This window comes from Rhinolophus hipposideros, assembly GCF_964194185.1.
Source record: "Rhinolophus hipposideros genome assembly, chromosome: 16".
In the NCBI taxonomy this organism is placed as follows: Eukaryota; Metazoa; Chordata; class Mammalia; order Chiroptera; family Rhinolophidae; genus Rhinolophus; species Rhinolophus hipposideros.
The window spans coordinates 50,523,181-50,766,973 of NC_138062.1; the positions used below are offsets into that span (position 1 = coordinate 50,523,181).

The window sequence follows — 243,793 nt, forward strand, 5'->3', positions numbered from 1 at the left end:
TGCTGGATTCAAGGATTAGCGTCCAGAGAGGCCATCGACTATTAGATTTGTCACTTTATAGTCTGTGCTACAGGCTCCGAAGTTGACACCTCTTATCTCCTTTGATTCTCAAAGCAAACCCATGGCTGAGTTTATCATCCACGTTTTCATAGATAATTTTTTGTCATCCTAAAATCATACAAGCAAAGATGTCAAACCACACAGAAATGCGTGAGGTAAACAGTGAAAATCCCACCCATGGCCCTGCCCTCTTCCCAAAGGAGCCTGTTAAGAGACGGGTAAGGAGTTTTCCAGAATTTGTCTGTGACTATGAATTTATACATTTGAGTTTTCATTTCTCTTTCTACATAGTCCAATATGGTATGTTAACATGGTGAGGTACATACTGTAGAAAAGTGACTTTTCAATTAATGGTAGATCATACTTGATCACTTGATGTTATGGACACAGGAGACAGAGTCCCAGAGGGCATGGCGCTTGCTCCAGGTCACTGCTGTCATGCCCCAAGCTGGGCTTTGGCCTGGGTCTGCCTGTCCACCCCAAAGCAGGTTCCAGCAGTAAGAAAGGGACTTCAGACATTGTACAAAGCGCACTCGTTCACTGTCCTTTCATCAAACATTTATTCAATGCTGGAAGTTCAAAGACAAGATGCAAGCCCTTAGAGAAGCCCCCAGCCCCAGTGAGGCAGAGCCAGATATACATGCCCCCAGCCCACAGCCGTCAGGGACAGGCCTGAGGAAGCCAGAGAGGCAGCCAGGCCTCTGTCTGAGAACAGGGCAGGCTTCCTGTAGGAGGGGACCTGGGAGGTAGGCCTGGAAGGTTGAATGGAAGTCCACAGACACCAGGGAGCCTGGGGGCAGGATGGAGAGTCCCACCCATTGATATGCCAGCCAGGTAGCTTGGGAGCCTCAACACTTGACATTCAGGAGTAGGAACTGATTCCTGACCCGGGAGCCCAATTCTAAGTCCTAATGACAAGCTGGAAGGGTTGCTGCTGCTGCCAAACAGGGCCAGCCTGTGCCCAGATGGGAAAACTGAGGCTCACGCAAGCACGGTGCCTAAAAGAGAGCTTTGAAGAACTCATTGTACAGCCTGGAACTAGCTCCTCTCCTTTCTGGGCCTCAGTTTCCCCATCTGTACAATGGGGCAGAAAAGCTGGCAGAGCAGTAGCTATACGGGACTTTGGCTCCAGCCCCAGCACTAACTGTCCCCCAATCTCCCAACCACATGGAGTTCTACAATGTACCCCTTTTCTGGACAGAGGCTTGGCCTCAGCCCCTCCGTTGAAGGGAGGGGGTTGTAGGTACAGCGCCATCTTCAAGCTAGTAGGGGAGGGGTGGGCAGGGAGCACTGTGACAGGTCTTTGGGATCCTCACACACAAGGTCTGCTTCACGGGTGGGGATATTGAGGCCCAGGAGGGCAGGATGTGGATCAGTAACAAGACCAGTCCTGGATTACCACATTTAAGCCTGCCAGCCTGCCACCCCATTTCACGGGTGGAGATTGAAGTTTAGAGTCCCACGGTCCCACAGCCACAGGGAGGGCGTCTCCAGCCCTCACAAGACCCCCGTGATACTCCCATCGGCCGTCATTAGAGGAGCAAATCGAGGCCTGGAGCGGCAGGGACCCCTGCCCAAGCCCACAGCTTCCTCTGGGAACTGTCACCCAGGACAGTTGAGATTTGGGGCGCTTAGGGCGGGGATGAGATGGTCGGGGGGAGGGATGTGAGGGAAAGCAGAGGTGTGGGAGCTGGGCCATGTCCACGTAGAGCTTGGGGACAAGGTCTGGAGGGGCCATGGTTTGTGGCAGAGTGCTTTCCGGGGTCCACAGTGCCCCCCATCCTGGTGGGCAGGTGCCGCTGGGAAAATAGGAGCACTGACAGGATCACCCCTAAAGTCAGACTGCACTGGCATGCTGTGGAGGGAGGGCCCCTTGGTCCCAGAAATGCTATTTCTAGGGCTTTATCCACAGAGTGTTGCAGGGAGTCTTTCATCTGAAGACTCCCCTTGCTAATAAAAAATAACTACCAACGTCAAACCATGTCCAGCGTGAGGGAAACCAAGAATTAGGCTGCAGGTCAAAGGACTTGGGACTAGAATCCTTGAGAATAACCCAGATGGCTGTGGGTGGGGATTTGTGAGATAAGGGACAGACAGTCCATCATAAAATATACTTAAATTTGGGGGGGGGGTAGTTTTTAAGTTAAAAACAGCCACAGGCAGAGTAACATGTGCAGTGAAGTATAACTTGCATCTTAAAAGTGTATCTGAAATGTGAGCCCACACATACAATTGTCTACAGAGAGACCTGAGCCCTGGGTGCTGAGGGTCAGGGAGACTTATTTTTCCACGGAAGACATGTTTGCACCTTTGGATTCTGGCTGGTGTTACTGATTCACAAATAGCACTTGAACATTTACTCACATGGAAAGACTGCTGAGACCTCCAGTCACAAGATGACGCGAGTCTCCAGGCAACATGCTTGGTGTGTCTTATTTAAAAAATTAATTTTATTTTATTGCTATGGGGGAGTGGGAAGGAGGGCAAACCTCTGTGCTTTGTTCTGGATATATCGGGATTTTTTTTTTACCTTTTACAAAGAAAATGTATTCATGCTGCTTCATTGTGCGTTTGCGTGTTACGTATGCACGTATTGTACACGTGTGTACACGTGCAAGCATGTAGGCAAAGCAAAGGCCTGCTTTAAAACCGGAGACCAGAGTCTCTCACAGGGTCCTGGGGCACCCAGGTTTCTAGGAGGGGAGGCTGAGGAGAAGGGAGGGGAGTGGCATGTTAGGTCCCAGTTAGCCCTAACTTACAAGGTAGCCGAGGAAATTTACCTTCTGAACTGGAATAAATCCTTCCTAGAATGCAGAGGGGAAACTAAGGCCTGAGGTCGAAGCCTGACCATGTCCTCCTCTACGTGACTTTCACCAGCCTGGTGGTGAAAAGTAAGCTGGGGGTGGCGGGTATAGGAGAGCAATTCTAACTGCTGCTCCTTCCTTACCTCCAGTCTCCCCAGAGCGGGTGGGGTAGTTATAGATTCTGGGTCACTTTCTCAGGGAATGGCACCAATGTCTTCATGACCACCACCCCACCCCCCGACCCCCTAGTCTTTGGTAAACATGTGGGAGGTTCTGGGCTGACAGTAGCTCCCACCATGATCAAATGGGTCGACACCACACTGTTGAGTGTCCTTCAGGACACAGTGGGGAGAAGGGAGGCTCAGGGGTCCCACATCAACTTCTTAAGGGGCCCTGTCTCCTCTGTCCCCCTCTAACCTGCCAAGACTTCCCCCACCACCAACCCTTCCCATGCTCTCAGGAGCCTGGCTCCTGCCCATCACACTATGCTCAGGTGGAGGCCCCTGCAGGCCCACAGGTGCCAGGCTTCCCCTCTGCTGTGCTCTTTGCCCTCTCCCCCAACCGGGAGGGCCAGGGGCAGCTGGTGGAGGAATCAGACAGAGGCTGGCAGCACATGGGAACAGCAACGAGCTTTGAAGATACCCACAGGCCAGCTCCTTGGTCAGGGGAGGCCTAGGTGGGCCTTGGTCTATCTCTAATAGCTGGAATTCCAACCCTGGGAGTGGGCAAGGCCTTGCGTGGGGCAGGCAGTTGTGGGCAACTAGGGCAGGGCTCCCGTGTCCAGACACCCTCTCGAAGGTGGTTTCTGTTCCTAGTACTAAATCTCCCTCCCCACAGAAGAAGGCCGCCCACCCCCTCCTGGATCACTGCCTGCCTGTCCTCTGGGCTTTCCCAGTGACTGACCAGGCTCCTGCCCCTGCAGGCAGAGGGTGTGCCCTGAGGCAGGCGGTTTACAATCTGCTTCCCTGTAAGCACCATATCCACCATGCAGCCCCACCGGCCCGATTTTAAAAACACGTCCAAGGAGACTGTGGAAGGTTGGGTTCCTCTACATTTATTGCAACTGCTAAATGATTAACAAGATTCACAACTTCTTAGATTAAAAAAAAACAAAACAAAGAAACCCCCAAACTTCCATTTTGTAACATCACAATGTCTTCTAGGTTTTACCAAGGACCGAAAACACTAAAATTCTCTATCTGATCTCCAGTGATGGAAACAAGCCAGACAGTAAGCACCCAAAGTGGCGAGTTAGCACTTTCCGGATGCCTGTCGTCCTCACGGGAGAGACCCTGGAACTAGAATGATAGAAAAGACGCTGTGACTTTGATGAGGCCACACTCCCACACGCGCGCTCGCACGCTCCCTGCAGAGAGAGCCAGGTGGCACAGAGGGACGGCACCACGTCCCCGGCCGGCAGCGGGCCCAGGGCGCACCACCGTGCTTCGACCCAGCGTCCCAACGCCTCAATGCTGTCTCCCCAGGAGAAGCACCACCGGAGTGCCCAGAGGACTTTCCAGGCTCAAGAAGTAGCTGTTTCCTTTAACATCTGCCAAAGGCTCACCAGGTCAGCTCAAAGTGGGATGTCCCCAGGAGGGGAGTGGCAGGAGGCTGCGGGAATAGGGAGTCCCTGGGAATTCCTAAAGCATTTTGCTTGTGAATGAAAGCTGAGAAAGCCAAGAAGGAACACACGAGGACAGAGTGAATACAACGGTCAGGGCGAAGACGACAGTCAGGGCTACGCTCCAGAGAAAGAGAAAACATGCATGGCTTGCCAGCAGGCACTCTGAAAGGCCCTGGGGACCAAAGCCCTGTTCTCAGAGTTCCATCCTGTGGCCCAAGCACGGCCAAATGGAAGGCTGATGGAAGGATTAGGCAAGAGAGGAGCAGAAGATGAACTCCCGCAGCGGTGGTTCCCCAAACCACAGCCCCCAGCAGGCTGCTTCACCTCTGCTGAAGGACCACCAGCACTGCCACGGCCACAAAGGTCTGCCAAAGCAACAGAAGTGACCCGAAGTAGGCACAGAGCTGGGGGCTACACCCGACACGAAAAGAGGCGGCACCAGGAAGGTGAGATGCTACAGTGAATGGCAGGACAGACAGACAAGACAGACCAGAGGAGGTCTGTGCTCTGGGAAAGCAAGGTTTTCTTAATAGCCAATAAAAGCAGCTGACACAGTAACTCACTGCTGTACTATCAGTACGACCAAGTTTTCCAGATTTTAGCACACATTTAAAACTTCACCACTGCTGCTTTAGGAGGAAGGGCTGAGATTCCCACAGCCTGAGAATTTCCCACGTAGTTGCAAAGCGCTGGGAGAAGCTGGAAGGGGGTGGCAATCATCCGCCTTGAATGGCAACAGCTGCAGAGCCCACCCCTAGAAGATCCTTTCTGTTCTGTAGACGAGCCCTAAAAAAGCAATTCTTTCCACTGCCACACAAGCAAAAACTGAAGAGTCCTGAAGAGTACACCGCTTTGTAGGAGGCTCCATTATGTGGTTTAAAAAGAAAAACCAAATTGTAGCTTTCTGTGTGGATTCTAAAGAGACCTCTAAATTTGGGGAAAGTTTCATCAGTGTGGTGACTACTCCCCACTGAATACACCAATATTATACTGTTGCTAAGATGTCATTAAGTCTCTTGGGATGTGTACTTAAGAGGTGACACTCCATAAAATAACGTTCGTGGAATCAAGTATCTCCACTTGTTCAAAGAGCTTCAGTGCTCCCACTCAGGCTGTGGGGCCAGAGCGCAGATTACATCCCATTTAACTTCTGGAAACGAAAAGACACAATCGGTAACTGTTTCAGCATCAAGTCTGCTAACAGAGCACTTCTAGAGAGCAACGTGCTCTGGACGGGAAAACAGACAGGAGCTAGTTCCCAAGCACTACTGTCCCGGTACTGCCCGGGCAGCACCACCTTCTGAGGGGGAACCAGGAAAGACTTGGAGGGGACGTGCTGCCCAAAGCATCTGGAAGAGGAGGAAAGGCAAAAGCAGATTGGAAATGGTGCATTTTTTTTCCTTTAAGAAACAGAAAAGCCAGCGGCACCTCCGCACCAGAAACTGCAGAGACGTTTGCTTCTTGTGTACACACCAAACCAACTTGGGAACTGGCTCCACGGTGGATCCGGGACAGAAGTGGCGTTTTTAGGGCAATTGCTGCTTCAGGGCTTATCTTTCTCACCAATGGTTTTCATCTATTCAAGGAGAGAATGATTTTGTTCAAAACCGAGCTGGAAATCAGGGGTGGGAAGGGCAACTAAAAAGAGAGGAGAAGGATGAAGACAGTCGTAGGCCCAAGGCCCTTCAGAAAAGGATTTGAAGACCCTCAGAAAGGGAAACCAAGTGACCATACTCTGCGGCCAGCTTCCAGGTTGCTCTTACACTTATGGGACGCAAGGCCACTCCTGAGGTGGCCGGGGAGCCCGCACCCAGGCCCCGCAGGCAGGCCCCAGGCAGCTGCGCAGGGAGCGGGGGACTCGCTCCTTTAGCCAAACCTGGAAGATGAGAGGGGTACACATTGCATTCAAAGACTCCTTCTGCTTCCCTCACAGAATTTTCAGATTTTTTGTTTTGGGGGGTGGTCCTTTGGTTTTGGGGACATGGCGGATACTGCCTTCTGCAGGACACGTGGCTGCTGTGAGAACCCGGCTCAGGCAGGGCGCCCGAGGCGCCGGCTCGTGCACGTACCTATTTGTTGGCCCGTTTGTGTCTGTACATCTGCATCATCCTCTGGCGGAACACGTCGAACGTGTCTTCCTTGTGCTCCGGCCCGTCGGCACCCAGCCCCTCCCCTTCCGAGGCCATTCCCCTGAAGAGCAAAGCGCACAGTTAGCCACACCCGCACCCAGACCTGGCCTCCAAGACACTGGAAATGGCTTAAGCAGTCAGAGTGGACAGAGTACTGGGACATGTGACAGTGAAGGCGAGGCACAGGGACTGCGAGAGGCAATCTGTACAGCGACAGGGGCGTCTGCCTGTGTGGGTGCTCAGGAGCCCGATCACACTAGAAGCGCCCCACAGGTGCCCAGCCCAGTTGTGCAGGAATTGTCTCCTGGCCATTCATGGGTTTAACCAGTTCCAGGCCGGGTTCCACCTGGCAGGCCTGCATTTGGGTTCCTAGGAAAGGGAAAGTGGTTCTTGGTAGAACTACCCAGAGTCACCATTCAGCTTTTATGACAATAAATGTGACTGAAATGCCAGATGCCAAGAAGCCATTTAAATAATCTGCACCAACAGAGCAAGGAGCCGGGTGAACACCTGCCTATGGAAATGACCGCTTCTCGTTTCATCTGAAGACTCCCCTGGCTAATAAAAAATAACTGCCAACGTCAAACCATGTCCAGCGTGAGGGAAACCAAGAATTAGGCTGCGGGTCAAAGGACTTGGGACCAGAATTCCAGAGAAAACCTCTTCTCCCAGGCATGTGCACCCCCCCGAGCCCCGCCGCGTACATGCCCACAGGCTCTCGGATGCCCTTCCCACAGGAGCCCAGCCCGTGGCCCTCCTTCCAGCCCATCTTCTGCAGCATCTGGAACCCCAGGTTCTTGTCAGTCAGCTTCTGCTGGGCGAAGTCCAAGTCCTTGGGTTTCTGAGGAAAGAGCAGAGTGCGGCCTGTGGGCTGCAGCCAAGTGCCCCGACGGAGGGCCTCCAGCCTGCTCTGGCACTAACGCCCCTCAGGCCTCTCTGACTCCCCAGATACTCACCGTCAAGCCATGGTCTCCTACCCCGTTCTCACCCTAGAAGGGACAAAACTACCCAGAGAGGCACTGAGAGCCCAGGACAGGAAGTGAAGTCCGACCTGAGGTATGAAGCAGCGTGTGTGTGCATGAGTTACTGAAGCAGCTGGGGCAGCTGGGAGGTGAGGGTACCAGGAGTCTCGGCAGGATGGTGGGCCGACGTCCACCTGAAGGACGTTTAAGGAGGCACGTAGGGACTCAGGGAAGGGGGAGCTTGCTGTTGGCAGGGGCAGGAAGAGAGTACAAACAGCAGTGTAGGAGCCACGTGAGCAGGCTGAAGAACGGGGAAAGCCAGGGGAACGATGGGCAGGAGTTGAGAGCCCTGAGGGGGGCCTCCACCATCAGGAAGTGACTGGAGAACAGAGGAGGTGGAACCTGCCACTGAAGTGACGAGAAGGTGTCTGTCATGCCCTCCCAGGCTCAGAGAAGAACAGCTAAGACAAATGGAGGGTGGGAAAGGCTGGCCAAGGGTCACCAAACAGCAGGCCGGCCCCACTGCAGGAAAGCGCTTGGTGGGAGCAACGGAAGGAACAGGGGGCAGCTCGGCCTGGACAGGTCTTGTAAGCTTTCAGTCTGTGTCTAAGAGTCACCCCTGAGTTGCGGTGCACAGTGAACTGCAGGCGAGGCCTCCCCCCTTCCTCCAGTCACCACAAGGAACCCCGTGTCTATAGGACACCCCTGCATACCGGGTTAACACGCATTTCGTGTACTCCTCAAGGTATTTTCGACCTGCAGGGCAGGTGTGACAGATATACAGATGGAGGCCCAGGAGTCACATGCCAATCTGAACCTGAATTCGGCTGACCCCTCCCCAGGCACCCGCGTGCCGGCCCCCAGTGCATCAGCAGCACTGCGAGCTCTGGGCACAGGAAGGAAGGCCCCTCCTCCTGCCATCGCTGGGGTCACAGCGATGCTTCATCTGGCCGCTGAGACTCAGAATGGGGGCCGCTGCTCACCTCCCTGACTTCTAGGGACCCGTGATGTCTGCACATGTCCCAAGTGGCTTTGCCTGGCCATCTGGAATTCACCTCCGTCTTCTTCTGGTGACCTGCTCCCCACAGGGGCACCCCGGTTCAGCCAATGGCAGCTCCTTTCTCCTAACTGCCCGGGCCGACTACCCTGGGGTCTCCCTGGACTCTTGGCTTTCGCTGTTCCACGTCCACCCCACCTGCGAGTCCCACCCAGCCCAGCTTCACCCCTCCTACCCTTGGCTCTGCCCAGCCCCCATCCTACAGGTTGCTCTCAACACAGTAACCAGAGGCCACATCTGCTGTCGAAATCCCGCCACCGGTCCCTGAGGGCCTTCCCCAGAGAAGAGCCACCGTGCAGACATCTGTCTACAGGCCGGAGTGACCTGGGTCCTCGTCGCCTCTACTGGGTACTCACCTCGCCATGTTCATCACCCCACTTGGGCCCAAAAAGCTTCCTGCCCACCTGGGGGCCTCTCCAAGGCCCCCCCTCCATGACGAAGCCAATGTTACCTCTCGGGGAGATGTAGACTTTCCCTGCCTTTCCTCATCAAATGGCCCCCCCGGCCCCACCTTATCCCACCACCCAACGGCTCGCGTCTCAGTACCCACAGCACCCCTATGACTTAGTCATGCATTTGGCCCTGCTTGCTGCCGCCCCAGGCTGGGACATGGGGCCTGGCACCTAGGAGGTGCCAACCAGTTAACACACACTCTCTGCTTAACTGCCTTTTAAACCACAACTACAATCCACTAAATCTGAACTCCTCGAAGGCTGAGACATTATCCAGTTTCTCTCTCCATTCCTTGCACCTATCGGCTCCAACGATCTGTGGCGACTACGCTCCTGCGCTTTGGACAAAGCTAACTCGTCTTCAGAAGTCCCGGCAGAGAAAAGGCAGTTGTTGTGCTTTGTACATCAGCACCCAGTCTGAAGTTGCCAGCCCGAGTCCTTTGAGACTCTGACAAATTCCAACTGACTATGTCACATGTGAGGACTTACAAATGGTCACGCTCACCTTCTTTTTGGACATAGGACGACCCCGGGGCCTGTCGTAGGCGATGCGAACTGGTTCGTGAACTGGAAGACAAAAGAAACATATATATACACATGTACACACACACACACACACACACACACACACACACCCTATATGAGCTTTCCCCAGATTTCTGAGAAAGAACACGAGGGCGCTGTGGTTTGGACTAACAGCCCCTCTGCTAACAGAAGGTGGTTGCGACCTGCACAAGACCAGCAGCCTGGCCTTGCTCCTCTCAGGAACCGCATGACCACGGAACACAGAGGCTGAATGTGTGGGCTCCACTGAGGGCTCCTTGCTGTGAGAGTGTGTCCTTAATTAAACGGAAGGTGCCGACGTTTATGATGAAGGACCTGATACGTGGATCGTGCTCCATGACCACAGGAATACACTTTGCTGTACAAACGAACTCTGTGCAACACTGTGCTCCCCAGTGCCTCTGCGACTACTCCACTGATAAAGAATTAAAGTCCCCAGGAGTGGCTAGATGGCGCAGTTGATTAGAGCGTGAGCTCTGAACAACAGGGTTGCAGGTTCAATTCCCGCATGGGATGGTGGGCTGCGCCCCCTGCAACTGAGATTGAAAACAGCTCCTGGAGCTGAGCTGCGCCCTCCACAACTAGATTGAAGGACAACGACTTGGAGCTGATGGGCCTTGGAGAAACATGCTGTTCCCCAATAAATTTTTTTTTAAAAAAGGAATTAAAGTCCACACATAACTTTCCAGCAAAAACAACCATGCTTCACATACAAAAACTCTGAATCACATCATAATTGTTATTGTTTTGACGAAGGGGAGATGGGAGGCCCGGTTTAGTCTCATCACTCATTCCATCAGAGAACTCAGAGCTTCCACAACGGGACCCCACTACCCACACACACAAAGGACAAAGAGAAACAACCCGATATGCTACCACCGCCTGCGGTGACTTCTGAAGGACACACAGTTTGGTAGAACAGTTAGCAATCCGTTACCATGCCCAAGTTTGCAAACACAAACCACGGACGGTTCTGTTAGTGGGAAGCTATTAACACTGCTGGGTGTGAATATGTCAACAACAGAAAACACAGGTGACACACGACGGGGCACTGTTCACCGCGGCCACTTCATACGCAGGTATCGCGGCCTCCGCCCCACACTCTGAGCAGAGCCCAGGCCAGGCTGCGTAGAGCCCTGGCTGGGCAGGAGCCATGAGGGATAACCTGGGCCACGGCCCACCCATCAAAAGGCCACACACGATACAATTGCACTTAACGAGTCTAGAAAAGGCAGAACCACGAAGCCAGAACATAGTCGGTGGTGGCCAGGGGCTGGGGAGGGGACTGCGGAGGGACACAGACTTTCTCGGGACGGGCTCCAGCTCCACTGTACTGGTGGGTTCCTGACTGTACACATTTGCCAAAACTCCTCGAACTGTCCACTTGGAAGGTGTGCGTTTTATGGCTGGTAAACTGCACTTCAAGAAACTTGAGCCTCCCCACAGGAGGGGAGACGGCCCCCATGGGGCACTGACAGCGGCCCGAGAGCCGCCCTGCCCCGTGTCCTCCTGCTGCGTCCTCACCATCAGCAGGTGTCACCACCCCAGGCCTTCCTTGGCTGAGAAGGCTGTGCACCCCCAAGGCCCCGCGCAGGAAATGGCTGAGATGACCAGCCCGTCCCCTCCACAGCCAGGATTCCCCTGCTGGACTCTGAGCGACAATGGAAACCCGAGCAGCATGCGGGGCAGTAGAAGCCACAGACTACGCGGCAGCACCTCCTTAGAGGCTCAGCATTAAACCAACTGGAAACATGAGTTTCATACGAACATTTGGAGTGGTGCACACACCACTAGGACTGTTTCCGGTTAAAAATCCGAGACCCAAGAACCTCGTACTGAGTGGGGCCTGGGAGGATTCGGGAGGTAACGTCAGGTTGGTGGTGGAATCTGGGCTGACAAGGGTGACAGGCCAGCAGGTTATCTTGTGGCTGAGCCTGGGCTGAGGGCCAGTTAATTCCTCAAAACGGTCACACAAGGTCTCTAACGTGTCTCTACAAGCTCCACTAATTCCTCCTCAGGTGCTAGAGAGTGGGGCGCTGCACCGATGGCAGGCACTCACCTTTGGGCTCCTGGATGAGACACAACCTCTTGGGAGCCGGAATCATGCCGACCTTCAGCGACTTGCTGCTGACCCTTTTCCGGGGGAAGCAGGCTCCCATGGAGGCCTGAGACAAGGCAGGCGCGTCGGCGGGGCCGTCTTCGGCTGCCTCGCTCGGGAGGCCATCAGCAGGGGGGCTGCCCTCGGAGCCCTCGGACTTGGCAGCCCCTCCAGCCCTCCTGGAGGGCCCTCCGGAAGCGGAGGCCTCCTCGCCCCCCTCCTCCTCCTCCTCCTCTTCCTCCTCGTCGTCGTCCTCCTCCTCAGGCATCACCTCTAGGCTTTCCAGCTCAGTCTCCTGCTGAGGGGGCTCATCCTCAAACTCTCCTTCCCCTTCGACAGGCTCTAGGGCGCTCTCACCGGCACGGAGGTTCAGCGGAGACGATGTAAAACAAATCGATGGGCACAGTTCAAATACTTTCTTTCGATAGAATTTGAAAGCTGTGCTACTTTGGTCATGTAGAAACCTGGATAAAGACGATATACACGGGTTAACCAGAGGGTCCTCTGAATATTCTTATTTGCTGAACTCTCCGAACGGGCCCGACAGTGCTGGGGGTGGGACAGAGGAGCGAAGAACCTGACCTCTTTCTACCAGCGATGGCTGATGGTGCAGCTTCCCAGTGAGAACGTCTGAGGAGCCAGAATGTGAGGCCTAATTGCTTTTTGTGGAAGAAGGTGGAGGAACAAGGTATGCGGGGACGACCAGGGAACGTGCTGGAACGAGCTCCAACACTGCAGCCAGAGATCTGACCTGGCCTCACTCAGTCCTTTCTAGTGACATCAATGGCCTTTATGGGCCTCTGAGTGCTCCCTGTGCCTCTCAGTCCCTCTCACTTCCAGGCACGAGATGGAGGAAGTGTGTCACCTGCAGCACCTCCTGTCTCATGTCTTGCAGAGAAGCTGCATAAATATGGTGGTGATAAAGCCTCTCTGTGCCTCTGAGTCCGAGGGCTGCCTTGACTCGTAGCCACAGCCAGGGGCTGCAGCTGGGATAGAAAACCAACACCCGCCCGAAGGCACAAAATACACTTGGACCAAAGGAAAGAGCCCTTGTCGTAGGACTGGGCAACGTGACCTCATGAAGACGTCAATTCTCCTCTAGTTAATGAATTAATGTCAAAAAGTATCCCAATAAAAGCATCATTTGTTTCTAGATCTGGACAAGATGGTTTTAAAGTTCATAAAGAAAAATGAATATGCGAGAACATCTGGGTGGACTCTGCACAAGACCTCCCAGTTATTACAAGGTGTGTGAAGCCTCTACAGTGAGAACAGCATGGTACTGGTGCACGGACAGATGGACAGACAGACCAAGAGAAAGGCCACAAAGGCCACACAGCCTCTGATGACGGTGGCTGCTCAAACCACTGCGAAAAAACCACTCTTTTCAAAAAATGGTGTCGGGACCATTTGTTGAATATTTAAATTGGATCCATGCTGTATCCTCTGCTCCCCAGTAACCCCGCACAGATCGGGGATCTAAATGTAAAAAACAAGCCAGACGAGTTCTGGAAGAAAAGGACGTCAATGTCTTTATAACCTGACTGTGGGGAGATTCTTTCTAACTATGACTCAGTATACAGGTGCAATCGAAGACAAAATTGTGAAATCTGCATCCATGAAACACTTCTGCGCCGCAGAACGTCCTACATGCAAAAAAAATGTCAAAATAAGAGGAAATATACACAACACAGACAAGAGCTCTTACAAATCAAGAAAGAACAAGCTAAAAAACCAATAGAGGAAAGGCTGAAGAAGGTCTGCCCCCTAAAAGATCCAGCTGGAATGAGAAGACAAGTTACAGACTACGAGGAAATGTCTGCCCATCATGAGAAAGGACTTGTATCAAGGATATACAATGAACTCTCAAAATTCATAACTAATAACCCAATCAAAAAATGGGCCAAAGATTCACACAGTTCACTAAAGAAATATGGAAGCCCCTATGCATCGTCCGTCCTCAGAGAAATGAAAGCCAGAGGGATACCCCCTCTCTCTCACCACATTGGGACATTAAAAAGACGGATACTAGCAAGTGCTGGAACTCGTGTCCAGACTGCTGAAAACACAAAACGGTGCAGCCACTTGGAAAGGCAGTTGGCAGTTTTCTCACAAGTTAAATGTGGACCCACCATGGGAGCCAGCCTTTCCCCTCCTAGGTATTTATCTGAGAAAAATAAAAGCAGGTGTCCACAGAGATCCTTGAACACGAATGTTCACAGCAGCTTCACCTATAATAGTCCCAAAATGAAAACACCTCACATGCCGTCAAGAGGTGAATGGGTCAGTAACTGTGGTCCAGCCATATAGTGATCTCACTTCTAAGCTTACCTTTTATAATTTTTAGTTTACAACCATGAAAATCCTATACTTATTTTTAAAGTTAAGTAAAAAATCGGAGACAAAAGCCCTAAAACTAATTATTCTGCAGGAACGAATGAACCTGACTATACATCAAACTAATGGCACAGCCACGTACACAAAATGAAATCAATTCAAGCGACTACTGAATGCTGTATCAGAGGTATAACTCTTCCAAGGACAAAGAAACACAACGGCATCTTGGCCTTTCCCAAATACGCACACTGCCGAGTGTAGTGAGTGTCAAATATTTCAGGAGCACTGGGGGACCACGTGGATCACCCTACCTGGCTGACGCTTCTGCGGAATCCAGGGCTCTTGCTGTAGGTGAGGAGGGAAGAGTGTGTTCTGACGAGCACTGCTCAGAAAAGGCTGCACAGAGGGGGAGGGATACCCCCCAGGCCTGGTGGTGCCAGGTGCCCTGGCTGATGCAGAGTTCTCTTGCAAACTTTAGTTCTCACGGGGGGATAACAGGACTGATGAAACAATCCTGGCTGTCCTGTTCTGAGCTGTCCCGCTTGCTGGTCCCTGCCAGGGTGAGGTCCCCCGTGCCAGGGGCAGCCCCACTGAGGCCTGCAGGTGGCCTCCTCCTCAGACCACCTCCTCTGAGGTCACCAGGCCTGGAAAGGCAGAAGCAGGCCGAGTGCCTGGAAGGCCGCCAGTACTCTAGGCAGCTGGGCTGGGTCCCCCAGGAAGCAGAAGGCCCACTAGTGAAGTGCCCACTAACAAACAAGCTAGAGGACCACACTGGGTCATCACTGGGTCCCAGACCTGCTCTAGGACATGTGAAGGTTTTAACCGTAGTCTTTATTAGACGCAAGCTCGACTCTGCAGCACGTTGGGAGCCGGCGAGGGACTAGCGCTCCAGCAGACTGTAGGATGCCGTCTGCACAGCACGCCAACAACCCTTGTTCCCACACACGCCCCCAACCACTCCGAGGGGAGACCAGCAGGTTTGCAGCTCAGTAGTGGGGACACTGAAGGAGAATCCACGCCCCAGAGGCAGAGATGCCTCTGAGTCTCAGGAATGGGAGTGTAATGGTGCCCCTCCTGCCACAAGGGTATCCGGCCGTCACTGCATGGAAATGCGTATTGCCCACACCTGGGCCAGGGACCACTATCACCCCAGAGCAGTGAGTTCTCATCAGCTCACAGCAGCCAGTGTGACCAGGGAGCAGTGCCCTCCTCTTCCTCAGCCCCTGTTCTGCCTCTGCTCAGGTTCTGGGGACACCGTCCCTCTGCCCAGGGAGCTATCTCCCTTCCCCTAGAGAACTCCCGCTTGGCCTTCGGGTCCAGCTGCAACAGCCCTCCACAAAGCTTCTCCCGATCCTCCAATGAGGCAGGTCTCTCCCCACCCCACCCCCCAGGACAGATGCTTTTCCCTTATGGCCCTGACTCAGCAGAAGTGAAGTCCCGACTTCTCCCAGGGTGACCCCCAGGGCAGGAATGTGTATGCCAGAACACCTGCAGGCTCTCAGGACACTCGTGGGGCAAACGATTCCAATCAGGAGGGTGTGATGAGTACGTACCACAGGTCAGGGTTGTCGGCGCTGTTTTCTATGCTGAACTGTTCAATCTCTGGTCCCACCTGAGCAACAAATTTGGCCAGTTTCTCTGCAGTCTCCATTGTCTTTGTGTCAACTGCAAAATAAAGCAACTGTCACTCGTTGGTTCTGAGCTGCCATGTCCTGCATGGACACGATGAGGCTGCGGAGACTGATTACAGAGATGGCCCCGAGTGTCCCCCCCTGCATCCTCGCCCTTTGCCATGTGACTCTGCAGCTCTGTCCAGCAGAGGTCAGCTCCCCTCTCTCCTGAATTGGAATTGGCCTCAGACTCCTGCTGGCCGATGGACATGGCGGAAGTGCCAGCCCAGGACTTGGAAGCCTCGAGCACCTCCACTTCCTCTCCCAGAGGCCTGACAGCAACCTCAGGGGAAGCGACTCCAGCTCACTGCTGCGGCTATGGGGTGGGTGGGGGTGACAGGGATATCACCTCAACCGGCCCCAGACAACCAGCTGCTGCCTACAAACACACAGGCAGGCTCACCCAGGCTTGGCTCCTATGCGAAGCCACAGTTTAGAGCTGCTCGTTCCATAGCAACAGCTAGAAAGGACAGCGGCTGTGTGGCTTTTCCCCTCCGTTCCTACCTAGTGCTGAGTGAGCGCTGGTCAGGGGGCAGGCCTGTTGCAGAGGGAGAAGGTAACAGCCGGGACAGACAGAAGGGGCTAAGTTGGTAACTTCAGGAGAAACTGTAGGTGAGCGAACCCTGAGGGGGGAACACACAGACCTGGGGAGAGGAGGCCGAATGAGAACAGCGCAGCCCTACAGAATGTAAAGAGGGCAAGAACAGAGAGAACTTGATCAGGCAGCTCTAAGCCCCAGGCTCAGGCACATGGTGGCCAGTAGGAAGACGCTGCAAGGACGCAGAGTCCCTGGGCAGCAACCTGTGTTAGCTGCACCCTCAGGTCAGGAGGAAGCGTGCAATAGGACTCTCTGGCTGCCCCCTCAAAGAAGCAAGAGGAGAAAGCACCGCCTCAGGCACCTGTCCTAGCTAGGTCCCTGTTGCTACTGCTCACTGCTCAGACCACCCCGCACCGTGTCCTGCTTTGCAGAGACCCCTGGAGACTGGAGAGTCGGGGCTGGGGCCCAGAACAGGGGGACAGGAGTGAGCACACACCATCAGCAGCTAGGCAGGGAGACGAGCTCTGAGGGGCTTCGGATTCGTCCACTCCTGCTGGCTTGGGGGACGGGCCTGCGGCTTCCGGGCTGAGGTCCCCAGGAGAAGGTCTGGTTGGGTCTGGCAGGCAGCCCTTGGCGGCGTCATTTCCATCTGGCTGGGGCAGCTTTCCCTGCAAGGAGCCTGGAGCCTGGCGGCTGTGGTGTTTCAGTCTGGTGCCTGAGGAGAGGAGGGTCTGGGTCCCGGTGGTTGCTCTCCTCACCTTCCAGCCCTGGAGCCCTGGAGCTCGGAGCAGCCCCCGCCGCCGCCCCGGGAGGAGCCTCTTCTTGAGGCTCCGGACTGCCTGGGCGTACAGCATGGCCCGGACTGCACACTCTGCTGCCACCGGCTTCTGATCCGCTCCTGGCGAGGTCTGGCTCATCCGCTGCACGTCTGCGAGTTTCAGCTTGTAATATTTATACTCCAGACTACTGTCATCAGACAGAAACCTATGTAACAAAACAGGCGCAGTGGGACATTGCTAGGACACCAGCACGACCGAATCGTTGCTACAAATACACTTCTGCAATCAATTTCTACGAGATGGCTTCTCTGCTAGCCAAGGACCCAGAGCTGGGCCCAAGCCACCTATCCTGCCCAGAGGGACCACAGGGCAACCAGAAGCTTTGAGCACTGGTGGGTTCCTGTGCCATTTTCTCTTTCCAGTGGCCTCACGACATGAACCCGTCACCTTGGAGTCATGAGAGCATTCTGCTACCGGCACACGACAGGCATCGCTCCTAGATGCCATTTTCAGAAGTGACACCCTTCAAATGGTGGGCTGTCCACTGCATCACTTTCTCTATAAGCAAGTACCGCATTTATGATGAAAACCTTAATTTTAAAAAGTTGGTCTATTCATGTGAAGAGGCAATAAGGCAAACGGAAGACAGTTTAACTAGTAGTAGCAATAGATGACAAACAGCTGCTGTGACATATCCCTCATCTTACACTCACTCTGCATGCACGTCTCAGCTCATCCTTAAACCAGCAGAGCAGAGACGCAGAGCTCCAAGCCCGGCGGAGAAGGCTACACGGCAGGTCTGCAGCAGGGCTGGTGCCTGCAGCCAAGGGAAGCTGACCCACTCTCATGCTCTGCCCGCTGGCCGACACCACTGCTCAAAATAGCAAACACCTCACCCTCTGCTCTGGACGCCACCGCAGCGACACAAACGTTACTAGGTGCTCTACGGGAAGAATTCGGAGGGCCGACATTTAAAGACCCACCAGTAAGCAGGGTCGTCCTTGAGAAGAGCTCTCTCTTTAGGAGACAGGCTGCCTTCAACGACACGTGTGACCAGCTGGTCGATGGTGTCCACCACCTTGTGATCGGCTCGCTGGGGGACGGCTGGAACACACAGAAAGGCTTGTCTGAGAAACAAACTGGACCACGTGGGGCCTGGGAAGACCAGAACTGAGTCAGGGGCTTAGGATGGAGGCTACGCAGGCACCAGCAACCAAAATCCTCATTCAGGAGAGGCCAGCATTGAAGAGAGGAAAGTGGCATGTTATTCTAAAAACCAATATGCAAAATAGCTCCCACAAGCTGTAACGGCATAACCACCAGGACAGGCCTACAGTGACTGTACAGAGCATATGTCCTACGGAAGGAAATGGAATATAGCCACCCTGCACCACTTCTCCTGTATCACCTGACCTCAATACTCACATTAGGAGAAAATGTAAAGATAGAAAATGTATTTAAGTATAAAATAGGTAAAAGTTTATCTAAGTTGTGATTCCCAATAGGAAGAAAAGATACATACATATGAGCACATAGAAAAAATAAACAGAAGGAAATATCTAAAAGTTAACAGACATTATCTAGGGGTGGTAGATTTATTAGGATTTCATTTTCTTTGTCCTTTATCTATAAAACATAAACATACATGTGTTCTGTGATCAGAAAACATAAATTTACAAGGAAAAATTTTCCAATTAAAAAAGTCAATGATTCCAAGGTGGGTATTCACAGAAAATATTTGCTGAATGGATGAAAAGTAAGCATTTTTTTTTTTTTTAAGCATTTTTTAAAGTATGAATTTCCTCCAATGTGGCTATAATTTACAATGCCACCAGCAACACAGCGAGCATCTGGGTCCTTAAATAATATTGATTAGCTTTCTGATATTTGCTAATTTTAATAGCACGGAATGGTCTATTTGTTCACTCATTCAATAAAAACCACCCCTGAACTGGAGAGGTTTTCCAGTTTGTTCTGTGGAGTAATTGCACTGTCTTGTCCTTGCCTTTGTCTGAAGTGTAGTTTTGAGCTTATTTTAAACACCAGTGGGAGCTCTTTACACAGGATAAGTCAATCTTTCAATTGTCATGTTATTGTAAGTATTTCCCTTTCGAAATTGCTTTCCTTTTTGTTCTTGGCTCTCATTTTACAGAACTGTTAATTTGATGTAATTTTTCAAAAAACAGAAGGTTTCAGAGATAAACACAATCTGTGGGTCACTGCAACCATCTCTGGAGAAGGTGAGCATAGCAAGGGCCAGAAAGTGGGTCCCAGCAATCCTTCTCCCGAGACTGTATCCTTTCAAGGAGGATTTAAAAATAAAAACAAAAGTAATAACAAATTCAATCAAAGAGCTCATCCCAGCATTTCCAACAGTAACGGAAACCATCCACCCACTGCCCGGACTGCCAAGGCTCGTAGACACCAATTACAAGGGAACCCAGTTCTGCTCGGCCCCAGAAGCCTCTAATAAAAGGTAGCATGAGTCCAACATCAAGGGAGAAGTGAGATAATTCAGATTAGGTCAATATCATGATGCAGCAAATACTGTAGAAACATCAGAAAGGGCCTTTGACAATCCTGTACAAGGGCAGGCAGTAGTGTTTTCAGTACAGCAAGACTACACCGCCTGGCCAGCCTGCCAAGCAGCACCACTAGGGGGCGGTGCTGAGCTACTTTAGGCTGCAGGAGACCTTTTCCTCAAGTATCACTATTATACTGACTTTCTGCTCCACTAGTTTGGGGGGGTGGTGATGGAGGACAGGGCCTGCTTCTGCCCTGGGTCCCCTCCTGGAAGGCTCCCTCTGGAAGTAGGTGTGGCCACCCATCTGTGGTGGGACCTACCAGTTGAGTCTCCAGCAGGGTGTAGAGAAGTGAAGAGATGCAGGGACAAATGTGACTTCCTCACTGGGCTGGGGAAATGGCAAACCACGTCAGGAGGAAAGAGGACAGGGCCCCTACGTATGCTCATGAGTCCTGGGACGTTTGGGCTGTGGGAGTAGCTACATTGGGAGCTCAGGGGGAGGGAAAAGGGACACCAAACATCCAGTCACATCTATTACCGTGTTTCCCCGAAAAGAAGACCTAGCAGGCCCATCAGCTCTAATGCGTCTTTTGGAGCAAACATTAATGTAAGACTAGTCTTACATTACATTGTATTATGTAAGATCCAGTCCTATAGTAAAATAAGATGGGGTCTTACACTAATATTTGCTCCAAAAGACGCATGAGAGCTGATGGTCAGGCTAGGTCTTATTTTCGGGGAAACACCTCCTGCTTGGCCTGCCTCCTCCCCTGTAAGCCGACTGCTAACTGCAGGTTACCGTCCACCTACGTGATCTGTGGACCTTTAGCCAGTTTAGAAAGTGAGCGGGTGCCTCCGCCACACAGATAGACCTGGCTGATGGCTGTCTGTCCCTCAATACAGCTCAAACACACCTCCCTCTGGCTTCCCCAACTCTCCAGGCGTGGTTAGGCTGGGACCTTTCCACTTTCCCCTTCATCCCATCACAGGAGGGGCTAGTTTTTGTTCATTTCTTCCCCTCAGGAGCCTGGGAACTCAGAGACAGTGCCAAGTGTTTACGTTTCCTTTTAGGAATACTTCTGGGGGGACCCTGTTGGAACAGGACTTCTTAACCTTGGCTGCAGGATGGTACAAAACCCCCAGAAACTGAGGCAAAACTGCATACAAAGACGTGTGTATTGTTCCTGGCAAGGGCTGCCGCTTTTCATCAGATTCCAAGGAGTCTATGACCGAGACATGTCTAAGGACTTCTAGGGCAGACAGAAGATTCCTCATATATGCTTATGGAATGAAGGGTAGACACTGGCCAATATGAATTTTCTGCTAAAATTGATTTGTTTCCAGTTGGCTAAAGAACGTCTGTGTAAAAAGACCTCCAAGAGAATAAAAGACATACCAAGAAAACATGAAAAACCAATCAAAACAAACAGAACTTTCGCTGCTTCCCTTACCATCACTCAGACCACTCGAAGCCTCGGCCTGAATGTCAGGTTTGGTGGGAGGAACCATTTTCTCCTCATCTGGAGTTGGCTGGGGTTCGGCTTTCTTGAGCTGCAGTGGACAGCCGCTGCTGACCAGCCAGGCCTTCAGGTAATCTATGTACTCTCTCCCAAACAGCGTGGAGTCCTCGAAGTTTGGAAATGCGGCAGGAGAGGGAGCTATATCTTGGAGGCCGACAGCTTCTAAGATTTTTTCTTGACGGAAAGAAGAGGCCAAGGAGAATGTCTGCCCCAAAAGGGCCAAAGATTTCCGGCAGAGAGAATTGGTGGTCTCCAGGGCAAGAGCCAAGTCCAGGGGGTTACTGAGAGTTTTCATTTTGACACTCAGCTCGTAGGCGTTGCAGGCCATGAGCAGAGGGGTGACGCTCTTCAGAAGCCGGTCTTGAAGCCTCATTATGTACTTGTCAAAGGGCTTGATGATTTCAAAGAAGCAATTTTTGGTCTTCACAGCACCTTTGTCTAAAAGCATGTTTAAAAACTCGTTATCGACTCTGGGTGTTTTCAAAGCAGAGTGCTTTAAAAATTTGATAGTAAAAAAGCAAAAATCTCTGTGCTCTGGTTTTAAAGAGCATTTGAATGAGGCGAGCATTTTAGCACAGGTTTCAGTTTCAAGTTCAAAGAGAGCCTGGAAAAGCTGGGAAAATTTAACATCATCTTTTATGGTGTGGAATCCTGCCCATTTGATGATTTCTATTCCGAATCTTGAAAATACATCGGACTTATCTATGATGTCGAAGCTCATCTTTCTTCTGGGGAGGCGAATGTCCTTCAGATTGAGCCCCAGAGGGATCTTCTGAGTAGGGAATTGGATGTCTTCCATTCCGGGGTTTGTCCCTAGGGTCACATCAGAACTGGGGGTGGTTTTCTGGATTTGGTTAGTGCCCTGAGTTTTGGGAGTAATACGATTTATGGTGGGTACTTTTTTTGTGCTCACACTTCTCAGCGTGACAAGTTTCCCGACCTCCCCCTTCGGTGTGAGCAGGCCTGGAGTCTCCCCCTTTCCTATGAGGGCACCCTCCTGGTCAACGATGTTTAGACCTCGGCTTCGGCCCTGGACTTGGCTGTTGCCTCTGAGCACAGAGTCTGCTTCCCCTGGACGGTCCACGTCATAATCCCGACTCTCCTTCTCCAGACACTCTTTCTCAATCAGCCTGGAGGAGCCAAAGTCCCCCAGTAGTGCAGAAGGACCAAAATTATATTCCTGTGACCAAGACAATTCTTGTGAAACTGGGTGGCCAAAGTCTTGTTCCCAAGAGCCACGGAGTGTAAATTTCCAGTCCGGAGAACGGAAATGTCCCAATTTCCGGTGGCCAAAGACTTGGTCTCGGGAGTCAGGGTGGGAAAAGTCCAAATCTCGGCCACACTCTTTGCGAAAGTAGTTGTCTTCGCTTACAGATGGGTTGCTTGATCTGAAAGAAGGCCCCGGAAACACATCACCTCTCAGGCCTTCTCTCCCAGCGTCTCGAGAGTGAGCTACGGATCCGCCCAGAGTGTATCTACTGTCACTGTGAATGTCATCATACATATCTGCTCTGACTCTTGGGACTGTCCTTAGAAGATCTGAAATAAACAATCCAAAAGGAAACACAAAGGTACTTTAGACAAGAGGCTGCAAATAGACGGTCCACAGACCACCAGCCAGCTGGAGTGCTTGATCTGTCTGCGTGAATTTTACAACTTCCTATTTGTTGCCAACATTTGTACGGTTTCCCTTAAACACCTGGATTTACTACTTATAGAGACCCACAAGCACTGGGCCTGCATCTGCCCCAATGACAGTGCATCGAGGCTGGGCGGCAGTGCCCCTCCCTCATCCAGGTCTCCTGACATGGCTCAGTGGGCATCTGTTACCAGCCTTCCTTTAGACTCAGGGAAGGGTGTCTGGCCCTCAAATAACCTGGACTTCTTTACTGTGACTGGAACCCTTGTATACTTCTACCTCTATCACATAGCACACAGGTTTTCTGGAGGTTACCTGCCCCTCTTGCCTTTTTTTTTTTTAATTATTGGGGAATATTGGGGAACAGTGTGTTTTTCCAGGATGTCAAATCGTTTTTCTTGTTTTTTTCCCCCCTCCAATCTAGTTGTGTGTGTGTGTGTGGGGCACAGCTTAGTTCCAAGTCAAGTTGTTGATTTTCAATCTAGTTGTGGAGGGTGCAGCTCACTGGCCCATGTGGGACTTGAACCAGTGACATTGGTGTTATGAGCACTGCGCTCTAACCACTGAGCAAACCAGCCATCTACCTGAGCCTCAGCTCCAAGCTTAAGCCGCTGCTTCTCACTGGCCCATGTGGGACTCGAACCGGCAGCCTTGGTGTTATGAGCACCGTGCTCCAACCACTGAGCCAACCAGTCACTCACCGGCGGCTCAGTTCTAAGCTCAAGGTGTTGTTTTCAATCTAGTTGTGGAGGGTGCAGTTCACTGGCCCATGTGGGAATCGAACTGGCTCCCGCTCTGACCAACTGAGCCATCCAGCTGCCCCCCACTTCTTGCCTTCTAACAGGAACTCTCGGCACACACTTGACACTGAGTCAGGAGACACGTGTAACACTGCACCCACCACAGCCGAGCATCTGACCCAAAGATGGCTGATACACACCCTTAGAAAGGTCCACTGGGCCAACTGATCCTCTGAAAAAACAGATTGAAGCAGAGAGGGAAGGCACCAGTTAAACGAGCCATCGAGAGGACACAATGGGAATTGAATAGTGTACTTTTGTCTTCCTCTGTGTGAAAATGAGGAAAATACGTACCTGTATTTGCATTTGCTTATTCATGTAGAAAGAAACTCTGTAAGAAGCTAGGAACATAAATGAACTATGGGCCTCAGGGAGACTTTGCAGAGTGCCTTTCTAACTTTCTGCTTTGAATCAGAAAGTCAAATCAAAAAAGTCAAATGAAAAGGAAGAGAGATGCCAGGAGGTAGTAATGGGGCAAGAGGCCGCAGGAAAACAAATCTTTGTATAAATCCAAGTTTATTTACTCAGCAGTACTTACTGAGCACCTACTGTGTGCAGGCATTGCTCAAGGAACTGAAGGTATAGCAGGGAAAGGAGACAGCAAAGTCCCTGCTCTCCTGGACTTGTCACTTGAGGGAGCCAACAATAAACAAAAATCCATCAGGTATAAGGAAGTGCCAATAAGAAATATCAAGCAGGTGGGAACTTGAGAGGGAAAACTATCTTTAGACAGGCTGGTCGAGGAGGGCAGTTCTGATAATATACTGAGCAGCGGAGGCCTGATGTGAGGGGCCATACAGTTATGGAGGAAGACTTCTTAGCAGAGAGACCGTGAAGACAAAACCCTTACATGGGACCAGCAGGGGAGGAATGTGCTGGAAGTGAACAGAGGGAACGAGGGGAAAAGTGGTAAGAAGGTGGCTCCTAAACTCTGCTGCACATTGGAGTCCGGGGTGGGGGGGAGACAGAGAGAGAGACACACACACCCCACCCTGATTTAATTAATCAGCATGGGGTTTGACCTGGGCATCAGATGATTCTAACGTGCAGCAAATTTCGGGAACCACTACGACAGGAGATGTGAAGAGAAGGGAGGTACTAGATCAAGTGAGGACCACAATCGTTCTGGATGCTGGAATGTTCTGAGTGAGCTGGAAAGCCACATAAGGGTCCAGAGCAGAGGGCTGACCTCGCTGGCTACTGTGCAGGAACAGACCACGAGTAGATGTGGATGTTCCAGGAGGAGTCCACTGAGATGATCCAGGTACTGATGATGTGGCGAGGGTGGTAGCAGCACAGGAAGAGTGGGGGCTGGTTTCTGCACGACAGGATTTTCTGATGCCCTGTAAACCAAGGCATCGGAAAAGTGGAGTAGAGCAGAGACACAGAGAAAGGCCAACCAATGGACCATGCAGCTCTGTGACAAAGAGATGGTTCCAGAACTATCTAGCATCCTGCTTGGTTTCTCGTCCTCCCCCACAAACTTACTTGAGGTAACAAAGTACGTATCGGTGTGAAGTCTCTAGATAAAGATGCCAAGATTTAGATCTCCATATATACATGTACATGTACACATGACGTGTCTGCCTGTATATACATGAACACATAAATATATCACTAAAAGAATTAAAGGATGCGTAGACTACCAAAAAGGTGGTGACCTCCGAGGGTGAAAGAGGCAGCTAAGAGGACTTTTACGTTTTACTCTTAAGTACTTCTTCATTCTTCCAGTCTTTTATAACAGCTACGTTTCTGTGTCCCATGCACGTACTTTTTGGACACTCAGAATCAGGAGACAGCCTCTGAGCCTTGGTTTCTCCAGGTCCAAAGCATGTAACAAGAGTTACCCCTACCTGGAGCCCTTCAGCCTTACTCAACCCATACTGAGAAACCCTCTTCCACGTCGAGGCTGGCTCAGGGACTCGTGGAGCAGTGAGCAGCACAGGCCTGAGAGGACAGCCCCCAGTAGAGGCATGAGTGCACAGCGTACCTTCCTGGGGCCGGGAAGGGCAACCAAATCAACCTCAAGGTCTGCTGCGGCTTCCTGGGGGGAAGGCACCTGTGAGCTGGGCCTTAGTGCCTGAGGGAATCAACCAGGCAGAGGTGGGATTCCAAGCATAGACAGATGGCCCAGTCTCATTGAAACGTGAAGCCCAAGGCAGGGAGTCAGGGTTGGGAGCCTCAGGTGCGGTAGTGAGGGACCTCCATGTCGTCCTACCATGTGTGTAGGCACCATTTTTGATTCTGCTGGCATGATGTTTCAATATTTTCCAAAGGGACATGTTTTCAGGCAAGGCCTCCTCTCGGCAGCTCCGCAGCTCCTCACCCCCCACGCCCTCCTATCTTGCACACACTGTTACCTCGCAGCTGCTGTGTTTGTCTGAGGATGTATCCTGAAGTGGTGAGTCCCAAGAGTCTAAGCAGGACCTTGGTCCAGCAAGGTTGGCTTTAGTGGATCTGTGGTGCGAGCAGATTTGAGGGGAATGAAGCCCGAAGTGGAGAGACCGTTCAGGAGGAGACTACTGCAATAATCCAGGCCAGAACTGGGCAGCGGTGGTGGGGATGGAGCCAGGAGCCTGATTCAAAAACCCTTCTTTAGGTGGGGGAGGGCACCTTCTTCAGCATAAGGACTTCACATGTAGACCCAGAGAAAACTTCATCTCCCCTCAACAAATAAGGATCAAAGGAATTGCAGTTTGCCCAAGGCACTGAAATCCTCCTGTCCCAACCCGAAATGCCCGATTACCCCTGACCCCCCAAATCAAGCACTTCAATTTACCTTGAGCTTTAAACTGCAGAGCTTCACCTGCAGCCTCACCGCTGGGATCCATGTGATATCGGTTAGCTTTTTCTTGTAATACGGCATCAAAAGTCTCCTGTGCAATTCGCCTTGCTGCCATGTTTCTCAAAACCTACAGGGAGAGGAGGGGGGAAAAAGACACTAGGAATGACAAGTACTGCTCACAGAGCCTGCTCTCTCTTTCTCCTAATCCTAAAAGCAACCAGGCAGTGATCCATAATCCCGCACAGTACCACAGAGGAAGGTAGGATTATTGTAAGGGGCCTCTGCCCTCAGGAAGCTCACGGGTGTGTTGGCTGAGGAGGAGCAAGAAGAGCATGGTGATCTGGGACAAGTTCTTTTGCCTCTCTGAGCCCATTTTCTCAGAATCCCTTACAAGAAGCTCTATGAAAGCAATCCCTAACCGCCATGTGCGTTGCTGGCGGGCTGCACGAAGCAACACACATCACTTCACTGAACATAACCCTGTAGGGGAGTGGGAGCATAAGCATCGCACATGGTGGGTAGGAAAGGCGTGATCATTGCCATGTCTCACCCAGGGCCAAGAGGCTCTGAGAACCAACGTCCCCTCGTCCCCTCGGAGAGAAGCCTCTCAAGCCAGTGGCAGAATCTCCGACCAGTGAGAGTTGTAGGGAAGGGACGCGCATCATCTCCTTTACTTCTTGCAATAACCCAGTGAAGTGGGTCCAGTTATGAATGACCTTAAACAGAAGAGGAAATGGGGAAACGGGAGCCTCGGGCTAAGGGACCCCCACCCCCACCCCAAGGTCAGCCAGCCCGGGCTGGAATCCGGCACACAGGGCCCTGGTAGTGAGGACAAAGACCTGAAGATTCAGTAGAAAAGACGGAAAAAGAAGCAACAGTGAGGAACGCGGTGGCGGCCTGTCCTTAACCACCAAGACATCCCTTCCAACTTGAAACGTGCAACCGAAGACCCACGCCCGCGCTTGCCTCAGTGTCTTCCTTCGCCCCGGCACCCCCTTTCCCACCCTTCAGCCCTTCGCCTAGGGTGCCCCTTGTTCTCTGCTGGCGAAGGGCAGGGTCTCCAGGCCAGGGCGGCCCGGAACCACATCAACCGACCTAACCTTTCTGTGCTTCCGTTTCCCCGTCTATGGAATGGGCAGCTAATGGGGGGGCCTGAACCCGTTAAAATGGCAAAGGCCCCGGTACAGCGCCCGGCCGCGGTGACCGCCGCACGGGGGGCCGCTCTGGGCTGGGGTGAAATGAATGAGCGAGGGAATGAATGAAACCCTTCGGGTGCGGCCCGCCTGCTCCCGGCCTCCGAGGATGAAGCAAACGGGGTGTTGGGCCCGTAAGGCCGCGGATCGCCCCTCAGGTCTCCACGGGCGGGGCGCGGCCGCCGCGCAGCCCGAGGGCCGAGCCTGCGGCGCAACCGCGGGGACGCGTGGGGACCCAGGCCCCCGAGGGCCGCGTCCGAGTCCTCCACCCCGGGGCCCACCCACCGACGATACCCGTGCGGAGGCCTCACCCCGAGCCCACCGCGCGCGGAGTCGCCCCCGCCGCTGTCTCAGACTTCTCAGCCTCCACCGCCGGGAGAGGCGGGGACATGCAAATGAGCCAACGGTCTCCGCAGCGCCGCGCAGGCGCAGGCCGCCGCCGAGCCCTAGTGCACAGGCGCAGGCGGCGGCCGCCGCACCCTGTTGCGCAGGCGCAGTGCTCGCTCCTCCAGGGAGGCGTATCCCGAGGAGAAAAATTTCCCTGTTTGGGGCGGCGGCCACAGAGGGGCCCGGAAAAAGCAGCAGAGACGCCGCCTCCGCGCAACTGTTGGCACCTCTTGGCTTTACCTGCGCTCATGGCCACCCTTGGTCACTCAGGGAGCGGTTCGCCCACCTGAGGGAGGCTGAGGCGAAGCTGCGCAAGCGCGCCTGCGCGCGTACGGCGGCCGGAAGGCGCCTGCGGCGGCGCCGCCGGGGACAGACGCGAGCCCCACCCTTTCCCACGTGGCGGCGGAGACCGGGTGAGAAGCGGGAGCCCCGAGACCCCTTGCGCGCCGGGCGGGGGCTGGGGGCCGCAGGGTCGGGTTGGTGACCGTGGGCCGGTCTTGGTTTGGGGGAATGAAAGACTCTCACAGAAGCCGCCCGGGGACAAAACGCCCCACTTCGCGGGCCTCCGTTCGCGTTTCATCCCCCACCTGTGTAGTGGGGCTCTGTGGCGTGCCCGGCCGCGCCCTAGAAAGGGGTGAGAAGGTGGGGAGCAAAATGGACTGGGCCCAGCTCTCGTGGAGTTAAATTTCATTGGGGAGGCGGCTAGACAGTGCAAGCCAATCAGTAAATGCACCGCGACACTGCAGGTGGACATTACATCCACATGATAAAAGAGTGATGTGAAAGGAGAGCCAGGACCAGCGTGATGATGAAGGATGCCCCTTGAATAGCTGGGAAGGATGAGAAAGAGACAGGGACGCCCGGGTGAGGGGATCCAGGTAGGAGAAGAGCTGGTAAGGAGGCGGTGTGGTTCCCAGAGAGCCGGGACCCCGGCACGACACTGAGCAGGTGAGTGAGGCAGTGTCTGTGGTGGGGAGACAGCGGAGGTGGCCGGGAGGAGGTCGGCGAGGCCACGCATTGGGGAGGATGGTGCCTGAACCGGGTAGGTGTGGCCGGCTGGGGGAAGGAGCCCCCCGTGTTTCTCGGCACCACTTTCTTGATGAGCAGGTGGGGGCCTTGCTAATTTCCTTCCTTTCTCCCAACCCATTGAGCCCGTTGTGGGAGCTGGTCATTTCCCCTCTCTCTTGGCCTGGCCCAGGTGGCTCCCAGATGACCATTCTCAGGCACCATCTTTCTCACGTGCTCCAGATAACTTTCATCCCCCGCCCGCCCCATGTCAGACCTAGGAGATCCCGAGGACCTTTGGGGTGGTCTCAGGGCCAGGCAGTGATCTCCCCAGCTCAGATGAGCTCAGAGCTGGGCAGAGGGAGGTTTATGGGGTGGGGGGCGTGGGGGGTGCGGAGCAAGGCCAGAGAGCACAGGCTCTGAGCGGCCAGGGAAGGCTCCCAGGAGGAGGAGGCCTGGACGTCCTGGCAGAAGCGCCTTAGAGGACGCAGGTGGAGGAAAGGTGTGAATGAGCCAGGTGTGCATGATGGCCAAGCCTCTTACTGCCTGGGTGAACTCCGGCAGGTTCGTACCTCGCTGACCTTCAGATTCCTCATCTGTAAAGTAGGCGTAATGGCATTCCCCTTTAGGACCGTGCCTGTGTGACACAGCGGCCACTCACCGTGAGCCCACTTGGGTCTGAAGCACGGCCAGTGCAGTGGAAGCAACGTCAGGTGGCAGAGCCAGGAGCAGAGCCCCGCCTGTGGTACCAGCTCCGAAATTTCTATCCCTCAGCTGGCCATGGAACACTCCACCGTCACCAGCCTGGACTCCCTATCTCAAATCAGAAAATCCTTAATATTTTCCTTCACCTTTGACCTTGAAAACTCTTAGCAATCCCTAAACAGGCTTCCTGTTCTGGGACACAAAGGAATGGGAGACTGACTCCCTGCAAGGGAGCGACGTGGGGTGTTTCGTGCCCTTCTGCTCCCACCTCCACTAATAAACTGGCTGTATTACCTCTCAAGCAACAAAGGAAAGGAACTAATAGGCAGTGTTTGTTGAGCTCTGATTCTATGCCAAATCCTGTTCTAACTGCTTTTTAGGAATTAACCAGTTGAATTTTTACTATAGCCCTATGAGGTAGATTCTGTGTTTCTCCCCGTGTCATCCGTGAGGGAATTGATGAACAGGGAGGTTACATAGAAAGCCCTGGATGTGGGTGTCGTTCCCCTGCCCCCGCTGGCCTCGGAGCCTGTCCTCCTCCTTCCCGGAGTGTCTGCACCAACACAGATGGAATATTCACGTCCTGCGCCACCTCTGTAAGGAGGAGCACAGGCTAGAATGACCTGTTTTCCATACGGCCCAAATTTGCACTCGGATTTTTGCCACATTCCCATCCTGCTGTCCTAGTACCCCCATGCCTCTGTCCCCCTACCACACTTTCTGTGTTGTGTAATCCTAGAATGGACCCAGACCAGAAAAGACTATATTAGGACAATTGAGGCAGGTGATCACGGAATGTATATTAGAAAATAATATTGTATCAGTGTTAGCTTTCCTGTGTTACATTTCAGATATATTTGTCTGCCTTCTACTTCCTATGAACTGGTCATTAGCTCTAGAGCTGTGCTTTTAATATGGTAGCCTCCATCCCCTGTAAGTATTTACATTAAAATGCATTTAAATTAAGTAAAAGTACACCTTGCCTTCCTCAGTGGCACTAGCTACATTTCAGCTGTTCAATCCCACCTGGACGGCACAGATACGTAATAATACTCTGTCGTTGCACAAAGTTCCACTGGATGTATAGTCAGACTCAGATCTGAGGTTTTGGCAGGATGACTGACTTCACAGGTGCCTTGCGATCTGGTCAGGAGGCAGGTGGTGTTGGGTTTCTCTTTTGATAACGAAATAATACGGGGGACACAGGTACTGTCCACCCAATGTCAGGTTCCCCATCAGTTTTGTACCTCATGGTTTTCAGCCTGCAGGGATCATCGTCTAGGTCTGTCCTGTTTGCTCAGTTAGCTGAAATTCATCTACAAGTCAGAACTTTCCCTCATCCTCTCTTTGTAAACAGATACCCACTTGTGTGAGGGAAGCGGGATAAATGGTGGATTCTTTATTTGCCAATTTTCAGAAGAATAAGCTGGGCTTGTTTTAAAACTATTATGAACACACAGATTTTGATTTTGATATCTATTGGATTTTTTTTAATGTTCGCTTGACCCATCTTTAGTTAGTTGGTGCCCCTGAGGGTTTGCTCCCAAGTCCTTTGACATGACCTTGATGGTCTTTTTTTTTAATTTTTAAATTGGGGAATATTGGGGAACAGTGCGTTTCTCCAGGGCCCATCAGCTCCAAGTCAAGTCATTGTCCTTCAACGCAGTTGGGTAGGGTGCAGCTCAGCTCCCAGTCCAGTCGCCGTTTTCATGTGGGAATTGAACCGGCAACCTTGTTGTTGAGAGCTTATGCTCTAATCAACTGAGCTATCCGGCCGCCACATGACCTTGAAGGTGTTTAGAAGCTTCCTTGTATTCTGCTCTCACAAGATGCTCCCAGCTCCTCTGGCCCATTTCCTGCCCAGACCTGAGCAGGCCATTCTTCCAGGAGCCCTGGTTATGGTATTTAGAGACCACAGTTCGTGTTTGGGGTGCTCATTGCTGCTGTGGTGTCATTTCTCCTAGGCATTTTTCAGTTGGTACACAAGAAAATAGTTTTTTTTAGTTTGCTTAAGAGAATATACATCATGAATTTGCATTGATACTTCCAGTTCAAATTTAGGAATTCTGAGTTTTTAACTTCTTTGATTTTCTTACATTAGAATCTTTTTTCTTTTATGCTGGTTCCTAATGACATAAACATTAATACTTACTTGCTACATCTATAAAGTTTCAGAATAATATTACTAATACTTCCAATAACATGATTACTGAAAACTGTTGAATTTTCTTTTGTATTTCATACTATCCTTAGCATATAACCCAGTAAGAATGTACAGTTATATAACTGTTTTAAAATCACATGAAGTGATCTGATTGGTGCAGATATACTGTTATATTCCTGGACTTCATTTTATTCTTGCTTTTTAGGGATTGCTTTTATTTTTATTTTCATTTACATTGGTTTATTTCTTTTCCTAACCACATAAAGCATTTACATGGGTTCCAAATTCAAACCTGTAAAACAAGTACGTTCAGAGAGAACATCCAGCTTCTAGTCCTGTCCTCACCACCCTTTTCTCTACCTCTCCTTACAGGTGACTCTTTCTATTAGCTTTTGAGTTATCCTTTTTATTTTTTATTTTAAATTTGATTAGTATAACAGTATGTTATTATAACATCTTATGCAATTATATACAAACATAACTATATAATAAAGTAATATATTGGGGGGTGCCAAAAAATGTATACAAGTGGACACTTTGGTCAACATTGCTAAAGCAGTAATTCGCTGTAATCAGAAGTGTTTGGACGCTTTTGTGAGCACCTATTGTAATCGCAGAAGTCAAATGTGACTTGTAGTCATCTTTTGTTATCGGTATACATTGAGTATTACAATTTGAATAGTTTTTTCCTTTCTTAAAATGTGTATACTTTTTTTTGGTACCTTCTGTATAGTTATAGTCATATATTACATGTAATCATTATATACAACATAATCATATTTACTACATTACAGTACAATATAGTATATAGTATATATAGGATATTCATATATATCCTAGTGTATATATATAAAATATTACTATATACTATAGTAAAAAATAATAAAGATAAAATAATAGCTTAATAATATTAATATGTCATGATTATATCGTATATAATGATGTATTATAATACTACTTTATTATTTTATATAACAATCATATGTTATTAAGCTATTATTTTTTACTATAAGGACATAATTATATTAACATTCCCCCGTTCTAATAAAATGTAGTAAACTACCTGTCCTTTTCTGCAGTTTTTGAAGCTCTGGGGATGTTGGGATGTCACTCTATCCTGTGATCCAGGTTGTAAGAATTTTCCAAGGTGGTCACACAGCTCTAGCCCCAGTAGATGCTCCTTAAATGGTGGCCAGGCTCCCAGCTACCCTCTTGCCCTCGATGAAGCTTTCTTCTCACCTTAACTTCTCAGCTCAGGAGCGTCTATCAGGCCCCTGTGGCTCCATGCACATGGGATGAAGATGGCCTCCAAGCACATCACCCAGGAGACCTTCGATGCAGCTGTTCTTGAGAACATCGAGGAATTTGAGATGGGGCCAGAGGAAGCACTGAAAGAGGCTGTGGAGCAGTTTGAATCACAAGGTAAGATGGTGCGGCTCTGTCCGGCGCTGGTCCGGCTCTTTGCTCGACAGCCCCCTCCATGGCTCTTAACGTGCGAGAGTGCTGTTTCGCTATGGCCCAGTCTCGCCAGGCATGGCAGCCCTGGGCCCCTTTCCCTCTCCACACTCTGCCCCAGGCAGGCTGGCGCCCACCCTCTACTTGCCTGGACCTTACCCAGGCATCTGCAGGGCTGGATTCTTCAAGGTGGGTGTCCTTTTAATTGTCACTTCCTTGAACAGACATATCCTGACCACCTCTCAAGAAATAGAGCCACCTACCTCCATGCTCCACCTGCACCCATGCTTGAGTTCAAGAAGGCAGAAGTACATGTTGATTACCCACCTGTGCAAACAGGTGTCATGCTCAAACCAGGCCATGGAGGGAGTGGCTAAGAGGGAGTTGTTTATAGTGATGTGGACAAGATTAGGAGACCCTGCAGGGACCTCTCCTGCCCCAGGAAAGGCCGTGACAGGTGAGGGTCACCTGGCAGAGGCAGGCTCGATCCAGCTCCCCATTGGCCAAACCCAGGCAGACACTGGAGGGCAAGGGAGCCCAGGAATCCAGCCTCAGAGATCAGAGGCTGGTGTCCCGGTCACAGAGTGGGATATAGACACTGGACAGCGTCTGGAGGGGTACCCAGAAGTGTCCTACACAGTGGGGGTTTCCTTTGGGGGTGCCAGTGAGGGCAGGGATGCAGCCAGGGGAAGGAATGATGGGAATACCAAGGGAAAAGGCTGTGGGGTCCTCTCCCCTTTCAACCCGCCAGGCAGAATGTGCCTCTCACTACAGTGATGGTGGGCTCTGCTCTGCTACTGCTCTGCTCCCATTGTCTGGACAGGGCTGAGGGGCAAAGCCCCCCCCTCCACCCCACACTTTCCGTGTGGATGTGGCTGTTAAGTCTGTCTGGTCTGGGTGGAGAGTGTGGTGGTGGGGGCCTGGGCAGAGTCCTGAAGGTCTCCAGAGTGGGTCATCCCAGCAGAAGGGACGTGAGGTGTGACCCCGACCAGCCACACTTGTTTCCTGACTCCTCCTCATCCCTACAGGTGTCAATCTGGGCAACATTATAAAGATGGCGCCCAAAGTCTCTGCAGATGGACCCCAGGAGCCCACACACGAGATCTTGCAGGTAGGAGGGGGCGGCCCATGTGGTCAGGGCTGACCACGTGTGGTACCTCACATATCACCTTGTAATGGTCTCTCAGTGGTACCTTTTCCCTGGTTCCCAGATGGCAGACGTAAGCTCCGAAGGTCAGGGCCTGCCCAGCGTGTTCAGGCAGCCCGAGTTTGCAGCCAGGCCTCCCTGAGTCCATGTCTAGGGACTCTTGGGGGTGGATAGCTCTCATGGTTTTCCCTGGTGTTAGGAGCCTGCTGGTAGAGGGCACCATGGAGGAGCTTCTCTCTGGCCCTCCTACCATCGAGTTTGCTCAGTGGGGTCATGGTAAGGCTGTTACCTATTGAGCACCGACTCGTAGCTCTTAAACTGGCCTGTAGGGTAGCCAGTGGCATCCCTGCATTACTGGGAAGTGGAGGTTCACAGCCTGCCCTTGTTTTCTAGCAACCCAAACAGGGAACATCTAGCTCACAGGAGTTAAGTCCTTCCCTTAGGGTCATGCATGAAATGGTAAGCTCTTTTGAAAACAGCAGAAGCTTCTTGTGTTTCTTGAGAAGGGGCTATGAACTCACTGCTGTGCAAGGTGCTTTCCTTGTACTATCTCAGTTATTCTCTCAAAGACACCTGCAAGGTTGGGATTATTATCCCTATTTTACAGATGGGGAAATTGAGATCCAAAGATAAGGCAGCGGGGGAGTGTAGTGATACAAGAGGAAGTTGGAGGAGACAGCCCTGGGTGTGATCCCAGCTCTGACTAAAGGCAAGGTGCTTGCTTCTCCCCGTCCTCAGGGTCCTCACCATCTCCTGCCTTACAGAGCTTTTGTGAAAATCATCTCGTTGTTTTCTTTGCTAGTAAGGATGAATGTATTTTTAAATGATCTTGTCTTCTGGCAATTTTTCTATGGGTGCTTCATCTTTTTTTTTTCTTATTGATTTGTTGATGCCCTTTATATATGAAAGATCTCAGTAACGATGATTTCTAACAATCATTGAGTACTTCTGAGGTGCTCAGCATCATACGAAATCTTAAAACACATGATCTCAATCTATAATTAGCCCATTTTGTTGGTTAGGAATCTGAGGCTTCCCAAAAATAACTGACTCACCTATGGTCACAGCCAGTGAGGGGCAGAGCTGGGACCCAGACCCAGGTCCCTCTCTCAGGGAAGCCAAGCTCAGAGAATGGCTCGAGTGTCTTCTACCAGCAGTATAGGAAACTCCTTGTTTGTTTCCAGCCTTTGCTCTCTGATTTTTCTTAATTTCACTTGTAAAATTTTATTTTTCTTTACAGAAGACAATGTGAATATGTTCTTGGCATAAAAGATTCAAGCAATTCTCAGGCATTTATAGTAACGTCTGAAAGTCCCTGTCCTGTGCATCCCACCAGCCTCCTTCTCGCCCCTCCCTGCGGGTGGTGCCACACACTTTGGCGTTGGCATCTCCCAGCCCTTCTCATATGCCCGCGGCACTGTTGACCTCTGCTTGTGTGTTTTAGTTCTGATGCACAAAAACTGCTTGTCTGTGGAGGGAGAAAAATTCAACGTTGTGATGCTGCCTTTTGAAATGAATCAGCTAGACTTATGAAGTTGTTTGTTGTAACAGACTCGTAGAAATAAAACCAAGATGAAGTCTTTTTTTTTTTTTTTTTGCTTTGTAATCAGTATATTAAGGAGACATTCGTACATTTCAAGAATTGCTTAAATTCTGATACCAGATTTAAGCTTGTGAACATGACTTTTAAACATACAATTAAAGCTATTCATTATAATTTGCTATTAGTACTAACATTGAATTACAGTTACTTGGAGCAGAAGTTAAATGATGTAAAGTAAGCCTGTAACAGACCTAAAAAATACCTTCCTTATATCTCATGCATGCAAATTACTCCTCCATGTAAAGGTCTCATCCCTATAACTTCTAAGTTAGCTTGCTCTGGAAGTCACTACTCTTGAGGCTTACCATGGTCTAAAGAGAAGGGGAAAAAATGCAACCAAAGACTCATATAGTTGTGTATATTTAAAAAAAAGATGGCACGGTAGAAGGGAATGTAAAAGTGCAAGCCCTCAAGAAGCAGATTATAAACCCCTTCTTTAGAAAGGTATCATTTCTGGCACTGATACTTCAGGCTAAATTCTGTAGAATGCCATCTTCTAGTAACATTGAGGCAATAGAATTAATGCAGAAGCATCACAATGAATCCCACTTAATACAACTATAATGACTAACACTTCTCTACAAATTAAGTTCTTTGCCAGTTTTAATACAGAATTTTAACTTCATGGCTTAACAATTAAGGGTCATACACTGAAGTCAATACACATACCTAGCATTTCAGTCTAAGCTAGTCCATGTACATAACTGAATTACATAGTATGGCCTAACAGATACTAGGGAAATTTTTTTTTTTTTTAGTTTTTACAGGTATTAAACTTATCTTGCACACTGAAGTCATCATACATACAGGGCAGTCAGAGCTTTTATATTTGAGTTTATTCTTCATTTAACTTTTGAAACACTACTATAGTTGAATATTAAAACAAAAACATAGCCAAGTAGTGAGCATATTATGGTTGCAGTCCTTCACTCATTCACTACTGCGTATCAAATGCCAGCAGTGAGTTACTCCCTGGCCCAATTAAGAGGTCTGACACTGCACACCACCCCTAGGATGATGGGCATCATCCTCATATGCTTCTATTGTAATGGCTTCCAGATGAAGTCTTGAAACTCTGAGTAGAAAGTGAGGCTGGCCGGTTTTATGTGTGGGAAGTTGCAGAATAAAAGCCATCAGTCATAGAGAGAATGACCCCAGGGTTGGAGGACAGAGCCCTGTCACCATGCTGAGCCGTCACAGGTGGAGCACAGGTTTCTCTGCCACCTCCACATTAGCAGTTGTCCTCTGCTCAGCCAACCTGCAGGGTTTTGAGGTCACAGGCAGCACTGAGGCACTGTGAAGACAACCCCCATAGCCAGCTGACTCAGACTCCGCGTTGTGATAAGACCCAGGACAAGAAGAGATTTCCCATAAATTTGATAGCCACCAGTGTGCAAATATTGGTCATTTTCTTTCCTCTCTTTATCTGATTATATAGAATAGTTGTAACTCTAGTATATTGTGTCCCCATGGCACTTGTGTCATACGCTTTTCAAGTTTCTTACAGGGTTCCAACTAAAGTGCCACAACCTCTGTTTGTTTTGTTTTTGTGGTAAAAACACACCATAAAACCGACCATCTTAACCATTTCTAAGTGCACAGCTCAGTGGCATTAGTACATTCCCACCGCTGTGCAGCCATCACACCAGCCATGTCCAGAACTCCTTTGTCTGCCCAAACTGACACTGTCCCCGTTAAGCACGAACTGCCGTTTCCCACCTCCCCCAGCCCTTGGCACCCGCCATCTACATTATGCCTCTGAGTTTGTCTCCTCTGGGGACCTCATATAAGTGAAGTTTTGCAGTATTTGTCCTTTTGTGTCTGGCTTATTTTACTGAGCATAATGTCCTCAAGATTTATCCATGCTGTAGCAGGTGTCAGAATGGCCTTCCTTTTTACGGCTACATAATATTCCATTGTATGGACGGACCACATTTTGTTGATCCATTCATCCATCGATGGACACTTGAGTCGCTTCCACCTTTTGGCTATTTTGAATAATGCTGCTGTGCACATGAATGTACAAACATCTCTCTCTTCGAGACCCTGCTTTCAGTTCTTTTGAGTGTATATCCAGAAGGGGGATAGCTAGATCATATGATAATTCTATACTTAATTTTTTGAGGAGCTGCTAGACTGTTTTCCAAAGTGGCTACACCATTTCACATCCCTCCGTCAGTGCACAAGGGCTCCAATTCTGCACGTCCCTGCTAACACTGGTTATTTTCTGTTTTCATAGTGGCCATCCTGCAGGGTGTGATGGTATCTCATGGTTTTGACTTGTGTTTCCCTGATGATTAGTGAGGGGGAGCACCTTTTCCTGTGCTCATTGGCCATTCGTGAATCTTCTTTGGAGGAATGCCTATTCAAGTCACTGCTCCCATTTTAATCTATCTCTTGGTATTCTGTTTCATTTTAACATATGCTCAGTTAAGTTCACAAATCTATCCCAGTGCGGCTTGGCTGACAGGTTCCTTGCCTTTCAGGGCATTTGAACTACATCAAAGGCCTTTGGGCTGAGGGGATCTGTAGAAACACCCTTACTGTGGGGGTAGGCTGGGGTGCAAATTATTTCAGAAACTCCAGGGGCACGGATTCATCTTGAGCTCCTGCTGAGGCAGGCCCTGAAGACATGGAGTTGAATAGCAGCTAGTCCTGTCTGTCCTGTTCAGATTGTTTTCTCTCATTATTATTTTTCCCCCAAGGGCTTAGAGTTGAATTTGAGTGAACCAATGTGGTTTCATTTGGCGGATGCTCAGTTAATATTTGTGGAATGTATGAGAAAGACAAACAGGAAACATGTGTGAGCAGGTCTGGCAAAGGCAGCTTTCGCCTTCTTCGGAGAACTGGCCATTGGTGTATAGCCATGTAACAAGCAACTAGAGTTTCCAGGCGGAAATTCTCACCTGTTCTCAGGAATTTTTCTCGCTTTCCCGTTCCTGAATCCCGAGAAAAGTTGGTCGGGAAATCGGGAAAATTGGCTCCTTGAGCCCAGGTGGTTGGTAGTATCGGCCGTTACTTTGTGGGAACGATTCATTGTGGAGAACAGAACACAGTTTATATCTTGGGATTCGGGAACGGGAAAGCGAAAAACATTCCAGAGAATGGGCGGGAATTCCCACCCGGAAACCCTACAAGCAACCAAAAACAACAGCCCATTTATTGTTTCTTACAGTTCTACTGGGTTGACTGAGCTCAGCTGGATGGTTCTCTTGGTGTCACTTGGGGCCTCTCACGCAGTGGCAAGCAGCGCTGGAATGTTCAGTACATCTGCACTTTGTGTGGTTCCTTGGCAGGGACACTGAGAGGGCTGGGCCTCTCCCTCTAAGTGGCCTTTGAAGCTCAAGGCTCCTACAAGCACAGCTGTGGCAGCTGCCACGGCTGGAACTGGCCTCACAGAACCAGTGCAGGCCCAGACCCTGGAGGAGGGGATGCTGCAGCCGTGCAGCCCTGTGGCTCTCTTTGGGCTGAGCTGACACAGGTTTCTCCTGTGTTCTGTAGGTCCTGGACAACCTGCAGGAGTCCGTAGCCTGCTCCCGCCCCCAGGAGGTGTCCGTGCACCTTGCCCGCTTTTGCGAACAATGCAAGCAGCACAAGGCCTGCCGCTTCCTGGCAGCCCAGAAGGGCGCCTACCCCATCCTCCTCGCTGCCTGGAAGCTGGCTGCCGTGGGAGACCAGGGCCTCCTGCTGCAGGCCCTCAACGCCCTGTCAGCCCTGATCGACAGCCAGCCCGACCTCCTGGACACCCAGGGCCTAAAGCTGCTGGTGGCCACGCTGGCCCAGAATGCCAGCGCAGCTGATCTGCTCTGCTCTGGGATACGCTGTGTACGGCACGCCTGTCTGAAGCACGAGCAGAATCGGCAGAGCCTGGTGAAGGCTGGCGTGCTGCCCCTGCTGACCCACGCCATCACCCGGCATGGCTGCTGTGCGGACGTGGTCAGGGAGGCCTGCTGGGCGCTCCGCGTCATGACCTTTGATGATGACATCCGTGTGCCCTTTGGCCACGCCCACGACCATGCCAAGATGATTGTGCAGGAACACGGAGGCTTGAAGGTGCTCATCGAGGCAGCGAGAGGTAGGAGCAAGAGGGAGAGTCAGGGCTTACGCCTGCTCCAGGCACGGCCGCCTTCAGGCTCCACTGGCCTCTGTTGGCTTTATCCCACCTACCTGGCAGCCCTCATGGAACAGTATCCTTACTCCTAGCTGCTCCCGGAGAGTTCCAGGCCGGCACTCATCGGCCAGGACCACGTCCTGTGCCCATGTCTGAAGCCATTGGGGAAGGAGGCTCAGCTCTGTCCAACCACAGATTGAGAGTGGGGAAGGGAGAGCTCCCCAAAGGGAAAAGCAAGGGTGTTTCGCAAAGATGGGGTAAATGTCGCTGGCACTCACTGTGGCCTGTCCCAGGTGGCAGTTTATACTCTGGTTCACACTTGGTTACAAATTCTTATGCTTGTATGTGTTCCTGACTCCAGGGTGAGCTAGTGAGCCGGCCATGGGAGGTCACAAAGCTGACATTCAGACCCCAAAGCACCAGCCCCCTGTCCACTGCACGCACCAGAAAAGGCCTGACTGGAGTCTGGGCACAGAAGGTGCTAGAAGAGTGAGTTCTCCTTCCCAGCCTGCCCGTGGCACTGGCTCCATGGCCAGGCCTGTGTGCGGGATGCCAGCCCTGTCTGCAGCGGAGGTGGGCCTGCCTCAGTCTCCCCTCCACACCCCAGGAGAGGGTGGAAACAGGTCCTGACCCTCTGTGAAGTCAGTCTCCTTTTTCGAGGGTAGCACAGAGACGGAACCAGTAGGATATGTGGATGTACAAAAGGGTTATTGCAAGGAGTTGGCCTTCAAGTCTGAACTCCTTGGGGCGGGAGCAGACACCACAGCCCCCAGCTGTGCCTCCTCCTCCTCAGGGAGACCCCAGTCTCTCGCAGAAGGCCTTCCGCTGCTTCGATGAGGCCTATCCAGACCATGGACATTCTCCTGTACTTAGTCAGCTGGTCGTGCATGTTACAGTGTGTAGAGAACACCTCCACGGCACATCCAGATTAGCACTCATGGAGGCACTGGGGTGTGGCCTCGCCTGGGACACACGAACTGACCATCACCGAGCTCTGTATAAAGTATGGCTCTCCACCCTCTCCTAACCCACACTGGGCTCAGTGCAGCCTCTCCATCCTGTGCCTCTTAGTTTGGTCTTCACGTTATTGTTCAGTGTTGTCGGTCAACTCTATCCATATGTCTCTATGGTGTCTGGGTTTCCAGTTGCACTTAGAAAGGTCATTCCCACCCCAACATCATAAAAATAGTCTCAGATGTTTTATTATAGTAGTATTACGGTTTTCTTTTTTTAGATGACACCGTCAGTGGGTCTGGAATTTATCTGGGTGGGGGGAGTGTATTCCCCAGCAGGGGGTGCTGCAGGCCTGGGCAGCCCCTGGTGTTCCCTGGGGCTCAGCTGGTACAGGCAGCACCCCACCAGGCAGAGGGGGGAGCAGGATTTGCATCAGGAGCACCCGCTCAGAGCCACGGCTGGTCCCCTGCCCTTCCTCACCCCCGTAGCTCCTCTCCCTCTCCGCAGCATTCCCCGACAACCCCAGTGTCCTGAGTGAGCTCTGCAGCACCCTGTCCCGCCTGGCCGTCCGCAACGAGTTCTGCCAGGAGGTCGTCGACCTTGGGGGTCTCGGTGTCCTGGTGGCCCTGCTGGCCGACTGCAGCGACCACCAGGTGGGCGTCCAGAGCCATCTTAGGGTGCGAAATGCCCCCTGCTTGGGTTTCCATTTGATATTTTTCTCCACACCTGGGGAAGGCTTTGGCCTCCCAGAGAACTCTGCCCCTTTGGTCCTCTGCCAGACACACGAGTTGGAGTCAGAAATCACTGGCCCTGTCTGTTGATCCCAGAACCAAAGTGTGGTTTCCACTTCTCATTGATGCATGGGCGGGAACTGAAGTTTGGGTGCAGACAAATCCACCCATCTGCTGTTACTGCCATTTAGCACCTTTGTATTTTCTACCAGGAGTGGGAGGAACGAGTGGGTGTCACCAGGGCCGGCCCAGACCCCAACTCAGCTGTGTGATGCTTGAGTGAGGCCCACCCCGCACTGCCTGGGTTTCTTCATCTGTATAACAGGAGGGACCCCTAATGACACTCCTTCGTTTATCAGTCACTTAACCCCTGCTCCACATACCTGGCCCAGGGTCAGGGAGGCTGGCCCGGGGCAGCAATGGTTCTGCTGCCCCCGATCCTGTCCAGTGACGTCAGCCAGGCTCTGTGCAGGCAGCAGAAAGCTGAATCTGAGCTGGCTTAAGCAATCAAGGGAATGCAATTTGCTTGTACTCCTGGACAGCTGGGGTGGGGGCCTTGATCCACCCCCTCCCTTGCTGGTCTGCCCCTCACTGGGGCAGTTAGCAGTCCCAGCGGCATCTGGCTGACTGTCCTCAGCTCAGGTCGGTCAGACCCCATCTTGGGCCTGTAGCTGTGGCCAGGGGGACCTGTGGTCCTGATGGCTGGCCTGAGCCAAGGCCCCCTCTTTGTGTATGTGTGGGAGGGTGTCAAGGTCGTCCCAATGCCTGCGCTGGATGCAGGTGGCCTAAACCACAGGGTCCCCCTCCCCTGCCTTCTCTATACAGCAAGTAGTAACAGAATAGTAACCCTGCTGTTACGTGCCAACTGAACTCCCCAGGGTGCCCAGCTGTTGTTCAGACCCTCCCTCGAGCCCCCCTCCACAATACAGCAATCAAGCAGTTAGTGCCTGGAGCAATGGGAGGGGGATTGGCTGGGCCTGACCCCTGTGTGCTCTCCGTACATAGGACCTGGTGAAGCAGGTGCTGAGCGCCCTGCGGGCCATTGCGGGCAATGATGATGTGAAGGATGCCATCGTCCGTGCTGGCGGGACAGAGTCCATCGTGGCCGCCATGACCCGGCACCTGGCCAGCCCCCAGGTACCACCCGGGGGCACATGAAGTGGGATGGTGGGGCGGGAATCCCAGCTCAGTGCCTATATCTGCGTGATGCTCTTTCCATTTCCTCAAGCGGGGCTGAGGGAGGGGTGGAGCCCAGGAGTGAGGGGGGGTGGAGCCCAGGGGTGAGGGGGGGTGGAGCCCAGGTGAATGGAGGGGCGAGAAGGGGCAGGGAGAGCTTGGTTGATGTTTTTGTCACCCTGGTACTGTTCCTGTTAGTATTGAACCCATACAGACCTGGACTGACAGCAGTCTGTCCAGGTGAGGTTGCAGGGCACTCCCCTGGGGAGTTGATAATTATGGGTCTGTTGGCCGGGTCTCCGTCATGCTGTGACCCATCTGCAGGTGTGTGAACAGAGCTGTGCAGCCCTGTGTGTCCTGGCCCTGCGCAAGCCGGAGAACAGCCAGGTCATCGTGGAGGGCGGTGGGGCTTTGGCTGCACTGGAGGCCATGAAGGCACACCCACAGGAGGCCGGCGTGCAGGTGGGCACCTGGAGAGAGGGACAGGAGACTGCTGGGCTGGGGGAGCGGGGGGCAGAAGGAGGACCTCCCTGTCCCTGCCCCCATCACCATCATGACCCAAGTCTCGGTTCTTCCTTCCCAGCCGCCTTACCCAGTCTTAGGGCTGCATCCCGACTTCCAGAGTATACGAGCCTCGCTCCTCTCTTCTCGCTGCAGTTGATCTTCCCTAATAGGCCCTTTGGAGGCATCTGGCGGGGAGGAGGATTGGGGAGAGCAGATGGGGCTCTGCTGGGATTTGGGGAGATTCCAGCCCTGCCTTGGACTACTGTCCACACCTCGCTGGGGAGTCGGCAGGCGGGACCGTGTGCACAGCCTGGCAGGAAACCCACGCTCCTCCCTGCACCCCCAGGCTCCCTGTCTCCCACTCCTGCACCTTCCAGCCCTGGGGCCTCCTCCTGGTCCTTACACACACTGGGCTCCGAGCCCTGTGGCCTGTGCCGTCCTGGTCCTTCCTGCAGGACACCATGCCCTTGACGGGCCTTGGCATCCTCTCCCGACCACCCTTGCAGGAGCCTCCTCACACCTCACCTGTGCCTCACCCACTCTCCCAGTGGTGGCAGGTGCCTTGTGGTGCTCCTAGGCACCCACACGTGGGAGATATATACGCAGGGTGCAAATGGTGACCAAATAAATAGCTGTCATTCACAGATGGGCCCTGTGCACACGCCGTCTTCCCACTGTCTTACCGCGCTCCTCCTGGGGCCCCTGCCAGACTCTTTGAGACTGAGGATCCACCCCTGAGAAGGGATGAGCCCGCCCTGCCAAGCCCTTGGCTTCCCTGAGCTTTAGTTTCTTCACCAGGGAGATGGGGGATTGGCTGCTGAGAGGATGAAGGGATGCCTCAGGCCTGCTGAGTCACAGTGTAACATCCGTGGAATGCGGGCTGTGGTCCTCACTGACGCACTGTGTCATGAGGGCAACCCTGAGGTCAGAACGGCCCTACCTGGGGCCCCACCCACCAGCTCATAGCCCTCACCGTGTGCTCTCCCTTCCAGAAACAGGCCTGCATGCTGATCCGAAACCTGGTGGCCCGCAGCCAGGCCTTCTCACAGTCCCTCTTGGATCTGGGGGCCGAGGCCCTCATCACTCAGGCCCGGGCCACCCACCGAGATTGTGAGGATGTGGCCAAGGCCGCCCTGCGGGACCTGGGCTGCCACGTTGAGCTCCGAGAGCTGTGGACTGGACAGAAGGGCAACCTGGCACTGTGACCCAGCCTTGGTCTGGGCCATGAGTCTGGGTGAGTCGTGTGACTCAGGAAATGGGGAGATCCATGTCCTGCCACTCTGCCCCAACACCCCCCATTCCTCCCCTCACTCAGCAAGAGGTGTTTTCTGATGGGGGCCAGGTACAAGCTGGGGGGTGGGAAGGGAGCCCTGGTGAGGGGTCTCCACTGGGTCCTGTGCTCCCCTTACCCGCTGACAGTGTTGGTATCGTCTGTCTTGCCCCGCCCCCACCCCGCCCTTTCCTACCAGAAGGGCCTTTTAGCGTTGCTGGAGGCAAAGAGCTGTCTGAAATTTGGCAGCCACACTGGCCAGTCTCAGAACAGGGCAGGGACTCCGCTCTTGCCCCTTCAAGTCTGTTCTGGCGCTGCTCCTGTTTTTCTTACCTGTAAAACGGGTGGCAGATACCTTGCTCTGCTGGCCAGAGGGCAGGGACCAAGGCTGATCCATCTCTGGGGCCCCAGGCCGGCCAGTGGTGCGTGGTAATAAAAGACTGTTGGTTGGATGATGGAGGGGACTCTTCTGTGTATCAAGGGGTGGGGGGTGAGGGAGGCTGCAGCCAGTCGCCTCAGAGAACAGGATGGGTGGTTGTTTGGGCAGGTCTTGGGGTCACTAAGGAAAGCAGAGCAGTTTTGAGAACAGCCTGGGATGTAGTATTTGCTGTCACCTTCAGACAGGCTGCTGGGGCCACAATCAGTGTGAGCTTGGGGTCTGCAGGTGACATGGTCGTTGTTTCCAAGCATGCATCGGCTTGGGGAGTCGGAGAGCTCAGCATCCAACCACTCCTCAGCTGTGTGGCCTTCAGCAAGTGGCATAACCTCTGAGCCTCAATTTGCTCCTTCATAAAACAGAGTGTGGGGAGGGATAGAGCCCCTCTACCTGGTGTTGGAGCAGAGCTGGGACGTGAAAAGTGTCCGGTTGTCTTAGCTTCACCTTGGTCACCCCAGGAGGACTCTCCCTTACTCCCTTTCCTGGTCACATTGAGGTCCTTGCTCGCTGGGTGTCTTGCAGCAGCCCTCCCTCCCTCTCTGAGCCTATTTCCCCATCTATAAATGGATATTACTTTTGCTGCTCCCGGTACCCAACTCACCCCCAAGTGTTCTGAGGGTTCCTAGGCAGCTGTGCGTGGAAGACCCCAGGTCTCCTTCTCTACAGTCACACTTGGGGGGCATCTTGTGGTCGCCCGGCAGCTTGTGCATTCTGCGTGACCCGGTCAGGGTCAGAGCAGCCTCAAGACCCCGGGGGGCTCTAAGTCCATGCCCGGACCCTCCAGCCTGCACCTGGGAGCCCCTCTCTCTTGGAGCCCCCTCCCTGCTGGTCATTCACCTCCCCTAGTCTGAGGAGGGCCCCAATTCCACCCTTGACATCAGCACATGCTCTTTTCCCAGAAGGCTCCTGGTTTCCATGGAAAGTGGTCAATGTAAATAGCTGCAGGGCATCACACTGGCCCCACCTCCCTGTGGTGTCCAAGTCTCCCCTGTCCCCAGCCCGCCCAGTGGGGCAAACATGAACCTCTGCCTCAGTCACCCCACCCCGTACTTGGCCAGGGAAGCATTCCTTGCCTGCTCCAGTCTACCCTGACTTTGACTTCTGGGTCAACCATGTGTGTGACCTTGGGGCAGTCCTGTGACCTTGGGGCAGTCCTCAGGCCCTGTGAGCCTCATGTTTCTTTGTCTGTCACTTGGGGATGGGTGCTGCCAGCCCGTTTCTGAGGAAGGCTGAAGTGCCGCCCTGTGATCCCTGCCCCAACTCTGCTCTCAGTCTACCCATGGCTCCCCGTTGCCCTCCCCATAAAACCACTGTCCTCCAGGCCCTGCCCACGTCGCACCCTCATCTTCCCCATGCTCTCTTTTAATCATCGTTCCAGCCACACCAGCCTCCCCACCTCAGGGCCTTTACACAGGCTTCGCTCTCTGTTTAGAGCACCCTTCCCTCTGCTCTCTCCCTTCCCTAGTACACCAGTCCCATCATCCCTTGTGCTATGCCTCCGACTTCTGACCCCATCTGAGTTGCCCTTGTTTGTATGCTTTCCTGTTTGTCTGCCCCCACTGTCCATGAGCTCCATGTGGGTAGGCTACTGTCTCCCTGCTCTACTCGTGTCCTGTAAACATTTCTGCACGTGTGTATACCTGAGTATGTTAGGTACACAGCGTGACTGGAGGGACGGCCTCTCCCATGGCCCGGTGCCCTCCCCTGGGCTCCCGGCCAGCTTCCTGTAGCTGCAGGTTTCTTCAGGGAGCGGTGGCTGCTCCCGTTTATCAGTCTCTGCCACCTTAGCCTGAGGAATTGGGTATCTGCAGCGGGTGCGCTTGGGGCCTGTTTGAATGTCCTCAGTCTGGGTGTCCCTGTGCCTAGCTGAAGACCCCGTTTTCACAGAGGTTGACCATGCTTGGGTTCCACTTCCTGCTCTGCCACCTCACGTGAGCCTCTGCCTCCTCACATGAAAACAGGCTAAGTGTGTTACTGCACTGGGCCATCACCTCCTGCAAGGCCTGGCTGGGGTCTGCCCTACGTAGCCTGCCCCTGAGGAGCACTTGCCAACCTTGTCGGTGACATCAAAATGTGGCCTGAGGGGGCACCACTGCAAGGGCGGTGTCAGCACGTTCAGGCCGAGCCTCTGCGCTGGGCGCTTTTGGATGCGTGGCCTGGCCTCACTCAGCTTCTCAGGAGGCCCTCTCAGGAGGCTGAGACTACATTGAGACAGTCGGACTTGGCTGTAATCACTGTTGTGTCCAGGACTTGTCCATCTAGCCAGGGAAAGGCCAGGCTCCTGGGTTGCGAACACACCTCTGTGACGCAGAGCCTGTGAACCCCATTTTCCAGATGAGAAATAGACTTGCTTGCATTTAGGGGGCCGCGGCAGGATGAGAACCCAGCTCAGCCTGTTTTTGTTGCCAATGTTGCTAACCTGACCTTGGACAAATGGCTCTCTGGTCTCAGTTGATTAAGCCTTGTCACTCTGCCTGGGCCTGGCTCACTGCTGTCATGTGAGATGATTCCTGGAATCCCCAAGAGGTAGAGGAAACTAGGGGGCGGAGAAGCAGTGTCCTGCTCAGCTCCAGCTAGGCCAGCTCAGAAGAGCTAGGACTGGGCACCCTGGCTGGGCATAACCAATGTCCCCATGGTGGGGGTGTCAGTTGCTGATGCCAAGGGGCTTTGCCTGCCATTGTTGGAAGAGAGGTTGGCTGGTGCCAGCCTGCTGACAAGTGAACAGAAGCCAGAGCCCAGCCAGCATTTCTGGCACATCAGGACAGGCAGCTGGGTGCTGGGCCACTGCCTGACCCTTGCCTCAGTTGGCACTGTCCCTGGGGGTACTGTGGAACTTCCCAGGAGTTTGCTGCCTCCCTCCCAGGGCCTGGAAGGTAGGTCCTTCGGGTGGGGACTTCTCCGGCATTAATATCTCCCTCTTCGGGTGGCAAACCACTCCCATAGTTGGTCTATGTCCACATTCCATCAAGTGCCATTTACAGAAAGGGAAACAGGCCCAGAGAATAATTTGCCCATCACAAATGCTTAGCGACCGCTCGCTGCAGACCAATGCAGACGTGTTTTACTTCCATTCATTAAAGCTGCCATCAACTCTGGGAGGTAGTTGGAGAAACTGAGGCAGGGAGTTTTGAGTCACTTGCTGACGGTCCTGTGGTCAAAAAGCAGGGATTCAAACCCAGCTTCAGACCCTTCCAGCAAGGAACATTTTTTACACAAGGCTGGGTTTTCTAGTCTGCAAAGTGGGTACTGTCACTCCCATCTGAAAGTCACGTGGTTACATGGTATTTGGGAAGCACCAGGCCTGGCAAGGAACTGACGCTTTGTAGGTGTTCAGCAGACACCACTTCCTCCTCCTCTCTGGGGGGCAGAATGGAGATCAGGGCCTTTAAGTTTCAAGGAAGCAACCACAGCTGGGAAGTATAGAAGAGGAGGTGGGAAGATCAGGACTCAGAAGGTGGTCTTGGGCTAGTGAGCCCAGCCATGCACATGTGGTGTGAGCCTCAGTCATGTCCTCCAGCGGGGCCCTTTGAGGTGCAGTGCGTTAAGCCCTTAGCAGCGGCATGTACAGCCCTGAAATGGGAGCCTTTGTTAAGGCCTAGCTCAGCCTTGCTCCATTCCAGGACTCCCTGGTTCTGAACTGGATATCTACCAACCCCATCCTGCCCCTGGAGAAATAAAAGCCAGTACTTGGGAACATTTGTAACCCTCTCTGCCCTGGAGATTAAAGGAGTCAGAGAACGAGGTGGCCTCAGGGAAGGTGCCAATGGTAACAGAGCACTGGATGACAGATGGCTCCCTAAGCTGCTGGTGTGTGTCTGCAAAGAATCATATGAATTGCACCTCACAGAGAAGCTGAGGCTCACATGCCTGATATGACCTGCAAAGACTTTCACCAGAAGGTCAAGGAGAGGGCTGAAATATAATTTCTCCCAGGGGAGAAGCCCCAAAAAGAAAAGATTAAGATGTAGGAATCATTGTCCCACGAGGAAACTGAAGCTCAAAGTGTCCAAGGTTGCACAGTGGGTCAGTGGCTGGACAGCGATTGGAACTCAGGTCTCCCTGGCCTCCAGTGCCTGTTTTCTGACACTGCCTTATCCCCCTTTCAAAAAGCAGGCTGCTCTAGATTAGATTCACGCCCAGATCCAGCCACTGAAGTGCTTTGTGATGTTGGGGCAAGGAGCTTGACCACTCTGTGCTCTCTGTAAAAGGAGGCAATGGTCGTGTTGAATTCATGAGATTGTGGTTAGGATTCACAAAAAGCTTATAATTCACAAAAGGCTTATCAGGGATGAAGCCGGAATGGGATGTCACGGGATAGTGGGACAGAAAGCTTGAACTCAGAGAAGTCAAACTCTGCCAGAAAATCACACAGCGCAAGAGTAGGATTCCACTTATTTCCTGGTCTTCACCAATCCTGAGCTGCAGAGGGCGAGCCTGAGTGACTTCCAAAGAGTTCGCCCTCTCCGTGTCGTTTGCAGAGGAATACTGTGGAGTGAGGGAATGGAGGATTATCCACGAGTCCTTCGGCCCTCATGGCCCAAGCCCACTCGACACAGCTTCATGGGACTCCGCGCAAGGCGTCGGAGGCCACCTCTGGCGGCCACGCTCGGCCAAACGCTGCACCTTGCACTTTCGAGCCCGGTTCGGGGCGCACCGCCCACGGCCCCTGCGACTGGCTGCCGGCCCTGCCCGTCTTTGGCTTCTCAGCCAATCATCGTCGCCCTCCAGGTTACGCCCTCCGTTCCTCTCGCGCCTGTCGCTCCAGCTACCTCGGAGCCCCGCTCTTGTTCCCAGCAATTGGTTGTTCGGGTTGCCTGTCTTCTGCCAGTGCTCTAATCATCGCCTGCCTCCAGGCCCGCACCTCCCAGCACCTCGCACCCGGCGGGACCACCCCAGGGACCCAGAGCCTCTGCCAACGCCCTGCCTCTACCCCTCAGCGATTGGCTTCAGGTGCTGCCTGTCTGCTTTGTGCTCACCAATCCTTGCCGTCTTCAGCGCTGATTGGCCATCGCGCAACCAATTGGAGCGCATCACGGACCCCTCCCGCTGCTCACTCTGGAAGTGCGCGAGGCGGGGCCGCGGAGGCTGGAGGCGGTGGTGGTGGTGGCGGCGGTGGCGGCGGTGGCGGCGGCGGCGGTGACGGAGACTCGTCCCAGCCGGTGAGCGAGCGCGGGGGGCGCGGGGCGGCGCAGGCGTAGGGGGGCCAGTGCCCCTCGGACCGAGCCAGGGCGCGGCACGGCCCTGTCATAGGTCCTGGGGCGCTGGTGGACGAGGCGGAGCGTGACAGCGTCGCGGGAGCAGGGAGAGGTCAAAGCCCCCCCCCGACCCCCACACCCCATGTCTAATGTCCCTTGGGGGCTCCCGCAGCCGGATCTGAGCCCCTCACCGTCGGCGCCCACGCACCTGACACCGCGTCCTTTCTCCTTGACCCTCCCTCGTACACCTGAGACCGCCTCACTGACATCCCCACAGCCCCGGGGAGGGAGGGCACCGCCCCACAAAGTTGGGTCTGCACCCCTTCCCACACCTGAGTCTGTGCCTCTAATGAATGTACCGCTCACACACCTGACACCGCGCCCCCACTCATGGACATCCCCCACACTCCCTGATACCGTCCCTTTGGGTGACATCTCACACCCGGAGCAGTCTCCCCCTGCAATCCCCTGCACCTCCACAATTGGGCCGACACCCCCACACCAACACCTGGGCCTGTGACCCCAAACTCATGGTGCCCCACTCACATCTGAGCCTATTGGTGTTTCTTCACTGACTTTGCTCATATCCGGGGGTATGCCCCTCCTTTCAGCAATTTGGGTCAGGACCCTCAGGTACTCCCCCACCCCTACCTGCCCTGTACCCCTGCAAGCGCCTCCTCACTCACACCCCAGTCAGTGCACTGGCTCATACTTTCTTCCACGTGCACCTGTGTTTGTGCCCCTCTCTGTAATCCTCAAACCCCCCTAGGTTCCCCAATATTCCAAACCTCACTATTTCAGGATCACCCTCCCCTCCAAAGAGAAGCTCACCCAGATGTCATCTTTTCATTTATGACGGTCATTAAAGTGATACCTGGGCGTAGAATAATCCCATCCCAGACAAAATCTGAATTATCTCCATTTTCTCAGCAATAAACCTAAAGTGACTTGAGCTGAGGAAACAGAGCCCACCTCTCCCTGAGCATTACTGACCCTTCTCTGTGGAGCTCCCCCATTTGTTCCCATCTGTTGTGTTTATCTCTGAGGGATTGGCTGGAGAGGGGATCCCCACCCTTCCTGCAGCTGTTCCTTAGACATCATGACTTTGACTGGGTCTGGAAAGACTGAGCTGGAAGGGCAATGGCTGCTGGAGCATGTCTTGGAGCCCTGGGGTTGGGGGCCGGGGTGAGGGTGCTGGGGAGTAGGGCTTCAACATCCGGGGTGCTGCCGCTGGCAGGGTCACCTGGAAGGGAGTTGCCAGGCTTCTGGCTCCCACTCTTACAGACTGAGGCCCCTTCCTTACCCTCTGGAGCTCCTTGGGCCCTTGGAGCCAATGAACCAAGAGAGTAAGGAAACACTCTTCAGAGTGAGGGAGCTAATGTTACAGCCACTTAGAGCTAAACTGCAAAACTGGAGCCTGGTGTCAGTGCTGGGGATAATGGTTTTTCTGGAACTTTTCAAGTTCCCAGGAGTATGATTTGCAAGTGTGTAGCACAGAAGGCGACTGGTGACTTTGTAGTTAAAAAAGCAATAACGTGCCACTTCCTGTATGGCTTGCATAGTGCCTCTTACCCTCTGCCCCCTCCTGTCTTTCCCGCAAAGATGGTACTGGAATGTTCCAGAGGGTCATGTCACCTTCAGCTTTTCCTATGGATACTGAAGCCATTGGGGTTTTCTGTTCAAATACAAAAGGAGTAATTTAAAATGTGTGTATGTGTGTGTATTTGTGTATGTGTGTATGCATATATGTAGTTGTTATACACAGATAAGCATATACACACATTTATATATACATGTACTGTACATGCATTTTATATATACATGTGTAAAATATGCATATATATACATATGTACACATATATTTTATACATATACATAAGCAAATATATAGACTTTGACAAGGTAATTGATGTACATGGTAAAAAAAAAAACCCCTCAAACAATTGTAACAGCCATGCAAAAAAACAGACAGGTCTCCCCGAACCTGCATCCCGTCCCTCTCTGGAGGCACCACGGTTAATAATTTCTTTTGTGTCCTTCCAGAAATAGTTTATGCCTTTGGGGAGGGAGTTAATCCCCCCACCCATTTTAAGTCACTGGTAAATTTCTGTCAGATTTTCTCTAACAGGTATGTTGATTGTATATACCCAGCCTCTAACTGATAGCTGTTGAAGTTGTCGCTCATATTTTCTTTTACAAACCAAGCTGCCCTGAATAGATAGACTCATGCATGAGCAAATATGTAGTGAATGTTGTGCGGAGCTTCATAGAGTTTACAACCAATACAGAGAATTCCTAGGGTTGGCCAGGCCAAGGGTCACGTCCATTCAAATGGTTACTGTTCTTCCAGAGAGGTTGTGCAGTCTCTCAGCTGTGGACTTGGAATGCTTCTTTCCTCCCACAGCCGCCAGGACAGCTTTTATCAGGTGTTCTGGTCTCTCCAATCTGATAGGTTAAAAAAAAAAAAAAAAGCCCAAGAGATCCTTTTGAATGTCGCTTCCACGCTTCCTCTCCATCTCCTAGGGCTTCTGGCTCATGTGGTGGTGATTAAACATTAGATTTCTGTTTCTCTTCCAAGGTCAGACTAAAGCTCAATCCAAGAAATATTTGAGTCCCTCCTCTGCAAAGTTCTGAAGGCAACCTTGGGTTTGTGGGGACATCGCCCAGAGTCGTAGGAGGGCATGTCCTGAGATGTTGGCACGAGCTACCTTGACAAGAAAAATTGGCTGAAGAACTGGTTAGCTGTTGCTAAATTCCCCCCACCCCGCCCCCCGACTTGGATCCTGCAAAAGAACGAGGGTGAAGGATGAGATCGAGAGAAGTCAGATGTTAAATCTATTTGGGAATCTGTCTCCACATTCTCTCAGTGGTTGGTGATTCCCCATTGATGCCAGGTGGGCATCAAACAACTGAGGTCAGGCCATTTCCCAAGTGTCGTCCCGTTTTTCGGTCTTTTCTATTTTGGCAGTTAGGCGTTAGAGGAATACTGTGATGATCAGAGCTATTAGCTTCTTGGGGTTTATTTGGGCTTGTTGGATTTTATTACTGCTTAACAAAAAGGTATGTAATGTACACATGAAAAGGACCGAAGTAGAAGGAATAGTAAAACTAACACCAAGCTCAAGAATTAGTGTTGCCCCGGGCAGCTCCTTCCTGGTCACTGTGCTTGCCTTTTTTTTTTTTCAATTGGGGAATACTGGGGAATTGTGTTTTTCCAGGACCTATCAGCTCCATGTCGTTTTTTTTTGTTTGTTTGTTTTTAATCAAGTTGTGGGGGGCACAGCTTAGCTCCAAGTCAAGTCGTTTTCAATCTACTTGAAAGGCACAGTTCACTGGCCCACATGGGACTCGAACCGGCGACCTTGGTGTCATGAGCACCTTGCTCCAATCACTCAAGCTCAGCTCCAAGCTCAAGCCGTTGTCTTCAGTCGAGTTGTGGAGGGCGCAGCTCACTGGCCCATGTGGGAATCAAACTGGCAACCTTGTTGTTAAGAGCTTGAGCTCTAACTGACTGAGCCATCCGGCTGCCCCACTGTGCTATTTTTAAAATACGTTTCTTTTCTTCACTGAGTACCTTTTGCTGCGGCTGAGTGCTTCGATTCCAGGGTCTCAGTAAAGTTCAGCAGAAGCCAGGTTTTCTGCTGAAGCTCTGCCAGCAGAGTGCCCTGGAGGTCTGGAGAGGAGAGCAGTGACCTCAGCGACAGGTTACCAGCCAAGTGATGGACTGGCCCTGGGAGGTTTGATCTCAGACTCCTGCCATGTTAGTTTTCTGGGGCAGCTGTCACAAGTCACCACAAACTGGGTGGCTGAAAAGAGAAATGTATTCTGCCATAGTTGTGGAGGCCAGAAGGCCCAAATCAAGGGGTTGACAGGTGCTAAAGACGGAACGTTTGTGTCCCCCCCTTAAAATTCATATGTTGAAACCTAAACCCCAGTATGATGGTATCAGCAGGTGGAGCCTTTGGGAGGTGATTAGGTCCTGAGGGCACAGCCCTCACAAATGGGATTCGTGCCCTTATAAAAGAGACCCAGGGAGTGCCCTAGACCCTTACACCATGTGAGAACAGGGTGAGAAGACAGACGCAGACCATCAGATCCTTGATCTTAGACTTCAGCCTCCAGAACTGTGACACATACGTTTCTGTAGTTTATAATTCCCCTGTCTGTGCTATTCTGTTATGTCAGCCGGAACAGACTAAGACAGCAGGGTTGGTTCCTAGCAGGGCCGGGAGACAGAATCCATCTCACGCCTCTCTCCTGGCTTACAGTAGCTGCTGGCAACCCTCGGGTTCCTTGGCTTGCAGCCCTATCGCCCTGATCTCGGCCTCTATCTCCACATGGCATGTTCGTGTCTTCTACGAAGGACACCAGTGATTGGGTTTAGGGCCTATCCTAAACCCAGTATTCTTAACTAATTACACCTGCAAAGAACTATTTCCAAATAAGGTCACCTTCTAAGTTTCTGGGTGGACATGAACTTTGGGGGACCCTGTGTAACCCTTACCGCTATGAAACCAGCGGTAAGGGGTTTTATTCGAGGAAGTGCTTGTTCAGCTGCCTCTGCTCTTTTGGGCAAAACGAGACCAGCATGGTTGGAGCACATTTCCCAGCCCCTCCAGATGGCCCATGTGGGTGGCTTCTGTGGGCTCCCTCAATCCCCTGCCTCCCTGCCCTCAGGTAGAGGCATCTGCCCAGAACTAGCAAGGATTCGGACATATGAACATGCACTTCTCAGTTTTGCTCTTTGCCACCCCTTGGCAAATGCTTACTGGGCTGTGAGCTTGGTCCTAGTCCCAGTTTTACAGAAGAGAGACCAAGGCTTGAGGTGGCCTTTGTCCAAAGACACACAAGGAGAACATGGGGGAGCTGAGAAAGGGGCAGGTCGGTCTGAATCCAAACAAGTTGCTGTAGCACCATGCTTTCAATTGCTGTTACACACCAATGTTTGTAAATTGTCCTGGAACACCACCTCTGGTATGGCCTCCAGGAGTGGAACAAACTCGAAGTCTCATTCCACAACCCATAAATATTTGTGTGCCGGGACCAGGGACAGGTGCAGAGGAAGCAGAAATACTGGGGCTGAGAAGGCCAGAGAAATGCGGACATGGATCAGACCCTCACCAAGTGTTTGGGGCACTGTAATTGATTGGTCCTGATCAGAGACTGGGGTGGTAATTCAGGGGTTCAGGAAGGCTCCCTGAGATCTGAAGCCATCAGGGAATTTTCTCAGTGGCAAAGCATTGTGAGCAGAGGGAATGACTGTGCCTGGACATGTGGGGCTCAAAAGAGGTGGAGGGGCAGGGGAGCGAGAGAGGGTCCTGAGGGGGTCCATGGTTCTGGTGAGAGACAAGCCAGTAGATGCCGTGTTTCCCAGAAAATAAGGCCTACCGGGACCATCAGCTGTAATGCAGCTTTTGGAGCAAAAATTAACATAAGACCCAGTCTTATATAAGACCCGGTATTATATTAATTTTTGCTCCAAAAGACGCATTAGAGCTGACGGTCCAGCTAGGTCTGATTTTCGGGGAAACACAGTCAGAGGGCTCAAATCCAGGCTGCTATGGGCCAGCGCAGTCAGCAGGCCTGGGCGCATAGCTTCTCTGGCCTGTGCCTTCCCAGCTGTGAGATGGTGACCTGGACAGGAGACCAGCCTTGCAAGAGGTTTCGAGGTTTCCATGATGAAATGTACCCCCACAGAGCTCCCGACAGATGTTGGAGCCATTCCTCCCTCTCCAGGCCCTATGTCTTGCCATGGGATGAGTCAGAAAAGTGATTATGTATGTTTCAATTAAATATTCATTACAGCCACGCCGACCCAAGATGCACCAGGTCTGCGGTATTTGTCAGCACAGTGTGTCACCCCTCATCCTGTCTAAAGCGCTGATTCTCAGGCCTCACTCTAGTGACTCTGGCTTTAGTCTGGGGTAGGGGCTCAGGAGTCCTGCACACGTGTCCCCAGAGATTCTGAGATAGGTGTGCCTGCAGACACCTGCGTACTAGCTCAGAGTTGGGGGAATATACAAGACCCTCCCAATCCCCTGTTGGCAGGTCCCTGTGGTCCGGAAGGAGGAGGGGGATGGGGTGGTACTCTTGCAGCATGATGGGAAGATACTACCCATTGCTGGTCAGGCCTTCGCTGTGGCTGGTCTAGCCTGAAGCTGGTGAAGGGTGCGTAAGAGCCAGGCCTTGAAGAACAGGCAGGTTTGGGGGCTGCTCACGGACCCGTTTTCTTGGAACCCATTGGTCAGAGCCAAATGACAGCCTATCACGTGAGTCAGAGATTGTACCGCTGTAGTGCTGGGCAGTGAGGATGGTGGGTGGAGGACGGCTTGATGGGGAGCAGGCGCTTCCTAAATAACCACCATGTGATGGGCAGTGAGGCACTGCTATCCACGTGTGTTCAGCACTTTGGGGAGGTGAACCTGGAGGAGGGAGAGAGGAGGGGTCTGGACTCCAGGGACCAGTGCTGAGCCCTTTTGGAGGTCCTGACATGGGGGGGGGTGAGCTGAATGGTGAGATCTGGGAGCTGGGAAGGCTTGCTCAGACCAGATGGTGATGGTGGGCTCCCTCCCAGCCCTGTCTGAGTCCTCATTAGGCAGAACAGTACTTACCAACGCGGTCACCTGCTTGAGCAGCACCAGCCTGGGAAGATAGCGACAGATGAGAAACTAAGGCCCAGAGAGGTTTAGGGCCACGTCCAAGGTCACATGCTGGACCCCATCTTCCCATAGCAGTCGCGTGGTGTGGCTGAGAGCCCATGCACGCTTCTGCTTGGGGAATGAGGCGGGGATTAAAGAGGTACCGTTCCTGAAGGGCAGGAAGATGAATAGCAAAAGCACCTATCTACACGTGTGTGCCTCTGCCTCCTTGCTAGGTAGTCGTGGACACTGAGTGTGACCCAGGCCCTTGCCTTACCAGGACCCCAACCCTCGCGGGGGAGGCAAATGAAAAGTGGCCCCTCCAGTGTTCAGTGAAGAGAACAGCTAACTTTGGGGAGGTGAGGCCAGGGCATTTAGGATGGGCTTTGTAGGATGCAGAGGAGTTTGTCAGGCATGAAGGGAGTGCAGCCAAAGCAGAACTTGGCGTGTCCAGGGAATTAGTTCACTCATCCAGCAAATAATTGAGTAGGTGTGAGCTCCGTGCTGGGCTCCATGTGGCAGGAACACAAGGCTTTTGGGGTTTGGCCATTACACAAGTGCATCCTCTTAGAGAGTACCATTGAGTGCCCCAGTTGTTTTAGGTTACTCCAAGTGCCGCTGGCGACAGGACTGAGGACAGTGACTAACCATACATAGAATGTTCTGGATCTTTCAGGACGTAGATGCCTGTGTGTCTGACCCATAAAGACTGCAGCACAGGGTTGTAGTGACCAGAGTTTGTGTGAAAGGCACACACAGAAGTGCACGTAGCAGGTAGAAGCGCATTGCCGCCGGCCGGCTCGGGGTTAACAGGCAGCAGCCGTTATATAAGAGCTCTGCTCTCTTAGGCAGATGTTAAAGCCCATTAACTGGAAAAGGGAAAGACCTTTATCAGCAGGCAGATAGGATGGTAATTGGCTTCCGTTTACCAAGGCATTAAGGTATCTGTTCCCTGGCTGTTTGTAAACTCCATCGACGGAGAAACTGCCCCCATTTGTGCAAACATGCCCCACAGGGTGGAGCGCAAGGCCATGCCTCCACCCTGGGCAGGGAGCTGCCAAGGGAAACAGGCACGAGTGTGTGTGCATGTGTGAGTGCTCGTGTGTGCTTGTGTGTGTCTGCGTGTGTGTCTTAGGGCGGCTGCCACTGGGGCTCCCAGGCAGGGCTCCCTAAGATCCTGAGACTCCCAGGTTCACCGTTGCTAGACAGTGCTGTTCAGTAAGTTATATTGCCAAAGTGGAACCCCCGCCTTCACCCTGCTTCACTTTGTCTTTTTGTTTGACAAATGGAAAGATTGCCAGGTCAGAAATACTGTGTGAAAGATGAGTGTTTGTTCACTGGAGTTGGTCTGCGAATGCCACCCACCTATGGCAGGTGGTGAGGCAGAGGCCCCACTGCACTTGGCCCCTAGTTCTCACCCCGTGGCTGGGAGGGAGACACCTGAGTCCCAGGTCCTGGTGCTTGTTAAAGGTGCCTCTAGAGAGCATGCTGAGGCTGGGCCTCCTGGGTTGGAAATACAGTCCAGGGCTGCAGGAGGGAAGGGAGCTATACAGGTCAGGGCTCTGCAGCGGCTGGAAACCCATCCCAAACTGGCTGAATTGCATGGGGGCTTCGTGAGCTCCAGGGTGGAAAAGTGCGGGTTCCTCCCAAACGCTGGGTCCCTGGACACCCCCCTCACCCCCATCTGCAGACATCGCCTCCCCCGCTGCCCTTGGCTCTGGGTCCCTGTCCTTGGGCTGACCCACTTCCCCTCCCTGGGGAAAGAAGACTTCTCTGGCCCAGGGGCCCCTCTCAAAAGTCTCAGCCTTTGGGTCCCCGAAACCCAGGAGTGTGAGCTCATGACCTGTCACCCTGGAGTCCAAGTGACAGAGGGCGGGCAGGGGAGCTGCCCAAGCTGCTGTTTCCAGAAGTGGGCTGGACAGCCACTCTAAGGGTGGCCCCCTTCTAGTTTCAACTCCTTCCAGACCTTTAGTTGTCATCAGTAGGCATTCTCTACAGGTGAAGAAGTTACATCTAGTGGGGCACGTTGTCCCTCTGGTGCCATTAGAGTCCCCTGAGAGGTAGGACCCCTCAGGGACAGTGGGCTGGGCAGGGCTGGGTGCTTTTGTTTTTACTGCTTAAAGTTTCTTTATTGCAGTATAATGTACCATAAAGCGAATAACCCTTGAGTGTACAGCTCAAGGAATTTTTATACCTGCGTCCCCCGTGTAACCAGATCAGGATAGTGTTTCAAACCCACGCTGGCTCCTCCACAGCCCTTCCAGAGTGGGGTAACCCATACCCCCAAAGGTTGCCCCCTTCTCATCTGCTGACGAGTTTTGTCTGTCCTTGAATTGTTTTCATTGTGACAAAATATATACAATATAAAATTTACCACCTTAACCATTTTAAAGCGCAGAGCTCAGTGGCGTTAAGTACATTCACATTGTTGTACAAGCGTCACACCATCCACCTCCAGAGCTTTTTCACCTTGTAAAACTGAAACTCTGTCCCCATGAACCATTAACTCCCCTCCGCCAGCCCCCGCCCCTGGCGCCCCCGCCCACATTCTGTCTCTCTGCGTCTGACCCCTCTCGGGACCTCAGAGAAGCAGAACCGGGCAGTGTCTGTCCCTTTGTGTCTGGCTTATTTCACTCCGCGTAATGTCCTTGCGGTTCATCCGTGGTGTAGCAGGTGTCCGTGTCCTTCCTTTCTAAAACTGAGTAACAGTCCACTGTGTGGGTGGGCTACATTGTGTTACTGTGCGTGGATTTCCCCCGGACGGGGTCATTTGGCACGGTCTTTCATGTCCGGCTTCTTGCACTCAGTGCGCTGTTTTTGAGGTTCATCCCCATTCGGCACGCGTCCCTACTTCACTCTTAATTATGGCCGAGTAATATTCCACTGTATGGATGGACCACATTTTATTTATCTGTTTGTCCCCGATGGACATTTGTGCCGTTTTCCACCTCTGGGCGATCGTGACTCGTGCTGTCACGAACCTGGTGTACGGAGATTTGTTAGAACGCCCGTCTGCACTGCTGGTGTGTGCCGGGGAGTGGGATCCCTGGGTCGGGCGGTAACTCCATTTTCAACTAGTTGAGGAGCCCGCAGATTGATTGGCACGGCCGCTGCCCGGCCTGCATTCCCTGTGTAGGAGGACTCGGGGTTCTCTGGGCAGCTGTAGGAAGCCCGTGGCAGGATGAGTTAGGCGAATGGTCCTATGTTCGGCTCCCTCACTCCAGCTGGTGCACGAGGCCCCCAGGGGAAGGGCTCTCACCTGGTGAAGGGCAAAGCCGGCCCTGACCTGTGCCTCTGCCGTCCTCTTCAGCCAGTGACTGGGGGGTTCAGGGTGTGGCCTTCCCCCACTGGACCCAGGAGGAACCACAGGGATGGCTATTGTGACCCACCCAGCAGGGGGTGACGAAGCAGGGCTGAGTGGTGGAGGGAAGCTACACCCAAACCAGAACCCCCACGGGTGGTTTGCAGAGTGGTATTCATTAAACTTAGGTGCTTTGTATGTTTTACGCTCACATCCTCCCTGGTGGTGTGATGGAACCAGGTGGTACCACAAGTCCTGACAACCTGTTCCCATTTGGGAAGTTGGGGGAGAGGGGCAAAGATCCTGCTTTCCTTGCAGGGATGTGGATGAGAAGGCTGCCAAGGATGGGCCCTCACACAGCCGCCTTCTCCCCCTACATCGGTGCTACCTGAGCCTCCCCTCCCAGAAAATAGCCCCCCCCAGGTCTCCTCAGAGCTTGGGCGAGCTCCTGAATCCCGCCGCTTCTCTCCATGAGACCCCCACCCTCTCCCCTGAGTGACCCCACAGGTGTCCTGTCGGGGCCTCCCTGCCTCGCTGCACCCCTCCCCCATGGCAGCCCAGAGTGACCCCTGGCTCCGTCAACCCACACTCTGTCCCGGGCCCGGCTAGTTCCTGTCCCAGGGCCTTTGGACTTCCTGTCTCACCGCCTGGAATGCAGCAATGGCCAAACCTCCTCCTACCTGTTCCCTGTTTATTGTGGCCGTGGCTCCAACACCGCCCCTCAGAGAATCTGGCCCAACCACCCGGTCTTGAGTCTGGGCGCCCATCCCCTGGTCACCACCTCCCTGTCTGCTCCGTCATAGAGGTGTCACTGCGTGAGAGCACACTCTGTGCCTGTTCCCTGCTACGCTCCCGGGGCCAGCGGGGTTGAGCGCGAGACCGAATGACCCTTCTCACCGGGCAGTGAGCATTCCTGGCTGTGCTGGCGTCTCCTCTCACTGGATTACGCTGGCCTGGAATCAGCCTCCCTGTCACTCCCCTGCCTGAGCTGTCCACAGCGCCTCCACCCCCACGAGCTGCACCTCTGCCTTGTGACAGCCGGTGTCCACGTCCTGGGGCTGCTGTACGACAGACTGCCACTCCGCCTCAGCAAAGGCTGAGAGCAACACAGGTGGATATGCTTTCAGTTCTGGAAACCAGAACCTAAAATGGGTGTGCAGGGCCGTGCTCCTCCTGGAGACTCCACGAAACAGCCTGTGACCTGCCTTCTCCGGCTTCTAGAGGCGCCTCCTGTTACGGCCCGGGGCACTTCCGGAATCCACCTTCGAAGGCAGCGTGGCAGCATCTTCACCTCTCTCTGAAGGAGCCTGGGTGTGGAGGGAAGGGGCGGGGGCAGCAATGCCAGGCCGCAGGGCAGGAGCACGACCCACCCGCCCTGCACTGGCAGCGCCGGGGCCTGCACTGCCTTGTCTGTCTACACAATCAGGGGCCCAGCGCCCACAGGCACACCTTCTCGTCCGCCCCTTAAGCTCACGCAGCTCAGCTCCTTTAGCTGCTGGGATCTTTTGGCTCTGCCAGGGCCCGTAGGGGACCTCAGAGTGTGGCCTGACCCTCGCGCCTGCTTTCCCTGTCCTGTAGCTCCTTCCGGTGAAGGAGAACCAGAATGGAATGATGTTGAGGCTGCCTGGGGGCTGGGCTCCATAGAGAAGGACGTGGCCATGGCTTTGGAGCTTGGTTTGGTTTTTGTGTCAAGGCTGAGGTTCCCTCGGCCCTTGGTCTGGTCAAACTTCTCCATGTCTCCTCAGCAAAGTGGGGAGATAAGCCAGCAACACTCGGTTGGTAGTGGCGGGGGTGATGACCACAGCGGTCTCGGCCAGGGACGCTCAGCAAGGCCTTGCGCTGCCCCAGCGCCGCCATCTGGGAAGCAGCCTCGGGACTCGTTGGTTAGGGCTGGCCTGATCAGAGAACATGGAGGCAAAGGGATTGAATAAACAAGAGCCGCCACTGTGCCGCTGTGTGAAGTGTGCCTTCACCAGAGGCAGGCCCCACGTTTGCTGACCCCTGGCAGCCGCTCCAAGGACGGGCCAGGATCACGGTGCACCTGCCAGGAAGAACACTGGTCACCCCACAAACCAGGCAGCGTGCACCCCTCACACAGGGCTCCCCTGGCTGCTTGCACCTTTCCCCGGCCCACAACCCTGAGCCCCTGGCCGGGAGACATAGACGGGACAGAGGGGAGCCCCCAGGCCACCCCTTGATCGCCACAGACATCCGAAAGGTGTTCCTTTGAAAGCTTTGGCACGTCCCAGAAGCTCTTGGATTTCTCAAGTCATTTATTTTTTCCAGCTTGTTATTTTGAAATAATTTTAGACTTAAAAATAACAACAGTCCCTGTATAACCTTCACCCAGCCGCCCCCAGAGTTAGTCTCTGTGTCACAAGTTATCTAACCCAGAAAAGGTGCTCTGATGCAATGCTCTGAACGCGTCTCCAGACCAAATCCACATTTCCGCAGTTTCTGCCCCAAGGCCCCCATTCTGGTCCAGGCTCGCACATGGCACTCAGTCCGCTGTCTCCTTAGTCTCCTCCGGTCTGTGATGGTTTCTCGGTCCTTCCTCAGCCTTCACCACTGTGCTGACAACTGCTCGGTCATGTGTAGGGCGTCCCTCGCTGTGGTCTGTCCAATGTTTCCTCGTGAATAGACTGAGGCAGTGAGTCTTTGGCAGGAATCCTGCAGAAGCGATGTCATGTCCTTCCCAGTCAGGCCTCCTGCGCCACATGCTTCCATAGGATTCCCCGATTTATTCAGTTACCTGTAGAAATAAAGGAAGACCACCCAACTGAGAACAGAACCTGTTATTCAGAGCTTGCTACAGCCAGGAGGCAAGCTGCCACCCCTGCACTTGGCAGACTGGGGAGAGAGGGCCTTATGGTGGGGCAGGGAAGGCCCAGGGGCTCCACTGGAGGCTATTGGCATGGAGAAGCCTGTGTGATTGGTCAAGGGGTATATTTGGCGTTCTCTGGTTGGTCCTGAGTTGGAAACAGGAGCAAAACTATCACCAACCAAGTTCCAACTGTTTAAGGCTGATTGTTACAGGAGTTGTGGGTGGTCCTTGGCTGGTTGCTACAGAAGGGGCCTGTCAGAGTCCCCCGCCATACATGGTCTGGCTTTTGTGCCTGTGTATGTTGTCTTTCTTACCTGAAAGGTGCTTTTTAAGGTTTTTTGGGGGGTTTTTTTTGCATTTTTTATTGAGGTATAATTGACATATAACATGTTAGTTTCAGGTGTGCAACGTGAGTCGCTATTTGTGCATATTGCGAAATGATCATTACAGTGGGTCTTTTTAACATACGTTACCAGACACACATAGTTACAATTTGTTTTTTCTTGTGCTGAAGGTATTTTTAAGGAACAATCCCAGACACCGCCCCCAACTCCTCACATAAATCCAGTTCCCCCACGTTTCTCCATGTGGCCATGAGCCACCCGAGACCAGGAAGGTGGCTCACTTCAGAGGTCACACAGCTTCCACTCTGAATATGCACTTAAACTTTAAAACAGCTTCTCTCCTGGAGGAAGAGCCACAGGGCACCACTATGTCACCACACTGTACATGACAGCCCCAGAACTTAGTCTGTAAGTGGGAGTTCGTGCCTTTTGATGCCGTCACCCGTTTCACCCATCCCCTCCCCCTCCCACTCCTCCGGCAGCCCCCGCTCTGTTCTCCATGAGCGTGTTTTAGTTTTTTGTTTTGTTTTGTTTAGATTCCACATATAAGTGAGCTCATATAGCATTTGTGTTTCCTTGTCTGATTATGTCCATTCATGTCGCAAATGGCAAGATTTCCTTCTTTTTTAAGACTGAATAATATTCTATTGTATATGTGTCACTTTTTATTTTATTTTATTTTAAAGTGAAGAAAGAGCCGTTTATTAGAAGAAAAAGGACACTTCAAAGAGGTAGAAGTGGTCCCGAGCAGAAAGCAGTGGCTCCAGACCGTTATGAGAAGAGAAAGCCCACTGCACAGGGTTAGGAGGGCCGCGGCTCAGAGGCCCAGAGGCCCAGAGGCCCAAAGGCCAAGGGCATTTAAAAAGTCCATTTATCCACGGACCCCGAGGTCACTGCTGTGACTTAAGTATCGTGAATGATGCCGCAGTGAACAGGACGTGCAGGTATCTTTTTGAGATAGTGTTTTTGTTTCCTTCAGGTAAATTCCCAGGAGTGGAATTGCTGAGTCATATGGTGGTTCTATTTTTAATTTTTTGAGAAATGTCCACACTGCTTTCCACAGGGGCTGCACCAGTTTACAATCCCACCAACAGTGCACGAGGGTTCCCTTTACTCCACATCGTCACCAACACTTGTTATTTCTTTTCTTTTTGATAAGAGCCATTTTAACAAGTGTGAGGGGATCTCTCACTGTGGTCTGATGCTGTTTTATTGACGTACGATCACTGGGATATTGCTTCGCATTTCCCTGATGATTAGGGATGTTGAGCATCTCCTCGTGCTCCTGGTGGCCGTTTGTGTGTCTCCTTTGGGAACATGTCTATTCAGATCCGCTGCCCATTTTAAAATCAGGTTGATTTTTTTGGTATTGAATTGTATGAGTCAAAGATTGTTTTTTCGGAGCAAACATTTACAACTGGCCTCATCTAGTGATCCATCTCTCCCCGCCCAGATGCAATTGTATCTAAATACATCTTTGAGCTTGTGAGTGACTTACGTTTTGAGAAGGCCAAGTGTGGGTTTTAAAGCAAAACCCACTGTCTGTCTTTCCTCCCCAAAACGATGCCTCCAAGGTACCCTTTGGGTTTGGCCTCTTCCTAAAAGTTCTGGCCAGGTGTGCAATTGCTTGTCAAGGAGCAACAGTGTCACACCTGAGCGAGTGGCCGCCCCATCTCACCCTTGCCCCCCAGGGCAGCTTGTGACTTGCTTTGCCCCCTCGCCTTTCTGAACCTCAGACCACAGGGCACTCGTGACCCCAGACAGCATCTTTCTGCTGTGGCCAGAGGCCCAAGGGCGACTCCTGAGCCCGGTTCCTCCAAGATCCCTGGGGACCTCCGCCCCCAGTTCTACAGGCTGCACCCCCATTCTAGGATTCATTTTATGGTGTTTTCTTCTCACTTAAATTCACCTAAAGGACATTTTGCATTACTACCTTAAAAAGAAATTCAGATAAAACTCTGAGGGTAGAGCTTAAAATGTGTGTGTGTGTTTGTGTGTACCCATATGTTCATAAATAATATAAAATATATAACGTTAGAAAACAAAATTCAGCTAAGTTTTTTTTGTGTGTGTGTTAAAGATCGTCTTGGCTTTATTCAGTGATTCATGAATTGGGCAGCATCGCATCTAACAGACAGAAAGGAGCTCCGAGGAGCCGTGAAAAGTAAGACTTTCAAAAGCAGAAGGAGGTTAATATTAATAGCAAAGACAGGATTTTTTGTGGCAAGGTCACCTTCTTCTAGGGGACAGCAGGGGTCTGTCAGGCAGAGGACCTCACTACTGCTGACCAGGTGATTCCAGATTTACTGGTGTAAGAGTCCACTCCTGGGAGAGGCTGAAACTGTAATTAAGTTAGATATTAGGTCTCAGTTTGGTGATTTGGGGCTTAGCACAGGTGACTCCAGTTTGAGCTTGCTGTGTCTTTTTTTTTTTTTTTTAACAATAAAGATCACCTCATAAACCGCAGCCTGTATTGCAGGGGTTTGAGTGTGTTGGTTGAGGCTCCTTAGTCATGAAATTAATTTAGTTGATTGTGATCAGCTGTACTGAAATTAGATAGAGGGAAGGGGAAGGAAGATTGCAGAGCAAATTGCACTTTGAAAGAGCTATCTTTTACCTCCGAAAACGTTCGTTTCCCTTAGGGCCTGCATGCACGAGTGTGAGTGAGCATAAGTGTATGATGTAAAATGTATTTCTTATTGTGGGTTACAGTTAAAAAGATTTCTTAAATAACTGGTTAGCTAATAAACATGAACAGTTTTCTAATAAGAAAGAAATTCGGTATTACTAGCAACAAAGGAAGGAACAAGGTGCAACAGAAACAGAAGAACGCTGAGAAACCTCATTCAGTTGCCTGCCTCGGTGCAGAGTCTCCACCTCTAGCTTCAGAGAGACGGAGGGTAGCAGGTGCTGCAGGAGCTGAAGTGGGAACAGGAGCAGGCAGCTCTGGCACCTGGATTTTGGGTGCCAGTTGCGGGGAGAGGCTCAGTGGGGAGCATGGAGGGGTCCCTGAGTGCAGTGGAAGGCTGTCTGACCAGGGAAAGGCACTGGGGATGGGGGGACATGTGGGGGGGGCCCTGGTGCCCCCCAGGTTCTCCCCTAAAAAGGGCCCTGGCTTAGTTTCCACTGGCTGCCATAACAAATCACCATGAACTGGGTGGCTTATGACAACAGAGATTTATCTGCCTAGTTTTGGAGGTCAGATGGCTGAAATTAAGGTGTGGGGCCCACTCCCTCCAGAGGCTCTAGGGGAGGGGTGACCGTTCCTTGTCTCTTCCAGCTTCTGGTGGCCCCAGGCGTTCTTGGCTAATGAAGACACCTCTCCAGCCGCTGCCTGTCTTCACAGGGCCTTCTTTCTCCCTGTCTGTCTCTCCTTTTCCGTCTGTCTCTTATCAGATCACTTGTCCTCAATCCAGGATGATCTCATCTCGAGATCTTTACCTTAATTACATCTGCGAAGGCCCTTTTCCAAATAACATCCCATTCACAGATTCTGGAAGGACGTGTCTTTTGGCGGCCACCATTCAGCCCCCTGCCAGGGCTTCCCCGTGACTGGCCTTGACCCTGTCACCTGCAGTGACACCCTCTGAGGTGTGCCCCTGCAGATGCGTGTGTTCTGTCTGTTCCCACCACACTGAGGCCCCATTTGAGCTGTCGGCCCTGAGATCCAGAGCAGGCCCTCGTAAGGTCCAGGGGGCTCCATGAGCAGCCCCGGGTCTGAGCCTGTGAGCACCTGCAGTTTATCACAAAACTGCAACCTGGGGAGCTTGGAGCCGGAGCTGGGGCGCACATCTGGCCATGGGCACCTCACCCACGGCGGGTGTGCAGAGGGCTTGGTCCTTTCTCCAGGAGGTGGTTTTTCAGAATGTGTTCATGTTCAACACCCCCACGAGACTCAGCACCATCCGCTTCCAGATGCAAGGACGATCCCCGGGGCCAGAGTGTTGGGGGGGCATGAGCCACAGCCGGAGGTGCTGGGAGTGGGGGTGACAGCCTCAGCGCATTCCACAGGCTGGCACCCCAGCAATTAGCTTGAAAACACTGTTAGGGCCTGGTTTCTCTTTGTGAACAGTTTTGGATTTACAGAAAAATTGCGAGGATAACACAGCCCCTCCACCCCACATACCCAGTTTCTTCCTTTTTAATGTCTTACGTTAATATGGTGGATTTGTCACAACTTATGAACACATTGTTAACCTAAAAATGAAAGGCCAAAATGAGAGAGGCAACAAGCATTTATTTGAGATCAAAAAGAATAGCTCTTGGAGAAGCACTGATTCGGGCAGAAACCCAAATGGAGTTCCAATTAGGAGACAAAGGCCGGGGGTATTTATGAGAAAGGGAAGAACAATTACATCAACAGAAGGAAGGCATCTCTGTTGGTGCAGATAAGCTAACTAGTGACACTAGTTCTAAACAATGTTTTTAATTTTCAGTCTGTTAGTCACCAGTTGGCTTCCTTGTTACCCTTGCAAGTAATTGTTTGGGACACAATGTTTCTTTAGGCCCAGTCCAAGGATTATTTTGCCCTGTTTTAACCTTCCAAAGGTTTGAGACATAAGACGCGCAGGGCGGTTCTTCTTGGATATCAGCTCCTGCTCCATTTTAAGTGGCTCCATTTCCCCCCCCCCAAAATACTGATACATTGTTATTAATGAAAGGCCATAGTTTATTCAGATTTCTTCTTTTCCCCTAATGTCCTTCTTCTGTACCAGCATCTCACACAACATTTAGTCATCACGTCTCCTTAGTGTAGTGTAGGCACCTCTGGGCTGAGACGGTTTCTCAGACTTTCTTGGTCTGATGACCTTGACAGTGTTGAGAACTGGTGGGGTGTTTTGTAGGATGCCCTCAAGTGGGGTTTGTGTGGTGTTTCTCTCATGGTTGGACTGGGGTGACGGGTTTGGGGAGGAGAGCCCCACACGGGAAGTGCCCTTTTCATCCCACTGTGACCAGGGCACATGCCATCCACATGCCTTATCACTGATGCTGACCTTGCTCACCCGCTGAGATGGTGTCTGTCAGGCGGCCCCACTCTGAAGCTTCTCTTCCCTCTTTCCTGGCTGTCCTCTGCGCGAGGAAGTCACCATTGACAGCTCACACCTAAGGGTGAGGAGCCCACTTCCCTTCCTCCAGGGCAGAGCATTTGCACCAATTATTTGGGATTCTTCTGATGGAAGATTTGTCTCTTCTCCCCCATTTATTTATTCAATCATTCGTTTATTTTAGTGTGGACTCACGGATATTTTATTCTTTGGATTAAAATCCAGTGCTGTTTTATTGATTTTGTGGCTCACACTGTTCCAGCTTTGGCCACCGGGAGGTCTTTGACTCTGGGCCTGCGTCCCATGTTTCATTGTCACACCCCTGAGTTTTGGTTTCTCCTTGGCACCTCAGGCTGCTCTGGGCTCATCCCTACCTTTCCTGGAAGCAGCTGTTTTCCCCAGAGCCAGGGGCCTTGTTTGAGAAGAAAACTGCAACAGAGGGCCAATGGAGTGGGACCCTGCTGGTGCTTTCTGGAACCTTCTGCACTGGCACTGCTGTGGGGCCCGGAGGACGGCCTGCTCGGGGTACATCTGCATCATGTGATTTATTGGATACTTTTAAAGTGTGGGAACTGAGACCTCAAAGAACACCAGTGCATGGGGCATCAGGGTGACGTGTGTCCTTCGCCCTTCCTTCTGCCCCTCACTGCGGTTTGCTGAGCTTCGCGTGCGCTTCCACTCAGATGATAAATGTAGCTTTCCAGTGAGGAATCATCAAGTATTAGGGCCCTTGCCGTAAGCTCGGCTGTAAAGAGCAGGCAGCCGCACAGTAAGAAAAAGATTAATTTTCAAAATTGTTTCTGTGGACAGAGGCTTGGGTCCAAGCTGGCTTGAATCCAGTGGGTGTTTGGCTGAGGGCACTCGGGGCCCTCCAGCCTCCATGCCTCGCAGCCCACCATGTCCCGGCCCTTCTGCTGTGTGATCTCATTGGGGTGGCTTAACCTCTCTGAGCCCACCTACCTCGTCGGTACTAGGTTTAAAAAGCTGATGACTGAGAGGCCTATTTGTGACAATCAAATAAAAAGGCTTTTGTAGGGGTGGACAGGTGGCTTAGTTGGTTAGAGCCCAAGCTCTGGGCAATGGGGCTGCCGGTTTGATTCCCACATGGGCCAGCGAGCTGTGCCCTCCGCAACTAGAATGAAGTCATGAGCTGCCACTCAGCTCCCGGGTGGTCAGATGGCTCAGTTGGTTGGAGCGCGTCCTTTCAACCTCAAGGTTGCTGGTTCCACAACTCGACTCCCGCAAGGGATGGTGGGCTGCGCCCCCTGCAACTAGCAATGGCGATGGACCTGGAGCTGAGCTGCGCCCTCCACAACTAAGACTGAAAGGACAACAACTTGACTTGGAAAAGTCCTGGAAGTACACACTGTTCCCCAATAAAGTCCTGTTCCCCTTCCCCAATAAAAATCTTTAAAAAAAAATAAAAAGGCTTTTGTAAACGATGAAGGCGTCAGCGCAGGGACTGTGGCCTCTGGATACTGGTGCAGCGTCCTTTCCCTGCAGGGAGACAGACGCCAAGTTAGGAAACTCACCCCGGCTCAGTGACTAGGGGACAGGGCGGGTGGGGGAGGCCCCTTCTCACCTGGACTCCTACCCCCTCTGCCCCCCAGGACCAAATCTGCACCATCCCCCGCAGCCTGGAATGGGTAATGGTGTGAAGGAAGGTGCAGTGCGATTGCATGAGAATGCCGAGACCGTCCTGCCCTCAGCCGTCCCTTCAAAGGCAAGTACCCGGCCTCCGCACGGGCGTGCTCACAGGTCCCTCTCCTGTGTGCGTACACCTGTCACGGAGGAGCACCTTTCTTCACTCTCTTATCAACCCCCACCCTGGTCCAGGGCCAAGAGATGACAGCAGCTTAAGTGTTGAGGCCTTGCTGGGCTGTGAGCGAGCGGTTTTGGGGCCAGGGGCCAGAGTGCTCACAGGACATGGTCCCCAGGGGGGCAGACCCCTCCCCGCCCTCCCTGACGATAGACCATGTAATGGTGTGTTTCTTGCAGAGCGATCACAGGCAAGTTCTCAACTCCCTCCTGTCCGGGGCTGTGGCCGGCGCTCTTGCCAAAACAGCAGTAGCTCCCCTGGACCGAACCAAAATCATATTCCAAGGTAAATGCTGTCTGTCAGTCTGTCCTGTGCAAGGATGCTGCCAGGCAATCACCCTCCTCCTCCAGGGCCCCCTAAACTGCACTGTAGATTGGTTTTTAAAATCCTCCTTAACTCCACTTAAAAGCTGTTAGTATCTTGGGGCGGCTGTCGCAAACCAGGCGGCTTCGAATAGGAACGTGTTCTCTCACAGTTCCAGAAGTCTGAAATCAAGGTGCTAGCAGGGTGGGGTCCTTCTGGGGGCTCTCGAAGAGACTTCCTGCCTTTTCCAACTCCAGGCGTCCTTGGCTTGTGACGGCATCACCCCAATCTCTGCCTTCCCCCCAATGCTTTTATCCTCTCCTCTTACAAGGACACCCGTCATTAGATTAGGGCCGACCCCACTACAGTACAGCCTTGGTTTAATGTAATGACATCTGCAAAGACCGTGTTTCTGATTAAGGTCAGTCACAGGATGGGGGGGAGGTCAGGGCACGGACATGTCTTTTGGGGGGACACAGTTCAAGAAACCACCCACCTCCCTCCTAGGGTTAAGTAGGCCCAGGGTCTCCTGGAGATGAGGCCTTTCCATCCTGCACACAGTGACCGGTCGCTGCTTGGCACTGGGCAGCGGATGGTCACAGCACAGGACCCCTGCCCATCAGCTCTTTGACAGGAGAGGCCCTCCCCAATTCCTCAAGGTGGTCCCCCTCAGTTTCCTCATCCATACAACAAGGACAGTAACATCAGCCGCCTCCCTGAGGGCTGTGGGAAGGGCAGGCCCTCGCCTGAGGTCCCCCGTGTCCGTCCCCATGTCCGCTGCGTTGTTACCTGGCAAATGCAGTGTAGCACCCTGCATGTAACTCTGAAGGCAGTACGTGGGCACACAGCCACACAGGTGACGATGCAGGGCCGCCGGGGAGCACAGCAGAGGCTCAGGACGTGAGGGTGCAGAGGCTGCTGGCCCGAGACCCACCATGGCCTGTTTCTTGATCCGTGTGGCCACCGTGGCTCCAGCCCCTGGTGACAGTACATCAAGGAGCAGGGGAGTGAGCCGGGCAGCCAAGGAGGGTGGGAGAGGCAGGCTGGGGCTACGTGCTGGGCCATCAGGAAGAGAGGGCAGACCCCAGACAGAGACCGCTGTGGCCTTGTCCTGGGGGAGCTGGAGCCCCTGGGCTGGTGCCCACATGGCTGGCAGCTGTGATCCTTCCTCACAGGGGTCTGGCTGGAGTCCCGCCGGGGTGGGAGTGCCAAGTGTCGACCCTTCAGAGGTGCCTCGTACCACAGGCCCCTGCAGAGACCCTCACTGTCCTGGGGGTCAGATGGCAGCTCAGCCCCCCTTCCTGGGGACACGTGGCATGCAGAGGGGCCCCAGGCCCAGGGGTGAGGAGGTTGCCTGGAGGAGTGTTCCCGCTCAGGGTGCTAGCCCCTCAGCCCTTGGGGGAGAGCATTCTAGGGCTGCTATCATTCCCCAGGTCAGATCAGACTCCTGCAGTGGGGGTCACACGGATTGGGGGGTCCTGTCCTTCACATCTAATAGTCTATGTTGTGCTTTTGTTTTCTTCCAGTGTCTTCAAAAAGATTTTCCGCCAAGGTGAGCCACCAGGTCACCAATCCCTGGCTCTGGGGCTGTCACCAGCTGCCCCCCTGGGCTGGCAGAAGGTGGTAGAGGCCTGGGGGAGTGGGGAGATGCTTTTCAAGGTGCTTTCCTCTTTGGGTTCCCCCAAGGCCTTCCGTGCCAGGCCCCAGGTCTGGGACCACCTGTCCTGGCACCCTGAGATCCGCCTTGAAGCAGTGCGCCCTGGGTGGTGGCGATGGGACTTTATGCTCTGAAACCACATTTTCATATTTGATTTATTTTTAAGCACTGAGCAGGCTTACTTAATAAAGAAAAAATGTTTTTGAAAGCTAGACTGCCAGACAAACGCCGACAAAACACTTTCTGTGCAGGGCTCTGAACCTGCTCTGCAAACCTGGCCTTCCTGCTGGACAAAATGAGGCGGGGTGTTGGGGAGGGGCCAGGAGCCGGGGCAGGCGGAGTGGGGAGCGGGCAGGTGGGGGTGTTGACGTTGCCCCTCCCCCGCCAGGAGGCCTTCCGGCTGCTCTACTTTACCTACCTCCACGAAGGCTTCCTGAGCCTGTGGCGTGGGAACTCAGCCACCATGGTACGCGTCGTGCCCTACGCCGCCATCCAGTTCAGCGCTCATGAGGAGTACAAGCGTGTCCTGGGACGCTACTATGGCTTCCGTGGAGAGTGAGGCCCTGCCCTGCGCCCCAAAACACTCTCACCTCTCTCCAGTCCCCCTGCTACCCCATCTCACTTCCGCACCTCACCACATCAGAGCCCAGGTCCCAGGAGGGCGAGGAGGGAAGGTCCCCATCATTCATTCATGGAATCGCAAAGCGACGCCCATCAAGAGACCCCACCAGTGTGGCCACCGGAAAGCCAGCCCACCTGTCCTCCGTCCCCCCCACACACACACTGAGACCTGTGGGTCTTAGGCTGGGCCTCCCTTTTTCAGGCCTTGGGGTCTCACTGTGTCTTCTGGCCCCTTCTGCCCTTTCAGAGCCCTGCCCCCTGGGCCCCGCCTCCTCGCGGGGGCGCTCGCTGGAACCACAGCCGCGTCGCTTACCTACCCCCTGGACCTGGTCCGAGCGCGCATGGCCGTGACCCCGAAGGAAATGTGAGTCCTTTCTGCGGTGCCCTTCACTAGCACCAGGGGCTCTGTGTCTCGTGGGGCCCCCAGGTCGGATCCCTCCATCTGGCCCCGGGGTTTGAGTCTGGGCCTCTGCCCCCAGGGCGCAGGGGAAGCTGTAGTGTCAACACCGCCCCGTGGGCCCCACGTGGTACAACAGGGCAGACCAGGCATGCGATTCTGCAGCAGTTCCAGAAAGTTCTCTAAGCCTGGGGGTCAGTTCTGCTTCCGGAAAATCTAGTCTTCATTTTCAATTGGACACAGATGCCTTAAAAATCCACAGGCAGGAAAGACGAGGGCTGAGCACCGGATGATCCCAGTGATGAATCGGAGCATGGCCTTGGGCACCCACTTCCCCCTGCAATGCCAAAGCCCTCGCGAGGTGGTTATTTATGTTCCTAAAGAAGGACAGCGTCAGCATGCAGGCTGGCCCTCCCCCCGCAGAGGCACCTAGGGTTAGGGAGTTAGGGCTCGCGGCTCCGCCCTGTGCCGCGCGGCCTCAGCCTACCCTCCCGTCGCTCGTCCTGGCAGGTACAGCAACATTTTCCACGTTTTCATCCGCATCTCCCGGGAGGAGGGGCTGAAGACCCTGTACCACGGCTTCACGCCCACCGTGCTGGGGGTCGTCCCCTACGCCGGGCTGAGCTTCTTTACCTACGAGACACTCAAGAGCCTGCACAGAGGTGAGTTGGGGTGGGTGGGGCGCAGCACCCGCAGGTCACACAGACCAGGAGACCGGGTATTAGGACCCCCTGGGTCAGACAGTCTGGGGGCTCGGGGTCCAAATCAAGAGAAGGCCCATGAGAGCAGTCCACCCCTGTGGCACCCGGGCTCAACGCGCCCTAATGCCCTGCTCTAAGAGCAACCTTGTCAAGTCCAGTGTGTTGCCCAGAGCGTTGGCCGCCACTTGTGCGACCACAGGCACCTGCGAAAAGCCTACAGGTAGAACCTAGACCTAGGGCTAGTGCCCTCTTGTGTTTTGGGGATTTCGAGAGCTTCAAAAAGTATAGAGAACACTACCACCACCTCCCCAAGTGCCTGCGTAGCCGCTCCATGGTGGGAAATACTTGGGCACCTATACGTGGCAGGGAACAATGACTCCTCTTTGTTTCCTGCTTATAAAAAGTACGGTAACGAGTGGAGTCACCTCCCGTATCTGGAGGGTAGTGCAGCTCTGCCTCAGCTTGGGTGGAGTCCCCCCCCCAACCGCCCAGGTCGTGGCCCTGTCGCGTCCTTGGAGCGGTGGGTGGGCCTGAGGTGCGGGGGGTGAGGAGCATTCAGGCTGCTGGCGGATCTGGGGTCGGTGGACATCCAGGGGCACCTTCTTGTGAGTGAACCACATTGGCGGTGTCTCCCCACTTTTAATTCCTGGCTTTACATTTACAACACGTTTAGAGAACCCCTGTTGATCAGTTACGTCCTCAGTCCCGCTGGGCGCAGGAGGCCGCGCTGGGTGGTCAGCACCGGCACCGGGCGCCGGGGGTTGTGGTGGCGGCGGTGGGAGGAGCGGGCGCCGTGGGCAGCCCTTCAATGGGAGCTTCTTCTGGGTCTTTGGACCTGGTTATAAGATTCTTTGTGCCTTTCTGTCTTTTAAAAAAAAATTTTATTTCTCAAAAATAAGGTTGTTTTTTTTAATGATCGGGTGGGAAGGCTCAGGGGACCTAATCAGGTTCCGAAACGCAGGGGCGCCAGTACGGGCGTGCGTGGGTGTGCGGGTGCGCCTGCGGGTGCTGGGGCGCATCGCGGTGTGGGGTGCGCCCCACGGCGCCCTCACGGCCCCTCCTGGCCTCCCCGCAGAGTACAGTGGCCACCGGCAGCCCTACCCCTTTGAGCGGATGCTGTTCGGGGCCTGCGCCGGCCTCATCGGGCAGTCTGCCTCGTACCCGCTGGACGTGGTGCGGCGGCGCATGCAGACGGCCGGCGTCACGGGCCACCCGCGCGCCTCCATCGCCTGCACGCTGCGCACCATCGTGCAGGAAGAGGGCGCCGTGCGCGGCCTCTACAAGGGCCTGAGCATGAACTGGCTCAAGGGCCCCATCGCCGTGGGCATCAGCTTCACCACCTTCGACCTCATGCAGATCCTGCTACGACGCCTGCAGAGCTAGGGCCCCGCTCGCTCCTGTCAGGACCGGGGGCCGAGCCGGAACACGCGGAGCACCCCCCACCCCCAAAGGCTTGGGGCTCCAGGATCCAAGTGGCCTGGTTCTGCCCCGGAGCCACGTGGGAGAGCCTCGTGGAACAAGCAGGCGGGCGGGGGTCTGGGTCCGAGAGGAAGGCCAGAGGCCACTGAAGTGCAGTGTTGGGACCGGTTGGCCCGCCTCCTCTCTGCCCTCCTCCCTGGGCTTGGCGCTGCCTCCCCGAGGGACCCCCGCCCCCAGCCGCCCTGACGCCGGAGTAACCAGCACCGCCTCCTGGCGCTCTGTGCCCTTGGACCAGCTCCGGGCTCAGTGACCCTGTCCCTACTGGGCTCAGAGCCAGACTCCACCTGCCCCTGCCCTGGGTCTGTGCTGCGCCCGCCCGGGGGGCGCCAGACAGTGCGGGAGAGGCCTGGCCTCCGTCCGCGTTGGGACCAGTCTCCTGTTCAGCTGTGGCTACAAATACAGCCTCTCAGCAGCGCCACCCCTGCCCTGCCTTTACTTCCCAGGTGACACAACTCCTCCGTCCCCAGATCTTTCTGCTGGGGAACAGCCCCCTCTGAGATTCTTACCCAATCCTGACTCCACCTCACAGTGGGGCCCCAGAGCCAATCTTCCCCACAGCAGCCGCCTTGGAGGCTGGGCCTCAGGCCCTGACCTCTGCCCACAGGCACAGAGGCTCCTGGGGGCACCGGTAGCATCTGACACGTCCTTGGCTTCCCACCTGAGTGGGCATTTGACCAGGACATGGCGCAATTTAAGGCCCACGGGGTTGTCTGATTTCCATGAATAGAGTGCATAGAGGTGGTTGGCAGCCCTGACCCTCCCCACATGGGAGCTCCCGAGACAGTGTATGGCCTGGGATGGGAAGCTCGGAAGAGTCGGGGCACCCCAGGACACCCCCAGAGAGTTGGGCTCCTGGAGAAGTTTCCAGGTCCCTCTGGTGTCACAGGGACTCAGAAACACCTGTTTCCTAATGATGTTTGGAGTTTCTTGACTTTTTGTTTTTTTCAATTTGTCCAACCTTGCGTCTAGTCACCGTAAACCCTGACTGCCCCAATCTGGTTCCAGGACGAGGTTGACTCAGCCCCACCATGTGTGAAATGATTTGTGTGCTTGTCCCACACGCATTTCCGGTTGTGACTTTGATTTCTTCCCTTTGTTCTGCCCTGTGTCTGTTCTTGCCCGGGACCTGTGCGTGTCCTTCCTTGCATGTGTCAACCCGCCAGCCCCAACCTCATCCCCATACTCTTGTCCCCAGGGGCCCAAGCAGCCTGTGACGGCTGTCCTGTTGGGTAAGTGTCTCACCTCCTCTCCCAGCCTTGCCCAGTGCTCAGGAGAGGCAGGGGCGCCCCCAACAGGGAGACAGTATGAGGATCCAAAGGCCCCAGGGGGGAGAGAGCAGCTGGGCAGGTGAAACTGGTGGCTGGTTGGGCAGCACCCTCCTCTGAGCTGCAGGCTGGGCAGGAGGGGGAGGGTACCCCAGGTCCTGCTGGTCCTAGTGTGCGTCCCCAAGGTGGCTCCAAGCCCAGGGGGCCTCAGCAGCTCCACCCCACTCCCCAGCCCCACACACAGCGGGGCCGGCATCCTCCGCGGTCACTCCCCACCGGCTGCCTGTCCTGGTCTGGAGTTATTTTGATGCCATGAAGACACTTTGTTTATATATAATGTTTATATATTTTAAAGATTTGTGCCAAGAGAGTATATTTAATAAAAATTAAAATGACTTTTCCTCCTGTCCATGTCTGTTTTTTTAGGCTCTGATCCCCACCCTGTTCACCATGAACCAAAAACAGGGTTGAGGTTATTTTGACAGATTTGGGGATAAAGTCATGAATAAACTTTTTTAAAAAATGTAATTGTTTGAATTGTTCATTCATACTATGATTTTCTGGAAAACTGCACAGAAGGGTTTACACAGTGGGTGAGGCTCCCAGTTCTTTCCACAGGGGAGTTCCCATTACTGGCTCATTGTGTGTCTTTCCTGAGACCCTGTGCGTACACACTTGTACCTTTGGGGACATCAGTTGGAGTGGGCCATGTCCTGCTCCGTGTGCACTGCCCCCAAATCCTAAGGTTTCTCTCTCCTGTGCCCTGTGGTCTGTCGTGTGTGCTGGGGGCTCCACTCCACGGCTGGCTAAGGCCTCAGATGCTGAGTGTCACCGTCTTCAAGATCAGGAGGGGGAGGCCACGACAGTGATCATGGAACAACATGTAGGGCGTGCCAGCCAAAGGCGGGAAGGGGGAGCCTCGCGTGTGGGTGGTAAGTGACACGCTATTTACTTATTTACCATTTAACCCCATTTATTTGCTCATTCTGGGCTAGCTTTTTGCCATCGGAAATAACGCTGTGATTGCCACGCTGGCTCCTGCACCCACAGAGGAGAATGTCCCAGGATGTGTCCCTGAGGGACCAGCCAGCTGTGGAGTATCTCTTCCAGATACCACCAAAGTGCTCCTCAGCAAGGCTGTGCCTACGCAGGTGCCCATGGGCGTCGAGCGGGGTTCAGGACACCCCCTGACTAGTGCCTGCGGCAGCCTCCGACTCCTGCCATTCGGGGGGCCACAGGGTACCTCCTTGCTGTTTTTCTTTTTTTTAAAGATGTTTTTATTGGGGAAAGGGAACAGGGCTTTATTGGGGAACAGTGTGTACTTCCGGAGTTTTCTTCCCAAGTCAAGTTGTTGTCCTTTCAGTCTTAGTTGTGGAGGGCGCAGCTCAGCTCCAGGTCCAGTTGCCGTTACTAGTTGCAGGGGGCGGAGCCCACCATCCCTTGCGGGAGTCGAACCGGCAACCGTGTGGTTGAGAGCCCACTGGCCCATGTGGGATTCAAACCAGCAGCCTTCGGAGTTAGGAGCACGGAGCTCCAACCGCCTGAGCCCCCTCCTTGCGGTTTTAATCACACTTTCCTGTGATCCCTTACAGGGCCAGGCATCTCTTTGTGATTGTTGGCCATTTATTTCCCTCCTCTTCCTCATTCTGTCCACGGCAGCCCCAGACCGCAGGCCTGGTAGGAGTGGCAAGATGGTCTCGAGTGACGTAGTGATGTTTTTGTGCTCCAGGGAGGCAGCAATGGATGTGACAAGAACGTACTGGAGACGTGGCTGCAACTGCCCATCAGCTCCTGTGCCCAGGGGACCTCGTGTGCCTCTGGGGAGGGGTGAGTCGGGGCTCCCAGACTTGTCTACCCTGGGGGACTCTCAGTGTGATGGGTGACGCTGCTGACTCTTGCTGTGGAATATTTGCAAAACATGCCTTGGAGCCGAGGGGAGGCAGGTGGGAATCCTGGAGGGCGGCTGAGGGAGGGAAAGCCCCTGCCTGGGATATTGAGAAAAGTCTCCCCCTCGTCGCCTGGGGATTCCCTGCAGGGTGGGGTGTCGGGCAGCCCTGAATCTAGCACTGGGGAGCCATGTGCTGGAGCAGATGGGCGAGGATGGAGCAGAGAGCTCAGGCAGGGAGCCACACTGGGGTCTGAGAGAGAAGATGGACTGAAAAGGCTCCAGAAGACTCTGGGTGAGGGGCGGGACCAAGACCCCCCCCCCCAGGGCCCAGCCTGGGCACCCATCTTCAGTCTGGAGGGATCAGACCGAGACTCAATTCTCCTAATTTGTGTCTTCCTAGGAAGTTGTTGCCTCCAGATGGCTTCTGATAATTCCCTTAAGATTTTACTGTCTCTGCTTTGGTTGTGACTCTTCTGCCTTCTCAGCTTGGGTGTTGTTTTCCATGGCATTTGGGGGGGCCCGGGTCCTAGCTATTTTACCTTCTGAGCTGTCACGCCCTGACATTTGTGTCTCCTCGAAATCCCTGTGTTCAAACCTAAAGGCAATGTGGTGGTGTTAGGAGGTGGGGCTCGGGGAGGTACTTAGGGTCAGATGAGGTCCAAGGGTGGCAGGGGGGCCCATGATGGAGTCCATCCCCTTAAGAGTCCCTTGAAAGAGCTGGCTTCCCTCTCTGCCCTCCGCTATGTGAGGACACGGCTTCCGTGTGAGGACACTGCAAGAAGCGTTGTGTACGACTCAGAAGCAGGTCCTCCCCCAGCCTGCCATGCCCCGATCTTAGACTCCCAGCCTCCAGGGTGGTGAGAAATCAGTTTCTGCTGTCAGCCACCCAGGCTATGGCATTTTGTTACAGCAGCCGGAAAGGATGCAGCACTGGCCCGCTGGTCCTGCTCTAAGCCGTGGCCCTTGTCACTCTCCCCAGCTCTGTTCTAGCATCTGCATGGCATGACTAGGTTTTTCTCTCAGGAGCTGGGCGTGCTGGGAGGCCCTCATGCCCCCTAATCAAGGTGACTTCTCAGGGAAGGAAGGGTCGGGATGGAGGCTCGCAAAGCCCCATCTGGCAGCCGGACAGAGCTGTGTGCAGGGAACCAGCAGCCATTGGCCCAGAAGGGGGGTGGGGTGGGGGTGGGGGAGGATGTTGCTGACAGGTTTCCCGATGGGCTGGGTGTGTTGTGAAAGAGAAGGGTAACAGGAAAGATGGAGCTGATGTGATTGGGGGGTTGGAGGGGAAGTTCAGACTCACTGGTCGTGCTGGCTGAGCTGCCCCACACACCCAGGGCCATAGCAGAAAACTGGGATTTGCTGATAATCGTGGGGCCCCATGAGTGAGAATGGAGAGGAGGGGAGAGGGGAGGCTGCAGGGGCAGCAAGGGAGGCGGGGTGGCCAGGGAGCGGACCACTGGGGCGGGCAAGAGGTCCGAGGACCTAACAAGGTAAGGCCGGTTCACACTCGCGTGGGCGAACTTCAGGGCCTGTTTCAGTTTGTCCGGGCTTTCCTTTGCTGGGTGTGAGGAGAGAGAAGGGTAACTTTTCTTGAGTTGAAGGTTTGATTTCTTTTGGATTTTTTGTTTGTTTTTTATTTTCCTTTTTGTCAGCTTGTCTGTTTCTGGTGACACAGGTTTTCTCGGCCTTGGCACCACTGATGTCCGGGGTCGGGTCGTTCTCTGTGTTGGGGACCATCCTGGGCCCTGTGGGATACTGAGCACCTCCCTGGCCTCCCGACCCCCACGTCATACCAACCAAAAACGTCCCAGACATTGACTAGAGTCCTGCCCTCCTATGAGCAGCACCAATGTGTGGTAGTTGACACTGGCGCTGTCAATTAAAAACTGAGATACTTAATTCTCCCCCCGAAACACAGGATCTTCATTACCCCATTACGTCTTCCCTATTTTTTTCTGTGGTTCTATTAATACCTTATTTTTGTCATTTTTACATTCTTTTTGTGTGTGAAATGTGTCACAAAGACTCTGTAAATATCTGCGTGGTTTGCTGTTGTCCCCGGGTCTTCCTGCCCCGGCCACCCCATGAGTGCTGACATTTGTGTCAGTCGCGGCATTGCTTTTGTTGATGGTGTTCCCGTCTTCCTGTGTGTCCCTACACCACAGGGTATTGCACTCCAGAGCAGAGCATGCACAGCCATGGTTGAGCAAGTGAGGGGCTGCTGCAGGAGGAGTTGTACCCCCTGAGCTCTCGGCCACGGGCTGTCAGCTGGGGGGGTGGAGGTCAGGTGCCAGGGGATAGTTTAGGTCCTGCATTGATTCCTGGGCCATTAGGTATGGCCTGTTCTGCCCTTGCTGGGAGCTGGTTTATGTTCTGGAACTTCCCAGAGACGTGGGATAGGACTCCTGTCACCTAGCATGAGGCACCAGGAACCTTTTGGTGCTGGGGAGCTGCCTTTGCGTTATTCCATGGAGTTCTCTTTCCGTTTGCTCGGATCTTTCCTGCCAGAACTCTCATTATATTGAAGATTCTTTTTCTGAGGTAATTTGATTTCCTCTCTGTCTATTGTTTTGCATAGCTTTTATCTTTTTGTTCTTTCTGCAAGATTTCCACAACTTTATCTTCCATTCGCTTTTAATCTCCAAGAACTCAAAAAGAGAAAAAGGTTCTTCAGATGTTCCTTTTTAGTAGTATTCTGGTTTTTTTAAATAAATTTTATTGGGGAACAGTGTGTTTCTCCAGGGCCCATCAGCTCCAAGTCATTGTCCTTCAGTCTAGTTGTGGAGGGCGCAGCTCACTGGCCCACGTGGGAATCGAACCAGCAACCCTGTTGTTCAGAGCTCACGCTCTAACCAAGTGAGCCAATTGGCCGCCCAGTAGTGTTCTGTTCTTGTTTCATAGATACAGTCTCTTCTGAGAACATTCTGGATTGGTTTTTTTGCTGTTTGAGCTCTCTTCTCCCTGTAAAGTCAATTTCACCCAGTTTTTTCTGTTTGCGTCTGCCTTCCACACTGGACTGTTCCTCAGATTGCGGGACACTCCTGGCTGTCTGTTCATAGTGAAGCCAGGGACGCAGACAGGCAGCCCTGAGGACCGAGTGAGTGTTGGGAACACGTGGACTCACAGCTGAGCGGGTGGCTGACGGGAACTCCACAGTGCCAGTGTTGTTAAATCTTTCTTTGTGGGCCAGTTGGATTTCCCAGGGGTCTTCAGTCTCATGCCTGGAAGGTTCTGGAATCTGCACGCAGGGTGAGGGATGGTGGCTCTCTCCATTTAGCATTCATTATGTGTATTCACCCATTTGCCAACACACCCCCTACCAAGTCTGGCTTCCCTCCTGGCTGTGCAGTGGTGTCAAGGGAGGGACATGAGCACCTAAGAAGCTTCCATGCCAGCAGCTTCTGTGTCTCACCCCTACCCTCAGCCTGGCCTATCAGGACCTGGTGCGGTCAATGCCTCAGGAAGCTTCTACAGGTAAATCCAGATATTTCCTGGGTTTTGAGTTTAGGGTCCACAGGATTGGCAGTCAATTATGGCTCCTTCCTAATTCCTAACTTCAGAACATTCTGACACCTCTGTACTTTTACTGGAGATTTGAGAAGGATCAAAATTAGATGATGCATTCAGTTTGCCTTAACCCAGGTTTTAACCCTTGTTTTAAATATACTTTTCATGTTTATCCACGTAACAAAAGCAGAGTTTCAAAAGTCAACCACCACTCTAGGGGCTAGAACAGCTTGGAATGCTGACTGACTCAGGAGTTGTTGAATAAAGCCAATTAATATCTTTAAGATTTACTCAGTTGAATTTTGGCTTTTCAGCTATGTTTATGTTGTTATATACACATGCACCCACACTGGGTTCCCACTGTGTGGCCACAGTGACAGAAAAGTTCCAGAGTCGGAGAGGGCCCCTCATCCCCTTTGCACGGCTCACCATGGCCTCAACGGTGTGGCAATTTGCCTGTGTGTGACCTTTATGGGAAAGCAGTCCCCACGTGGCAGAGGGCAGTAGCTGCTGTGGACCAGCCCACAGCCATGGGTCCACCATCGTCCCCCCTCCACCTCCCTTCTGTTTCCCGTTTTGTAAAAAGCCACCTGCTCCATTGTTCAGAAGAGTGGCCTCTTTGCTCTGCGATCCAACCTGAATGTGCACACACAATCCAGGAACAATGGCTGTGGGACCCTTTGCCACCGGCCCTCGGAGACAGGTTTCGACGCAAAGCTCAGGATCCAAGGGGGGGCCCTTGCAGGCACTGCAGTGAAGGGTTGGGCACAGTGGGGATGCCCAGACCTGCTCGCACCTGGGGACACTGAGGCACACATGGAAGGGGCAGCCATGGGCCCCAGGAGTGTCTGCAGGTGGCTAGGAGCCTGCCAGCTGTTGGTGGAAATAGAGGCCGAAGAGGCTGGAGAGCAGCTGGCTGGCGGCAGTCCACCAGATGAGGAAGGCTAGAACGCAGCGGAGGAAGAGGGGTGTAAGCAGGCCCCCCAGGGCCCCAGTGATCCGGGCCGCTGCCTGCTGGGCCTCGTCCTCCTGGGGGCCCGCTGGGCCATCGGGGGTTGCTGCCTGCACTGGGGACAGCAGGAGGGCTGGGCCCAAGCCCCAGGAGTAGCCTCCTGTGAGAAGAAAGGAGGAGGGGGGTAGAGGGAGGGGAGGAGAGCCAAGGCCAGGGCTGCCTCAGGGGCCCCCCAGCCCACCCCTACCCCAAGAGGCAGCTTCCTCTCACCAAGTGTCTTGAGCAGCAGCGTGCAGTTGAGGGTGAGGATGAGGGGCGTCAGGTACTGCAGGCTCACCACCGTCACGTAGCAGTAAACCCGTACCACCTGGGGGGCAAGGAGTCGCGGCAGTGACCCTCCGGGCTCGGGCTGACCCCAGGCCAGAGGGCCTGGCAGCCTCGCTGCGCACGCCAGCTTCCCTCGCCCATGGCACCCGTACCCGCCGCTGGATCTCGCGGGCCTCGATGTGGCCGGCCTCCCGCCGCAGCTGCTCCACGCGGGACTTAGCCAAGCACAGGTAGGCCTGCAGGTGGGGTCGGGTCACTGCCAGCCGCAGCAGGCACAGCGCCACGAGCACCCAGAGGCGCAGTGAGTCAAAGGCCGAGTCTGACAGACTGAGCAGGGGAGAGGGGGAGGAGAGGGGGCGCGTGAGGCCACCCCAGGCCTCAGGCTCTTCCCCTGGGCCCCACAGCTCCTTAATGGCTCCTCCCTGAGCCTCAGAGACAGGAATACACGGAGTGGGGGCCCCAGCCGCCCTCCCTCCCAGCCTCAGCCCCATACACACAGGGAGAAGGGCGTTTCCCCAAAGGGCGCCTGGTGCAGAAGGTCCCGCGCAATGGGCTTGGTCCAGAGCCACAGGATGAACAAGGGTGACAGGAAGCTGGTGTGCAGGAGGAACCTGGGTGCAAGGGCACAGCAGGATGAGGCTTGGGCACCACTTACCATCCCTCAGCCTGTCCCCTGAGCTGCCTAACCTCCCACGCACCCGGACCCCCACTTAACTGCAGCATGGGCCGGTCTTCCGACATGGTCAATGCATCCCGGTGAGTCTGGGCCAACCGCAGGCCTGGGAAGGTGAGGAAAGCCCCCAGCAGGGAGCCCAGGACTGCCAGCCCCACACGGATGGCCAGCTTGGCCAGAGGAAGCCTGGGAGAAGAGAGAGGTCCGCAGCCTGCCTGCAGCTCACAGCCTGCCCCTACCCCCTCTCCCTTTCCAGGACTCACGCCCAGTCCCAGCCCTGCATCTTCAGAAGTGGCTCCAAGTTCTGGGTCATACTGGCCAGGCCTGGGGAAGACAAGGAGAAGAGGGAGGTAGAGTAGACCCCTGGGGCCTCAGAGCCTACCGTGCACCACTCCCAGATGGCCTTTGCTCCCCAGGTAGCGACACAATGAAGGCCAGGCCCCATGCCAGGCATGAGGACCTGGTTACCTGCTCTGGTTACGTGTAGCTCTTTTCAAAGAACAGGGGAATGTGGTGGGCAGACCCTTGATTGAACCAGGGGACAAGGTGGGGGTGAGGGGGGACACTGAATCTGAGCTTAGTGGATTATACCAGGAATCGGGGGGGGGCCTGAGAAATCAAAGTCCTGGGAAAAACCCTCAGTTCTGGCCCCCAGATTTTCCAGAGTAAAAGCAAGTAAATATGAACTCATAACCAAAGTCACCAAACACAGAAGGAAACAAACCACCACAGAGGAGAGTCAGCAGAAAAAAACCCCAAAAGTTTAGACCACCAGGACTTTAGAAATTGGCATTATCGATTATGTGTGAAATGACGGAGGAAAATAAAGCTGGAATCACAGAACAGGCAACACGAGACTACCTCAGATAACCAGGTAGATTTGCGAATGAACCAATTAAGCTCTTCCATAACAGGAAAATACAACTATTGAAATAATAGGTTGTTGAACAGCATATTAGAAAGAGCCGTGAAGGATTTCATGAATTAGATCTGAAGATATCACTCAGATTCCAACTCAGAAAGATAAGAAGGTGGGGAATATGAAGGGAGATTGAGAGATGAGGACAGAATAGAAAGTCAAGTCAGAGCTCCAGAGGGAGAGAGAGAGAATAAAGGATAAGAGACACCGTAAAAGAATGGTTGAGAAACATGCAGCATAGATACCACCTGTAAAGTACATCAAACCAGATAAAAACAAAGAAACCCATGCCTAGACGCATTGGTGAAACTGAAGAATATCAAAAACAAAGAGATCGCAAAGCAGCCAGGGAGTTAAAACAGATCACCTATAAAAGAAGGACAATTAGGCCGGCAGCACATGTCAACAGTAACAACAGAAAAGGAACAAATAGAAAGTGAAAAAGTAAGATGGCAGAAACAAAACCAAATGTGTCTGTTATCACAATAAAGGTAAACATATTTAACTTCAAAGTTAAAGGACACAGGTTGTCAGACTTGATTGAAAATATCCAGATACATGAGTTTTAGAGACATACCTCAGCATGAGGTCACTGGAAGGTTGAAAGAAAAGGGATGTTAAAAAGGCATAACAAATGCTAATCAAAATAAAACTGAAAAGGCTCTATTATAACCAGACAAACTAGACTAAGACAGGAGTGTTATTAGAATCGGAAGGGGTCAATCCATCATGATAAAACTGCCAATTCACCAGGAAGATGTAGCGATTCTAAACTTGTAAACACCTTGTCAATTTGCCTCAAAATACAGAGGGTGCCAAAAAATTATATACACATTTTAAGAAAGGAAAACTGTATTAAAATTGTAATGCTCAATATAACTCGTATAGCAATAACAAAAGATGAATACAAGTCATGTGTTTTTTTCTAAATCTTTATTTTAAGTGTGTTTTTCCAGGACCCATCATTTCCAAATCAATCTAGTTGTGGAGGGCGCAGCTCACAGGGTCCCATGTGGGGATCGAACCGGCAACCTTGTTGTTAAAAAGCACCACGCTCTAACCAACTGAACTAACCGGCTGTCCCAACAAGTCACGTTTAACTTTTGCAATGACAAGAGGTGTTCAAAGTGGTTACCATCAGTGTCCAGACACTTCTGATGACGGTGAACTACTGCTTGAGCAACGTTGACCAAAGTGCCCACTTGTATACATTTTTTTGGCACCCTCTGTATACAAAGAAAACAATGACAGAACAACCTGGAGAAATCGAGACCTCCATCCCAGAGGGAGATTAACCCTTTAGTGACAAGAAGTTAGGAAAGATGGAGATTTGAATTTATTGGACATAGACAGGCAGTGAATATATGTTCTTGAAGACCGCACGGACCAGTCACAAAAGCCGAACACATTGTAGGCCATAAGGCAAGTCTTAAGGAATATTAAAGAACGTATTTCAAGTAGACCATCTTCTGTTACCATGGTATAATTAAGGTAGAAATAAGAATTTTTTTAAAGTTCCACATTTGAAGTTTTTAAAAAGGGTTTAAAAATAAATCGCAATAGAAACGGTAAAATACCCAGAACTGCATGATAATGAAAATACAAGTCAAAACTCAGAGGTGGACAAAAGTGGAACTTAGAAAATATTCATAGCCTTAAATACTATAAATGATATCAATAGAAATAGAAGAGGCTGAAAATTCATGAGTTAAGTAGCACCTCAGAAATTGGAAAGAAGAAAAGAAAGCCTGCAAGAGCACTAATCTAAAATCCAGAGGTCCTAGGGCAGCTAGTTCAGTTGCTTAGAGCGCGGTGCCCTTAACAACAAGGCTGCCGGTTCGATCCCCACATGGGCCACTGTGAGCTGTGCCCTCTACAACTAGACTGAAACCACTACTTGACTTGGAGCTGATGGGTCCTGGAAAAAAACTTAAAATAAATAAAAGTTTTAATAAATAAATAAAAAGAATCCAAAGGTCCCAGCCACACAAAAGGGGAAAGATTGGAAAGGATGAAAGAAAACCAAACAGAATCCACAATTCATTAAAAATGCAATTGTTAGGTTATTCCATGGGAAACACTCAATGTGATTCCTACTCATAACACAAAAGTGAATTCCCAGGAGTTTAGTGCTTGATGAAACTTGAAATATTATGGGGAAAAATATAAAATCTCTTTGTGATCATAGGGAAAGGAAGGGAAGGGAATTCTCCAAGACAAAAAAATCAACTAAAATATCAAACTTCTGTTCTTCAACAGACACCAGAAGTGATGGCTGCAACTATGTTCAAAGGCTCAGCCAAAACTAGTGTGGTGTGTGTGTGTGTGTGTTTGTGTTTGTGCAGAGAGAAAATAGTGCACATGTGGTTAAATGACTCTAGGTCAAGGGTATCTGAGGTCATTAGAGGACTCATCCAACTTATTTGTAGATTCATAATTTTTCAAAATAAAATGTTTGGAGAAAAACTTTTTAAAGAAAAAAAGTACCACAAAGAGTAAAAAGACACCACAGATTGAGAATTTAATCACGTCCAAGATACACATATTTTTTCACACTCTAACTTCTTTAAAATTAGGATACATATACCAATTGGTGGCATGCAGTAGTTTAACAGTGCTTATCTTTTTTTGGTGGTTCATGAAATAATAATGGTAGGATTAAGTATGCGCCACACAAAGAACAAAGGATCATTATCCATAATATAAAGAAACTCTACAAATCAACAAGAAAAAAAAGACAAACAAAAGCTTTACAACATTGGATTTGACAACAATTTCTTGAATATGACACCAAAGGCAACAGGCAAGAAGAAAAAATAGACAAACTGAACTCACAAATTTTTTTTTTTAAATTGTGCATTAAAAAATACTATCAATAGAGTAAAAAGGCAACCCATAGAATGGGAGAAAATATTTGCAAATCATACGTATTTGGTAAGGGGTTACTATCCAAAATGTATACAGAACTCCTAAAATTCAACAACAAAGAAACAAACAACCCAATTCAGAGATGGGCAAAGGACTTGAACATCTTTCCAAAGAAGACATCCAACTGGCAATAAGTACATGAGAAAATGTTCAACATCACTAATCATTAGGGAAATGCAAGTTAAAACCACAATGAGATACTACCTCACACTCACTAAGATGGCTCCTATAAAAAAAAAAAAAAAAAGAAAGAAAGAAAGAAAATAATAAGTACTGATGAGGAGGTAGAGAAATTGGACCCCTTGTGCGCTGCTGGTGGGAATGTAAAATGCAGCCTCTATGGAAAACAGTATGGTGGTTTAAGTTAAACATAATATTACCACATGGTCCAGGAATTCCACTTCTGGGCATATACCCAAAAGAATTAAAAGGGTCTCAAGGAGATATCTGTACACCCAGGTTCCTTGCAACATTTTTCACAAGAGCTAAACCGTGGAAACAATGTAAGTGTCCATTGACCGGTGAATGGAGAAGCAAAATGTGGTCCATCTATACAATGGAATACTATTTAGCCTTAAAAAGGAAGGACATTCTGTTCAGGGAACCAAGCCAGTCACAAAAGGACAAATACTGTATGATCCCACTCGTATGAGGTCCCTGGAGGAGTCAGATTCATAGCGACAAAGCGGAATGCTGGGGACCAGGGGAGGAGGATGGCAGTTAGTGTTTACTAGAGACAGAGTTTCAGTTACAAGATTCCAAGAAGAAAAGTTCATGGATGGTGGTGACGGTTGCACAACATGATGAATGAACATAACACCACTGAACTGTAGACTTAAAACTGGTTAAAATGGTAAATTTTACATGATGTGTATTTTACCACAATAAATTTTTTTAAAGAAACACATACAATTGAAAGAGAAATGAAACAATATGAAACAATATGAAAAGACTTTTGACAGAAGAGGAAACGTGAATCACGAAGAAACAGGAGAAGATGCTCAGACTCCCAGGTAACCAGTGAAATGCACGTAAGACCACAGCAGGCATCACTCTACACTGCTAGGCTGGTACCATGGATCGCAAGTCATTTAAACCATACTGTTTCCCTGGGAGTTTGGTGTGGTCACCACCCAAGCTTATAAGCAGGGAGGCTGAGGCAGGGGGCCAGTTGTGACCTCGCCCACACCCACCTGTCATGTGGCCAGGACTCAGTGGGCAGCCTGAGCCCTGAGTCCACGGTCTGGACCCCAGGCTGGTGGACGTGCTGGGAGAACTGCTCTGAAAATGCTGAGGCCCCATCTCCTAAAGGTGAACATGTCCCCATGGTTCCCAAGTCTGTGCCCAAAAGAAATGTCTGCCTGCGTGTACAAGGAAACACATACAAGAATGTTCCCTGTCGTAGATGTGAAAAAGCTAAAATCGGCAAACTAACTAAATGTCCATCAACAGGAGAATGGGCAACGAGTAGTTTCATCCCATCATACATGGTGACAAGGCCAACATGGAAACAATATCAGAGAGACAGAAAAGCACAGCTGGAAGACTACACATTGCAAAACTGAATAAATTATTTAGGGACAGAAATGTACATGATGAAACTTTTTTGAAAAGGCAAAGGAATGATCAACACAAAGTGTGAGAGACTGGTTAGGGCTGGTGGGGGGGGAGGCGGTGGGACCGCGAGAAGTGCCAGGGACACGTAGGAGCACTGGGAATGTTCCAGTTCTTATTTGAGAAGTGGGTTCGTGGGGGTTTACATTATTATTTCGCTTTGTAATTTACATATATGTTCTTGTATGTATATTAAACATTATATAATTTTAAAAAGAGAAAAACAGGGAGAATTGGTGAAGATAAAGCTCCAGGAATCAACAGGGCCATGGGAGCCATAATGAAAATTTTGGTCTTTATCCAAAGACCATATGAGTCTGGTGTCAGGCAGAGAAGTGATGTATCCAAATTATGTTTTTAAAAGATCAAAGAATAGACAAAGTCAAAAGAAAAATGAGAAACTAAGAAAAAATATTTGCCACTCTGATCACACACAAAGGCTAATTTCCTTAATATGTAAAGAGCTCCTACAAATCAATAAAAGGATCAACAACCCAGTACAAAACTGGGCAAAAGAACAAATCTTTTCTGGAAGGGAAATAGAAATAGCTCTTCAGCATATGAAAAGATGCTCAACCTCACTTATATTTTCACCCATCAGATCACCCAAGATGAAAACGTATGAGGAAACACATTAGAGAGGGTATGAGAAAACAGGCATGTTTATAGGCACCTTTTCCCAACGGGAGATTTGCAACGTTCTCAAAATTACAATGTACTCTGTTGCACAGGGCCACAGGCACAAAGCGATTCCCATGCGACAATGTTATAGAACAACATGGTTTTGTTCAACACTTCATAGCAAGAGACTTAGATATCCATAAATAGGGGCCTGGTTAAATAATCATAGAACATCTATAACATGAAATACCATGTATCTGTCATAAGAAATGAATCCATCTGTAGAATCAAGGGACAAGCTCCAATAGTTATTGTTTTTAAGGAAAAAAGACAAGGTGTAGAGACGTATACACCACTATTTTATGTGAATCAGGAAAAGTGGCACCTAGGTTTTCTCTGGGGGGCAGAACCAGTGTGGAAGGGGGACTTTCACTCCATAGCCTCTTATACTTTGTGAATTTTGTACCATTTACCTATGTCCTCCCACAAATCAAATTAAAAATAGGTAAATATTAAACCACTCTGCTCGCCGGGGATAGATAGAGGGGAACAGAAGTGCCTTTGAGAAGAGCTACAGCCCCAGGCATCTGTCAGTGACAGTGTGAAAGATTTCCTCTCATCCCCAGAGCACAAGGGGGCGCCGAGGGTGGCAGAAACCCATGGAGACTGGGGGGTGGGGGGAGCAGGATTCCCCTCCTTCACCTACTATGTGCCGGTGGGACAATTAAACCTCACACTTGCTGACGTACACAAGGGAGTGATGGAGGTGTCTACCCCACACCCAAGGCACGTACCTGGCTCCAGGCCCAGCTCGAGGGTCTCCTCAGGCACCACCTGAACCAGCATGGCCAGGAGCAGGAAGAAGAAGGCGAAGGTGAGGCACACGGAGCGCTCACCCCCCTCCTTGGCGCTGAAGTATAGCTGGGTCACCGTCAGGAACACCTTGCTGGGGGCAGAGCTAAGGAGGCCCCCAGGCCTGCAGTGCCCTTGCCCACTCCAGCCCCCCAGCCAGTGACACCCCAAATCCAGAGCACAAACACCAGTGTTTGGGTTTGGGGTGCTGGGGAGCAGGGGAGTGACCGAGGAGAAGAGTGAGCCGCTGAACAGGCCCAGAAACAGGCGGAATGCTGCCCATGCCCGTCAGCAGCATGGGGCAGTGCACATGGCAGGCTCAGCTGGCACAGGCCTCCAGCTCGGCTCATCACTCCCTGTGGCCAGTTAGAAATGGCCGCCAAGTCACTCCCTCAGGAGGGCCCACCTCCCCGACCCATCTGCCCCCCAGCTGCACTCACAGCACCTTTGCAGAAAAGCTGTCAGATATAAGGACTGTCTCTCCAATCTGTCCTGAAAAGATCTGGGGGTTTTCACGAACAGGGTGGACCCCAAGATGGGCTTCCCTTCTTCCCAAGACCACTCCACAATGACGTTTTCTCCTATTTGAGCCCCCAAAGTCACGGGTTCATCTCTGATCTCTGTGTGGCTTAAAAAAAAGATTGCTGAGGCTTCCCCTTCGCATCTGGGCGGGCCTAGTGACTTGTTTTGACCGAAGGGATAGACAGGGATGGGAGAGCGGCTTGTGTAGGGGCTCAGGAGACCTGCAGAACCCCATCTTCCTTGCTGATTTCTGCGGCTGCGATGGGGGAGTGTGGCCAGCCTGCTGGAAGGGGGCCTACAGGGACCAGAGCTGAGGCCACCCAGCGGAGCCCGGCCCAGGACAGCAAATGCAATGGCCACTGCTTGACCTCTCCCAGGGCTGCGGAGTCTGTGGCACAACAGTCAATAACTGATTACGGATTTAGGGGGTAAAGGGATCCTTGGTCAGGCTCCCACATGCCTCCTGCCTGCCCTGCCCAGAGCCGGAAGGATACAGGGAAAAAGCGATGGTGAGAAGGCACCAGAACACGGCGATATTGGTCTCCCTGGCCGGGCCCAGCACGTAATAGTAGGCCTCTGTGAAGAGGTACACACCGCCCGCGTACACGGCAAAGTCCACGAACCACTGGTACTCCAGGAAGAAGCGCAGAACTGCGGGCCACACTGCTCAGCCTGGGGCCCCGGCTCGGGGCCTCCCCCATCTCCCCACCCTGCCAGGGCGCAGGGACCCACTGGGCTGTTACCGAGGGCGTCCATGGCTGTGAGGGGGCAGGTCTCCAGTTGGAAAGGGGCATCTCGGGGCACACAGAAAGGCTTCTCTTCACTACAGCCATTGGCCCACCTGGCAGGGGGTGGGGGGAATCTGAGCAGCATTCTTCCCTTTCCTCTCCCCAGTGCAGCCTTCCTCTCCCCACTCTGGCCTGGGGGGCTCAGCTTGCCACGCTCAGCACACAGGAGCTGGTCTGGGAGGTGCCTTCTCCCCCAGGATGGGTGTCCTCTGCACACCACGGTGTGGGTACCACAGCAAACATCCAGTAAGTCTCCCATGCCAACGGGAGGCAGCCCGTGCGTGACGGTGGCCATCACTCATCCTGGCGTGTGCCCAATTCTCTACGCCCAGAGCAGGCCCTGTGCCGCCCACAGCCTTCCCTATGGGGGCTCACTCACCGTTCCCTCTTGCCTCTGGGCCTCTGCTTCCCTGCCAGGGCCCGAAGCTCTTCTTCAGAAGGGTGCTTGTATCGGAAGAGACTGAGGGCAAAGACAGGCAGTCAGGAAAGCTCAGGCATGGGGGCTGGGGGTAAGGCAGTGAACCCCAAAACCCAGGACTGGAGTCACAGGGAGGGATGGGCCCCCCTGAATGCCTGGTGACAGGAGGGGCAGGGACCATGAAGGCCAGGGGGAAGGCCCGGGAGGTGTGCTGGGGTCCTGGACACCCCTGAATCTGCTGGCTAACTCTCCTAGTGGAGCAGGCATGCACTGTCCTGGGGAGAGACTGTAGTTTCCAGCTGATCTCAGAAAGGATCTGAGGCCCAAACAGGGATAAAAAGCACTGCGGGGGAAACATCTACAGCAAGAGTAGGGTCGAAGGGGGGCTGCAGTGGGGGAAGCAACTGCTCTTTGGAGTGTGGAGATGGTCTCCTGTGTGTACATCTGTCAGAACTGATCCGACTGTGCGCTTCCAGTGTATGCCGTTGACAGTACATAAACCACATCTCAATAAAGTTGTTTCAGCTTCTGCACAGGGCACGAGGTGGGTCTGGGGATGGGACCATAGAGGGCGGGGCTCCTCCCACAGCCAGGAGGGGGTGCGGCTCACCTGCCATTGCAGAGCAGCCAGCGTGCAAAGGAGCAGTGTGGTGCCAGCCTGTGCATGAGGGTGGCAGTGAGCAGGGTCACCACCAGCTGCACTCCGAGGACCGCCTAGGGGAGGGGACATGACGGGCAGTACCTGCCAGAGGGTCACAAGATTCCTGCTTCTGAGCCCAGCTATTTATAGAGATGCAGGGTGAGGTGGGGCAGGGCGGCCTCCTTCGCCTCCAGCTGCCTCTTGGAGAAGAGGACTGGCGTGAGCTTAGACCCAACCCTGGGAGCCCCTGCTGAGCAGGGAACCCCGACCTGGCTGGGGTGGGGAGGGGGTGGAGAGCACGTGCTGGAGCAGAAAGGGTTCACTTCCAGCCTCTGCCATGGATTTCAGGTATTAATCTCCCCAAACCTCGGTTTCCTCATCTGGAAAAGGGGTGCTTCCTATTTTGTTTCACAGACTCTCACAACTTTCTCCAGAATCTCCAATGACCCCAGTGCACCCAGTGAAAGCCACTCCTCTCCCACCATCGTCCCAGCCTCGCAGCAGCGGTCTCAGGCCAGCTTCTAGCTTAAACATTCACCCTGGTGGTCCCATCTTAAATGATCGCTGATGGCTGCATCACCCTCTCTTCCTCTCCCTCCTTTTGTCTCAGTCTCACGCCACTACCTGTTTCGGTGTAAAGACTTAGACATGTGAGTGGGATGACTTGTTTTTTTTTTTTTTTTTTTTTTTTTGGTTGAGAGCCCACTGGCCCATGTGGGAATCGAACCGGCAGCCTTCGGAGTTAGGAGCATGGAGCTCCAACCGCCTGCTCCATCCGGCCGGCCCAGGATGACTTGTTTTTCATTAGGAATTTTCTCACCAAGTTCTACACAACAACCTTTTTAACAATAATTCATAACACATTTTCACATACTTGTTTTAAAACGTTTTAGGAGAAATGTTTTTGGTAATCATTCTGAAGCTGAAGCTGCTTGAATGTAGCCAATACCAATTTGCTATCAGTAATCATATAATTATGTAAAATTATGTGCTCAGAAGACCTCTCTAATAGTATTACGGTATTGTAATCAACAAGTAAAATGAAATAAAGATCAGTATTAATTATTAAAATTGTCCTTTAATCAGGCAAAAATAAGATAACTTTAAAAGGAAAAGCTCTAGTGGAATGGATATCGGGTCTAGCTTTCGGAATGACTGCTGAGAAATCCATCATTAAAATAACTGACTCATAGGATATTTTCTCTATGCCTGTGACTTGTAAACTGAGACCAGAGCATTTTTTCAGTATTGTTGGGGTGTCATCTTTCTGATCTCTAAATCTCATTAATCTCCTAGTCTCACTGCTCACCCTCCCACCACCAAGTGCCGACTGGCAGGTGGGCACTAATGACCACTGCATTGTCAGGGTGGTGGGCACCCTGAAACTCAGTGTCCTCCTGGGTCCTCCTTCCTCCTCGGACCCCTCCTCTGCTCCTTGGGGAGGGGGACAGCATCTCCCCCCAGCACTTACCAGCGGGCACCAAATTTCAGAGCCTCTAAGCACCCCGCCTGCTTTTCTCTTCCCTCTGAGGCCTCTCTCCTGTGAGCGCCTCCCTTGCCAGGATTTTACCAACCAACCCGGCCCAGCACAACCTCAAAGGACCCCAACACAGCTGCATCTGCAGCCTGGACCTCTCTCCAAGCTCGCAGACCCGCGCTGCCCCAGGCCCTTCCCATCACTCCAGCAGACACAGCACGAGGCTTCTCCAGGAGGTGTCAGTCTCACAGCCTGCAGGACCCGCAGGCCCAACTCAAGACCACTCCACCTCACTGCCTGGCTCTCCCCCGGGGCCATCCCTGCATCCAACCACTCAAGTCTCCCAGACCTCATCCATCGCTGGCCCCATCACCCTTCGACACCGCCCGGGGAGGGGGCCCATGGTTCAAACTGTGGTCCCAGCACATAGGACAGGAAGAGCGGGAGGAGAGAAGGAGGGAGGGAGGAAGGGATGGGAAGGAGGGAAGAAAGACATGTGTCCTCCGCCTCAGGCGCCGCGGTCTGTCCAGGGGTGTTCTCATGCCCCGCCCCCAGCAACACCAGTCTCGGGGTCCGCGCTCTGCAGACTCCACAGATCTTCTGGAGCTTCCCGTTCGCCCGCTCCTTCCCTCGCTCAGCCTTTCTCTGGCTCTTCCCTCCATCTCGTTCCGAGAGCCCTGCCGCCGCACCGCGCACAGCGTCCCACTCCCAGCCGGGAACGACGCCCCCTTTCAAGCGCCCCCTCCACTAATATTCTCACTTCAGGCCCACGTCCAACAACCCCTCCTCGGGGACGCACACCCCTGTCCCTGGCGGAGTCAGACTGCCTCCGGGGCCCCTCCAGCCCGTGTCTCCCTCGGCCGAGTCCCAACAGCGGGGGGCTGGCGGTACCCGCCCTCGCCAGGCAGGAGCCCCGCGCACACGGGCGAAGTTTGAAGCACAAACTCGGTGGTTTGCACGCGGAGCCTCGAGGGACCTGAGGATTCCAGCTATGCGGTCTCCTACTCTGGGACCCCCGCTCGCCCTGAGGCCACCCGGGTCCCCTCAGAGGGCCTGGCGCCCCCCTCTCAGGGCTATCCCTGGCCCCTGTGCGCACCCCGGGACCCGCAGGGACTCCCGAGGGACGCGTCCGCGCGGCCCCACGCTCCGTAGGACTGGGCCCCAGCAGGACCCCAGACCTCCCTCGCGGGGTTCCGAACGTGCTTGGGTCCCCAGGCCCCTCGGAGGGACCCCAGGGCTCTAGAACGTAGGGCCCCCAGAACTCTCAGGGGCTTCCAGGCCCCTCGGCACGACCCTCGACCCCTTCATAGGTCCCGCAGCCAGATGCTGACCCCAGAGATGGAGACACGGCCCTCTGCACGATCCAGAGTCCCTCAGAGCCCCCAATCCCTACAAAGGAACCCCCGTCCCTTCGGTGTCTCCCTGGACCTTCTCGGCGGGACCCTGGGCGCATCATGGCCCCCCACGCCTCAGAACGCTCGCTTACCATTTCGCCCGCGGGAGCTCGGTGGGAGAAGCCAGGGGCCCCGGCTCACGGCACTTTATGGGAACTCGACCAATCAGAGCCCGACTCTGGTCTGACAAGCAGTCCGTGTGACCAATCACCAGGCTTGGATCTGGGGCACATCACAGGGGACTGCTCGCGTTGAATGCCGGAAGTTGTAGTTCGAAGACGCCCGGCTTGCTGATACCGGTTGAATTAGGACTTTATCAGGGACACCTGTGTGGCCGCCCTCTCTGAGGCTCAGTGTCCTCATCTGCACCTGTCTAACAGGTCTGCGGCCAATACATTTATTCACGCACTATCTGAGAGACACTTTTGAGCGTTCAAGAACATTCAATGTCTCCCACTGACTATACTCCCAAGTGCTGCGACTGAATTCAGACCCCTCTTCCTGATTTCAATCTGCCGCCAGCACTATTGTGGCGCTCGCCACCAGCCACTCTATAGTGCACTCTATAGTGCAGCCACTCTATAGTGCAGCTCGCCACCAGCCACTCTATCTCATACCTCCAGGCCTCTGCAAATGCTGTTTTCCGTCTTGGAATGTCTCCTTTCTTTCTCAATCTTTTTCATAAGGCAAAAGCTTAATTCACCTCTATCAGGCAGGTCTATGGTTGTGAACCACACACACACACACACACACACACACACACACACACACACACAAAGAATCCAACTCCAATGGGCTCCAGCAAAAAAGGGACATTTTGGAATCGCAACACAAAACTGAAAGTATTATCAGCTTCAGGCATGTTTGGATCTACCACCAAATGTCAGCTTCAGAAATGTCAGTTTTCTGTTTCTACGCTTGGAGGTAAGAGCTTCTAGCATAAGTGCCTAAGTTTTACTGTCTGTGTGTCTATGAATGTGTGTCTGCATGAGTGTGGACATATAAGTGGATGTGACAATGTCTTGAGGGTCTTTATGGGGGAGGTACCTGAGAGTAGGGCCTATGTAGTTGATTGCCTCCTCTCGTGAGTGATTTTGTCTTTGTTTATGGGCACATGTGGATGTCTGTTTGCAGGGTGTGTCACTTTGGTCCTCTGAACTCAAGAGTGTCCCCCTGAAAGAGGATGGATGAGAGTGGCAGTGAGGGTCACTGGGATTCCCTAGGACCTACACGGGGGTCATGACATGCCCCTCATGGCCAGGGCATACCAGTGGTATCCAGGGAAGATGGGCTATGGGTGTCAGAGAAGGTATCAGAGAAGAGGGAACAAGAAAGAAAAGGCAAGGGGCTGGGGGGATTTGCTGCAGGCTCACTGCATGCCAGGCTGGGAGTGGGGAGCACTCACTCATGTGCTGCCTTCAGCAGCCAGGGTGGCAGGACAATTGTCTGCATTTCATTGGTGGAGATACTGTGGCCCTGAGAGGCCCGATCTCTCCTTCTACCCGAGCTCTCCCCTGGGCACCAGTAGCTCCAGAGTGCCTCCGCGTGGTGCATCACAGCCTGGGCCCGGCGCTCCCAATCTTCCCTCACCGTCTTTCCATCCCCCTGGTGCTGATGCACAAACTCTGGAGTTGGCCTTGATGCCTGTGTCACCCACACCTGATCTGTCAGTTCCTCCTGATGGCTCCACTTTCCAACTGTAACCACACTCCCCCCTGGCCTCACTCCCTTCACAACCTCCACCCAGTCCAGCCTCTACCATCTTTTGCTTGCAGTCCCCTCCTCCTCTGGCTTCCATCCTGTCTCCCACCCCATCCCCCACAGTCTAGTTTTCTCCTGAGCGCCTTGAGGGCACCCGTTAACAGCCAGACCACGTCCCTCTTCTGCTCACAACCATCCATGGCTCCCACCTCATGCAGAGCAAAACCAGTCTTCTCTCCTATAATACATTGGAAGGTCTATGTGTTCTTTCCTTCATTGTTTGCTCGACATCTCTGTTCTCCACTGGATGTTCCTCGTTCTCTGTCCTCCATTGGGTATTCCATGTCCCTGATCCTCACTGGAGTCCCCCTATGTCTGTCCACACTAACGTCCCACATTCTCTGACCACACTGAGGTCCACACTCACCATTGCACGACCTGTTTATGGCACTCTAGAAGAATGCAACTCTCAGATCTCCGACTCCCATCACCATGTTTGTGCGCTGGCCATGACTCCCACGGTGCTTCCTAACAGTGATGGAGAGCTCCTGAGTACTGGGGGCGCTCTGACAGTAACACGGGCTTTGGCCAACATCACCATGGTGTCCTTAGCAAGGCTGGTGGTAGGACACCTCCGTACAACCCTCCCCGCTTCCTCCCCAACAGAGCCATGGGGGCACGGCTGGGGTCTGGACGCAGAAGTGTTTCTAGAACCCGGTAGCCTGCCCACTATCCCCACGGTCTAGGATACTCCAAGCAGTACATGTACACGTATAATGATACACACACAACACGTGACATGCTTTTTCTGAGTCCCCAGGCTCTGAGCCCCCTGGAAGCCAAGATGGATTTTATTTATTTATTACTATTTCTATTTTATTTTAAAATGTTGAGTGGGAAGAGCAGAATCCAAAGCAACTATTGGGCGCCACCTAATGGCATATGGCGCAAATGCAGCCTCCCAGGGATGGGGCCGCAGACCCACATGCACCGCCCAGAGTCCTCCATTCTTTGAAAGCAGCCCATGTTTTTATGAACCCCTCACTGGGCACTTAGCCTGTGGACACAGACATCAGAGGTTGAACTGGCTTCTTGACAACTGTGAGGGTGAGATCCAGAGGCTGAGAAGGGATCCTCTCTGGCTGTGCCTCAGTTTCCCCCAGGGGGCCTGTGTCTGGTTGTGTGGGGGTTGTGACTGTGACACTGTGGGGACCACCAAGTAGGAAGTTTCTTCACCCCATATGGATGGCTAGGGACGTTGTAACCAGAAGGGCAAGCCAGGTGGAGAATTTTCACCCTCAAGGTGACCGCCACGCATATGCTAGCGGTGCTGCTGTGTCCAGGCCGGATCCTGGATCCCACTGACAAGGGCTGCAGTGGGGGCAGTGACTCACCCCTCCTCGGAGGGGTGCAGGTGGGGAGGATTTAGGACCTGAGTGGGAGTTGGGTAGGAGGACTCCCCAGCCTAACTCAGGTACCCTCCAGCGGCCCTGAGTTCACCCCACAGCCCCTGCATTCTCTTCAGGCCTCCCAGCACAAGTGGGGGCTCCCCCAATGGCCCCATTGTGGTGAAAGGCTACGAGTTGCGCATGGCACCCTCTCCCCTTTCCCCCCACATCGCAGCTGTCCAAGGGTCCTGGTGGCTCTACCCTATCATACCAGTGTCCTTCCACCGCTCCTCAGCCTCCTGCTGCTCTTGCCCCGAGCCCCCACTCAACCTCCCAGCCACAGAAGTCCAGGGGAGGGGACCTTTGATCATGCCATGCCCCTCCTCTGGAAACTGGGGCCCCAAAACCCCTACTCACTGGGGAAGAGGTGTCCAGGACTGAGATCTACGAGGACAAACCCCAGCTGGGGCTGCGTGCAAGTGGGGTACCCCACTTACATAAACGGTCTGTCACTTTGCATATTCTGCCCTCTTCCCCACCCCTCAAAGGAGTCCGCCCTAAGTGTTGGTGGGGAAGGGGGGACTACAGGCGGTGGGGCGGTGCTGAATGCCAGGGGCCAGGACTGACTTTGAAGCCGATTATGTACGTGCTTCCCCTCTTTAGCCACCAGCTAGGGCTGTGTGCACTAATGGTGGGATGGGAGACATTGCATTTTACTGGGAAAGCACCTCTGCGGGCCACTCGGGTGACAAGAGGGGACGAAGGTCTTGAATGGCCAAGCTGGATCAATCACCTCGGGATCTTGGTAGAATGGGGGTGGGGGGCAAATTTTATAAGTGCTGATACCAATACTCCATGTTTTCCACATTCCTGTCCAAATTGGAGATCTGCACCAAACAAGCCCTCTGTCACTTAACTTAGCAGTTAGAACCATTTCTAGGCTTGGGGCAGTGCTGAGGCCTTCCTGGAGGGGGAGACAATGGAGTCGGACCTTGGAGAATAGGAAGCAGTCTTTTTTAAAAAAGGTGAGTTAGAGGTTGAGGGAGGTGGTCCAGGAGGAAGGATCAGCATGGCCCTGGCATTGGAACTGCAAGTGTTTCTGGGGGCTCAGGGCAGGGGGCAGGGTGGGGGACAGGGGCATAGTGGGTGGTGGAGGTAGCTCAGGAGCCAGGGGAAGGGCAGGAGTCAGATCTGAGTGTCATAAGGACCCCAATGAGACCAACTTCGAGGTAGCTGGAGGCAGGATGAGCAAATGGAGCTCCCTCAGGCTGCTGGACCCCCAAGTCTGCCTGCACACACGGGACACGCCAGAGTCAGGGGCGCTGTGTCCCCCTTGGAGTGAGTAGATAACTGCCTGGCTCCTTCCTCCCTCCAGTGGAAGGAAATTGCTGAGTCAAGAGCTCAAGGGATAAGCTTATTTATAAAAAGAACAGCTTAGCAGCCCAACATTCAAGGTTCCCGACTGCTTCCTGCTGCAAGCGGTTGAGAAGAGCCAGGGACTTCTTCCTGAGACCACCACCAAACAACCGCAGAGCTGGAGGACCAATTCCTAGGCCCCTTACCGATGGGATGGGGCCACTCCAGGGGCCTGCGCCACACGGCCCTGAGCCAAGCTGCCCACCCTGGCACCTGCTCATCGGCACCCCGGCAGGGCCCTTGCCCTCGTGTCCCCACTGGTCACAGGCCTTCCTTCCAGATACCCCACCCACTCGTGAATCCTCCTCTCAGGGTGGAAGTCAGAAGGGAGTACCCTAAACCAAGACAAGGCAAGCCTGAGCCTGCTGGGGAGGAGATGGGGAGCCTTGGGGGGGGGGTGGCTATGAGCAGCGACAGATCATTTGGCCCACGGATGCCATGTGTGTTTTATTGGTGAGTACACACTCAGGAAGGGGGAACAGGGCCCCCCCCAACCGCGGGTCCCAACCTAGCCTTTCTCCTCCAAGTCCCACTGTGGAGGGGGGCGTATCCACTGGGTGTCCACTAAGGACGCAGGAGAGAGGCTGGGGCCCCACTTGCTCTTGCCCCACCAGGCAAGGGGGCAGGGCCTGTGCCACCTCCGGGTCCACTACCGGGGCCAGCCATCAGCGGTGGGCAGCCGGCGGAGGGGGGGGCCGGGCCGTAGGGGCTCTGCCAGGGGCCGGGCCAGGAGCAAGGGGTAAGGGAAGGTCTTGGGAAAGTCGCTGGGGCCTCCAGGGGCTGGTGAGAGGCGTTCAGACTTGATGCTGACTGGGGGGGTGGCCGGGGAGGCACCACGGGCTGGGGGGCCCTCCTCGCCCAGGCTGTGGCCCCCACTGCAGGAAGAGAGAGAAGGAGGGGGAAGGAGGAGGACTGTGAGCTCTTCGAGGGAAGGAGAGCAGCCAGGAGGTGGCACGGTTTGGGCAAAGGCTCAGCAGGAGGACGTTGGGAAAGGAGGGGGTGGCCATCCCTCTGGGGGCCTCTAAAATAGCCTTCCCCCGCCCACCAGCACTCCAGAGGGGCTGAGTGCAGAACTAGGGGTGGCCACCAGGGGTCAGCAGTGGCTAGGGGCTTTGGAAGACTTGGAGGGGCCCCACCACGGAGCCGGACTGGGAGTACTGGGCAGCCGGGGCACTTACCTGGGCTGGGCAGAGGAGGCTAGAGGCCCATCACTCCTCGAGGGCTGCCAGGGGGCCAGGGTGGGGGGCTGCAGCAAGCCAGAGGGCGGAGGGGGGTCTCCCAGGCCATATTCTGGGGAGGTGGAGAAGTGGGGGAGCAGGATGAGTAAGTTCAGGTCACCACCTCTGAAAGCCCCTTGCCCAAGCCTGACCCACCGCACCAGCCAGTTTTCAGTTGGTTGCTGGGGGAACGTAGGCTGCCCAGTAGGCAGGTGTACGGGGATCTCCCACAGCAGGGTGTATGTGGGGTGCATACCTGGGGGGCCTGCTGAGAGGAATGGAAAGCTCCCGAGTGTAGGTCCTGGGGCTGCGGCCGGGCAGGAACTCTGCAGGGTACCATAGAGGCCTCTCTGTGTGGAGAAAGGGTGAAGGGGAAACTGAGGCCCACACTCAGGCCATCCTACCTTCACTCATCATCCCTGACACTCCTTCTCCCCACTCACCGAGGTGCTCAGGCCCCCTCGAGACCCCGCCAGGCCACCAGGCAGGTCTGGCCTCCGCCCGTCAGCTGCCAGGTACAGGGGCGGCGGTGTCTTGCTGGCAAGGTGGCTTGGTGAGAAGAGAGGGTGGGCCAGGCCTGTGGAACAGGAGACCCCCAGAGAGAGGGCAGGCAGCCATTTCATCTATTGAAGTCTGAGGTCCAGAGGTGACGCACCAGAGCCAAGATCCCCACCCCCAAAAGCCCCCCTTGGACCCCCACCTATGCTTCATACTCACCTTGGGGCCCAGCTTTGGAGGCTGCTGGCCGGAAGGGAGATGGTCGGCTATGGGCAGGCAGGGCCTCCCCGAGCCCATTCAAGTCGCAGCCTGGTGGGGGCAGGGCCCCATATACCATGTCTGGGCTGGGCATAGTGGGGACTGCTGGCTGAGGGCAGAGAGGACGGGTTTGGTTGGAGGAAGGAGATGAGTACATCAAGTCCAAGACAGAAAATCCCAATGCGTTCAGGGGCCAGCCTCCATGTTCTGGAAGCCCTCACTACTCCTCCCTCTGGCCTAACCTCACATGGCTGGGAGAGCCGATGCCTGGCTCTGTTGCTCCTTGACAGCTAGGCCCAGAGCTAAAGCTTCTCACTCAGCATGGGGTTGGCACTGAGGGGGCTTTCCAGGTGTTTGATGAATCAAAAAAATAAAGAAGGAATTAGCTGCCTGTTGAACTCTTAGTCATCCTACAAGCCCCAGCTGTAATGCCCACTCCTCCAGGAAGCTTTTCCTGCCCATCCAGGCAGAGACCTGACCCAAAACTCTAGGCTTCATGGCCCTAGGTCCCTCTTTCAGTCTCAGCCTTGACCACTGGGGCCTAGGAGGTGGGGGGAGGGACCCATTCATGGTGGGGCAGCGAGTCACTTACATAGAGCCGGGGTCGGGGCAAGGCTGGGTCACCCCCGTCACCTGCCAACTTCCGCAGCTTCTCTCCCGGTTCCTCAAGCCCCTCGTCTGGCTCCAGCTCTGGTCCATCAAGGCCTACACCTCTCCGCTTCAGTGTCTGTGGGGAAGGGACACAAAAGGATGACCCTTTCCCCCATCCTAGCCAGGGAGCCTGGTCCTGTGGGAGAGGAGAAAGATCTACGTCGCTCTGTGGGTGGGTGGACTGCAGGCAGAGCCTGCTCCAACCAAATCTCACTGACCAAACGCTCAGTGAGTTATCATCTAGGAAGTTCCAAAAGTACACAAGACAGGGACTGTCCTGCCCCGGAACCAGAGATCTCCCCAGGCCTGCTGGCACTAGCTTAACACTCCTGCTGAATATGACTCAGGTATCTCCATTCTGCATCCATGTGTTGCCTCAAAGCCTGGCGTGCAGTGGGAGCTTAAGAAATGTTGGGAGACTGTGCAGCACCTGAGGACAACTTTACAGGCTTTCCTGAGCGCCCTTCCCCCTGGGAGCTGCACGCTCCTGGACCTCAGCGAGGTCTGCTTGCTCCAAGGTACCTTTTCTGTTTTGTCCTCTAGTCACCAAATGGGTGATGACATTAAATGAGATGATGTGTGTGAGGGGCACATAGTGCAGCGCTCAATGTGCAGTGGTTGATACTTTTATTTCCACTATCCAGGCGGCTGCCCCAGAGGGACCCTCCATTTCCCCAAACCTGCTTTCAGTGGCAGCAAAGCCAGATTACAACACTCATCTTTCCAGAGTCCCTAGGCTCTGAGCAAGCAGAGTGTGCTGGATTCACGGGCCGTGGGGGGAGGGCCCAGAGTACCTCCAGGATGTCGGTGTTGGTGCGGCTCTCATGGGGTTCACTGTACTCCGTGTATTTCAGGAGCACGCGGTCCATGTCTGTGCTGGCGTACTGGAAGAGGCGGTTGGCACTGTTGAAGATGATGAGGGCGATCTCACAGTCGCAGAGCACGCTCAACTCATAGGCCTTCTTCATCAGCCCAAACTTCCTCTTGGTGAATGTCACCTGGACCCAGGACCCATGCGTGGGTGGGAGAAGACAAGGATTTGGGGTGATGTGGGGGAAGTGGCAGGGCCTGTTTTCTGAACACGCCTCTTGACGCTGGGCCTCTGCATATGCTTTGCTTTCTGGCTGTGCGTTCACTTCCCAACCCGGCAGACTTCTATTGATGCTTTGAAACCCAGCCCAAATGACCTCTTCTTTGGGCAGTTTTCCTTGGCCTCCCAGACAGACCTCACACGCCCTCTCGGAGCTTCCCCCATTCTGTGCCTCCCTCTGAGTTGGGTGTATTTGTATGAAACTCCATCTCCCCTATGACTAGAGCTTGAGTCATTCGGAAGAATAAATGAATAAACCATCATGAAAATGAGCAAGGGCTATATCTCAAACTTCACACATAGCATCAAGACTCATGCCCTTGCAGATGCCCAAATGGCCAGGCCTTTGCCCAGGCTGTGTCTCCTGCCAGGAATGCCTTTCCCCAACCACTGTTCCACCCAGTGAACTCACCTGCCGATTCCTTTGGTCCAGAATGCGTGAGATCTGTATTTTTTTCCTTCCCATCGTCCCAGGTTGGGCAGAGCAATCTTTGTCTAGGGGAGAAGGAAAAGAGGACAGAATAGGTGGGTGGAGAGTGGGGCCGGGAACAGCCCCACAGCCCCCACTTGCAACCAGCCCAAGATGCAGTAGATGCTTGATGAACACCTTCAGAAATATTCCACATGAGAAGGCTGACCCGTCTTTTGGAGATCTGCCACCCCAGCATCTAAAAAATGACCCGCTGGTAATTGTGGTACCTTGGGGAGCATGAATGTCCTGGGCCCCCCTATGTGCAGTGGGGATGACAGTGTCATGCCATGCCCATTGTTGTCGGGGACAAAATGAGCACAGGAGCCATTCAGGTCTTCCTGGCACACAGCAGGTACCACATACATGCTACTATTATGAATATTGGCAACAGCCTAAAAGCCCTCAAAAGACTGGTTGGAGGGACACCCATGGCAGCGATCAGTAATCCTAAGCCACTGAAACAGAGCCTGGTCTGTCTTTCAACTCATTCAACCCACAACAGCTCCCAGAGCAAGATGGAGGGCTGCAGTTACAAGAAAAGATACATTTAAAAGCTTCATTGAGAGTGGAAAAAAGACTAGAAGAAAATGCTCATGACGGGAGTCACCACCAGGTGGAAATTTATGGGTGAGTTTTTTTTCCTGTTTTAAAAAACTTGAGATGTACTTCACATGACATAAAATTCACCATTTTCAAGTATGCAATTCGGTGGCATTTAGTTCACTCATGATGTTGTAGAACATCATGTAGGATCTAGTTCTCTATCTAGTTCCAGAAATTTTTCATCTCCCCCAAAAGGAGACCCCGTCCCCATGAGCAGTCACTCCCCATCCCCCACCCCCCCAGCACCTGGTAACCACTGATCTGCTTTCTGCCTCTATGGATTTGCCTGTTCTGGTCATTTCATGTAAATAGAGTTATACAATGTGTGGCCTTTTGAGTCTTTTTTTTCCATTTTTGATTATCTAAATTTTCTAACTGTTCCCCTCAGTGTATAGACTATTTCTGTTAAAAATTGTGTTTTCCTTTTTAAGGAACATGAACCCATCCCTGCCCCACTTTCCGGCGGGAAGAGGTAGGGACGCCCCGGAGAGTCCTCAGGCTTGGAGCCCTCAGACCAGGATTTGGGTCCAGCACGACTTGGGAGACACTGGGGCCCTCTTCACTGGGATGTCAGATCTTCCCGGCGGGGTCCCCAAGGGTGTGAACAGGCAGCTCAGGGAGGGTAGCATGTCCCCAAGATACACAGCATGTTGGGGTCCAGGCCCTCCTCAGCAACCCTCATGCAGGGATCCTTGGAACCAAGCAATCACATTGCCTATTGTGCAGCATGCATCCTGCTGAGCAGACAGCCACCCCAAGGCCCCTAAGGCCCCTGACACCCTCTCCACCAACTTTGTGACCACACCTGATCCCCAGCCACTCCATGTCACAGGCCTGCCCAGGGTGAGTGGGCCTGCGCTCAGGTCGCAGCTGGCCTTGGACCCTCTGGGCCTCAAGTTGCTGTTCTGTGAAGGCAGCGGGTATGAAATGCAGAACCCAGGACAGGCCTGGGAACAAGCCCTCTCTGGGGAAGTATAGAGAAATGTAGGTTCATCTCCACAAGTAGCCACACTTGCTTCCCAGATCCCAGCATGAGGGGTGTGGGCAGGACCTCTTTCATCGCAGAGTCCTAGGGCCCAGGAGTTTGACACACCTCGGACATCATATGTGACCCGCTTTGTGACCCCAGGGGTGCCCGCCGCCTTCTCTGGGCTTGGTTTCTGAGCAGTCACACTATGTAGAACTCAGATGATGACAGCCCCAACTCCAGATGGACTTGCTAAATTTAACCTTTGGGGCTAATTTTAGCCCTGGCCAGAATCGGGCTGGTTCCCACGGCTGGGATGGGTTACCCTTGCCCTGATGGGTCCTTGGAGACAGGAGGGGGGCACTAGCCCGGAGGTCCTGGGTGCCAAGATGACTCCGGAAATGCCCCCCACGCCTGGGGTCCCATGGGAACATGGGACTTGGACCTGAGAGTCTGGACCTGGAAAATCTGATTCCAGCCCCTTCTCAGTTTGGTCCCATTTTAGACAAGGAGATCCCAGCTAGGGCAGGGGTCACATAACAGGGGAACCTCAAGAGCCAGAAGGTCAGAGGGGTCTTTCTGAACTGAGACCCAAAAGTCATGACAGAAAGTGAGTTCCAGGCAGAAGGAACAGCAGGTGCAAAGGCCCTGAGGAAGGATGAGACACAGCAACAAGGCTGGAGTGAGGAGCTCAGGGGAGAGACCGCAGAGGCAGAGCCAGTCTGGGTTCTCTGAGCTGCAGGGAGGGCTATGAATTTGGGTCTAAGAGTGATGGAGAGCCATGGGAGGGTTTTTGAACAAGAAAGGATAGAGTTCGATTTATCACTAAAAAACTCTTCTGACCCTCAACCCCTCATCCTCAACCAGGAACTAAAGTCATCCCCAGCTTTGTCCCTTGAGGGACCTACCCATTACACAGCTTTGATCATGATTCTCCCTGCTTATACACTCTTCATGGCTCCTTACTGCCCTCAGGAGTAAATTGCAGTTCCCAGCTTGGCATTCGAGGCCCTGCCTCAATCAGCCCCTGCCCACCTTTCTCTACCTTCAACAAAACGCCTCTGCCTAGAAATCCTTTTGCCCCTTCTTCACTTGGCCAACTCCTATTCACACTTCAAAACCCAGCTCAAAAAATCCATTTCTCCAGGAAGCCCTTCCTTGCCCTCACTCTGGACTCCTACAGCTCCCGTCCTTCCCTTCAGTTCTGACCCCATGGGGCTGGGGACGTATATATCTAGCTCTGTGTCCCCCAGACTAGAAGCCCCTCAGGACCAGACATAGGAGTGGCGGGGTATATTTGGTGAGTGGAGCAGGTCAAGAGAGACACGTCTGAACCCCCTGCTTCCCTCAACAACTTCCTCTCAGACTCTCCCAGGTGACTCTTACCCAGAAATACACGCGCATGCAAATCCAGCCACTGGGTGGACGTGTGTCAGGCCCAGGTGTGAAGGGCTAGCCAAGGAATGCGGGGGCGGAAGGCCCGGGGTGTGCATATATATTTGTACTCACATGCAAATCCCCACCCCAAGCCGCAGACAGACCAGCGGCCAGTTCTCCAGATGTTGGTGTGATCGGAACTGCTGGGGGGAGGCGGCACTGCTGAATGTGCCGGGCACGAGAGGTGAGGCTGAGGTTTGGGGAAGCCTCTTCTATGCATACCCCCACACCAATGTCCAGCCAGAAAGCAGAGAGCTTGTGGTATCTGCCCAGCAGAGAGGTAGAGATGGACCCATAGACAAGGAATGGAGCAGGGAAGAAGGGTCAGGAGAAATCCAAGAGGGCATCTCAAAGGAGAAAGCGTGTAATTGGGCCTCAAAGTAGAGGCTGGGTGGGGGCCTGAGCAGAAGGGCAGGGGGTGGACCTTTGAAGCCAAGAGCCCAGCTGCTCCCCACCTCTTTCTTCATCCCCTCATACTTAGCATTTATTAAGTAACAATTGCAGGGCCAACCACTGCAATAAAGACCTCACAAGAAGTAGAAAGTGTAAGTAGACCAATGGCCACAGGAGATTAGCATAGAAAAGTGACTGAGATCTACCATAAAAAGACAATAGGCCCAAATAGCTTTATGGCTATTTTATGGAACCTCAAGGGACAGGAAAGTGCAAAGGTATTTAAACTAACTCAGACCTGTGAAAACAATGGGAAGTGCCTTACATTATGTTTATGAAACTCTCGTATATCAGAACCCAAGTCCAAAAATAGAGAAGTACTGACCATGAAAGGGGCAACATTAGCCAGGGATTTCAAGGAAGACCTGTCTGAACAGATGACATTTGAGCTGAGATCTCAAGTATGAGACAGAGAGAGCCAAGAAAGGGAAGAGTCAGGGGTGGGAAGATCTGAGGGATGGGTGGTCCTGGCAGGGGAACTGCAAGGGCAAAAGTCAGAGTGACCCTGACTTTGGCATTCTGAAAAAAATCGAAGAAGTCTGTATGTCTGGACAGCGTGGCAAGGGGGAGAGTCAAGGAGGGTGGTGGGGAGGATTGTGGGGTGGATCATGTAAGTCCTTGTGGGCGACAGTGAAGAGTGTGGGCTTTACTCCGAGGGCAATGGGGAGCCATGGAATATTTGAGGGCAGGGGAGGGTCAGGATATGATTTTAGAGTTTTAAAAATCCCCTTGCAATCTCACAGTTGCTGGTAGGAGAGAGAGGAGGTACAGCCACTGTGGAAAACCAGCATCTACTAAAGATGAACATATATCTACACCATGACTCAGGGTTCCCTCTCCTCAGTTTCACCCAAGAGAAATGGACCCATGTTTTACCAAAGGCAAGAGTGTTCTCAGCAGCTTCATTCATCACAACCCCAAACCGCAAATGACCCAGATGCCCTCAATGGGAGAATCGGTAAATACTTTCTGGTAGATTCCACAGTGGACTACTTCACGGCACAGAGAAAAGATGCACCCCAGTTCCGTGCAGCTGCACGAGAGAATCTCTCAGACCTGTGCCGATTCAACAGTGATGGACTCCACAGAGGAGACACGCCATGGGAGTCCCCGTACATGAAGTTCCAGAACAGGAAAATTCAGCCACAGTGACAAATGTCAGCACAGGGGTCACCAGAGTAGGTGCTGTGACAGGGCAGAGGGGGTTGGGGGCTCTGCTCCCTGTCCAGGGTCTGAGTACACAGATATGTTCAGTTTGTTCAAATTTGTTAGCCCTGCTCAGATGATTTCTGTGATTTATCTCAACCAAAAGATTTTTTTTTAAAGCCGCTGCCTGCTCCTGGCTGACAAAGGGAGCAGCGTCTCTCTAGGCAAGGGTGAGGTAACAGAGAGAGGCTGGGGCAAGTGTCCAGGTGGGAGGGGGGGCCTGGACTGAGATGGGGCTGCCGATGGGCAGAAGTGCCTGGATCATTTGGCAACCGAGGACACAGGACACGCTGGTGACACACGCCTCGGGTCGGGAAGGAACCCAGGTTCCCAGACCTGAGCGTGTGCAGGGGAAGCACTGGGGGGATGAAGGAAGATTTTCATGAGCACCTGGAGCATTATAAACTCTGTACGGTGAGAAGTGTGGTCACTAAGTCAATTGACAAACACCCCTGGGGTCCTTCAGGCCATGAATGTCACCTCCCTGGCCTGGTGAGGCCTCTTAGCCCCCTTAGTGATGGAGATAGGGGGTCTGGAAGGAATCCCAACTTCCCACTGACCCTTCACCCTAGCCTCTCCCCACGGGACTCAGTTTTCTCATCAGTAAATGACAGTGAGAATCCTTCTCCCTCCAGCTGGGGAGGAAAGGGGTCGGGAGACCTGTTGACTTGTTTTCTGGCCTCTGGCAACCCTCTGGCCTTGGGACTGAGGACGCTGAGTCAGCGTACCATGTTGCCAGACCATGGCGACAAGCAGGGAACACACTTGGCAACATCAAGCCCCTATTTCCTCCCCCATAAAATGGGTCACGGAATCGTGGCCTCAAAGACTTTGCAGTGAGGGTTTGAGAGAAAAGATCTGGAACAAGTCAAGTTCCTCTTCTCGGCTCCCAGTGGGGCTTTAATGGGGGGATGAGTGACAGCACGCTGCCAGACCTGAGCCCAGAAGCCTCAGCTTGTTGGGGTACTCAGGCCAGGAAAGGAGGGGAGGAAAGGAGAAGTGAGAGGCAGGTGGGTGGTAGTGGGGCGGGGAGGTGAGGGCCCTCAGGGATGAGGCGAAGCAGGGAGGGGGCGCTGCTCCTGGGCCACTACAGCGAATCACGTCAGTGGACCCGCCTCATGCAACCCAGGCTGTGGTTTCATCACCTGCTCCCCAAGTACCTCATTACTGGCAACAGGAAGAGCCCCTTGGAAAACCGGGACCCCTCCTCTCTCTTGAGGGCTCAAGTGGCTCTGACCCCAGCTGCCGGCGACCCCTCCTCCAGCCAGGGCCCTGAGCCTGCCTTCTCCCTGGGGCCTGGGAGATGTTGTCCCAGGTGGGGGGCACTGTGGGTGATCTGGGAGCTGGCTAAGCGGCCCCTGGAGCTCCACACCTGCCCCTGGGGACAGGATGGGATCCAGCCACACTTCTTGTGTGGCCAAACTTCTCTGGGTCCGAGTTTCTACCCGCAGAAAATGGGGAGTCAGGGGAGCCTTGCTGAGTTTTGGGGGGAAGCTCCACAATAGGTGCTCTGTAGATGTTATTTCCCTCCTTCCTCTGTCACTAGGCCCTGACCTTGGGGTTACTGCTCCTCAGACCCAGGGAGCACTCAGCTCAGAGTGAGGCAGACCCAGGCAGGGGAATTAGGGGGTAGGGGGCCTGGAGAAAGCCTAGTCCTCATATGGACAAATGGGGGGTAGGGAGATTCCCTAAACACATGTAGAGTCCCTGAAAATCCACAGGTGTCTAAAACACATGGATCCCCAGCAACATGCATCACCCCCAAACACATGTGGATTCTGCATACAAAAGACCCCAAAACATGCAGCCCAAAATACATACAGAACCCCCCAAACATAGCTCTCCCAAACACACTCAGATCCCCCACATAGACACATAGAGCCCCCAACACATGCCGATCCCCCAAATGCACAGACCCCCAAATATGTGAAGACACCCCTAAACACACCAGTCCTCCCACAGCATGCAGACCCCCCAGACACACACAGAGCTCCCCAAGCACATGCAGACTCCTCAAATCTAGGCTAGTTCCGCATTATACACAGGTAGGACCCCATCCCTGCAATGATGTCACCCACCCTCTGGCTTCCTGAAGCAAATGGTCAGCACTCCCCAAGGGAGACATGGGAGCAGGGGTTGGGAGTTGTTACCACATGTAGCTCTGAATCCCAGAAACCCAGAATGTTCCAGTTCAAGATGACCCTTTTGGGGTCCCTTTATCCATAGCTCCCTCTGGCATCCACGGGGATGGACCCATTTATATCCATGAGGTCCAATGGGGGACCCTCAGGCCCACCTCCACGGACCCCTCCCCAGACCTGCACTGGGAGGGCCAAGGTGGCCATGCAGTGAGAGGACAGGGCTGCAGCTGTGGGCCTGGCCAGACCAGGGTTCAAATCCTGGCTCTACCACACACTCATTGCCTGACATGCTCTGAGCCTCAGTTTCCCCATTTGTACAATGGGCCTCTGCGAGCTCCCCAGGCACCCACCCCCTTGTCCCTCCTTTTGGGGAGGCCTCATATACCAGCAAATTCCCAGATCACCTTCTGCCCCTTTCCAGGCAGCTGACACACCAGCCCCAGACAGCCCCACCACGCTCCCCAATTCAGGCCTTTGCCCAGGCTGTGCTCTCCCCCTGGAAGGCCCAGCGCTAAGGCGCTGTCCTTCAAGGTCAGGCAGAAACCCTTGTTTCTGGAAGTGCTGGTTTCCCCAGGCAGGAGCCATCTTTCCCTGCGGCGCTTAGCCCTGCTGGGTATTTTTGGTGCTTCTTTGTTTCTGTCTTTGATAATCATGTCACCCTCTGAAGATGCCCAGTCTGTGAGGGCAGGGATGGCCTCGCCCAGACTGGCACACTGTAGGCCCCCACTCACCCTTCCTAAATGAATGGGCAAATAATGGTTTAACACATGGAAGAAACACCGGCAACTGGTTTAGTTTTCTTTGAAACACCTCGTGACCCACAAAACAAATTTGAGGCTCCCATCTAGTCCATAGGCTGCCAGTTTGAAACGCCTGCTCTAACAAGCCAACAGCACAACAGCCAATTGGATGGTTTCGTGTCCTCTCGGGCCAAAGGATAGACCCTTCTAAAGTCCCACTGCCATGTCAGAAGGAAACCATGTCCTGAGGCCCGGCCTGGTACTCTCCTGCCACAGAGGCCAATTTCTGTGTCACGGCCAATGCAGACAGAGGCCCACTGCCCCATCCCCCCTCCTGAGGGGCTGGGGACCCTGACTCCTGGAGCCAGAGAGACTCTACATTCAGAACCCAACCCTGCTGTCCCATGGAGTTTGGAGCCCTGGGCTACCCAAGGTGCCAGGTGAGGTCCCCAAAGCCACAGTGCAGCTGCAGGAACAGCCCAAGGTTTCCCTGTCTTTGTTCCAGAGAAAGAGCTTCCCATGGGGCCCCAGAAATTCATCCCCAAAGGCCCACGCCTCCCTGCTTGGGAAATTAGCACATCTGTCAGCGCTGGGCAGAAGGGATTCAGCCCATAACCTGGCAGACCCAAGACACTGTCAGCAGGAACCCCAAATTGGGGCCTTGGGGCATCCCTGGTCTCCACTCTCTTCCCCCAGAAAGTGTGGGAACCCACCAGATGCTGGGGACATAGGGGCCGGGAGGGAACAGACCCAGCCTGGCCTCCCCCATTGCCCAATCTGACGAGGGAGGTAACAACAGACGTAACTGTGCCAGGAACAGAGGCTTTCAAGGAAGAAATTCAACAGAGGGAGGCTGTGGGGGGTGGTAGGGGAAAGAGCTGCTTTGGACAGAGAGATCAGAAGGGGCTTTCTGAAAAGGGGGCACCTCAAGGGTGAGAGGACACCAGCCCTGTAGGGATGTGGGGGAGAGAGTGCCCAGTAGAAGGAATGGCAGGTGCAAAGGCCCTGAGGTAGGAAGGTGCTGGCTGGGTTCCAGATGCAGGGGAGGCCAGCATGGCTGGGGTGGGGTGAGTGAGGGGCAGCTGGAGACCAAGAGAGCAGGGAGCTGCAAGGGGACCGGGAGTCAGGGTGGGAGGGTGGACCACAGAGCAATGGGGCACCAGAGAGGATGTGTGAGCAGGGGAGCGTGTGGTCTGATTCGGGATTTTCAGCAGACCCAGGGGCTACCGTGGGGAAAGGTCTTGTCAGAGCGAGGCCAGGACAGGATCCAGTAGGACACCGTGAGGGCTGTGGGTGTGGAAGGTGGATGAGGCAGGCCTCTGCCCATAGCAGTGGCTCCTTATGCCAACCGGCTTTGAGTACTCCCTTCCAAGTGCCCCACCTTAACCTCAGGTGAACCTGAGCCTGGAGAATGGGACAGAGAAGCGATGGACTTGAGGCCTCCTTGACCCCTGGTAGAGAGTAGGGTGGGATGGGCCTGGATGAAGCTCGGTCATAGTTTGGATGGCACCTGATGCCCGGGCCCACGAGCCACCTCATTTACACACAGGACCCGCCTGACCCACAGACAGCCCAGTAAAGCAGAGATAGCAGTCTCATTTTACACAGGAGGAAGCAGGCTTCTTCCTAGGTCCACATGGCAAGACCCCCAGATTCCCATTTAAACCTGGGTTTGTACCCCAGGGTCGTCCTATGGTCACCCAGTCTTGGAAGTGGGCCTGGGCACCACTGGGGTCCAAGACACTTGCTCCTGAGCCTCAGGGTGATGGGGCAGCCTCCAAGCCCCTGAGATACAGACCCAGAGAAGCCCTTTGGGGGCTCAGAAATGGCACCCTGTGTACCCCATGGGTATTCACATTCTGGGGCTAGAATGAGCTTTCCGACCCTGGGAGCTCAGGCATGTGATAAATCATTTCCGAAAAATGTCATCTGTCTCCAGGTACGTATATGCCTCAAATCTTCCAGAAGGCCAGAACCCCAAACGTCTACACTTATTGTATCTGAGATGGGGTGACAAATTATTTTAATTCCCTTTCTCCTCTTAATTTGCACTTTCCAGATGTCTACCTGGTTGGGTAATGATTGAATGAAATAAAAAATTAGTTGGAGATGGTAAGAATGATGGAGAATAGCTTGTTCAGATCACAGGGTAGCCATGGAGCTCAGAGAGGGGCAGCCATCTGTCTGAGGCCACACAGAGACAGGAGAGAGGAAGTTGGAGCCCCTCACTCCTGCCTTTTGTTCTCTCCGGGGGGCTGAGAGGCTGCCATTCCTTCTCTGGGGTGCCTGGGTGTCTCTACCTGGCCCCAGTCTTCCCTCCTGCAAAATGAGGACTTCAGACCATATAACCAGCTTCCTGTTCTCCCAGGTGAGACCCTAAGTATTTGGAAATTCCATTCCCTGGGGGCCAATATTCACTCCTTAGCTCAGACAGGTGGTGGGAGGCAGGCATGGGGAAAAGGAAGGGTGAGTCTTACTTCAAACTCACACATCAGTCCTTCCAAGTCGAAATACTGTTTTTAACCTAGTTCCTTTACCCCAAAAGTCTGAGACTACTTGTACCCAGATGCCAAATGTCCAGAAGTTCTGACCTTCCCCAGTGAGGATTTCTCAGTCAGGCTAGGCAGGAGGCCTGAGCTACTGTGTTTCCCCGATAAGACCTAGCCGGACACTCAGTTCTAATGTGTCTTTTGGAGCAAAAATTAATGTAAGATCGGTATTATATTATATTATATAGATCTGGTCTTATAATAAAATAAGATACATCTAATGCGTCTTTTGGAGCAAAAGATTAAAATCCAATGCATCTTTTGGAGCAAAAATTAATATAAGACCTGGTCTCATTATATTATGTAAGACCCGGTCTTATTTTACTATAAGACCGGGTCTTATTTTACTATAAGATCGGGTCTCATATTAATTTTTGCTCCAAAAGACGCATTAGAGCTGATTGTCTGGCTAGGTCTTATTTTCAGGGAAACACGGTATTTCTGACTTCTTGGATTTGCAGCTGGGGGCTGGGGGTGTCCAAGGACCCCAGTCACTAACTGATGTCTGCAGCCCTGGACCCTGAGAAAGGTGGAGAGAGGGGGACCATGACCATGAAAGTTAACAGCCACCAGCTTGTCATGTGCTGAGTATGAGTGTTCCTGTACCCTTGTCCTAGATGGGGACACTGAGACACAGGAAAGGTGGTAGCCCGTTCTTTAAGGCAGTTGTGGCCCACCACCCAGGTCTCTGTGCCCACCACAGGGGCACCCCGTGGGTCCAGCTGAGGCCGCACATTTGCTGCATGAGGCACAGACCCCACGGGGCAGATGAGGGTCACAGCAGTCAGAGACATACAAGGGATGGTCATGCCACACACAGGTCTGGGGCTGTGACACACGAGGACACCTGCAGCAAGAAGGCACGGGGTTGTGTACAGGGGCCTCAAGGGCACGCAAAGGGTTGTGCTCCAGGAGAGGAGAACACTGTAGCCCACAGACCAGATACACAGCTCACGGACACTTAACAGGGGCTCATGGCACCACAACTTTGGACACACGACTCCTCCCAAACGGACATCAAAACCCTCAGACACATGCTCCTTCGACACAACCTCTCAGAAACAAAACTCTAAGACTCACAACCCCTCCAACACATCCTGCCCCTCAGCTTCACACCCCTCGGACTCACAATCCCAGGACGCACACCTCTTAGACATACCCTCTACAACACACAGCAGCACACTCAGACCTCCAAACCTAGCTCAGCGCACAGATGACATTTAAAGACACCATACGAGGCTCGTCCCGCCGCGACACAAACCTGCTCTGCCTGGACCCTCGGACGCGCGCGCAAGGATCCGCAGCCGCCGCGCAGAGCGCCGGTCGCCCCGCCGCCGCAGGTGCCTACGGAGCGGTAGGCCCCGCCTCCAGAAGCTGATTGGATGGGGCGGTTCATTTGCATGGAGGGCGTACCCACGGGCCGCGGTGGGCGGGTACTTGGGCGTGACTCCGCCTCGCGAGTTCAGGGGCCGGGGCTCGGACGGGGAAAGACGCTGAGGTGCGTACAATGAGCGAGAGGGAACTGGAGAAGGGGCGGGATCAGGCTCGCCAGGCTTCCCCCACCCACACTGGGCGCCCCAGACCCTGTCTCTAATCACTGCCAACCCCAATACTGGACTTACTCCATCCAGAGTGAAATATACCTCTGACCCTAACTAAGGACCCCAGGGGCTGAGCTCTTCTGAAAACAGCACTGACTCTTGCTCTCACCCAAATGGAGAGACTGCAGAAAGGGGCTCTGAGGTGGCCTCTGTGGCCTCGCCCATTGACAGGAGGGTGACAGACCCCTCAGCTGCTGGGCTCCCTCCTCCACTTCAAAGGTCAGCTGGCGGGAGGGCTTCCAGGACTGGCCCCCAGCCCAGACCTCTAAATCCACGTTCTCCCTGGGATCCCAGTACCACTCAGCGCAGGGCCAGGCCCAGAGGAGGGGTCAAAGGAGGGTTGTTGAATGAATTAATGTGAAAAGAATTACAGGATGAAGGTGACATTGAACTGGGTATTCTTGGAGAAGCCCGCAATCTGGAGGAGGTAGAGCGCCAGCACCACACTCCCCCAGCCCTGTGGGGTCAGGACTGGGCCAGAAGGGTCAAACAGGGCTTCCTACAAGAGGGGGCACTTGCACTGGGCCTTGAAGCCCACTGGGAGAAGGGTTTTCCAAGAGGGAATAGCCCCATAAAGGTGCAGGGGAAGAGTGTAGAGTTCTTGGGGTGGGGGAGATGAGGGAGAGGAAGCCAGGGCAGGAGAAGACAGGGGTGGGAGCCCAGGGAAAGGCTGGGAGATGGCGAGGAGGGGGTTGGGGCGAGTGAAGGGGAGGAGCAGGTGGGCTGCAATGGCTGCCTGGTGTCCACCTTCTCAGAAGACAATAGGAGATGTCTGGCCCCTGGCCTCAGGGGGGTGCATGTGGAGATACCATGAGTGGGGGACACTGAGGCAGGGAATAGGCTTCTTCCCACACCTCAGTTTACCCGTGACATGGGCAGTTTGGACCCCTAGCCCGGGCACAAGTTTCGTTTTGGACATAAAAACTAGGGTTCACACTGTGTCATAAGGTGGGGATCAGGGGTCCTGCCTCTCCCGCCTCCTTCCATAGCTCTCAGTGTCCAATGCCAGACATTCAGGTGTCCCAAGGATACACTGGGGCCCAGGCTGGTCTGGGGGCTTCTGCCTTGGCTCCAAGGTGCAGAACAAGGCTTGGGTAGTGTGGAGGTGGCTGGGGAGCCCCAGGCCCCCCAAGGGCTGCTCTGTTTACCTGCAGCCGCCTGCCTGTCTCTGATGCAACAGGCAGGCTCTGGTTACATAAGGGCGGCAGTTGGAGCAGCTCTGGGAGCAGCCAGGGTGTGGTGGGAAAGCTTGACCTGAGCTGAGTTGGCTGGGGCTGCCCCCTATGCAACCCCCCACGCCCTGCCCCTTTCCATTGGGGCTCCCTCCCATGTACCTGCCTCCCCTTGTTGCCCCCATTCTATCTTCTATCGTTCACATCCCGTCTCCTATAATGGTCCCTCCTTTTCTGCTCCTATCCTGTATTCTTCCCATCACTGGCTGTGTCACCCTTTGTGGACCCCTGCCCCCCATTAGGACAGTCAAGATTCTTGGCCTCAGTCTTCTCAGGTGAGGGGACATCCTTAGTTAATGGAGTAAGATGTTGGAGAGTGGAGGGGAGGGTTAGGGGAAGAAGAGGGTGGAGAAGGACAGAGGTGGGGGACTTGGGAAGGGGGCCTGAAGATGGGGGAAGCAGGGGTGCAAGGGTGGTGAGGTGGAGAAGCTGCTCACCCCAAGTCCCCGTCTTGCTGCTCACCCCAAGTCCCCACCATGTCAACAGAGGAAGGCTTTGAAGGACCCTCCATGGCAAGGACACTGTGGTCCCGTGGGTAGGGCTTAGGTTAGAGGACTCTGGGTCCCCACCCCAGTTCCAACTCCCACTCACTGTGTGACCTCAGGCCAGTCACGTCATCGCTCTGAGCCTGTTTGCTCATGTGAAAGGTGGGGACAATAGCAGCCTCTCCTTCTGGGGGGAGCACTTTAAGGCCCACTTCCAATGCCCCCTCCTCCACAAGCCTTCCCTATGCCCCTCCCTTGTGGGGTTCCTCCACCCCTATCCCTCCTTCCAGTCCAGCGCGGACCCACAGGTTTCGGGTGTCTGGGTCCACTTCTGTCTTCCGCAGCCTGGCGCCTCCTCGAGGCTGGGCCCAGTGTGAGGCAACGCCAAAGGGGCCTCTCCATGGGTTTCCTGAAGCACTGGAGAGCCGGGAAGAGGGTCTGAGTGGTGGAGAGGCATGGGAACCAAGTGTGGGGCATCTGGAGGCCTCACTGGGGGATGTGGCAGAGCTAGGAAGGGGCTTCCCAGGGGCAGGACCCTCTAGGGGTACAGAGTAGGCCTGAAACAAAACCAGGACTTGGATCAAGGGATAAGGACGAAAAGCGAAACTGAAGTCCAAATTTTGCTGACCACTGCAGGCCAACCTGGGGCACTGCTGCCCCCTTGGGCCTCTTTTTTCCTCATCCACACAGCTGAAGGAAACTTGGGTAGGGCAGGGGGGTGGGGGGGGGGGTGGTGAAGCCACACTTCACCAGGGCTGCGATCCTTTCCAGGTTACTCCCACTCTCATGGGTACTAGACTCCTGCTTGAATGCCCTGTGGCACGGGGAGATCACTCTCTCCAAGCTACATACCTACCTCTGGGGCTCTGCCAGGAGTGAGTCCTACTGAGCTAGAATGCCACACCTTCCACCCCAACAAGAAGGGAAGACTGCCATCATGTGTCCAGGAGCACATGGGGAGAGATGCAAGACCCTGCTGAGTTCCAGCCTCCAGGAGCCTTAGTTCTCTCTCTGAAAAATGGGAGTGAAGACGTATGGGGTGAAAAGGGGCTGAGGGTCAAATGCGGGCACCAGGATCAGCCGGACTGCAACGACTGCTTTGAGGCTGAGAGCCCAGCCAACCTTTGCTTCTTGCGCCCCCTGGCGGCCAGCTGGGAGGGGCGTTCGCCCATCTTGAAAGGGAAAGGTGGCCATGCAAATGAGATGCAAATTAATCAGCATCCCCGGGGGCTCTCTGTCTCGGTGTGTGAGGAATCTGACAACCCATTGTCTGCACAGACCTCTTTGAGAGGGCTATTAGTCTCTGGTTGAGGTTGTGTCCATGGGCTGCAGGTGATGGGGAGGCCCTGGGAAGGTCTGGGGGCACTCACAGCTGCCTCCCACTAGTTCACTGTGCCCTTGGGATATGTACAGTTACTTCACTCAGCTTCTTCTTGATCCTATAGGTCTGAGTCCGGGGTCCAGGGCTGGCCCACAGAGGGCGGTCAATGTTTGCTGGGTAAATGCCTGCATTGTGGACTAGTGGTACTTTCAGAGCAGGTGTGGAGAGTGATTGTGTGGGGGCCGTACACCAGTCAGGGCCTCAGTGGGGTGGATGTGAGGCTCAAGCTGAGTTGGCGCAGTGGGGAGGCAGGATGGCAGCACAGAACTGCGCCCCCCCAATACATCCTAGGAAGGAAGGGAGAGGACTGACCCCATTTCCTGACAATGGGAAGTGGTTCTTCTTTGGCACCTCCTGTGCCCCTAGACCTTCTCCCAGGCCCTCAGGACCCTTCACATCCCTGACTTCCCACCAGGACTCTCTCTTCGCTAAGCTGCCCCTGGCCCTTGCAACCTTCTCCACAACCACCCATAGTGCCAAGGGACACATGGGGGGTCCTCCCAGAGCAGTGGGCCTGGGACCCACCCTGCTATACCCCAAACCACTCCTTGCAGCTATACAGACAGTGGGCCATGACCTTCCAGGCCTAAAATTTAAAGGGATCAGTGTGGGCTCTTCTGCAGTCAGCATAAATAAACTCAAAGAAATGTTGGCAAATACAGTAAATTAGTGACTAGTATCAGGTACAGCTGGATCCAGGAGCCCATGCAATGTTCGCAGATCCCCTCTTCCATCTGTCCAGCTCAACAACCCCAGTAGGAAGGTACCTTTCCCACACTTCCAACAAAATTCCCAGAGGAGACCTCTCATTGGGTCACATGTCCATCTCAAACCAATCTCAAACCATCTCAAACCAACCTGGGAGATGGGGGTCCCACGTCCACTCCTGGGAGTCATACGGCGTGAGCCTGGGTGGGTGTTTCTGCTTGAGGCAGAATGCAGGCCAGGCAGGCAGGTACATGAATGTCCACCTCAGTCTGTAGAGAAGGTCCAGTCCGCCTTCTTTGTCCAGATGGAGAAAGGGAGGACCAGAGAGGGCCAGCTCTAGGCCCCCCATCACACAGCATGTCAGAGGCAGAGCTAGGACTAATCCGGGCAAGAGTCTACCCTCCTCAAGCTGTGTGACCTTGAACAAGTCACACTGCCTCTTGGGGGCTCTCTTTTCCCATCTGTATTTGGGGATGACACCTGCTTTACAGGGCTGTCTGATGAAATATGACCTTTGTAAAGCCCCAGCACATTGCCGGGCACACAGCAGGTGATCAATTGGGATGATCACAGTGGCAGTTATTGGATGAGGGGCCATGGCTGATGTGGGGTAGGAGTCTAGGGGCAAAGTCTTATCTTGGGACATTCACGGCTGGCCTGCAGACTCTGGGCAGGAGCGGGAAGACCACACTGGCCACACTTGCTCTGTCTTCAGCCCCTGCTAGGTCCCACAAGATTGTGTCCAAGGGCCCAGCTCTGGTCAGGCTAGGGGGGCAAGGGATGAGGGTTAGGGTGAGGAGGTCTGAGACGCCCCCAGGGCTGCAGTGTCACCCTGATGAGGCAGCACCTGAGGCAGGAGCCTGACAGGGCCTGGGGGGGGGTTGGAGGGTCTGGGTGTGACTCCATACTTGCAGTCACAGGCAGTGACCCCCACCTTGTCTATCTGAGCCTCAGTTTCCTCCTCTGTAAAATGCAGCTGTTTACAGGACCCTGAGTGAAGCAGGTGAGGACAGAGGCTGGGGGAAGTTGAAACTTGACCCAGTGAAAGTCAAACAATGTGGGGGGAACAGCTTGGGGAAAAGTGGGAATGGAGGCTCTGAGAGGGGCAGTGGACAGCAATTCTGGGTAGTGGAGCAGTCTGTAGGCACAAAGGTGGGATCAGGAGGAGCACAGAGCATTCTGCTCAGAGGGGGTACAGCACATCATGCAGGATGTGGGGAGGGCGTCCTTGAGATATAGGGGTGGGAGGGCCCAGGGCATGTATGGGGAGACAGTGGGGGTGTTGAGCCCAGGGATGGTGGGCAACACTGGGCAGGGCACTGGCGTGAGCCGCTGACCCCTCAGCAGCCACTCCTGCCCCAAGCCCTCCAGTATCTCCCAGGCAATCCCACAACCCCCAGGCCCGGAGCTAAGCCTGGCACACAGCAGGTGCCCAATAAGTGCTATCTGAATGCGCATGTAATTACTCTGCTCTAGGGGTTGTGCGGGTTCCCGTCCATGTGTCCCTAACCCTCAGAGCGGGCCCCCACAGTACAGAGCACCATCACAGCAAATGGGCAGGGGCTCCAAGAGCTACACAAGCCAGGGGATCAGTAAGTCCCTCAGGCACCTCTGATCGGCTGGGGTGTGTCCTGCACGGGCACAAAATCACAATACACCAGGTCTTCTTGGTATCACACTCCTCACATGATCAATCACACCTCCCAGGATGGATGCCCGCCTGTTGTCCGCTCCCATCCGGTTCTGGGCCTAGCCATGTGGCTGGCCTGGACCGATGGGACATGCGCAAATGGGAAGCAAGCAGAGGCTGGATGAGCCCAGTGCACTGAGGCTGCCCTGTTGGTCACCAGCCACCAGCGGCCCAGGCTGGACTGCTGAAGAGGCCACATGGAAGTTGAGAACCCCACCCCACACACACACACACACAGCCACCAGCATTGGTCAAGAGCCAGATGTGTGAGGCCACCTCTGACTATCGCCCCTACGGAGCTCTGATAAGTGCCACACAAGTGGCTGCCGGCTGAGCCCAGCCCGAATCACAGAAGCATAGACAATGAGACTGGCGCCGTAAGCCACTAAGTTTTGGGTGAGTCTGTCGCATGACAGCAGCTGACTGTCACACCAAGGATCCCCATACACAGCTGCACTTCCTTTGCCCCCCGATGAGCCACTTTGACAGAAGGGAAAAACAGAGACCAGAAAGGGGGAGGGACTCGTTCTGGGTCACACAGCAGATCAGCAATGCAGAGAGGGGTCCAGAGTTGGGTGGTAATCACCGTGCAGGGCTCTGCTTGAGAGGTGTATGGGTAAAGCAAGCAGCTAGCATGTGGCAGGGCAGGGAAATATGGGTTCCCCTCTGTCTTGGAGGAGTTCTTGGCATCGGGACAGGGCCTATGGCCTGAATGAGGGGCAGGGAGATGGCAGAGAGAGCACGAGGGAGAGGGGCTGACCACGGCCCTGAGCAGCACAACGCACAAGGTCCCCTTGCTGACCAAGCACCTTCCCTCTGACCAAGCATCCTACAAGCCCAGCTCAAAGCCCGAATGGCTAGACGGCACGTCCCTTCTTGGACAAAAAAAGGATGGGTTAGTTCTGAGCACAAAGCACAGGGAGATTCCTGACCCTACTCTGCACTACCCTGCTCAGAGGGGCCAAAGTACCTACCAGTCTCTTCTGCGGTCAGACTGAGGGTGGGGGTGGTTTCCTGGGGCTGCAATAAAACATGTGCAGTGTCAAAGAGGCCAAGGTCAGAGGCCATGAAGACGAGGTCAAAGGCCATCATGCTTGCTTAGCTAGGTAGAAGTGTGCGTTTGGGTCACCCTCCTAGGACCCTTGGCCTAAGCCTTCTGGTCATTGTCTGCAGAAATGGGACCGGCCACCCACTTCAGAGGTCATAGCTGGGATTCACGCAGGGCTGGGTACTTCAAACCCACAGGGCTTACAAAGAGAGGTGTTAGCAGCACCTGAGGCGCTACTAGCCGTTTTCAGAAGCACACTGCGTTTTCTTTCGCAATAGCAAGAAAACACTTGGGAAACCATGAGTTCAAAGTAAAAGCTATGGCTTTTTGAGGCCCTACTGTGTGCAGGGCACTGTTCAAGGTGCTTTATAGAGTCAACTCTAGTCCCAATGGCTGTCACCAACCCATAGCAGAGCAGCCAAAACCAGATGGTTATTTAACGCAAACGAACCCAGATAAAGCCATCATGCTACCCACAGAGGGAACACTGCTGCAGCTCCATTTTGACACATTCGCAAGGCTTTTGTTTTTGACAAAAGTGTCTTAGTTCTCAGAAACAGCAACACAGAGGTTTTCTTCTTTCTAAATACCTGGCGGGGGACAGATGGGCCAGAACCCTAAGCTGCGGCAGCCAGACACATCTCAAGGCAGAGTTATGGCTTACAACATGTATGTGTTTCAACACGTGTTTATTAAGTTATAATGAAAACAAAGAGCTCCTTCCCCAAAAGCTCTCTCCTCAGTGTTCAAGGACTAGAAGTGCTTTTCCTTTTTAGTCCAGCCGGCTCTCAGCTCAAAGCCTCCATCTGCTCTGGGTGCCCACCCTGCTGCCCACCTCCACGACCCCTTCTACCCCCGCTCAACTGCCCCAGCCACACCGGCCTCATAGATGTTCCTCCAACACGCCCCTCCCCAGCGCCAGGGCCTGTGCCCTCACCACTGCTCCACCGGGACATCCCCTTGGTCATTTCCATCGTAAGTCTTTCCGGCCTCTGCTCACACCTCCGCCGTCTCCCTTTTCTCCCCTTTGCACATGTCTGAAATGCTCTGGTCCATTCCATGTTTACGTGATTGCTGTGTGTCTCCCCATGAGATCAGGGGCATGCCTGTCCTGGTCACCTCTGTGTCCCCAACAACCAGCCCAGGGCCAGGCACACAGCAGAGCTCAGGAACCGGGTGCTGAGAGACTGAATTCTCCCACCACAGATGTCAAATGAGAGGAAGCCATCGGACACCATGAGATGAGGAAAGGGAGCTGGCTAAGGAGTAAGAAGCAGCAGTTCCCAGCTGAGTGGCAAAGGTCCTTCCAGTGAGGAGGCGGAGCAACAGGGTTGGGTGGTCTCAGGAGCTACCTGTGGCCCTGGGTGGCGGCATTCATGTGGTCTCGGATGCTGATGGCCTGTTTGAGGAGACCCTCCACACTGCGGAAGTAGACGCTGCTGTCCACAAGGTTCTTCACAGCGCTGAAATGGGAAGATGAATCCAGTCAGTGCCAACCTTTGCCCCTCCCGCCAGAGCTCAACAGAAACCTGGGGGGGATTCCGTAGGCCTCCCTGAGGGCTCATGGTGAGTTTCAAATTTAGATTTCCCTGCCAAGCCTATAGGACATTATGCAACAGAGCACTCGATGGCAATCCCTCCCGCTAGACCATCTAATGTTCTGAAGGAGCTATAAGCATGCAAAGATGGTCTCAAAAATACCTTGCTTTGGGGCGGCCGGATGGCTCAGTGGGTTAAAGCACGAGCTCTCAACAACAAGGTTGCCGGTTCAATTCTGGCACGGGATGGTGGGCTGCGCCCCCAACACAACTAGACTGAAAACGGCGACTGGACTTGGAGCTGAGCTGCGCCCTCCACAACTAGACTGAAGGACAACAGCTTGGAACTGATGGGCCCTGGAGAAACACACTGTTCCCCAATATTCCCCAATAAAAATTAAAAAAAAAAATCTTCTTTTCTCTTAGATAACCTCTTCCTGCCTCTGAAGGAAGCTTATCAACTCAACTGGACAGCTCTGGAGATGAGTTTAGATGGCACCAGGAAAACTCATCACGTTAGGGGGCACTGCTGCAAAGCTGTACTCGGCTCTGGTGTTAGCACCGCACTGATTAATGTCTCATGAAATGTCTCCTCTGATGGCACTACAGGAAAACATTTACCAAGCCATGCGGGGCCTTGCTAATATCAGAAAAGCGCCTATGCAATGACATCTGCAGTAAAAATGAAAGTGTTGTTTTAAACTCCTTCCCTTTTTTGCCTAAAGGCAAAAAAACCACTCCCATTTATTATCAGCCTGGGACTTGTTTGAAAATGGCCATGAAATCCAGGGGTAGAGCGTTTGCTGTTATCCAGTCTGTTAACTTGCTCATCTTACGCTACCAAGTGCAGTCAGCTTTTCTAGCGTTTGATTGCTCACCTTGACAAAAAAAAAACAACAACCAAAAAAACGTTGCTAATATAAGCTCACTACTGAATAGTTTACCTCATTTTAACATCTTTCAATTTTATACCAACCATTAACACAGCATACAGCATTTCGAAAAATAAAAGCTAAGGGCTCTTCCACTGTCTGTAAAGGAAACATGGTCTTTTAGTATTAGCGAAATTCACATCTCACTAAAGAAAAGCACTCAGAGCTCAGGGGACACTGGCCTCCTGCAAGTCCATGAGGTCCAGTGGAACTTTCTGAAAAATGATAGACACCCACTTTATCCAAAGAGATGACTGCTCAGAACTTGAAATGCAGCTAGAGAGACGGAGGAGCTGAATACATGTGTCATTTTATTTCATTTTAATGCGTTACAATTTAAGTGTGCAGCCCTGGTCCAGGTCCAGGCTCCTGCACTAGACTCCACAGGTAGAGAGGAACCAGGAGAAAGTAGAGACTTTGACACATTCTTCCTTTAGCTTGGGCCTTGCTGACAAGCTCATGGCTGTCTAAGAGCCAGTCAGCAGCCATGAGAGAGAAACTCCAATTTCTTTTCTACTCTTCCTTGAGCTGAGGAGGGTGTTTGTGGCTGCCATGCTCAGGAAGATGCCATATGTCCGGGTTACCCCGTCCCAGTGCAGGCGCTAGGACTGCTGATGGCAGAACACTCAGCTTAGTATCCGGGACAGGACTTCCTGTCAAGGACCCTTTGCCCACGATAGAAACAGGCAAGCAAACCCCACGGTGCCACAGATGAGAACTGCTAGAATTGTCCAGCCTCCACCAGATGACCCACAGCCTGCTCCAGGGGCAAATGGCACCTCTCAGTAACGTCGCTCAACTCCCACGGCCAATGGAACAAGCCAAGACATTAAATACAGTCAGGGGAACCAACAGAAGCACAGGAAGCTAGGCCCGCAAAACTGCTATAACGGAAAGAAACACCAACTACTGCTTTTCAGCCTTAGGCACAGCTAATCCTTTGGGGCCAAACAACAATCTAAAGATTTAGAGAAAGTTAAACAAACAAAAAGTGGTACACCCCTGTTCTCAGCAGCATTATTCACAACAGCTAAAACACAGAAGCAACCCAAATGCCCATTGACGAATGAACGGATAAACAAAATGTGGCCCATTCATACAGTGGAATATTAGCCTTAAAAAGGAAGGAAATTCTAACACATGCTCTAACATGGATGAATGCTGAGGACATTATACTAAATGAAAGAAGACAGACTTTTTTAAGTAGACAAATACTGAGTGATTCCACTTATGTGAAGTCCCTGGAGTGGTCAATTTCACAGAAACAGAAAATAGAATGGTGGGGGCCAGGGACTAGGGGAGGGGGATAGGAAGTTAGTGTTTAATGGGGACAGTTTCAGTTTTGCAAGATGAAAAGTTCTGGAGATGGATGGTTGTACAACAATGTGAATGCACTTAATGCCATTGAGCTGTACACTTAAAAATGTACAGCTAAAAGTTAATAAAAGTTATCATCTTAATAAAAGTTAAGATGATAACTTTTATGTTTTCCAGTCGTTATACTCTCCTATGACGGGTGGGGAGGGGCTCGGTGATGGGAAGAAACCTGCCTGAGGCACACAGGGGTCAAGCAAATGGTGAGAAGCACAGGCCTGGGCTGGAACATGCCAAGTGATCAGGTGAGTCGAGACCCACATGCCTTCCTCCTCAGGTGGGTTGGGCAGGGCAGGGCTCACAGGAAAGCTGGTTTAGATGCCCGTGAATGCCCAGGGAGTGACCCAGGGGCAGAACGGGGCCACCCTGGCAGTGGGGAGGCTGCAGCGCTCACCTGCAGGCATACTCCACTGTGTAGATGGCTCCCTGGCTCTGCTCCTCCCAGCGCTGCATGTCAGCCTGTGGGCAACAGGGGGGCTGTTAGCGGTGGGGGCTGCCATCTCCATCCTCCCAGCTCTTGGAAATGAAGCACCCAATCACCACAGCCACAGGCGGACTCCCTCTAGCCCCTGACCTTTCCTCCTACAACTCCTCTCCCAAACCAGTCCAGGATTTCTGTGAACATCTGGCTCCCATGCCTTGGGGACTTTGCATTGACTGTTCCCTCTGCTTTGTATGCCCTTCCCTCCAGTCTTTATACAGCTGCCCCCTTTTCACCATACAGGTCACAACTGCTGCCCCTTTTTCCAAGTTTGCCCCACATCTGTCTATGCATAGCCCTAACCTGGCTCGCTGACCACATGCCTCCTTGCTGGTGTCCCAACCTTGACTCTTAACCCAAATGCTCCTACTCCACCAGCAGGCCCCAGCTCACGATGTGGGGACCATGGGGACATTGGTGGTAGGGGGACAAGGGGCTCACCTTATGCTGGGCCAGCTCTGGCAGAGAGCGGCGCACATGTTCCTGCAGCCGGTACAGGGCCACAGATGGCTCATTGGCCAGGACGTAGACGCTCTCAGTGAACTTGTCCGTGACTAGGTCCAGGATCGATAGTGGAAGGCGGCGCAGGGCACAGACACAAAGAGACAAAGCATAAGACTTCTGATGGCTCAGGCTACCGTGTTTCCCCGAAAATAAGACCTAGCTGGACAATCAGTGCTAACGCGTCTTTTGGAGCAAAAATCAATATACGACTCGGTCTTATTTTACTATAAAACCGGTCTTATATAAGACCAGGTATTATATTGATTTTTGCTCCAAAAGACACATTAGCGCTGATTGTCTGGCTAGGTCTTATTTTCGGGGCAAGGGTATGAGTCCGGCCAGAGTGGTGAGGAATGTCTGGTCCCCCCCAGCAGCTGGTGGCCCAGGTAATGGGTTGAAGGAGATGGTCACAGAAGGCCTCACTCATGATATTGTTAATGCATCCAGTGAACTCATGAGCTTTCCCCTCCGAAGCCCACTTCTAGTGGGCACTGCTGCGGCTCACTCAGATCCCCTCACATGTCTTTTACCCAGTGAATGAATCTGAGGTTTTTCCTTGGAGAATCAAATGGTTACTGGATCTGGAAGTGTCTGTCCCTGGGTGGCCCTCAGCCATGACTCACCATCGAGGGACATGAAAACCTGTGTCCCTTGCTGTGTGCTGGGACAACTGGGAGGCTTAACTCATGCCCCTGAGCCCCCTGTGGAACCAGACTAAGACATCCCTCTGTGGGCCTTTATTTGAGGTCACTCTTTGCTCAGCCTCTTCCCCAGCCCTGTCCTGTGCTCCCCTCTCCCCTGGGACTCTCCTGGTAAGTTGATTACACACAAATCTTCATCCCAGGGTCTGCATTCCCAGCCAGCTGATCACCTACACTGTTCATGAGCAGATCCTTCTGGTTCCGCCACAAAACAAAGCCCAAACCTCACCCATTCTTACGACAGCATTGCCCCAACTGGTCCAGGCACGGCCACCTCCCCTGGATGCCAAACTCAGCCCCTCCCTGGTCTCCTTGCTTCCCCTTGTGCCAACAGTACCATCTCCATGGAACAGATGGAGGGAGCTACTAATGAATACACCAGATGTGTCCTTCCCTTGCTTGAAACCCTCTGATGGCTCCCACCAGCCAGAGAATAAAACCCGCTTTCCTCATCAAGCCCCGAAGGCCCTGTGTGTTCCGCCTGCTGTTGACCTTCCTGCTCTCTCGGCCCTGTGCTCAGGCACAGTGGCCTCTTGGCTGCTCCCTGGACACTCCCAGCACTGTCCTAAAGAACTTTCTGAGATGGCTGAAAGGCTCTATACACTGTCCAGTATGGCAGCCACTAGCCACAAGCAGCTACTGGGCACTTGAAATGTGACTAACGTGACTCAGAAACCGAAATGTTAATTTCACCTAATTTTAATTCACTGAAATACCAATAAATACTATGAGCAGTAGCCACCGTACTGCAGCGCTTTGCCACCTGAGGGCCTTTGCATCGGTTTGTTCCCACCACTGACATGCCCTTCTCCCACTGGCTGTAAAATGGGGAATACAATAGTCTCAGCTGTAATGTCACCTCCTGGGCAAAGCCTTCCCCGATCACCAAGCTTAATCACATGTCTCTTCCACCTCGTTCTCAACTTCAGCACCTTGTGCATTTTTCTCTTCTACTTAAAACTCTCATTCTTTATTAGGTTACGTGTTCACAGAAAAAGAAATTCAAGCTTAGATTCGTGAGGGCAGGGGCTTCTCGGAGCCTCAGTTTCCTCATCTGTAAAAATGCAGCAATAGTCCCCACCACCAGGTTTGCTACAGAGATGGACCTCTGGCGACTGCCCAGGGCAGCGTGGTTGGCAAGAAAGAGAGTGCTGCTGTGCCTGGCAGTCAAGGGAGGTGGCCCGGGCGTCTGTCCAGTGAATCCATCCCGCTCACCGGCCCAGCCTGCCACCTTCAAACTGTGTGTCCTTGTATTTACCGTTTGGCCTCCTCATTTTGATCATTAGTATAGTGACAGCTTACACATCGGTGTTGTTGCAAAGGAGGTGGAATTAAATGTACTTAAATACCTTCTCACTCATTAACTAGAGATAGTCTGTGTATTACGTAACAAAAAAACTTCATGATTTAAAAAGTCTGTGGCATTTTGTAATTTGTAACGATGTGATTTACAGACAGTTGATAAGCCAAGCAAAGCGCACACAGATGCGGAAATCTACGGGGCAGCGACACACACGACTGCCACCAAGCCCCAAGCGTTCTTCCAGTGCATTACAACTTTCAGGCCGCTGAATTCTCACAGCCCGATGGAGGAAGGGAGGGAGACTAGTGTATTCCCCATTTTACAGGTAACAAAACCGAGGCACAGAGACTTTCTAAAGGTTTCAAGACTAGTTAGCGGCGCAGCCAGGATTCGATAGAAATTCAATCTCGGCCCCTCACGTTCCCTCCCCGCGTCTTTGTCCCCTCCCGCCCTCTGTCAGTTCGCCTCTCCGCGAGTTCCTGGGCCTTCCATCCAGTCCCGGGCCCCGCATTACCTTTCTTCCCCTTGAGTTGCATCTCCGGTTCCTCCATAGCGACTACGGCCTCTCGAACCTGAGAACCGGAACCGGAAGTCTGGACGTGAGTACGGCTGCCTAAACCTTCCCCGCGAAACCCGACGCGGCCGTTCTCCAGTTCTGGTATTAATTGGTTCGGCCACCTAGCTCCCTCTACCCAGACAGGAGGGGGGCCAGGAGTGAGAAGCTAGGGAAGGAGGAACACCAGGAGGCGGGTGAGGAAGGGTCAGGGAACCCTGAAGCTCCAGGAGGGACACGGAGGAGTGAGGGGCAAGGGCGCCCTCCCTTCCCGATACCCTCTTTCCGGGGCCGGACGAATTGGGGAACACTCCATACACCGTCCACTTCGGGCCATATAAACGGCCTCTCTGTACCCCCATGCTGCCATCAAATCCCTGCACATGCTCATGAGCCCACAGGACAGTAGAGGGGACATTGTTATGGATGGGGGAAGTAAGGCTATCGCCCCTTTAAATCTCGGACGCCCCGCCTGCTCCCCCCGACTCTGATTGTAGGAAGCCCCGCCCACCGCCTGAAACCGGAACCTATTGGCTCCCTGTGGAAAAACCTGTGGGCGGAGCTGGGGGAGGGTGAAGGAAGACTGGAGAACTGCAGTCTGACCCTGCTGTACTCTCTCCTGAGCTTCGGGAACTGGAACGCGCAGGCGCAAAAGCACTGCTGGGGCCTCCACGGTAACCACGCCCTTACCCCAAGCCTTAAAGGGCCAGAAGCAGCTCCTACAGCGCCAGCCCTTCCGCGCTTTTGGGAGGCGGGGGTGCGCAAGCGCCGTGGGGGAGCGTTGGGGTGGGGGTAGCGGTCGCGTATCAAGTTGCTCTCTGTCCCGACAGAAGCAGCCAGGGCGCTGAGGGTCTAGGCTCCAGCTGGCTCCCCCCTACATTAACTGGAGGAGAAAAGTTTGTGAATTGGGCCCCCAAGTTTTGGGGGACCCGGGCTTGCGGCGTGAGGTGACCGACGAGGCTCGTTGGAGGTGAGTGAACCTCCTGAATTGGTTTGGACGAGCGGTGGGATGGGACCAATTACATCTTTGATGAGCCCTCCGTCATGCAGGGGATACCCTCCAAAACATAACGACAGGGAATGTTTATTAAGCTCTGCCAGTGTATCGGGCCCCCTGCTCAGCTATTTACAGACATGGCTTCTTTTAGACCTCATTTTCCCGTTTTATTAATGAGGAAACCGAGGTACAGTGAAGTTAAGTCATGTGTCCAAGTTCTCACAGCCTGTAAGTGGAAGAATTCCAACCTAGAGAGCTGACTTCAGAGCCAGGGCTTTTAAGCAATGCCTGTTGTACGTGGTGGGGAGGAGTGGGCCTGAAAAGCAGTTGTTTAATTGCCCTGCTGAGCCCGAGTCTATCCACCCTCACTGTGTAAGGCTAGGTATGCAGTTGGTGCCCACTAAATGAGTTGTTGATAATTATTGTTCTCCCTCCCCTTTTGGCACCTCCACCAGCTTCTCCCATGGAGCCTACCCGGCCTACAGAGGAACTCAGCTTGACCCAGCAGCCCTCCACCCCAGAATTTGGGGACCCTGAAGACCCCGGTGATGAGATCCTTGACGGCTCAGACACAGTGGTGCTCAGTCTGTTCCCCTGCACCCCGGAGCCTGGGAATCCTGAGCCGGAGGCTGGTGCCTCCTCACCTCAGGGTAGGTGCTCCCCTGGGCTTGGCCTCTGGGATACAAGGACAGTGGAATGCCAGGCCCAAGATGGCACCTCTGGCTTTATGTCCCACTACCTCGACGTGTCTTCTGCTCCACCCAGGGAGGGATTGCTTATTTATTTTTATTGTAAAGTCCACATAACATGAAAGTTACCATTTTAACTAGAATTGTTTATAATTCAGTAGCAGTAAGTACATTCACAGTGATGTGTAACCCCAACCTGTATCTATACTTCTAGAACATTTCCATCACCCAAAAAGGAAACTCCACCCGGGCCACTCTCAGGGACCTGGGGCACAATTTCCACATGAGCAGGAGGATCCCGAAGCCACCAACCACTTAGGAGAGGGCCTCACCCCATACCTTCTTTAACATCTCTGGTGACAAGGAGGGCCCAGGACCCATTCAGTGTACTCCAACAGTTGCCTTTTCTGAAGAGCAACAGGGTCCCCAAATTCTTCAAGTTTTCAGAGACTTCTTTGCGCCTATGGGGATGTACCTGGACCAGCCAGTAGGTCCTGCAACTTTCAGCTTCTCAGGGCTCAGCCAGGGGAGCATCAGTGGAGAGGATGGGGGAGTCCCACAGTGCCTTTGGTAGCTCCAAGTCTCCAGGGTCTGGCTTGAAGGCCCAGAAACATATACCAAGGGGAAATGAAGGCCCTTCCTCTCTCCCAGCAGGCAGCTCCCTGAAGCACTCCACAACACTCACCAACCGGCAACGGGGGAACGAAGTCTCGGCCCTGCCAGCCACCCTGGACTGTGAGTGGCCCCCATCCCCAAGTGGGGGAGGGGAAGCAGGGTGGCAGGGCTGAGATGAGCAACTTGGGATGGGGTAAACTGAGGCACAGAGCAGGGATGAGATGGTTGAGGACTCTACGTCTCTTGGCCCCAGCCCTGTCCATCCACCAGCTTGCAGCCCAGGGGGAACTGAGCCAGCTGAAGGAGCATCTGAGGAAAGGTGTGCCCATTCCCATGCACTGGTGTATCTGTGCTTGTCTAACCTCGTGTGCTGGTGTGTCCATGTGGGTGCTGACGTGACCTGTGAGTGTCACATGTGTCCTGCTCTACACTTGTGTACAGCGTGGTCACAGATGTACATACACATGTGCTTCCCCCACCCCACCCTCATCTGATCCCAGCCAACTGCCCCTTCCCCACTCCGCCGGTGTTGTGGGAAGTGGGCAGGGGTGCAGTCCAGTGCTATCACCCCTCCCTGCCAGGTGACAACCTCATCAACAAGCCAGATGAGCGCGGCTTCACCCCCCTCATCTGGGCCTCGGCTTTTGGAGAGATTGAGACCGTCCGCTTTTTGCTCGAGTGGGTACGTCCCTGCCCAGTGCGGGGGCTTCTGGGGACTTGAGGGTGGGCCGGGGTCCTGGCTGAGTCTGCTGGTCCTGTGTATCCGTAAGATTGGACTGCCGTGGGGACCCCAGGATTCCAGGAGATGCTCCCGGCCCTCATCACCACTCCCTCTGTTTCCCCCAGGGTGCGGACCCCCACATCCTGGCCAAGGAGCGGGAGAGCGCCCTGTCACTAGCCAGCACAGGCGGCTACACGGACATCGTGGGGCTGCTGCTCGAGCGTGATGTGGACATCAACATCTATGACTGGGTGAGGCACCGCCGTGCAGAGTACCAGGCCTGCTCTGAGTGCTAAGAACACAAGATAGATTCATCCCAAGCCTCACAGAACTCCCAGTTTGGGGGTGGGGGGTGAACAGCCAACATATAAACAGTCAGCTGATATGTAGTAAATAACACTGTGATGGCAGGTGCACAGGCAGCCAAGGTAGACTGCACAGCCAAGGGAGGTCAGGGAGGGCTTCCTGGAAGAAGGGGCCCCTAAGCTGTGACCCAAAGGCGGAGCTAGACAGGCCAGACGACAAGCAGGAGAAAGAACCACATTAAATTGGAGGGCGTAGGGCGGGGTGAGAATGCAGAAGCAAGTGCTAGCTGACCCTGCACCTTGTGCCTGACAGAATGGAGGAACACCACTGCTGTACGCTGTGCGCGGGAACCATGTGAAGTGCGTGGAGGCCTTGCTGGGTGAGTGGGAGTAGAGACTGGCCCTGGAAACCCCAAAGCCCTAGCTGCCGCTGCAGGAACCCTGAGGGCCAGGGAGGGATCAGAGCTCTGCCTGAACAGATGGTAGGAAGGGTGGTCCCCGCCTGCTTTTCCCAGAGGGTTGCTCAGGAGGTGGTGGGACAGCACAGGGATCTGGCTTCAGGGACCTTGGAGGTGGGGGTTCTGTTGGCCACATTCTCGGGAGAGCTCAGGGTCTCATCCAAGGCCACATGGGCAACCAGCAGACCTGGGGCTGCATCATTGGGGGTCACTGGACCTCCCAAGTCTTGTGCCGCATTCAGGGCTCCCGGCCCTCAGGGCGAGCGCCCTCTGCAGCACCTGCTGTGCTTCACAGCCCGAGGAGCTGATCTCACCACCGAGGCTGACTCTGGCTACACCCCAATGGACCTCGCCGTGGCTCTGGGATACCGGAAAGGTCAGCCTCAGACGCGTGGGGTGGACAGTGCTGTAGGTGGGGTGACCACAGAGGGTCCTTGGAACATCTCTCTCAGATGTCAGGTGCTGGAACCAAGAGAGTTCGCATTAGCAGACATCGAGTGCCACTGTGTATCTAGCCAGGGCACATGCTAGGCCTGACTCTTGGAGGCTCCAGGGGTACTGAGGGTGGGTGTGTCAGTGACTGGGGCCATGATGGGGGACACTCAGGCACGGAGAGACCCAAAAGAGGCCCTGACCCCACATCAGGATGGATGGGGGTCAGGGAGGGCTTCCTAGGGACCCACGGGGAGGGAGGGTGGTCCAGGCTGGAGGAATAGCACATGAAGAGGCTTGGTAGGGTGAGGGTGCCCAAAGGGAGGGGGCCAGGTCACAGTGCAGAGAGCCCTGAAGGCCACCTTCTCTGAGGCAGGAGGTGGGCATGAGCAGAGCCCATAAGCAGACCCCAGTTTTACTCCCCACTTCCCCGTTGGCTTCTCCACCCATAAAACAGGTAGATCCTAACAAAACCACCCCCCTGGTGTCATGGCGGGGATTGAGGGCTCGGGAAATACTCCTCCTTGTTTCAAGGAGTCATACTGTATTTGAGACAGAAAATCAATCCTCACAGCCCCTCTTGTTCTTTCCTAAACATCACAATCTGTCAATTTTGTTGGGTAAGGAATATTTTCAGGATGTCAAAAAGCCTTCAACAATGCATTTTTACAAACTTAGGGGAAATTGAGGTTCCTGGGATGGGGGCCTCAGTCTTCCCAACTGTGGCCTGAGAGGGGCGTGGATTTCCCTTTGTACGAAATGGGTCCTCCATCCAGGTACCAGGGTGGAGAGGTCTGGTACCTCCCCAGCCAGAGTGGGGTTCATCTCCCGAGGGGAGGGTGCAGTCCTGAGGGCAGCACCTCCCCAGCTCAGCCCGCGATGGGAAGGTGCCAGTGGGTGTCTGCCTCTGCAGCCCACACTCCCTTCATAGCCCACCTTGTCCTGTTTCCAGTGCAACAGGTGATCGAGAACCACATCCTCAAACTCTTCCAGAGCAACCTGGTGCCCACCGATCCCGAGTGAATGCCACCTGCCCCCAGGGACTCAGACACTCAGGGAACAAAACTGTTGACCCAGAGCTGGGAAAACCCAGAACTGGCTTCAAAGGCAGCTCCTGGACAGACGGTGGGAGGGAGCCCTTCCCAAAAGAAACCAATAAACCTTCTGTGCAGAACTGAAAGGACTTTCCTGTGCTTCTTTGAGGGCTCCTAGAGGAGGCAGCCGCTCAGCGGCCTCACACCTTCTCCCCCAGCACCCGCAGGTGGTAGATGACCACACGGCCAAAAAAGTCAGTCGCGTCCTCAAATATCACCTTCAGCCGGTCCACCTCGGCAGCTGGCACGGGAAAGGTGTGAGCACAGCAGTCAAGGGCAACAGGTGGCTTGTTGTTTCCTAGCCACCAGCCCCCACCCAGTCCCACTTCCGACACCACCCTGCACACGGTGGACCCTTCTGAGACTCACACAAAACAGGTTATCAGCACATTTCACAGATGAAGCAATACAGGCCTCGGGGCCACTTCCTCAAGGTCACCACAGGGCCTGCAGCTTTCAGAGGCAGAGCCCCCCCTCACCCCGCCAGGCCTGGGCAGGATATCTGAAGCGAGTTGTTGTCGGCAGGGTAGAAGTTCACAATCTTGTTGAAAGCCTCACTCCCCTGGGAACCTGCAGCAGGGAAAGGGGCAGGCTGTGAGTCTGGGATGCCTCCTCCAACCCCCAGCCTTCCAGGGCCTTCCAGTACCTTCCAGGCAGCCCCTGCGACTGGAGAAGCCTCCCTGGAACTGGATCTGCAGCTGGGACACACGGATGCGCTGGGGAAACTCTAGTATCACCCACTGACAGGGACCCTGGAAGCAGACAGGAAAACGGGCCACAGTCACTCCAGGCTCAAAGCCATGCTAGTCCCTTCTGTCTCACCCAGTCCTTTAATCGGGGGAGGATTCAGCACGGTCTTCGTGGCCAACCCAACTGCCCCGCTGAGGTGCCCAAAGTGCTCAAGGCACTCTGGACCCCTGAATCTGATTCACACGAGGTCGGTGCCTCACCTGGTCCGAGTTCCAGCACGTTTCTTCGTCCTCGTCGAACAGATGCTTCTTTCCAAACTGCCGGGTGTTACGATTCAAAACCGAACTCACCCTGGAGACACCAGAATCAGGGCGAGGAGAGGAGCTGGGCTTAGCACCGAGGGCCCGCCCACCCCCGGCTCCTCCCCCGGCTCCTCCCCCGGCTCCTCCCCCCCCCTCACCTTAGGCTCCACAAGCCCCCAGCTCTGTCCACCGAGGGCTCAAACCCAGGCAGAGGGTTCCGCCGCTACTCCTCACCCCCACCAGGCTCTCACCTGCTCACGGTCCCTGCACAAACCAAAGAGTGGGTCATCTCAGCTCCACGAGGCTTCTCAGGGCGGAAAGTGGGGGTTCGAATCCCCGCGCCAGCGCAGCCACAGCAGAACGGCTCTGTCCCCGCGCCTCTGAGTCTGCACGGCCTCACCTGCAACCCGGACCAGAACCGTCACTGCCCCGCCCACTCCAGTCCTGATCACCCCCTTGCAGGAAAAAATTGGGGGTTTCAGGGAAACTGCCAATACGCCGAGGCCAGGCGTTTCACAGCGAGTCCAAGGAAGGGAAACAGGTTTCCTAGGGCTCCGGCGTTGGGGGAGGTCGTTCCAGCTCCGAGCCTCAGTTTCTGTGCGAACTGAGAACCAAAAGCTGGACCCGGAACCGCGTGGACACCGCACAGGCGCAAAGTAACTCAGGCCGCACCGCCGTGGCTCCCGGGGCGGGGTTTGACTTGAGCTCCGCCCCTCAGCTCGCGCCTCTTAAAGGGCCTGCGGCCAGTGATGGAGTTTTCCTTGATGTTGGTGGGAGAAGGCTAGCACCTGGAAGCGACTGTGTGCCGAGCTCTGTCTTTTGGTGCCCGAAGGCATAGAGCACTGGTTTTGGAGACCGAGAGACTTCTTATAAAGACGTCTTCCTACCTAGGGAAGTCTGCAGATTCCATCTCCTAACTGCTAATCCTACCTGGGAACCCCTGGCCTCCCACTGGGACACAGGAGGCCAGGCCTCCAAATCTGCCTTCCCAGTAAATGCTGTCTGGGAGAGGCTTATTACAGAAAGGGACACGTGAAATTGGTTTTGAAGGATGAACAGGAATTTGCCAAAACAGATTACCCAAAGCCTCAGATTTAGTTCATTGACTGAACAACTCCAGCCACTCCTTACTGCCCAGCTCTGTGCTAGGTGATGCTGGGGAGGGTCCCCAGTTCCAGCCCCATACCTGAGGAGCCCCCAATCTGGGTAATACAAAACTAGACACACACACACACTCCCAGCCCTATGGGGAAAGGGCTGAGCCAAGGGGGGAGACATGGCGCTGGGGGAGCAGGGGCTACTTGGAGGGAGGGCTTCCTGGGAGAGAGGACATTGTGCATACACCTTAATGAGTGGGTAGGAATTCACCAGAGTGAGAAAAATCTGGGGGTGGGGGGTGGGGGGGAGTCCAGGCAGGGAGAACAGCATAAGTGAAGGCCTAGCTGGGTGAATCTGAATAAAATATGTGGAGCCAGATCCTGCTGGGCCTGGAGCAGTCACAGAAGGTGCTTGAGAAAGGATGGGACATCATTCGATCTGCATGAATGGAGGGTTCTGAGACAGATCAGCCACTGGCAGGAGGCTGTGGTTCTTGGCTTTAGATGAATGGTCTAGGACCCAGCCCCTTTCTTCTAGGACTCGGGGAATGGTCCTTCTGGCGTCCTAGTACTGTCTGCTCAAGCCCACTCCAGGAGGGGGTGCTGGCTGGGAAACTGGGACACTAGCGGAAGGGCCACCCCATCAGGCCCCGCCTGCTAGGACTTCCTGCATTCAGTCATGGCCTGGTGCCATCCAGACCTGGCTCTGCTGGTCTCAGGGCTGGGGTTGGACATGGCAGAAAACATCTCCTTCCCCCCAGAGGAAGTTAGGAAGAGCAAAGACCCTGGAGGGCCCAGATCCCGCTTAAATCCTGGCTGGGCCACTTACTGACTGTGTTCTTAGACAAGCAAGTGGACCTCTGTGCCTCAGTTTCTTCATCTATGAAATGGAATTCTATTTCTAGAAGTGCTGGAGAATTCTGTGGGCTCTTCGGGTTGACACATGACAACAGTGCCGACCTTTGCTGAGATCCCACCTTGTGTTTAACTTAAAGCTACATTTTGTCTCCATACACGGCTTGTTAAACCTTCTGTGCTGGTCTTTGTTACCTCCATTTTACAGCTGAGGGCACATCCACTCGTCCAAGGTTCTCCAAGAAGGATATGCTTGCCCTAGGATACCCCCCACACTACTCCTGGTCTTGGCATGGAGCCACTTTGCCCACTGGGATGGGGCCAACTCGTACCTTCTTCCCGCCTCCTCACCCCACTGGCGCCTGGGCATGAAAGAGCCTCCTGTTTCTCCAAGGAATTACCAGCTCTAAGCTCCCAGCAGGGCAGCCAAAAGTGGTCCATTCATTTCCCTGAGTGAGGAGAGACTGGGCAATCTCTTTCCCCTCACCCCAGGGGATGGAGCAGAGAGGGCACTTTAGAAGAACCAGGAGCTGCAGTGCTGGTTCACTGAGGGAAACAGAGGCACAGAAAAGCAAAGTCATTTGGCTAAAGTCACCCAGGGGAGCCAGGATTCAAACCCCAATCTGACTTAGATGTTCTCTCCACTGGGCTCAGTTCTATATTTTACAGAAGAGGAAATGGACACTCAGAGAGGGTCAAGGATTTGCTGAAGTCACACAGCAAGTATGGGACTCTCTCTGGCACCCATGGCAGAAAACAGGTCCCACTTCCCGTGAGTTTGTCATCCTAGAGTAGGGCAGGGAAAGGCCCCCAGATAGCTTTAAGCCTTGGTTTCCCCCCAGAGAATAGGTATAATCGTTGTTCTGGCAGGGTTCAAGCGTGGGTAAGTAGGGGTGACAGTGGGAGTGGGAGGGGTGGCCAGGCATGAAGGGACTGGGGTGAGCTCAGGTGTGGACACCCTGCGCCATAAGCAGATATGTTGCGTGGTGAGTGGGAGTGGCTGTGCTGAGTGTGCCTCTGGGAGGACCATATGTTTCCATGTTGGGAACGTGATGCCAGGTGATCATGGATGGGTGCTGGCTGTCTGTAGGTATGCCCATGGCTGGAAATGTGGCCGAGTATGAACAACCTGGGGCAAATGTGGGCTGTTTGTGGCCGCCGGGAAGGCTGAGGTATGGTGTGAACAGTGGGGAGTGTGTTTGAGGGTGAAGGCTCTCGGTATGGCTGGACTGCCAGCTGTGCATTTGGCTGTGCAGCAGGCATGACTTGTGTATGGCCAGGCGAGGTTGTGTGTGGACTGTGTGACTTATATGTGGCCTTGCCGGGTGTGATTGTGTATCGGCCCCCTGTGCAGTCACTGAGCGTCTGGAATGTGACTGTGTCAGTGGTTGCTGGTGATATTGTGTATGATACATGTGAATCAGAGTGCATGTGGCACGTCTGTGTGTCAACTTGGGTATGTTGAGAGGCACATTAGGGACACTGTCCACCCAAGATGCAGTTCTGGAGCCTCCAGCCTTCCACTCCTGTTCTGGCCCACCAACCGCCTCCACTGCTCCCTGCCCCCAACTCTCAGCAGCCCCTGGCCTGGGCCCCAGTGTGGGGGAGACACAGAAGGCACTCAGGGCTGAGGGGTGGCTCACCCAATCCCAGTGCAGGCCTATAAATAGAATAGCTCTTTGAGCCCAGCAGATTCCCAGGCAAGGTTGCCTCATTCAAGCCCCCGGCAACAGCCCGCCCCCGGGCCCCAGGCCAGCCCCTCTAAGCTCAGCCCTGGCACCAGCCAGAGGCGCCAGAGGGTGGGAAGGAGGGGTAGTGGAGGGGTAAGGGGTGTTGGGGGTGGGGGACATATTGGCTGTTAGACCACAGACCTGGGCTCCCACTTGACCCCTACCCATACTGTACAACTGTGGTTCGTCTCCCTGAGCCTCAGTTTCCCCAGCTGGAACATGGGCAGCAGCATGGTAGCCATCCCCATCTTGCATGTTTATTTTCTATCTTATTCCCCCAGCAGCCCTGTACAGTAGGGACTCTTAATTATCCCTGTTTGAGACGGGAACTAAGGCACAGAAAGACAAAATGGCTGGCGCAGAGTCACTCTGTTAGGACAGGTGGAGAGGGGTTTGAACACTGGACTTGTGGAGGCCAAGTTGCCAGCTCCCACGCACATCACAAAACCACATCCAAACCCCCATTCCCCACCGCACCCCATTACAACCCCAGTATATCACCTGCAGACGCTCACATCGGCGTGGTTTCTAAACTCTTTCTCTCCTCTGCGATAAGGAGTCAGACAGTAAGCAAAGCTCCCTGGTGTGTCACATTGACCCCTAGGGCCACCACTCACCCCCCACCTCAGACCAACGGGAGAGAATCAACATGTCTGGACCCCTGGGCAACCTTGCTTCCCTGGGGTTTTCCTTCATCCCTCACTCATTCCCACCCTCTTTGGTAATTTTGCTAAAACCATCTCGTCCTCTGTTTGTCTGTCCCCCCTCCAGACTGAGACCCACCCTCAGAGATACACACACACAGACCCACACACTGCAGGACCCAGGGGGGACGCACAGACCCTCTGGCCAGCGAAGCCCGTTCTCTGCACTGAGAAACTAGGACTATGGGAAGGAAAGTGGGGGAAGGAGCTGGCCTCTTTAAACTTTTGTCCCCCCTCATTTCCATTTTTCATGATAGTAAAATACACAGAATATAAAATTTACCCTTTTAAAGTGTACAATTCAGTGGCATTAAGTATATTCACATTATTGTGCAGCCATCACCACTCTCGTCCAGGAATATTTTCATCATTCCAAAAGGAATGATTCCATTAGGAATCATTCCCCATCCCTCCGCTCCCAGACCTCACCCGTCCCCACCAACCACAAATCTACTTTCTGTCTATAGATTTGCCTGTTCTGGACAGTTCATATAAATGGAATCATTCATGTGACCTTTTGTATCTGATTTCTCTCACTCATCATGATGTTTTCAAGGTTCACCCACATTGTAGCATGTGTCAGTGCTTCATTCCTTTTCATGGCTGAGTAATACTCCATTGCATGGATCTAGGCTTTTTAAGATTGGGGTCTCCCTGCCAAAACACACATGGCCCCCTGCCCAAAGCAAAAGTATTCCTGTCACAACGGTACCTGGTTCACAGCAGGCACTCCATACATGCTGATTAGGCAAAGGAGTGAGTGAATGGTACATTTGGCTGGAGCTGGTGTGAAAGCAGCTCTAGGATGTGACCCATCTGGGCTCCCACAGGTGAGTCTCTTTCCAGCCGTGCCACCCCGGGATCTTCCTATCCTCTGAGCCTCAGCTTCCTCTCTCAATGGAATAAAACAGTAACTGTATCCAAAACTGCTTCAAGCGTGAATCCTGGAGGTGGAACCCCAGCTCTGCCCTCAGCCTCTGCATGACTTTGGGAGCGACTTTGTCTCCCTGGGGCTCAGTTTCCCCATCTGTAAGATGGGGTAGTCCCCACCATGGGGTGTTCTGGGGGCATTTAACGTGGCTCCTGGGAGGAAGTGAATGGGGGGAAGTCAGGCACAGTCTTCCCCTGGATGGGTGAGTGGTCAAAGGAGTGGGGAGGGGGTTTTAAGCAGCGGGGGGACCCACCCTCCCTCAGCCGGAGGCCTCCGACTGGCAGGGGCGCATGCGCAAAGCAGCTCCGCGTCCCCTTTATAAGCACTGAGGCGGCGCTGGGGCTCGAGGAGCGCGGGGCGCAGGGGCTGGACCCGGTGCTGAGCGAGCCGAGCTAATCGTCCTTTGTGCCAACGCACCCCAGGATGCGTCCGAGCTAGGAGCCAGGTGGGGGTCCTTTGTGAGGAGGCGGCGGCGTTGGGAGAGAGGTTCTCGGCATTAGAGACAGAGCCTGGGATTGGGGAGGGGCCTGGGATCAGAGAGATACCCCCAGAATTGGGAGGGGGTGACGAGGGGGAGGGGGAGCCCCGGGTTGGGGAGGGAACGCAAACTGGGAGGCGGCTTGGGAATGTCAGGGCATTCGGATTTGGGGGCAAGGTTGTTTGGAGAACGCAGACAGGACCCCACGGTGGGGAAGGGGCAGGGCTGGGGGTGGGTCTCAGAATTAGGGAGGGGGCACTGGGAACCAAAGCCAGGGGAAGGGCACCCCGAGTTTAGAAAGAGGAAGGGGCACCCAGATGCTGTATGGGGACTCTGGGACAGGGGACCTCAGTGTCTGAGCTGAGACACCCCAGGATTTTAAGTGGGGATTCCCAATTTGCAGATGAATGGAAGATGCTATGCTGGCCTGCAGTGGGAGGGGGCCCCTAGACCAGCCTGACCCAACAGAAGGGGGTCTGCACTGAGAATGAACGGGCCATGTTGAAGGGGCGTTCTGTGGTCTCCCTGTCCTTTTGGTCACCACATCCTGACTCAGGGAGGAGGCTCTGAGGGTTCCATCCCAAGGTGGTCCCTGTTATTCCTTCAGACATGGAGTTGGGGTGCTGTCCCTTCTCCCAGGGAACACATTGGGTCTCCCAGGTGAATGCTGGGTCGGAGCCCCCTAAAGCACCAGTTGTGGGTCTCCAGGACCTGTGAGGGGCACCAGTCCAAAGAGGGGGCCGCCATAAGCACCTCCACGTCTGACCGCGTTCTCACTGTGAGACACAGACCTTTGCTTCACCCCTTCAGTTCCATCTGTCCATACGGATGCATGTGGAAGTTCTGGCTTGGTTTGGAGGCACAGGCACAGGGAAGCAGGGGGCTGGGACCCCAGGCCCAGCCTGGGAAGAAGCGACCCCCATCCCTGTACACAGGCTTTGTTCCTCTCAACAGCATTAATGGGAGGCAGCCAGGCTGAGGAGAGGGTTGGCGCTGGGCCCCAGTGGGGGAAGGGTGGGGGGGGCAGACCATGGGACCCCAGAAGCCAGTAGCCTCACTGGCTTCTGGGCATTCCCAAATGGAAGGTGCTCCCGCCAGGGGGTGGGGGCTTTGTGTGTGTGTCTCCCGGTGCTGGGAGAGGGTGTGTGCCCATAAGGGGGTTCTGGGGTACTCTGTGGGTCTAATGTGACCAAGGTGTGTGCTTCTGTGTCAGGAACTTGTGCCAGGGGCCACATCACCAGGTGACAAAATGATGTGTGCCTCTCAGTCACCAAGGCCACATTTATGCAGCCCAGTCTGTGCCAGGGGCTGGCTTCGCCATGTGTGAGGAGCTGTGTCTGCCGATGTGGCCTCCTGAGGGGTTTCTGTGGGAAGCCTGAGACTGTGGGGGTGTGTCTTTGTGCAGAAGACGTGCTGCCTGCCTTGCAAGTGCCCATACTGTCTCTCTTTGTTAATGTCACCATGAATCTTTGTGTGTGCATGTGTGTGTCTCCTGAGCTCTGAGTCTGGGGTGCGAGGCTGCATGTGTGTCCCATGTGTACAGCAAGGGTCCTCTCCACGTGACTGGCAGAGTGGACCCTGGGTGTGAGATGTGGTCTGTGTACAGAGTTCGGAGCCAATGGGGAGACATTGGCCGGGGGTTCAGGTCCCCAAAGGGCAGCCTGGGATGATTTACTGAGCCGGCTTTCTTCCTCCTCCGAGGAGTTTCCCTACGCTCACCTACGCACATACAGATACCCTAACTCCCAAGCAAGAGGAATACGTGTGTGCTCACCACCGCTGCGGAGGGGCACTCAGACCCACACAGCCAGAGACCACACAGCATCCACAGTCCCATATGCTCTGCGGAGTGCACAGAGCTACTTTGGACCCGTGCACACATCCACACAACACAGGCTGCAATCTCACCGACATCCTCGCCTGAACAGAGCACCTTCATGCACACCCAGGCACAAACACACAAAAATGCCCGCTAGCAAACTCACCCTCACTCAGTTCGTTCTCTCTCTCTCTCTCTCTCTCTCTCTCTCTCTCTCTCTCTCTCTCTCTCCAGCCGGTCCGCCCCTCCCCCAACACCCCCGTAGGCCCCTGCTTGCATATGCATGAGGCTTATGCATTATTCATGAGGGGACTAGCCCCAGACAGCTGTGTAAATGCTCACCTCTGGCAGCCCCCGGGGGAGGAGGTATTTTAACAGAAGTAGTGTGGGTGTGTGAGGGTTCAAAGTGGAGAGGATTGAGTGCTTGTGGGAGGGCATTTGTGCATGTGGGGGGGTCTACCTGAAACTGTCTGTCACCATGATGGACCACCTCTGTATATTTGAGTATATACATGAAGCTTTGTGAACAAAAGGCTCTTTTTAATTTAACATTTCTAGGACTTCACACGTTTTAGCTCATTCCATCCTCACAATATCCCCATGAGGTATGTGCGGGGTGATCCTCTTTTTACAAGTGGGGAAACTGAGGCACAGATGAAGCAGCCTGTCTAGGGTCATGTAACATGTAGGGAACAGGGGCAGGGCTTGGAGCCCAGTCATCTGGATGTAGTCTGAGTTCTTAGCCATAGTGTGTGTGTGTGTATGTGTGTGTGTGTGTGTGTGTGTATGTGTGTGTGTGTGTGTGTAATAATTGTTGGAACTTGCCCCTCCTATCGCCCTCCTGGGGGAAGTGCAGCCCAGAATCCTGCTTCACTCTCTAATACCCAGCCAGACAGTCCCAGTGCCCGGCCTCTACCCTGCTGTGCAGCCTTAAGCAAACCACTAGCCCTCTCTGGGCCCCGAGGCACTGTGATAAGAAGGCAAGACCAAGTGGGCACTGCCGCTGCATTGCTGCCTGAGTTCAGCACCACGGACAGGTCTGGGCCAGCCTCCCAGCAGGGGCCTTCCAGAGCTGGGAACCACGCTGGAGAGGGGGCCAGATGTCCCCCCCAGCACCCCATTATGGACTCTACCCACACTCCCCTCTCAGGGATATTCTTTTATATGGGGGAGGGTGCAAGGGCTGGGTTTGTAGGATGTTCTAACTTCCCATTTGCTCCCACGTCCTGAGCCCTGAAGTGGGGGTCCTTCCAGAGAGCCCCTTCCGTAGGGTTTCTAGTCTCTGGAAGAATGTGAGGTCGGGGAAGGCACTGCTGTGTCCCCGTGCGTGGAATGGGTCTTGCTTACAGTTGGTGCTCAATAATTGTCCACTTTATGCCCATGAGCCACAACTCCTGTAGAAGGCTGGGCCCATGGCTGGAGTTTCTCTGTGAACCTAAGAGGCATCTTCACCAGGCAATGTGAAGTTGGGGGGAGAGTGAGTTGGACTGGGGTGATGCCCCTTCCTCCAGGTGGGAGGTGGGACTTGGCAGCACCTTGAAAATCCCAGAAACAAAGAATAGAATCTTGGCGACAACCAAATCCTGGAATTGAAGCTGAGAATCGTGTCATTCAATAAACCCAGATTAAAGGCAGGCATAGAGGCCAGCCTGCTGCCAGGACTGGGGACACTGGGCAGACTGGCACTGGCTGCTGCCCTCTAGGACCCATCAGTATGATGGGGAGGCCAACTTGAAAAATGGGATTTTGATCTTGCCTCTGTTAAGGTCAATAATAACAACAGCTGAAATTTACTCCTTTGTACCAGGCATTTTATATGTATTGACTGTATTGACTCATCTATTCCTTTGTACTACCTTATGTTATCCCCATGTGACCGACTAAGAAAGAGACACAGAGAAGCTAAGCGAGCTGCCCAAGGTCACACAGCAAGGAACAGACCCAGAGACAGCCTCAGGTTCTCATTCACTTCAGCACCCATGCTTATGACCATGAGACATCACTGCTGGGATTCTGAAGTCAGCTGGTCCTGGGATTGGATCCTGGTTCCACCCTTGCTTGCTGCCTGTGTGACCTTGAGTGACACAATGGCCTCTCTGAGCCTGTTTCCAGATTTGTAGAGAGGTGACTTGGTTTTTCCATACTGACTATCTGGGAGGGTTGTGTTCATTCCTTCCTCCCTCTCCTTCTCGATCCAGGTCCAGGATGGGGGCCACATCTATCTGGGCCTTGAGCCTCGTGGTGCTCCAGATGCTGTTCTTGGTGGCTGGGGAACATGGTGAGTGGGCTTAGTGGGGTGGGAGTGGTTGAGGTCTGGGGGATGGATAAGATGGGGCAGCTTTTTAACTCAAGAGCTTTCTCCTGCTGGTTCCCTAGCTTGGTGTGGAGAATAAAATGAGAACAGATGAAAAGGGTCTTTGAATAGTCAAAACTGAAAAAGACACCTGAAAGATTATTTTGTCATTGCCAGTGGAGGCTGGAGGCTCCTGCCTCTCACCTTTTTGCTATGATGAGCTAGAGAGAGAGAAAATGGAAGGGAGAGGTGGGAGAGGGAAGGGAGGAGAATAGTGCACAGTTGATTAGTAATGCCTGCCATGAGCAGAGCAATAGAAATAAAGGTCTGTCTGTATACCTCTCCCTGGCATCTCCTTGGTGGTGGTCAAAAGCCCAGGCTTTAGAAATGTTTCCTGATTTGTTCTGTGACCACAGGTAAGTACAATGATGTCTCTGAACCTCAGTTTTCTCAACCCCTCAAAAAGAGGATGACATATGGCTCTCTGTAGATGGTTATGAAAATCAGATGGGCTGCTTGCTATCTACAAAGTGCTTGTTATATAGAAGGTACTCCATAAACACCATTTCCCATCCAGTGGCTGCCTCTGACTTTGATCCATGAAACCATGCCTCAAAGGACAGTGACTTTCTCATGGCCGCATAGTGAGTCAGTGACAGTCACTGGCCTCTGGGATCTGAACTCGAAGGGATGCACCCCATTCCTCTTCGGCTCACAGATTGAGGTGCAGATCACAGATCTGTACACTGCATTAGATGTTGTGCAGGCACCATAACCTCTCTGGCCTCAGTCTCCATACTTATAAAGTGAGGGAAATAGTCTCTGCTGGTCGTTGCCTCTGACGCAGGCCTCTCTCCACCTCCCCCACCCCAGGCACACAGGACGCCACTATTGCTGCCACTGCTGCCACTGCCGCCTCCGAGAAGGGGCTCCACATGCAGAAGGTGGGGTCTGGGTTGGTGCGGGCTGCCCTGGCGGAGCTGGTGGCCCTGCCCTGTCTCTTCACCTTGCAGCCATGGCCGGGTGCAGCCCGAGAAGCCCCTCGGATCAAGTGGACCAAGGTGCGCACTGCATCAGGCCAGTGGCAGGACTTGCCCATCCTGGTGGCCAAGGACAACATGGTTCGAGTGGCCAAGGGTTGGCAGGGACGTGTGTCTCTGCCCACCTACCCTCAGCACCGGGCCAACGCCACACTGCTACTGGGGCCGCTGAGGGCCAGCGACTCCGGGCTCTACCGCTGCCAGGTGGTGAGGGGCATCGAGGATGAGCAGGACCTGGTGTCCCTGGAGGTGACGGGTCAGTTGGCGGCAGGGGAGGGTCCAAGCCTGGGAGGGAGCGGGGCTGATCCTGAAGCCCATCCACTGAATGTCACCTTAGAAATCACTCCCTGAACAGTGAGTGATTCCCTTTCAGTTTTTCTGATAAAATCACAAAGAAAGTCTCCACAGGTATTACCCCCTCTTTAACACCTCTCTCTTTTAGCTAAGAGCAAGCAGCCTCTGGCTCAGTCTCTTGCGAACCACAGGATTCCGTAGGATTTCATAACCTTGTTTTAAGTCCATTTCATGGTTACCTGCTTTCACAGGAGGGAAAGGATATTGGCTTTCTGTTTAAAATAGGACTCCACATTTCTTTTTAATATAAATTTGTTTTTTAAAAAGTGAGATTCTTTTAAAAAAATTATTGAAAATTGATATTAAGTAAATTACAGTCCTCAAATACCTCTTTAACCTATTCCTATATTAAATTCTTGCTGTTGAAATATCCAGTATAGTTTCTGTTTTCCTAACTGATTAAGGTGAACAAGGCAAAAAGTTTTTTTTTTTGAGTTATTAAATCGAAGTCCAAGAACAGGGTGTGGCACCCAATAGATGCCCAATAGATATTTGAGGAGCAGCTGTGAATGCACTGTGTGGAAAGCACCCTGTGAACCCGTGCCGGGAAATTGATGTCCCTTAACCTCTGTTGGCTAAGGGCAAGTCCTGCACCCCTGTCCTGGGGCACAGTCTTCCCTCACCCAACAGTGTCTCACTGCATATTTTATGGGGTCAACCAGTCATCCCGTTTCAAGGCCTTACTTCTAAAAACTAATAAGCCTCAAAGAAAACTGGTAAGTGGGGCAGGAAGGGATTTCCTCCTCTGGGATTTTCCAATGAATTCATTCGTCCAAAGATTAAATGAGCACCACAAGACTGGGGACGTAGTCACGACTGAGACAGCTGCTGCCTTCCAGGAGCTCTCCATTTGATAAGATGGAGCGAAATATGTCATTCCCTTGTCTTGCTCAGCCATTTCTTTCATCCCTAAATCAGAATTATAATCACAGTAAGCCTACGATGTATTGATGCTTTATGTCCTGACTTATATGACACCTCCAGGAAGCCTTCCATGGCTCCATTCCTAGGGTGGGTAAGAACCACGTTTGATCTCCCATTACTGCCAGTGCTTCCCCTATCAATGCATGTACTTAATTCCTAAAAGACAGACTCTCTCTCTCTCTCACTTTTCTCCATGCCTCCTGTCACCTCCAGGGCCTAGCCCTGAGCATGAAAAGTGCTGTCTTTGGAGTCAGATATGAATTCTGGCTCGGTCTCAAACTGGCTCTGTGGTCCTGGACATGTCCCTCAACCTCTGTAAACCTAAGTTTCCTCCTCTGGAAATGGAGATAATCATACGGTTGTAAAATTTCAATGATATAGTGCTTGTAAATGCTTTTTATGTGGTAAATATTTGACAAATCCTAGCCCTTGATGGCCACTGTTATCAGTTTCCTCATCTGTAAAATGGGGGCATGTCAGTCTCATTCCCCACCATTGCTCTAGCGCCACACCTGGTGCTGAATAAATGGAGGTGGTCTATTATTATTAGACTGGGGGGTCGGGGGCATTCTGCAGAGGGAGGTTTGGTTTTGAAGATTCCAGCATAAATCGGTCCCCTATCCTGCATGTTCCCCCACAGGTGTTGTATTCCACTACCGGGCAGCCCAGGATCGCTATGCACTGACCTTCGTTGAGGCCCAGGAGGCCTGCCGTCTCAGCTCAGCCACCATTGCAGCGCCACGGCACCTGCAGGCTGCCTTTGAGGACGGCTTTGACAATTGTGACGCCGGGTGGCTCTCAGACCGCACTGTTCGGTGAGCACAGGGTGGGGAAGATGGAGAGCTGGCCCCTGGGGAAAGATGGTTCTTGGGGGCCCCAGGAGCACACATCCTTGTCTTGGCAGGTATCCTATCACCCAGTCCCGTCCTGGTTGCTATGGCGACCGTAGCAGCCTTCCAGGGGTGCGGAGCTATGGGAGGCGTGACCCACGGGAACTCTACGACGTGTATTGCTTTGCCCGTGAGCTGGGGGGTAAGTCTGGGGCTGGCAGGAACCCCCCTTTCCCTGAGCAGTTGTTACCTTCCCCAAACCCCGTCGCTCCGGTCTCATCCTCTAAACCTGCAGCCAAGACCTGGGCCCACCCCTTAGGGGCTTTCCTCCCCTCCCTGAGCCCCTCTCCTTCTCTGTGCCCCTTTCCTCTCTCTGGGCCTCTTTCCTCTCTGAGGTTGTCTCCTTTTCTGAGTATCTCCCCGTCCCTGAACCCTTCTCCCCCTTCCTATCTCCCCCCCCCCTGCCTCTCCCCCTCTTCAAGACCCTCCCTCTCTCTGAAGCCTGAGTTACTTCATTTGTAAAAAAAAAAAAAAAAAAAGAAAGAAAAAGAAAAGCTACAGCCGCCTCTTCTTCGGCCGTGTCGCAGCTTTACGGGGTGGGGCCCGCTTCCGGGACTTCGGGGGAGGGTCCCCCAAGCCTCCGCACCTAGGCTGGCGCCTTCCCGCAGGCGAGGTCTTCTACGTGGGCCCGGCGCGCCGCCTGACCCTGGCCGGGGCGCGTGCCCAGTGCCGCCGCCAGGGCGCCGCGCTCGCCTCGGTGGGGCAGCTGCACCTGGCCTGGCACGAAGGCCTGGACCAATGCGACCCGGGCTGGCTGGCCGACGGCAGCGTGCGCTACCCGATCCAGACGCCACGCCGGCGCTGCGGGGGCCCAGCCCCAGGCGTGCGCACAGTCTACCGGTTCGCCAACCGCACCGGATTCCCGGCTCCTGGAGCGCGCTTCGACGCCTACTGCTTCCGAGGTGCGTGGGGAGCCAAGTCCCAGGGAGGGCCGCCCTGGTGGTCACGCCCCGGAGGGTACGAACCTGGTGGCTGTGCCCAAGGGCACGCACCTCGGTAAAGGCCACGCTCCCGAGATCTTTGCTTTCTGGTGGAGATGGACCCGGTACAGGGGAGGTACACGGGAAAACGGCTTCGCGATAAGCCTTGTCCCTGGATGAAAGTGACGCCGCTGAGTCAGGCTTTCTCCTGGAGCCCGGCTCTGGGGGGAAGACCCGGCCGCAAGCTCAGGCGGGAAGTCCTGTTTATGGGGTGGGCTATAAGCCCTGAGCTCCCTGAAAGACACGCCCCTTGAGGGAGCGTGATTAACCTGGAGCCATGCCCAGAAGCAGCCCCTGAGGAGGAAGTGATGCCTCGACTAGCCACGCCCACTGGTCCAGGCCGCATCCCCATGGACTCAAGACCAGGGATGATTCTCGCCCTTATGGTGGTGCCACAGCCTCCGAAGCTGCAAAACTCAATTCTGAGGAGTTTAGTCTTCTACATAAGGGGGACAAATATTCCTTTGTAAGAAGGCCACACCCATGAGGCACTTTCTCCCCCGGGGGGAGGAGCCACAGACCTGGTCTGACCTGCCTCCATGAGAGTTGACCACTGCCTGAGCTTCACCCACGAACCAAGCTGTCTCTTGACCCCTTACTGTAAGCAGTTGACTCTGACCTTGACAGTGGGCCCAAGCCTGAACAGTGAGGGTGATAACTTTGCCTCTCTCTCTCTCTCTCTCTCTCTCTCTCTCTCTCTCTCTCTCTCTCGGATTCCAGAAACCAACCAGACAGACAGAAGGGCACAAAGAGACAGAGAAAACAAGTCTGTGTTGCAGCATGCTGGAATGTGGGTAGACTTCAGGCAGAACTTCCCAGCCAGCCCCTGAGCCTAACATAACCTCTTCTGCTTTCTCCCACAGCTCATCACCCTACACCACAACATGGAGACCTAGAGACCCCCTCATCTGGGGATGAGGGGGAGATTCTATCAGCAGAAGGGCCCCCCGCACGAGAACTGGAACGCAGCCTAGGGGAGGAGGTCACCCCTGACTTCCAGGAGCCTGTGGTGTCCAGTGGGGAGGAAGAGCCTCTGATCTTGGCAGAGAAGCAGGAGTCTCAAAACACCCATGGCCCTGCCCTTGGGGACCCCACACTAACCTCAAGGCCTGCCCTGGAGGCTGAGGAGGTGTGGCTGAGCACCGTGGCCGCCCACCCCAGCAGTGTGGAAGCAGGCACTGCTGAGGCAACCCCAGTTGGCCCCACGCCCAAGAGGATGGGGCGCTTTAAAGTGTTGAATGGTCGCCATTTCCAGCAGCAGGAATCCCAGCAAGGGCTGGAGGTGGGTCTCAAGGCCAATGCCCAGCCCCCTACCCCGGAGGCTTCTGGGAATCATGTGGAGCCTCCCCTGGCCACCGGAGCCATAGAAACCTCAGGGAGTGGCCGGAGCCAAAGCCCCTGGGCCGTACTGACCAATGAGGTGGATGTGCCTGGAGCTGGTGAGTGGGGTCCAAGGGGGAGATGGGACCTGAGTGGAGACCTGAGGGGCCGGGGGGAGGAGATTCAAAATTCCTGCTGGGTCCCCTGGCCTCACTGAGGCTCAGAAGGCTTCTCTTGGGCCTAAACCCAGGAGACACTCAACAGAAGGACCTGCTGAGATATAATTATAATTACTATTGTTGATATTGTTGCAGGTTCCCCTGGTGGCAGAAGCACCCCAGAGCCCTGGCTCTGGCCTCCAACTATGGCCCCACCCAGCATCCCAGGCCCTAGCAGGACCCTTGGCCTGGAGCTAAAGGAAGCCAAGGGCCCCAGTGTGAGGCTGACCACCCCCAACCTTCCCTGGTCCCCCTCAGAAGCCACTGCCCTGGTTCGTAGCCCCTCAGAGGGTCCCAGCACTGCCCCCTGGGAGGCATCCCCCATGGTCCCTTCCCTAGACCTCCCTGTCATGGCCATGCTTCGTGCCCCCAAACTGTGGCTCCTACCACACCCTACACCCCTCCCCACCCAGGCCAATGGGGTCAAGGGACATAGTAAGGCCATGGCCGCTGCCCCACCCTCCCCAGCCTTGGAGACCCAGGCTGGTCCCCAGGACCCCATTTATCCAGAGGTGTATTCCTTGTCCCCCTCCTTGGACCTGACAGGACAGGGTGGAGAAGCCATGTTCCTAACATTTAGTGGTCATGGAGCAGGAAGTCCTACTGCCTCCTCACAGTTAGCTATGAACACACAAGCTGGAGCCAGTTCTAGCTCCCCCAGGGCAGACTTTGGAGAAATTGGTGGGACAAGCCCCACTGAGCTCAGCAAAACTGAATACCCCAGATCTAGCCCACAGGCTTCTGTGTATGGGAATGTGGCAGAAGATTTCACCCCCACAGAGACGGCCACTGAGCCCATGGGAGTGAGAGACATCTCGGGGCCTGAGTCTGGGGTCTTTAGCACAGCAGAGAGTTCCACTTCTGGCTCACAGGGCACATGGCCCTCACTGCACAGTGGAGGGCTGGACCTCCGCCCCCATTCTGTACCATTGGGGGACCCCGGAGTCTCCTTGATGCCTGGAGTCACCCTGGAGTCTTGGGCTGCTACAGATAGAGGAGCCATGGTGGGTCCCACAGATTCCACAGCCACACTGGACCCCAGTGATGCTGGTGGGATTTGGGAACCTGGATCCCGTGTTATTGAAGGAACTGAAAGCCCCATCTTGAGCCCTCAAGTGGCTGTGGATACAAGTATGGTGACATCCCTCATGTCCCTGGACCAGGAGGACAAAGTTGGGGTTCTGGCCACATCCAGCTCCCAACCCTACCCAGAGCCAAAGGACCAGATGGTAACCCAGGGAATGCTGGGAGCCTCGGTCTCTCCACAAGAGGGTGGCCCCCTGAGGGAGCCCACTTTTCCTCCTTGGACACCTATGGCGACCAGCATGGATGAGCCTGTGTTAGTGTCCTCGGGGGAGCCTACAGTGCCGTGGGACTCCCTCAGCAACCTGCTGCCTGCCCCCCGGGTCCCGGATGAGTTTGAGTTGGAAGTTCTAGCGGGAAATGCCAGTGTGGAGGAGTCAGCAAGTGGAGAGGAGCCGGCCCTGCCAGGGACCCCTGCAAATGGAAGTGCAGAGCAGAGTGAGTTCAAAGCTTGTGTCCTTATCCAGCCCACTGTGGCCAGGGCTTGGAGACCAGGGAGGAAGGGTTGTTCCTGGGGACCTGGGAAGGTTTCTAGCAGGGGATGACGTTGGAGATAGGTGCTTATCAGGCAAGTTGAATTATGGAAAGGGTGTTCCTGGCAGAGATACCAGCCTGGGCAAAGGCACGAGGTCAAGTTGATGTATTTTGAGTGACAGAGAATTATGGGGAATGATGAGGCGCTGGGTAGCATTTTATTTTGGTTCAATCGACAACTCACGTTCATGGCCACACTGAGCCTGGACAGTGATGTGTAATGCGGGGAGCCCGGCCTTCAGCAATACCCCAGTCAGGGGAAGACACAGCTGGACACAGACACCTCCAGGGGGGGCCAGATGGAGGAGACATGGCAGGGAGGACTCCCTGGAGAGTGGGAATTGCAGCTAGAATTCAGTGGGATAGATCGTGGGGGACCTCGAGTGCCAGGGAAAATGGATGGGATGGGGTGGGAGCGGGGACTATCATCCCCATTTTACAGACAGCAAACTGAGGCTGAGGGAGGAATGTCACTACTGGCTAGTCAGTGGCCAAACTTCAGTGGGAGCCCAAGTCTGCATAACCCTTAGCTGCTCGGGGCCCAGCAGAGTCCAGAAAAAGCCACCACCCTGTTCTCCTGGGGCCAGGTCTACCCACAGCTTACCTGTGGTAAACCCTTTCTGTAGGTCCTGCATGTTGAGCTGTTTTTTGGTCAAGTGAGCTCTTTATTAAAAAACAAACAAACAAACAAACAAACAAAAAATACCCAGCAGCTAATTAAAAGACACTTTCTGGGTTGCAAAACACTCTTATTAACACAATGCTCCCTTTTTTGAAGGCGAAGTGGAAATAGTGGATGCAGGGTTTCATCTCCCACCCTGCCACCTGTGTCCAGGGCTGGATTTTCTTTTCTCAGATGCTCAGCCTGCAGGCAGACCCCAGACATGGGTGCGTGCGTTGATAAAGGCTGATGCTTAGTGGCGAAGACCCACGATCTTGGCTTGTTCGAGCGCTTTGCTGGAATCATCTTGGTTAACCCTTATCACGTCCTTGTGGAACGAGTTCTAGCAGGGTCCTCACTCTAGGATGGGGAGACTAAGGCCCAGGAAGGTCAAGTGACTTGTGCAGAGTCAGGCAGCTGGGACTGTGAAGGATAAAGTTTGAAAACAGGTCGACAACATAGCCTGTTTCAACCACTAGGCTGTACAACACATATTTCATTGGTGTGGGGGAAAAAAAAATACCTGAGGTCTTGGCAGGGGGTGAGCTCACCCTGGGGGGAGCAGAGAAGAGACTGGTGTGGGGGATGGGCAGCAGAAAGGAGCTAGAGAATAGGGCGGTCAGAGAGGTGGGAGGGAAACCATGAAGAGGGGTGCGAAGGAAAGTGCATTTGGAAGAGCCCCCAGGGCCATGGCTGGCTCTTTCTTGGACTTTGTTGTAGTCTTGGCTCCAGACTGAAGCCAGTGGCAGCTGGGTTGGAGGGAGGCAGGCAGTGCTGGGGGGAGGGTACCTACCCCCCCGCAGCTTGCAGCAGAAATGCTAATGAATCCAAAAATAAGTGTAGCACCAGCAAGCTACTGAGTCACCGCCAGTCCGTGGGCAGGTGTCGGCCGCTTGGGGCACCTGGTGGGGCTCACGCATCCCTGCGCCCCGCAACCCCACGCGTATGCACACACATGTTCTGGGGTGGCTCTAGGGATAGATACAGCCACAGGCCCTTCTGGCCATCCATGGGGGCACAGGCCGCCCCTCAAGGGACAGGCTTCAGCACCTGCAGGAAGACCTTCAGCTACTGCCATTAAATTAGCAAGCAATTAGAGTGCCTGCTGTGTTCCAGGACCCATGCTAAGACCAAGTCCTTTGTCCTCTGGAAGCTGACATTCTAGAGCAGCACTCTAGAACTTTCCCAATGATGGAAATGTTCCTATCTAGCAGTAACAATAAGCCACACGTGGCTATTGAGTCCTTGAAAAGTGGTTAGTGAGACTGAGAAATTGCATTTGTACTTTTATTCCCTTTTAGTAACTTAAATAGCTATGTATGGCTGCCATGTGGAAGGAATATCACCGCTCTGGGGTGAGGCACAGACATGTAACAATGATCCTAATAAATAACTAAATGATATTGGAGATTAGAAAGTGATATGGGCAAAGAGACAAGCGAAACTAAGGGTGGGGAGGGGGGTGCCAGTGTGTGGTTTCCAGTTCTGGAAGGGGTGTCAGAAAGACCTCTCTAGCTAGATGAAATCTGAGCAATCCTGAAGGAGGTGAGGAAGGAGCCATGCAGAGATCTGGGGGAAGAGCTTTCCAGGCAGAGGGAACAGCTCATGCCAAGGCCCTGGGGCAGAACCCTGCCGGCATGTAGTAGGATCGGCAAGGTCAGTGTGACTGGAGTGGAGTGAGCAAGGGAGAGAGGAGGACTAGGGCAGGGAGATGTCGGGAAGACCGAGGGCTTTGGCTTTTCCTCTGAAGGCAATGGGGAGCCATGGAGGGACATGACAGGTTTACATAGGCTCCCTCTGGCAGCTATGAGGACAACAGCCTGTGAAGGAAAAGGGTGGAGACCAGGAGACCAGGGCGTTGCTGACAGCTTGTTACCGCCTCAGTTTCTTGTGAGGACCCAGACGAAGCCAAAACAAATAAATTCCAGGTTATAGGGGCTGGAAGTCTTAAACTGGGCTTCCAGGGCCCTGGAGGCCAGTCTTGGTTCTCGTATTGTTGTGCTTTGTGGCTTTGAGGCAGGCCCTTCCCTTCTCTGGGCCTCAGTTCTTGTGTCAGTGCAGTGGAAGTGTTGGACACTGCCCAGATATGGGGGTTCTTTATCTGCCTCTCCCAGGCTCCATGGTAGAAACCACCCACCCAAAGGCATCTAGGCCCCCAAGATGGGGAGAGGAAACTCTCCTGACTCCAGGGAAACCCAGGTGATGGGGGAAGTGGCTGGGGAAGGGTACAGGGACCCACATCCCTGAATGGTCCCTGGATGCCTGGTCCATGTTAAGCAATGCTAAAACTCCTCAAGAGGCCCAGAATGACATACACAGAACTGGACGTGGCATTCTCATCAGGACTCGGGGGAGAGAGATGAACTATTTTTATTTCCATTTTGTAGATGAGACAACTGAAATTCAGAGAAGTAATTTGCCCAGGGTCCTCTAGTGAATGGCAGAGCCAGGGATTGAATAGCCTCTCTGACTCAAGAGCCCACGATTATACGAGTAACCACTGTAATCCACCACCTCTCCATAATATAACCACTGAAACAGGAAAGAACTGAGCACCAAAAGAATTGAGCCACCACATAAAGGATGTCATGGTTCCCACCCTTACAACTTTATATCCATTGCTGCGCTCTAAATTGTGAAAAATACAGTGGCCAGCAGGGCATGTTCAGAAGAGAGGGACAAGTCCGGGAGGGCACTTAAACCCATGTTCTAGAAGAAGGCTTCCTAAGAAGCTTTGGGAAGCCCATTCCAGTTCAGTCTGAGGAAGGGCTTAACCACAGACAGGACAGCCCACAGATGCTTTGGGGTAGTTCCTGGAAGGAGTAAGCTCCTGTCACAGGGGCACGTGAGAGGAATTTGGTGACTACCTATTGGGAAATTATAAAGGGGACCCCACAAAGAGGGGTTGGGCCAGGGGACCTTTAGGATCCTGAGGTCTGGATTCCAGGAAGGCAAACCTGGTGGCCTAACTGCTCCCTGCACTGCCTGTCCATTCTGCAGCCCCCTCGGATCCCTGTGAGAACAACCCTTGCCTGCACGGGGGCACCTGTCGAGCCAATGGTACCATGTATGGCTGTAGCTGTGACCAGGGCTTCGCTGGGGAGAACTGTGAAATTGGTGAGTCCCCCGCACTTGGGATCTGAACCCAGACTTGTCTGACTCCAGAGCCTTGGGTTTACCCCAGTGGCCATCCCCATGAGAACTCAGGGTTCATACAATGCTGGCTTTAGATGCTCCTTTCTCCACCCCACTCCTTGGATCTGGTAAATCAGCCCCAGCACCAGCCAGCTCAGCTCTCATCCTGGAGGCTGAGGCTCTGATGTGCTGCCCCCCATTACTACCAGGCAGGAGTGCGGAGGGAAAGACAAAGGGATGATAAGGCTCAGACTCCTTCCAGCCAAGGACCCCTGGGGATCTCACCCTTTCCTGGATGGGCAGGGGTATAAGTACCACCACCAGAACTGTCGGATGCTAGCCCCAAAGCCCAACACAAGAAATATGACCGATTATGAAATTATAACAATAAAAATCAGTAACATAATTTCTTGAGCTCTCTGCGTCATCTCATTGACTTAAGAACCTTCACATCCACACTACTCATTACAGAGTATAACAATAAATATAAATGATGTGATTTCTTGAGCTCTTACATTGACTCACGACTACCCTGGAGAAAGTGCCATTATTATCACCACTTTGCAAAAAAAAAGGAAGTGAGTCTCGAGAGTGGAAGTGACTTGCCCAGCATCATACATGCCTCAGGCACTGTCTCCACGTGGATATCTACCTCTACAAACAGCTTTGTGACTCTGTGCAAGTCCTCGCAAATGCCCTGCGACCCAGTTTTCCTAGATTCCACATTCCAAAAAGACCCTCCAGCTTTGGCATTCTGTGGGTCTGTTGGCGAGAGTATAACCTTCATTGTTCTGGAGTCAGGTGGAATGTGCGACACTCGCTGGCCCTCAGCCAGCCCAGGGGCATCTGCTCTCATTAATACTAATTTATGTTAATCACGTGAGGCTCCACCCACGTGACCTCCAGAGTCATCACACCATCTGGGCAGAGTGCTGCTGCTGCACTCAGGTCGAGGATGGATGGCAGGATCCTGACCCCATCTTCTGCCTGGTTTCTTGTGGGGACTGGGAGCCAAGGGGAGGCTGACCTCTGACGCAGCTCCTCTCTCTTCCCTCCAGACATTGATGACTGTGTCTCCAGCCCCTGTGAGAACGGAGGGACGTGCATCGATGAGGTGAACGCCTTCGTCTGCCTTTGCCTTCCCAGCTACGGAGGCAGCCTCTGTGAGAAAGGTGAGTCTCTGCTGAGACCCCAGAAACGAGAGTGGGGGTGGGTGCCACGCCACAGGCTTCAGTTCTCCATCTCAGGTTCCATGGCTGTGAGTCCAATAGGAGGCAAACTCTTTTTTTAACATTCACGTAATGTAGAATTAACCTTTTAGGAGTGTACAATTCAAAGGCATGCAATACATTCCCAATGTTGTTGCGGCCATTACCTCTAGCAACTTCCAAGACATTCCCATCACCCCAAAAGGAGGCCCTGTTCCTATTACTTGTCACTCTTCATTCCTCGTCCCCTAGCCCCTGGTAGCCACTAATCTGCTTTCTGTCTCTATGGACTTGCCTGTTCTGGACATTTCATATCAGTGGGATCACACACTATGTGGCCTTTGGTGTCTGGCTTCTGTCACTCAGCATCATGTTTCTGAGGTTCAGCCACGTTGTAGCGTGTGACAGTGCTTTGTTCCTCTTTATCGCTGAATAATATTCCACATGTATTATATTGGATGGACTGCATTTTATTTATCACTTGATGGATATTTGGGTTGTTTCCCCCTTGTGGCTAGTGCAAATATGCTTCAATGAACATTCATGTACAAGTTTTCATTTGGATACCTGTTTTCTATCCTTTCCCCCCCGTTCTTTTGGGTTTATACCTAGGAGTGCAGTGGCTGGGTCATATGGTAATTTTATGTTTAACTTTTTGAGGAATCACCAGACTGTTTCCCTCAGCCTCATTTTACATCCCCATCAACAGTATACAAGCGTTCCCATTTCTCCACATCCTCGCTGACACTTGTTTTCCTGTTTTAAAATTATAGCCATCCTAGTGTGTGTGAAGTGGTATTTCACTGTGGTTTTGATTTGCATTTCCTAATGACTAATGATGTTGACAGTCTTTTCATGTGCTTCTTGGCCATTGGTATATCTTTTTGGCAGAAAGAGCTATTTGAGCCTTTTGCCAGGAGGGAAATTTTAGGCCTTTCTGAGACTATTTCCTGAGTTCCCAGGTCCACACCAAGGGTGTGGCCCCACAGATCAGAGAAGGAGACACAGAGGTGGGATGAGAGGGGATGGGTGTGATGACCTTCCCATTGAATCTCTTCCAGCAACGAAGAAAAGAAGTGGAGGAGGGAGGTGGAAAGGGGGGAAAGAGCCTAAGATAGAGGGGGATGGACCCGGGAAGAGGGGTGACTTAGCCCCACAGTGACCTTGGATGGGCCCTTTCTCTGGCGGGCTGGCTGTACTCATGACCAGACCTTCTCATACTCCTTTCCCACCTCCCAGACACGGAGGGCTGTGACCACGGCTGGCACAAGTTCCAGGGCCACTGCTACCGGTTCTTTGCTCATCGGCGGGCGTGGGAGGATGCCGAGAGGGACTGCCGCCGCCGCGCTGGCCACCTGACCAGCATCCACTCACCTGAGGAACACAACTTCATTAACAGTAGGGACTCTGGGGTGGGCAGGGGTGGCCCTGCAGTCCCTTTGACAGGGCAGTCTCCCAGGATCCTGAAGATGCACCTTTCTGAAGCTGTGTTCATTAGCGCAAGCAGTGACCACTTAATAATTCCCATGTCTGTTTATGTATTTGTTAATTCATGCATTCTCTTCATTCATTCACTCATCATGTATTTACTGAGCCCTTGCTCTGTGCCAGGCACTGTTGCAGGCACTGGGACACAGCAGTGAGTGAGATGCACATTGTCCTGTCCTCAGAGAATGACATTGTTGTGAGGGATATAGGCAAACAAGTAAATATCTAATTAAATAACTCTACTTTAGCTGGTTCTAAGTACACTGATGACAAATAAAACAACCAGGGGATAGAGGGCAATGGGGAAGCATCTGTGACATGTGGAATAAAATGAGGAAGGAGCTGTGCAGAGACCTAGGAAAAGAGTGTCTCCTAATTAAGTTCGGCAGTTATTGATTCATTCATTATCCCTCCTGCCGTCTGTGCACCCATCCATTTATTCATGTTTCTCCCCATCCTGTCCCGTTAATTCTTTCATTTGTTCGTTCCCTAGTTCACTCATGTCTTTTTCCTGGCTGTAATCAAACACCCTCCTCCTCCTCTTCCTCTGTCCTCCGTGACTGACTGTCTCACTGGGTCACACCACCACGCTGTCCAGAGCCACCCAAAGGCTCTCCTGTCCCTTACTCTCTCATTTCTGCAAAGAACTGACATGTCTTTGCTTATTCCTTTCTCTGGCCATTTGTTTAAGCCACAAATCATGCCAAGGCCAGTGCCTAATTCCAGCCCTTTCTGTGCCCCCCAACCCTGATGAGAGGGCAACCAGAGTCCCCCCCACTGGGGAGTAAGGAGACCTGGCCTCCAGCCTATGCTCAGGCTGAGGAAGGGGCTGGGGCTTTCCCCCTCCCTACCTGCCTCCTGCTCCTAGGGGGCTCCTCCCCAAGACTAGCAAGGGGCTCTGGGTGGCCCTGTCACTCCCACCTCCATCCCCTTTCCTCTCCAACCCACCTCCAGGCTGGGGAAGGGGCTGGGTCCGTCCTTCTTGGGTCCTCCCACCCCCTCTATCCCACCTTCAGCCTGCATCCTAGGCTGGGGGAGGAGCGGGCACCCAGCGCTCATGACCCTCCATCCCCGCAGGCTTTGGGCGAGAAAACACATGGATTGGCCTGAATGACAGGATCGTGGAGAGGGATTTCCAATGGACTGACAACACGGGGCTGGTGAGTGGCAGGAGCCTGGGTCTCTGCCACCAGGCTGCTGACTAGGATCCCACTAGGAACAGAGGAATGTGTGTGAGCCACATGGCTCCATGCCCTGACCTCACTTTACCCTCTTGTAGAAATCAGCCATCAGAGTTCTGGAGTAGGCAAAGGAACTTCAGCGATGCCCCCAATCACCTGACTTTCCAGTCCTGTAGAGGGCCCATCCATCTAGTGACTGAAGCTATAAACCCAGACTGGGTTTGACGACCCCTTTGCTCATGCCGTTGTGGTCCTCCACATATGCGCTCTGAGATATTCCCATTTCCTTACAACCCCCTGCCTGCCCAGCCTCTGTTGTTGCGCACTGGGACCCCTGCAGTAGCCCCCATACTCACAAACACAAACACACACACTTGCTACCTGCATTCCTGCCCTTCTACCTGGCGGCCATTGGGAATTTTTTAAATTGAGGTGAAATTCACATAATATAAAATTAATCAACACCGTACGCAGGGGCAGCCAGTTAGCTCAGTTGGTTCGAGCCGGGTGCTCTTAACAACAAGGTTGCCGGTTCGATCCCCACATGGGGCACTGTGAGCTGCGCCCTCCACCACTAGATTGAAACAATGACTTAGCTTGGAGGGGATGAGTCCTGGAAAAACACACTTAAAATAAATAAAAGTTTTTTTAAAAAGAAACCCTAAAACAAATATAAAATAATATTGAATGTCAACTATAATTGAAATATAAAAAAATTAAAAGTAAACAAATAAAAATAATAAAATTAATCATTTTAAAGTGTATTTAGTTTATTCACAATGTTGTGCAATCACCACCTCTATCTAGTGCCAGAATATTTTCATCACCCCAAAGGAAACCCTGTACATGGGACCTTTTAAAAACCATACATCATCAAGCTGACAGAAACATCTTTATAGGGAGAGACACAGAAAGGAAGAAGGACTGAGGCTTCCAAATCAGGAAACGAGGACCCACTTTCCCAAGTCATTATAAAATGGATTGTCTTTTACATTCTTTCTAATGGACTAAAGGACTTTTCTAATAAAAGTTTTCAAAAATACAAGAGAAAAAAATAAAATAAATTTTAAAAATAAACATAAAAAATAAATATATATACAAAAACCATACATGAGATCAAGATTCTCCCTGCTTCAAGTTTTGTCAGACTCCCCATGGTTCTCAAGATAGTGACCCCGCCTCCTCCTGCTGTGCAAAACAGTGTGGTAATTCCTCAAAAAGTTAAACACGGACTTAGCGCATGACCCAGCAATTCCACGTCTGGTTATGTGCCCAAAAGAAGGGAAAGCAGGGACTGAGATACTGGTACACACATGTTCCTAGTAGCACTAGTCACAGTTTCCAAAAGGAACAACCCAAATGTCCATCAACAGCTGAATGGAGACACAAAATGTTCAAGCATACAATAAGTATGATGAAAAAATAAAATGAAGATCAGACACACCCTACAATTGTGGATGAAACTTGAAAACAGGATGCCTCGTGAAAGAATCCAGACATAAAAGGACACATATTGTATGATTCCATTGATAGGAAATGCCCAGAACAGGCAAATCCATACAGTCAGAAAGTGGATTAGTGGTTGCCAGGGGCTGGGGGAGGGGTGATGGGGAGTGACTGCTCATGGGGACAGAGTTTCGGTAATGAAAAAGTTCTGGGAACAGACGGCGATGGTGGTTGCACAACATTGTAGATCTAAATGCCCATGAAGTGGAAACTTAAAAATGGTTAAAATGGTAAATTTTATGTTGTATGTATTTTGCCATAATTGAAAAAATATCCACATCCACTTCTCTACCACAAGATCTGGCCCTTGTCCACCCTCTGGCCACACCCCAATTCCATTGAGCATCTCCAAAAATACTGGCCTCTATTCCGTTCCTCAAATGGGACAGGCTCAGTCTTGCCTCTGGGGTTTTGCACTAGCTGTTCCCTCTGCTTGGAACTCTGTTCCCTGCTTGCATCATTCCTATCCTTGAGTCTTCAGTTCTTCCGTTGTATCCTCAAGGAAGCCCTCCTGGACTTCCAGGCTGAGGTTACGTTTTGTTCAACTATTTATCTAACAATGAGTGACCCATATTGGAAACATATTTTCAGGGAGCAAGACAGGAGGCAGAGCACTGCAGCCTCCCAACCAGTGGAGGAGTGACTCAGACTGCAGTGGCAGCCACCCTCAGGGTGGTCAGAACAGTGCCCATGATAGAAACGGAAACACTGAGTCCCTATGAGTCTGAGTGGTCTGGCCCGGGGAACCCCACAGTGGATAGTGCCAGAGTCTGAGCCAGGGCATCAGTCCCCTGAGTAGCCCTTGCTCCCCATTCCTGCAGCAATATGAGAACTGGCGAGAGAACCAGCCAGACAATTTCTTCGCCGGCGGGGAGGATTGTGTGGTAATGGTGGCACATGAGAGTGGGCGCTGGAACGACGTTCCCTGCAACTACAACCTCCCTTATGTCTGTAAGAAGGGCACAGGTACACTGCCATCCTCCCCTCTTTTCCTCCTGTTCAATGTTTTGTTTAAGTTTGTAAATGTAAGAGTCAGCCCCACTCAAGAGAGCCTATTTTTTTCCACCCTTGCCAACTCTGTGCATTCCCAAACTTTTTCTTCTTTATTCATCAAAGTGGTGAAAAAAATTGTATCTCAATGTTATTGTAGTTTGCACATCTTCAAGGATGAGAACAACCAATTGTTCATATGTTGATAAGCTATTTATATGTATTTATTTTCCTATGACCTGTCAGTTCATCTCCTTTGCCTAATTTTCTATCAACTTGTGGGTCTTACTGATTTGTAAGAGCTCTTTATATACTAAGAAAACATTTACATGCATTCTTGTGTCCACCTTGCTCTTATACTTTTGTTTAAGAGTATAAATTCTTCCATTTCTTTGCCAATTCTCATGTCCTTTCTTCCTTTCCTTTGCTCAGATTATTCTTGCTTCCCATCTCCTTTGTTCCCATCATGCATAAGAATTAGGGGGTGGGATGTGTCCAGGAGGTTCCTGCTCATAAGGGGCTCCTGGTCTGGGTGGAGGAGACAGACACAGCCCCTCCAGCCCTGTGAGGTTACAGCTGGGCAAAGGACGGGACCTGGACAGGTGTGTCATTCCCAAGAGAGGACATCAGTTCAGCCCCTTGGTGGTCACTTCCCTAACTGGGATTTCCTCTATTCTCAGTGCTGTGTGGTCCCCCTCCAGCAGTGGAGAACGCTTCACCCATCGGTGCCCACAAGGCCAAGTATAATGTTCATGCTACTGTACGCTACCAGTGTGATGAAGGATTTGCCCAACACCATGTGGCCATCATCCGCTGCCAGAGCAATGGCAAATGGGACCGGCCCCAAATTGTCTGCACCAAACGTAAGTCTGCACTATCCCCAGATACCCCAACACAAGTTTCTAGTTATTTGTAGTCTCTGATGAAAACATTTTATGATTATATACGTTGATCTGGCTGAATGTCTGCCGAATAATACAGCCTGGCAGATAAGTGAGAACTTACCACCCTGCCTGGTGTTTCCTCCATTTCCCCTCCCCACCGAGGAGGCCCACTGCATCAGCCCACCTGCCTCTCATCACCTTTTGCCATTTCCCTGTCATCCTTCCCTTCCCTGCAGCCAGACGGTCCCATCGGATGCGGCGACACCATCACCACCACCAACACCACCACCAGCGTCGCCACCACAAATCACGTAAGGAGCGCAGAAAACACAAGAAACACCCAGCAGAGGACTGGGAGAAAGAGGAAGGGAATTTCTGCTGAAGAGCCAGGCAAAAGAAAGCACAATCCCCTTCCCACATCTCCTCTGGAGTCTTCACCTGGGGAGACAGAGCCCAGAGAGAAACAAGAGGGTCTGGAAGCCCCTGAGCCCCAAAACACATTCCCCCACCACATAATCCTTTGTAAAAAGCTCCTCCCTCCTCTTTCTTACATACACAGGTCCTCTTGGCAGGTGTAGCCATGTGTCTGAAAATCCAGTTCTAGCCAGGCTAGAATCTGGGAGTATCTCCCGCTGGAGGGAAGCACAATTAGCAAAGATTACTCTTTGCTGCATTAGTTTAGTCTTTTGTTGGCAAGGCTGACTGCCAGTTGTTGAAATAATGCTTTGATGAGGGTACAAGAGTATATATTTGGATTCACACTAAGGAATTGCTTTTCACACTAGAAATTTAGGCTTCGTAAACTGTCAGGTGTCCTAAACACAGCCTGAAGCCTTTAGTGAAGGTCACTGGCTTTGGGAGTAGAAAACGACATGGAAGCACACTGGTTGAACTTGACTGCTCTTCCTTTACCCTGGACTTCAGCCCAAGTCCAGTCATTGGTCTTGGTGGATAAACCTTGTTAAACTCCTATGTACTGAATTTTAGGAATGTTTTTAGAATAATCTTCTGTTCCCTCAGAGTTAGGGGTCAGAATAGTCAGAGTAACAATGTGGGCAATAGAGGGAAAGTGTGTTGCTTACCCTCCCAGGTCTAGTCCCAGTGCTGAGATTTGGTGGTTCTGCATGTGTGGTGAATCACATGCGTGCGTACACACACACACACACACACACACACACATACACAGACACACACACACAGATGAGAGGATATTTAGGGCTTGACAAGCCCAGATTTCTTCCCCCTCCATCTCTCAGGGAGACAAAGAACCTCCTTTCTGGACCGAGGAGGTGCCAAGTTGTCTAGCTCAGTGCCCGTACCTATCCCTCAAGCAGACATTGGTAGTGCACTGCCCTGCTCCATTCCTGTCTCCACTCACAGCCTGAGACTAGAAATGCTTAAAAACTGAAGGAGTGACATCTACCTGCAGTCATGTTATAGAGAGATGCGCAGTGTTAAAGCCAAAACACACACACACATTTTTCTCTCATAGTTTTTTTTTTTTTAACTTTTTAAGTATGAAAGAACTCACTAGGCCTTATTTCCCCAAATCTGCAACCTATAAAAGGACTTTCCAAGCTGAAGGCCAAGATCCAGTTCCCTGATCTTTGGGAGGAAAGTTCCACAGCTTTTCCTTCATGTTTTGTCTACTCTCAGCTCCTCCAGTCTGGGTAAAATCTGTAGATTGGTGTTAAAAACCACAGTGGAGAATGGCACTTTACAGGGAGAAAAAAAAAGGTCCATCTAAGTGTTCACTAGAAAAAGGAATGTGTTGACGGAGCCTATGTCCCTCCTGAGAAGTAATAATTATAGTTGACAACTTTGGAGTAGGTACCATGCTAAGAACTTATTCACTATCTCCTTGAATTTTCTCAACAGCCTAGTGACTTAGGAGCCATTATATTCTCATTTTACACATGACAAAATTAAGGCTCAGACAAAAGAAAGGCACTGGCTTGAAATCATAGCCAAGAAAGAAGTAAGGGTTTGGTCCTGCCTCCATGTTATACGAAACACTATTCTCTACTTTGGAGAAGAGATCAAAACATAATTGCACTCTCCTCCTACACATAGAGGCAGATTTAGGCAAAGATTGAGAAGTACAAACTAGACCCTCATCTTTGACCATGGTCTTTAGTTTTCCCTGCTGTAGACATTATCTGTTGAGAAAGCCCAGGGAAAGAGGTTTGCCTTCTTGCTTTGATAATTCTTCTTGGTTTAAAATATATGATAACAACATATCTTCAGTCTTCCATGTCACAAAAGAATTTTCTTTTGTTGAGGAGCTGAAGATGCAACTTTTTTTTGGGGGGGTGGGTCTTAGTTTATGCTCCCTGCCCTTGGCCTCCTCAGTCCCTTGCCCTGCCCCCACCCCAGCTCCATGGTGGAAGGGGCCTCTGGTCTTTTCTAAAGTGGGTGGTTTGTCTTTTGGTCTTTCCCTTTGGGATGTGTGTGTGTGTTTGCGTGTGCCATGTGTGTGGCATGCGTGTGAGTGTGTGTGAACAGCTTTGGGTTCCACTGGTTTTGCTGTGAGCTGCAGTGTTCTGTGGGTCTGTGGTATCTGACACTGTGGACTAATGTACTTCTTGGACATTTTAATAAAATTTTTTAACAGTTCAATATGCCTGTTGCTTCCTGACACCTTCCTTCATTCATTGAGCAAGTACTTACTGAGCAGCTGTTATGAGCTGCACACTGTGCTAGGTGTTGGAGAGATAGTGGTGAACAGGATAAACATGGTCCCTCATCAGCGGTCAAGGAAGGCTTCCTAGAGGAGGTGGATGGGATCTAAAGGAGGAGTTGCATTAACTAGACAAGGAAGAAAAGAGAGTTTCAGGTAGAGGGAAGAGCAAAGGCAAAAATCCTCTTGCATGAACATGGCTCATTTGAGAAACAGCAAGGAGACCATAGTGGCTGGAGCAGAGTGACAGAGATAGAGAGTGGAGGAAGATGAGGGGAGAAAGGCAGAGAATGGACCACTTAGGGCCATATGGGCTGTAGTGAGGAGTTGGGGCTTTATTCTAAAAACAATAGTGTCAACAAACACGATAAGCAAGGTCAGAAGTCAAAGCCAAACTTAGAAACAATTTTTCAAACAGAGACAAAAGAAACTTCTTGCTTTAATATGTAAAGAGCTCCTGCAAATCAATAGGAATAAAAGACTAATAATGCAATGGCCAAATGTGCAAAGGATATGAACATAATGTTCACAGAAAAGGAAATACAGATGGCTCTTAAACTACAACATGCTAAACAAAATAATACACATTTTGCATGAACACCAAGATAAAGGGCATATTTTTAAAAAGGGAGTAAACAAATCTAACAAGAAAGGAAGGCTTGCATAGACCAATGATAACAATATACCTGAAGTGAGAATGGTTTATGATTTTTTTAAAAAAAGATTTTATTGGGGAAGGGGAACAGAACTTTATTGGGGAACAGTGTGTACTTCCAGGACTTTTATCCAAGTCAAGTTGTTGTCCTTTCAATCTTAGTTGTGGAGGGTGCTGTTCAGCTTCAAGTTATTGTCCTTTCAGTCTTAATTGTGGAGGGTGCAGCTCAGCTCTAGGTCCAGTTGCCATTGCTAGTTGCAGGGGGCGCAGCTCACCATCTCTTGCGGGAGTCGAGGAATTGAACTGGCAACTTTGTGGTTGAGAGTCCACTGGCCCATGTGGGAATCGAACTGGCAGCCTTCGGAGTTAGGAACATGGAGCTCTAACCGCCTGAGCCACCGGGCCGGCCCCCAGTTTAAGATTTTTTTTTTAAAGTTTTTATTGGGGAATATTAGGGAAGCGTGTGTTTTTCCAGGACCCATCAGCTCCAAGTCAAGTCGTTGTTTTCAATCTAGTTGTGGATGGCACAGCTCATTGGCCCATGTGGGAACAGAACTGGCGACATTGGTATTATGAGCACTGTGCTCTAACAAACTAAGCCAACCAGCTGCCCCATAGAATGGTTTATGATTTATTCAACCACCTGTACCTAAGGTCAAAGAGGAGGATGTTTAGCTTCACACATAACAAGAGAACTGCAAGTGACGACTACAGTGAGATACCATTTTCACCTATCACACTGGCTAAGGTAAAATTGAACACAATGCTGGTGAGGATTTGTGGAAACAGGAAGTATGTCTATTACTGGTGGACAATAAAATGGCCCCTCTAAGAGGTGGTGATCACCATCAAAATAGCAAGTTTTGACCCCTTGATCAATCAACTCCTGAAAGCATCCTGCAGTTATACTTGCACTTGGATGAGATGATGTGGGTACTTATTACTAACAGCATAATATGGGAAATTATCTAAATGTCCACCATTAGGAGACTGGCTACAAAACTTATGGTACACCAAACAATGAAAACTCTGCCAACCTTGAAAAGAATGTGTTTGGGGCTGGGTGGGAATCTTTATATGCTGATAGAAACTATCTCAAAAATATATTATTAAATAAATGGAGAGTTACTTTTAAAGTACATATGGTACACAAATGTTCATGGCAGCACTATTCACAATTGCCAAAAGGTGAAAAAATCCAACGTCCATCAACTGATACATGAGCAAACAAAATGTGATATATACAAACCATGGGATAATGTTCATCCATAAAAAGGAACAAAGCACTGACACACGATACAACATGGATGAACCTCAAAAACATGTTGAGTGAAAGAAGTCAGACACAGGAGGACATATATTGTATGCGTCCATTTATATGAAATATCGAGAATAGGCAAACGCATAGAGAGAGAAATTAGATTAATATTTCTGAGGGCAGTGGGGGGAGGGAAGAATGAGGAGCAATTGCTTAATGGGGGTACGGGGGTTTTCTCCTGGGGCGATGAACATGTCTTGGAACCAGAAAGAGGTGATAGTTACACAACACTGTGAATGCGCTAAATACCACTGAATTGAACACTTTAAATATTTACAATGGTGAATTTTACATTATATAAATTTTACAATATAAGAAAGTATATGTTGCCCACTATCATTCATGTAAAAGTGGGGAAAATATATATGTATGTTTGCTTGAATGAACATAAAACATCTCTGGAAGGACATGTAAGAAACTGGATGTCTCTAGGAAGTGAACTGGGTGGTAGAAGACAGGAGAGAGAGAGATGTGTTTTCTGAATACCTGGCTTCAGAAAGGGTTCCATACAGGTTGCCATCCTATGGCTCTACACCTGGTGGACCCTAGAGACATCCACTCCAACAATGAAGTGACCCCAGCAGAAGGAAGGTTCCCTCAGCCCAATCATCAACCAAAATCCCAGGGACTGAATCTCATTGGTATGCATGTGTCCATGTCCATCCCTGGACCAATCAGGGTTGCCCAGGGAGATGGGCCACAGCACTCATTGGCTGAGCTGGAATGGGGTGGAGTCAGCCCCTCCAACTCTCATTGAATTAGAGAAGGGAAAATTACATACTCATGGGAAACCAAGGAGCTGGAGCCCTGGAAGGGAGAGAGGGTGCCAGCAGGGAAAAGGTGGGATGAAAAGAAATCCCATGCACTCATCTCTGGAAACATGGCCCTCCCCATTTCCCTACTGGAGGGTGCTAAGGGCCAGCTAGAACCCAAGGCAGTCTAACCAAAGAGCTGGACCCCATCTTCAGAGGAACATTTGGCATCTGGGAGCTCCACCAAGTCTAATATTGAAGGGTGAGCAGTTACATGGATCATCCCACTTCTACAACCAAATCAGACCTTTACACTTTTTTCTCTTCTCCCTTTGTTCTTATCCCAGAACAAAGGGCCTGGGAAACTTTCAATGCTGCACAGCCCACAAGCCCCCCACCCCACTCCCACCTACACTGCAGAAAATTTGGCAATGTATTTGCCTTCCTGGAGCAGGAGCTCCCCATCCAGTTTCACACTTTGTGCCCTGGGGTATTAAGAAGAACCACTGGGTTTGTTGATGACCCAACCAGGACTGGGCCGAGAAGGATCAGACCCATAGAGGGTGGCTCAAAGGAGAGAGCAGGGGAAGGATAAGGGAAGGGAGAGAAGATATTGAGGAGTGGGGTGTGGTCCTGAGGAATAAGGGGAGAGCTTCCTGACTGAATCATCACCAAGTACCCCCAGCTCGGAAACATTTTGTCCATCAAAATGCATTTGAAATAATGATCCAGTGGGTGCTTCATTTTCTCATTCATCAAAAAAACAAAACAAAGATTTATTGAGCCCCTGCTCTATGCTTCACACTCACTAGGACCTCAGAACAGTCCTTGTACAGAGGAGGAAACAGGCTCAGCGTTTTTGCCACTGAGTCACAGGCAGGATTCGAACCCAAGCCAACCTGATTCCCAAACCGAAAGATGAGTTTCCTTGAGATGGATGGGACAGTAAAGAGGACTTCAGGAGGGACTCAGTACTACTCCAAGCAAAACCTTGGAACTGGGATTTCCCACGGCTTCGTGGCTCTCAATACTGGGGAGTTTGACTGGATCCTGACTCCTTAAGACTCTCCCTTTAAAACCTGGAATTCAGAGTGGATTTTGAGGTTTAATAACATTCCGTCTCTCCTGGATCTCTAAGGAGGGAAATGTGGCAGGGGCCATTAGGGATGGAGAGAGGAACTCAGTTAGAATGGGGGTTGGGTCTCAGAGGAAAAGGGAAGCCCAGTGCTTGCACAGCTCAAAGGGCCAAGGCACACCAGTGCCTCAGTTTGCTCATCTGTTATAGCAGCAATAAAAACACCTGCGTGTCACAAGGGTGTCTCGTGCACAGCTGCTGTCTGGGATATAGTTAGCGTGCAAACGGAGGGTGTCCAGCAGCTCCAGCAGTTCAGCCCCGTCTGGGTATGCTGCATGAGGCTGAGCCCACCTGGTTAAGGGGCAGCCATTAAGTCCTATGGGGCACAGTTCCTGTCCGTGATGAGAAGTTCCTGAGAGCTGGAGGGTCGGTTGTCATGGGGACGACCTTAACAGTCTCTATGGTGACAGCTTGGTGGGCGGCCCCTGCCGACAAGGGAAAGCCTTGGAAGACAGGTGTTCTGTTACCTCAGACTCCACAATTTGGTCTCCATAGCAATAGCTGTGGAGTCCAAGCTGCCTGGGAGTGGAGCTTGGAGTGTGGCAAGGAGCTGGGGTGGCCCTGAGAAAAGGGCAGCCCATCTCCACGGTGAGAGCTGGAGAACTGAATGTTGGTTCACTCCCTGGACAGTTGGAGGGAGGGTGGTCTTCATGGCTGTTCTGTTCGTCAGGGTGGGGACAGCAGAAGTGGAGTTGAAAGTCTCTGGGGTGGGGGCCAGTGAGATGGGGAGCATGTGGTATCCATGGTTACAGAGGAGGGAGGTACTATCTCAATGGGTGTGACTGATGAGAGAAGGGCTGTGTGACTCTAGGTGACAGGTAGAAGCTGGGCTGGTCACCTTGGTGACAATGGGAAGTGGGACGGCTTGCCACTATAGCGAGTAACATGGATCTTATGGGTCTCCGGGCCTGGGGGATGGTCTCTTTGGTGACAGCCAGAAAAAAGGACATCAGGTGGGGGCAGACTTGCTCCCCCCCCAGAAAGATACCTAAGGGGTGGGGCATGGCCCCCAGTCTTGCAAGTCAGTTGGGGCATGTCAATCTGTCTTAGCAGTGACAAAGGGATCTCTCCTGAAATTAGAGAGGTGAAGATGTTCTCCATGGTGACCTGGGGACTTGGACTGTTACTACGGAAACTTCAGGGGACTCTCGGGGGAGGAAGGAAAGATGGAGTATCCAATCTCCAGGTCATCGTGCGGGAGACGACAGGAGCCCACAGTATCCAAGTGACTATGGGGGCGTAGTCACCTGTCGAACTTTGTGGTTTCTGGTTTCTCTATAGGTGATGGGAGAAAGGTTCAATGTCCTGGTGATAGTTATGTCTTCAGTCTCCAGGGAGATGCAGAGAGCATGTAGCCAGTCTCCAGATAATCCCTGGGGTCCAGCCTCCAGGCGACCGCGGGGGTAGTTCCGTAGGAGTCCAGATGACCTCGGGAGGCATAGCCAGTCTCCAGGAGACCTCGGGGGTCTGCTAGCCGCCAGGGGTCCTCAGAGGGTGTGCCCCCGTCTCCTGGAGAGTGGGGGGTGGGGGAGGAGGGGAAATCCACTGTCCAAGAAAAGTGGGGCTTGGTCGGTGTCTAGGGGGCTCCAGGGAACTTGTCTCCGGGACTGGCCAGTCTCTGGGGCCCTCCGGGGGCGTGATCAGTGTTCAAGGACCGCAGGAGGCCGCAGGGGAGGTGGTCCGTCTCCAGGGGACAGCAGGGCACTCGGCCAGCCGCCAAGTGCCAAAGCCGTCGGTGCCCTGGGCCTAGACGCGCAGCGGGGTCCAGGCGGCGGGGTCGCGTGCACCTCCAGCCCAGCCACCACCTCCCGCCCAGCCCCAGCCCCAGCCGCCAGGTGCGGGGTCGGGCGCGCCAGGCGCTCGGTAGCAGTAGACGCCGAAGAGGCGGCGTGCGGCGTCGGGGAAGCCGAGGCTGCGCACGCCGGGCCGGTTGCCGCCGCAGCGCGCGCGCGGGTTCACGATGGGGTAGCGCGCGCTCCCGTCGGCCAGCCAGCCGGCGGTGCAGCGGTCCAGCAGCTGCAGCTTCCACGCGGCGAACAGCTGCCCCACTTTGGCCACGGCCGCGCCGCGCGCCGCGCACGCGCGCGCTGCTCCAGAAAAGGGCACGGGCCGCAGCGGCTTCAGGAAGAACACGCGCCCTACGGGGAGTAGGGGGAGTGGTTAGGGCCGCTCCGGGAACCTGGCCTCCTCAGTGTTTAGGATGCCTCCCCCTCCCCCCAGCCTCAGGATTCAGGAGCACCCCCTCCCCTGCAGCTCAGGACCCCAGTCTCGGCCTGGGCAGCACTGATTGGCACGCCGAGGCGGTCCGGGAGAAGAGATCTCCGGGTCTGGCCCACTGAGAGCCGGTGTGGGTAGGAAGGGCGGGGAGCTTGGGAACTGAGCGGGCGGTGGGTGGGGGGAAAGAGACTGAGAGCGAGGGCTGTCCGAGAGAGACCCGTCAGGGAGAGGAGCCCTCTTCCCAGGGGCGGGCCTACGCACCCGGGAGGTTGGACGTGAAACAGAAGGCGTCGTAGCGTTCCTCGGCGTTATGGCGGTAGCCGTAGTTGCGTACGCCCCCGGAGGCACCTCCGCCTACCCCGCCGCTCCCGGCCCCGCCCCGGCCGCCGCAGGGCTCACGGGGCTGGCTGACTGGGTACTGCACCGAGCCGTCGCGCAGCCAGCCCGCGTTGCACCAGTCCAGGCCGTCGCGCCAGGCCGCGTGCAGCTGCTCCGCCGATGCCAGGATGCCGTCCTGTTCAGCGCAAGCGCGCTGCGCCTCTGTGAAGGTCAGCTTATAGCGGCCTCCACGGGGGTGGTAAGGGAACACCACGCCTGGGAGAACACACGGGAGTCAGCTCAGGCCCCCCAGCGAACCCCCACCCACCTGACATCTGGGGTGCCGTGTGACTCTTCAACCTAGATATTCCAGTCCGTCCTTCACTCTGGTCTGAGACCTGACTATACCTTTTTCCAGCTCACACCCCTCATGACTCCCTTTAGCTTAAGCTTAGTTCATTTGACCTCCTCCTTAACATACTTAATGGTGTCCACCCTCTTTCCTCAGCTGGAGACCTTCGCTCATGTTCTTTCCACTTGTTGAACTCCTAGTCATCCTTCAAAACCTAGCTCCCACAACCCTCCCCCATTCTGTCCTATGTGCTTTTGACATTCTCGCAGCACTGGGAGCTTCCCTCTGGTCAAGCCCTGAGTTCACAAAGCTGGGAATGGCTATGTCCAGTGCTTACTCCCCACACTGGAAGGCCCGGAAAAGTTGACCCTGGGCAAAGCTCCCTTTGATTTCCAGCATTGTCCAGGGCAGTACTCATTGGCTTCCCTTCCACCATCAGTTCTTACAACTTGTCCCTCATCTCATTCACAGTCAGTTCGGCTCACAAGTGTTCTGTGTGTCTGTGTTTGAAGGGCAGACCTTGGGGGTGAGTTGGGTACTCTCAATAGATGGAGGAAGGAGGTGAACAAGGCCAGGGAGAAGACCTGGGGTTCAAGTCCTGGCTCTACTACTCACTAGTATGTGACCTGGGCAAGGCTCTAACCTCTCTGAGCCAGTTGTATCACCCTAGGGTTTTAGGGAAAATTAAATGAAAGACTCCGGAGAGCTCTTCAACCAAACACCTGGCACATAGAAAATGCCCAATAAAGGAGAGCTGCTGCTATTATTGTTGATTGTTGCTATTTGCTATCGTTGGGAAGTTCAGCAAGTGAAGGCCCTAAAATCTCTCCTAGCATCTTCTAAATGACTGAAGGAGGCAAACCAGGTGGGAGGAAATTCTTCAGCTAGAAACCCCACCTCCCAGCTCCAGTCAGCCAATCAGAGCATCCACTCTCCCAGCCACAGTAACGGGCTCACAGATAGGCACATGACTCGAAGCTGGGCCAATGAGGGACAACTATGGGACTCTAGATAGCACTTCTAGGAAATCATTTGCTAAGCTGGGAGGGTGGAAGCCTGGCACAAATATTTGGTTTCATCAGGAGGAACTTGCCAGAGGAAAGCCCATACAGGAAAGCAGAGCAGAGGGAGGGATTCCTGACATGGTGTGAGTGCCTGGATCTCACTGTGCCTGAATTCCTCTCCAGGGTTTCTCAACATCCTCACTATTGACATTTTGGACGGATCATTCTTTGCTGTGGGGGACTGTCCTGTACTTTGTGGTATATTTTGCAGCATCCCTGACCTCTACCCACCAGATGCCATAAACAGTCATCTTCTAGACAGTGCAATATACCTGGATAGCAAAAGTCACCTTGAGTCAGAACCTACCCCACCAAGCCTCTAAATTCTTTCAGGCGAACAATTTGGTTTCTGTCCCTTGCAATACTCTCCCTTCTCCTCCCTTAGAAAAGCATCTCATTCTGCCCACAGACTGGTCACCTTCCAGGTCCAGCTTGACCATGCCAGTGTCATCCTCCAGCTCATTGGTGACCTCACATTCATAGCGCCCATAGTCCTGTAGCGTGACGTTTCGGAGAACCAAGGAGGCGTCCCCAGGACCATCACCCTGCAGCTCGGCCCGCCCTCGGTAGCTGCCAAACGCCCGGTGCTGGGGGCCCAGCGCCACGAAGACATCGGTAAAGGCCAGCGGGTCCACCACCTTGGTCCATTTGAGGCGGACGCCGTCGTGGCTGTGGGTGGCTGCCTCGTAGTGGTAACGGCAGGGCAAGACGATGGTGCCACCCCGGTGGCTGACCACCTGCCCTGGCGCCGTCTGCACCACCACCGAGCCTGACTCGCCCTCTGTGGGCGACCAAAGAGGGTTCAGAAGAGGTCCTAGGGGCAGGCAGGGAATCTGGGGAGGGGGACCCTGGGAAAGGGATGTGGTTAGAAAACTGGGGGGGGGGGGGTCAGGAAATCAGATGGGTAAAGGGGCTAAGAGAAAAGACGGGAGGGGAAGGAGATGGGGGCACTGTGGCCATCAGGAATGCCCAACGCCCAACCCTTCCCCCCATGCACCTGGGCATCACACTTGGTCACAGCTCCTAACTCACCGAGCACGTGCACGACCTTCTTTCGGCCACGCTGCGCCGCTGTGGGGGCCGCGAGCAGTAGGACTCCCCAGGCCGTGGCCCAGAGCGCGCCGGGACCGAGGGCCGCCCGAGCCCACACCTGGGGGCACCGGGCGCTCAGTCCAACCTCCTGGCCTTTGCCTTTCAGAGGACTAGCCCCTAGGCCTTCCTTCTCCGCGGCGAGGACTTCTCACGTGCCCAGGCCTCCTCCGCGGCTAGGCTCCCAAGGGACTCCCCCCAAAAAGGCTGGCAGACCCCGCCTCCCCTTTCCTCTCCTGGGACCTCACACCTGCGCTCCTGGGCAGAGCCGACGCCCCTGGCCTCACCCTCACTTAGTCCTGAGCGGCAACCCGCCTGATCCCCGACACTAACGACTCGGAGCCCCGCCCCCTTCTTTCTCCGGCCCAGGCCCGGGAAGGGGGGAGGGGGGAGGAGCTGGAGTAGCGGCAGCGACAAGGTTATCCTTGCGCCAGGAGACTGCAGCAAACCGGGGCGGGGGGAGGGGAGGGGGGTAGAGAGAGGGAGAGAAACAGAGAGGGAAAGCAAAGGGAAAGAGCAAAGCAGGGAGAGATGGATACAGAGAGGGAGAGACAGAGGAGAGAGAGCGAGAGGGAGAAAGAGAAGAGGAAAGAAAGACGGAGAGACAGAGATGCAGTGAGAGAGACAGAGACTGAAAGGAGAGAGGAGAGAGAGCAAGAGAGAGACATGGGGGTAGGGAGACATGGGGGTAGGGAGAAACAGAGAGACTCAGAGGGACCAGGAAAAAAAGAGGGAGAGAAAAGAACGGAGACAGAGATAGAGGAGAGGCAGAGAGTTAGTGAAAGAGGGTGGTGATAGACGGAGAGGAGATGGGAGAGACGGAGCAGGAGAGAGACACGCAGGGACGTGGAAACAGAGACAGAATCCAGAGAGGGACCTATTGGAACCCGCGCTGCGGTCCCACTCACCATTCTGCCCATTCGGCCCCCGCCGAGTGGTCCCTACGCGCTGGGACTGCGCTCCCGGCACACCCGGGAAGGACTGGACCGGTACCTGCGGGCGGCGCAATCCCGGCGTCTGCCTGCAAGGGGAGGAGGGAGGCGGACAAGGTGGGGGGGGGCGTTAAAGGGAACGCGGAGGCACACAGTCCACGAAGAGGAAACCCAGGCGCGGCGCCGGCATTGGAAGGAACGCGCTGACAGTGCGTGGCAGGACCGGGTCCCTGCCTCTGCCCGCTGACCGTAGGCTTGCGAAGGAAACTCTCTGGGCCTCAGTTTAACCATCTTTCAAATGGGGGAGAGGGGCTTAATGGACTCTTTCAGTTAGGGTGCCCTGCGTGGGTAGGGGACTGAGTAACCTGGGAAAAGGGCTTGGCCTGTAGATCTGTTTTCCGTTTGTCACTGGATAACCATTGCAGGGACCTGGGCTCTGGTACCGAAAAAGTACTCACTCTGTGTGATGGGGGCACCACAAGTCACCCACTTATGCAGCAACGGATCCAAATCCAACCCTGCCTCTCACTCACTGTGGGACCTTGGAAGAGAGCTTGGTCTCTCTGAGCCTCAGTTTCCAGCTCTGGGAAATGGAGTGCTAATTCTTTGGTGAAGATCCAATGGCTAGACATACAATAGGTGCAGAGTAAGTATTGGTAGGCATGTGGAGCAGGGGAGTCTGATCAAGCCCCTGACTCCACTCTGGGCCCACCACCCCTGAACCTGGCTCTTCATCCAGGCTCAATAATCAAACCAGGAAATAATGAGCCCTTGGCTGCCTCCCCAGGCTGTTTCCCCAAAATATGAGCCAACTATACAGCAGAGGCAGGGTTATGGGCTCTGTGGTAGAATTGACTGGGGCTCAGTTCCTAGCTTGGCTGCATCCAGGAGGTGTGACCTTGGATCAGGACCTTCACCTCCTGCAGCCTCGGTTTCTCCATCTGGAATATGGGGTGAGATCCAGCATATAGCATGTGAGGTTAGCCCTTGGCGTGGTGTACAGTGCTTAATAACTGTTCCACCCTATTATTATAATTTATCGGCAGAGTTAGGACGTTGGACTCCTCCTGATTGTGACTTCATGCAGGTTCGGGTTCTCTCTGAGCCTCAGTGTTCCCCATCTAGAAGGTGGAGCTATGCATACCAACCCGAGGCAGAGTTCTGCTGTCTGGCACCTCTAGTTCCCAACCTCCTGACAGTCACGCTGGCAGTGATGGGTGGGCTTTCATGGGGTCTGAGAAGTGAATCCCTCACCCCTGCCCCATGAAACATTCAAGCAGCAACATTTTAGGCATCAAATGGGCTTTTACTAAAAGGATTCATGGGGGTAATGGGTAAATTCTGGGAGGGAGTAGAAGAATCCATGAGGGTTGGGGATTGCTGACAGCTGAGCATGGCTGTGCCCCCCCCCCCCGTGCCAGAACACCTGGCCCTTGGGTCTCCCATCCCACCAGCTGGCCTTGAAACCATCACAGCCAGGACCAAAGAAACCAGGGATATACCTCCTGCCTCTAAAAATCCCAACCCACCCTTTGGGAGGCAGGGCCGGCTGGGTGTGTAAATGGAGTCCTGGGGAGTCCCACAGCCCCCTCAGTGCTGCTTTTTGTGGAGGGCTGAGGGGTTGGGGGGCAGGCGCAGGAAGAAGGAGGGCCATAGCAGGCAGCGGCAGGCCAGCAGGTGGGGGCCCAGTGCATACAGCAGGTTGCATATGAAGAAGCAGGTCCAGGCATCCTCGGGCACACGGTAGGTGAAGGGTGTGCGCAGGTGCATGGAGGCACCCATGTGTGAGAACTGCGCCTGGTGGCCACACAGGGAGGTTGGATGTCAGGCGCTGGGAGAGAACCAGTCCTGGCATCACCAACATCCCACCCTGGAGAGCCCAGAGGGTCCCCGTCCCCATCTCGCTGGCTCTGCTGACCTACTTGTCTCTCCTTTCCAATCCCTGTTTCTAAATATCCCTGTCCCTACATGTCCTGTCTGTCCTTGTACATCTGTGTGTCTGTGAGCCTCTCCCCAGCTGCCTTACAAGAACCATTTTCACTTCCTCTGCTGGGCCCTGTAGTCCATCTCTCTGACCTGGGTCCAGCTCTTCTCCTCTCCCTCCCTTCCCCACCCCCTGCAGCTGCCCTCAACACAAATCCTGTCAGTTCTATCCCATAGAACTGCCCTGACCTGGACCCAGCCTTTATTATATTCCCATCAGGAACCCAGAAACAGGCCCCCAGCTCTGACCAGGTCCTCCACTGCTCAAACACCTCCCTGGCTCCCCTTCTTTCTCCATACAAGCCCCAAAGCTGAGAGTTTAAAGCCCTCATCATCTAGCTGCCAATTTCTCTTGCCTCTCCCTTTACCCTTGTTATGGCTTTGCTAAATCACTGTCCCCCTCTGTGCCTTTCCTTATGATGTTCCCATTCCTGGAATGCCCTTCCCTACCCATATGTCCAAGTCCAGTTCCTATGATCCTCTCTTCTAAGAAATCTGTCCCCTCTGGAGTCCTTCTCAGCCTCTGTCCCTCCCTTTCTTCAGTTCTGACCCCTGGGGTTGGAGAGTGTCTGTGTCTGGCTCTTTATCCCCAGGCTAGGGAATCCTAGGGCACTGAACTGCGGCTGGGGTCTCTCAGGAGCCCAGCATAACTCTGCCCAAGACAAGCACAAAAGCAATTGATGGGTAGACACAAACTTTCTTCCTTATGCACCTGCCCCTACCCCCCTACCCCCGTCCCATGTCACCTGGCCGATGGCTCCAGCAAACACCAAGGCCCAGTCAGGCAGCCAGGAACAGCCAGGGAAGATGAGGGCATAGGCAGCCAGGCCGTAGAAAGGCAGTACATAGAACATGTACACCAGCATCTGGGGACACACAGCCAACAGGATGAGCAGCTGCCCAGATGGATCTCCTGAGACCCCCTCAGGTGGGGGCTCCAGGAAGAATCTGGCCAGTTTCAGATCCCACCCAGGATGGAGGCTCTCTGTACATCCCACCCTGTGCAAACTGCACCTCTAGCTCCTTTTCGGATCCCCCACCACATAGACACACTGAGCCCATCCACTTTATTCTTGGCCACAGTGATCAGCTACGCAATGGGCATGTGCTTCAAACTTGGCCAATCGGAGCCTGCCTGAGACTTGTGCTTAAGCGCTGGGGAAATAAGAGCTCACATTCCTCTGGGGTGGCTAATAGGGTGGAAAGAAGTCTGGAGTTGCCCAAGACTGTCTCTGCCAGCCCACAAAGGGACCACCTGGGAGTGGAGCGCATGCAAAGAAAGGAGAGCCCAGAAACAGTGCTATCCTTGAGCTCCTGGATCCAGCCATACCTGAGGCTATATCTATACTTTTTTAGTAAGACAATGATTCCATTTGTGCTTCTGCCAGTTTAACTTGTGTTTCTGGCACCTGCTTTAAAGAGGCCCAGTGGACCCTATGCACAGCAAGACCATGCTCCTCTCCTCCCACCTGCCCTCTCACCTGCACTTTTGGGTAGGCCACAGGGTCTCGCAGGTATGGTTCATATTGATAGATATAGACAAAGCAGGCATCTGTGGGGCAGTCGAGAACCACCTGGAGCCAACAGACAAACCAACAACACCTCAAACATTCCTCCCACAGGAAGCCTTACCCATTCTCCCAGGAAGGCCCCGCATTCTTCACTCTGGTCTCCCCAGCCTTGGTTTTCTCCTCTGGCTGAGAATCCACAGATATGAGAGCCAGGGAGAAGTCTACAGGGAATAGGGCTTTGTGATGAAACACTCAGATCAGACTCAGTGAAGAACTTTCCTGGATGATCAGATGGGAGAACAGTAGCATTTCCGCACTGAGTAAAGAAACGTGTGTGGGAAGGGAAGGCCAAGGAGGGAGGCTGGAGGCAGGAGAGAGGTAGGTTGGCCAAACTCACAAGGCCCCGGAAGAGGGTGAAGAACCCAGCAAGGATGAGGTATACGACGAGGGCCAGGTCAGCTGGGCGCTGTAGGAGGCTCCTTTTTTGCTCCTCCTGCACCTGCCCCATGGGAGAGAGACAGCGTGAGAAATCGGGTATCCAACAGGCACCCCATAAAGGCTCATCCCTTCTTTCCTAATGACCAAGGAGACAATGTTTTTGACCAGAAACAACTCAAATTGGGGACAGGCAGGTATGTGGGCATAGGCCTGCCTGGGGGCAAGGCACTTACCACATTGGGGTTGCAGCAGGTTGGCACCCGGGACTGGTTGAAGACACTCAGGCCAGCCACGCATGGGACCAGCAAGTATGGGATGGTGAGGAAGAAGGCAGGTCTGATCTCTGAGCTGTATTTCCCTGTCATGGTAGGAGAGCTGGGTGTCACTCAGCGAGGATCTCCCGGGCCTGACCAGGCCCTTTAACTGGGTCATGCCAGAACCCCTGGATGAAAGTCATGATTCACAAATGCCATCCTTGCTCAAGCGCTAACACCTCTGGGTCCCCAGTGCCCACAAGGTGATGTCAGTGCTCCTCAGTCTGGCCTGCCTCGATTTACCTTCTGGACACAACTCTTATACTTTAGCTGTTCTTGGCTTCCCCTGGATACACCCCTCCAAGAGGAAATGAGGAGAGTGGGTAGGCTGCTGGTTTAGACCGTGCATGGAGAGACATGGGGAGACCCTCCACAGACAGTGGGGAGGGGATGGAGGACCCCGCAGGGCTTCCAGGTGCAGGGCATTGACTTAGCCCGGGAAGGCAGGATTCCTCACAGCCAAGTCCTTACCAAGGATGTTTCCCGGGAGGAATACGAGTATGCTCATGACAAAAGACCCCAGCCAGTACAGTCCAAGGTTCCGGTATCTCATCCTGGGTGGGGGACGGAGGGGTGGCCACTAGATATGTGTGTCCCAGTCTCGGAGCCCCAGCCATGGCCCAGGGCCCACGCTACACTCCCCAGCTCTGGATCCCTCCCAGTTTTGCCCAGGATGCAAGGGACCACAGGGAGTTGAATGAGGGAATAAACAGTCAGACCCTCTGTCCAAAGATAGAAGAGGCTGCTGAGATGCAAGGCGGTACAAGAGAAGAGAGCTGGCCACCACAGTCACCTGTGACATTCCCTGGAACCTTCTCCCGGCCATGCCTGGCTGGAGCTCTGGAGAGGCCTCCTGACTTCCCCTACAGACACTTCTGGGCCTCCCCAGCCTGAGACCCCACCTGAGGAGTTGACCTGCTTCCCAGGGTCCAGGTGCCACCCCACCTATCTCACATACCTTCTGCGGATGGCGCCGGCCATGGCCAGGTAGAGGAAGTAGTGAACGATGCCATCCCAGTAGCAGATGAAGATTCCGTGCGAGGTGCGCAGGTACGGCTCGCCCTGTGGGGGCAGGTGACGGGCTCAGATGCACAGCCGGGTGGGGGCAATCCCAGGCCGCCCCCTACGTACCTCCTTAGTGTAGAACTCCATGAAGCCCATCAGGTAGCCATCTTCCTGGAGAGCAATAAGGAGGTCCACCACGGAGGTGAAGGCAAAGACGGCAAACACTGTGGGGAGAAGGGGGCAGGCCTGGGTGTGGGCAGGACCTGAGTCTGTGTCAGGGACCCAGATCCAGGCAAGGACTCTGCATGCAACTGCTCCCAGTCCCCACTCCACAGGTCACATGAACCATAGCCCTGCTTCAAAGGGAGGCATAGTCCCTGCCTTTGGGTGGGGATGGCAGTGTCCTAGGTTGGGAGAGGCACTGTCCCTGCCTTTAGGAAACTCCAGAGTGATGGGAAAACACAGTCCCCATTCTCAGGACCCCCAAATCTGAAGAGGGAGGGCCTCTGAGCTTCCCCAGCCAATGGGGGTTCTTGAGTCTCTCTGAGATTGGCAGCCCAATGGGAGCCCTGCAAGGGCCGCGAGTCTGATGGAGGAGGTTTTGCTCACACAGTTCTCCTCCCTAGGACCCTCCCACTGACTCACCAGCATAGAGCGGGTCGTAGTAGATCTCCGCGTGGGACAAACTGTAGATAGCCAAGAAGAGCAGACCCAGGATCAGGGCACTCATCAAGGCCACCCCTAGGGGGCTGTAAAGAGAAAAACGAAGTCAGGGAAGCCAGGCCTAGTGCTGAGGCCCCACCCCACACTGGTGAAGGCAAGAGCAGACTCCCGGAAGCTCTAGGTGGTGAGGACCAAGCATCTGTCCATCCAGGAATGCCGTTCCCTGAAACTGCCCTTTCCCATCACTAGGCTCTTGCCTTGGCTGTTTCCTCCTCCTGGAAACTCCTTCCAGAAGTCTCTTTTCCACTTATCAAACTTCTACTCATCCTTCATGGCCCATCCACATTGCTCCTCCTCCGGGAAGCCTTCTCTAACTCCTCACAAAGGATCATTGTGCAACTTGGGCCAGGCATCTGTCAACCCTTTCTGACTGTATGATTTATGCTATCTCTTGCTAATATGTGTTTGACTCAATTTGCCCAGTCAGACATTCAACAATGCTGAGGCCCTCTGTGGCCAGAACCAGCACCCACCCTGCCAGATGATCTCCGTGCTCTCAGCTCTATCCACCTCACTGTGTGAAGCTCCCGACTCCTCCCAGCTAAAGTCCAAACGCCTCCATCAGCTCCACCCCACCACTACTGTGATCTGTCCCCATCAACCTGATAAGGTAGGTCAACCAATTGCATAAACAGTAGAAGCCAGGTCTCTGGGCAACCCCCAATACTTGGCAAACCAAGGCCCAGAGAGGGCAGAACCTATCCATGGTCACACATTCTCCCCGCCCCACACACCCTTTCCAGGTCCCTACCTTCTCTGGAACCCCTCTGATCCCTAGGATCCCCATTCCTGGTCGCATCTGACCAAAAATGCCAATTATAGTAATCAGATGGGATCACACCTGAGTCTTGCACACAATTCGTTATCCTTACCTGTAACTATAGGATGAGCTATAGGATTATGTTCATTACACAGAGAAGAAACAGGCCCCGGAGGCAATCTGGAGCACTCAGGGTCCAGGGGGACGGAGCCAAGAATTTGTACCCAAGGAGCCAACCCCTCAGTCAAGACTCCCTCTAACCCACGTTATGGGAAACGTTGAGTTTGGGAGCGTGAGGGGCTTGCCAGTGCCTGGTACCCAGTGTCTGGATGCCCAGAGGCGGGGTGTACGGTAGCAGACAGGTACACGGAGGTCAAGGCATTCAGGTGAAACTGAGGCCAGGGGTAGGGTGGACCAGCCCTGACAGAAAAAGTCCCCGTCCTGAGACAGGAGACGCAGGGACTAGCTGGTTGGGGTGGTGCAGCAGACCGTGTGTGTGGCAAGAGCCGGGTCACCAGGGCCTTATCTGGGGCAATACTTTGACCCTTGGCGACTTTGGAGCCTGTGCTGGGCACATCCCTGGGAAAATCCCAGAAACGCTCCGAAACCCTGCCCTGTGGGGGACTCTGCTTCTCAACGTCCTTTCTCCCCAGACCCCAAACGTCCCTTCCACTCAGGCCTCAAACATCACAGGGGCACCCCTATCCCCAGCACACAGACTCTGGGCCGGCCGGAAGGGGACTTCCGGTTGGGGGTCTGACCCAGCCCCCACTCTGCCCCCCGGCCGGAGCGGCCAGGGGACCCAGGGCTCGCGGGGAGCCGGGCTCGCCGCGCGCGAATCCCCTCTCCGGCCCACTCCACACCCCAGGCCCTCCCCCTGCCCCCCCGCACGCACTGCGAGAGCGTCGAGACGTGGTTGAGCGCATAGGACACGGGGACCGCGCCGAGCGACAGAGCCGCTATCTTGCCCGCCAGCGGCGGGATGTCCATAGCGGCGGCGCCGGGACCCCAGCTCGGCCCCGCGCGACCTCCAGGGTGCTCCGCTCCTCCGCGGCGGCGCGCCTGGGCAGGAGGTTGCCAAGGACCCAGCCCGGCCCCGCCCCGCGCAAAGGTCGACCCCCGCTGCGCACCCGTCCTGCTGCCGCCGTTCTGGCCCCCCCGCGCTCCCCAGGTGTCTCCGAGGCCCCTCCCTCTCGACGCCCGTACTGGACTCAGTGCGGTCCCCTACGCCCGGCCTCAGTTTCCCTATTAATGGCTAAAACACGACGCCTAGGATGCTTCCGGTTGCTTCCCTGGGCCAGCAACTTCATTCGGAGAGAATTCGTTCTCTTGACCTGGTTCTGCACATCTGCTTTCTTCGTCCTGAGGCACCGGCTTCCCAGCCTCGATCCTCTATGTTTCCCAGACCTCCCTCCCCCAAGATCAAGAGTGCGTAGCCCTTGAGCGCTGAAGGAGGACGCATCTCACCGCTTGAGCGCCGAGTTCTCTTCAGAGCCCTTGGATTTGAGTTTTCACACGGGGACAACAGACACATTTAAATATGTGTCCAAGTGTGAAGCTTTGAGCCTGGGTCCATCTCAGGGCAGGCGGCCACAGCCCTGGTTTGTGGTCCGTTAAAGGACTTGGTGATTCTGTGCCCTGAGATCCGTTCAAGTAGTAGCCTGGACACCTTGTGGGCAGCTGAAGCCGGGCCCCTGCTTCTATGGGCGGGGTGGGAGAGAAGGGGACCAAGGAGCAGGCTGAGATTTGGTGGAGGTGGACCCAGTTTGGTGAGGAGTTTTGGAAGTATTCTGGGCAAGAATAGTTCAGGCCTGGGGGTGAGCAGCAGAAAGGAGCCTGGGTCTGGGAGAGGTGGGGAGCCACGGGAGGGTTCTAAACACCCAGGAGGCTGGGTTGGGTCCAGGGAGAGATGTAAAAGGGGTGGGGAGGGCTGGACCTGGAAGGGGGCTGCAGGGTAGGTATTAGGAGGCAGCTGTTTGTCACTCCCTCCAACCAGCTTCAGACTCTTGCCCATGTGGTACTTGTGGCAGCAGGAAAAGGTGAGCAGTGCCCACCAGACTCCTACCCTGGGGAGTGGGGGCACACAGTCTGGGGTTGGGGGAAGATTGAAACCTCACCCCTTCTCCATGCAGCCCCTTGGCCTGTGCCAGCTGGGTCCTATCTCTGAGCCTGGATGATATGATCTGGCCACGGAACTGACAGCCTCCTTTCCCAGGTGCCTTTGCCCATGGGATGAAGATCAGGTTCCCAAGCTGACCTGAAGCTCCAGCCTGGTTTCTTGACCTTACCAACTCTGGCAGTGCCAATAGCCCACAGGTCTTTTACCTGTATACAAGATGAACCCTCTTCCGCTTCCTCACCCTTTAGTGCAGATCCTGTCCCCTCCTCCAGGCAGCCCTCCCTTCCACCTGCAGGGCCAGGGGTGTCTGGTCAAGCTTTGTCTAGGCGCCTGACTTTGCACTCTGTGTTCGGGAGGCGCGCACACACACACAAGCATTTGGAGGCCTCCTTTTCCAACTTTCCCCCTGCCTGGGGGTAAAGTTAATGGGCCGAGTCTGGCCAGCCTACCAGTCACTGAGAATTCAATGGAGGGGTGACCTTGACCTGGATGGTGGTGTCCCCATCGCTGGACCCTCTGGCTGCCCACAGCTATACCCCGTGCTCGGACCCCTGGCACGTATCACTTATTTGCCCTGTCTGGACTATGATGCTGAAGGCCTCCCAAACCCCTTGAGGCCCCATTGAGACCCTGCTCAGGCCCCACAGTTCCCGGTTCCTCTTGGCAGCATTTCTGTTTTCGGTTGTTAGTTCACTGACACATCCCCGTCTATCTGGTTTAGTCTGTGCTCAGTGTTTGTTGAATGACGGTGAACGTTGGCTGGCCCAGGACCGCAATTCCAGCTTGAGTCCTCAGAGCCCATGAGCCCACAGGGGTTAAGCAGGACCCACTGGGTACATGTGTGGGGCAGGGTGAGTTGTGGGCCCGTCAGATTCCCAGGCCCTGATAAACCAAGCATGGCTGCAACTAGACAAAATCCCCAGGTGTTTCTGTACAAACATGAGGTGCTGTTCCTGGAGACGTGGGGAGCTCTCAGCACACAACTTGGCCTGGGCCACCCACCTGCCTCCCATCCTCCAGGAAAAGTGTCAAATCTTCGTGCACAGCTGTCCTCCCAAGACACAAGACCCAGGGATATGTATCCACCATACAGGTGGGACCGCAGATGGCTGGGGCGGCCTGGGCTGCAGCCACCATTGGCCAGGCTGGCTGTGTTCGGGGCCTGCAGAGGCTACCTGCCAGGGAGGTGAGAAGCAAAGGTGTGCTCTGGGGGGATGGCTGGGCCCTGCCTGGAGACCCCTCCTACAGCACAGTGCTAAGCTGGGAGGTTCGCCCCACCCCCAGGCCTGTGGCCAAATCTGACTGGCCAGCCCTCCCTTCAACCACAACCCAGGCTGGTGGGGGATGGAGACCCCAAGGCAGACTAAGAGCCATGTGGTGCTCTGGGATTCCTCAGGTACTAGGGAGCCTTCATGACAGCATCCTGTCTTCACCTGCCCAGCCCAGCCCAGCTGCTAAGACATAGAGTGGTTTCTGGAGATGGCAGGACCAGGCTCCCACGATGGGCAAGCACTGGGACTTTAATACACAGTATAATACTCGAGACAACAAAGGGCAGGCAGAAACGCAGTCTGGAATATTCCACAGTCCAAGAACACTCGATTAGTCGTCTGGAAAGTACGTTTGTGTTTCTCCAGAATACTCAGTAGTAAGGCCGTCTGGGGTTGTTCTGTGGGAGGCAAAAAGATAAAAGGGGAGCAGGTTAACGCTAAAGACAGATGGCAGTTCCTTCCGTCCAGAACCTTCTAGAGGCAGCTGAGTTCACATCCTTGAAATGGGCAGGCTTTGGGGAGGAAGGAGGAGCTCAAATGCAGTTGGAGTGGTAGTGGGGGTAGCTGGTGAGACCTGGCACAGCTGGAATGGGGAAGGAGGGACACTTCTGTTACCAGCACTGCCGCCTCACTACCGTGGATGGCGAGGTACCAGTGAGGAGCCAGCGGCCCAGCTGAAGCAATGTGGGGGACGGGGGGTGCATGTACCAAGGGGTTGGGCCGGAAGCGGTAGGCCAGCATCATCCTCTTGCGGAAAGCTTCGTACTCGTCGTCCTCCTTGGAGAGCTCGGCTGGCCGGTCAATGCCAAAGCCGGCGCCGTCCACGGTGGTGGTGCCCCTGCAGGGGATGACGGGGCAATGGGAGCAGGGGAGCGGACTGACGCTGGCAGGAGAGGGGCTGTGGGGCCTGAACCCGCCCACCTGGGTTCAGGAGCAACGGCAGTTCTACGTGGGGCTGTGGAGGTCACCCAGGTGTACTGGGCTGGGGAACACACGCGCAGGACACGCCCCGCACGGAGAGGAGGGGAGCGCCCGAGATGGACTAGCCACCCGAGTTGCCAGCCAGGCCGCGGACTCCGGCCCAGGGACAGGACTGAACCGTGGTCCCGGGCCTGCGTGCTGGGGGCCACACTCACTTGTTGACTGGGTTCTTGATGCCCTGGCCCTCGGAGCCCAGCCCGTCGCCCTCCTTCCAGCCCATCTTCATCAGCATCTGGTAGCCGATGTTCTCCACTGTCAGCTTGAACTCCTTGTACTCCGAGTAGTCGGGCTCACGGCCCTCCTGCAGGCCCAAGTGCTGGTCATCCCCCACGGCCCCAGAATGCCCCACGGCCTCACTGGCCACGGGGTGGGCCCACCTGCCCCTCTGCCACCTGACTAGGTCAGACCATGCTCCTCCTCCTCAGGGTCCCCAGGGCCGCACTTAGAGCTCCCTGACAGCAAGGTGACGGTCACAGAGGTCTCCTCTACGACATGCAAGATTCGTGGTTCACCGGCAAAGAAAAGCCCGGGTTGACAGCGACTTGTCAGAGAGTGCAAAAGAAGCCATGGTCAACGAGGGGATGAGGCTTCGGGCCCGTCGGCTGTCTCCTTGTGCACACGGGGGACACTGAGCTCTTGTTCTGAGGAGCCCGTCCATGGGGGCTTCTGCCTGAGAAACGCTTTGCCTGCACACTGCATTTAATTGGCTCCACTGGAAGCAGAATTCCCCGAAGCCCCAGGAAATGCTTCTACAGCAGCAGCTGGGCTGCTATTTGTGAATTCCCCGCATGGATGGCGTCCACCATGAACAAACGCCTCCCTCGGAAGAGGGCCTGACTCCTCCCGCTGGACAGGCCCCCAGGAGGGCTGATGCCTGGCGGCTCCCCGTTCACCTTTAGGGCCTTGAAGGTCTCCATGAACTTCTCCAGCTCATCCGGCGGCAGGAAGTCTCCAATGAAATGCTTGCCCCGTCCCATCTTCGTCAGCTGCTCGGCCCACTCTGCCGGAGAGGTAGGAAAGGTGAGAGGAGAAAGGGGGCAGCGGCCTCAGGGGAGGGAGGCAGCTGGAGACCCCAACCCGAACCCTGCTCCCTCAGGCAGCCTTGCACTGCTCCTTTTGGCACTGAGGAAACACACACAGAGAGGCCCGGTCTTGTCCTGAGGCTTTACAGGCAGTAGGTGAGTGGGGCTTCCTGCGCGCACACGGCCACCCCCCCCACGCCTCAGGCTTGGCGCCTCAGCGCACCCCGAGTCTTATCCATCTCCATGCGCCGCAGCTGGTGCTCCCAGGTGCCCAGCTCGCTGTCCACCTCCTCGTCGCTGTCGTAGCCGTGCTGGTGCTGCTGCAGCGCCTTCTCCCACAGCAGCTGCATGTCCTGCATTGCACGCTTGTGCTGCATGATCATGTCATACATCTGCTGCATCTGTGGGCAGCACGACATGCTGTGAGCAGGGCTGCACGTGTGCACGGCAAGGGCCCGTACCTCCCCTGTGCATGCCGGGGCTCCCCCCGGGGGCGGGCCTGTGAGCAGGGCTTGGAGCAAGTGCTCAACAAGGCACCGAGTCCTGTGCCAGGACCTGCCCTCATGCCCTGAGTCCTTGTGCTGCGCAGGGAGGCCCCTCTCTGCCTCACCCAGAGCTGGGCACTGTCGCCATGGACTGAATGAGAGCAGCGCAGGCTCCTGACCTCTGGGAAGGTCAAAGGTGACATGACAGGGCTGCTAGCCTGGAGGAGGTGGCTGGAGTGAGCCCCAAGGAGTGACAAGCCAGCACCTCTGGTTTCTCAGGGAAGCAGGGGAGAGGCCGAGCTGGCCCTCACACCAACAATGCCCAATACTGCCACATTACTCGGGGCGCCCAGTGCTAGCCAGGCCTGCCCTGGACCGGATGCTGAGGAAACTGAACAGAAAACTTAAGCAGAAACTACTGAGTGGGAACGGTCCACGAGCACCATTCAGAGTAGCTGTGGGACACCAGCCTCGGGGGATGACAGGCCAGCGTGGGGAAGCCTGAGCTTTGGGTCCAGCTGCAGGCTGCGGAGGGCCCTCGGGGGTTGGCATGTCATTGACAGGGGGACTGCCTGCCCAGAAGCTGTTCCGCTGACCCTGTGACCACTGCACTGTATGGGGCGACAAGCCACTGCCAGCCACAGTGGAACCTGCCTCACTGCCGCCTGGCCTTACCTCTTGCTGCTCCTTCAGCTGCTTCTTCTGGGCGTCGGACAGCTCTGTGACGCCCACCAGACCCACGGGCTTCCCCTTCTCGTAGCCGAGCCCCTTGAGGTCCTGAACTGGAAACAAGACACAGACTAGTCAGTGAAGGACACGTGGGCCTGGCCTTGCTCCCCTGTGTGGTGCAGGGTCCACACGTTGACAACCCCTGTGGCACCTGGCGCGCACAGCAGGGCCCACACGGCAGGTCAGTTAGTATCGTGTGTCACGTGATGACGGTAGGAGTCACGCCTTGCTCCGTCATGTGCACCCAGTTTCATCCCCATGTGCTTTCTCCAGACAGGCCCTATGTCCCCATGTTGCAGATGCTGACACCGGAACTTAAGAGGTCAGGGGTCTCACTCACAGTCACACGGCTAATGGGTGACATGGTGGGGACTTTGCAGAGCCTGAGCCATGAGAGCAGAGATGAGCACGTGTGTGTACACACGCACATTCTCACACACTGGTTCTTGGCAGTCGGCCCCATGGCAGACAGACATCCGTGTAGACACACACCGGTTCGAAGTCTTGTGTAAGACTCAGCTGTGAGGCTCTGGCAGCTCCTTCTGGGGAGCAGCCGCCCATCCTCCCAGCAACTGACATTCTATTTGGCATCCACCTCAGAGCTTGGCTGGAGCCGACAGCACTGATCTACGTGAAGATGCTGGGACAGCGCATCTGGATGGTGGAAACAACCGCCCTCAGGCGGGGGCTTCCTGGGGGAGAAGCTGGGTGGCGGGGATGCAGAGGCCCCCCTGGGAGGGTGGAGGGAGCTGGGCCTTTGCCAGCAAGAGCCACGTGCAGGTGCCTGTGAGCCCAGCACTGCACACCGATCCCTCCTCAAAGGATGTGGGGGCCCCTGGAGAAGGAAAGGAGGCCCAGGTCTGAGAAGCCTTCCGTGTGCCTGCAGCATGCCTGCAAGTTCCTCTTCACCAGTGAGATGTGGGTGGAGGCAGCCCATGCTCCCCTGGGGCTGGCGTGGGCCAGAGGGACTTGAACCTGGACCTGCGACTTTGCAGCCTGGGCGTATCCACTAGACCACAGGGGAGGCATCCTCACCAGGGGGACTGGGGCCAGACCTTGGGACATGTCCCCAAGATGGGCGTGCGTGGCTCAGAGCAGCACTCACATCTGAGCACCTCCCGTGCCCCTGCCACCAGGGTTCCACCTGAGCGACACTCCTGTCCCAGGCACCCTCAGCACCAGGTGGAGGTGCTGTCTAGAGTCCTGGTGAGTCCTAGAACCTTTCAATAGCAATTTTTCTCCTCGGGCCAGGGAAGCACTGAGCAAGAAAATACCCTTAGAGCTGGACAGGCAGGGCCAGCAGGTCAGCCATGGGACCTGGGGGAGCTGCCTTCCCTTGCAGGCTATGCGGGGGAGAGGGTGGCGGCTGTTAGACAGCCTGGGATGCTTGTCTCAGTCACCCATTTTTACCTGCAGAATGTAAAGATAATAGACCTCCCTCCCCCAAGTGGATTCGGCCTTCCCTCACACGCTGTCAGGGAGGGAATAGTAGTGGCAATGGTTGTGCTTACAGCTCATATCCTGAGCTTTCCATGACAAGAGTGAAATTGAAGTACTTTAAAGCTTAAGAAAGACAATAGGATCTATCTGTGCTCTCTATAAGAGACTCGCTTTAGAGACAAAGACGCAAAAAGGTTGAAAGTCAAAGGATGGAAAAACCAATTCCATGCAAAACAATAACCAACAGAGAGCTGGGAAAGCTATACTACAGTGTTTCCCTGAAAATGAGACCCAGCCGGACAGTCAGCTCTAATGCGTCTTTTGGAACAAAAATTAATATAAGACCCGCTCTTACGGTATATGAGACCGGGTCTTATGTTATAGTGAAATAAGACTGGGTCTTATATTAAACAGGGTAGTATCTGACAAAATAAACTTTAAGTCTAAAAAAGACTACAAGAGACAAAGAAGGGTGGTATACATCGATAAAAGTTCGATACAGAAAGAAAACAATACATACCTAACAATAGAAACCCGAGAAATATGAAGCAAAAATTGACAAAATTGAAGGGAGAAATAGTTCTACAACAATAGTTGGAGACGTCAATACCCTGTTTTTAATAATGGATAGGACATCTAAACAGAAGATCGGTAAGGACATGGAGGACTAAACAACACTATATACCAAAAAACAATTTCATTTACAATAGCGTCAGAAAGAATAAACCATTCTTTAGGAATACATTTAAACGAGGAGGTGCAAGGCTCATACAAAAAATACTACAAAATATGTTGGAACAAAACAGAGACGACTTAAGTAAATGGAGAGACGTCCAGTGTTCACAGATTGGCAGACTTAAATATTGTTAACATGTCAGTCCTACCCAAAGCAATCTACAGAGTCAGTGCAACCCCTATCAAAATCCCAGCAGGGTTTTTCGCAGAAATGGAAAAGTCTATCTGAAAATCCGTATGAAAAATCAAGGGATCCCAACAGCCAAACCTTGAAAAAGAAAAGGGACAGTGATCAAAACACTAGAACTAGCATAAAGATAGACATACAAACCAGTGTAATAGGATAGGGCTCAGAAATAAACTTTTACACCTATGGTCAACTGACTTTTGACAAGGGTGTCAAGACCATTTAATAGGAAAAGAACAGTCTCTTCAACAAATGGTGCTGGGACAACTGCATATCCACATGCAAAAGAATGAAGTTGGACCCTTACCTTATATCATATATAAAAATTAACATAAAATGGATCAAAGACCTAAATTTAAGAGCTAAAACTATAAAACTTTTAGAAGAAAACATAGGGGCAAATCTTCATGACATTGGATTTGGCTATGGTTTTAAATACGACACCAAAATCACAGGCAACAAACGACAAAAATTGAACTTCATAAAATTTAAAACTTTTGTGCAGGATGAAAAGACAACCCATAGAATGAGAGAAAATGTTTGCAAATAATGTATCTGAACTGGGGATAATATCCAGAATACATAGAGAGCTACAACTCACCAACAAAAAGCAAAACAACCCAATTTTAAAATGGCAAAGGACTAAAATAGACATTTCTCCAAACAAGCTACATTTCTCCAAACAAGCTACAGGGTTTCCCCGAAAATAAGACTGGGTCTTATACCATATTTCCCCGAAAATAAGAGTGGGTCTTATATTAATTTTTGCTCCAAAAGATGTGTTAGGGCATATTTTCAGGTGATGTCTTATTTTTTCATGTACAATAATCTACATGTATTCAAATACAGTCATGTCAACTTCTTCTGGAACATTGTCATAAATGTGTCCGTCTAAATGTGTCCATCTGGCTGACGATCATAACTGGGGCTTATTTTCGGGATAAGTCTTATTTTCGGGGAAACACGGCATGTAAATGACCAAATAAGCACATGGAAAAATGCCCAACACCATTAGTCATTAGGGAAATGCAAATCAAACCTACAATGTGATTCCACTTTACACCTACTAGGATGGTTATAGTGAAGCGAGGAAGTGGAGAAATTGCAACTCTCGTGCATTGCTGGAGGGAACATAAAATGACGCAGCTGCTGTAAAGAAGTTTGGTGTTCCTTAAAAAGCGACATGTGGAATCATCACATGATCCAGCAATGCCACTCCTTGGCATACATACAAGAGAATTGAAATCAGGGATCCAAATAGTACTTGAACACACATGTTCACAGTAGCACTGGTAGCAACTGCCAGAAGGGGGAAACAACCCAGTGTCCATCAACAGATGACGGATGAACAAAGTGCAGTCAACCCCCACAATGGAATACTATTCAGCTATAGAAAGGAGTGACGTTCTGACATGTGCTACAACACAGATGAACTCTGAAAACATGATGCACAGTTAGACGCCAAACGTCCTGACAGAGCCCACCTGACAGAGGCGAGGGGGAGGCGTCCACGTCCCTCTGCACCAGCTCGGCGGGGGGTAGCTCCACTTTGTCTTCTTCAGGCCCCCATCGGCTCTTCCGCTTCCTCTTCACGGTGGCTGTGGTGGCTGGCTTCCCGGGGGCAGATGGAGCCGGGGTGACAGTGGGTGAGGGGGCAGATGAGGCAGGGCAGGCAGCGGTGGGGGGCAGAGACCCTATTGGGGTCTCAGGAGGGGGTTTGCGTTGCAGGCAGAGGTCAGGTGCGGTGTGGATGCCTGTGGGGCCAGCCCTTGCTTTCCGGAACTCCTCCAGCTTTTGGCGGTAGTACTTATACCCCTGGCTGCTGGGTTCGTACAGAAAGCTGCAAAGTAGAGTGGGGGGCACACCATCAGCGGGGTCAGGAGCAACATGGACCTTGTGTAGGCACCCCCAGGTCGGCCAGGGTCACTTTAGGGTCTCCACCATGACCTCCAGCCCTGCCAGGCCTCACTGGCTGCTGGCTCTGGTGGCCCAAACTTGAGGAACAGTGTGACATGCCTCAGCCTGTCATGAAGCCGAGGGACATACCAAGCCCCCATCCCTTGTTTGTGCAGTGTCTGTCGCACTGTTATTGATCTCCTGCTTCCAAGGAAAAGGGGACAGTTCCCTCAGACCTGCCCCAAGCTCCATGAAGCTCTTGCCCTGCTGTCCTAAATGAGCACCAGGGCCTCCAAACGAAGATGTCCTGAGGTGCAAGAGACACCTGGCATCAGAAAGGGCAGGATTTGCCCCAAACCGTACAGCTCAGTACATTTGCGCTTCTCTGATGTATCCCTGAAGTGCGGACAGCAAATGGCGCCAAGACGACACTGAGCGTCGGACCAGATAGGACCTGTACTCCAACCCAAGGGCAGACGCTCCCACCTCGCTGGAAGCCAGGAGTCCCCTCTGTTCCCCCAATCCAAGCTCAGAGCTGGTGTTGCTGGGTTCCGAGCTGGCAAAGGCTATAGCTCCCTCTGTACTTGCCTGGCATCTCTCAGACTATACATGTCCTGAGCCTACAGTCCCACCTCTCGGGTCCACACCAGAGGGAAGAATCACAGGCCAGCTCCACAAAACAAAACCTGTGCACAACCTGGGTTATACGACTCTCAACAAGGAGCTAGACCTGCACCCATGAACCTGAAGGGACAGTCACGGCACAACGCTGTGCTACAGAAGCAACATGCAGACTCAAAGATGCTGTAAATTCCTTTCGCACAAGAGAGACAGCAGAAAGAAACCCCACAGATTGTTTCTAGGTGTCTACATGAGATCCGGGATAGGGGTGGAAGAACCCGTAGCCCCACTAATGTTGGTACCGATGGTGAGATGGAGGGACAAGAAGATGGCAGCATCTTCCTGGGTCATGGTACACACATGTACATCCTTGAGAAAGCCCAGTAAGGAACATTTGTGAAAATTAAAGGAAACAAGAATTTTTTCAAAAATTGCTAAGTCTCTAGCCAGGCTAACTAAGAAAAAAGGATACAAATTACGAATGGAAATGAAAGAGGGGACATCACTACAGATCCTACGGACATTAAAAGGATAATAAAGGATTACTATGAACAACTCTACACCCACAAATTTGATAACCCAGATGAAATGGACCAATTACTTGAAAAGACACAATTTGCTAAAACTCACACAGAAATAGACAATCTGGGGGCGGACGGATGGCTCAGTTGGTTAGAGCGTGAGCTCTGAACAACAGTGTTGCCGGTTCAATTCCCACATGGGCCAGTGAGCTGCACCCTCCACAACTAGATTGAAGACAACAAGCTGCCGCTGAGCTGCCGGAGGGGCAGCCGGATGGCTCAGTTGGTTAGAGTGCGAACTCTTAACAAGGTTGCTGGTTCAATTCCCGCATGGGATGGTGGGCTGCGCTCCCTGCAACTAAGATTGAAAACGGTGACTGGACTTGTCTCTGAGCTCCACCCTCCACAACTAGATTGAAGGACAATGACTGATGGGTCCTGGAAAAACACAGTTCCCCAATATTCCCCAATAAAAAGAAAAAGAAAAAAAAAAGACAACCTGAATAGGTCTATTTCTATTAAAGAAGTTCAGCTGGTAACTGACAACCTTCCAAAACAGAAAGCATCATGACCAGGAGTTCACTGGTGAATTCTACCAAACATTTAAGGAAGAAATTATACCAATTCTCTACAATCCCTTTCAGAGGATAGAAGCAGAAAGAATACTTCCTAAATCATTCAAGTACCCTAATATCAAAACTAGACAAAGATATTACAAGAAAACTACAGACTAACATCTCTCATGAATATAGATGCAAAAATCCTCAACAAAATATTAGTAAATTGTATATATGAATGTATAAAAATAATTATACACCACAACCAAGTGGGATTTATTCCAGGCATACAAGGCTGGTTGAACATTTGAAAATCAAGTAATGTAACCTGGCACATCAACAGGCTAAAAAATAAAAATCACACAATCATAACAACAGCTGCAGAAAAAGCATTTGATAAAATCCAACACCAATTCATGATAAAAACTCTCAGTAAACTAGGAATAGAGGCAAACTTCCTCAACTTGATAAGAGTATTTACAAAAACACTCACAGCTAACATCATACTTAATGGGGAGAAACTTGGAAGCTTTCCCACTAAGAACAAGAACAAGGCAAGAATATGCCACTTCACCAATGCTTTTCAACATCTTACTGGAAGTCTCAGCAAATTCAAAAGATGAGAAAAGGAAATAGGTATACTAATTGAGAAGGAAGAAGTAAAATTGTCTTTGTTTGCAAATGACACGATTGTCTGTGGAGGGAAAAAAGCACCAAAGAATAGACAAAAAAACTCCTAACTAATAAGCTATTATAGCAAGGTTGCAGAACACAAAGTTAATATACAGAAGTGAATCATTTTCCTATACACTAGTAATGAACATGTGGAATTTAAAATTTAAAACACAATACCGTTTACCGTAGCATCCCAAAATATGAAATACTTTGCTAGAAGTCTAACAAAATATGTGTAAGATCTATACGAAGAAAACTACAAAGCTCTGAGAATGAATTCATGAAGAACTAATTAAATGAGGAGATATTCCATGTTCATGGATAGGAAGACTCAATATTGCTAAGATGTCAGTTCTTCCTAACTCCATTTCTAGATTCAGTGAAATTCCAATCAAGATCCCAGCCATGTTATTTTGTAGATCATGACAAAATGATGCCAAAATTTAAATATAGAGACAAAAGACCCAAAATAGTCAACATACTACTGAAGAAGAACAAAGTTGGAAGACTATCTGACTTCAAAGCAGTGTGACACTGGTAAAAAAATAGACAAGCGAATCAATAGAACAATATAAAGGACCCAGAAATGGATCCATACAGTCAACTAACCTTTCACAAAGGAGCAAAGGCAAAACAATGAAGCAAAGACAGTCTTTTCAACAAATGGTGCTAGAAGTGGACATCCTCATACAAAAAAAAAAAAAAAAAATCTTGACACAAACCTCATACCCTTCACAAAACTTAACTAAAACTGGATTAGACACCTAAATGTAAAATGGAAATATATAAAACTCCTAGAAGATAATATAGGAGAAAACCTAAATGACCTTGGGTATAGAAATGACTTTTTAGGTACAACATCAAAGACATGATCCAAGAAAGAAACTTAAAAAGTGCTCTGCAAAAGACACATCTGATAAAAACTGTTATTCAATGGACCAATAACTTTAATGTATAGCTCAGCAAAGATTTATAGATGGCAAATAAGCATATGAGAAGATGCTCCACATCACATGTAGTCAGGGAAAATGTAAATTAAAACAACAATGAGATACCACTACACACTTATTAAAATGGCCAAAATCTACAGCACTGACAACACCAAATGCCGGACAGGATATGGAACTACAGGAACTCTTTCATTACCACGGGAATGCACAGGGTACAGCCACTTTGGAAGGTTTCTTATAAAACTAAATATACCATACGATCCAGCAATCGTATTTCTTGGTATTTACCCTAAAGAGATAAAAATTTATGTCCATACAAAAACCTGCCTATGGATGTTTATAATAGTTTCCTTTGTAATCGCCAAAAATTAGAAGTAACCAAGACGTCCTACAGTAGGTGATAGATAAACTGAGGTCATCCAGATGTTGGAATATTATTCAGTGCTAAAAAGAAATAAGCTATCAAGACATGAAAAGACACGAGGAACCTTAAATGCGTATTACTAAGTGAAGGAAGCCAATCTGAAAAGGCTACATACCATGTTTCTTTAAAAATAAGACCTAGCGGGGCCATCAGCTCTAATGCGTCTTCTGGAGCAAAAAAGTAATATAAGACCCGGTCTTACTGTAATATAATGTAAGACCAGGTCAATATAATATAATGTAATGTAACATATGTAATATAATACATATAATACATATAATATAATATAAAAGATCGGGTATTATATTATATTATATTATACCGGGTCTTATATTAATTTTTGCTCCAAAAGCTGCATTAGAGCTGATGGTCCGGCTAGGTCTTACTTTCGGGGAAACACGGTACTATATGATCCCAATTATATGACATTCTAAAAAAGGCAAAAGTACCAAGTTCGTAAAAAGATCAGTGGTTGTCAGGGGTTAGAGAGGAAGTAGGGACAATAGTGGGAACACAGGCTTTTAGGAGATCATTCCTCAGGTCGGAGTGATCCTGCTCCCGGGGTTAACCAAAGTTAACACTTTGGTGTCTTTCCTTCTAGTCCTTTTTTCCAGTGCAGATTTGAACCAAGCTGTGGTTCTAGTTGCTGTCTCCCGATTTTCAAAAAATGCTGCCTTAACTTGACGACCTAAGACTTTCCTGTTGGAATGCGGTGGAGTGGTAGGAAAGGCACCTCCACCGAGCAGCCTCCTTGCCTCGGTTTCCTCATGTGAGACCAGCGCCCCAGGTTGTTGTCAAGAAAAAGTGGTTCACACGGGGGATGTATTACGGATGCAGTTACAGTCTAGCCCACGGGAGCTAGACATTCAATGTGTTATTAATTTTTTGTGGCAACGGACAATATTGTCTTTAACACTGTTTCTGGGGACAGAAGTGGGGTGATTGGTCAAAGGAATGGGTGAACAATTATTACAGACTGTTTTCCAAAACACACAGCTGCTGGGGCGTGACCAGCCCACATGGGGAACCCATAGGGCAGGGACGGGCAAGAGCAGCAGGAACACGAGGGGGCTGTGTGATCCGAGAGAGAGAGGAGCTGGCTGCCTCACACCTGACCCCACTGAAGATTAAACCGTCCCTGTGGTATGATCTGGCACACTCTGCCCAGGCCTGGCACCCAATCATTCCTCCCCAGTGTGCGGAGTGCCGACTGTGTTCCCAGACCAGGACTCCCCTTCAGCCACTACTCCCCCGGGCGCCCCACGCTCCCTCCTCACCCCGGTTCTCTCCCCTGCCATGTCCAGGCCTTGGTCATAGCCACAACCAACAAGCTGGGTATATGCTAGCAACGCCCCCCCTGAGGGGCAAGAGCCACATGGAGGGCCTGGAGCCGCCTGCACTGACAGCACTTCTTGACCCCCAGGGGCTGAGCCATAGCTGCTGAGCTCTGGACCTTCTGATGAGGGACAGCCACCGGGGCTTGCAAACTTGGACAGGATGCCATAAGCTCACCCACTTTGCCTGAGACAGACTTTCACCGTTCCACTTAAGACGAGCGACAGTAAGCTTAGTTTCCTGTTTAAATAAACTTACTTAGGTAAATGAAAAGAAAGGTGCAGTGACTTAAGGTAGACTCTAAAGTAGATACTGGTTTGGGTGGTGCAGAGGGGTGGCAGGTACCATGATGTCCTGAAGAGATCCTGGGTCTCCTAAGCTCCAGACCCCCACACCCAGGGCCCCCACAAGGGACGCCTGAACACCTCAGCCGTCCTCCCCTACCCCCCTCTGCCTCAACCCTAGACCTGGCATGTCTGGTCACCCTCTACAACTGTGGCCAGTGACCCCGGAAGCCCAGCTGACCCCATCCCTCCTTATGCACACCCTCCAAAGGCTGAGCTCTCTAGAACCTGGCCCTGCGTGGCTCCATGGCGCATCTGCACCCCACACACTGGCGCAATGCCTGCCATCTCAGCTGCTTTACTCCTACGTGCTGGTCCCTCTGGATGCCCTTCTCTATTCTGAGTCTAGCTCATGCTGGCTCACACGTAGGAGACACGACTGGCTGCCCGCCTGGCGTCCACTCCCACTTCCTTTTTCCCGAGGCCCTGATGGCAGGTACAGCTGCTGAATCAACCAGCCCAGATGGCTGCTGCTCCTGCACGTCCCCACTGACTGGGGACTCGTATCACTCGTGGCCAAAAGTGTCCTCACAGGTGCCTCACCGCGTGCGGGGTTCAGTGTCCACCTCACAAGCCTCTGCTGGGCCGGCCTCGCAGCAGCAACTGCCCCTGCCCTCCCTGGCAAAGAGCAGGCACTATAGCCCCACCAGTGAGTGAATGAGTGGGTGAACAGACCCAGCCTGAGGGGTGGGGGTGTGATTTCATAGCTAGGGACAGAAGGGGGGCCAGGCTGCTTGTCCCACCCCCTCCGTGGAACCTACACACAGGCTGGGGGTTCCCACTCCTCGAAGCCCGAAGTACTACATTCCCTGCTTTCCTGCTGTTCCCCTGGCGGTAAAGATGAGACCCTAAGAAGGGTCACACACAGCGAGCAGCACAGTTCTGTGAGGTTCTGTGCCAGGGCCTGGCCTGCCCCCAGCCTGGGGCCGCTGTCTCTGTTGTAAAGGGAGCCGGACAAGTGCTAGAGACTCTCAGTGAGACACCTGGGAAATCAGAAGCCCCGAAAGGCCCCTGCACACCTATCTCACAGCCAATTTAGGGTACTCATGTGCATGTAGGAAGTGCCTGTCGTGTGGCAAGGCTGGCTCTAGGGCCAGAAGCTCTGGGACCTAAGTCCCAGGCTTGCCAGCTTCTTGCTGGGGGACCCTAGCCTATCTCAGGACCGTGCCAAGCCTGTTTCCTCGGTGTGGTGGGGGCAGGATAGACCCTGTGACCAGGATGAGGGGTCACCTCCCTGGTGGGTCCCCCCCTTACCTGAATGCCTGGTTCTCGCGGTTGTTCTGGAGGGCGATGGTTTCCACCTCAGGACCCCCGTCTGCTATGAACCTGGCCAACTTTTCTGCAAGGTTTTTGACTTCTCCATCCTCTGGGGGTGAAACTTTAAGCAGGCTGTCAGTACTGAGCTCAACTCACCACACCCAACAGCCTAATTTCTGCTAAGAACCCCATGGGCAACGAGAGGGGTTTATTTTAGGAACAATGCAAAGAAAAACAGGCAAATGGGAATCAGATTACTGCACTGGGACCAAACACCAGAGTTAATACTACAACATATCTCAAGCACCAACCCCCCACCCCTTCCCACCCCGTAGGTCTTGGGGGGCCTTGGACACATGCTGGTACATGGGAACAGAATGTGAGGGAAGGTCTGTGTCCAGGCCGGAGGGGAGATGGGAGCCCCCACTTCAGTCTTCCTGCCCAAGGCTGCCCAACCAGGTCATATGGTGATATGGGCCTGGCCCTCCTCTCCTGGGGAGAAGGTCAGGGTAGAGGGCCACGCGACACAAAGGACTGACCTCTGTGGCCTACGTCAGGCCTAAACGTCAATCCCCACCACCCACCAGCACTTGGCTGGGATTTTCATTACAGCTGGAGACCATCCAGTACTTCCCCCCATCCCGATACTCATCCATCCAGGACCTTACCAGATGATTTTTTTCTGTCCCCTGGCTGCCCTTGGGCCCCCACCCCAAGTGTCAGGCACTACCTTTGTCTCTAGGTACCCTCAGTGTCTGACACATGGCAGGCACTCAGTGACACTTGTTAAATGACCAGGAACCAAAAGACAAACACTCTTTCCCTCTGCCCCCTTTGCATGTACAGGGCTGAGCTCCTGGACACGACCTTGACCTTGGTCCTCAGACCTCCCCTCACTTCCCGGAGCCCTGGAGACGAAGGTGGTAGCAGCTGCAGCTAAGCCCAGCTGCCTGGGAGGGCACAGACCTCGGCTGTCAGCGCCACACCATGCCACCAGGAACTCGATTCCACGTGGGATGCAGTGCACCCACCCACCTGCCTTCCCAGAACCTCCCACCACCCCCACCCACCTACCTTTCTGAGAGGCCGTCTGTAACTTTTGCGCTTCCTTTCTTATCTCAGCCACCTTCTTTCTGTAGTAGAGGAATTCCCTGCTATTCTTATCGTGCAAAAACCTGAAGAATTTTGCAAAACAGAGGAAGAGTGATGGGGATGGGTGTGAGCTGTGTGGCTGTTGAAGACATATGACACACAAGCAAGCTGGCAAGCAGAGACACCTTGATAGGGCCCCAAAGTAAGTCTCCATGTCACACCGGAGCCCTTTGCAACCTCTAGTATGAGTCAGAAAGCGCAAGGGACAGCGTCTGGCCCGCGAAAGCAAGCAAGCACCCAGCCCCGGCCAGCTTCAGTCACGACTAGGGTTTCACAGAACATCTGCATGTACTACCGTGTGGCAAGAACATTAAGTAGCAGTGGCTTTCCCCTCCCAGAAATACTTACGAAAATGCCGGGTTATCCTTGTAGTTCTCCATAGCTACTTTTTCTAACTCGGGGCCTCCTTCTGCCACAAAGCGGGCCAATTTCTCTATCACTTTCCGAGTCTCGACTCCCTCTGGGGGTGAAACTTTAAGGAGGCTGTCAGTACTGGGGTTCAACTCACACACCCCACAGTCAACAGGCACACTCTCTCTATGGACCACAAGGACAGAGGGGTGGGGGGAGAAGAGGGTGAAATGCAGGAGGTTGTCAGGCGTCCGGGATCCATGCACAAAGCACTGTGACGAGGGGGGAGCTGGTCTAAACAGTCTTCACGAGACACACTGGATGGGAGAGAAGTGTGTGAGCCTCCCAGAGGCCAAGCCGATCCCCAATCTGGAAGGGAGACGTTGGAAAACATAGCCAGCCTCCCCCGTTTGTTTGGAATGCTCAAGTCTTTTCTTCATATACTGTTCAGTATAATAAATTTGGTTCCCTGTCATCCTTCAAAGGTGAAAAATTCTTTTAAAATATCATTACACACTCTGATTTAAACACATTGGGTGTTTCAATCCACTGCAATTAATGTCATCATAGAGGCTCAACTGTCCCCTCTGTGGCTGGTGGAGCCTCTTCAGCTGGCTCGTGAGGTCTCTGGACGTGACCCCGGGAATCTTGCTGGCCTCCTCGCTATCTGCTGAAACGGGGTGCTCCAGGAGCATCTCGTAACTTCCTGCCCAGACCTAGAGCCAGCCATTCCTCCAAGAAGTCCTGGTTTCCATGAGTGAGAAAGCGTTTCCAGACCACCATCTGGGGACTGGGGATGCTCACTGCAAAGAGCTTCATCGTTACCTTGGGGCCTTCTCAGTGACTAGAGCTATAGTAACACATTTTTGTATCTGTATTAGCCTCCCCTTGGAGCCACGCGGAACTCGCGGTTGTACTTTTCACTGGCCCGACCTGAGGCTGGATGTCAGCCACTATATAGTCATGTCCTTTTTATGAAAACTCCCAGGAGGAAGTTCTTGCTGTCAGCCATGCCTGGGAACACTTGCTCCTCTCGGCAATGGGGCTAGACACCAAGCCTGTGGTCAATCTTATTCCCTTTGTTGCTTGGGCTGCCAGGAAGCTGGGGGAGCGGTGGGGGGAGGTACATGTGGCTCAAAGAGGACCCTCAAGAGATCCCAAGGACGTTCTTGGGAATGTCTTAACTTTTCCCCAGTCTCACCCTCCCCCCACATTCCTGACAATGACCCTGACCTGGTCACCATGTACAAGCACAGGTGCTCTTCTGAGGCCTCATCAACAGTAGGCCTAACAGACCTCAAGACATTTGCTGCTCCGTGCAAAGCGGTGGTTCCTGGCAGGGTACTGTCGAAGCTGCCAGGCACCTCTCTGAGGAAACACACCGTCCCTGGGGGTTCCAGGGTTTGAGGTTGCCCACTGATCTGCTCAGATGCACGGCCTGAAGTTGGCACCGGCATCCAGAGCAAGGGGTCTAGAGGCTGTCACAGCAGACCATATGGTCACGTGTCTGTCCTCATGGACCAGGTGACAAGACTGCCAACAAGTCTGGGCAGAGGAGGCCCAGGACTCCACAGGGCTCAGGTGGCACTGAAGCCTCGTTGTGAAGGTGGAAGGGGCTGGACACACTAGGGGTGCCACAGCCCCCTCTATACCTTCCTAGACCACGCGGCCTGGGCTGGCGCCCCCAAGGTCAGCAACCATCCTTCCCTGGGCGGGAGAGTGAACTCTCCAACGTGCAGGCTCACACCTCTGCATCCAACTGGCAGGGACAGGCAACCACGTGAAGGAGTGGGCTTCTGGGCCTCAGGGGGCACGTAAACAAGCTGGGGAGCTATGGAAGGTCCTCTTCTCATGTCGGGCGAGGAGGATGCGATGGAAAGCTCCCCGACGATGGCCCTGGCCTGGCTGGAGACCAGCTCCCCAACTGGATGAGGGGTCCCGTGGCTCCCAGGATGAAGCCCCACTCTGCATCCCTTTCATGCCCCCCTCCCCAGCCCCTTCCTCCAGAGAGCCACACCCTCGCCCTGGGCTCATCCTGGAGGCCTGGTGGACCCTGTTCTTCTGGCTGCACTCTCCCCGCTGACCATGGACCCATCCGCGGAGCTGGAGCGCAGTGGTAGGAGGGCAGCAGCCTCCGCACCTTACCTTTGATCTCCAGCCACTGCTCGTAGTCCTCTTCCTCGTCCTCATCAGGAGACTGGAAGACACTCGGGCGGCTGGCCAGAGGCAGTTGCTTGGCGTGCACGTAGTTCTTCACCTGGCCCAGTGGGCTGCCAATGAGAGGAGGCCTCTTCCCAGCGCGGGGCAGCACTCGAGGCGGGGCATTGGGCACACTGGGCGGGGCATCTTGGGGAGGAAGGAAGGACAGCTGGCTGCAGCGCTGCAGCACACCGTTCTCTGTCTTCCCGCCTCACCCAAGTGCCATCAGTCCCCGGGGGCTGCGGCCTCAGCTTCCAGCACAGCGCCTGGCGGGTGGTGGTCACTCAGAGAGGACACCACCCCCATTTCACAGATGAGGACACTGAGGCTCAGAGAGGCATGACTGTTTGTGGTCATCCAGCCCAGAGCAGCAGTTCTGGTCAGAGGAGCCCCTACTATCCTCACTAAAAGCCCAGGGAGACACCAGCTCTTCGAGAGAAGACCTGAATCCCTCACTGCGCTTACAACCATTCCCTCTGGTTGTCAATGGCAAACTGCAACAGGCCTATTCTGGGCTTTCCAAACACAGACCCTGTGATGAAGGGCTCATCCAGCCTTTCCTCCCGCTATGTGGGTGAATTTGGCCTCGTGTTAACTTTTGTAGCTATTCCCTAGGAAATGTGACAAAGATTAAGGGTCAGATGTTTCACCAGCAACTTTATGGTAAAAATGAGCTGACTGGTAAACTGCACAACAGTTATGAGTGGGCTTCCCAAGGGCGATGATTCTCGCACCTGCCTTGTCCCATGGCTCCTATGGGCCAGGGAGCTCTCCATCTATGAAAGGGGGTCCCCATTCCTCACACCCGAGCTGCCGCTGACCCGAACCTCGGTCCCAGAGCCCTGGAGCTTGCTGAGTCCCGGCCCCTATGTTCCTGTATCAAAACCTAGGTTGTCTCCTCTCTTACAAGGTAAACACCTTAAGGGTGGGGGTCTGCACTCTCCCCCTGGGCGTTTAGTGCGGGGATGAGTGGAATGAGGGTGCTTAATGAACTTGGGATGAGAGGAACAAGTTTGAGGTGGGACCTGCCATTTCTGAGAAGCCAGGGACCCCCAGGGGAGAGAGCCAGCAGTATGAGTATGAGCAGGAAGAGGAGGAAGAGAAGCAGGAGGAGGAGCAGGAGGAGGAGGAGCAGGAGGTGGAGATGGGACGAGGGAGACTGCATTCACCTGTGCTAGTCTGCGCCTTCTGCAACTTCAGAAACTGCTGCAAGAAGCTGCCGTCGTTGGCAAACTTGTTGGAAATGGAAGAGTTGTGTGCGTTCGCAATTCTAGACCCAAGACAGAAGACAGAGAGGGTGAGCCTCGAGTGGAGGGGCTGGAGCATGCCTGGCCCATCCACCCGAGTGCTCACCTGTTGACCCCCAAAACCAGCCCCCAGAGATGTCGGGGGACTGCTGAGTCTGCTGAGCGCACAGAGGAACCTTCAGGGTAGTAAGGAGGAAATGATCTTGTTCTAGTCAAAGCAATGCTATGTATATTAATGTCAGCTCTACCAGAGTAATGACCCTCTAGGTCCAAATGGCCTAAACATGATGGCTGAGAACCATTTGCTCTCTTCCTGCACAGCACCTATCATCCCTGTTAACTAATTATCTGGACTGTTATTGGCTCCCATGTCTGTCTTCCCAGCTAGACTTTAGAGTTCTTCAAAACAGCACGTGCATGCGTGCGCGTGTCTATAACGTGTGACTGCAGCTCCGGGCCTGGGCTGGCCAGCGCTTCTGTGGGGATCACACATGCACAAAAAATACCCAAAGCAATCTTTTGGTAGGAGAATTACAGGGGAATTATGTATTTTTATTATTTTTATTTTCTCTCTCTTTTTGCAAACAGTATGTTTTAATTAAAAAAAAAATTAATCTATTTTTAACAAATCAGCACAATAGCAAACCCAAGGGCCTGAATGTTTAATTCAAATTCATTTTTCCCTATCATAAAAGTAACAGAGACTCTTTATGAACAAATGGGAATGTAGAAACAAACAGAAATATAGAAAGCAAAAAGGGGCTGGCCCTGTGGCTCAGGTGGTTGGAACCTAGTGCTCCTAGCGAGGTCGCCAGTTCAATTCCCACATGGGCCAGTGAGCTGCGCCCTCTACAGCTAAGATTGTGAACAACGGCTGTCCCTGGAGCTGGGCTGCCATCAGCAGCCAGAGGTTGGCGTGGGCTACCCCCGGCTGGGTGCTACCATGATCAGCTGGTAGCCAGTGTGAGTGGCCGGCAGCCGGGGAGAGAGCTGCTGTGCGTGGCTGATCGATGACTGGCGACAGACTGCCGGGGGAAGGTGGGGGGGGGACGCAAGGCACATAATATCAGCATGGGCCAGGGAGCTGTGTCCTACACAACTAGACTGAGAAACAACGACTGGAACCGGAGTGGGGGGGAAGGCGAAAGGAGCGGGGAGGAAAACAAAAAAGAAAAACCCAAGCATCCCCACCTCACAGTAGCCACTATCAACACTTTAGTGGATTTCTTTGATTTGCTCCCTAAATTGGAAATAGGAAGACAAGGCTGTGACCATAGAATGTGCCCTACTTCTTCCATTTTCTGTTATATCATACCATCCTGCCCCAACCTTGGATATCCCTTGTATATACTGCTTCTCAAGGCTGAGTAACAATCCACATACAGACATACTCAATACTGTAGTTGGTAAAAGCTCAAGGAGCCCACCAGTCTTTTTTCCTTTAAAATTAAGTTTAATCCTTCTAGAAATCTGTTCTAAAGAACTAAAAATGAAAACAACTAGTCAACAAAGGGCACCGGTTGTCCCACAAGACAAATGGAGCAGCCCTAACGAGTTAAAATTTTAGAGACAAAGCAATCAATTGCAGCATTAAATGAAAAACAAACAGGCACATTATCAACAATATCTACAGTATGGTCCTACTTATGTGAAAATATAATTGAATTTTAAAAATTGTTAGAAAAACCTATCAAAATGCAATCGGCACTTGTCTTTGGTTTGCAGGGTTATGACCAATTTTGGTTTTTCCTCATTTTCCTCTATTCTTCACCCAGATTTTCTACCATGTTTATAAATTATCTTTCAAGTTTCTTTAAAAGGCAGTAAAAGTTATTTCATAGGGAAGAGAAGGTTCCGCTGCTAATCAGCCTTGGCATTAAACAAGCAGGGCCTCCTAGGGATAGGGGCCATGTCTTCACTGTGTGCACCTCCCTCAGGAGGGACGTGGGAACGATGGCAGACGAAAAAAGACGTCAGGACAGCAAGCCAGCAAATGAATCCCACTTGAAAACCCCTGAAACAAACAGTAGGGGGATTACGCAGCTGTTAAAAAGGCTGGCTTTTGCTCAACAGATAATATGTGGCCCATCCACAGTGGAATATTATTTGGCCATAAAAAGAAATGAAGCCCTGACACACGCTACAATATGATGAAACTTGAAAGCATTATGCCCAGTGAAAGAAGCCAGACACAAAAGACCACAACATCATATGAAATATCTGGAATAGGTAACTCTGTAGAGACAGAAAGTAGATTAGTGGTTGCCGAGGTCTGGGGGAGGAAGGATGAGGAGCGACGGCTAATGGGTATGAGGTTTCTCTTTGGGGTGATAAAAATGTTCTGGAATTAGTGGTGATGGTTGCATGATGCTGTGAGTACACTAAAAATCGCTAAACGTCAATTTTATGGCATGTGAATTATATCTCAATAAGAATAAATAAAACTTAAAACCTGAAGGTTCTAAAGAGTTGTAATGTGGGGAAAATCTTTTCTTTTAAAAAGTGGCGGGGGGGGGGGTGTAGCTGGGAAGGGAAGTAGCAACGAAATTGATCACACTCCGTGAAACAAAACAAAGATGTAGAAAGGGAATATTATCAAAATGGTTGTCTTGAGGCAACTTGAATGTTTCCTGTTTCTTCAGGAGAAAATTTAATTGTTGGTGTTCGATGCTTTTACAATTTATTTGCATAGCAACCTATACCATGCACCCACCACCTGATGTTGTCTTTTAGCTGCCTGATCCTGGCACTGGGATCCAGCGGCCTCCAGAAGACCTTCTTGGAAGCAATCCTACAAGGCTTTCCCATTTTGGTGTAAATCCTTCCATAACCCCAGGGGCGAGAGCCCACCCACTGACAGATCACTCAACATCCATTCCCCATGTTCCTGGGGACCCTGGAGGTGCCAGGCTCTGGGTTCCAACAGGAGTAAGGTCTAAATCCTGCCCTCCAGGAGAAACCACAGACTATAAGAAAAGGTGGGAATAGGGACAGAACTTTGTGGAGGGTTACCATGATCCACACTTCAGATTACACAGGAAAGGGTTGCCTCTTGGATTGTCAGTCTCTGGCCTGAATTTCGTGGAATGTGGCACCCGTGCTCAAAACTGTTGGGTTCAAGCAGCGTTTCTCAGGATAGGTGGGAGGAAACCCTGCCTGAACTACTCCCAACCTGGTTCTGGAACAGCTCCTCTGGCACAGCACTTGGGCTGTCTGACACAGGGGCTCTCCCCCATTTCTACCCGCTGCCAGGCAGGCTTTTCTCTCCTTCCTCAATGGGCTGGCTCTGCCTGAGCCTTTTGAATGCAGAGCCTCTTTTGCGCCCCTACAGTGGGAACACACTGCCTCATGTTACCCTCTGGCATCTCTGGGGGTAGAACTGGCACCCCCTTTGCTAGTAGAGCCCCATAAGGGCTGAGATGGAGGCTGGGATTTTGCTCTGTGCTACACCCCCAGGCCCTGGTTCACAGCTTGCCAGCAGTAAATAACTGCTGAGTTAAAGACTTGGCAGGCCATCCTCTGGGCCCTCACACACCCTTCATTTCTCTCCTGCCACCTTAAGTCTCCTGGAAGAAAGCACCTGTGTCACTCCTTGCACAAGCAGGTTGTGGCCGGGTGCCGATACACCATGCCTGCTTTCTTAAGCAAAATCCTCTGTGGGTGACCCTCTAAGATTCCAATCCAGCCTGAGGGCACTTACTCTCCAGGATGCGGGGGCTGTGGGCTGGCCACCTGATTCTGCTTGGCTTTCTGCTCCATTCTAGCTTCAATTTCCCGCTTCTTCTGAGCAATGAGCTCTTCCTGGTGGAGGATGTTCATGTTCATTTTTCCAGACTTGGGAGGAGCTACCCCAAACCATCGGTTAGCCTTTCCTGGGAGGGAAAAGAAGCCCATCTTTAGCTTAATAAACATGCCCAGCAGCTGCTGCCTGCAGCAACTGACATTCAAATTGACATTCCTACATCCATTCGTTCATTTATTCAGCAAACATTCACCGAGCTATGTACCTCGTCCTGTATTAGGTGCTAAACAAGAGAGCCTCTGCCTATGTGGACTCACCTCTGGCTGGGAAGACAACAGACTTGTAACAAAAAGTAGCTGCAAAATTGTGATAAGAGCTCTCTGCTGGAAACCAAAAAAGGGTAAGGAAGAATAATAGAGGAGCACCTATAGCTAGGACAGCCAGAAAATAACCATTAGAAGAGGGGACATTTAAGCTGAAACCAGAAAGATAAAAAGCCAGCCTCCTGAAAAGCTACATAGGGAGCGATCTGGGCAGAGTAAAGAGCAGATCCAAAAACCCAAGGCTGGAAGAAGTCTGGTGAATCCAACAACCAGTAAGGGTCCAATGTGGCCAGAACGAACGGTTCCAGGAACAAGGGTGCAAGACAGGGAGTCTGGGTTTTACTTTAAGGTCTTTTGGAAGTGACAGGGGAGTATTAAGCTGATAAGATCCAATATGTATTTTTATTTTTAAGATCATTCTGGCTACTGATTGGAGAGAGTGCGTAGGCAGCATGGAGACAGAGGCGGCTCTCTGTTTCCAAGCAAAAGATGATGGTGTCTTCAGACACGGGTGGTAACTTTGGAGATAGAGAAGACACTTGGAAGTTTCCCCATGGGACTTGGAATAAAATCCAAATTCTAAAAGTCGATTTTCAAGGCCCTGCCAGAGACAGTCCCCCTTTCCCATTTCCACTTTATCCTGACATTCTGCAAAATGGCAAGGCCTTTGCACTCGCCATCCCCCTCTGGGTGGAAGGCTCTGCCTCCCAGGCCTCCTTCTCTCAAATGTCTTCTGCTCAAAATTTAGGCCTTCCTTTACCACCCAATATTAGCAGCCTCCACCCATAACCCATACTCCCTCCCACAACTCTCTCTCTGTAAATATTTCCTCTTGGTGCATGGCCTGATACCCCAGTAGAAAGCAATCTTCAGCAAGGGAGGACCCTCTTTTGGTTACCACGCATTCCCAGCGCCCAGCACACTGCCGGGCACACAGTGAGTACTTGCTGACTGGGTGAATGCATCCCAGTATTGAGGGGGCTGGGGCTGGGAGAGCGGAAAGGGCAAGGCTTGTGGTAAAGTAGGGGCTCCAAAGACTCAGGAATGTATGCACCCACTAATGTCAGAAACCATTTCGGGAAAGCAGCTTTTCCAGAAAGCAGCACATAGGCCAGACGGCAGATGCTAGAAAAGGGGAGCAGGACAGCCCAAGGTTGCTGCTGTTTCGAGGAGCGGAGCTCGCAGGAGCCCTGAAGGATGATGCAGGGCAGACCCACATGCAGGGCGGCCTCTACAGAAAGCCAGGCGCCCTCAGCAAATCAGGCCCAGGGTAGGGGGCAGCAACTGGGTCTGGGGTCTCGGGAGAACCGGGAGGTGCAGAACCCGCCACTTCGTGCCGCCCCGAGGCTGAGGTGAGGGTCTGGCGGGTTAAGGCAGGCCCGACCCGAGGGTGAAGTGGTGACGCGTAGCCCCGGGGATCCAGGCAGACGCTTGAGGGGAGGCGGGGTATGTTACCTGCAACATCCCGGTTGTCCATCTTGAGATTCATCCAATCCCACAATGCTCCGGCGCCACCTGAGGGGGTACTTGTTATACTGCGCGTGGCCTCATGGGAGGTGTAGTCTGCGTCGGCCAGCCATGTCCTGCCACTACGAGGATACCTGGAGTCTTCTCAGCTGGAACGCAAACCTCGGCCTATCGGCAGTGTCTGGCCTCAGACTCATGCACCAGATGGCGTAGCCTTTTGTCACACTTTCCCGGAGTCGCAAGCACTCTAAAGACAAACTACTACATGTTCCGGGATGCTTTGTGCAGCAGCTCTCGCGAGAGACGTGAGGAGCGCCAGCCCCGCCCCGTGCGCCTGCTTCCGCCTCCCTGTGGCTACGGCTTGTTGTTGTGGAGGCCAAAATGGCGGCCCAGGCGGCGGCAGCGGCCCAGGCGGCGGCGGCCCAGGCGGCGCAGGCCGAGGCGGCGGAGTCGTGGTACTTGGCGCTTCTGGGCTTCGCCGAGCACTTCCGCACGTCCAGCCCGCCCAAGATCCGCCTGTGCGTGCACTGCCTGCAGGCCGTGTTCCCTTTCAAGCCGCCGCAGCGCATCGAGGCCCGCACGCACCTGCAGCTCGGCTCCGTGCTCTACCACCACACCAAGAACAGCGAGCAGGCGCGCAGCCACCTGGAGAAGGCGGTGAGCCGCGGGCCGGGCCGCGAGAGAGGAGGAGGCGCGGGCTCCCTGCGGAGCCTGGGCTGACGGGCCGCGACCCCGACGGGCGAGGTCCACCTGGGCCGCTCCTCGGGTACCCCGGGTGCGGCTTCCGCGCGAGCGTCAGGACCCCAAAGCCGCCGGCTTCTCAGGGGACCCCAGGGCCTCGCCCCTTACGTCATTTAATGTCTCTGGTGACAGACAGGGTCCAGAACCTCGCTCTTCTGAGGAGCAACAGGGTCCCCCCAATTCTTCAGGTTTTCAGGCGATGACCAGTTTGGCTCATGTGGGGACGTTCCCACATCGGCCCGTGGGTCTTGCCGCTTCCAGCTTCTCAGGGCGCAGCCCCAGGAGGATCAGCCTGAACGCTCCCTCCTGAAGTGGCTCGGGATAGGGGAGGGCCGACGTGACAGCCCAAGCATCCCTTGGGAATCTGAAGTCGGGTCTCAGGAAACCTAGGGAAGCATCCCCTCCCTCGGCTGGGAAGTCTGAGAAGTGTCTGGAGGGTATTGTCCCCCCATCAGAGATGAGGGGAGTGACAAGTGGGAGGCAGAGGCCCAGAGCCAGGGTCGGTCCTAAGGAGGCGGGACACAGGGAGGGCTGGATTCCGGGACCGGTGGCTCCGTGGGCAGGGAGGGGATCTCGCCGCAGCTCCTGCTTTCTCTGTATCCACCCGTGACTTCTTTCCCTTCCACCATCCACTTGTCCATCCCCTTCAGAAGGCAGGTCTCCCTTCCACCTCCCCACCCCATCTTGACTCGGGAGATCTTGGTGCTTCAAAAAATGTGGGAATGTGGCTGTCATGCTGCCCATTTTGGCTGTGGAGTTGTTTCTTTTTACAGCAACACTGAGTAATATCAGAGTGTGTCTCCATTTACCATTTGCTTTTTTATTCTGCTTAAAGAAAAGACTTCTTGACTAGAATCAACTTAGATTTAAAAAATGTATTGATCTAAAGGAAATCTGAACCCACCTGGCCCTGGTAACAAATTGCTTTCCGGAGGACACCAGGTCTTCATTTTTTAGACGGTAAAGAGTTGGAAGGGGACTTTAATCCTTGCTTAATCAGCTTCCTTGTTTCAGGAGCGAGGCATTACGGGCCCAGAGAGGTAAAGCGATTTGCTCAAAGCAACACAGCAAGTTATTAACAAAACTGGGTTCAAACCTAGGCTCAAGATCCCCAAGTTCTTTGCCAGAAAATTAAGTTATTACTGTTTTTGTGAAGTTTCATTTCTTCATTCATTCCACAAAGAGTTATTCAGCTCACACCAGATGCCAAGCCCTATTCTAGATGCTGGGAATCAGCAATGACTAAAACAGTCCCTGCCTGTATAAGCTTATTTTTTAGTGAGGAAGGCAAATCATGAATATGTAGGAAGAGGTTAGGCAGTGATAGAGGAACCATGAAAAATAGGGACCAGGGAGAAGAGATGGAGTTGATGGGGAGTTCTTTTTGGCAGAGGTAGTGAGGGAGTTTCTATTTGTGAGAGTGACATTTGAGCAGAGCCCTACATGGGGTGAAGGAAGTGAGACTGGAGACTCGCTCAGGTTGGCAGGTGGATCCCAAGGACTGCAGGAGCTGTCAGTTATCCGTGACCGGCTTGTCTCAGGCGGTGGTGGGGCTGAGAGCAAATGAAGCACAAGGCTTCCTTGGGCATGGGGTGCCGTAGGCTGTGACTCCCAGGGCCGGAAGCCCAGTGCCTTCAGTAGATGCCCCTGTCCTGAAGTTCTCCCCTCTCTAGATAAACAATGAATCCTGCCACCTCCCTTCCATTGTCTCCAGAGTCGTTTCTAACAACGGTTCCTAGTCACTATGTATCGTTCCATTTTGCCCAGTAAGCGCTGTGCTGTCGAGGCCCATGCCGCAGATCACTTCCTTGCTTGCTCACAGCCATGCCTCAGATCACTTCCTTGTAGCCACTTGGCTTTTGGACCCCTAATTTTAAACGCTTGTCCTTTTGAATTGCTTTCCCTTGTTTTTACAGAACTCTGGATCTCGTGGGGTCTTCCACAGGCCACAGGGTTCTCTCTGTAGCTCACGCTGATGTCACACCTGCAGATCCCTTTTCACTTGGTTACATCCCTAGCTAGGAATTTGTTCAGATTTCTCCACACACGCATGCTACCTGTAATCTTCGTTCTTTATTAATTGTGCGTTTTTCCCAAATCAGGCAACTGTGAACTTTTATTCTTTTCCTTCCCAGACTCACTTGATAAAGAATCATAAAATGTTCTCCTTTTAGAAGTGACTTGCTAGTAGTTTCTAGTCCTGAAGAGTAAATACCAGAGAGGTTCTAATTTCTTTGCAGGGAACCAACCCAGAGTAACAAAAAAATTTTTTTTAGAGAAGGCAAATAACTCTCAAGTATTTTGTGATGATTTTCTCCTTGATCATTCCTCCTACTGTTCTTTTCTGAACTGATTTCTCTGACTTGTAAGTGCTATGGATAAACTTTTAACTGGCCCTTAAACTTACTACTACGTTCAGCTTCCCTGTTATTCTCATTGTCTTTTGCTTTGTGTCTGAGAGATGCTAACCTCCTTGGTAATCACATATTTTTTATATAAGGCTAGATTATTTACCCCTCTATCTGCTTAATGTCAGTTTCTCACTGCCTCCTCAACTGCATTTGTAAGATTCCTAGAAGGAATACATAATATACTTGCCCGTCTGCTTCATTCATTCTTAAAGATGATTCTGAGAGAATCGTCTGTTAAGTACTCCTGTGGAGGGTATGTTTCCTTTCCCTCGGCGGCGGCTTTATTGAGGACAAAGCCATTGGTCTCAATGGGACCTGCCTCTGCAGACCCTCGGGGTCCCTGCTGGCTGTCTCATCCCCATGACAGGACACTTGATCTGAGAGCCTTCCTTCTTTGATTATGGTTTTGGCAGTGATGTCGGTGGTGTTGGTATTCTTGGCTGCTTTGAGACTCCTTGAGGAAATAGTTTGTGATTGTAAAGGATGTCGCTTTACTCAGAAATCTTTTGGCTAGAGAATTTGTGAAGCTGTTTCTGCAGTATCTGTCAGATTGTCTTCCTTTCCATTTCATTTTTCTTTCCTTTTGCTGCACATCTATTCCTTTGTGAATTTTTAGTCTTTGTTTTTATTTTCACTGTCTTTCAAGCAGACAGTTCCATTTCAGGATTTTGCACATTCCCCTTTAACTTTCTTATTTTTGATCCCATTTCTCTTTATCCCATTCTTCAAGATCACGAATGTGGCATGCCCCATCGTCTAGGACATCCTGGAGCAGAACCTTGTGCAGAAGCTGCATTTGCAGACCTTGGTGTTAAGCATTTTCATGGAAAAGTGATCTGTGCTTCCTCATCGTTTTCTTTCCAGTTTCCTCCCTCTTACTCTCTTGAGTCTCTGGCTTCAGGATGTGGAATCTGTTCAGGAACCACCACTTCATGGGTTCACCAACTTGTCTCCTCTCCAACCCCCGATTTTTCTGGTCCCTGCCTGGGAATTACCATAGTATTGTTGGCACCTTCCCGTGCCAGGCCACACATTCGTGCTTCTCATTGTCTCACTGGATCCTCAGCAAACCCACAAGGTGGGGACTACTTCCAACTTGCTGATGACACGCTGAAAGGGGGACGCTTGTAGCCATGGTCACACAGCAGAAGGAGGCGATCTTTTTAAAAAGTGACTTTGGTTTCAAGGAACAAAGAAGCCTTAAAATGCTCTTAGTACTGGACTGAATCCTCTAAGCATGAGAAGTGTGCTAATCGATGCCCTTCCACCCTGCAGGGTAACTGCAGTGACCCTTGCTTTCCTTGAGAACCCCAAAGCGACCCCAGGAACTTCTGGTAGGTTGTTCACAGCCTTTCCTGCACCTGCGGGCCTCCAGGCAGCACAGGGGCTCTCCTTTGGCTGCTTTGCCAGCATAAAGAAGGAAACAAAGCTATTTTGTAATGTGTTTTTGTAAAGTAAAGCATACTGGGGGATGATGTAGCAACTTTGAGTAAGGTAGCAACTGTGGTACTCTATTTGTGAGATGGAGCTATTTCCTGAAGTCTGTAATATTCTCCCCCCCCCCCATTTAAGCCGTTGTTCTCTATCGTAGTTGTGGGTAGTTGTGGAGGACGTAGCTCCCTGGCCCGTGTTGGTATTATGAGCATTGCGCTTCATCCAGCTGAGGCAGCCGGCTGCTCACACTGGCTGCTGGCCACTCACTCTGGTGGCCAGGCGCTCATGGCAGCCCATGGCAGCCCAGCCACAGGTCGAAACATTGTTCACAATCTTAGCTGTACAGGGCAGCAGCTCACTGGCCCAGGTAGGAATTGAACCGGTGACCTGGGCGTTAGGAGCACGCACTCCAACCACCTGAGCCACCGGCCGCCCCTATATATTTCTGATTTGTGATTTTATGTTGTAAGCGTTAAAAAGTTACAAAAACAAATTCATTTGATTGGTGTCTGATTGACAATCCTAGGTAAGTGACTGGATTGCCCTGACATGGGGCCAGTTCTTGTGGCTTCCAGCTTTGGGAGTGGGTCATCGTGGGGGATGCCTCAAAGTGTCACCAGTGCTGATGCCTGGACACAAAGCAGTGACATTTGAGGACAGGGAGCTGTCTGGTGCCATTTAGGAGTAAGGTCTTTGTGTTTGGAAGGCGTATGCCTCAGTTCTGTGGCCATGTGCACATAAGGAAGCTCGCATTTCCTGGTGTTGCTAGATGAAGTCCCTGTTCGTGAGACAAATGTTTCCCAAGCACCTTCTGTGTGTCAGCCCATTCCAGGCACTGGGGACGTGTAATGACGAGCAGGTAAAGAAGGAGAAGGAGCATACTAGAGGGGTTAATTGATTATTTGTTTAGCAATATCTAAATCAATTTATTTAGCAATCTTTATTTACTCAATCCAGTTAGCAGTATACAATAGTAAAAGTCAAAGGCAATTAATAGACTGCACTAATGTCAGAAAATAAAGGTGGTTAAGACTAAACTGTATACATCGATAACAATGTCACCTCAAAGGAGTATACATACATAGAAGTTGAAGAGATCCCAATATATGTTTACTGTTGATCAAAAATCACTTGGCTAAATACACAAAGAACTGTATACGTTAACTGTAACTTACAATAACTGTAACATCAGCAAGGAGTATCCAAAAGCAGTTGTAAGCTCTATAGGATAGTAACTATTACAGTAGATGCCAAAAGCTCGCCAAACTAGGGGAGAACAACACCGGAAAAGTCATAAATCAGAACCTTGCCAGGTCTGTAGCTGAGAGAAACTCAGGCGTCTCCCACCCCGCTGCTTGCTAGTTCCCAAAAATGTTGTTGTTGTGGTCTTTGTTGTTGTTAGAAGTCAAGGCGTCTTCTGATGCTGTAAGCTGCAAGCTGCAGATAAGTTTTCAAGGTGTTAACAATCTGAAGACTGTTGCTGCTGTTGTTGTTGTTAGAAGTTAGGACGTCTTCTGATGTTGTCAGCTGCAAGCTGCAGATAAGTATTCTAGATGCTAGCAAGTTCTCAAGAAGGCTAACCGTGGGGAACAACACTGGAGAGGCGGGGAACCAGCTCAACAGGTTAGCGGCTGGGAGTCAGGACATCCCCTTGTGTCGTAAGCCGCATGTTGCTGGAAGTCTTCAAAAGGTTAGAATGATGAGAAATCAATGACAAATGACCAAATGATGAAACAATAATTAATAACACTGCCAACTGAGGTCTGTCTTCTGTGTTTTCTCCGATATACCTTGGAGCCAAGTTTCTTGTTCGTGCCTCCCCCTCCGGGAATGGCCAGTTCCGGGAGGGTCCGGCAGTCAATGATAAAAAAAGGAAATATATTGCTTATCCGGCCGAAGGGCCAATTCATCCGGATAAGCAATATCTACTGTTCTTGCTTGGGACCCTCAGCCCAAGGCCTTCCAAAGCCTGACCACGTGCCTGTCATGTCGCCCGGATATAACTTGGCTACTTCTTTGCTTCATCTCCTGATGTGGGTGAAACAGACAGAACAAGGAGGGAATTCTCTCAACCCCTGATCAAGAATTTCTTTAACCCTAAGCTAGCTAACCGTCACCTCACAGCACAGACAGAAAAGCGACCTCATCTCGTGTCTCCCCTGTTCAGGAGAATGAGACCAAAGGGGGAATTGACTCAACCCCTGATCACAGCACAGAAATCACCTCACATGCAGGAACAGATAAAGGCTGATAGACAAAAGCTCCCATCAACCAATGAAGGCAAATTTTCTTCAACATCCACCCTACAGAACGCATCGTGGGGCTTCATCTAATGTCCCCCGTGTGTGTTTAAAGTGGGGGCCTCAGCACATGCACGAAACAGTGGAGGAAGGTTGTGGCCTTTGAATGGTCGCTGGAGGCCACTAGGATCCAGCTCTTCCGTCCCCATTGCCAACCGCATCCTCTTGTGTGTGTCCGCCTTTTCTTTGTTCACCCTGTCCTCTTGCTGGAGAGCTCCCCTCCAGCCTTGCCCCAGGTACGTTTTGCCTGCGGAGATTGAGTGGCAGAACCTCACAATATCGGTTGGGCCAGATCTTAGCATGTCCCTAGCCCAACTCTTCAGTCACACAGTTTCTTCCATGTTATCCTGTATTTCCTCCCAGTTGGTGGCCTTCGGGAACTTCTCTTGCTGGACTGCCCTTCCCTGTGGGGAGGAACGGCTCCTGCAGAAAGCAAGCGCCAGCTTTTGTGATTATCAACTTCATGACATCACACACGTGTGGCTGGAGCTGGGCTGGTCTTCACTGTCCCTGTAGACAGCCTCCAGCTGTGGAGCCCCACCTCTGGCCCTGCCCTCTGAGCCCCTGAGCCCGACTGAGCCTGCTGCAGAGGGGCTTTGGGAGGGGGCACATTGGCTGGCTACAGAGTGCCTTTGGCGTGGACTTATGTGCATGTGTGTGAGTCAGGAGCCCAGTGGCACTTAGCACTTGTGCTCTCCCTCTCTCACTGGCTCCCTCTCCCGTCTCCCCCTCCCTATCCTCCTTCCCCGGCCCCCTCAGGCAGCTGGTGTAGGAGGCAGCTCTAAGTCTTTCCCCGCCTCTTTGGTGACTGCCTTGTCCACCACTCACTCTTGCCCCCCAGGCCTCTCTAGCTCCAAGGATGCCCCCCAGGTTTCAGTGGCCCCTCTCCCTGCCCTCCTTCCCAGCCCGCAGCCCGTGGAGCCTCCAGCCTCTGGCTCCCCCCCCCCCCCCCCCCGTCTCCCCTCCTCCTCTCTTTGAATTCTTTTTGCTGCATCTAGGGTGCTCTTAAAATCAGATCTCATTGGGTGCTTTTGTTTCATGCCTCTGATTAGGTCAGTCTCCATGGGGGACCTTGAAGCATTGCAGTCTGCAGTCACTACTGCCCCTGAGTGGCACAGACACCCCTTCCTGTCTCATCTCCCCGGTCTTCTGCCCTTTCCCAGGCTCTTCTCTGCCTGGAGCACCTCTTACTCCCCCTTTGAGTAGGAGCGCAGGGCACCCACTCTTAGCAGGCTCAGCCCCAGACGTCCCCAGCCTCATGCTGATCTCCCACAGAGATGGCAAGTCAGGGTTTTCAGATCTGCCTTCCAACAGCCACCAAGACGAGAATGTCTGGGGGACAAGTGGGTCAGCAGAAACAGTGTCAGGTGAATGCTTGAGTCCTGGAAGTTCTGACAGACTGGTCAGTGTGGTTGGTGCAATGGATTGGCCCCGGAGCTCACTGCCTCCTGTCACAACGTGGAACTCCATGGCACAGCCGTCCACAAGTGGGGGAGTGTGTCACTGTCTGAAGCACGTCCCGCAGGTGTGCCAGCAGGGGGAGGGGGAGCTCAGGTCTTAGAATGGTCCCCACGCTCCCGGCCAGGCAATGCCCACACCGGTTCTTCCGGAGTCCTCCTACCTCCCCTCAGGCTCACTTGGCTCATTTCCAAGCAGCTTTTAAATGCTACTTCTCCAGAAAGGACGGATACCCCAAACCCACTTTCCAGTTGTAATTGATTTCCTCGTGGCATGATTTGCTGTGGGAGGGGCCCCTCTTCAATCCTTCCCCCTTCCGAAGCATTGCGGCCCTAGTGGGAGGGGCTCTAACTCTGATTCAGGAGCCGAGCGGAACCAACCAACCGGAAGCCCCTGTCAATAGGGAAGCAAGTGCTCATCCCCTCTTCCTCAGGTGTGCTCTGGTGGCTGGATTAGAGGTAAAATGAGCCCACAGGCCACCTACCTGCTTAACTGAACACCTGCAGTCTTTGTGACAGGACAACCTGTGTAAACCCTAAAATGGAGCCAGTGAGCACGTGCCAAGCATTTGGCTGAGAATTAATCCTTTTCTCTTTCTCTTTCAGTGGTTGATATCACAGCAAGTATCCTTTTTCCTGGTACCATTCCCTTTAAGAAATACTCCATTGAAATAAAAAGACTGTGTTACAAAGTTGAACCTCTGCTATGATGCACTGGGTGGGTTTAGGCCTTGCCCCACTGACCACTTGGAGAATCCTGCTCGGCTGAGGCTGCCCCTTCAGACCAGGGGCTCCCTTGGTGCCATGCTCCTGTTGGTGCTCCAGCATCGAGCTCCATACCTGGCCCGCAGCAAGCTCAGGGATTTCGGGGGAATATGTGAACTTGGGGTTTCAGAGCAGGTGGGATGCGCCTGACTGGCGAGCCTCTGCAGCGTGAGAACCCCATTCTTTATTCCTTTTCAACTGACCTTTTTGTGGCATCTGTACTTCCTTAACCGGATGTCACTAGATCCCACAGTTTGAAGATGTTAAATTTGAAGCAGCCAGTCTTTTGTCTGAATTATACTGTCAAGAGGTAAGAACCTATGAAGGTTTCTGAGCACCAAGTTCCTGTCTTGCTAGTGAAGGCACGATGGTGAATGGGTGTTCTCACGAGTGGACTCCCTTCCGGCTTTTAACATTTCCTGCTTCTTTCCTACCTCCCTCACCCTGGCATGGCATGGTCGTGGGTGGTCACCTGCTCAGAAGGGCCAGCAGAATCTTTTTCTAATACTTTCCTGGAAAACAGCCTTATTCCTAGGCGAAAGAAGATTAGTTCCGGAACCAGGCCCTATATTGATAGTTTATCTTTGTCATCTGGTTCCTGATCTCAAGTGTGGCTGAAAATCGCCCTTCCTCACTTTGAGCAGCTGCGTGTGCGGCTCCCTGGGCGGCAGGGAGTGTGTCCTTCACAGCCCTGGCCCGTCCCTCTTGGTGCAGAATAAGAAAAATGGCAGTTGTCATCCAACGTAACTGTTCAAGATTTTAAACTAACGCTCCTTTCAGAATGGGTTATTTTAAGAGCAATGTAAAAACTTCCCAGCCAGTGAGTCCAATAAAATATCTTTTCTTCTCTGAATAAAAGTAAATCAGCCACCCACGCGTCCTTTGGTGGGCGTGAAGGAATGCAGCCTGCCTGCCGGCTTGTCTCTTTTCCTCCCCAAACCTGACTTTCCTTTCAGAATTCTGTCGATGCAGCAAAGCCCCTGCTGCGGAAAGCAATCCAAATCTCCCAGCAGACCCCGTACTGGCACTGTCGCCTGCTCTTCCAGCTAGCGGTGAGTACCGTGGGGGGGCGGGGGAGCCGTGACCTTGGGGCACGCCCTCCGGGGTACCCGTAAAGGCAGACTGCAGGATACACAGGCCCTGCTGAGGCTGCCGCAGCAAGTGGCTAGAGGCACAGGGACGGTTCTGTAGCCTGCTCATAAGTCCCCTGCAGCCTCTGTCCTCTACACTGTCGCTAGCTTGGCCTCGCACTCAGCGTCAGGGTGATTGGTGGGAGTGCCCGTCTCCTGGGGGGCCGACTCGGAGCGTGTCATTGCATTCCTGTCCCTCCTACTGCTCCCTTTGGCCTGTGTTCATTTAAATGTGGGAAGCATTTCTTGCCAGAAGCCCACTATGTTTTTTAAGAGCCGCACTGGGATTCCAAGGGGCTGTCTGTTGGGCACTGAATGCCTGAGTCAAGCCCTTGCAGGGCTGCTGGGGCGCAGCCTTACCTGGGCTCCACGTGGTCCCCCCGCCCCAATCTCCCTTCAGTTCCCTAGATGTAGCTAGTGTCCTGGTCCCAGCGCTCTGAAATGCTCAGGTATGGACCTTCCTGGTGGTAGCGATTGGGCCTGAAGGCTTGGGGTGTAACTCCTGCACCACCGTGAGGGGTACCTCTTCTGTCCTGGGTGCATCTCCCCCTTACTGTCGGCCTCCAGCTTCTCCTGTCCCTGACCCAGCCGGCCCTCCACACCACCTCTAGCCCACCCTCCCTGACAAAGTTTCATCACCTGCCTGTGCATGCAGGGTGTGGGCCCTCGGCTACCACTCCCTGCCCTCTGCAGGAGCCCCTCATCCCAGGAGGCTGCGGCTCTCAGGGTCCCTAGTGGGAAGAGCTCACCCAGCCGGCGCTTCCGTGTCCTTCCTCCTGGCTTGCTGCTGCCCCACACAGCACTGTCTCCTTAAATTCCTCCACGCATGCTTTGTCCGTTGGCAGATAGGAGTCGGGTCAGGCAGTGAGGCACACGCCTCAGGTCACAGAGTTGGAGGGTGCTGCGTGGTCCTGGGAGCGCAGGCGCGAGCGAGGCCCCACTGGTGTCGCTTCCTCTGAGCCCGTTAAGACTTCTGGGTTTGAAACTCCCGCAGACACTTTCCCCTGAAGGAGTCCCTCCTTGTTTGGGGCCCGTCTGGCTTCCCCCAGTGACTGGCCTCTGAGGGCGTCCTGCAAAGCACACAGACACGCTCGTGCAGCCCTGGGCGTCGATGCCTGTGAGTGTTAACTGCTGGCTCTGCGCACCGTTAAGCTTAGAGGATGTACGTGAGGCCGAGCAGGTCTGTACCCAAAGCAGCTAACGATGTCATGGTTTGGTTAATTGAGCTCACAACTGACACTGAGGCAGTTTTGATGGGTGAGGAGGTTGAGTTTCACTCACCAACAGAGCACTGAGGTCAGGTGCTGGGTACTGTAAGCAAGCAGTTTGGAAGCGAGGTCATTGCTCTCCCTCCTTTTCAGCAACTGCACACCCTTGAGAAGGACCTGGTGTCGGCCTGTGACCTGCTGGGCGTGGGAGCCGAGTACGCCCGCGTGGTGGGATCCGAGTACACACGGTAGGCACCCTCTTCCCACACGCTGTCTTACTTGGAAAGAGCTCAGCCCTCTTGATCCTGGACAACAAATAAGAGTTGGCATTGCAGCGTGAAATAGTGTCACCGCACACCTAGTAAGAGAAGCACAAATTCAAGCAGCACCAGATGCCTTTTCCCCATGGATTCTGGAAGTGGGAGAGTTGCCTGTGAGGGTGAGGGGCAGGCGGCATTCTCAGCACGATTGGCACCTGCACTGTCTGGTATCTCCTGAAATAAAAAGTGTTCATAGGATTCGCTGGGCTGATCCCGTTTGTGGCGCGGATGCAGGGATGGTGCCTGCGAAAGGCGTGTGCGGCCTGCTTCGCAGCACCTCAGGCAACTCCAGTGCCGCTCACCGCGTGCCAAGGAACTTGAAATGCGCGACAGCAGACAGAGGCAGGCGTTTGTGTAAAAGAAGGCACATAGGTTCATGCTGTGCACAAAACTGCTTAGACCGTCTGTCGATTCATGCCCTGAGTTGGGGGGGAGGGGTTAGAGGCCATAAGCGCCTCACTGTGCACTCTCTGTGAAGGCCTCTCGTCTGTCTCTTTTTCCCGTCAAAGAAAAGGCAACAGTGCTTTTATTCTGTTGTGTGTGTTGGGGTTCTGGAAAGTTCTGTTTCACAGAGCTGAGCTTATCCCATGGAGTTGCTGGGGCAGAACGGTCCCCAACTCCATTCTCTGAGCTCTAGACTTACAAGTGCCCATGTGGGGCCACACGGCTTTCCACGGGCTGTCCTCCTCCCTTGGTCACCCTGCCCTGAGGTGGTAGTTGTCCCACAATCTGGCCTCCCATTCCTTGTCCTTCCTGGCCCGCTCATGCCGCAGCCGTCACTGGGTCCATGGTGACACGTCTTGCAGGGCCCAGGCGTGGCTGCACACTGCAAGTTCACTCAAGTGTGGCCCTAGATAGGCTGCTGTGCCACCACGGGCAGGTTCTCGGTGGGCTCCCCCAGGGCACAGGGCCTGCAGGTCTCCTGGCCCAGACCCTCCAACATCGATGTAGGGCCTCCAAGCAAGTGCTTCCTGTGTGACAACGTGGGAACCTGGATCTGAAGATCCAAACCTGAGGATTCAGTGGTTGCGCAGCGAGCACGTAAACCTAGTGTGTCCACACCATGAGGTCACAACGGGGAATGGTGTGGTGGCCTAGAGCACAAGTCTCGCGAGCGGTGTGACTGACCTCCCCACCTCAGTCTCCTCGTTCTCTAAAACGGGCAGGACGGTGCCCACTTGATGGGGTGTCGGCCGCCGCACACGGGCTCTGCCAAGGCTGGCAGGACAGACACTGAGATGCTGAACACACTGAGCTGGGGTCTGTGGGCCCTGCATGACCACAGCTGTTCCTAAAGGCAGCGGCTGCCTCCCCTGCTTCCTCCCGCATTGTTTTAGCTGTTTCCTAAACTTTTTAACATGCCCATTGTATGACATTTGTCGATGATGACAGCAGCGCCCACGCATTTAGAAAGTGCAGAAAGGTTTAAGAGAGACGATGGAAATCTGGCCTTGCTGCCTGCCGCAGGGGGTGCGGCTGGGGCTCTCCCAGATTTCACCCGCTACGTGCTCAGGAGAAGCTGAGGGGGCTCAGCTAGCCACAGGCGAGGAAAGGGAGGCACCGAGGGGCCACTGTGAGGCACGGGTTTGGGTTCAGATTCCCAATCCTGCGCACTCGCCCGCCCTCCCACCCTGTGCTGTCCACCAATGAAGCACCCTGACCTGTGTCAGCGAGGGTGAGGTGATGGCAGACTTGCCATCCTAAACCCTGCCCCTCTGTGCTTTCAGAGCACCCATCTGTGCCTTCTGGGCTTTTGAGCCAAATGAGTGTCTAAGTTAGGCCAAAAAAGTAAAGAAAGTCAGCTAGGACAAAGAACAGTCTCATAAATAAAACCAGCATCATCGGGGGCCACTGGGAGCTGCTGTCATCTGCTTAACCATTCCTAGCAGTGGCTTGTTAGGCTCTGTGAATGTTCAGGTGGCACAGTCATTCCAGGAGGCACCTGGGCCTCACAGACTGACCCTCTCTCTCTTCCAGGGCGCTGTTCCTGCTCAGCAAAGGGATGGTAAGTTGAGGCTGAACAGGGCGGGGCTGGTGTGGCACCACTCACTGCGGTGCAGCCCTTTGGGCACCCGGACCCTTAAGCACAGGAGGCAGCCACAAGAGTGAGGGCCCTGCGCCCCGGCTGGGTTCGGGGGTGGGACTCGGATTCGAGGCTGTGGGGCTTGTGCCAAGGAAGGAGCAGCCTGGACCCGAGTTCCAGCTCAGTTTTGCAGCCTGTCTGCATGTGCCAGCAGTCCCCTGGTGGGTGGGTGGGTGGGCAGATGGTGGCCCGGTGCCCCGTGAGGGGACCCCAGCGCCTGCGCCTCTCCTTCCCCAGCTGTTGCTGATGGAGCGTAAGTTGCAGGAAGTCCACCCGCTGCTGAGCCTCTGTGGGCAGATTGTGGAGAACTGGCAGGGGAACCCCATCCAGAAGGAGTCTCTGCGCGTCTTCTTTCTGGTGCTCCAGGTGACTCACTACCTGGATGCCGGGCAGGTGTGTAATGCCTCCCCCGGGGGCTCAGGCCGGTAAACCTGCTCTGTTGTCGCAAAGAGTCCCTCATTCAGGGTTTAGGTCCTCTGCATACCCTGTCATGCGCTGGCATGAGTGCTGTGACCCTGCAGGCAGAGGTCACTCCGAGGATGGTCTGCCCTCGTGGCGGGGTTAGTCATGGCCTCACGCATTCACCGGTGCGTGAGCAGTTGAAGGTCTCTAAGGGCAGCATGGGGAATCCATGAGAATAAATGGTGAGGGTTCTGGCAAGCTGCCTGATGACATAGCAGGTGTTCAAGCCAGAGTCTGTCCACCACCCCCAGCTGCTGAGAGCTTTGTGGGGTTTGAGTGGGGACTGACGGGCTCAGCTGTGTCTGAGACTAAAGTCCTTAATCCCCATGTGGTTGAGGAGTTGCTGTACTGACTAGGGGTGAACGTCTCAGCCTTTGGGGGTGCAGCCCCCTCCACCTCATCCTACCCCGCCACAGGCTGCGCCTCTCATGTGCTAGGAGGCGGCGGTGGAGCCCCTGGCAGGCCTCTTTTCACCTGCCGTGCCGCCCTTTGCCTGTTGGGCCAAAGGCCGCACTCAGTGTATAGGAACACTGAGTAGACTCATGGGGTGCTAATGGCTGCGGAGATGTCCTGTGGGGCCTTGGAACAGGGCTTCCCAGTGCCCCGAGGCCAGTCTGAGCCACGGTGCCTGCAGGATTCCTGGGTCCAGGAGGCCACTTCCCACCCCCGAGGGTTACTGTTAGCTCCCCCAGCCCTGTCCTGCGCTCGTAGGGTCACTGCAGGAGGGAAGAAACATGGCTCATGCAGGGTCTTTGGCCAGGCCTCTCCCAGACCTTGGTGTTGGGCCCAGCACTGGGCAGTGGCTGAGCCTCAGGCCACAAGTGACCCACTGAGAGCCTACTGATCCATCTGGAGGAGGGCTTCCTGTAGGTGGTGGGCATGGTGGAAGCTCCTGGGAAGAACGGGCTGGTGAGCTGGCACGTGGGAGTGAGCACGTGCTCAGGTGTGCATTGTCGTCCGCGTGCTGCAGGTGAAGAGCGTGAAGCCATGCTTGAAACAGCTGCAGCAGTGTATCCAGACCATCTCCACGCTGCACGATGACGAGATCCTGCCCAGTAATCCTGCTGACCTCTTCCACTGGCTGCCCAAGGAGCACATGTGTGTGCTCGTCTACCTGGTGAGTCTGGGGCCGAGGCTGGGGGCCAAGCAGGCGAGGAGAGGGCCCCAGTGACCGCCACCATCTGGTCTTGTCGCCAGGTGACCGTGATGCACTCCATGCAGGCTGGCTACCTGGAGAAGGCCCAGAAGTACACAGACAAGGCCCTCATGCAGCTGGAAAAGCTCAAGAGTAAGTTGGGTTGGGTGGGTTGCATGGCCACAGTGCCCCCCGATGGGCAGCCCAACTGCCCCCTCTGTTCTGGGCCTGAAAAACCCAGAAGGACTGCAGTGCCTAGTGGTCCTCATGAGTCCCTGCCCTGTGGGTCTTGTTACCCCAGTTGGCACATAGGGGTGACCTAGGGTTGGGGCAGAGCAGGCCAGGCCTGGGCTTGACCCTTGGTCCCTGGCCAGGGGCCTTGTGCCGTCTCTGTCCTGTCTCCTCTACTGCACAAGATGGCTGTGACGGTGAGGTCCCATCGGGGCCTGCTGAGACAACAGTACTCAGCTGACACAGGTCATGACTGCTATTATCAGTGTTGTCACGTGGATTGTGCCCAGGGTGAGACCGAGGTGGAACTTGGTTCTTGCTGACTAACAGCATGTACCTGGGAGGTAGTGGGTTCTTCTGGACGCTTGACTAATCCAGCCAGTGGGACCAGGGACCTTTGACAGGCAGGCACTCAGAGCCCTGGTTCGATGTCCCTGTCACCTGTTAACCTGCTCACCCACTCCCTGTGCCCTCATCAATGCTGCTGGGAGAGCAGCCCTCGGCCAGAGAAACAGAGCCCTTAGGGATCGCAGTTCATTCCCTCCAGCCTAGTTGGGAAAGGGCTGTGCTGTCTGGTGCCAATGTGAGGACAGCTGCTTGGGGAGCCAAGAACCGGGTTCCCTCACTGCTACCTGATGCTGTTACACCATCTTATTTTTCCGGGCAACATCAACATTTTTTGAACCCATGGCATCGGGAGTGTTCCTGAACATGAGGCTGGATCGTGGTGGGTGAGGGTGGGAAACAGGTCCCTCCGGGAAGGTCTTGCTTTTAGAACACTCTGGTCCCCAGAACCTGCTGGGAGCCCGTCTTCCCACCTGGACAGGGAGATGAACCCCTCACTCAGGTGTGGGCCCAAGTCACGTGACAGGCTGGGTGCCGGGCTGGTGCCTGCCCAGCAGAGCAGGTAGGCTCAGACCCGGGAGAGAGGGGTCGGCGTGCTGGTTGGCGCCGTCAGGTTCTCCAGCCGCAGCCGAGCGCTAACTGCCCTGTTGCCCCCAGTGCTCGACTGCAGCCCCATCCTGTCGTCCTTCCAAGTGATCCTGCTGGAGCACATCATCATGTGCAGGCTCGTCACAGGACACAAGGCCACTGCGCTGCAAGAGGTGAGGCCGCCGGGGCCCCACTCGCGGGGTGGGTGGGTGGGTGGGTCTCAGGAGTCACCGTGCGAGAGGATGTACATTTGCCCGATGCGTGTTGTCAGGACGTCCTTCTGTGTCATTTCACTGTACCGTGGCTGTTTGGGACCCTGCATGGGCACAGCTGATCAAACAGTCTGACGCAGACATCCGTGGCCCTTTTCCTAACCGTTCACATGCCCAAGGAATGTGGGGTCTGGGGACTAGACGCCCCCTGATGGCCATCTCCTTCCTGCCCCCCCCATGACACCCCTGCTGCCCATCTTCCTGAGAGGGCACAAGGTCTTGAGCCGGGCAAAGGTGCTGACAGCCGAGACATTGGAAAGGGAGGAGAGGGCGGATCATGGACAAGGGTCACTGTCTTCAAGGAGGTCCTGGCTGCCCTTTGCCCTCATGACGGGCACGTCCATGGAACTTGGTGCTGAGTTAGGGCAGGCGGGATGTGGACCCCGGGTCCTCGGTGACGCTGGGCATGACGCTGGGCATGCTCTTTTTCTGGCAGATCTCCCAGGTCTGCCAGCTATGCCAGCAGTCACCCCGGCTCTTCTCCAACCACGCGGCACAGCTGCATACGCTGCTGGTGAGTACATGGGCCTGCCCACCCCAACCCCATTCCAGGGAGCAGCCCTGTGGCTGTCACCCCAGGTAGAATCCAGAGCATTCCCAGTGGGCTTCACTCCAACAGGCACGTCGAGTCCAAATTGACGGAGGTCCCGGGAGGGGGGATAACTCAGCATGCCAGCTTTGTGCCTCCGAGCCAGGGCAAAGGCTCAGGGTGGCTGGCTCATAGAGTCACGCGCAGGTCCTCGGGGTGCGGCTGTGCGGCTCTGGGCGAGCAGGGCGGCCTCCAGCCCTCAGCGCCTCCTTCTTCCAGGGCCTGTACTGTGTCTCCGTCAACTGCATGGACAACGCGGAAGCCCAGTTCACCACAGCCCTGCGGGTAAGGTGCTCGCCCGCACAGCGTGGGGCGGGCGGTGCTTCTCAGTGAGGAGGCAGGCGTGGGCTGTGATGAGGATGGCTGCCGCGCAAACCCGCGGTCGTCGGGTGACTCCGCAGCATTCAGCCTGATACCGACTGTGGCAGTGATCCACTGTTTGTCCAGGATGTTCCACGGCAGGTCCTGTGCTGCTCAGAAGGGGACAAGCACAGCCTGTCAAGGGATAGCTGTGGGCAGGGGCCCCACGGTCCACGTGGGGTGGGGCTTCCCCCGCTAAACTGGAAGGCAGCCACCAGGAAGAGCCTGGCGCCTGCTGGTGCAACTGCCTGTTCTGCCGCTTTCACTCCTTATTCCCAGCCCTCCCAGTAGCCCACCCGGCTGGCGACGGCTTGTGTCATAGCTGAAGGTGCAGTCCCTTGAGGGGTTTAGGAGCTCCCCAGAGCTGCCGCATGGCAGAGCTGAGACAGGAAACTGGGTATGCTGTAACCCAGCCTCAGCTCTGCGACCTGGGTGCTCTGGGGGCAGAGGACAGAGGGACTGCCAGGTGGGAAGGGAGCTCCGCTAGGGAGTGTCCTAGCCTCAGATGGGGCCCCATTGGGCCCTGGGAGAAGGCTGGTGCCATGTCTTCCCGGAGTCTACGGACCTGGGCGTTTACAGCCCAGTGGCAGTTCTCAGTTCTGCCCACCTAGCAGTAGGGCCAGACAAGCACATCCCCACCTGGGGCCCACGTCCTCCCAGGAAAAGGAGGCTGGCGACAGCTTCCTTCCGGTAGTCCTGGGGAGGCCCCAGGCAGAGATGGGGTGTGGGGGCAGCCCTAGGACTCAGGCGAGGTCACTGGGCATGTCATGTGCGTTCTGACTGTCACGACAGCGAGCTGTGCTCTGCTTCTCATGCCAGCCTCCAGACATCTTTACTCCCAGGGTTGGGCTCGGGCAGCATTTCTCTTCCTCCGAGGTGCTCCACGTGGCTATGGGTACAGGCAGCACACCAGAGTCTGAAGAGTAGACAGTGCCTACTCCCACGGCCTTCCAGGACCTTCCATTCATGCCTGCTGCCCTGGGCCCCGGTCTGCTCAGGCTACCAGGAAGCCCTACACCCACCCCGTGCTGCCTACAGTTACCACAGGCCCATGGTCTCTTGGACTCCCTTGTCTCCGTGGCTGCTACTGATTGTGTGTGCCCGGGAGTCCCGCATCAGCCAGGCCAGAGTGGCAGAGCAACAGGGCAGCCAGGAGAAGGACCCCACTCCTCTGGTCCCAAACACATTTCTTTTGGGGTCCTACAGCAGATGAACCAGAACGTCTCTGCTGCATCAGGGGTTTCCCTGGGCCTCGCCTGTGGGTGTGGTCTGCACTCCCCAGACACCCCAACCTCTTGCACATCTGTGCTCGCTCAGCCCCGCTGGGAACCACGGTCTGCGTAATGCTTGGGCCACTCAGCTCAGTCTCTCTCTTGGCCATTCTCAGTCCCCAAGAAGAGCTGGGACAACACTCCGTCCACCACTGGCCATTGGCAGCGTCTCTGGCCTCTCTCCTGGCAGGGAACTCCCCAGGACTGGTATGTGCCGGTCCTGGTCAGCGAGCACAGGATCCCAGGGTCGCCAGGCGTGGTGTGGAAGGAGGGGTGCCCAGGTCTCAGTCCTGAGAAACAAGCAGAAAATAGACAAAAATGGAATGTGTTCTGAGAGTAGAATCAGGGCGGCTGGTTTCCTTTTGTTTCCTAAGTTTCTCATAACGCAGATGATAGTTGTATAGCGAAAAGAACTAACAGCTCTGCTGTTGTTGGGTTTAGGAGGAGGCGGGGATGTGTGTGTCTGAGAGGAAGAGAATAGGAGGTGCCACAGTAGCCACCAGGGAGCTTTTGGGTGGCTCCAGTGCTGTAAGCAGCCCCTAACGCCCTGTGTCCCTGTTCCAGCTCACCAACCACCAGGAGCTGTGGGCCTTCATCGTGACCAACCTGGCGAGTGTGTATATACGGGAAGGAAATAGACACCAAGAGGTAGTAGGTGACATGCTTCATGTTTGGTATCCTTTCTTTCGACTCTTATTCAGGGGCTGGGGTGGGAAGTGTCCTGGGCACCAGCCATCTCAGCAGCGCCAGCGTATCTGCGCTTAGAGTGCGGCGTTGCTGGGGGAGGCCACATCTGGAACAGAAATGTTCCTGGCCAAGTCACACTTGTCCCTATTGAAAATGAGCCAAGCTTTGTTGAATCTCCCAAGCACATCCAGTTTCTTCTACCCTAAGCTATCTGTTGTAGAACAACAGTGAGGCCTCGTGGTTCCCTTCGGGAGAGCAGCAACTCGGCAGTCATCTGCACTGGGCCCCAGCTTGTCCTGATGCCCCAGACTCAGGGTCATGGGGTGTGGGGAGAGGGTGCCCAGGGTCTGACTTCCCTGGACAAGTGCGCTCACACCAGGTTGCCCTGCAACCCCACCTCAGCCCTGGGATTCCCCTGCTCAGCCCTGAGATTCTGCTTCCAGAGTCTGTCAGATCCATCCACTTCTCTCCACCGCACGGCCTTCATTTTAGTTCAGGCTACCATCATCTCTTGTCTACAGAAAGCTTAGCTGACCTCCCAGCTTCTGGGTTGGTTTGGATGTTTTGCGCTACAGGGAGCAGAAAGCCCAGCCTTGGCTGCTTGGCAGCCAGGAAGCAGTGGCAGTTATCTGAGGGCATGTGCTCTGTGGATCACGCTTGGTGGGTCAGAAGGGAGCTCAGCTCCCCTGTGTCTTTGTCCCCCCACCCCCACCCCCGGTCTATCTCCTGGGGGTGCTGTGGGGGCACCGGAAGCCACCTCAGCACCAGCGCAATCTCCACAGGGCAGCCAGAGGGGACCTAGAACGTCAGTCACAGCACTCCCTGTCAGCCTCCCAGGTCCCTGCACTTCTGGAGAAACCCCACACCCATCCCACCAGGCCCATGTGGGCTCATCTTATTGCCTTGCCAGTCCAGGCCAGGCCCCTCTGACCATAGAAAATCTGGGACTGGACAGTTCCCATGCGACCTGACCCCCTCACCTGGCACAGGGCAGGGTAGACTGGGTACGAGGCCCCTGCCCCAGAGCCTTCACACTAGAGGCATGATTCCCATGAGGGTATAAGGAAGTGAGCCGCCTGTGCAGTGTCCTGTAGTTCCCTCACCTGTCCTCCCGGGTCCTGCCCTCAGCAGGACACTGAGGCGTGGGATTCGGGGTGAGGGCATGCTGCTGTCAGCTTGGATCAGAACATTGCAGGCAGCCCTAGTCAATTAGGTAGCCTATTTGGAGCCGAACTCCCTCACGTTTAGAAATGCAGAGTGACCCCAACTGCCATTTCTTCCGCAGCTGTACAGCTTATTGGAGAGGATCAACCCCGACCAGAGCTTCCCTGTCAGGTAGGTGGCCCGCGGGGGGGCCACTTGCCCAGCTGCCTTACGCTTTTTCTGCTCTCCAGGCTGACGCCAGTGCCCATGAGGGGCCCCTGGCTGCCCTGTTACTCCTGCACCTCACACACCCCCCCCCCCGCCCCATCCACTCCCTTTTTGTAAGCCTGCATTCCCAAGAACCCCACTAAGGTGTGATGCTTCCCTTCCCCCCCAGCTCACACTGCCTCCGAGCGGCGGCTTTCTACGTGCGTGGGCTCTTCTCCTTCTTCCAGGGACGCTACAACGAGGCCAAGTGAGTGCGGGAGAGGGCGGGTGGCCTGGGCTGGCCCTCTGGGTGGTTTTTTCCTGCTGTGTGCCCAGACCTTCTGTCCCCCAACCAGGCGGCCTCTGCCCAGGGCCATGAGGCCGTGGCTGCCTCTTCCTCTCCCAAAGGCGTTCTGATGGAGCCGCAGTCTTTTCCTCACGCAGGAGGTTTCTGCGAGAAACTCTGAAGATGTCCAATGCAGAGGACCTGAACCGGCTCACGGCCTGCTCCCTGGTGCTCCTCGGCCATATCTTCTACGTGTTGGGGAACCACAGGGTAAGTGCCCAGGCTGCGCCGAGGGGCAGAGGGCTGCCGTGGTGCTTAGGGGGTGGGGAGGACCGTCAATTAGTGATTTGCTTCCTTTGTCCCTCCCTCAATGATCTTGTTTCAGTAACCCCCCTAGCCCCGACTGTTCCATGAGGCTAGGGGAGGGGAGCGGTGCCGTGGCTCACACAGCTTGGGGGGCAGGACCAGGGAGCTTTGGGTCCTTGGGGCTTCCTGGAGCTGGCAGGGCTGAGGCAGGGTCTGCTTCCTGTGTGTTAACACCTGGGACAGAGAGCTGTCCTCCTGGTCAGAAGCCCATGGTTGTGTCACTGCCCAGCACACACAGTATCCTCATGTCATCCTTGTTTCCACCTTTACCCAGAGTCCCTGGGGGCTGGTCATAGTGGATGAGCCAACCCTGAATCTCCCCATCGGGTGTACACCAATGCCTGCTCTCACCCACTGACCTCACAAGGCCTTTTATTTTTTTAAAGAGAAAATTTGTCCACATTATAAAATACGACGTGTTCATCGTAGGAATTCTGAATAGCGAAGTTGAAAATCAATGCATGTCCTCTGTCTTCCAGGTCATTTCCCCACCCACCTCTGCCCACACGTAGATTTTATTTGTTAGGCTGTTTTATAATTTTACATCTTTCTCAGCATCACTGTATCAGAGCTTTTTTAACGGCAGTGAGAATTTTGAAGCGGCATTTGCTGTATAGTTCAGCCAACGTCACTTGAGCTGTTTTCATTGGTCAGATGGTACTGGTCAGATGTTTTGGCCTGTAAAGTTTCATCTGCTCAAACTTCCTAAGAATAAGCATTTTTAATGAGGCTGTCAGGTTCTCCTCCCCACAACCGTGTGACAAGCATTTGCCAAGGCCAATGGCTCTGCCACTCAAGTCCTGGTGACTATGGCCTGAACACTGGGGATGTCACCACCCCCAAAGGATGAAAATGAGCTCTGGGAGCTCTCTTCTGAGTGTAGCTCTGCTCCTTCTAGAACATTCTGTCACCCTGCCCTTCAGACTCTGAGCCCAGTGGGAATAGTGGCCACGGTGTGTGTGTCAGGGTTGCACAAGGTCCCACTGAGTACGGGCTGCATGCCTGTGTCTCAGTCAGGTGGCTGTGATTATTCCATCTCCAGATGTGGAGGTTAAGGGCACACAGGGCCAAACTACAGACCCAGGCTGAGAACTAGACCTCCCTGTCTCCAGAAGCCACCTTGAATGGGGCAGGGTGACCAAAGCAGCTCTTTAGCTACAGTTCTGGTTCATGTTTGGGGTGATCCCGGGGCATCTTACAGAGCTTATTTAGGTCCTTGCACTACTCCCTATTTGCTTGGCCCATATGGGGTGACATGGGTCCCCAAGAGCCCCCAGACCCAGGACTTGCCTCAAGCAACTCTAGGTCTGGGGGAGACACTGTGAGACACAGCCAACCCCACTCTGGGCCTGCTAGGCTAGTGTCCACGGGCATTGCAATTTGTGGGCGGCCTCACTCAGGACACCTCAGGATCACACATCTTCAAAACCAGATTCTGTGTGGCAACCCCAAGCTGGCATAGGGGAACCTGCCTGGGAGAGCCGAGGGGTACACTCCCTCAGGTGGCTTCCAGACAGGCCCAGCCCCAGGCCTGGCGGACGAGGGTGGTTTTTCCTGTTGTGCGGTGCAGTCAGAGGTCTTGGCAGGTCTCGGTTCAGTCTTGAAACACTGAAATCCACCTGGCACTCATCTTCAAGGTGCCAGTCAGGACAGTGTGAAGTCACTGGGCTTCTGTGTGCCTGCGGAGTAGTGCCCGCAGACCCATGGCTGTGTGGAAGCTGGGCCCAGGAGTTGGCTTGGAGGATTTGTATGTCTCTCAGCTGTGTGCCACGTGTTCCCTGGGCTGCGGTGTAGGCAGTTCTTCGAGTATCACCCTGAACCCAACATTCCAGCCCATGGAGCGGGGACGGAGCAGTGTTGCTGGTCACCGTGGGGTTCAGAATGGGTGTTCATGGCCCCCAGTGCCTCTCCCTCAGCTCATCCTGGGAATTGGGAGTGGCATCACTGTGCAGTCAGGGTTAGGGGGTTCACAGTGTCCCTATGTCTGAGGTGGCCTCCCACGGCAGCGGCCTTCTCCCTCCTTTGTCCATTCTGCTGCCTCCTCCCAGGCCCCGGGACTCTGGAATCTGCCTTTCTCATTGGCTCCTGATCTGGGTCCAGAGCTGACCGCCATCAGTGCCTTCTTCTCTGCTTAGAAAGACAAAGGCAGGGCACTTGGACTGGCCCTGACAGGCGTGCCCCACACAGAGCCACGGAGTGAGGGCACTTTATTTTTCCCCAGGGTAGTTGAGGAGTACTTCACAGGGTCCATGTGAGATGGACTGCGAAGTAGGAGTAGGAGTTTGCCAGGCAGCAGGAGGAGGGCGCAGCCTGGGCTAGGTATGGCAGGTGGGGCCCGGGCTGTCCCTGGCCTGTCCCTTCCGCCCCATTCCATGCTGCTCTTGGTTGACAGGAGAGTAACAACATGGTGGTGCCCGCCATGCAGCTGGCTAGCAAGATCCCGGACATGTCGGTGCAGCTGTGGTCGTCTGCCCTGCTGAGAGGTGAGTATGGCCGCTGGCCCTTCCCAGAGAGCAGAGCCGCTGAGTAAGCTCTGTGCAGTCTCTGCTCAGACGGCCTCCGCAGGCCACAGCCCCATTTCTGGGACATTCTCGGGTTCTTGGGAGGCCATTTGAGGGCAGTGGGCACGGGGCTCGTTCGTGGGGTCAGCTCAACACAGGGTCTGGTGTGGCCTTTCCAGAACCCACAGGGCTGGTTCTGGCATCTGGGTGAACACCTGGCTGTGAACCCTGGTGCTCGGCCTCATCCCGTCAGGCAGGCCAGGCTAGGATGCTTTGGGTGCAGGCAGGCACTCAGCGGGCCGCAGTGCTGTTCCCGCCGCTGCCCCACTCACAGAGCCTCACCCGGGGCCTGGGCAGGAGGGAGGAGGCAGGACGCAGGCTGCGCCTGTCCTCGGGGCGCTTTGTGGGCCCGTTCAGCCCTGCCTCACGTGGATGTGGGGTGCGCTACTCTGGCGAGCTCCCGTATGCGACCAGCCTTTGTGTATGCCCCTGTGTGTCCCACTGCTCACCCACATCCAAGGACACGTGACTCGGGACCTCAGGAGGGCACCTGTGAGGGCTGCTGGCAGGTGGGCTTGGCTGACCCCGAGACAGGGCTTAGGGCAGGTGACGTGTCCGGTGCACAGGAACCCCCTGGCGGAGCTTGGGTGTGAACTAAGGGCTCCCCTTACACCCGAGGAGAGGGCATGGGAGTAGGGGCAGGGCAAAGTGGACTCACCTGTGTGCACCCCCGTCAGACCTGAACAAGGCCTGCGGGAATGCAATGGACGCCCACGAAGCTGCCCAGATGCACCAGAACTTCTCGCAGCAGCTGCTCCAGGACCACATCGAAGCCTGCAGCCTCCCCGAACACAACCTCATCACGGTACGGGCTCGGGGACGGGGAGGCTGGAGGCAGAATGGGGGTGCCGTTGCCTCCTCAGGGCCGGGTCACCTGGGCTGCAGCCCCCAGGGTGTGGGGCAGACTCTCTGCCGAGCAAGTACGCACGTGGCTACCATCTCCCTGCCTCTCCATCAATCCCTAACTTGGCCTGGCTTCGGGAGCCCCCTGGATATGGGAGGTAGCACCAGTCACCCAAGGGGGTGGTACAGGGTGCTTCCCAGGGCCGTTCTGACTGGTGTGGAGCACAGAGGGCCCTGGCTGGCGGACCAGCCCGGCGCGGGCAACGCTCCAGCTGCAGACACGCAGCCCAGCACACGCTGCTCCTCTCCAGGAAGGACTTCACCTGTGTGTCCTCTCTCTGCAGTGGACAGACGGCCCGCCTCCCGTGCAGTTCCAAGCTCAGAATGGACCCAACACCAGCCTGGCCAGCCTCCTGTGAGGCCCCCTGGAGGGGGCTGCCCAGCTTCTTGGGGCCTCCGTGGGGCCTGGTGTGTCCCTGACTTCCACCCAGACAGCACTTGAGCTTCCCTCGGAGGCACGCTGTCACGGCGTTCCCAGGCTTCTTTCCCAGCTGTCTCCAGAGCTTCCGACTCCCTGGGGCTGTGCAGGGCTGACTCCTACCCTCTCAGGACGGGCCGGCCCGCATGCCTGTTGCGCACAGGATCCCAGTGCTGTGGTTCGCAGCGGGGAGATGGGAGCCGACTTTCCAGAGCCCTCCTTGAAAGTGGACTTGAACTGCTCCACTTCTGAGTCCCACCTTCGGGGGGAGCCTGTCTACGCAGGGAGTGCCGGGGTGGGCAGCACCCCTGGGGCATCGCCACATGACTTCCATCGCCTGGGCTTCTGTGCCAGGCTGGAGTGTTTCCTCTGCTCTCATGGCAGCTGCCAGAGGCCAGAGGCAAGACTCTGGTTTCTGGCCAAAGATTGGAAGGAGGAAGTGATGGCACATGTCAGGGACAAAAGTGCACATCCTGCTACCACGCTTTTCCCAGCTTGCTTTTCTCTCCAGCGTCCATCCTTCTGACAGCTGGGGCCTCTGGTCAGGGGCCCTTGGGACCCAGGAACTCACCTTCCAAACTTCTGCACCTTGACAGGATCACTGACTGGCTCTAGGGGCCTGTGCTGTAGCCACTGGTATGCATGTGTGTGTGTGTGTGTGCGTGCGTGTGTGTTGATTCTCAGAGATGGAGCCAGAGCTGAGATTCCCGTTTGCACCAGCTGCCTTTCCCTGTCAGCATCTGTATTGTGGAGTAGGAAGCATGGGAGAGAAGAGAGGACTCTTCTCAGCCCAACTCAGGGTGCCGAACAAAGGGGCTGGGGCAACTCTGCGGCCTCCTAGGCAGAGGACTTTTGCAGAAGCCTGGAGCTCAGCGGACCCTGCCCTCAGGAAGGAGGAAGAGGAGGAGACCTGCCTGCCTTGGGTCTCAGGAGAGCATTGAAACCTCTTCCCGAGCTGGGCTCCAGGGGGTTCTGCCTGGACCAGACAGCGTGCTCGGGTCTGTGTGCCTCTTGGACAGTCTGGGAGGTGCCCCAGTGGTGATGGTGTAATTGGGGGCAATCGAGGCAGCCACCCCCTCTAGCTTCCATTATCTGGGAGCAGCTCCCTGCCAAGGGGTGGTGAGTGTCCTCGCTGGTCAGGGTGGCTTGTTGGTTTGAGTCTCGTTACCCTTGCACTGTGAAGGCTGCTTCTGGAAACCTCAGTATCTGACAGAAGGAACGTTGGGATCTGGCATTGCTCAGGTAGCTGCTTGGGCCCTGAGCTTGGGTGTGCCTTAGCCACAAGCAGGGCTGTCAGCAAATCACCCTGCGTTGGGCCTCTGCCCTTACCAGGCTGGTGGCAGCGCCCTGCTCCCCATTTGGGGGCCAGTGACAGGCAAGCAAGTGAGCCGCCATTCAGAGGGAGGGGCTGAGCGGGGCTTGTCCTAAGAGGACCCACCATTTCTGCGTCACCCAAGAAAACCTCGCCCTGTCTCATGCTGCCCAGGGCTGCCCCGTTGGCTGACACCCCTAGAGTGTAAGCCCGGCCACAAGCTGTCCTGTTCGTCTTCCTTCCCCTCAAGGCTGTTCCCCAGACCTTCTCCTCCATCCAAGGGGTGGAGACCCTGTCTCGCCACAAGTTGCACCTGCCGGCCTGGTTCCCACGCTTGTCCAGCCTCTCCAGACCCACGTTCGCTCAGTCACGCTGCACATCTTGTTCATCTCTGCCTATTTATTTAAGCCTTTCTTTGCTTCTAGGGCATTTTGTATGTAGAGCAGTTGAAATAAGAACCTCAAAACTTAACATCTGTTCTGATGTTCAAGTGCTTTTAGTGACCACTCTGTCATCTACGTACGTGTAAGGTTAAGGATAAGTTCTTAAGTTTACAGTTAAAAATTCAGTAATCAATGTTTAATATTCCACTGTCGCTTTACGGGAACCAAACCACGTGTGTGGTTTTGAACCTCCCCTTCCCTGCAGCATGTTTTGATGACATCAACCTGCCATACGTACCTTCCTGTGAGTCCACATTCAGTGCTTCACAGTTTCTCAATCATAAGATTTTAAGACAAGCAAGGAAGCCACCAGGGAGACATTGCACAAGTGTCATAGAGCTAAGTGTTTAGAAAAAGCAGATTAACTCTCAACTTCAGCTTACAGGGAGCTCAGTAGAAGCAGGATCCCTGTCGGCAGGTCCGTTGCTGAAAGCTGGTTAGACCCTCGTATGCTCCCACCTCCTGTCGGCAGTAGTGGCCCTGGGCCTGCGGGTCTGGGGTGCTGGGCCGCCTCCCCCTGCCAGGTCTCTGCAGGCACCCATGGGCTGGGTGAGAGCCACCTCCCTGGGGTCGGCCCTCCCCGTCCCACGGAACTGGGATAAGGGCTGCCTGGCAGGGGGGCAAGTGTGTGGTCGCATTGTCTCTTGTTAAAGGGTTTTTAATAAGTATGTTTGGCGTAACGTCTTTTAACAGGTTTGTAATACGGTTTTAGCAGCCTGTAACTTCAGCTGGTGCTTTTAATCAGGAAAACAAAAATTTATAAATGCAAAATGTTGTTTAAAAGACATAACCATAGAACTTAGCTTGTTGTTTGTGGATTTCTTTTCCTTTGTATTCAAAGTAAAATCACTTGCAGGAGCCAACACTCCCTGTGTCCTACCTTCTGCCCCTCTCCTGCTCCACCCCAGATGGGCTCTTGCCTCCCCCTCGCCCCCCGCCAATGGGGATGCAGGGACTTCTGCGAACTGACCAGGCGTGAGGACACAGAGTCCATACGTGGACTGGAGGACCTGGTGGAAACCTGAGTCTTCCCCTCTGTTGATGATACTCCTTTGGTCCAGCCCTGCCTGGAGAAGAGGGAAGCCCAGAGACGTTGCCTGAGAGGTCCTAAAGCACTACCTGTTTCTTCCTGGCCCCTGCCACAGATAGACCCTCACACACGTGGTGTCCTATTCCCTGTGTGGGGTTTTATTCAGGATGGTGTTTTTTTCTTTTTGAGATGGAAGTCACATAAAATTAACCATTCAATATGTACAATTCAGTGGCATTAAACACTCCAGCTGGGCCAATGTACAACCAGCACCTCTACCTAGTTCCAGAATATTTCCTCAAAAGGAACCCCCCCTACCCAATTAGCAGTCACTCCCCATTTCCCCTCCTCCAACCCTGGCAACCACTAATCTGGTTTCTGTCCCTATGGATTTGCCTGTTCCAGACATTTCATATAGATGGAGTCATACGATACATGGCCTTTTGTCTCTGGCTTCTCTCACTTAGCACGTTTTCCAGGTTGATCCACGTTGCAGCGCATGTCAGTGCTTCACTCCTTTTTGTGACTGAGTAATATCACACAGTGTGGATGGACCACTTTTTGTTCATCCTCCATCTGGCAATGGGCATTGGGCCTGCTTCCCCCTTGTGGTGAGTGGGAGCCGTGAGGCCCCACACATTTTTGTTTGAACATGTGTATTCAGTTCTCTTGGGCTGTGCTGTGGTCATAACATGCAAGAATGGTTCTGGGCTGCCACCCGTGCTGTAAAGCCCTTGAGTCACTCTTGTCCCTGCATCCCAAGATGACACCCAGATGGCCTCCATGGCTGTCTCCCGGGAGCACATCTGAGGACTCCTTTGGGCCACTGGATATGTGGGGGATTCACCCCCCAGCACAGGGACCCTGCCACCCCCAACCATCTGGCTGGCTCCATCTGCCCCAACCTCACCAACCTGGGCTCAGGCAGCGTTTTCACTTGGGTGGACTCTGCTTCTCTGTCATTGCTTGGACGTCATTTCCTCCCATGTGAGCCTCAGAGCCCTTGTGCAAGAAGTGAGTCCTGAGCTCGGCCACAAGCCCACCGTGGAACCAGTAGGCTGTCCTAAGATGTCCTCTGTTTCACTGGAAGTGGCCTTCGACATAAGTCACCTCGGCCCTGGCCGCCTGCGGCTGGGCTCCTGGCAGCCTCCTGGGGACCTGGGACCTCATCGTAACCCGGAAGTGAGCGATTCTCCCCGCAGAGAACCTGCACAGCCATCTTGCCCCTGTTGTCCATGCAATTTCCAGCACCCAGCACCTGAAGGGATGTTCGGTAGAAAGCTGGCAGCCTCATATCCCCAGGCAGGTCTTGCAGACATTACAGAGCCTGTTGCTACCCAGGTTTGCTGACAGGAGTGTGACCAAGAGTCGCGGCCCCCGTTGCTTGTAAGGTACAAGAGATACACATGAGGGGTTGTGTGTGAGGGACACAGGCAGGAGCCACCAGGCTGACATTCAGGGGAGGTCCTGAGTAGGAGATGCAAGAGGACGGTGAGAGAGACAGATAGGAGGGGCGCACATGCCAAGAGACCGACCTGTGTGTGGTGGCCACGGCAGGCCGAACAAGCCCAAGTGGGTGCTGCAGGACAGGGCCCTGGCTGAGGAAGTGGGACCTCTGCCAATTAACCAGCCGTTGTCAGAGAAGTCCACAAAATGCATGATGCTGGTGAACAAGGATGGTTGCCAGTCACAGAGTTTTGGGAACCTCTCTGGTGATGCCAAACAGCTTCCTTCTGGCAGGACTGGTCAGCACAAAGGGACACTGTGAGGAGAAGCCCTTGGGGTCTGCAGGACACATTTGGGGAGTGGACAACAGGAGGCAGCCTCAAGGCTGGGGGAGGTCAGGAGTGGGCCTCGTCAGCCAGCGGCTGGCCGGGACAGCTGGTCCAAGCATGACATGCCTGGGACAGGTCATTAGCTGTCTGGCACACACACCCCAATCCTCAGAAATCTGCTAGTCACTCTGCCCATTCCTGGCTGTCTCTGCCACCCCTCCCCAAATCCCAATCGTGTCTCCCACCTGGATGTCCTCCAGCCTTCTCCATGAATGGTCCCAGAATGTTGTGCTCCCTCTTACCTGTCTCCCTGCCGGGGCACTCTCCCTATGTCTGCTTGGAATCTTCTAGAACGTCCTGACCCAGGCTTGGCACATGGTGGGTGGGTTTCTGGGACAGCTCAGGGAAAGAACACAGGGCCCAACTGCAGGCAGCTCCAGTAGATGCCACATGGACACTTGTCCGCACTTGTCCACACTGCCTGAAGGCGTGAGCACACCCTGTCACTGTGGCTGGCTTCCCCTTAGAAATGCCAACAGGACCCTGCCATCCTGCAGGGAAGCCTGACCCTCACATGCCCTGGCCAATGTGCTCCAGGGGTCTGAGAACAGAAAATGTCCCCGATGTGTATTGGCCCCATTGGACTTTGGGTTTACATTTCTCCAAAAAGAAAGCTATTGAGGGAGAGGCAGGCGGTCCTGCCTCCAGTCTGTCTATCACCTAATATTGCTTCCTCTATTTGAACCACACCGTTGTCTTCTCCCAGCAAACCCCGTCAGCTCAGAGCTGCTGACTGGACACAGGAAGAGAGGTGCTGCTGGGGTCAGAGGGTGGGATGAAGGAGCTGGACCCTGAGGGCAATGGAGGCCCCATTATGCACCCCCACTCATCTCCTGTCCCCTAACTCCTCGGAGGGGCTGCTGCTGGTGTTAGAAGGGCAGGGAGGGGGAGGATGGATGACAAGTTTAAAAGTTTATTTCACCCCAAGTTCATGCTCACACAGTGAAATTACAATGCAATTCGTTAGGAAAGGAAAAGATTCAATTCTGTGTTAGTTTGATTTCCTTA

General features: G+C 53.4%; 13 protein-coding genes across 40 annotated transcripts; 5 read left to right on the forward strand and 8 right to left on the reverse strand.

Annotated features, from left to right (window-relative positions):
* Window positions 1-3,897: 3,897 nt before the first annotated feature.
* Window positions 3,898-28,251, reverse strand: SUGP2 (SURP and G-patch domain containing 2). Of its 14 annotated transcripts, none has more exons than XM_081077912.1 (12): window positions 27,847-27,944; window positions 26,337-26,469; window positions 21,050-22,657; window positions 18,058-18,178; window positions 16,792-17,279; window positions 15,641-15,752; window positions 12,022-12,214; window positions 11,712-11,817; window positions 9,594-9,655; window positions 7,322-7,458; window positions 6,558-6,678; window positions 3,898-4,162 (listed from the first exon to the last, which is right to left on the reverse strand). In XM_081077912.1, the coding sequence occupies exons 2-11, from the start codon at window positions 26,455-26,457 to the stop codon at window positions 6,558-6,560; spliced, it is 3,069 nt and encodes a 1,022-aa protein (XP_080934038.1). In that variant the 5' UTR covers window positions 26,458-26,469; window positions 27,847-27,944; the 3' UTR covers window positions 3,898-4,162. The 14 variants fall into 14 exon arrangements, with proteins under 14 accessions (XP_080934038.1, XP_080934042.1, XP_080934043.1 ...); XM_081077916.1 differs by adding an exon at window positions 24,747-24,900 and having other exon boundaries at window positions 11,712-12,214; XM_081077917.1 differs by adding an exon at window positions 24,747-24,900 and having other exon boundaries at window positions 3,898-6,064; window positions 11,712-12,214.
* Window positions 27,971-45,204, forward strand: ARMC6 (armadillo repeat containing 6). Of its 4 annotated transcripts, none has more exons than XM_081077940.1 (9): window positions 28,279-28,335; window positions 28,669-28,870; window positions 33,049-33,218; window positions 34,280-34,362; window positions 39,503-40,076; window positions 41,574-41,719; window positions 42,803-42,934; window positions 43,298-43,435; window positions 44,470-45,204. In XM_081077940.1, exons 3-9 carry the CDS (start codon window positions 33,092-33,094, stop codon window positions 44,680-44,682), a joined length of 1,413 nt encoding a protein of 470 aa, XP_080934066.1. In that variant the 5' UTR covers window positions 28,279-28,335; window positions 28,669-28,870; window positions 33,049-33,091; the 3' UTR covers window positions 44,683-45,204. The 4 variants fall into 4 exon arrangements, with proteins under 4 accessions (XP_080934065.1, XP_080934066.1, XP_080934067.1 ...); XM_081077941.1 differs by lacking the exon at window positions 28,669-28,870 and adding an exon at window positions 29,557-29,672 and having other exon boundaries at window positions 28,318-28,335; XM_081077939.1 differs by lacking the exon at window positions 28,669-28,870 and having other exon boundaries at window positions 27,971-28,335.
* Window positions 45,205-50,231: 5,027 nt separating this feature from the next.
* On the forward strand, window positions 50,232-77,173 carry SLC25A42 (solute carrier family 25 member 42). 2 transcript variants are annotated; one of them, XR_013995186.1, is made up of 9 exons: window positions 50,251-50,342; window positions 70,141-70,253; window positions 70,529-70,634; window positions 72,179-72,204; window positions 72,698-72,864; window positions 73,178-73,294; window positions 73,838-73,989; window positions 75,104-75,950; window positions 76,671-77,173. XR_013995186.1 is itself a non-coding variant. In XM_081077324.1 (8 exons), exons 2-8 carry the CDS (start codon window positions 70,173-70,175, stop codon window positions 75,409-75,411), a joined length of 957 nt encoding a protein of 318 aa, XP_080933450.1. In that variant the 5' UTR covers window positions 50,232-50,342; window positions 70,141-70,172; the 3' UTR covers window positions 75,412-77,173. The 2 variants fall into 2 exon arrangements, 1 of the variants encoding a protein (XP_080933450.1); XM_081077324.1 differs by having other exon boundaries at window positions 50,232-50,342; window positions 75,104-77,173.
* Window positions 77,174-80,307: 3,134 nt separating this feature from the next.
* On the reverse strand, window positions 80,308-96,454 carry TMEM161A (transmembrane protein 161A). Of its 2 annotated transcripts, none has more exons than XM_081077322.1 (12): window positions 96,385-96,454; window positions 93,392-93,495; window positions 92,743-92,823; window positions 92,319-92,416; window positions 92,070-92,226; window positions 90,996-91,147; window positions 84,383-84,443; window positions 84,162-84,305; window positions 83,944-84,057; window positions 83,599-83,773; window positions 83,390-83,486; window positions 80,308-83,279 (listed from the first exon to the last, which is right to left on the reverse strand). In XM_081077322.1, the coding sequence occupies exons 1-12, from the start codon at window positions 96,385-96,387 to the stop codon at window positions 83,026-83,028; spliced, it is 1,440 nt and encodes a 479-aa protein (XP_080933448.1). In that variant the 5' UTR covers window positions 96,388-96,454; the 3' UTR covers window positions 80,308-83,025. The 2 variants fall into 2 exon arrangements, with proteins under 2 accessions (XP_080933448.1, XP_080933449.1); XM_081077323.1 differs by having other exon boundaries at window positions 96,230-96,394.
* Window positions 96,455-101,221: 4,767 nt separating this feature from the next.
* Window positions 101,222-116,426, reverse strand: LOC308509348 (myocyte-specific enhancer factor 2B-like). The gene is made up of 9 exons (XM_081077325.1): window positions 116,341-116,426; window positions 104,924-105,006; window positions 104,216-104,419; window positions 103,363-103,497; window positions 102,732-102,879; window positions 102,458-102,591; window positions 102,271-102,364; window positions 101,976-102,087; window positions 101,222-101,672 (listed from the first exon to the last, which is right to left on the reverse strand). The coding sequence occupies exons 2-9, from the start codon at window positions 104,975-104,977 to the stop codon at window positions 101,447-101,449; spliced, it is 1,107 nt and encodes a 368-aa protein (XP_080933451.1). The 5' UTR covers window positions 104,978-105,006; window positions 116,341-116,426; the 3' UTR covers window positions 101,222-101,446.
* A 7,455-nt stretch (window positions 116,427-123,881) lies between these two features.
* On the reverse strand, window positions 123,882-130,629 carry BORCS8 (BLOC-1 related complex subunit 8). Its single transcript, XM_081077333.1, has 4 exons — window positions 130,572-130,629; window positions 127,991-128,103; window positions 127,463-127,527; window positions 123,882-124,687 (listed from the first exon to the last, which is right to left on the reverse strand). Exons 1-4 carry the CDS (start codon window positions 130,606-130,608, stop codon window positions 124,573-124,575), a joined length of 330 nt encoding a protein of 109 aa, XP_080933459.1. The 5' UTR covers window positions 130,609-130,629; the 3' UTR covers window positions 123,882-124,572.
* A 542-nt stretch (window positions 130,630-131,171) lies between these two features.
* On the forward strand, window positions 131,172-135,920 carry RFXANK (regulatory factor X associated ankyrin containing protein). 5 transcript variants are annotated; one of them, XM_081077328.1, is made up of 10 exons: window positions 131,172-131,284; window positions 131,441-131,580; window positions 132,063-132,257; window positions 132,948-133,031; window positions 133,165-133,230; window positions 133,493-133,593; window positions 133,758-133,883; window positions 134,251-134,317; window positions 134,691-134,771; window positions 135,780-135,920. In XM_081077328.1, the coding sequence occupies exons 3-10, from the start codon at window positions 132,071-132,073 to the stop codon at window positions 135,848-135,850; spliced, it is 783 nt and encodes a 260-aa protein (XP_080933454.1). In that variant the 5' UTR covers window positions 131,172-131,284; window positions 131,441-131,580; window positions 132,063-132,070; the 3' UTR covers window positions 135,851-135,920. The 5 variants fall into 5 exon arrangements, with proteins under 5 accessions (XP_080933454.1, XP_080933457.1, XP_080933456.1 ...); XM_081077327.1 differs by lacking the exon at window positions 131,172-131,284 and having other exon boundaries at window positions 131,358-131,580; XM_081077329.1 differs by lacking the exon at window positions 131,172-131,284 and having other exon boundaries at window positions 131,358-131,580; window positions 132,951-133,031.
* NR2C2AP (nuclear receptor 2C2 associated protein) lies at window positions 135,358-137,586 on the reverse strand. The gene is made up of 5 exons (XM_081077332.1): window positions 137,165-137,586; window positions 136,872-136,962; window positions 136,568-136,673; window positions 136,424-136,491; window positions 135,358-136,178 (listed from the first exon to the last, which is right to left on the reverse strand). Exons 1-5 carry the CDS (start codon window positions 137,200-137,202, stop codon window positions 136,062-136,064), a joined length of 420 nt encoding a protein of 139 aa, XP_080933458.1. The 5' UTR covers window positions 137,203-137,586; the 3' UTR covers window positions 135,358-136,061.
* Window positions 137,587-142,540: 4,954 nt separating this feature from the next.
* On the forward strand, window positions 142,541-167,835 carry NCAN (neurocan). Its single transcript, XM_081077768.1, has 15 exons — window positions 142,541-142,675; window positions 146,726-146,805; window positions 147,694-148,116; window positions 149,779-149,953; window positions 150,043-150,170; window positions 150,637-150,930; window positions 151,872-152,447; window positions 152,643-154,067; window positions 157,825-157,941; window positions 159,018-159,131; window positions 160,407-160,565; window positions 161,733-161,815; window positions 164,164-164,308; window positions 165,013-165,195; window positions 165,453-167,835. Exons 2-15 carry the CDS (start codon window positions 146,733-146,735, stop codon window positions 165,596-165,598), a joined length of 4,041 nt encoding a protein of 1,346 aa, XP_080933894.1. The 5' UTR covers window positions 142,541-142,675; window positions 146,726-146,732; the 3' UTR covers window positions 165,599-167,835.
* Window positions 167,836-169,511: 1,676 nt separating this feature from the next.
* Window positions 169,512-177,818, reverse strand: HAPLN4 (hyaluronan and proteoglycan link protein 4). Its single transcript, XM_081076738.1, has 5 exons — window positions 177,705-177,818; window positions 176,740-176,857; window positions 176,126-176,488; window positions 174,235-174,567; window positions 169,512-173,894 (listed from the first exon to the last, which is right to left on the reverse strand). The coding sequence occupies exons 1-5, from the start codon at window positions 177,714-177,716 to the stop codon at window positions 173,503-173,505; spliced, it is 1,218 nt and encodes a 405-aa protein (XP_080932864.1). The 5' UTR covers window positions 177,717-177,818; the 3' UTR covers window positions 169,512-173,502.
* A 1,191-nt stretch (window positions 177,819-179,009) lies between these two features.
* TM6SF2 (transmembrane 6 superfamily member 2) lies at window positions 179,010-185,563 on the reverse strand. Its single transcript, XM_081077010.1, has 10 exons — window positions 185,358-185,563; window positions 183,625-183,728; window positions 183,106-183,203; window positions 182,933-183,036; window positions 182,446-182,528; window positions 181,894-182,018; window positions 181,620-181,721; window positions 181,193-181,285; window positions 180,458-180,577; window positions 179,010-179,525 (listed from the first exon to the last, which is right to left on the reverse strand). The coding sequence occupies exons 1-10, from the start codon at window positions 185,450-185,452 to the stop codon at window positions 179,319-179,321; spliced, it is 1,131 nt and encodes a 376-aa protein (XP_080933136.1). The 5' UTR covers window positions 185,453-185,563; the 3' UTR covers window positions 179,010-179,318.
* Window positions 185,564-188,054: 2,491 nt separating this feature from the next.
* SUGP1 (SURP and G-patch domain containing 1) lies at window positions 188,055-212,803 on the reverse strand. The gene is made up of 14 exons (XM_081075639.1): window positions 212,481-212,803; window positions 210,661-210,832; window positions 206,883-206,983; window positions 205,660-205,860; window positions 203,512-203,635; window positions 203,086-203,186; window positions 202,009-202,132; window positions 194,916-195,271; window positions 191,016-191,122; window positions 190,079-190,256; window positions 189,727-189,833; window positions 188,989-189,134; window positions 188,561-188,690; window positions 188,055-188,250 (listed from the first exon to the last, which is right to left on the reverse strand). The coding sequence occupies exons 1-14, from the start codon at window positions 212,512-212,514 to the stop codon at window positions 188,224-188,226; spliced, it is 1,908 nt and encodes a 635-aa protein (XP_080931765.1). The 5' UTR covers window positions 212,515-212,803; the 3' UTR covers window positions 188,055-188,223.
* Window positions 212,804-212,873: 70 nt separating this feature from the next.
* On the forward strand, window positions 212,874-241,226 carry MAU2 (MAU2 sister chromatid cohesion factor; the record flags this gene model as incomplete). Of its 6 annotated transcripts, none has more annotated exons than XR_013995052.1 (19): window positions 212,874-213,149; window positions 221,442-221,459; window positions 221,845-221,910; window positions 222,557-222,652; window positions 224,092-224,186; window positions 226,236-226,263; window positions 226,579-226,734; window positions 227,774-227,920; window positions 228,001-228,091; window positions 229,172-229,275; window positions 229,811-229,888; window positions 230,183-230,248; window positions 232,159-232,249; window positions 233,567-233,616; window positions 233,822-233,899; window positions 234,076-234,187; window positions 236,676-236,766; window positions 237,522-237,649; window positions 238,032-240,781. XR_013995052.1 is itself a non-coding variant. In XM_081075636.1 (19 exons), 19 exons carry the CDS (start codon window positions 212,874-212,876, stop codon window positions 238,104-238,106), a joined length of 1,839 nt encoding a protein of 612 aa, XP_080931762.1. In that variant the 3' UTR covers window positions 238,107-241,226. The 6 variants fall into 6 exon arrangements, 4 of the variants coding, with proteins under 4 accessions (XP_080931762.1, XP_080931761.1, XP_080931764.1 ...); XR_013995053.1 differs by having other exon boundaries at window positions 233,988-234,187; window positions 238,032-240,777; XM_081075636.1 differs by having other exon boundaries at window positions 232,159-232,242; window positions 238,032-241,226.
* Between the last annotated feature and the right edge of the window lie 2,567 nt (window positions 241,227-243,793).

Bases quoted from the DNA above. Each gene is read 5' to 3' on its own strand.
- BORCS8 (XM_081077333.1), bottom strand. From the start codon at position 130,608: ATGGAGGAACCGGAGATGCAACTCAAGGGGAAGAAAG. The intron at 128,104-130,571 runs GTAATGCGGGGC...TCCTGGACCTAG, and splicing joins GCAACTCAAGGGGAAGAAAG to TCACGGACAAGTTCACTGAG. The intron at 124,688-127,462 runs GTGAGCGCTGCA...TTCCCATTTCAG, and splicing joins ACAGTGGAGTATGCCTGCAG to CGCTGTGAAGAACCTTGTGG.
- SUGP2 (XM_081077915.1), bottom strand. From the start codon at position 26,423: ATGCCGTATTACAAGAAAAAGCTAACCGATATCACATGGATCCCAGCG. The intron at 24,901-26,336 runs GTAAATTGAAGT...CTTGGTTTACAG, and splicing joins TCTGCAGTTTAAAGCTCAAG to GGCATCAGAAAATCCTGTCG. The intron at 22,658-24,746 runs GTCAGCCCTCTG...TGTTTATTTCAG, and splicing joins CCTGCACAGTAGCCAGCGAG to ATCTTCTAAGGACAGTCCCA.
- RFXANK (XM_081077328.1), top strand. From the start codon at position 132,071: ATGGAGCCTACCCGGCCTACAGAGGAACTCAGCTTGACCCAGCAGCCC. The intron at 132,258-132,947 runs GTAGGTGCTCCC...CCTCTCTCCCAG, and splicing joins TGGTGCCTCCTCACCTCAGG to CAGGCAGCTCCCTGAAGCAC. The intron at 133,884-134,250 runs GTGAGGCACCGC...TGTGCCTGACAG, and splicing joins ACATCAACATCTATGACTGG to AATGGAGGAACACCACTGCT.
- TMEM161A (XM_081077322.1), bottom strand. The intron at 84,444-90,995 runs GTACGTGCCTTG...TGTCTTCCCCAG, and splicing joins CGAGCTGGGCCTGGAGCCAG to GCCTGGCCAGTATGACCCAG. The intron at 84,306-84,382 runs GTGAGTCCTGGA...CTCTTCTCCCAG, and splicing joins ATGCAGGGCTGGGACTGGGC to GCTTCCTCTGGCCAAGCTGG.
- NCAN (XM_081077768.1), top strand. From the start codon at position 146,733: ATGGGGGCCACATCTATCTGGGCCTTGAGCCTCGTGGTGCTCCAGATG. The intron at 161,816-164,163 runs GTGAGTGGCAGG...CCATTCCTGCAG, and splicing joins GGACTGACAACACGGGGCTG to CAATATGAGAACTGGCGAGA. The intron at 165,196-165,452 runs GTAAGTCTGCAC...CCTTCCCTGCAG, and splicing joins CCAAATTGTCTGCACCAAAC to CCAGACGGTCCCATCGGATG.
- HAPLN4 (XM_081076738.1), bottom strand. The intron at 176,489-176,739 runs GTGAGTTAGGAG...GGTCGCCCACAG, and splicing joins GAAGGTCGTGCACGTGCTCG to AGGGCGAGTCAGGCTCGGTG. The intron at 174,568-176,125 runs GTGACCAGTCTG...GTGTTCTCCCAG, and splicing joins GGTCAAGCTGGACCTGGAAG to GCGTGGTGTTCCCTTACCAC.
- SLC25A42 (XM_081077324.1), top strand. From the start codon at position 70,173: ATGGGTAATGGTGTGAAGGAAGGTGCAGTGCGATTGCATGAGAATGCC. The intron at 70,254-70,528 runs GCAAGTACCCGG...TGTTTCTTGCAG, and splicing joins CCTCAGCCGTCCCTTCAAAG to AGCGATCACAGGCAAGTTCT. The intron at 72,205-72,697 runs GTGAGCCACCAG...CTCCCCCGCCAG, and splicing joins CAAAAAGATTTTCCGCCAAG to GAGGCCTTCCGGCTGCTCTA.
- LOC308509348 (XM_081077325.1), bottom strand. From the start codon at position 104,977: ATGGGAAGGAAAAAAATACAGATCTCACGCATTCTGGACCAAAGGAAT. The intron at 103,498-104,215 runs GTACTCTGGGCC...CCTTCCCCACAG, and splicing joins CCAACACCGACATCCTGGAG to ACACTGAAGCGGAGAGGTGT. The intron at 101,673-101,975 runs GTAAGTGCCCCG...CTCTTCCTGCAG, and splicing joins GCCTCCTCTGCCCAGCCCAG to TGGGGGCCACAGCCTGGGCG.
- TM6SF2 (XM_081077010.1), bottom strand. From the start codon at position 185,452: ATGGACATCCCGCCGCTGGCGGGCAAGATAGCGGCTCTGTCGCTCGGC. The intron at 180,578-181,192 runs GTGAGAGGGCAG...GTGTGTCCCCAG, and splicing joins TGGCCTACCCAAAAGTGCAG to ATGCTGGTGTACATGTTCTA. The intron at 179,526-180,457 runs GTGACATGGGAC...TGTGGCCACCAG, and splicing joins TTGCTGGAGCCATCGGCCAG to GCGCAGTTCTCACACATGGG.
- ARMC6 (XM_081077939.1), top strand. From the start codon at position 33,092: ATGAAGATGGCCTCCAAGCACATCACCCAGGAGACCTTCGATGCAGCT. The intron at 42,935-43,297 runs GTACCACCCGGG...ACCCATCTGCAG, and splicing joins GGCACCTGGCCAGCCCCCAG to GTGTGTGAACAGAGCTGTGC. The intron at 43,436-44,469 runs GTGGGCACCTGG...TCTCCCTTCCAG, and splicing joins CACAGGAGGCCGGCGTGCAG to AAACAGGCCTGCATGCTGAT.
- SUGP1 (XM_081075639.1), bottom strand. From the start codon at position 212,514: ATGAATCTCAAGATGGACAACCGGGATGTTGCAG. The intron at 202,133-203,085 runs GTAGGTGGGTGG...GCCTGCTTAAAG, and splicing joins ACAGACGGCCTCTCAGAAAG to TTTCACCCCCAGAGGATGGA. The intron at 188,251-188,560 runs GTACATGCACCC...TGCCTCCCACAG, and splicing joins GCTTCCGGCCCAACCCCTTG to AACAACCCCAGACGGCCTTA.
- NR2C2AP (XM_081077332.1), bottom strand. From the start codon at position 137,202: ATGACCCACTCTTTGGTTTGTGCAGGGACCGTGAGCAG. The intron at 136,492-136,567 runs GTACTGGAAGGC...TCCCTGCTGCAG, and splicing joins TCGCAGGGGCTGCCTGGAAG to GTTCCCAGGGGAGTGAGGCT. The intron at 136,179-136,423 runs ATATCCTGCCCA...TGCTGTGCTCAC, and splicing joins CCGACAACAACTCGCTTCAG to ACCTTTCCCGTGCCAGCTGC.